General features: G+C 44.2%; 2 protein-coding genes across 2 annotated transcripts; one reads left to right on the top strand and one right to left on the bottom strand.

Moving 5' to 3' along the window:
• Positions 1 to 114888: 114888 nt before the first annotated feature.
• LOC126355335 (homeobox protein Hox-A4-like) lies at positions 114889 to 115224 on the bottom strand. Its single transcript, XM_050005629.1, has one exon. The coding sequence runs from the start codon at positions 115222 to 115224 to the stop codon at positions 114889 to 114891; it is 336 nt and encodes a 111-aa protein (XP_049861586.1).
• A 186-nt stretch (positions 115225 to 115410) lies between these two features.
• On the top strand, positions 115411 to 255400 carry LOC126355334 (homeobox protein slou-like). Its single transcript, XM_050005628.1, has 2 exons — positions 115411 to 116235; positions 253728 to 255400. The coding sequence occupies exons 1-2, from the start codon at positions 115476 to 115478 to the stop codon at positions 254375 to 254377; spliced, it is 1410 nt and encodes a 469-aa protein (XP_049861585.1). The 5' UTR covers positions 115411 to 115475; the 3' UTR covers positions 254378 to 255400.
• The last annotated feature ends 32958 nt before the right edge of the window (positions 255401 to 288358 follow it).

The following is a 288358-nucleotide window of genomic DNA, read 5'->3' as shown; positions in this document are numbered from 1 at the left end:
CAGGAGACGGATTCGTACGAGAGAGCCAAAATTCGCGCACCCAAACGGAGCAGCGCTGTTCCTTGCATATTAACAGACTAACAGTACCTAACTGTTTCTTACTTAATTTCGTTCCGTACACATTTTCGGTAGGTAACTGACGCCAAAGGGAGGTGTCGTATCGGCCGCCGCACGGCAGCCGTCAACTCGGCGCGGCGTGCTAGAACAGGCGCGGGACACAGCGAGTACCGCTGGCGCCACACACGATGTCTACAACTGGCGCATGTGAACACGTCATCGCGGGGTTAGCGGCAGCGTTCTCATCACTATCGATACGGATTACCCTGGCGGCACTGCGCTTGCCACCAGAGTGAGCAACCATATAAGGGAGCGCCATCTACCAACACTCTGATTGGCCGGACCTGCGGATTTAAGCGAGCTCCCTGAGCCCGTTTAACCATTACTCACGAAACAACGAGCACTCACGGAGCGCCTGCAGCCAGATGTCAATTATGACGAGTTTCCACCACCACTGCAGGAACTTAAGACAAGGCGCAATGGATTTCTGAAACGATGGGTCCGTTACCGCCATCCGGATGATAGACGGGAGACTCACAGACTTACCCGAGAACTCCGGCGGAAGGTCCAGGACTGGAAGCAACACACATGGCAACTCCAAATGGACAACTTTCTATTACGCACCAAAGATGAATGGCGAATAGTTAAAAGTCTCAGAAAGCAACAGTCCCCCAAACGGGCAATTCGAGGATCCCATGGCCTCTTGTATGACTCACTGGAGCAGGCGGAGCTGTATGCGGATACATACCAACAACAGATGACTACGCTCCCCACGGAGGATGGAGACGATGCACTCCACCGTGCAGAGGAGGGCACAGCGGCGGAATGGGAAGCTATTCGGAACGCCCCGACTAACACTATGCCCCAGCTGACAACGCCGGAGGAAATTTGGAGGATTGCCAAGTATAGCAAACACACCTCACCTGGAACAGATAGAATCAGCAATACGGAATTGAAACACCTACAGAGAAAGCCTCTTGTGCTTCTCACTCGGATACTGAACAGCTGCCTCAGGACTGGATACTTCCCAGAGGCATGGAAGATTGCCAGAATAGTCCCAATACCAAAACCGGGCAAGGATCTCTCACACCCTGACAGCTACAGACCCATAAGTTTACTGCCGACGCTGGGAAAGGTACTGGAACGTGTCCTACTGAAACGCATGCTGGACATCCTCGTGGCACACATCATCCGACCGAAGCAGTTTGGCTTTCAGGCGAAGCTATCGGCTGAGTTACAACTACTGCGCATCACGGAATCTATCCAAGACAATTTCAACAATAAAAAACATACCATTGGAGTCTTTCTCGATACAGAGAAGGCTTACGATAAAGGATGGCGACGCAACTTGATCGTCAAGCTCCGACGTACCACTCCCCTACCAGACTGCTATTTAAAACTTCTCGACAATTTTCTTCAGGATCGCAGATTATATGTTCGCATTGATGACAAGTATTCACCAACACGGCCTGTCCTTGAAGGACTTCCACAAGGATCGGTCATATCTCCACTGCTGTTTAATTTATACATTAACGACCTCCCGACGGTGCCACATGTTACTGCCAGTTTCTATGCCGACGACACAGCGCTCCTGACTGCAGGCACCAGAATGACCACCTCGTCAGACGGATGCAGCGCCAACTAGATTTAGTGGACCACTGGACCCACAGGAACAAAATAACTGTAAATGCAGAGAAAACCAAAGTTATTGTCTTCACACGTCGGAGACCCATCGTCAATGAACGCCTACGGATATCAGACCAGCCACTCCCCAGGGCAACAGCTGTAAAATACCTTGGAGTACATCTGGACGCCAAACTGCTGTATTGTCATCACATTATGGAGAAGAAGACGTCTCACCTCAAAATGCTGGGAGCTCTCCTTCCATTTCTGAAGAGCTCGTACCTCAGCCAACGCACGAAACTCCAGCTGTACCACGCCATAATCGAACCATCTATTTTGTATGGATCGACCTCTTGGGGTGCTACGTGCGCCAGTAACTACAAGAACTTACAGGTTGTACAAAGCAGATGCCTACGATGGATCACTGGATCCCAATGGTGGATCCGGAATCATGATATTCATCGAGCCTTAAGCGAATCTTACCTCTCAGACAAGGTCAAGGAAAGGCACGAGTCTTATTTCGGAAGTTGGACATGATACGTGACAGCCGGCCGCGGTGGTCCCGCGGTTCTAGGCGCTCAGTCCGGAACCGCGCGACTGCTACGGTCGCAGGTTCGAATCCTGCCTCGGGCATGGATGTGTGTGATGTCCTTAGGTTAGTTAGGTTTAATTAGTTCTAAGCTCTAGGCGACTGATGACCACAGATGTTAAGTCGCATAGTGCTCAGAGCCATTTGAACCATTTTTTTTTTTTTTTGATACGTGACAGTACACCACAACTCACCACAGTAGGGACGATAGAACCCTTACGCAACCACAAATATAAAGTACCGAAGGCGATAGTATTTGAGCCTCCGTAAATGATATCCCTACGTAATTCTCCATAATTTAAGGACATAAAGTCCTTTAGCACTTCTACACACGCGTTTTCAAACACACGCAAAAAGCAGCGAGTTAAAGGACCCTTCTGAGTGCCCAAACTAAAGCTGAAAGAAGAATAAATAAATAAATAGAAAATTTTTACCCTTTCCATTCCCTACAGAAGAAAAAATCAACAAAGTTGATCAGACTTCAGCACCACACACACACACACACACACACACACACACACACACATACATACATACATACAAACAAACAAGAAAAAGTTTAACCAGTTCAATCTTCGCCGAAGACTGTGTTACTACCCGTCTGCTGGATTCACGACGACCGAACCGTACTGTGGCCTCCCTGGCTGGAAACTTGCGACGCGTCGGTATCGAGTGGTTGGCAGTGGTATGGACTTGTATTCTCTTCTAGTGACTCTGATTTCTCCTTGGCGCTACAGCCAGCGAAGTGTTGTGTAGTCGAACTTAAGTTTTGTTTTTGAGTGACAGAAGGTCAGATAAGTTTGGTTGTCACAGAATATTTGTTGTGTTATAGTGCGGACATAACACAACATGAGGCAATTTGGCAATACTGTAATCACTTGTGCAGCAAGTACTTTCAGTCAATACTACACTGCTCAGAAGAATTAGAGGAACATTGTTCTGGCGTAAGCTGACACCAGCACACCATGCGCCATATAGATTACGAGAAGATCGACAGAGACCAAAAACAAACAGGCACGAAACACGCTGCAAACGCCCTCTCGGCCACCCGCGTATAGACAGCCGATGCGCACCGGAGAGCCAGTTAGCTCGAGCCTGTTAGGCCGAGTTAGTTCGAGTTTGTCACACCTAGAGAGTTCCAGCGTGCCAGCGAATCGGAGCCGCAGTCTTAGCCTCTAGCACAAAGATAGGCAACACATAGCAACCAGGGTAGTGTTCATAGCGGATTTTGTACTTCAACAGCAGTGACGCTAAAGCGGACTGGAACAGAGAGCTTGTACCACAGCACATGGAAGTTGAGTCGTACTTTTTTATGTGAGTAAAGGTTCAAATGGCTCTCAGCACTATGCGACTTAACTTCTGAGGTCATAAGTCGCCTAGAACTTAGAACTAATTAAACCTAACTAACCTAAGGACATCACACACATCCATGCCCGAGGCAGGATTCGCACCTGCGACCGTAGCGGTCGCCAGGCTCCAGACTGGAGCGCCTAGAACCGCACGGCCACTCCGGCCGGCATGTGAACAAGGAACCATGTTAATAATTGCCTGCAGTTTGTGTTATAAAAAGAGAAAACCGGCCACCCAACATACACTACTGACCATTAAAATTGCTATATCAAGGAGATATGCAGATGATAAACGGGTATTCATTGGACAAATATATCATACTAAAACTGAGATATGATTACATTTCCACGCAATGTGGGTGCATAGATCCTGAGAAATCAGTGCTACCGCCGTATGCAGCAGCCACCACATGGTCCAAGAGGGTGTGTTCGATGTACTGTCTAGCGATAAGGCGACCGTGTACAACGACAAGATCCGTTTGGCTGTCAACACGGAAACCTTCCCACAACATCAGACAATCTTGGAAATCCGTTGATTTTCTGGACAACTTTTCGCAGGTTACACTCAACACGGGACTCTGCACGCGAATACGGCCATCACCTTGCCTCAGAGGATGTCTGGACTCGTCTGTGAATAAAACGTTTCAACTAGTGACAAAGTTGCCAGTTGACATGGGCACGGCGGAACTGAAAGCGAGTTTCAAGATATCGTGCCAAGCGAAGTACTCGAACTGGATGCCTGTATCGTATGGGTCTTTATTTGTAACCTGTTCATTACAGTCTGATCGGACACAGCAGCTACGGTGGCTCTTCTGAGACGGACTTGCAGCGCTCTGGCGGTATTCATACGACGCCGCAAGGCAGAGAAGGCCAAATATCTATCTTCAAATGGGGTTGTAAAGTGTCGGCAACTTGTCCAACTCTCCTTGTGTTCTGACCTGTCTCCCTGCAGCGTGTCCACAGCCTATGGATGACGCATGGAGAGGCATTAGCATCTGCAGCAACACGACCGAAAGTCCGTCCTTTTCGGATCAAAGTGACCGCCCTTACAACTTGAACTGCATTCAGAGGTCCCTCTAAGATGATGCATTGCGTATGCCTGGGTGAATACAATGTCCACAAATGACAACTACCGTCTGTATATCTCACTAAAAACATTGAGAAACCGGTACTCACTTCCATCTGAAGGGTTATCTGATATTGTAATACATAACACAGTCAGTATTTGGCGAATCGTTTTAATTGTTGCCTACACTGAAAGCGAAGATCTCAAGCCATGCAATAAGAACACAATTACTGCCTGTCTCAGAATACATACACTACTGGCCATTAAAATTGCTACACCAAGAAGAAATACATATGATTAACGGGTATTCATTGGACAAATATATTATACTAGAACTGACTTGTGATTACATTTTCACGCCATTCGGGTGCATAGATCCTGAGAAATCAGTACCCAGAACAACCACCTCTGGCCGTAATAACGGCCTTGATACGAGTGGGCATTGAGTCAGAGCTTGGATGGCGTGTACAGGTACAGCTGCCCATCCAGATTTAACACGATACCGTAGTTCATCAAGAGTAGTGACTGGCGTATTGTGACGAGCCAGTTGCTCGGCCACCATTGACCAGACGTTTCCAATTGGTGAGAGATCTGGAGAATGTGCTGGCCAGGGCAGCAGTCGAACATTTTCTGTATTCAGGAAGGCCTGTACAGGACCTGCAACATGCGGTCGTGCATTATCATGCTGAAATGTAGCGTTTCGCAGGGATCGAATGAAAGGTAGAGCCACGGATCGTAACACATCTGAAATGTAACGTCCATTGTTCAAATTGCCGTCAATGCGAACAAGAGGTGACCTAGACGTGTAACCAATTTGCACCCCATACCATCACGCCAGGTGATACTCCAGTATGGCGACGACGAATAAACGCTTCCAATGTGCGTTCACCGCGATGTCACCAAACACGGATGCGACCATCATGATGCTGTAAACAGAACCTGGATTCGTCCGAAAAATGACGTTTTGCCATTCGTGCACCCACGTTCGTCGTTGAGTAGACCATCTCAGGCGCTCCTGTCTGTGATGCAGCGTCAAGGGTAACCACAGCCATGGTCTCCGAGCTGGTAGTCCATGCTGCTGCAAACGTCGTCGAACTGTTCGTGCAGATGGTTGTTGTCTTGCAAAGGTCCCCATCTGTGGACTCAGGGATCGAGACGTGGGTGCACGATCCGTAACAGCCATGCGGATAAGACGCCTGTCATCTCGACTGCTAGTGATACGAGGCCGTTGGGATCCAGCACGGCGTTTCGTATTACCCTCCTGAACCCACCGATTCCATATTCTGCTAACAGTCATTGGATTTCGACCAACCCGAGCAGCAATTTCGCGATACGATAAACCGCAATCGCGATAGGCTAAAATCCGACCTTTATCAAAGGCGGAAACGTGATGGTACGCATTTCTCCTCCTTACACGAGGCATCACAACAACGTTTGACCAGGCAACGCCGGTCAACTGCTGTTTGTGTATGAGAAATCGGTTGGATACTTTCCTCACGTCATCACGTTCTAGATGTCGCTTCCGGCGCCAACGTTGTATGAATGTTCTGAAAAGGTAATCATTTGTATATCACAGCATCTCCCTCCTGTCGGTTAAATTTCGTTTCTGTAGCACGTCATCTTAATGGTGTAGCAATTTTAATTGCCAGTAGTGTCTAAAATACCGAACTTTTATACACTGTGTTCCCGTAATTCTCTTGAATAGTGTATAAGGGGAAATCAAAAAGTTCTCCTTTGAAGGCCGCACAGTTGGGAACTGGTATGCCAATCATGCGAAATCACCGTCAGCACTGCGGCAACCATTGCTCCGACGAACCAATTTGAAAACACCCGTTTGGTAAAACACCGTGTCCTGTTGCGTGAATAACTCTGTACCTGTCTGCAGCACATCATCGACTGACGGGAACCATCGACCCTTCAAGACCTTTATTAAGGGACTAAGAAGTGACAATTGCATGGGGAAAAATCTAGACTACAGGGCGGGTACTCGTGTGTCTTCGGCTTGACTTGGTGTAACTTCTATCTTACGGCATTTGCGATTTTGGGCCGTACGTTATCATGAAGCAGCAGCACTCCTTGCCACATGTTTCCCGAACATTTTGTCTTAACTGCACGCCGTAATTTACCCACCGCAGTGCAGTACCGCTCCCCAGTGATGGAGACAACTGGTTCCTTTAAATCAACAAGCAATGGGCCCCGGTTATTAAAGAACAGGCTCAGCATCTCCTTTCCAGCAGATGGCTGGCTCTTAACTTATCGGGACCAGAGTCAATTGATGACACCGCTGCATCGTCGACGCTTTCGACTCCGGTTCCCAATGCCGGTGCCAGCTTTCGTGTCCTGCAGTAATGCGCTCAAGGAACGTGTTGCCTTCAGCAATGAAAATCATGAGGAGCTTCAGGCAAACAGCCATCTGGTTTGCCTTTTGTTCAGCATTCAGTGCCCACCGTATCAACTCACTGCACAACTACGGCAGAGAAGAAAAGAATAAGAGCACTTTGGTCCTGTTTCGAAGCATTTGGTAGTAACGTCTACATAGTTCACTTTTCCGAATTTACCGCGCGAGTGTCGGAGAGACGCGAATGCCACAATATTCCCATGCCTGCATGTCGTTGCTTATGTACCCGCATCGCAGTTGCGCTTCGTTGCATAAACTCTGCAGCAACGCCCTGAAACGGAAACTTTTTGATCGCCCCCATGTATATAGGTCTGCTGTCTATATACACTGAAGAGCCAAAGAGACTGGTACACCTGCCTAATATCGTGTAGGGCCCCCGCGAGCACGCAAAAGTGCCGCAACACGACGCGGCATGGACTCCCCGAATGTCTGAGGTACTGCTGGAGGTAACACACCACGAGTCCTATAGCGCTATCCATAAATCCGTAAGAGTACGAGAGGGTGGAGATCTTTTCTGAACGGCATGTTGCAAGGCATCCCAGATATGCTCAGTAATGTTACCGTCTGGGGAGTTTGGTGGCCAGCGGAAGTGTTTAAACTCACAAGAGTGTTCCTGTACACTTTGTAGCAATTCTGGACCTGTGGGGTGTCGCATTTTCCTGCTGGAATTGCTCAAGTCCATCGGAATGGATGCAGGTAATCAGACAGGATGCTTACGTTCGTGTCACCTGTCAGAGTCGTATCTAGACTTACCAGGAGTACCGGATCACTCCAACTGCACACGCCCCACACCATTACAGAGCCTCTTCCAGTTTGAACAGTCTCTGCTGACATGCAGGGTCCATGGATTCTCCATAACCGTACACGTCCATTCGTACGATACAATCTGAATCGATACTCGTCCGATCAGGCAACATGTTTACAGTCATCAACAGTCCAATGTCGGTGTTGACGGGCCTGGCGAGGCGTAAAGCTTTGTGTCGTGTATTCACCAAAAGTGTGTGAGTGGGCTTTCGGCTCCAAAAGCCCATATCGATCATGTTTCGTTGAATGGTTCGTACGCTGACAGTTGATGATCTCACTGCATTGAAATCTGCAGCAATTTGCGGAAGGGTTGCAGTTCTGTCACGTTGAACGATTCTCTTCAGTCGTCGTTGATCCCGTTATTGCTGGATTTTTTTCCGGCCGCAGCGATGTCGAAGATTTGACGTTTTACCTGATTCTTGATATTCAGGGTACAATCGTTAAATGGTCGTACGGGAAAATCCCGACTTCATCGCTACCTGGGAGATGCTGCATACCATGTCTCGTGCGCCGACCATAACACCACGTTCAAACTCACCTGAATGTTGAAAATCTGTCTTTGTAGCAGCAATAACCGATGTAACAACTGCGCCACACACTTGTTGTTATATATATATTACTCCTGGAAATGGAAAAAAGAACACATTGACACCGGTGTGTCAGACCCACCATACTTGCTCTGGACACTGCTAGAGGTCTGTACAAGCAATAATCACACGCACGGCACAGCGGACACACCAGGAACCGCGGTGTTGGCCGTCGAATGGCGCTAGCTGCGCAGCATTTGTGCACCGCCGCCGTCGGTGTCAGCCAGTTTGCCGTGGCATACGGAGCTCCATCGCAGTCTTTAACACTGGTAGCATGCCGCGACAGCGTGGACGTGAACCGTATGAGCAGTTGACGGACTTTGAGCGAGGGCGTATAGTGGGCATGCGGGAGGCCGGGTGGACGTACCGCCGAATTGCTCAACACGTGGGGCGTGAGGTCTCCACAGTACATCGACGTTGTCGCCAGTGGTCGGCGGAAGGTGCACGTGCCCGTCGACCTGGGACCGGACCGCAGCGACGCACGGATGCACGCCAAGACCGTAGGATCCTACGCAGTGCCGTAGGGGACCGCACCGCCACTTCCCAGCAAATTAGGGACACTGTTTCTCCTGGGGTATCGGCGAGGACCATTCGCAACCGTCTCCATGAAGCTGGGCTACGGTTCCGCACACCGTTAGGCCGTCTTCCGCTCACGCCCCAACATCGTGCAGCCCGCCTCCAGTGGTGTCGCAACAGACGTGAATGGAGGGACGAATGGAGACGTGTCGTCTTCAGCGATCAGAGTCGCTTCTGCCTTGGTGCCAATGATGGTCGTATGCGTGTTTGGCGCCGTGCAGGTGAGCGCCACAATCAGGACTGCATACGACCGAGGCACACAGGGCCAACACCCGGCATCATGGTGTGGGGAGCGATCTCCTACACTGGCCGTACACCTCTGGTGATCGTCGAGGGGACACTGAATAGTGCACGGTATATCCAAACCGTCATCGAACCCATCGTTCTACCATTCCTAGACCGGCAAGGGAACTTGCTGTTCCAACAGGACAATTCACGTCCGCATGTATCCCGTGCCAGCCAACGTGCTCTAGAAGGTGTAAGTCAACTACCCTGGCCAGCAAGATCTCCGGATCTGTCCCCCATTGAGCATGTTTGGGACTGGATGAAGCGTCGTCTCACGCGGTCTGCACGTCCAGCACGAACGCTGGTCCAAGTGAGGCGCCAGGTGGAAATGGCATGGCAAGCCATTCCACAGGACTACACCCAGCATCCCTACGATCGTCTCCATGGGAGAATAGCAGCCTGCATTGCTGCGAAAGGTGGATATACACTGTACTAGTGCCGACATTGTGCATGCTCTGTTGCCTGTGTCTATGTGCCTGTGGTTCTGTCAGTGTGATCATGTGATGTATCTGACCCCAGGAATGTGTCAATAAAGTTTCCCCTTCCTGGGACAATGAATTCACGGTGTTCTTATTTCAATTTTCAGGAGTGTATATATATATGCAGCGGACAGAGTTTTGCGCTAGAATACTCGATATTGCAAATACGGTTCAGGATGTAGGTGCAACTTTTTAATTTCCTGTTTTCAGACTGCTAGGTGTGGTATCTTGGTTGCTAATCGTTAGACTGCAGTTACAGCGAGTCTTATAGGAAACGTGTGCAACAGAAATGAGAGTACCATCGTTTTATTATTCTGCTTTTACGTGAAGAGTTGATAGAACATGATTCAGCGAGTCGCTAAATGTTTAGAGATGCAGGGAACTCCATTTAAGGATTTGTCTTAAAGTCTATGTTTCTTTTGTGCAAGACCTGCTCCCACTGATATTAAATTTAAAATATCACTATTACCCGCTCTTACTGAATGTAGTAAGCGTCTCTAATATCTCTGCACTGATGAGCTATTTCTATGTTGTGAAAAGCAATTAATTTTTAACTAATCATTACCCCTTATGAATATTAACGATATGTTGATCAATAATTGTTATGTTCAACATAAAAAGAAGTATTTGTAGGAAGCGTGTCATGCAATAAACAGTGCATACTACAGAATTATTGGGCATATCGAAACCAGAAAAAAATGGACGCACACCAGAAGTGAAACTAACAAATTGAATTTGAAATATTGTAGTGCAAAATTCTACTTACTGCCGTAACTGGGAAATATCGCTTTATTTATTTAATGCAGATTCTTGTCAAACATAAGACTACAGTGTTACAAAAACTGATTTTCTTTGACGTCCATTGTATACAGAAAATATACACGGGACGATATTTTGCAACGAACAAGTCTCGCTTTGGTGGTCGAATGCATGAATTTTGATTCACATGTATATGGGGTCTGAGTACCGTTAGGACTGCTTATGTGGAATTCCAAACCGCATGATATCTCGACGGTGAGTTGTGGCTTTACGATCCTTAAAGTTCCAAACACAGCTGTGTAGGAAGTCAAGCCGACCGAAGTGGCCGTTGCGGTTCTAAGCGCTTCCGTCTGGAACCGCGCGACAGCTACGGTCGCAGGTTCGAATCCTGCCTCGGGCATGGATGTGTGTGATTTCCTTAGGTTTGTTAGTTTTAAGTAGTTCTAAGTTCTAGGGGACTGATGACTTCAGATGTTAAGTCCCATAGTGCTCAGAAACATTTGAACCATTTTTTTTTTAGGAAGTCAAAGCACCAGCATTGCTGCAGCACGCGTCCTGGGCACGAATGTAAAATTCCGTGTCAGATACTCGTCAGAAAACTGCAATGGTGCAGCGAGGCAACACACGTCTTTTGAGTCCTCCAGCATTTGTGAACGAGAGGCATGTTCCTGGTTGCTTCCCTGTGACGACACCCCAGTCCACAAAGCGAACATCGTGCACATGTTTTTAGCCACCAAATGAATCAGAGTCCTGTTGTTGTTGTTGTTGTCTTCAGTCCTGAGACTGGTTTGATGCAGCTCTCCATGCTACTCTATCCTGTGCAAGCTTCTTCATCTCCCAGTACCTATATCCTTCTGAACCTGGTTAGTGTATTCATCTCTTGGTCTCCCTCTACGATTTTTACCCTCCACGCTGCCCTCCAATACTAAATTGGTGATCCCTTGATGCCTCAGAACATGTCCTACCAACCGATCCCTTCTTCTGGTCAAGTTGTGCCACAAATTTCTCTTCTCCCCAATCCTATTCAATACTTCCTCATTAGTTACGTGATCTACCCATCTAATCTTCAGGATTCTTCTGTAGCACCACATTTCGAAAGCTTCTATTCTCTTCTTGTCCAAACTTTTTATCGTCCATGTTTCACTTCCATACATGGCTACACTCCATACAAATACTTTCAGAAATGACTTCCTGACACTTAAATATATACTCGATGTTAACAAATTTCTCTTCTTCAGAAACACTTTCCTTGCCATTGCCAGTCTACATTTTATATCCTCTCTACTTCGACCATCATCAGTTATTTTGCTCCCCACATAGCAAAACTCCTTTACTACTTTAAGTGTCTCATTTCCTAATCTTATTCCCTCAGCATCACCCGACTTAATTCGACTACATTCCATTATCCTCGTTTTGCTTTTGTTGATGTTCATATTATATCCTCCTTTCAAGACACTGTCCATTCCGTTCAACTGCTCTTCCAAGTCCTTTGCTGTCTCTGACAGAATTACAACGTCATCGGCGAACCTCAAAGGTTCCTAAATCACCCAATGGGTTGGTTGGATTTGGACACAGCCGACTTTTGGTTGTTTCCACAATTGAAGACGGCCATGTGAAAACAAGAAGGAAAGGAGCTGTCAGCTGGATATGGAAGTGCTTGCTTTCTCTGTATAGGACAGTAAGCAGGCTCCATGAACGAATGAAAAAACATTCAAAACAGGCGTGTAGTCCGAAGAAAGACTTGATGTGGAGCTTCCCGCTAATATATTCTGTGCAAACCTCTTCACCTTTGCGAAACTACTGCAACTTACGTTCTGCACCTGCTTCCTGTAGTGAAGCCCTGTATCAGATACTGGTTTTCCAGTGAACACATAGTGTTTTGTGGGGCGATCAGTCTGTTGTAGAAATAATTCAGAAGCCAAGCTCGCTTAAATACTGTTTACTGGATAACCGGTTTCAACACACCAAAGGTGCCATCATCGGATCTGAATGTAGCTTAACATTTATAAACCATTTGGATATAGTGATACATGAGGTAGACCCGCAGATATAAAATCATTGCCACAGAAATAAAAAATAAAAAACAGCTGCTCTCATGGTCATTTTATTCCATCAGATATATAAAACCGAAGTCACAAGGTAAACCTATTTGGTACATGATCGCTGCTCGACTAACCTAGGTCATGTATCAAATAGTTTTATCTTGTAACTTCGGTTTTATATATCTGATGGAATAGAATGACTATGAGAGCTATTTTTTATTTCTGTGACAATGATTTTAAATCAGCTGGTCTGCCTCATGTATCGTTATATCCAAATGGTTTATAAATGTTAAGCTACATTCAGTTCCGATAATTGCACCTTTAGTGTGTTGAAACCGGTTATCCAGTAAACAGTATTTAAGCGATCTTGGCTTTTGAATTATTTCTAGATACTGGTTTGTTTTGATACTAAACTGACTAAAGTGGCGACGACGTCTCACATGTATTACTTTTGTCACACGTGCCTTTATAATATTGTTCGCTCGACACGAGTTAAATGGCTCTGAACACTATGGGACTTACCATCTGAGGTCATCAGTTCCATAGAACTTAGAACTGCTTAAACCTAACTATCCTAAGGACATCACACACATCCATGCTCGAGGCAGGATTCGAAAGTGCGACCGTAGTCACCCGGTTCCGGACTGAAGCGCCTAGAACCGCTCGTCCACCGCGGCCTGCTTCGACATGAGTTAATAGGTGTTATCTGTTACACTCACAGGGGCGAAAAATCTGCGAAGTCAGACAAATTATGGTTTATTACTCTCTGTAGTTGCCATAATTATTAATCTCAAAATAGTCGAATAATAATTGATGATTGTAACTCTAATTTATCATCGTTCTTTTGCTTCTAGATTCTTTAGAGAATCGAACTCCCACGTATAAAACAGATGCAAATGGCTGGTTACTTTACAAATGAATCAGTGTGTTAAGTGTTTGACGGTAAGTCTGTAAAAAGTTTATGACCGAAAACGCAAAACCCTTATATTGTTAATTTTATTAGTTTCGGATTATTAGTACCAAGGGTAATGAAAATCCCAAAACCAAACCTGGTAATTCATGTTCACAGTTTGTTGTTGGTCTCTCAGTGCACTCTTAATCAGGCAAGAGATGAGTATATTGTGTATAAATCGCACTCCATTTTAACAAAAGCTAGCTTTTCATGCATCTCAATGACCGTGACACTCTGTTCTTGAGTTATGAGTCGGATAGTGATATAATTTTTCAGACACATTCAGTGGTGCACGTGGATACTGTCTTATTTGCTGCGAATAGAGGTAGAAGTAAAGCAGTAGCAAATTCAGTAGTCATACCTGATGGTGAAGTTGTATTGCATGGACACTGAAAATGTAGTATGCAATAAATATTTTTCCTTTCATTATCTCTGATCATTTCCTCCTTCCTTCCTCTCTGTCCATATCCTCCTCTCCCCTCTAAGCACTATGGTACTTAACATCTGAGGTCTTCAGTCCCCTAGAACTTAGAACTACTTAAACCTAACTAACCTAAGGACATCACACACATCCATGCCCGAGGCAGGATTCGAACCTGCGACCGTGGCAGCAGCGCGGTTCCGGACTGAAGCGCCCAGAACCGCTCGGCCACAGCGGGCAGCTGTGTGGCGTCTCCTTGGAACACCACAGTCACGTCTGCAGACAGTGAAGGTACCTTCTCTCGAAGTCGTTGCCTATTTGTGGCGAAAAGGGTATCCGATGGAGTCGGACGTTGTAGACAATGATCTTGATAAAGGCGAAGAGCAGCTCTTCCATTAACACGAGCTTCCCCTTTGAGAAGGATCGTGTCAGTGTATTCTGCAAATGCGTACTCAACTATGTTGCTGTAACACATGCAGACACGTCATTGAGGCTCGAACCAGGTCAGAGGCGTAGGATAGATATCAAACGACATTGGCCAATCCGACGTAGCCACCCCCAACCATGACTCCCCTGCTCCCTGCTGCATACCTAACTAGCAAACATGTTTACGAATATATATATTGTTACCATAAGAAGTCGTTACATAGGTAGCCTCCAGGGGTGCTGAGGGATCGTTTTAACTGTTCAGTAATATACACCACTGTGCAAACCTTCGGAAGAAAGTAAATTCTGTATCATGTGCCGTTGCCAAGTAACATAGCTCTATGAAACTTGGACCGTACACGGAAAGAACTGCTACAGTATAGAAGAGAAGATAAATGAGAGATTGGTTGATTTGGGGGAGGAGACCAAACAGTGAGGTCATCGGTCCCATCGGATTAGGGAAGGATGGGAAGGGAAGTGTCCTTTCAAAGAAACCATCACGGCATTTGCCTGAAACGATTTAGAGAAATCACAGAAAACCTAAATCAGGACGGCTGGACGGTTTGAACCATCGTCCTTCCGAATATGGGTCTAGTGTGCTAACCACTGCGCCGCCTCACTCGGTAAACGGAAAGAAATAGTTTATTTTATTTATTTAACCTGCTCCGATGAAGGATATCAGGCCCTGCCTTACATCAGACCTGGGTTTCACACATACAGCACCTCGTTTTCATCATTGTTGCCTAAGATGTAATATTTTTAATATGGCAACTAGTATTAAAATGATTACAGTGTCCAAAGTGTTATTTAATAATACTGACTATGAACTAATGAAGTTCAAAATGGCAGTACTTGCACTGCTAGGTCTGCTCCCACTGATAATAATGACAATAATAACAATAATGGTAGTGGGAGATCCAATAATGATAGTGGGAGATATATAAAGAATTTATAGATGTACAAAATAGATGTTTTCTGATGTAGCAAGTTCTGGGGAAACGAAATTTTAGGGGACTACATCAGATAAGAATATTGGGAAATGAGGAAGATATGCTAGGGAACAAGGATGTACGCATTTCTCCTCCTTACACGAGGCATCACATCAACGTTTCACCAGGCAACGCCGGTCAACTGCTGTTTGTGTATGAGAAATCGGTTGGAAACTTTCCTCATGTCAACACGTTGTAGCTGTCGCCACCGGCACCAACCACGCGTGAATGCTCTGAAAAGCTAATCATTTGCATATCAGAACGTCTTCTTCCTGTCGGTTAAATTTCCCGTCTGTAGCACGTCATCTTCGTGGTGTAGCAGGTTTAATGGCCAGTAGTGTATTTGAAATGGCATTTCTCCTCCTTACACGAGGCATCACAACAACGTTTCACCAGGCAACGCCGGTCAACTGCTGTTTGTGTATGAGAAATCGGTTGGAAACTTTCCTCATGTCAACACGTTGTAGGTGTCGCCACCGGCGCAAACCTGTCGGTTAATTTTCCCGTCTGTAGCACGTCATCTTCGTGGTGTTGTTGTTGTGGTCTTCAGTCCTGAGACTGGTTTGATGCAGCTCTCCATGCTATCCTATCCTGTGCAAGCTTCTTCATCTCCCAGTACCTACTGCAACCTACATCCTTCTGAATCTGCTTAGTGTACTCATCTCTCGGTCTCCCTCTACGATTTTTACCCTCCACGCTGCCCTCCAATGCTAAATTTGTGATCCCTTGATGCCTCAAAACATGTCCTACCAACCGATCCCTTCTTCTAGTCAAGTTGTGCCACAAACTTCTCTTCTCCCCAATCATATTCAATACCTCCTCATTAGTTACGTGATCTATCCACTTTATCTTCAGTATTCTTCTGTAGCACCACATTTCGAAAGCTTCTATTCTCTTCTTGTCCAAACTAGTTATCGTCCATGTTTCACTTCCATACATGGCTACACTCCAAACAAATACTTTCAGAAACGACTTCCTGATACATAAATCTATATTCGATGTTAACAAATTTCTCTTCTTCAGAAACGCTTTCCTTGCCATTGCCAGTCTACATTTTATATCCTCTCTACTTCGACCATCATCAGTTATTTTACTTCCTAAATAGCAAAACTCCTTTACTACTTTAAGTGTCTCATTTCCTAATCTAATTCCCTCAGCATCACCCGATTTAATTTGACTACATTCCATTATCCTCGTTTTGCTTTTGTTAATGTTCATCTTATATCCTCCTTTCAAGACACTGTCCATTCCGTTCAACTGCTCTTCCAAGTCCTTTGCCGTCTCTGACAGAATTACAATGTCATCGGCGAACCTCAAAGTTTTTACTTCGTCTCCATGAATTTTAATACCTACTCCAAATTTTTCTTTTGTTTCCTTTACTGCTTGCTCAATATACAGATTGAATAACATCGGGGAGAGGCTACAACCCTGTCTCACTCCTTTCCCAACCACTGCTTCCCTTTCATGCCCCTCAACTCTTATTACTGCCATCTGGTTTCTGTACAAATTATAAATAGCCTTTCGCTCCCTGTATTTTACCCCTGCCACCTTTAGAATTTGAAAAAGAGTATTCCAGTCAACATTGTCAAAAGCTTTCTCTAAGTCTACAAATGCTAGAAACGTAGGTTTGCCTTTTCTTAATCTTTCTTCTAAGATAAGTCGTAAGGTCAGTATTGCCTCACGTGTTCCAACATTTCGACGGAATCCAAACTGATCCTCCCCGAGGTCTGCATCTACCAGTTTTTCCATTCGTCTGTAAAGAATTCGCGTCAGTATTTTGCAGCCGTGGCTTATTAAACTGATAGTTCGGTAATTTTCACATCTGTCAGCACCTGCTTTCTTTGGGATTGGAATTATTAGGTGTAGCAGGATTAATGGCCAGTAGTGTATTTGAATTGGCATTTCTCCTCCTTACACGAGGCATCACAACAACGTTTCACCAGGCAACGCCGGTCAACTGCTGTTTGTGTATGAGAAATCGGTTGGAAACTTTCCTCATGTCAACACGTTGTAGGTGTCGCCACCGGCGCAAACCATGTTTGAATGCTCTGAAAAGCTAATCATTTGCATATCACAACGTCTTCTTCCTGTCGGTTAAATTTCCCGTCTGTAGCACGTCATCTTGGTGGTGTAGCAGGTTTAATGGCCAGTAGTGTATTTGAATTGGCATGCCTATACCAGTTTCTTTGGGCTTCAGTGGAACGATTCGCAACAAGTTGCATGTTCATACACAAGACGTTTCAGGAGAAATAATACATTTTTCGGGGTTTTCGGTACTGAACATAGACTTAGTCACATTAAATATTCCTTATACACTTGTGCAATTTTTATTTCTTGCAAAGATACAGTGGCTAGAATGTAAGCCAAAAAATACTCACATCAGGAGTCAAACACAGGTACAAGCAGGGTACAGCGCGCGCCATGGAAAGTCTGCTAGGTGACCAGAACGGGCACACAGACGAGCAGCGTCCCCGGAAATCGGTAGGTCCCAAAGCTGGAAATCTGGACGGCTGTTGGTCGCATGGCGTTTCACCAGGAGATGCACAAAAATGGCGGAGTGTCAGACAAGCTGAAATGTGGGTTCCTACAGCTCTCGGAGAATATAGACTGCAGCGCCAAAGACGCTTGTATAGGTACGCGTATTCCAATTTAGAGATATGTAAACAAACAAAAGACGCTGCTGCAGTCGGCAACGCCTATGTAGGGCAAGTGTCTGGCGCAGTTGTTAGATCGGTTACTGCTGCTGCAATGGCAGGTTATCGAGATTTAAGTGAGCTTGAAAGTGGTGTTAAAATCGGCGCACGAGCGAAGGGACACAGCACCTCTCGGATAGTGATGAAGTGGGGATTTTCCCGTACGACCATTTCAAGAGTGTACTGTGAATATCAGGAATCCGGTAAATCAATCCGTCAGATCTCCGAAATCGTTGCGGCCGGCAAAAGATCCTGCAAGAACGAAAGACGTGAATCGTTCAACGTGACAGAAGTGCAACCCTTCCGCAAATCCCTTCACATTTCTGGGTCACCAACAAATGTCATCGTACGAACCATTAAACGAAACATCATCTATATGGGCTTTCGGAGACGAAGGCGCACTCGTATTCCCTTGATGACTGCACGACACAAAGCTTTACGCCCCGCCTGTGCCCTTGAACACCGACGATCGACCGTTGACAACTGCAAACATGTTGCCTGGTCGGACGAGTCTCGTTTCCAATTGCATCGAGCGGATGGACGTGTACGGCTACGGAGACAACCTCTTTAATCCAGAAACCCTGCATGTCATCAGTTGGTGGAGACTCTGTAATTGTGTGTGGCGTGAGCAGCTGGAGTGATATGCGACCCTGATACGTCTAGATTGACAGGTGACACGTACGCTAGCATCCTGTCTCATCACATGCATCCATCCATGTCCGTCGTGCATTCCGACGGACTTGAAAAATTCCAGCTGGACACGTCCAGAATTGCTACAGACTGGCTCCAGGAACACTCTTCTGAGTTCCAACAATCCCGCTGGCCACCAAAAACCCAGACGTGAACATTATTGAGCATATCCGGGATTCCTTGCTCCGTGCTGTTCAAAAGAGATCTCCACCCCCTCGTACTCTTACGGATTTATGGACAGCCCTGCAGGATTTACGGTGTCAGTTCCTTTCAGCACTAATTCAGACATTAGTCGAGTCCATGCCACGTCGTGTTGCGGCACTTCTGCGTGCTCGCGGGCTCCCTACGCGATTTTAGGCAGGTGTTCCAGTTTCATTGTCTGTTCAGTGTATAATAATGTACAGTGAAGTATTAAAGCAAGTCTGAAAATATTTGCGATCTCAGAAAGATGAGATACATCCAATGACACAATACTCTTTTCAATATCATAAAAACTACACAACTTAATATTTCACACTGACGAAACATTTTCATGATGAACACCTGGGTTGACAATTTTTAAACGTTTCATTCGATATGAACAAACGATATCTCAGATGACAGCATTGCACGATAACTATCATCCCTGAAAGCCTCTCATATGTATCCGTTTTATTTATTGACTTATGACGCCTCTCATCTCCTTTTTTATGCAAATGTTATTCAGTACATCGTATTGAGCACAGTTACACGGCAAATGAATACAGCATGAATACCTCGCGTATTGCCATACTTGTGAAACCATTTAATGAACAGTTTACTATTTTGCCAGTAACTTTATTTAAATGTTGATTCAATCGCTATTAAAAACCTGTACTAATTTAAAAGTAATCAGTCGTATGTTAGCTGACACCACATTGAGAAGAGAACCAAAACGCACTTCTAGCAAAAAGGCATAAATCATTGTTTAAACGATATTTAAAACAATTGGTTGTCATTTAACGTGAGCGCACTTGCGCAGGTATACTAGCTTATTTATTTATGAACAAACCTCTGTTTGTAGCTATTGTGAATATCTGAGTGTGAGTTAATTAGTTGGTTAGTAAAGTGCTCCATGGATCATTTTCCACGATTGATTATATTAATGTGGAACGCGTCATTATACATTCACATCGCAAATTAATTCGTACATGCCAATATACTCTGAACATTTCCAATTCTTTTTTTTAACAAGAAGGAAAAAAAAGATATGTAGATGTGAGTAATTCCTACCCACCACCTTTTACACATTACAACAATAGAAATTCTTCTACGGAATAGAAGGAGTCGTCAAGCACAAACTTTCTCAGTTTGTTATCAAATTTTGCTTTGCCATATGTCAGTCGTTGTTGTAATTATGTAGCTCATTTTTCTTTTTGAACTCTAGTGGACTCTTTACAACAAACTGTGAAGCATTAGTCAGAATGCCCAACTCCTTAAACAGATGTCTACAAGATGATCGTGGGTGAGCTCCTCATATTATTCTCACAGTACGTTTTCACGCAATGAAAACTTTCTTTCTTAAAGATGAGCTACCCCAGAACATTATTTGACATGACATTATTGAATGAAAATGTGCAAAACATGTCAAGTTGCTGTTTTGTCTCTCCCTAAGGTTTGCAATAATTCGAAGTGCAAATGTGGCTGAACCAAGTTGTTCTAGGAGTTCCAAAATGTGCTGTCTCCAATCTAAATGCTCATCAATATGGATCCCAAAGAATTTTGAAATGTTCACCCTATTTTTTATTTCCTCACCACGTGCTACGCTTGTTACTGGTGTAGTACCTCTAGACATGCAGAACTAAATATGCTGGGTCTTTTTAAAACTGAGGATGAGACCATTTGTAGAAAACCAGTCAATGATACTTTTAAGAACTTTGTTTACAGTTTCTTCTCTTTATGTTTGTATGCTTGGATTGATTGCAGTACTAGTAGCATCTACAAAAAGAAGTAGTTCTCCTTGTTGTATACTAAATGTAAGATCGTTTACAAATAGGAAGAACAATAAGGGACCTAAGATTGAACCTTGGGGAACCCCTTACGCTATTTTTCCAGTCAGAAAAATGTCCCTAGACTATATTGCTTGAATTATTAGGTACAACTTTCTGCATTCTGTTGGTTAGATATGACATTATTCATTGGATGGCTGTACCATTAATCCCATAAAATGTTAATTTATCTAAGAGCACACTGTGATTCTTCCAGCCAAATGCCTTAGAGAGGTCACAGAAAATACCAACCGATGCTATTTTATTATTTAGTGCTTATAAAATCTGGTCACTGAACATGTAAATGGCATTCTCAATAGAGCAACCCTCGGAAACCCAAACTGTGATTCGCTAAGAGTACTACTGTTGCTAAAGTGAGATACTATTCTAGAAAACCCTACCTCCTCACAAATTTTGAATAATGATGTCAGCATTGAAACAGGTCGGTAATTATTGACATCTCCCTTATTACCTTTCTTAAAGAGGGATTTAACAATGGCATATTTCAGTCTCTCTGGAAAAATGCCTTGAGTTCGTAATGCATTACGTATTTCAGGTAAGACTGGGCTTATTACAGGGGAAAAAATGTAATTACTCTATTGGAAACACCATAAAAACCAGATCAGCTTTTATTTTCGAGAGAATGTATAATTCTCTTAATTTCAGAAGGAGAAGTTGGTGATACATTCATATGAATGAATTTTATCAAAATGACGTTTTCAAACTAGCACTGTGACTTTTCTGTTGAATTTTTTGTCCCTATGCTTTCTACTATATTTAATTAATTACTACTAATCGCGATCACGTAACTAATGAGGAGGTATTGAATAGGATTGGGGAGAAGAGAAGTTTGTGGCACAACTTGACTAGAAGAAGGGATCGGTTGGTAGGACATGTTTTGAGGCATCAAGAGATCACAAATTTAGCGTTGGAGGGCAGCGTGGAGGGTAAAAATCGTAGAGGGAGACCAAGAGATGAGTACACTAAGCAGATTCAGAAGGATGTAGGTTGCAGTAGGTACTGGGAAATGAAGCAGCTTGCACAGGATAGAGTAGCATGGAGAGCTGCATCAAACCAGTCTCAGGACTGAAGACAACAACAACAACTACTAATCGCAATAACTACCATTGACTCATCATTTACAGCTCTGCCATACGGTACAATAGAGATGGTATGTAGTTCTTTTGCTTGTTGTCCTGTCTCTCATTTCGCTACATTCCACTTTGCCTTAAATCCGTTATGGGAGGTACTTATTTCTGACATTATGTGCATGTTCTTTGATTTTTTAATAATCTTTCTTAGTAATTTTGAATGTTTTTTGCAGTGTGCAGGATCCCAACTTCTTCTTGCCAAAAGATACATTTTCCTTTGTCTTTCACAAGATACTATAATCCCTCTAGTGATCCATAGTTTTTTACCTGGCTGTTTAGTGTCCTGTCTGAGTAGCTTATGTGGGCATCTGTTTTCAAATAATGATATGAATTTATCATGGAATAGATAAATTTTATATTAACATTTGATTTATTATAAAATACATTGCACGTCATCCCCTATAAGCTAATCTTAAAAACATTTATGTTGGAGTCATCAATTATTCTGATTTCCACTGAGAGGTATCCATATTGTAAGAAGCTATGTTATTTATCCTAACTATCTAACTGACTGTGATCAAATATTTATAACATTTATTTGCTTAAATATTGTTGTAATATATTAGTTCAGTCTGGGAAGTGGTTGAGCCTAATCATGTCTGTAGAATTTAAGAACAATGTATGGAAAAACATATGAGTACAATAGTGGAGCACTATGGGAGTCAAGTGGGAAATGGGACTTTTCGAATGAAGAGTTCAAGGGTGCGATTCTGAACACTTGGATATTTGTTCTGGAAGAAGTCAGACTTGTCTGTGATAAAGTGTGGTATTCTGTAGTGTCGGTGATAGACTCTGAGCTGTGAATGGCCGCTAGAGTAACTTTTGAAAGGACATTCTATTTCGAGAGGTCTGAGCACCTTCCAGAGTAGAACTCTAAATTGTTCCGCTTTTTATGGATGTCCGTCTTATTGGATGGACAAGGGACTTCTACCGATGAAATATATGAGAAAAAGTACCGTCACAGCTACAATTTGAGAACGTCTTTATTTTTTATTTTTTATTTTTTATTTATCAGACAACTAGTTTCAGTGGCACATTGCCGCCATCCTTAGGCATTGTTTACCTACGGGCAATAATACAATGCCAATACTGGAAAACTAAATAACTGTGGAGCAACGACACATAAAATTATGGTACTCTAATGTATTGTTTAAAGTAAGCTTAAGCTAATATTCTACAAAGCACCAATGGAGCATATATATAAATACCTCCATTCATTTTTTGATCAATTCCAGAAATATATAAGTGCATAAAACATAAACACAGAATAAACCTGAAACACCGGATATCTAAAAACTGTTAGGTTCTTACACCACGTATACATCTTTGGCATACGTTGTAAGGCGTCGTGGTGTCCTGACCTTCACTGCTTACATATTCTGCCCTCACAATCATATTCCGCACATCAATACGCTTCATTCGAACCCAAACTCGATAAGATAAAGTCAATGTTGTACGAATTCATGTAAACTATCTGCAAATAACTAATAAATCACAAGTGCGCACCGTGGTTGAAATATTCGAGGCTGGCGTACACACATGCATTCCAGACACGACGGTCACAGGAGCTTTTAGTTCGAGAGAGGCAACCGCACGCCAGGACGCCAGTCGCAGCTCATCTACGTCGGCCGGTGGACGCTCGTGGAGCAGACAGCGCTCGCCCGTGTTCGGCTTAAAAGCAAATTCTGCTACATTGTGTGGGAGCGGCCAGCCTACGCATTCTTTACAAATATAGCATGCAGCTTCACAGATATTCACAGGAATACAGCAAACGCCAAACGCCGATGCTACAGATTTCCAGATTGGTCACCTTAAACGAAACGCCTTTCTCCCATTTTAGAAGGGCAATGGTGTTTGGCAGAGTATATTTCTGACGCCTTGAGCTGAAGGAGTAATGGAAGAGACTGAAAGATATACACCTTCACGTCTGGCGTGGAGAGGGGCCGTTCCGTTGTCGCTCTTGGAGCGAAAACATGTAACGAGAGCGCGTGCTCTCGTACGTGTACCCAAAGAGCGAGGAATAAGTCTCTGCTCAGTACTTCACTGGGGGAGCACCTCTGTCGAAAGCGAATCGAAGTGTGACTCTATAACGAGTCCTTGCGATTAAGCGTTGTTCACTGTGTTGGCCGCCACACTTACTTTGCAGTGTGAACGGACAGAGTTGTAGTTAAACGCCTGCGAGCGAATTTTTGAGTGGCATCGTGGTTGACTGATTATCTGACCAGTGTACCACGCCAATAGTTAGACTAGGGGCGAATAGGAGTCCCTGGCTTCATCAAGGCGTAGGGAGAGTTTGATTGGCGAAGGGTCAATTCAGATAGAACGAGAGTTATCTTATTTGTCAGCAGCGAGCGGCGCAGACAGCAGTCATCGCAGGTTACGGTATTGTGCGCTACAGCTCTTACAAGCCCCATGTTTCCTCCACACACGACAGCCTCGACCGTAACTAGTAATATTCTAATGGATAATTATTCAAGTTGAGTAGGTGTGGCTTTCAGCCATTCTGCCAAGTCAATAACAATCTTAAACTTTGTATAAAAATTTCATTAGCGAATCCTATCCTTGAGAGGTAACTTCACATTCCGAAAAGAACCAGGAAATAACGTGTTCAGTTCATAACAAAGAAGGCCATTGTGATTTCTCAGAATTTTTGCAAAATAAATAATAATTTTCGTTAGTTTCATGTTTTTCTTACACTAACTAGCACTACTCCAGTATCCAATTATCCCACTACTTATGTAAGAAATGTTGTGAATTTTTGTGTCATTTCCTTACAGTGGACAACTCCAGAAAATATTTATTGCTGAAAGTTTTTCAGGCATTACTCTTTAGAACGTTATGAGTGTCTGTCTGACTTCTGTAGTAGTGTGAGGATGGAAACTGCATCTTGCAGGAGCCACAGGGTAAAGGGTACACCTCAGATTAATCCATTGCACAGAATAACAGAATAGCAGCCCTTCGCTCACAACGTCTTTAAACATCAATGGAAATTTTTAGTTGGATCCTGTCTGATATTTGGGACCATTTGTTAAATTTATACCTTGGCACGCTGTAGTATTTTAATGATTTGGTCTGGAAGGAGCGGAAGTTGTCTTTTTAGATGTCCATGGTTTTGCATATGACGACAGCCATGTGTTTTGTGACTGTAATAATAATAATGAGCGTATGGCATTGGTGGCAGGGAGATCCCTCGGGCTGCGGTTCGGTCGCCGCTCCACGAGTTCTTTAATGCCACTACGGCGACTTGCGAGTGAATGAGGATGAAATGATAATGAAAGACACACTACACTCAGTCATCTCGAGGCAGAGAAAATCCCTGACCCCGCCGGGAATCGAACCCGGGACCCCGGGCGCGCGAAGTGAGAACGCTACCGCGAGACCACGAGCAGCGGACGTTTGCGACCGTGATCACGTTTATTCTGCATTAATATTTTATACGCTTATAAATTTCTGGATTAGAGAGAAAGAAAGAAATGTAGGTATTGACATAGGTACTCTATTAGTACTATGTAGAATATTACCTTAAGGTTCCTTTAAATAATACATTAGAGTACCGTAATTTTGTGTGTTCATTACTTTAAATTTGTTTAGGTTTCTAATATTGGGATTTTGTTATTCTTCTTTGGTAAACAGGGCCTGAAGATGGCGGTAATGTGCCTCCGAAACTAGTCGTGTGGTAAAATAAAGACTTTCTCAAGATACAGCTGTGACGGTATTTTTTCTGGTATCTTTTCCGCTTTTATTACGGAATTGAAGATAGACGGATTATTGGTTACTATTCTTTGTATCGCATATGTTAATTTGAAAACCATCATGTCACACTCTGAACTGTTTTGAGTTGCTGAATATTTCATGTATCGTGACAACGAAATTTACTTAGTTTTCGCGTATCTTTGGTGACTATTTAGATTGGGGATTTTGCTATCATTCTCGTAATGCTCTCAACGTAACTTTACTGTATTTGATAAGGATATTTTCTTTCTCTGTTTTAACTGAATATTGCAGGACCAATGATAGTTTATTTGAGATGTTCTTTCTTGAATAAACATTATTCAGTATAATTCTCTGTCGTCTACATCAGTTACAAACGTTAGGATAGAACCATGTCATTAAATTATTCGTTTAACTTTTATTTTGTATTGCTGTGTATTTTATTAACTCGCAATTCTAGCCCACGCATAGACCATTTGACTGCAGGATCACAACTGCATGTCATTATTTGCAGTGAATTAGCTGCGGGGTATGAAATCAGACGCGCACAGTTCGACCCTAAGACTACAACTAGCTACTCTTGTTAAACAGAGCGGTGCATAGCACGAGTACCTAAAGTACGAAAGTACGAGTAACCACACGTAAAGACGCAACTGGTTTACTCGTACGGGGTACTGTTTAGAAGAGCAACTCAGCAGCAGAAGACCGCTAGGTACCGTCGCAAGAGAGCTTTAGATGATGTATCATCTGACAACCAGAATGTCCAAGTATACCGTTACACTCAAAGAACACAGTCGTCACTGTAGCTGAAGCAGCCTCTCACCACAGTGCTGGAAGCTCGTTTTCCCCCCCCCCAAAAAAAAAAAAAAAAAAAAGTAACAGAACAGGAACAATCAACTGGCTGTTTGTCATGGCACATCACAGATTTACAGTGTCTCAAGAATCTCATGTGGGTTTTCGGCGGACTACCGATGAGGCTTACGAGAGTTATTGCTACTGTCACAAATCAAAGTGACCAGTAAATAATATTAATGGGATTAGCCAGTTATTTGCAATTAGCCGATGACACAATTCCAATTGATTATCTTCACCCCTTCTAGTGTACAAGGAAGAAGCCACCCAAAAGATCGTGCTTGAAAAATGGAACCTCGAACGTTTGGGTATGCCCTGGGCGATATTAGGAGGAATTCTCCTCGCAGATCCTTCCACGCTCAGGATCAAGTCGAAGATCAAGATTAATCTCTGTCACAACAACTTTTCTCAGAGCCATCTCACATAGTACTATCAGTTACGACTGAAGGCTTATCACCTGATAAAAAATTGCATTGCCCTGCATCTGCAGTCATACAGCTTGCGACATTTCAGTGATACAGGAGACCCAAGAGGACCGAGAGACCGATGGCCAAAAAGAAATTTGATGTATCTTATCACTGAAACACCACGTACTAAGTACGATGGTGCTCTCTTTGACAAATCTGGCGGAAACACCCTGCCAACAGCTTTAACATCAGAAAACGGTGTAGAGGTCCTAGCTGTTGAGATCCAATCACGCACACCGATGTATAAACCACCAAATGCTAAATTCAAACTCGTAGAAATTCATTATTTCCAGTTCTAGTGAAAATCTGGTCGCGGCTGACTTTAACTATCGTAGGACATCTTGGGGATACCAGGCAAATGATAAAAATTCAGAAGATCTGAAGAATGGGCTTCACAGATGGTACTCATACTAATACATGATAACAGAGCTGTCACCCTCCTTCAGAAGTGGGAGATGATGTGGTCGGTATAACGCAGCTGACACCTTTGTCAGTGAACACACTGCCCAGCATGCAAAGAAGGAAGTTCTGAAGCCTCTCCCACACACTCAGCGCCGACCAATCGTGTGCACTGATGCAGCTGTGGTGAAGTCAGAAACTGTCCAGTTTAAAAGACGATTTAATTTCAAGCGAGCACAGTGGGACGTTCTGCTAACAAATCGATGAAGAAGTCATATAGTCTGAGCCAAACCCAAGAATTTATACTAGGTTTATCGAATTAGCCAGACTGATCTATCATAGATATATCCCTAAGTGCTTCAGAACATAATACATCCTTGGACTCGATAATGATTCAAGATCTTTCTTTCTGAAATACGAACACCTATATGAAGCCGACTTATTCTCCGGAGAAACAATTAAAACAGGCGAGGACTTAGTGAATGCTGTATCATCAACTAGAAGGGAGAAGTGGTGTGTTATATTGTCACAACCAGACATGAAACAAAGAGCTATAAGGTATGGAAGTTGCTGCAGAAACAGCGATCCAACAAGTGCTCTTCCAAGCCTTTGTAATACGTCTCCAGATTAAGTTTCACATACTGCTGAATGGGAAAACTAAAAGAAGAACTGTGAACAGGAAGTTTCAAAGAAATACTGATGAGGAAGATTACCTTCGTTCTCCCTTCACCACGAAAGTACAGGAAGTAACTTTTCAATCAATGAATAATAATAAAACTGCAGTCTTTACATGATCTAAGACCAGAGCAAATTAAAATGTCTTGGCCAAAAACAAAGCAATGGGACTAAAACTTAATAAACACCTGAATTTGAAAGTTACAGTTTTCAAGCCGAACTTGTAGCACTTCCGAAGCCTGGCAAGAACCAACGGACCCTAACACTTACGAACAGTTAGTCTTCTTTGTAAACTGCATAAAGTCTTTGAAAAGCTGATCCTCAATTGCATCTCAGATCTTGATAAAAATCTCCCATGAAAGTATTACCGTTGTCAAATCCTTACTGTCACTGCGTACGCAGAAGGTGGATATGAAATTGGAGCAGTTGCAGGAGTAGCGTTCATAGATCTTTCAGCAGCTTAAAACACCATGAACCACAAGAAATAGATCAGAAAAGGACACCTAATCACAAAAGACTGCCGTTTAACACAGTTTGTTCAGTGTGTACTGCAACGCATGAGGTTTTTTCCGCTGTGTATGAGAAGAAAAACTGTCGGAGTACCATGAAGAATGGCTTCTCTCAGGGTAGTGTACAACACTGCTGTATTGCATCTACACAGACGACCAACCAATCAACACTGGAATAATAACATTTATTTGTTCAGATGACTCCGAAACTGCAGCTCATGGCAAAACCTTTGAGAAAGTGATGAAGCTGACAGCAGTCCTTTAAGATTACGGCAAGTACACTCTAATGCAAAAAAAAGACTCACCACGAGGGATTTATATGAGTGGAGCGGAAATTTGTAGATGTGCTGCATATGTAAGGAGGAACAAATGGTTAAAATTTGAGAAAAACAGATTTTCTTATTCAAGGGAAAGAGGTTAACAAATTGAGCAACTCAGTAACGCACTGGTCTACCTCTGGCCCTCATGCAAGCAGTTATTCGACTAGGCATTGATTTATATAGCTATTAGCAATATATTCGCAAATTCTGAGCCGTCCGGGGTGGCCGAGCGGTTCTAGGCGCTACAGTCTGGAACCGCGCGACCGCTACGGTCGCAGGTTCGAATCCTGCCTCGGGCATGGATGTTTGTGATGTCCTTATGTTAGTTAGGTTTAAGTAGTTCTACGTTCTAGGGGACTGATGACCTCAGATGTTAAGTCCCATAGTGCTCAGAGCAATTTGAACCATTTGATAATAAAGATGAATCAGAGGTTTTCTGTGATGACTGCTCGGTCCTTACGTTCTGTCGTCTCTCTAGGTTCACCACATCCTTCTTGACACTGTGTTCGGCCATGGTTCACCCATTGCTGTCAACAACGTCGAATAGTATTATCGCTACTGTTTAAACGTCGAGTGATTCAACGAAATTTTTTCTCGCTCATGATCCCCACAAAATGATGAAAGAGAAAGAGTTTATCGCTTATTGCAGTTTCGCTGTTCATGCAGTAAGGCAGAGAGAAGGGGGAGAAGAAGATAGATGGAGAGACGGGCAGAGGAGATGGACAGAGGAAAAGGAAAGGAGGAGGTGGACTAATAGAACTGAAATAAATACAGACGAGCACAGCGCCGGGTACTCAGCAAGTTAACACGAGGGTGAGTCAATGAAAAAGTTAAATATTTTTTAAAATATTAATTATTGTGCAGCGGTAGTACAAAGCTGTATCACTTTTCAACATAATCTCCACCATGCTCAATGCAAGTCCTCCAGCGCTTACAGAGTGTATAAATTCCTTTAGAAAAAAATTCTTTTTGCAGTCCGCGCAACCACTCGTGCACTGCGTGACGTACCTCTTCATCAGAACGGAACTTCTTTCCACCCATTGCATCTTTGAGTGACGTTAAACATATGGAAGTCAATTGGGGCAAGGTCTGGTGAGTATGGTGGATGAGGAAGACACTCAAAATGCAGGTCTGTGATTGTTGCAACTGTTGTACGGGCAGTGTGGGGCCTTGCATTGTCATGTTGCAAAAGGACACCTGCCGACCCCAACCCACGTCGCTTTGATTTGATTGCAGGCCGCAGATGATTTTTTAGGAGATCTGTGTATGATGAACTGGTGACGGTGGTCCCTCTAGGCATGTAATGCTCCAAAATGACGCCTTTTTCGTCCCAGAAGAGAGTCAGCATAACCTTCCCTGCTGATGGTTTTGTTCGAAACTTCTCTTTGGTTTTGGTGATGAGGAATGGTGCAATTTCTTGCTCACTCTCTTCGTTTCCGGTTGGTGGAAGTGAACCCAGGTTTTGTCCCCAGTGACGACTCTTGAAAGGAAGCCATCACCCTCTCGTTCAAAGCGCCGAAGAAGTTCTTCACAAGCATCAACACGTCGTTCTCTCATTTCAGGAGTCAGCTGCCATGGCACCCATCTTGCAGACATTTTGTGAAACTGGAGCACATCGTGCACAGTGTGGTGTGCTGACCCATGACTGATCTGTAAACATGGTGCAATGTCATTCAGTGTCACTCGGCGGTTTCCCTTCACTATGGCTTCAACTGCTGCAATGTTCTGTGGAGTCACAACTAGTTGTGCCACACCTGGACGAGGAGCATCTTCCACTGAAGTCACACCATTTGCGAATTTCCTACTCCATTCGTAGACTTGCTGCTGTGACAAACATGCATCACCGTACTGAAACTTCATTCGTCGATGAATTTCAATAGGTTACACAGCTTCACTACGCAAAAACCGAATAACAGAACGCTGTTCTCCCCTGGTGCAAGTCGCAAGTGGGGTGGCCATCTTTTTACTGACACTGCTCCGGTATGTATGCATCTGCACTATGCATCCACCAACAGGCCATTCTGCGCGCTGTTTGTAGCACGCTCACCAACTTACAGGATAACGGAGCGAAATTTCGATTTGTTATTACAAATTAAAGGTAATAACTCTCCTTCTAGAAATGTTCAGTCAGCTGTAAATGATTAGAATAGAGACCATGCACTCCCAATGTCCGCTATATTTTTGTAAGTGGAAAACCTGTAAGTGTAGAAATTCTGCTTGTGGTTGTTGAAGCGCTATCTGAATAATGTCTTCTACTTCATCTACATTGTGTCCAATCACACGTTCACATGAGATATGACTACGGGGCATTACAACGGTCTCATACATTTAAGAGAAAACACGAATAAATAGTCTTGAATCTGGTACTCTGCTGTTATGAAATCGTGTACCACATTCCCTATGAATAAGAACAGTGTTGCCATTACAAGTACCGTATTGGCATACTCAGTGTTTGTAAATACAATTCAGTAGAACAGTCTTTTTGTGATTTTTTTCTCTGCAGAGCATTTTTCCCCCTCTGTCTTGTCTACTGTCTACTCGTTGTGGTTTGCCAGTTCCTGCTACAGGCTCACGAATGAACTCATTCTTGCTGTTGTCAGCAAGTTTGATCAGCCTCTGAATGGCTACGTTTTCCTAACTGCAATGTTTTCTATACACAGTCAGGTCGCAGAACAGTCCACTAGGGCAAAAACTCAAGAACATAGTTGAAAAGTATCCTCTATCCTCTGTTAATCGAAACCTGCAGGTTTGTAGATTTTTTGGCCGTTTTCCAGACTCTGAATTAACATATTACTGTAGTGTAAGAAAGTTAGATGAAAAATTTGGAAATTAATGTACACAAACTTATTAACGTTTTAGTAGTATGTTGTTTGGGGACGGGGAATCATGATGCCCCCTCCCCCTTCCATCTGCACTTGGCGATAGTCGCAGGTGGTGGGAGAGACATTACTGTCGAGCCTGGAGCTCCTGCTCGGATAAGCGACTTTTCGCAAGTTGAAAGGTGACTACACAGAGTCACAGCGCCAGAGATTGCGCCAAAGATTATTATTCCGCCGCCTCCACTGGTGCAGTAGTAGTTCAGAGGTTGCTGTGGGCAGTACTTGTTGAGAGGATGTCGAGAACAGTACTGGTTCAGAGGGTGTCGTGTGCAATTGTTGTTCTGTTGGGCGAGACAGTAGATGCTGTTCGGTTGGTGTAATGTTTAGATGGAAGATGTTGCAATGATCACAGTGTATTTTTCGTCAATATATATGGAGGTAAAAAAAAAATATTTTTGTTTCACATTTCCTTAATGACAATGCCTCTTGGTCACAGGTTCAGTCAACAAAGCATCTGGCTCGTGTTCATGTATCAGATTTGTAATTCTGGTTTCTATGTGCAATTATGGTAATTCTGGTTTTTCAATTACACTCCTGGAAATTGAAATAAGAACACTGTGAATTCATTGTCCCAGGAAGGGGAAACTTTATTGACACATTCCTGGGGTCAGATACATCACATGATCACACTGACAGAACCACAGGCACATAGACACAGGCAACAGAGCATGCACAATGTCGGCACTAGTACAGTGTACATCCACCTTTCGCAACAATGCAGGCTGCTATTCTCCCATGGAGACGATCGTAGAGATGCTGGATGTAGTCCTGTGGAACGGCTTGCCATGCCATTTCCACCTGGCGCCTCAGTTGGACCAGCGTTCGTGTTGGACGTGCAGACCGCGTGAGACGACACTTCATCCAGTCCCAAACATGCTCAATGGGGGACAGATCCGGAGATCTTGCTGGCCTGGGTAGTTGACTTACACCTCCTAGAGCACGTTGGGTGGCACGGGATACATGCGGACGTGCATTGTCCTGTTGGAACAGCAAGTTCCCTTGCCGGACTAGGAATGGTAGAACGATGGGTTCGATGACGGTTTGAATGTACCGTGCACTATTCAGTGTCCTCTCGACGATCACCAGAGGTGTACGGCCAGTGTAGGAGATCGCTCCCCACACCATGATGCCGGGTGTTGGGCCTGTGTGCCTCGGTCGTATGCAGTCCTGATTGTGGCGCTCACCTGCACGGCGCGAAACACGCATACGACCATCATTGGCACCAAGGCAGAAGCGACTCTCATCGCTGAAGACGACACGTCTCCATTCGTCCCTCCATTCACGCCTGTCGCGACACCACTGGAGGCGGGCTGCACGATGTTGGGGCGTGAGCGGAAGACGGCCTAACGGTGTGCGGGACTGTAGCCCAGCTTCATGGAAACGGTTGCGAATGGTCCTCGCCGATACCCCAGGAGCAACAGTGTCCCTCATTTGCTGGGAAGTGGCGGTGCGGTCCCCTACGGCACTGCGTAGGATCCTACGGTCTTGGCGTGCATCCGTGCGTCGCTGCGGTCCGGTCCCAGGTCGACGGGCACGTGCACCTTCCGCCGACCACTGGCGACAACATCGATGTACTGTGGAGACCTCACGCCCCACGTGTTGAGGAATTCGGCGGTACGTCCACCCGGCCTCCCGCATGCCCACTATACGCCCTCGCTCAAAGTCCGTCAACTGCACATACGGTTCACGTGCACGCTGTCGCGGCATGCTACCAGTGTTAAAGACTGCGATGGAGCTCCGTATGCCACGGCAAACTGGCTGACACTGACGGCGGCGGTGCACAAATGCTGCGCAGCTAGCGCCATTCGACGGCCAACACCGCGGTTCCTGGTGTGTCCGCTGTGCCGTGCGTGTGATCATTGCTTGTACAGCCCTCTCGCAGTGTCCGGAGCAAGTATGGTGGGTCTGACACACCGGTGTCAATGTGTTCTTTTTTCCATTTCCAGGAGTGTAGTTCATTGTAAATGGTGTTTAAAATATCTTGTCGTATTGAGGAAGAGCCGTACCAGGTACATGTACGTTGAATCACACTACCACACACAGAACAGTTACACTTCTGCTTTGTTGTTTCGTAGCTTTTATAGTTGCAGAGGACTTAATTAATCAATTGTGTTAACGGAAATTTCCTTTCATTCTTTATTGTTATTTTATGCACTCAGGGCTAACCGGTTACGAGACTTCGTAACTGGACACACAGCTACTAAAATTATTGCATAATAATTAAGCCCCCTTGCAAGGTAGTATACAGCATTGCCAGGAATTTGTTTCGTGACAGGTAGTGGAGCACAGCGTACTGTACTCTACGCCACGAGTTCAACGAATTAGATTTCATATAGCTTGAAAGTTTGAAAAACCTGTGAACAGTCACTGCTTTATAATAAAGTATTTTCCCATTACTAGTTCCAAGCTGGTTTCCCCTTCTTCAGGCGAGGTCTAGAATAGTTTGGCATTTGATAGTTTGGTTGTGAATTAGGAAAACCTGTGAATGTTAAAGTACAATACCTGGTTGTTGTAGGTGACTTATCTGTAACTTATTCCGAGGTCTGTGTTACATTGGAGTAAGGCAGCCTGCTTTTGAGGTGGCAAGAAACCTTTTTGTTGTTGTTAACAGAATGGTCTTTCAAGAAGGGTTCAAATGGCTCTGAACACTATGGGACGCAATATCTGAGGTCATCAGTCCCTTAGAACTAAGAACTACTTAAAACTAACTAACCTAAGGACGTCACATACATCCATGCTCGAGGCAGGATTCGGACCTGCGACCGTAGCGGACGCGCGATTCCAGACTGAAGCGCCTAGAACATGGTGTTTCTCTTACCCCACAATGTACGGTTGTCTGTAAGCTGACTTTTTGTTTGTGAGTTGGTGAAGCCGACGAATTTGGCAGCAAAAAATCTGGCCATAGCGACAAATTGTTCCGTCTCGTAGCCCGAGGTCTAGGTTAAGTTGGCAAAACGAAAAACAATGAGAGAAAAAAACTGGTTGTTGTGAACTGATATGTATCGTAGTCAAGGTCTAGCTTAGAGTGTAAGGTAACAGTCTGTATGTGATTTGGCACAGCCAACAAATGGATCTGCAAAGAACCATATTCTGGTGTTAGACAGATGTGTATCTCAGCCTTAGTCCTAGTTTAAGTTGGAATGTTACAGTCTGGCTGTAAGAAAGTCGAAAAAGCCAAAAAATGTGGTTGTAGTGACAGCTGATCTGTATCTTAGCTCAAGGTCTATGTTGGGTTGTAAGGTGACAATCTGTTTGCGATTTGGCGAAGCCAACAAACGTGAAAGTAAACAATGTGATTCTGTTGATAGACTAATCTGTATCTTAGCGTTAGGTGTAGGCTAGGTTGGACTGTGACTGGTTGTAGGTTGACTAAGCCAACAAACGTGAAAGCAAGAAACGTAGTTGTGATGAGAAACTGATTGGTATCTTTAGTCTTAGGTCTAGGTGAGGTTGTAATGTAACATACAAGAGAAATGTGAAAGACAAGAATCTGGTTGTGATGACAGACTGATCTGTATCTTAGCCTATGGTCTAGGTTAGGTAGTAAGGTGGCAGTCTGTTTGTGATTTAGCGAAGCAAACATTTGAGAAAGCGAACAACCTGGTTCTGGCGATAGACTGATCTGTATCTTAGCCTTAGGTCTAGGTTGGGTTGGAATGTGACAGTCTGATTGTAAGTTGACTAAGCCAACAAATGTGAAAGCAAAAAAGCTGGTTGTGCTGAGAAATTGATCGGTTTCTTTGTCCAAGCTCTAGATTAGGTTGGAATGTAACAGTGCAGTTGTAAGTTGGCAAAGCGAGCAAATGTGAACGAAAAGATCTGGTTGTGATGGTTAACTGACCTGAATCTTAGCTCTAGGTGTAGGATAGGTTGAAACGTGTGTGTTTGATTGTAAGTTGGTGAAGCCAAGAAATATGAAAGCACAAACCTGTTTGTGCTGACTGTAGCTTAGCTGAGATGTAGATTCAATTGGAATGTGGTAGTTTGCTTAAGTTGACGAAGCCAACAAGTGTGAAAGCAAAAACTACTTGAAGTGTTTTGGGTGCTGCAGAAAATGTCAACACATTTCATCTCCGCAAGAGTATCACTTCGCATTGCCATAAGCTCCGTCCGCGGTCTGGCACATAGTATTAACTAGTAGAAAACATTTCATGACTCTATATGCTGTGCTGAGACCAAAATGTGTTCCCATTTCCACAACAATAACACAAGCAAGTTTCCATCGCGTAATGTCGTAGTAAGAGTTCTTCCAATTGACACTTGAAGCAGATAAGATGAGGTTGTACTGGGTAGCAAAATAAACCACTGTGTTACAGCAAAACGGATTTTATTATTTAAATTCCCATTCGAGATTTTTTTTCTAGACGGTAGAGAACTGTGGCTGGTCCTTGCTACGTTAGGAACAATTTGGACTTTCGTCCGCATAGGTTTGACGTTAGGCTGTGGAGACGGGCGTGGCAGTGAGTTGTGATGAGAAACTAACCGCTGGGATCAGCCTGGCAAACCGTGGTTAAATTGCGAGGAGGGAGTTATTGTTCAGTAGACCTTGTGTTTAACGCGAGGGAGCACTTCGGAGGAAGCGTGACGGAGGGGTGGGGGTTTTGGAGGGGCCCGAGAAGAGACCAGCGTCGCGCCTAATTCCCGTGAAATGTGAGACTCGTGTGTGTGTGTGTGTGTGTGTGTGTGTGTGTGAGGGCCCGCTAATTCCGCGCCACATTGTCCGCGAGGACATTCACATGCAGATCCGCTGCCGAGGCGTACCCACCACTGTCGATAGCGCCACGACTCTGTTTGGGCACCCCTAGTCTAGTCCACTCCAACGGAGACCGACCACCGGCTCCCTCATTCTGCTGCGTCGGCCTCTTGCTTGCTGCGGATGAGGCGTTAGCGGAATAAATATTCTCTTTAATCTACCTATGGACCAGAAAGGCAGTTTGACATTCATACAATGAAGGCTTTCACGACCGTGTGGTACTGTTGATGATAATTCTTCCGGGTTATATGGCCGTGGTCCATGGAATTCTTCTATTACTAACGTTTCGTCCAGTACTACGTTGGACATCGTCAGAGGTATGGCTGGTCCTGCTGAGTCCTGCCGACTGACGAGTCGGGCGTCGGAGAGCGGCCTAAATAGCGAGGGAAGTGGGCGTGGTCTAGCTTGCACATAGTAAACATGAAGAAAATTTTAATAAATAAGAAGAGGTCTTGAAATTAGCAAGATATGGACAGTGGCATTACAGAATCGATAAGTGATTGTTATCTATGACGGACTATTATCGATAGTTACATTTTATCTTTGACTAGTTTTCTCTCTGCTACTATGTGCAAGCTAGACCACGCCCACTTTCCTCGGTATTTACGCCGCTCTCCGACGCCCGACTCGTCAGTCGGAAGGACTCAGCAGGACCAGCCATACCTGTGAAGATGTCTTACGTAGTATTGGACGAAACGTTAGGAATAGAAGAACTCCATGGACACGGCCATATAACCCGGAAGAATTATCAACAACAGTTTGACATTCGTTTATTCACAATTTAATATAAAGCCAGAAGAAAAAACGCAACACCCTCAAGGAAGAGACCATTTTATTGAGAAGTGATATGACAGTTCAACGCTGGAATGTATGATATCGAAAGCACGCCAAATGAAAGGCATATGTCACAATAATGGGTGTCAAAACAGTTGTATCAGTACACGGTGTAACTCCCCCCCTCCCTGGGGGCACCGAAGGCGTGTATTCTCGCAAGAAAACGATTGTAAAAGTGCCGCATTGCATCCTGCGGTAAACTGTCCAAAGCAACCTGCGCCTTTTGTTGCAATTCGGCTATGGTTCTTGCAGCTCTTAACGAAGGATTAGCTTCTGCTTCATCACGTTCCATACGTGTTGAATTGGCGAGAGATCTGGCGATCTTGCTGGCCAGGTCAGTTGTTTTACATCACGTAGAAAACGTTGCGTCGAAGCAGCCGCATGTGGACATGCTCTATTCTGCCGAAGAAAGCACTTCGCGTAACTTCTTTAAGAAACGGCAGTTGCACAGTAATAACAACCTGTAAAATGTTCATATTGGGCACTGCTGACTTTACAATATAGAAACACCAAACGTGACCGCGATGTGAGTGATGCTTATAGGCAGCCACCCAGATCTGTGCCATACATGTGTACATCCATCACTCGCGTACAGACAGAACCTATCCTCATCCCTGGCGACAACAAACCGCCAATCCACTCACCCATGGAGTCTTTCAGGACACCAGGATAACCACTGTTGGTGGTGTCGAGATATTACATCTACTTCTGCATCTACATACTTCGCAAGCCACCATATGGTACATAACGGAGGATGTCTTGTATCGCTACTGGTCATTCCGTTTCCTGTCCGCCCCCGGTAGCTAAATAGTCAGCGTGATGGACTGTCAGTCCTCTGGGCCCAGGTTCGATTCCCGGCTGGGTCGGGGAACTTTCTCCGCCCAGGGACTGAGTGTTGTGCTGTCCTCATCATCATCGTATCATCCTCGTCGACTGCAGGTCGCCGAAGTGGCGTCAAATTGCAAGACCGGCGCCCGACGAACGGTCTACCCGACGGGGGGGCCCTAGCCATTCGATTAAATCAATAAATTCCCTTTCCTGTTCCACTCGCAAACAGAGCTAGGGAAAAAGATTGTCTATATGACTGTGTACGAGCACCAGAGAAACTGGTATAGGCAGGCATATTCAGATACAGAGATAAGTATCAAGGCAGAATTGGGGCTGCGGTCGGCAACGCCTATAAAAGATGACACGTGTCTGGCGCAGTTCTTAGACCGCTTATTCCTGCTAGAATGGGACGTTATCAAGGTTTAAGTGAGTTGGAACGTGATGTTATAGTCGGCACACGAGCGATGCGACACAACGTCTCCGAGGTAGCGATGAAGTGGGGATTTTCCCGTGCCACCATTTCGCGTGTGTACCGTGAATATCAGGAATCCGGGCAAATCTTCGACATCACTGCGGCCGGCCGGCACGGGACCAACGACGACTGAAGAGAATCGAGTAATGTGACAGAAGTGCAACTCTTCCCAAATTGCTGCAGATTTCAATGCTGGGTCATCAAAAAGTATTAGCATCGAACCAGCACGCAGACAAGTTGGTTGCAGGCCCCCAACTGGCCTCCTACTAAGCAACACGCAGCCATCACTGGCACCGAGGCAGAACCAGCTTTCATCAGAAAACACAACGAACCTCTACTCTGCCCTCCAATAAGCTCTCGCTTGACACCAATGAATTCGCAGATGGCGGTGGCTTGAGAGTGAGCAGAAAGAACGCTACAGGGCGTCTGTCTCGGAACTGTCCTCGAAGTGAGCGATTTGTAACAGTTAGTTGTGTCACTGTGGCTCTAACAGCTCCCCCCATATTGATGCTGATGGCGCAGTACGATGCACCAGAGCCATGCACCAAATACGTTAGTCTTCTCTCCCGGTAGTGCCACGTGGCCGTCCAGAGTCTGGTCTCCTTGCGGCTGTGCATCCTCGTCAGCACCGCTGACATCAGTCATGTACAGTGGCTACATTCCTGCCAAGTCTCTCTGCAACACAGCAGCTCATTGGTCAGCGCGTCCACATGTAATGGTGAGGATACCCGCCGATGTCCGGTACTACCGGGGACTTATCGTTGGTGCAACGACTGGAACAGGGCGCACCCAGCCTCACGGTGCCAACCGAAGAGCTACTTCAATGAAAAGTTATGGTTCCAAGGCCAAGAAAGCCGACATGGCTTCAGAAAACATCGCTCTTGTGCAACGCAGCTAGCTCTTTATTCGCACGAAGTAATGGCCGCTATCGACAGGGGATCTCAAGTTGATTCCGTATTTCTAGATTTCCGGAAAGCTTTTGACACCGTTCCTCACAAGCGACTTCTAATCAAGCTGCGGAGCTATGGGGTATCGTCTCAGTTGTGCGACTGGATTCGTGATTTCATGTCAGGAAGGTCGCAGTTCGTAGTAATAGACGGCAAATCATCGAGTAAAACTGAAGTGATATCAGGTGTTCCCCAGGGAAGCGTCCTGGGACCTCTACTGTTCCTGATCTATATAAATGACCTGGGTGACAATCTGAGCTGTTCTCTTGGACTGTTCGCAGATGATGCTGTAATTTACCGTCTAGTAAGGTCATCTGAAGACCAGTATCAGCTGCAAAGCGATTTAGAAAAGATTGCTGTATGGTGTGTCAGGTGGCAGTTGACGCTAAATAACGAAAAGTGTGAGATGATCCACATGAGTTCCAAAAGAAATCCGTTGGAATTCGATTACTCGATAAATAGTACAATTCTCAAGGCTGTCAATTCAACTAAGTACCTGGGTGTTAAAATTACGAACAACTTCAGTTGGAAGGACCACATAGATAATATTGTCGGGAAGGCGAGCCAAAGGTTGCGTTTCATTGGCAGGACACTTAGAAGATGCAACAAGTCCACTAAAGAGACAGCTTACACTACACTCGTTCGTCCTCTGTTAGAATACTGCTGCGCGGTGTGGGATCCTTACCAGGTGGGATTGACGGAGGACATCGAAAGGGTGCAAAAGAGGGCAGCTCGTTTTGTATTATCGCGTTATAGGGGAGAGAGTGTGGCAGATATGATACACGAGTTGGGATGGAAGTCATTACAGCATAGACGTTTTTCGTCGCGGCGAGACCTTTTTACGAAATTTCAGTCACCAACTTTCTCTTCCGAATGCGAAAATATTTTGTTGAGCCCAACCTACATAGGTAGGAATGATCATCAAAATAAAATAAGAGAAATGAGAGCTCGAACAGAAAGGTTTAGGTGTTCGTTTTTCCCGCTCGCTGTTCGGGAGTGCAATGGTAGAGAGATAGTATGATTGTGGTTCGATGAACCCTGTGCCAAGCACTTAAATGTGAATTGCAGAGTAGTCATGTAGATGTAGACATCGCCTGGGAGAACAGTGGGCTCATCACACGTCCCGGCATACTGCTTCCAGTAATGCCTTTGGCAGAGGATGATCAGGCAGTCGGTCGGTCCTCACGCGCCCATCGGATTCTCAATGCAACCTTTGCTTTGCATATTACTGGACACGTACTCGGGACGATGGCAGTTCAAATGTCTATCCGGATCTCCAGATTTAAGACTCCCGTGAATTTTCTAAATCGTTTAAGACTTTGCCTGAGTGCTTTCATGAAATAGCCCGGTCGTTTTCCAGCTCCATACTTTCCCATTTCGAGCTCGTGCTCCGTCTCTAATGACCTCACCGTCGACGAGACGTTAAACCTCCATCCCCTTCCTTTTTCCCTTATCTGGTGCAATCAGATATTAGCCCTCTCCCTCCCCCCCTCCAACCTCGTCATCTTGTGCCATCTATTGACACCCCTCCCCCACCTTATCACCAACGTTAGCACCTAACTAAACTGTAGATGGAAGACTTTGCTTGGAATACTTTTATTTTTAAAATGATGAAAGATGAATGATACTTAGTTTATTTGTACGTGTGTGTGTGTGTGTGTGTGTGTGTGTGTGTGTGTGTGTGTGTGTGTGTGTGTCTGTGTGTGTGTGTGTGTGTGTGTGTGAGTGTGTGTACGTGTGCGTGTGCGTGTTGGAACGAATGACCAAGGAATTCATGGTGCACCGCAAGTGCTACCCAAAACTCCTTCTCAGAAATGAAAGATAACTATCCACAGTGAGGGTACACACTTGATAAAAACATGCTTCCCCTGTACCTGCGACCGTAGGAGCCGCGGACTGAAGCGCCTAGAACCGCTCGGCCACAGCGGGCCGGCACTTGTTTACCTGCATACTCAAACTCCATTGAAAATCAAACAATTTCAGAAGTGTGCACTATATTTACTGTTCGTAAATCACTTCACTGGTGCACTCCTTAAGTCTGAACTGGCAGAAATTGGACGACATCTGGCTGATAATGTTTTGTCCCTAACCACTCTAATAGTAATAAGAAAACTGTGTACAGAACTATAGGGGCCCGTATGTAGTTATTGCTGCGTCATACAGTCAATTAATTCATTTCTCTGTTTCGAAGCGAGTAAAGACGCAATTCTGGACTACTGCAGATACTGTCTACAACTCGGAGAAGACGTTTTCTTGAGATATATAGCATTTATTACGTGTGTGTCTCACTTTTATCATCAGCGATGTGCTAGACAAAGCACAACATATGCATGTACATGAAGGACTAGGTGAGGAACCTGGAATCTTCACCGCATTAATGCTGCTAACTAAAAAAGTACAGTAATTATTGATAACGTATATACAAAATTGTGATAACAGTAATGATATTTTGACAATAATTTAGTTTCGGGACAAACAGAATCGAATCGATAGTTTTTACACCTCACAATATTTCGTTTTACCCCTCAGGGGGTAATTACCCTCAGGTTTCGAACCATTGGTGTAGAAAACGAACCAAAGCCTGTTTTATCTTTCTGACTCTATCTGCACTAATCTTCCTCCTCACTCAGTACGTAATCCTAGCCACACTTGGCGATACCCGGAAAATCGAGTAACACCTGAAGTACTGCTATCAGTGGCACGTTTATGTGCTTACTGGGAAGATCTAGTATTGGTTATCATTTGTCCCTGTCGTCGTTGCTGCACATTTAGGGCACCACCTAGCAGCAGTGTATCGGTGCTTTCAGGAGTGCTCTGTGGAATATTTCCACACCCGTAGACCAGATTCTGGACGTCCGCATAGCAAACACGCACGTCAAGAGGGACGCATTGTGAGAGCAGCGGTAGTCGACCAAAAATCATCAAGGATGAAATTCAGACACGCGTTACACCTGCTGTGTCACCAGGAAACGCTGTAAACCTTGTGCTTGTAGCAGGACTAAGGTTACGGATTAAAGGGAGACATCGAAGCAATTCACAAACGGGGTGTTAGATTTGTTACCGGTAGGTTCAGTCAATACTACAGTATTAAGGAGATGCGTTCGAAACTGTAATGGATTGCTTTCGAAACTCTAATGGGAATCTTTGGACGTCCTTTTCGAGGAATGCTGTTCAGAAAATTTAGAGAACCGGCATTTGAAGCTCAACAAAGAACGATCCCTCTGCAGCCAACGTACATTTCGCGCAAGGAACACGAACATGACACACTGAAGAACCAAAGAAACTAGTACACCTGCCTAATATCGTGTAGCGCCCCCTCGAGAAATGCCGCAACACGACGTGGAGTGGATTCGACTAATGTCTGAAGTAGTGTTGGAGGGTACTGACACCATGAATCCTGCAGGGCTGTCCATAAATCCGTAAGAGTACAAGGAGGTGGAGATCTCTTCTGAGCAGCACGTTGCAAGGCATCCCAGATATGCTCAGCAGTGTTCATGTTTGGGGAGTTTAGTGTTTAAACTGAGAAGAGCGTTCCTGGAGCCAATTCTGGACGTGTGGGGTGTCGCATTGTCCTGCTGGAATTGCCCAAGTCCGTCGCAATGCACGATTGACAGGAATGAATGCAGGTGATCAGACGGGATGCTGACGTACGTGTCAGATTCGTCTATAGGCGTATCAGCAGTCCCATATCACTCCAACTACACATGCGCCACACCATTACAGAGCGCCGACCAGCTTGAACAGCCCCTTCTGACATGCAGGGTCCATGGATTGATGTGGTGCTCTCCATACCCGTACACGTCCATCCGCTCGGTACAATTTGAAACGACACTCGTCCGACCGGCAACATGTTTCCAGTCATCAATCTCGGTGCTGACAGGCGCAGGCGAGGCGTAAAGCTTTGTGTTGCGCTGTCATCAAGGATACACGAGTGGGCTTTCGGCTCCGAAGGACCATACCGATGATCTTTCGTTGAATGGTTCGACGCTAACACTTTTTGATGACCCAGCATTGAAATCTGCAGCAATTTGGGAAGAGTTGCACTTCTGTCACATTGCTCGATTCTCTTCAGTCGTCGTTGGTCCCGTGCCGGCCGGCCGCAGTGATGTCGAAGATTTGCCCGGATTCCTGATATTCACGGTACACTCGCGAAATGGTGGTACGGGAAAATCCCCACTTCATCGCTACCTCGGAGACGTTGTGTCGCATCGCTCGTGTGCCGACTATAATATCACGTTTCAACTCACTTAAACCTTGATAACGTCCCATTCTAGCAGGAATAAGCGGTCTAAGAACTGCGCCAGACACGTGTCATCTTTTATAGGCGTTGCCGACCGCAGCCCCAATTCTGCCTTGATACTTATCTCTGTATCTGAATATGCCTGCCTATACCAGTTTCTCTGGTGCTCGTAGACAGTCATATAGACAATCTTTTTCCCTAGCTCTGTTTGCGAGTGGAACAGGAAAGGGAATTTATTGATTTAATCGAATGGCTAGGGCCCCCCCGTCGGGTAGACCGTTCGTCGGGCGCCGGTCTTGCAATTTGACGCCACTTCGGCGACCTGCAGTCGATGAGGATGATAGGATGATGATGAGGACAGCACAACACTCAGTCCCTGGGCGGAGAAAGTTCCCCGACCCAGCCGGGAATCGAACCTGTGCCCAGAGGACTGGCAGTCCATCACGCTGACTATTTAGCTACCGGGGGCGGACAGGAAACGGAATGACCAGTAGCGATACAAGGCACGCTCCGTTATGTACCATATGGTGGCTTGCGAAGTATGTAGACGCAGAAGTAGATGTAATATCTCGACACCACCAACAGTGGTTATCCTGGTGTCCTGAAAGACTCCATGGGTGAGTGGATTGGCGGTTTGTTGTCGCCAGGGATGAGGATAGGTTCTGTCTGCGTGCTGGACTCACTGGACCCACACCTGGAGTTACGGTCTGGAGTGCGATTTCGTATCACTGCAGGACCATTCTCGTGGTTATCCCGCACACCCTGACTGCAAACTTTTACGTCTGTCCGCTAAGTCGATCTGTTGCGCTGCCATTTGTGAACAGCATTCCAGCGGCAGTTTTCCAACCGGATAACGCTCGCCCACATACCGCTGTTGTAACCCAACATGCTCTACAGAGTGAGACATATTGTCTTTGCCTGCTCGATCACCAGATCTGTTTACAATCGAGCACACATGGGACATCATCGGGCGAGAACTCCAGCGTCATCCACAAACTACATTTACCGTCCCTATATTGACCGACGAAATACAACGGCACGGAAAGTGACATGTGGCACATGTACAATACAATGCATTCACATCTGCATGTGTATTCAACATTCCTGCGGTTACACCGCTTATTAATGTACCAGCATTTCACATTTGCAATGGCTTATCTCGCGCTTATAGTAACGAATTATCTTGCAATTTTAATCACTTACCGGGTGACAATTATTGATCTGTATTAAACAAATTCGACATAACTGCTGCGTGAGGCCATTCAAACTGCACTATTGGCCGCGGGGCATGACGGGAATTAGTATGCCCCGTATGGTTTGGTTTAGAGACGAAGCCTACTTTCATTGGGATGGGTTCGTCAATAAGCAAAACTGGCGCCTTTGGGGGACTGAAAATCCGCATTTCGCGATCGAGAAGTCTGCTCACCCCCAACGAGTAACTGTGTGGTGTGCAGTGTCCAGTCGCTGAATATTCGGTGCCATGTTCCTTGATGGCACGGTGACTACCGAACGAACGTGAAGGTTCTGGAAGATTATTTCATCCCCGTTATCCAAAGTGACCCTGATTTCGACAAGATGTTGTTCGTGCAAGACGAAGATCGACCGCATCGAACCAGACGAGTGTTTGATGTCCTGGAGGAGCATTTTAGGGCCTTTGGCATGAGCCTCGATTGGCCACCATATAAATCACTTAGCCAAAGCAAGTCTTCTGGTCCAGACTGTATACCACTTAGGTTCCTTTCAGAGTGTGCTGATGCAATAGCTCCATACTTAACAATCATAGACACAGGTCAAAAAAAGTTTTGCATTAAAAAAATGGTTCAAATGGCTCTGAGCACTATGGGACTTAACATCTGTGGTCATCAGTCCCCTAGAACGTAGAACTACTTAAACCTAACTAATCTAAGGCCATCTCACACATCCATGCCCGAGGCAGGATTCCAACCTGCGACCGTAGTAGTCGCACGGTTCCGGACTGAGAGCCTAGAACCGCTAGACCACCGCGGCCGGCATTTTGCATCATCTCGGTTCCGAGAGTTCCGGAACCTGTACAGAAAATTGGAATAGAGATCAACATAAACATCATTTTCGCCCTTTTTATTGCTCATGAAAACCACACATTGCATGTTGTACCAGCATACAGCGAGACCTTCAGAGATGGTAGTCGAGACTGCTGTACACACCGGTACCTCTAATATCCAGTAGCACGTCTCTTGCATTGATGCATGCCTGTATTCATCGTAGCATACCATCTACAAGTTTATCAAGGCACTGTTGGTCCAGATTGTTCCACTTCTCAACGGTGATTCGGCGTAGATCCTTCAGAGTGGTTGGTGGGACAAGCCGTCCACAAATAGCCCTTTTCAGTTTTTCCCAGGCGTGTCCGATAGGATTTATTTCTGGAGAACATGCTGGTCACTCTAGTCGAGCGATGTCGTTTCCTGAAGGAAGTCATTTACAATAGGTGCACGATGAGGGCGCGAATTGTCGTTCATGAAGACGAATGCCTCGCCAATATGCTGCCGATATGGTTGCTCTATCGGTCAGAGGATGGCATTCACGTATCGTACAACACACCATGACCACCAGCGGCGTACGTGGCCCCACATAATGCCACCCCAAAACAGCAGAGGAACTCCACCTTGCTGCACTCGCTGGACAGTGTGCCTAAGGCGTTCAGCCTTACCGGGTTGCCTCCAAACACGTCTCCGACGATTGTCTGGTTCAAGGCATATGCGACACTTATCGTTGAAGAGAACGTGACGCGATCCTGAGCGGTCCATTCGCAATGTTGTTGGGCCCATCTGTGCCGCGATGCATGGTGTCGTGGTTGCAAAGATGGACCTCGCCACGGGCCTCGGGAGTGAAGTTGCGCATCATGCAGCCTACTGTGCAAGGTTTGAGTCGTAACACGATGTCCTGTGTCTGCACGAAAATCATTATTCAACCTTTCAGGGTTCCTCCGAGCCATAATCCCTAAGTAGCGGCTGTCAACTGCACTAGTAGCCCTTGGGCCGCCTGAACGAGTCATGTAATCGATAGTTCCTGTCTCTCTGTATCTCCTCCATGTCCGAACAACATCGCTTTGGTTCACTCCGAGACGCCTCGACAGTTCCCTTGTTGAGAGCCCTTCCTGGCACAAAGTAACAGTGCGGAAGCGATCGAACCGCGGTACTGACCGTCTAGGCATGGTTGAACTACAGACAACAAGTGCCGTGTACCTCCTTCCTGGTGGAATGACTAGAAATGATTGGCTCTCGGATCTCCTCCGTCTAATAGGCGCTGCTTATGCATGGTTGTTTACATCTTTGGGCGGGTTTAGTGACATCTCTGAACAGTCAAAGGGACTGTATCTGTGATATAATATCCACAGCCAACGTCTTGTCTTCAGGAGTTCTGGGAACCGGGTGATGTGATGCAAAACTTTTTTGGATGTGTGTACAACCTTTCGCTCTTCGTATGCCCCGTACCCAGAGACTGGAAAGTTGTACATGTCATAACAATATTCCGGAAAGGTAGTAGGAATATCCAGTAAATTACAGGACCATATCATTAACGTCGATAAACAGCAGGATTTTGAAACATGTATTCAAACATTTTGAATTACCTCGAAGAAAACGGCCTATTGGCACACAGTCAACATGGGTTTAGAAAATGTCCATGTGAAACACAATCAGCTCTTTACTCGCATGAAGTGTTGAGTGCTATTGATAAGGGATTTCATATTTATTCCGTATTTCTGGATTTCCGGAAGGCTTTTGACTTTGTACCACACAAGCGTCTTATAGTCAAACTGCGTGCTTATGTAATATCGTCTCAGTTGTGTGATTGGATTCGTGATTTCCTGTGAGATAGGTCACAGTTCGTAGTAACTGACGGAAAGTCGTCAAGTAAAACAGAAGTTATTTCTGGCGTTCCCGAATGTAGTTTTATTGGCCCTTTGCTGTTCCTTGTCTATATAAATGATTTGGGAGACAATCTGATCAGCCCTCTTAGGTTGTTTGCAAATGACGCTGTCGTTTATTGACTAATAAAGTCATCAGAAGATCAAAGCAAATTGGAGAACGATTTAGAAAAGATATCTCTATGGTGCAAAATATTGCAATTGACCCTAAATAACGAAAAGTGAGAGGTCGTCCACATGAGCGCTAAAAGTAATCCGTTAAACTTCGGTTACACGATAAATCAGTCAAATCTAAAGGCCGTAAATTCAGCTAGATACCTAGGAATTACAATTACAAACAACTTAAACCGTAAGGAACACATTGAAAATGTTGTTGGGAAGGCTAACATGTAGATTCTCCGGATCTGAACACATGCGACCCCTTTTGTGGAGCTGTGTTTGTTGTATCCACGGACCCAACCAACCAACCAACCACAAGCGCTCGCTGGCCACATTTCCTGTCGCGGCCGTCGGCGCCTCAGGGCGTTACCGCCGACGGAAGAGGTCGCGCCATGGCTGAGCTCGGGTCCGCAGCGCCCTCTGCCTTTTGCTTATAAGGAGGAGCGCTGGCCCCGAGACGGACAGTCTGTTGTCTGCTAGCCTTTCGTGGAGTTTATAGCGGAGCCATTGCAGTGTGATATTTGCTGTTGTATTCGACTAGGCACAGTACACGGTTCACTCTTGGATGTTACTTAGACATGTATTGCTGGTGCACATTTCGTCATAAATAAAGATAAGTTATCTCTTCATTCTAGCTCGCGCAATTCTTGTCATTAATTATTTTTCGGCCAACAGACATAGCTACATCCTGGTCACTACCCACGCTTTATACAATTTGTGGTGGCTGCCCAAAAGTACCGCCGAGGACCTTGGGTTTGGGAGCCGTCACAAAAGTGTTACAGACGAGATATACACCAATAGCCCCAAAACCACTGCTGAACTGAAAACAGCCATTCAGGAGGCCGTCGACAGTATCGATATTCCGACACTTCAGCCGGTCATGCAGAATTCCGCTATTCGTCTGCGCCACATAATCGGCAATGATACCTGGCATTTTGAACATGTCACAACCTAAATCCGAATATCTGTAGTGATGTTCACGTTTAACAAAGTGGGTGCACGCCGCAGTTGATTATTAATTTACGTTTTTTTTCATAAGTTCAATCATTGACATCCTGCAAATATGTTACCTAGACATGTGTACTCACGAAATTTCTTTAATCTACACTGATTATTATTGGTGTTGAGATTTTTTTCCGACAGTGTACATTAATCTGTATATTAATACTCCACGTATTAATACACATACCTAATCTTGACTAGACCAGTATCACCCTAAAATCGAAAAATGGTGATGACTGACCAATCACCTGAACCTGTGCCTCCAGGGCTTGAAATGCGTCGAGAATTAACATTTTTTGCGCACTTTCATCCACTGTTGTCTTACCGGATAATATTCTTGGGTTACTCCTCACGTAGGCAAAAACTACTCATAGCACAAAAGAAAGTAATTAGAATTGTGTGTGGGAATCAGTACAAATACATCTAGCAGGCTTTTCTTTAAGCAGCTGGGAATGCTGATCACAGCTTCATAGTACATTTATTCACTTATGAAAGTTGTTATCAACAGTCGGCCTTGATGATCCAGCGCTAAAACGCGACCTCGGAGACCGTAAGGTCGCTGTGTAGGATCAGATCCGGAAGTTTTCAGTCTGCCTGTACGCTACAATTCATCTCCCAGCCATGTGACGATGCACCAGGAAGGACACGTGGTTCAGATTTTGCGTTAAACTGTAGGTCCCCTACCCTCGGATTTAATACTGGGGTAGTTTAACTGCGCGCAAGTCGGCGAAGTGGCGTCCAATTGAAAGAAGTGGCAAGCTGGCCGCTGAACATCCCTCTTAGGGAATTACTAATTTACTACGTTGACCCTGGACAAATGGCTAATATTTATGGGGATGACAGGAACGATCATTCGAAGCAAAAAAGCCTGGTAAACATGGGCTCTAAGGTGCACACCGTAAGAGCTACTTGTTCAATAGAATAGGTGTGTTCCACACTAGCGAAGACAAACAAGTGCTGATAACTTAAGTTATGCACTTCGTTCTTGTCATATCCCTGAATATCGATCGTTCCACCTTTGACACCATATATGTAGGGTGTCTCTCCTACGAGTCGTCAGGCGTATATTTTTTTCTGGTGTTTCTACGAATATCTGCAATTGAGTTTTTACATTGTGTGGCTGGAGTCAGCCACAAAAATTTTGCTCATCACGTCGTTCCCACGATACACAATGTCGACAGAAAGCATCGGGTTGTTTTGTGTTACAAACAAAATGATTTTTAGAGTGGAATTTTACAAGTCCATTAGATAGAGTGGTCCCAAATTAGTCCTGTCCGATGTCCTTTTGATCGACATGTATTAAAGCCTTGTTTACACGACGACACTAGGTTTCAGGCAACTGTGCTTTCGGCCATTGCGCATGCGCGCCTTGCGTTTGCGCTACTCGTTGCTGAAAATAAACACTTTCGGCTTGTTCCAACTTTGGCGGCACTAGTTGCATGAGTTTTGAGGTTACGTGTGTTCGTAGAGTGTAGACAATCTGAAATATGAAGTGGGGAACGGAGAATAATGTTCGCTTTTTGGATATCTATGCTTTGCGTATGTGTTTGTAGGATTACAGTGACGCTGATTACAAAAATAAGCAACGCTGAAACCGTCATGTGCTATCCTAACATAGATGGCTTGACGATATCTGATCTGCAAGGCAAAATTTATTGAGTTAGGAGCACATATACAAGTAAATTAAGAAAAATACAAGCAAGTGCAATTCTAGCTTGGCAATGCTCTCGTCTGCAAGACTAAAATCCCATCGTTCGAGTTGGCCAACTCTTTGTTACAGAATATTGGTGACAGGAGGGAAGGCTATACAAATTGAAGAAGCTGCATTCTTTATTCAATATCCATCTATTTAAAACGTCGCTGCAGTGCTCTCTACTCACATATGTTAGAATTTTGAAATACTGCCACTGTACACATCTATCTACAAGAGAGTAGTTTGCAAACCATTCTCTTCTTAATGCGGCCTGCTTCGAATAATTATTGTTGCTGATCATAACATGGAAGTTTTCACGGTCGGCGTCTTCATTAATTAAAAGTTCCAGGCTGAATTTCCGTGGTCCATATACAAAACTTCTTCTCCTTCTGACGTTTCGTTGCCTACTGCGAGCAACATCTTCTAATGTGAGTCGGCGACTGGCTGCTAGCAGCATCACCTCGGAAGATGTTGCCCGCAGTAGGCAGCGAAACGTCAGGAAGGTGAAGGTATTGTTGCTAATGTTAATAATTATTACTGTTAATGTTAATAATTATTGGTGTTAATGAAATAGCGTCATCACCAACTAAAACCGTATCTTACAGCATGCCAACTGTTCTCGATTGTAATGCACGCAATGTGACACGTTATTTCAGTTCTGGAGACAGTGCTTGATGCATTACAGTAACTTTATTCCTTATGCATAATTAATTGCATTTAGAGCAAACGTGAACAGTTCTGGTGACATTCTCAGATAATTGAAAGAAGTTCTTGGATCTTCCGTTACAAATTATTTCAGCAAGAATGCTGAGCAACAGAGTTGACGTCTTCTAAACATCCATGGTGGTGTCTGATTGTTCTATATCGTGTCTCCCTACCACTTTCGCGCGACGACGCTCTGAGCGTGTTTTTTAGGGAATTGACTAGTTTGAACCTGGGACCTGTTGCTGGTAAGGAGACGCTAGACCACACATGACATGTAGAATTCAGAAGAGTTCAGTGAGACTAGCGATGATATAACCAAATATTTAATGATTTCAGCGTCAGCTCCACTGCACTCCCTGTAAAAGAATCTTAATACTAACTAAATTTAGTGGAAGGGGTTCAAGGCTTTCGTATTTTTAGTTAGCTGGTAAAATAACGTCGAAAAAGCAGTTAAGTTTACCATTGGAAATTTTGTTCTACTCACAAAACATTGTTTATAAATTGCACTATTCATAAAAGGAAGTGTTTTAATACAGGATGGTAAAAACCAACTACGTTCAACAAAAATGTGAACGAATATTCCCTGAATGGATTTCCAAGTTCTACAATGGATCGAAGGATGACCTATTCCATGTCACATCTATAATCTAGGTTTAAATTAAGTTTCACAAAAGAGAAAACTATCAAAATGGTCTACAGTGACCCTCAATTATCTTTAATAACTTACCTAACATGTCGTAAATTACAGTGGCTGATGTGGCTTCTCAATAACTATATAACAGTGAAATCATCGCGTTTCAGATTTTTACTTCAAGTGGCAAATGTGAACACCATGAGCTTTAATTTATGATCGACACTAGTATTACGCAAAAAAGGGGGTGTAACAAATGAGAATTCTGCAGTTCTGAGTGAAGCTTTATGCGCTCAAAAATGCGGCATCGCGTGCGTTCATTACCTTGTCGGTGTTTAGGCAGCGTCAGGGCGGCGGGCAGCACAGCTCCGCTCACATCGCCGTCTCGGAACTAACTCTCTCCTAACTTCTCCTTACTACAATTTACCGAAGCTGGTTAAAAAAATACTATCTGGCTGTGTTTTCATCTGACCAATCAGGGTCTCAATGTTAACCTGAAGCTCCGCCTACAAAAATTCTGTCTATCCAATGAGAAACGTTATACTTTTCGTGGTGGGGCAATGTTTTTTAAAGTTTGCAACGTAACAGAGACGCGAAAAAGTCTCACGCTAAAACCTGCAGCTGGTGTGGTCCTTTTAGCGTTATCGTGAGATCTATACTGTTCTTCTGGAGGGCTCTATCTTTTAAGATGGGCTGGGCGGTGGTCCAGATGTAACAGACACGCGAAAAAGTCTCACGCTAAAACGAGCGGGTGGTAGTCTTAGAGGTAGGCTGGCGACGTGGGTCCGTCCCTCATCGTAGGGCCTTCTAGCTTAACACGGTTCTGCTCTCGGCTTCTGTTCTCGTTTCTCCCCTCGGAACTGTGTCGGTCTCACGGTAGGAAGGTACGACATGCATTTAGGCATTCTTGTGTTACTCTGTGGTATTCCATTTGCTTACTCGTTACTTGTATTACTTTAGTTAATTTAATGTCACCATTTATTCAGAGCTATGTGACATACTACTGGATTTGCTGATCATGTCAGGGTTTTCATGGAAGGTGTTGGATTTGCCTGACACCTTACAGTCTTTTCTTCATCCAGTCATGAATCGAAACACGTTTCTCATTTTTTTTTTTTTTTTGTGCAACGATTCCACGCAACAAGCTTTAACTCCATCACAACTCGTGCGACGTGCAGCTGCCAAAACTTCCATTTCAGACACGACTCAGGGACCCACAAAACGACGAAACTGAAGTGTATACTAGTGTCACCGTGTCTAATACAGTCATATATGAAACCACTTGCGTGCAACTCATTCCACGCGACGAGTGGCGCAACCCAATGTTGTGGTGTAAACTAGTCGTAACAGGTGTACGAATGGATGCTTTCGCGGCGATATCCGTTAGTAAAACATTCTCGGGTTTCAAGCCGCGTCAAGTGGTTTGCTGCCCACGAGCTTTCGGCAGAGATCTCCTCTGCCATTGTCAAGTGGATGACTGTCGTGTGGTTTTCATTGCCGTGCTTAAATAGCCGCAACGTCGCTCGTGACGTCACTGGTTCTCGGTCCCGCACCATATATGGTAATGATTCGGCCGCGCGAAAACCGGGCCCGCTTCAACTCCCTCAACACCGAATCCCACTCTGTACTCAGCTGCAGTCCACCGCCTCTATTGAAGGCTTTGTCAGAAATTCTAATCTCTATGGCCTTGTTTATCACGCTATCTGAGAAGCCATTAGACGTCTCATCGATTGCAATTCGGTGTCCGTTTTCCAGAGCATGTTCTGCTACAGCTGACTTTTGGGAACAGCGCTGACGGTGACACCTTTCATGCTCTATGCGGCGCTGTTCGATAGTGCGAACAGTCTGGCCGACATAGAACTGCCCACGTCCACACGGTACCTTGTAAATTCCTGTCGCTCGTAGGCCTACATCGTCTTTCACAGATTTCATTAGTTGCCGGATCTTTGCCGGAGGCCTGACGATTGTGTCTATTTTATACCTCGTCAGGAGCCGACTAATCTTCCCTGTTGTCGAACCACAAAACGGTAAGGATGCAACCTGCTTGGTGTCTTCTTCAGAGGTCTTCTTCCTTTGAGACTTGGATGACACTGCTTGTGAGATCAGTTTGTTGTTGCACCGTTTTCCTTAAAAACTTTGGGTAAGTGGCTCAATTGTCTTGGCAAGTTTTCAGCGCCTGAGACGATTTCAGCTCGATGTACCAAGGTCCTCAGAATTGACTGTTTCTGTGCTGGGTGATGGAAGCTGGTGGCGTGCTGATACCGATACGTGTGGGTGGCTTCCGGTAAACGCTATGACCTAGAGACCCATTGGGTTTACGGCGGACACGCACGTCCAAGAACGGCAGGGGACCTTCCTTCTCTACTTCCACTGTGAAGTTGATGTGGTCGTGGATGCTGTTGAAGTGGTCCAGGAACTCTTCTAAGCTTTCTTCTCCATGTGGCCAAATGACGAAGGTATCGTCGACGTAGCGATAAAAAGAGCTGGCATTTGCAGGAGCCATGTCCAAGGCGATGTCTTCGAAATGCTCCATAAAGACGTTGGCTTCTACTGGAGCTAATGGACTTCCCATCACCACGCCGTCAGTTTGGTTGAAATATTCTCCCATGATGTAAGAAATATGATGACGTCAGAGTGTGCTTAAATAAATCCACGATGGTGTCGTGAAAGAGCTGGGACAGCAAGTCAATAGAGTCTGTGATGAGGACAGACGTGAATAAAGAAACGACATCGAAGCTGACCATAATATCCCCTTCAGCAAGTCCCAGACCTTTAATCCGATTGATGAAGTCCGCCGTATCCTTTATATGGTGTCCACAGTGTCCAACGTGCGTAGAGAGGAGGCTGGCCAGATGTTTAGCAAGTTTGTAGGTCGGCGATCTCATGGTACTCACTATCGGCCTCAACGGTGTGTCCTTCTTATAAGCACGGCAATGACAGCCACACGACAGTCATCCACTTGACAATGGCAGAGGAGATCTCTGCCGAAAGCTCGTGGGCAGTAAACTACTTGACGTGGCTTGAAACCCGAGACTGTTCCATTAATTAGCGTGGTGTCACCGCCAGACACCTACTTGCTAGGTGGTAGCCTTTAAATCGGCCGCGGTCCGTTAGTATACGTCGGACCCACGTGTCGCCACTATCAATGATTGCAGACCGAGCGCCGCCACACGGCAGGTCTAGAGAGACTTCCTAGCACTCGCCCCAGTTGTACAGCCGACTTTGCTAGCGATGGTTCACTGACTTCTAAGCTCTCATTTGCCGAGACGATATTTAGCATAGCCTTCAGCTACGTTATTTGCTACGAACTAGCAAGGCGCCACGATCAGTTTCTATTGATATTGTAAATCATGTAATGTAAAAAGCGACGTTCATCATTAGTGGCTTAAAGTTAAGTATTTCACCAGCTACGTCCGTTTTTCTCAATTCTAATTCCCTTGTCATGTTCCAGACCTCAAGCCAGCCTGCGTGAGCTAAACGCGTGCATTTCGGCCTCCTTTAATAAAACGGTGTTGGCTCTCCTGCCAACCACAACAATTAGTCTTAACAGGGAAAGTAAAACACGCATAGTAACCAGTACTGCAGCGGCGACAGCACAGCCCTGACTCGCGCTGACTGCTACCGCCAAGGACGCAGCGCTACTGAGTAGCTGATAGAGTACTGGTTACTCTTCCTGTTTTACTGCCCCTGTTAATACACGTCGATAAAACGGATAAGCCAGTTGAGTGATTTGGAACCACTAAGACAAATGGTATGTAAAAGTCCAATTTAAAAATAATGTTTGTAACGGAAAAAAACCGACGTTTTCTGCTGGCACTGGATGTCGCAGGAAAGATGTGAGGAGCAGTAATTCTTCGAGCTGACTCGAACTACGCAAAGAAAGTAAGAAATTTCAAATATCTGCCAAAATACAAAAAAAGGGTCTGACGACTCTTAGGAGAGACGTCCGGTAGTGGGTGTAAGGGAGGACACTTTCATGTTTGGTACCTTACTTAGTTATGTTCACACATCACACTGTGTTTTGATTGTTTTCTCTGTGCATCGAACAGTCTTCCTGCAAACACGTCACAAACTTTACGAAGTATTGCAGTCGTAGGTGCATCAGTAAGTGGATTACATCTGTCATTATAGACTAATCATTTTGCGTCGATGCGTCCACACTTCAATACATGTCCTGCTCACGATGAGAAAATAAGCATTATTTATCTTGCCACGTATATTCTGAGGTACTACGCAACCTAAAAACACACGGCTTGTAATGGCTAGAGCTATTAGTCTGAAAATTACGTAAATACTGATCTAATGTTATTCAAGACATCGGCCGGCCGGTGTGGCCGAGCGGTTCTAGGCGCTTCAGTCTGGAACCGCGCGACTGCTACGGTCGCAGGTTCGAATCCTGCCTCGGGCATGGACGTGTGTGATGTCCTTAGGTTAGTTAGGTTTAAGTAGTTCTATGTTCTCGGGGACTGATGACCTCAGATGTTAAGTGTCATAGTGCTCAGAGCCATTTGTTCACTACATCGTCCTCAGTTATCAACAGAAAGCAATAGAAATATCTGTATATCTGTACTTACGCCCGTTACACAGGTGTGTGTGTTTGTGTGTGTGTGAAATCTTATGGGACTTAACTGCTAAGGTCATCAGTCCCTAAGCTTTCACACTACTTAACCGAAATTATCCTAAGGACAAACACACACACCCATGCCCGAGGGAGGACTCGAACCTCCGCCGGGACCAGCCGCTGTGTGTGTTTGTTTTCCATGTTTGTTCTGATGACACGGTTCACACCATAAAGGATCCCGGGTTCGATTCCCGGCGGGATCAGGGATTTTCACCTGCCTCGAGATGACTGGGTGTTTGTGTTGTCTTCATCATTTCGTCATCATTCGTGGAAGTGGCGAGATTGGACTGAGCAAAGATTGGGAATTTGTACGGGCGCTGATAACCGCGCATTTGAGCTCCCCGCAAACCAAACATCTCCATTTATAGTGAAATGATCTGTGGAACAAATAAGTAAATAGCTAGTATAATTATACTCATTCCATAGTCTTTTTCTCTTCTACGATCGTTATATTGTAAATTACAATTATTCCTCTGATTCAACCAACACTGTTTCAATGTTTCTCTCAAATGGTTCAAATGGCTCTGAGCACTATGGGACTTAACTTCTGAGGTCATCAGACCCGTAGAACTAAGAACTACTTAAACCTAACTAAGGATATCGCACACATCCATGCCCGAGTCAGGATTCGAACCTGCGACCGTAGCGGAAGCTCGGTTCCAGACTGTAGCGCCTAGAACCGCACGGCCACTGCAGCCGGCTTTTAATGTTTGGATACTCATTGCATTTAACCTTTCTCGCCCTACGATGATACTTCGTGCTATTTTAAATACTTTATCTTTTAGTTTTGAAAAGTACATCATCCTTTGACAGAGCAGTGAAATACCGGCGGTTTCAGAATTAACCGCGTAAGTTAGAACTCGTTTCAGTGCGCAAATCTGCAAAAACGTGTTCAAATACGGTGCACTTACACCGAAACACAAACTTCCGGCTCGAAAAGGGTAATAAAATTGCGATTCTCGGACGTTACAATTAGAGCGGGACGGCGCAGGCTGGCGGGCAGAGCCGCGAATCTTCGACACTCGCTGTGAAAAATTAAGTGACGGCCGGGCGGGCGCGCAGGTCGCAGGGAAAACCTGCCCGCGTCACGCGGGCCGGACTGGACGAATGACCGCCGCGGCCGCGACTGAAATATTCAAAGAAGTTTAATTAGCAGCGTGAAGTATTAACCGGCTAGATTAGCGGGGAGGCGGCGAGGGGTGTCCGAGCGGCCGCGCCGGGCTGCGTGCGCATGCATATGAATGCACGCGCCACGCGGCGCGCTAATGCCGGCCCATCGCCGGCGCGTAATTGCATATTAAATCGGACGCGCAGCAAGTAATGACGCGTTTACCGCTCCCTGGGCGCCACTGCGCGCGCGCCGCCCGCCTAAATGACGTCATCACGAGTTAAATTAACATGATTACTGCGGCGCGGTGTTATTGTTGCGGGCGCTCTGCCAGGTAGTCCGTAATGGCGGCGCGCGAGCCGCGGTGGCGCCGAACCGAAGAAGCGGCCGCCCGTCGGCTCGCCGTGTCAAATGGTGGCAGCTGCCGGCCTGCCCTAGCACCGCCTGTTCGCAATTATGTAACGAGGGCGCCTGTTTATTAGCGCCCTGTTACCTATCGCTGAATACGGGACTGCCCACTAGACACAGCGTTAATGTGCTATACCCACGCTCCGAAAGCCACCTTCTGTTATGTGGGGGAGGATATTTTGTGTACCGTTGTGCCCCTCCTAAACACCCTCCACAGCAGTTCCAGTGGCGAATGATGCGCAGGAAGAACGACTGTTAGCAAGCCACCATCAGAGTTCAAATTAACCTGACTATTTATTTTCATGGGCAATTTTGCGAGATACATTACTGGCCATTAAAATTGCTACACCACGGAGATGACGTGCTACAGACGTGAAATTTAACCGACAGGAAGAAGATGCTGTGATATGCAAATGATTATCTCTTCAGAACATTCACACAACGTTGGCGCCGGTGGCGACACTTACAACGTACTGACATGAGGAAAGTGTCCAACCGATTTCTCATATACAGACAGCAGTTGACCGGCGCTGCCTGGTGAAACGTTGTCGTGATGCCTCGTGTAAGGAGGAGAAATGCGTACCATCACGTTTCCGACTTTGATAAAGGTCGGATTGAAACCGATCGCGATTGCGGTTTATCATATCGTGATATTGCCGCTTGCGTTGGACCAGATCCAATCATTCTTAGCAGAACATGGTATCGGTGGGTTCAGGAGGGTAATACGGAACGCCGTGCTGGATCCCAACGGCCTCGTATCACTAGCAGTCGAGATGACAGGCATCTTATCCAGATGGCAATAACGGATCGTGCAGCCACGTCTCGATCCCCGAGTCAACAGATGGGGACGTTTGCAAGACAACAACCATCTGCACGAACAGTTCGGCGACGTTTGCAGTAGCATGGACTGTCAGCTCGGAGACCATGGCTGCGGTTACCCTTGACGCTGCATCACAGACAGGAGCGCCTGTGATGGTGTACGCAACGACGAACCTGGGTGCACGAATTGCAAAACCTCATTTTTTTCCGATGAATCCAGATTCTGTTTACAGCATCATGATCGCCGCATCCATGCTTGGCGACATCGCGGTGAACGCACATTGAAAGCGTGTATTCGTCATCGCCATACTGTCGTATCACCCGGCGTGATGATTTGGAGTGCCATTGGTTACACGTCTCGATCACCTCTTGTTCACATTGACGGCACTTTGAACAGTGGACGTTACATTTCAGATGTGTTGCGACTCCCTGCGAAACCCTACATTTCAGCAGGATAATGCACGGCCACATGTTGCAGGTCCTGTACGGGCTTTTCTGGGTACAGAAAATGGTCGAAAGCTGCCCTGGCCAGTACATTCTCCAGATCTGTCACCAATTGAAAACGTCTGGTCAATGGTGGCCGAGCAACTGTCTCGTCACAATACGCCAGTCACTACTCTTGATGAACTGTGGTATCGTGTTGGAGCTGCATGGGCAGCTGTACCTGTACACGCCATGCAAGCTCTGTTTGACTCAATGCCCAGGCGTTTCAAGGCCGTTATTACTGCCGCAGGTGCTGATTTCTCCGGATCTATGCACCCAAATTGCGTGAAAATGTAACCATAAGTCAGTTCTAGTATAATACAGGGTGGTTCAAAAAGAATACCACAACTTTAGGAATTTAAAACTCTGCAACGACAAAAGGCAGAGCTAAGCACTATCTGTCGGCGAATTAAGGGAGCTATAAAGTTTCATTTAGTTGTACATTTGTTCGCTTGAGGCGCTGTTGACTAGGCGTCAGCGTCAGTTGATGCTAAGATGGAGACTGCTCAACAGAAAGCTTTTTGTGTTATTGAGTACGGCAGAAGTGAATCGACGACAGTTGTTCAGCGTGCATTTCGAACGAAGTATGGTGTTAAACATCCTGATAGGTGATGTATTAAACAGTTTACTCGCCTAAGGTGAACGTTTTCTGTGCCATTTCAGCCAATAAAGTTTTTGGCCCCTTTTTCTTCGAAGGTGCTACTGTAACTGGACTACAGTATCTGGAGATGTTAGAGAATTGGCTGTTCCCTCAGCTCGAACAAGAAGCACAACAATTCATATTTCATCAGGATGGAGCGCCACCACATTGGCACTTATCTGTCTGTAACTACCTGAACGTCAACTACCCGAGGTGATGGATCGGCCGCCAGGCAGCCCGTGACAGAGCACTTCATCACTGGCCTCCAAGAAACCCTGATGTTACCCCCTGCGATTTTTTCTTATGGGGGTATGTTAAGGATATGGTGTTTCGGCCACCTCTCCCAGCCACCATTGATGATTTGAAACGAGAAATAACAGCAGCTATCCAAACTGTTACGCCTGATATGCTACAGAGAGTGTGGAACGAGTTGGAGTATCGGGTTGATATTGCCCGAGTGTGTGGAGGGGGCCATATTGAACATCTCTGAACTTGTTTTTGAGTGAAAAAAAACCTTTTTAAATACTCTTTGTAATGATGTATAACAGAAGGTTATGTTATGTTTCTTTCATTAAATACACATTTTTAAAGTTGTGGTATTCTTTTTGAATCACCCTGTATATTTGTCCAATGAATACCCTTTTATCATTTGCCTTTCTTCTTGGTGTAGCAAATTTAATGGCCAGTAGCGTATATGTACGAGGAAGCATGTACGGAGAATAGTCATAAAGTTTTAGTTTCACCTCCAAAAACTAAATTTACAGAATTGAGTGGCTAAGAGCACAAATGATACTAGTAACATGTAACAAGAAAACGTTCCACGGGGAGACAGTTGTTGAATTATATGAATTAAAGGTAGATTAGTTACAAACTACGGCGTGCACCGACTTTAGGAAACACGTAAACGTCAGTACAGATATTCGGATTTAGGTTATGACATGTTCGATACGCCTGCCATCATTGGCGATGATATGGCGCAGACGAATGTCGAACTTGTGCCTGACCCGCTGAACATCGATGCTGTCGATGACCTCCTGAATGGCTGTTTTCATCACAGCAGTGGTTCTGCTGTTACTGTTATACGCCTTGTCTTTAATGTAGCCCCGCCAAAAGGAGTCGCATTTGTTCAGATCCGGAGAACATAGCAGCCAGTCGAGGCCAATGCCAGTGGCCTCTGGGTACACCAGAGCCAGAATGCGGTGCTACTCCAGGACATCAAACACTCTCCTGCTCCGATGGTGTCGAGCTCCGTCTTGCATGAACCACATCTTGTGGAAGTCAGGTCAGTTCGGATAATGTGGATGTAACTCTGCTGGCAGATTAAAACCGTGTGCCAGTCCGAGGCTCGAACTCGGGACCTTTGCCTTTCGCCGGCTAGTGCTCTACCATCTGAGCTACCCAAGCACGACTCACAGCTCGTCCTTTCAGCTTTACTTCCGCCAGCACCTCGTCTCCAAACTTCACCGAAGCTCTCCTGCGAACCTTGCAGAATTAGCACTCCTGGAAGAAAGTATATCGCGCAGACATGGCTTAGCCACAGCCTGGGATATGTTTCCACAAAGAGAATTTCACTCTGCAGCGGAGTTTGCGATGTTATGAAACTTTCCTGGCAGATTAAAACCGTGTGCCGGACCGAGATTTTAAGGAAGGAGGTGAGGTACTGGGGGAAGTAAAGCTGTGAAGACGGAGCGGGAGTCGTGCTTGGGTAGCTCAGATGGTAGATCACTTGCCCGCGAAAGGCAAAGGACCCGGTTCGAGTTTCGGTCAGGCACACAGAAAGTTTCATAGCCGCGCGGAATTAGCCGAACGGTCTAGGGCGCTGCAGTACTGGACTGTGCGCCTGGTCCCGGGGGAGGTTCGAGTCCTCCCTCGGGCATGGATGTGTGTGTTTGTGCTTAGGATAATTTGGGTTAACTAGTGTGTAAGCTAAGGGACTGATGACCTTAGTAGTTAAATCCCATAAGATTTCCCACATATTTGAACTTTAATTATTTTTTTTAAGAGTTTCATAACAGCGCACACTCCGCTGCAGAGTGAAATTCGCATTCTGGAATGTGGATGTAATCATCTTCCAAAACCTTCACGTATCGTTGGGTAGTCAGTCACCGTGCCATCAAGGAATATCGCACCAATTATTCCGTGACTGGACATTGCATACCACACAGTCATCCGTTGAGGGTGAAAAGACTTCACGATAGCGAAATACGGATTCTCAGTTCCGCAAGTGCGCCAATTTTGTTTAGTGACGAACGAATCCAAATGAAAGTAGCTAAACCAAACAAAGCGAGTGCGTAGGCGCATACCAATTCCCATCATACCCCGCTGCCAACCTTGCAGTTTGATCGTTCTAACACAATCCGTTCAGAAGTTATGAAGGTTTCGTTTCACATTGTCCAATAATTGTCACCCCGTAAATACACATTTGGTAAGCTAAATTGTGGATGTCTTCTGAGTAAAAGTAGTACAAGCGATTTCCTGCATTTAGCTGCATTCTGTGATGATAAAGTTTAAGTCCAAGCCAGTGCCTGGACTGTATTTAGAAAACAACCAGTACAAGTGAATTGGTGGACAGAAGAAAAATTGCTGCTATCTTTAGTGAAGTTAGAAATACGTACTTTCTTAAAGTTCGGCAATACCTTGATGTGCAGGCTTTTAAGGGTGCTTGTAGTAATACTAAATACATGATTAAAGAGGTTGATCCAAAGGTCCTTAACCACGCCGGCCGGCCACGGCGTACCAAATTTGACGGATGCAGTGTGTACACGCCATGTGCGGGCCGACGCCTGACTCGGCTTTGCTCAGTAGCTGGAACAGAGCAACTTCTCATTCAGCATTGCGTTGTGACATTTTTCTGTCGGCACAACTCTCAGTTCGGCAGAATCGTGGTGTCACAGCTCTATAGCGCAGACTAAACTTTTTATCTTGCCGTACGGTAGGTCTTGTCACGGGGAAGCCTCGTCAGAGAGGTCTACCACATGAGCGTCTTGGGAAGTGATTCCAGTGGTGGTTTCCCGTTGCCTTCCATTGATGATAATGAAATGATGATGAAGACAGCACAACACCCAGTCCCTGAGCGGAGAAAATCGCCGACACAGCCGGGAATCGAACTCGGGCCCCTTGGCGTGACAAGCATCAGCGCTGACCACTTTTTTCTCTTTAAAACTTTTTTTGCCTAATTTTTGTTAGCTTTAGTTTGTTGCATCTGCTCGGGGCGGACGTCGTAAGAAATCCGTTTTAAGTTCGCGGTTGATCGATTTACCCAGTTTTTTTTTTTATTTTTTTTTTTTTTATTAGAGAGGGCGAGTAGCCCTCCAACCGAACGCGCTGAGCTACCTTGCCGGCGACCACTCAACAATCGGGGCGGACGTAGGGTAGAGGGGGTACGGTTGAAACGAAGTCAATATCTCTGGAACGGTTCCGCAAGGAGTGTAATGGGGCAACGATGTGGGCGACATGTCTGAACACGAAACTCAGTGTTGCGCAGCTCGCTGCACACTTTCGTCACGTACAGGAGGCTCTATTGTGTTTTAATAGCCAAAAGTAAGTATGTTTCTTCAGGCATTCAGGCTAATATCGAGTATTTTATTTAACTCAAAATATTGAGTGTCTGTGACTCTTATACAGCTTGAAGAGTTCGGAGTAATGACTAGGTTTATGTGTTACTATTACCACCAGCAATATAAACTGTCTTTTACCAAAGGTGGGGCTGGGGGCGATGGAAATAATCTTTATGGGTACGGTTGAAGTAGTTAATATATTAATTTTGTTTTGTAGATGCCTAGAGTTCGGGAATTCGGGCGAGAAAAAAATCAAGAGGGCAGACTCGTTTGTCGAGGTACAAAGATGCGTATGAAGAGGTAAAAGCTGGAAACTCACTACGAAAAGCAGCGGACATGCATGGAATAATCCACAGTTCTGTACTGAGATATGTACGAAAGCGAAATGCCACTGGCGAGGACGATGTAGGTATGGAATATAGGGCACACAACAGTGTTTTAATGAAGAACAAGAGCAAGAATGATCAAAATTCGATGTGCAGTATATATTTTGGACTATCTAAGAAAGACATGAGGGAACTGTCGTAAGAACTTACCATTAAGTATAATTTCTTACGACCTCGAACCTATGACGACAACGAAATGGCTGGTGTGGAATCGTTTTGGATGTTTATGAGAGGAAACCCTGAATTGTCTGTATGCGCCGCGCATGCTACAAGACAGTCCAGGGCGACTAGTTTTAATAAAACTGACGCCGGCCGCTGTTGCCGAGCGGTTCTAGGCGCTTCAGTTCGGAACCGCGCTGCTGCTATGGTCACAGGTTCGAATCCTGCCTCGGGCACGAATGTGTGTGATGTCCTTAGGTTAGTTAGGTTTAAGTAGTTCTAAGTCTAGAGGACTGATGACCTCAGATGTTAAGTCCCACAGGACTCAGAGCTATTTGAAACATTTTTGAATGAAACTAACGTCGATGTTTTCTATAAAAATTTGGCCATTGTCATGGACCTTTTTAACTTTGAACGCAAACACATAAATAAAACCGATGAAGCAGGCACAACACCCGTCCAAAAACCAGATACAATTGTAGCTAGGTTCAGTAATTTCAGCTGTAAGGGGTACTTCTGCGACAGTAACTTTTCCAGCAAACGCCATTGACAGTGTTATTCCTCCATCCTTTATTTTTCCACGGGTGTATTTCCAAGACCATTTTGGCTGAGATGGGCCTTCGGTTGGATGCACTATGAATACTACGTGATTTTCCTGGAGCACTTCAGGAAGCACGGAAATGTATCTCCGTCTCAAAAAGTGTTACTCGTACTTGACAACTACTCCTCACACGTTCGTATTAACGCACTGGACTTTTGCAAGAACAATGGCATTGTCTTACTGTCCTTTCCTCCCCATTGCTCTCACGAACTCCAGCCTCTTAATCGGTCTGCATATGGCCCTTTGAAGAAGGTTGTAAACTCGATTTGTGATACGTGGATGCGAAGCCATCCAGGGAAAACAACGTCGATTTACGAAATTCCGGGGATTGCAGCGTCTGCTATGCCCCTCACTGACATCTTCCAACATTAAAGCCGGCTTTCTCAAAACCGGAATTTACACATATAACCGGCAGCTGTTCATTGAGCTCGATTTTTCTCCTGCATTTGTAACGAATCTATCTAATCCCGAAAATACAGCTGAGTCTGCAGTAGCTGAGACAACGGTTCAACAACTGGCTATGAATAACTCACTTGTGCCAACAAACCCGCAAGGAAACGATGCTCGACATCAAAAAATTTTGAATAGGGCTACACCACCTAGACTTTACAGCACCATTATCATTCCGGAAACTTCACTGGGACCGTCTACAAGCGTACAAGCAATTTCTAATGATGCTATTGTATTTACACCGGAAGCGGTACGTCCATTACCGAAAGCTCCCCCGAGGAAATGTAATGGACATAATAAATGAAAAGCACCAGTTTGCTTCTGTTAGGTAAGTCGAGGGGGCATTTCTGCAACGATTTTTCGATTTGAAACTCACTATTGTTGAAATTATGAAGGAAAAAGGAGTAGGAACGAAAATTAGAACAGCCGGAATGGATTGCAGACCTCGCATTTTGAGTGCACATGACCGCACACTGCAAGGGAACTTCTTTCTGATTTGAGGGGGATGCATTTTTAAAGAAAACTGCGTTGTGTGAGGGACACGTGCTAAGAAACACAGCCTGGTTCCTTAAGCTCAATGGCGTTAAGAAAAATGGAAGGTTTGAAGAGTTCATTGTGGCCTTGAAAGGACTCCAAGGACAGTTTTACAAAGATCTTGAGGACACTGTCAATCTTACAGCTGTTGTCATGCTGCTTTCAGGACGTTTGCAGTTTCAGTTGAAAGCGCCCCTGTGTGTATGCAGATGTAACTGATGAAACTGCAAGGTAATTCTAGTTTTACTTCAAAACTGTCCAGGAGATCTACGTTGCAGGCAGAGTTTCCAAGTCTCCATAATGAGATTGAAAAAGTGCTGGAATATCTCTTTCGACACATTCGTGTGAAAGACCTTTTTTCGATTATGAAACGTCACGATTACGTGGTAACTTCAGTGCGAAATTCCATGAAATTGTCTATATCTGTCTGTATGCCGACAGTTTGTCTTCAGCGCGCCAGAAAAAAATAATATTGAATATTTGTTTTGTTTGTTATCTATGTTGTTGATAAATGTGAAATGGAAAACCGAGTCGTATGGAATGCCACTGTACTGCCATTTAAATGCGACGCATCCGCAGTTTCCCTCTCTTTTCCCCTCCTCGTGTTCAGACAGTGCAGCGTGGTGGAGGGAGATGTGTGCAGCGTTAAAGATTTTGGTCTGTCTGGAAAGGCAAAGAAATACTTCAAATGTGTATTTGTTCCCCAATAAAGGATGTAAGAAGTGAAGGAGGTCAGCAGAACGCTTTCTGTGTTAGAAATGAAAAAAGGAAACTTCCATTCAACTGAATCCATAAATTCCATAGCAAAGTAAAAAGTTGCTAAGGGCACAGAAGGAAACGAAACACAGTGAAAGAATATCAGGTGGATCTGAATCAGCAAAGAAAATCGCAATTCAAGTATTCACTAAACCGTGATCTTGAGTTTATGGAAGTCTCAGTATCAATCATCCATCAATATCTCTTTTGCAGCCTTCGCATCAGGATGAGTTTGAAATAAAATCTTAGAAATAGAAAAATCTTCCGAAAATAAAGAACAACAACATGCATTCACGTTAGCGTGATGTCTGTAAAATATATCCCATTTCCAGACAGCAGTTATCATCAGTGTAAAAAGAGGGAGTAGAGAAAGGAGAGGATGTTATCAAAGAAAGGAACGAAGAAGGCTGGAAAAAGCACAATACAGTGATACGGTATGACGAGTGTTGCCCAAAGAGAACAATCTTGAAGATATACCACAGAAGGAAATGATTATGATTCTATAGGCATCGACTGTGAGAGGATTATCGAAAGTGTTAATAATCTCTCCTTGAAACCACGCCCATACACTGAAGCGCCAGGGAAACTGGTATAGGCATGCGTATTCAAATACTGGGATATGTACACAGGCAGAATACGGCGCTGCTGTCCGCAACGCAAATATAAGCGTACCGCATAAGTGCCTGGCGCAGTTGCTACATTCGTTAGTGCTCTTACAATCGCAAGTTATCAAGATATAAGCGAGATGGAACGTGGTGTTATAGCCGGAGCACGAGCGATGGGGCACAGCGTTTCCGAGGTAACGATGAACCATTCCACTAGGGTACCGTGAATATCAGGAATCCGCTACAACATCAAATCTCCGACATCGCTGCGGCCGGAAAAATATCCTGCAAGAACGGCACCAACCACGACTGAAGAGAATCATACAATGTGACAGAAGTAGAACTCTTCCGCAGATAGCTGCAGATTTCAATGCTGGGACTGTTCAAGATGGTGGAGGCTCTGTAATGGTGTGGGGCGTGTACATTTGGATTGATATGGGGCCCCTGATACGTCTAGATAGGACTCTGGCGGGTGATACGTACGTAAGCATCCTGTCTGATCAGATGCATCCATTCCTGTCCATTGTGCATTCGACTGACTTGGGCATTTCCAACAGGACAATCCGACACCTTACACGTCCAGAATTGCTTCAGAGGGACTCGACGAACACTCTTCTGAGTTTCAACACTTTCGCTGGCCACGAAACTTCCCAGCCATGAACATTACTGAGCATATCTGGGATGCCTTGCAACGCGCTTCGTACTCTTACGGATTTATGGAGAGCCCTGCAGGATTCATGGTGTCAGCTCCCTCCAGCACTCCTTCGGACTTAGTCGAGTCCATGGCCAAGTCGAATTGTGGCACTTCTGCCTGCTCTAGGGAGCCCTACACGATATTTGGCAGGTGTACCAGTGTCTTTGGCTATTCAGTCTACATTTTCATTGTTATATTTTAATTTTGCTACTATCCTATTGTTTTTAAGCTTGATGTATTAATTTTGCTTTAATTCCTCACATATCTTTATTTTACAATAAATATGTATAGTACTATTTATATCATGTGTGTGTACCAAAAAAATCTTCAAAATATACCAAAGTAAATAAAATGTTTTGCCCTTGTACCAATTTGACTATGAAAAATTTTAAGACGCAAGGAGAATATTTATTTTCAATATATTATAAAAATAACGCAGTGGTATAATCTCTAACCATGCCTGCCTACAATCGGTAGAAATTAACATCATTTATAAACTGTCGCTGAACTCTGGCAGTCATTTACTTGGTTTGCTTCAGCGAGCATTGATACCACCTGTACTGTCAGCCCCTCAGTTAGTTCGTTTGTTTACAGGTAAAGGCTGCCCCATAAACAACGCTAGTACTCAGATGCCCGCCATTTTTCCGTCGTAGTAAGTAAGCAGCACTAAGTGTTGCACGATTTTCATCTGTTATCCTTGTGGGTAGTAACTGTTGTCTACGTGACAAGAGGTACACAGCAACACCCTGGCAGACCGCCACCATACAGACACATCAATGGCGAAGTGCAATCTCAGCTCCGAGCAGCCGCTTCCAGATGGTGCTCACTAATCGAGACTACGTTCTGCTTACGTCATCAAGTCTGTCAGCACGTCGTATTCGTCTGCAGATAGTGTTGCCAACCGCCAGACAGAGTTCAGTCCACTGTTCGCTATTTTGCATCCACCCGGTACTGATGCGGATGGAAATCTGCCAACAGGCACAGAACACGACGCGCTGCAGAGACTCGGGCAGTTCCCGCAGTTCAGTTGTTCCTGCAGCGCCAGAATTTCCTGCAGTTACGCTACAGAGCACAGTTCCGTCTCTAGTACTTTAACTTAACAAACAATCGTTAGAGAATAAAACTGCGAACCCTTGTTGAGAGCAGAACGCAATATAAGGCATTAATACCACAGTATAATATCAGTAAAGGAAAGAAAGCCGATAATTTCACTTTAGACCTAAGATTTTGGCAAATTACACAACATAAAACTGAAAAGCCTTGATTAATTTCAGACGAAAAGCTCGAGCAAAAGAACAGCTGCACTGCAAATGTCAAGCAGCCACTTGACTGTCAATATGTAATACTGAGGTACATATCTGTTCAGTTAATATTTTTCTATTAAAATATTTTATTCAAGTAAACACTATAATCTCAGAAACTTATTTATTATTGTTGTTGTTGTTGTTGTTGTGGTCTTCAGTCCTGAGACTGGTTTGATGCAGCTCTCCATCCTACTCTATCATGTGCAAGCTTCTTCATCTCCCAGTACCTACTGCAAACTACATCCGTCTGAATCTGCTTGGTGTATTCATCTATTGGTCTCCCTCTACGATTTTTACCCTCCACGCTGCCCTTCAGTACTAAATGGGTGATTCCTTGATTTATTATTATGCAAAAATAATTTATATGTCTCAGTTATGTGACTGGATTTGTAATTTCCTGTGAGAGAGGTCACAGCTCGTAGTAATTGACGGAAAGTTATCGAGTATAACATATAAGCTCCCTTTGTCTTTGGAGTTATATGGATTAATTAATGATTATTATGTTACGAGTACAATCCTCTTGTTGTAGTTGACCCTGTATATCGAGACTTCGTTCATTGTTAAATGCAATGGTGTGGTACTAACTGATGGAGACGCATTAAGAACTGGTAAAATTTAATTTATTTCCTTTATCACACTGCACAAACATAAACACACTATTATTCAAACTGTGTGCCACTACTATTAAACATAGAGATAAATCCTCCGCTACGCCACCGCCTTTGGCTCACTCAGCCTACACCTTCCACAGCCTCTTAACTGCCTCTGCTTGCGACTCTGTGTCAACTGGGCATTGACACCCTCCGAAGAACAATCACTTACAGATACTACACACCAGTACCCTCATAAACAGAAGTGATTTCTGGCGTTCCCCAAGGTAGTGTTGTGGACCCTTTGCTGTTCCTTTTCTATATAAGCGATTTGGGAGACAATCTGAGCAGCCGTCTTCGGTTGTTTGCAGATGACAATGTTGTTTATCCACTAATAAAGTCATCAGAATATCAAAACAAACTGCAAAACGATTTAGAAAAGATATCTGAATGGTGCGAAAGTTGGCAGTTGACCCTAAATAACGAAAAGTGTGAGGTCATCCACGTGAGTGCTAAAAGGAATCCGTTAAACTTCGGTTATACGGTAAATCAGTCTATCTAAAAGCCGTAAATTCAATACCTAGGAATTACAATTACGAACAACCTAAACTGGAAGGAGCACACACGAAATGTTGTGGGGAAAGCTAACCAAAGGCTGCATTTTACAGGCAGGACACCTAGAAAATGTAACAGATCTACTAAGGAGACTCCCTACACTACGCTTGTCCGTCCTCTTTTAGAATACTGCTGCGCAGTGTGGCATCCTTACCAGATACGACTGACGGAGTACATCGAAGAAGATCAAAGAAGGGCAGCACGTTTTGTGTTAATGCGAAATATGGGATAGAATCGTCACAGAAATGATACAGGATTTGGGCTGGAAATCATTAAAACAAAGGCGTTTTTCGTTGCGACGGAATCTTCTCACGAAATTCCAATCACCAATTTTCTCCTCCGAATGCGAAAATATTTTGTTGACACCGACCTACATAGGGAGGAACGATCACCACGATAAAATAAGGGAAATCAGAGCCCGTACGGAAAGATATAGGTGTTCGTTCTTTCCGCGCACTATATGAGATTGGAATAATAGAGGTGAAGGTGGTTCGATGAACCCTCTGCCAGGCACTTGAATGTGATTTGCAGAGTATCCATGTAGATCTACATGTGACAGATGTTTTTGACAGAGAATAAATGAACTCACTAAAGATGCAGAAACTTCTCTAAAACATGTATCAAAAGAAGAATTTGTGTTTTCTCAAAATCCCTTTTTCATATTTAATATGCTATACTATGGTGGATGGGAAACTTTTCCCAATACATCGCAATTGAAAGTGACAAAGAACTGGAAGGTTTTGTTGATTTTTAGGGTTTCACACTCCAGTAGGTAAAAACGGAACCCTTATACAAATCAGTTTGTCGGCTGTTTGTCTGTCTGTCTGTCCGTATGTCTGACTCTCAAAAACCCTTTTTCTCAGGAACAGGTACACGTATCCAGTTGAAATTTGTATCAACTACTAAGGCCTACGGACCCTTGGCGATGTAAAAAATTTAAGCTTCAAGATATGGCGCTTATGTCACATATTTTGATGCTCGCAAACTCTCACATGAAAACCTTCCATTGACTTAGAATCATGAAATTTGGCAAGCAGCAAGGTTTCACAGCACAAGTACAAATAAAAACATCCGAAAACTGTTAATTTGTAATTATATCACACGAAAAAATCTATTTCTTTTGTCACTTCTCATCCGGCGTAAAATTTGAAATGAAAATAAGTAGCGCTGAATTCTGGTTCACTGGGTCACAATGCTAAAAGTCGAACTGGTACGTGGATTGTACCACACTTACCCACCGTATCTTAGATACCATAAAAGGGGAAGTGGGATGGAATCACGGTTGGTAGTCTCAATTTATAATTAAGTCAGTTTATTGACATTACGCCTTTTAAGGAATTTGGCAGTTACAAATCGTGGAGAAGTCACTAGATGAAGATTTGCAAATACAGTTAGAAACCCAACACACTCAGTAGTCAAATAAGCAGTCCCTTAAGAGAAAGTTATAAAAGTTTTAATGTGGCAGGCAGTTATAGAAACCGTAAGCATAACCTCATATGGTTCAAATGGTTCTGAGCACTATGGGAATTAACATCTGAGGTCATCAGTCCCGTAGAACTTAGAACTACTTAAACGTAACTAACCTAAGGACGTCACACACATCCATGCTCGAGGCAGAATTCGAACTTGCGACCGCAGCAGCAGCGCGGTTCCGGACTGAAGCGCCTAGAACCGCTCGGCCACAGCGGCCAGCCTTCACATAGCCACTTCATCAAACTCCTTAAAACCAATTATTGCATTAATATGGCCACACTTAACATTCTTCACTAAAATACCCTTATAAACTTACTATTTCAGTTCGTTAAAGAAGCACTTGTTAAAAGGTCAATTACAAACTTAACGTTGCTGGGCACGCTTTATTTTCCCTTGTTAAGAAAACTTGATTACTGACAAACTTCAGAAATTCCAACTGCCATATAGGATTTCCCTCAAAATGCATACAATGAAAACAGTTACCAATAAAGGATGACTTAATGACACTTCAACACTAGTGCCAAGCTAAATTCCAATTACATAACGTGATAGAACCACTTACATAAAAAAACTACAGTAGAAACACTGATATTTAAAAATGAATGTTCACGTGCTCAGACGTGTTAATAAAAGACTACTAGAGAGAGCTGCGCAAGGAACTCAGCAGATGCTATTCAATTTAAAGTTTATCCAGTTGCCAGTCGCTAATGTTTAAGGAAACAGATTCGTGTAAGAAGAGATTACATACAATATATATATTATATATCTACCACCTTAACCAGCCTTGGCAGAAGGAAAATAAATACTAAAATTAAGAATGCGGTATGTGAATAACTTCATTTAGTGGCCATGTTCTTAAACACTGCCAGGCCTAGACCTCGGATGACATTTCACTCCCCACCAAGGCGCTGGCACAATCAACGGTTTTTGCGGAATCACAAAGACATCCGAACAACTCTGAAACATAGAAACACTCGGCAGAACCTTTGAGTCGATATATGGGTAAGCGTGTAAAGGAAAACGTTACACTACTGACAAATTCGCAACTTTGACCTTAAGCATTTTACACATGGACAACAGTATTAATAGAGTGCAGGCTTTGAATCGCCAACGTAAAATCATTTGGTTACAAGAAACACAGAGCAATAGAAAAACTGAGAAAACTTTCATGTAACGGTCACCATTTAACTAGACCAATTGAACACTTCCACACCATCTCACAGTTCGACAGTGAAAGTCTCACCATAATAATAAAATTTAAATGCCTCTGAGTGCGTCGGTGAACAAAACACAATTACGTCTATCAGTATCACTACACAGTACGAAGGAGCGGGTTCCACAACTTCACCACTTCACTTCAAATTTTGTTCCCAGCGGAGTCTCCAAGCTGCACGTGTCACCAAAACGCCCGACCACAATATATAACGATCGTCACACTCGTTCGACAGCCGTTGGCGCTCGTCTCCCTGCGAATGTCACGTGATCCCGAGGGTTATCCGTCGAAGGCAAACAACCAGATCGCTTCGCCCGCCAACCCGGAAGATAAGACACGCGAAAAGCAAAGATAGCTTCGCTCAACCGCAATCGATCTCAACGATGCATGAACAAAATAACACTGGCGCCAGCTCGCCACGGCTCACGAACATAAGGCTAGGAATGATCTAAATGCTCATATGAAACGTTTCAGAATTTATGCATCATCGCATATACAGATTAGTCTGCGAAAGTTTGTTCCACATATAACGTGAAATTCCATACCTCTGTGCCGCAATCGCTCTTGCGAATCTGATGAAGGATAAATTCCAGAACGCGTCATATGAGCAATAAGGTATTTCCTTGCCTGATGTTTGGCTTTTGCCATTGCAACCCAGTCAGCCTGAATGCTAAGAACCACTGATTATTATAATAATATTCGGTTGCTTCGTGCATGACTTTATGTCACATTTATATTAATGAAATTAAAAAACTTTCGAAAATCTTAGAATCTCTGGGACTGATACCTTTCCAGTATCGATGTCGATAACAGGCAAAAATGATTGAGATTCTCGATTCCCGGAATGGATGAACTTTTTACATACATAACTAAGTTTTAACGCAAACCTCAGTTTGCGCGTCCTACTCGCACCTGCCCAATTTGTTTTGAAAAAAAAAAATGGCAGAGAACTATGAAATTTAAAAATTACAAAGGCAAATAACAAAGGAACATAGAAGATATTGTACAACAAAAAATTACTAAACAACAATTACATCGAGGTTGAAGATATCCTTCCTGTCCCTTACACACAGTTTATTTTTAAAATTATTTTTATTTATTTATTTTTAATCAAGAAGCAGCAGTTTTTCCTTCTTATGTACAAGATTTGTAACGTAAAGAGTTCAGGTAGCCTTACACATGTAGGTAAAATTTTAAATTGCAATACTACGTGAGGAACGGAAACTATCTTTCATAAGGAAGAATGAACTTGGGTACTGGACAGAAACAAGAAGAAGAAATTTAATTTTCGTGGCAGAAGAAGCTAAAGTCGAAAAAGGCCAAATTCGAGAGCCTGAGGAGGGGCATTACGGAAAGACAAAGGCTCCTGTAAAAATGTCCCATGATTTTTATGAATCACTTACCCTTTCATTCACCTCTGCCAATACTTGTCAACGTGAATAACGCCGTATTGCACAGTGGTTCAAAGTCCATCTTTAAACACGATGGGTAGGTTTGCTCAAAGATCGGAGCAATACAACAGCATATCACCCCAAACAGGACCATGCCAAGTAAAGCACTGTGGGTGTTCAAGCCAATCTTCGTGATAATGGCAGTTTATATTTACCTTACACTGATAACCCAGAACATTATGACCACCTACCTAATAGCCTGTATATCCACTTTAGGTGCGAATAGCAGTGATGACACGTCGTGGAATGGAAGCAACGAGACCTTGGTAGGTCGCTGGAGCGAGTTGACACCACATTTGCATACAGGCCATCTAATTCTCGTAAATTCCGGGGAGAGAGGTGATGAGCTCCGATCTCAGGTTCAATCGCATCCCAGATATGTTCGATCAAGTTCAGGTCTGGCGAGCGGGGGGCCAGCACATCAACTGGAACTCGACACTGTGTTCCTCCAACCTCTCCACCACACTCCTGGCCTTGTGACCTGGCGCATTATCGTGCTGAAAAATGTCACTGCCGCCTCGAAACATGATCGTCACGAAGGGGTGTATGTAGTCTGCAACCAGTGTACGATACTCCTTGACTGTCATGATGCCTTGTACGAGTTCCACTTGACCCATGGCTGCCCACGTGAATGTTCCCCAGATCATAATGGAGCCGCCGCCTGCTTGTCTCCGTCCCGCAGTACAGGTGTCAAGGGGCCGTTCCCTTGGAAGACGAGGGATTCGCGCCCTACTCATCGCCACGATGAAGAAAGTATAGGGATTCATCAGACCATGCAACGACTTGTACTGCGTCAGCGTCCAAGGCGAAACCATGGTAAAACTGCGTCCAGAAGTTGTGGGGTTGGGTGGCCACCCGTCATTAGAAATGTCAGACGTCGTAGGCTGGGCAGACTGGTGAAGCACGTCAGGCGACGAACTGTGGCAGAATTAACATCAGACTTCAATGCTGAGCAGAGTACATGTGTGCCTCAACACACAGTGCACAGTGCCTATGGTCAAGTGCCTATTTCAGTCGTAGCTGCCGATGTCGTGGTGTTAACATTGGCACATGCATGCGTCATCGACTCCGGAGGCACATTGTTAGGAGTATTCGGTGCACTGTATGTTGAGGCACACATGTACTCTGCTCAGCATTAAAGTCTGACGTTAGTTCTGGCACAGTTCGTCGCCTGACGTGCTTCACCAGTCTGCCCAGCCTACGACGTCTGACATTTCTAATGACGGGTGGCCACCCAACCCCACAACGTCTGGACGCGGTTTTACCATGGTTTCGCCATGTGGTGAAGACACTCATCACAGCACTCCTTCTACACCCGACAAGTCGTGCAGTTTCCGAAATGCTCACATCGACCCTCCGGGACATCACAGTTTGTCCTCGGTCAAACTCAGACAGATCGCTCGCCTTCCCCATTCTACAGATGGACAGCACGCTTAGTGATACTACATGCACTGTACGTGTGATTACCAGTCATCACTCAACAGGTGACAATGCTATCGCTTGGATGCGCTTATAGCTGTAGAAGGTCGGTAGTTGTAACGTTTTGGCTGATCAGTGCATAGTTCGATAATTCCTATCCCGCATTTGATGGGGAACAACGATACACTGCGACAACCCACCGCCTTACCGATGCGGCGCAGACATCCACATCTACATGGATACTCTGGAAATCACATTTAAGTGCCTGGCAGAGGGTTAATCGAACCATATTCACAATTCTCTATTATCCCAATCTCGTATAGGGCGCGGAAAGAACGAACACCTCGATCTTGCCGTACGAGCTTTGATTTCAATTATTTTATCGTGGTGATCGTTTCTCCCTACGTAGGTCAGTGTCAACAAAATATTTTCGCATTCGGAGTAGAAAGCTGGTGATTGGAATTTCGTGAGAAGATACCGTCGCAACGAAAAACGCCTTCCTTTTAATGATGTGCAGCCCAAATCCTGTATCATTTCTGTGACACTCTCTCCCATATTTCACGATAATACAAAACGTGCTGCCCTTCTTTGAACTTTTTCGACGTACTCCGTTAGTCCTATCTGGTAAGGTTCCCACACCGTGCAGCAGTATTCTAAAAGAGGACCGACAAGCATAGTGTAGGCTGTCTCCTTAGTAGGTCTGTTACATTTTCTAAGTGTCCTGCCAATTAAACGCAGTTTTTGGTTAGCCTTCCCCACAACATTTTCTATGTGTTCCTTCCAATTTAAGTTGTTCGTAACTGTAATACCTAGGTATTAGACTCATTTATCGTGTAACCGAAGTTTAACGAATTCGTTTTAGTACTCATGTGGATGATCTCACACTTTTCGTTATTTAGGGTCAACTGCCACTTTTCGCACCATTCAGATATCTTTTATAAATCGTTTTGCAAATTGTTTTGATGGCTCAAATGGCTCTGAGCACTATGGGACTAAACTGCTGTGGTCATCAGTCCCCTAGAACTTAGAACTAATTAAACCTAACTAACCTAAGGACATCACACACATCCATGCCCGAGGCAGGATTCGAACCTGCGACCGCAGCAGTCTCACGGTTCCTGACTGCGCGCCTAGAACCGCGAGACCACCACGGCCGGCTAAATTGTTTTGATCTTCTGATGACTTTATTAGTCGATAAATGCCACCGTCATCTGCAAACAACCGAAGACGGCTGCTCAGATTGTCTCCCAAATCTTTTATATAGATAAGGAGCAGCAAAGGGCCTGTAACACTACCTTTGGGAACGCCAGAAATCACTTCTGTTTTCCTCGATGACTTTTCGTCAACTACTACGAATTGTGATCTCTCTGACCTCTCACAAATACAATCACATAAATGAGACGATATTCCGTAAGGAAGCAATTTCACTACAAGGCGCTTGTGTGGTACAATGTCAAAAGCGTTCCGGAAATCCAGAAATACCGAATCGATCTGAAATCCCTTGTCAATAGCACTCACGATGTTTCCTAAACCCATGTTGACTGTGTGTCAATAGACAGTTTTCTTCGTGGTAATTCATAATGTTTGAACACAATATATGTTCCAAAATCCTGCTGTATATCGACGTTAACGATATGGGCCTGTAATTTAGTGGATTACTCCTACTACCTTTCTTGAATATTGGTGTGACCTGTACAGCTTCCCAATCTTTGGGTAGGCCTACGGATCTTTCGTCGAGCGAAGGGTTGCAAATGATTGTTAAGTATGGAGCTAATGCTGTCTCCTTAGTAGGTCTGTTACATTTTGTAAGTGTCCTGCCAATTAAACGCAGTTTTTGGTTAGCCTTCCCCACAACATTTTCTATGTGTTCCTTCCAATTTAAGTTGTTCGTAACTGTAATACCTAGGTATTAGACTGATTTATCGTGTAACCGAAGTTTAACGAATTCGTTTTAGTACTCATGTGGATGACCTCACACTTTTCGTTATTTAGGGTCAACTGCCGCTTTTCGCACCATTCAGATATCTTTTATAAATCGTTTTGCAAATTGTTTTGATCTTCTGATGACTTTATTAGTCGATAAACGCCACCGTCATCTGCAAACAACCGAAGACGGCTGCTCAGATTGTCTCCCAAATCATTTATATAGATAAGGAGCAGCAAAGGGCCTGTAACACTACCTTTGGGAACGCCAGAAATCACTTCTGTTTTCCTCGATGACTTTCCGTCAACTACTACGAATTGTGATCTCTCTGACCTCTCAGAAATACAATCACATAAAAGAGACGATATTCCGTAAGGAAGCAATTTCACTACAAGGCGCTTGTGTGGTACAATGTCAAAAGCCTTCCGGAAATCCAGAAATACCGAATCGATCTGAAATCCCTTGTCAATAGCACTCAACACTTCATGTGAATAAAGAGCTAGTTGTGTTTCACAGGAACGATGTTTCCTAAACCCATGTTGACTGTGTGTCAATAGACAGTTTTCTTCGTGGTAATTCATAATGTTTGAACACAATATATGTTCCAAAATCCTACTGCATATCGACGTTAACGATATGGGCCTGTAATTTAGTGGATTACTCCTACTACCTTTCTTGAATATTGGTGTGACCTGTACAGCTTCCCAATCTTTGGGCAGGTCTACGGATCTTTCGTCGAGCGAAGGGTTGCATATGATTGTTAAGTATGGAGCTAATGCATGAGCATACTCCGAAAGGTACCTAACTGGTATACAGTCTGGAGCAGAAGACTTGCTATTATTAAGTGATTTAATTTGCTTCACTACTCCGAATATATTTACTTCGACGTTACTCATGTTGGAAACTGTTCTCGATTCGAATTCTGGAATATTTGCTTTGTCTTCTTTTGTGAAGGGATTTCGGAAGGCTGTGTTTAGTAACTCTGCTATGGCCCCACTGTCTTCGGTAGCTCCTCTTCCAGTTTGTCAAAACATGTCTGATGGGCGATGATCGAATTAGACGAGTTTGCCTCTGTGAAGAAACGGGAATCACAAGACAAGTCGATTCCCAGGTACTGGAAGACTGGCGTTTCATATTCTAGACAACTGTGAGAAAACTAAAGTCACTGCATTTTTACGTTACTTTGAATATGACAGAGGTGTCCAACCGCTGGGTTCCGAAACTGATCATATTCCTTAAAAAGTCTTCTGAACCGAAATAGCAGCTCGAATGTTGCAGTTGTATCAGGCTAATACAGATGACCTCTTTATGCATCTAATCACTATGGACGAGTACTCTGTGTGTGTCTCTACGACCCCGAGTCAAAGTAACAGAGCAATCATTGGAAACATCTGGCCCGACCACCGCCAAAAAAGCCGAAGGCATGATCATGATAGGGCGATCTTGAGCAATTTTTGAACACTGTCATGGTGTGGTGCCAACATATTGCGGTCGTAATGGGTACACCACCACAGGAGCATACTGCCAAAATCTCTTGAAGAGGTTACAGGGGGCTGTGAAGATGAAGCATCGCAGGAAACTGTCCAAGGAGCTATTTTTGCTCCACAACAATACCCTTCTTTCATTGAGTACAGAAAACAGTCACACATGCTACTTCTCTGGGCTATCAAATATTCGCCAGCCCCTCTCCGCCAAGTGATCTAACGCTGTGAAAAGTGTGTCGCATTGAAGGATGAATGCTTAGAGAGGAAGAAACGCTCCCACCGAATTCCCTGGTTAGAGCCTGATTTTTTCGTGTGTTAATCTAGACTTTATGCCCACCCATCGCGTGGTTGACTCTTCTAGGAAGGTACGCGCTCGAAAATTTATTTAAAAAAATCGCACCGTCATGCACAACGCCTCTCTTTTAGCGTCTCCCACTAGAGACGGATGAGAATCTCCATGACGCTATCGTGCTTACTAAGCGAAACAGTGGCGAAACGCGCTGCCCTTCTTCGAATTTTCTCTAGCTCTTGTATCAGTCCTACCTGGTAAGGGGTCCAGACTCCTGAGCACTTGAATCTGGTCTGATAGTCGGTACCCTCGTATTTTGTTCATTAGGCGACAGTGCGAAGCTGATTAAAATAGCTTTCGGACGTAAAGGACCACAGAAAAAAATTGGCGTCCGTATGTCCGTATGCAGATTTATGCACTACAGCATGGCAACAACGGGACGCTGATCACTGGCCCTGTTCCAAATCTTTATGAGCGACACCAAAACACAGTCCCTTCTGTGTAATCAGCACTGAGCAGGCGAGACCGTCATGGTCGGCACGGCGGGTCTTTCTGAAGACGCCCACCCTGTGTAGATTGTCACCGAGAGATCGGCTGACACAGCCATGAAGTTGGCACAGGACTCCCAACTGCTGTTCGTTGTCTAACTGTCCCAGCACTTGGCAGCTCTACACACCTCTGCCTCTACAAGCTTTTGCCTTTGGGCTGTTGCCACCGCTCCATGGCCAGGGCATGAATGGAAGTTCTACCAGCACCGAATTGCCGGAGTCCAACAGCTGCCGGCTCTCGGTCCAGAGGTCGACTTCGGACAACGCCACTGCCTGCAGCTAGGGTACTGCGCCCCACCACAGTGACACAAGATGCTGCTTACTGTCCGTGCTGCTGACGACTCAGCCTCGGCATGTGTGTTTCTCTAGGTCAATACGCTCCCACCAAAGCAGTGCGTATTGTCCATACACCGTATCTTCTTTGCCTACTCCTGCAACGCCAGAATATTACGAGAAAACTCCAAATGAAGCCACTGGCGAAGGCTCATCTTAATGACTATCCAAGCTGAATAAATTAATAAAGAACTTTTATATATTCCACTGGTATGACTGCAGCTTTTCCACACGTCACATCTCTCTCCCAAACCATCTACGAACCCACAACGCCCAGGAGTGAGAGCCATCTCTGTTCTGAGCACTGCTTTGAAGAAAGCATAACAGAAAGATCTACATCAACATACACACTCAGCATGACTACTTGTCATTTCCTTTTCTATCCCACTCGCAAATAGGGAAAAACGACTGAAGAATTCTAATCTCTCTAATAATATCTTTGTGGTCCTTACGCGAAGTGTACATTGGCGGCAATAGAATCCTTCTGCAGTCAGTTTCAAATGCCGATTCTATAAATCTGCGCAGTAGTGCCTTGTGGTGATTGCCATTCGAGTTTCCGAAGCATCTCCATAATGCTTGGTTGTGATCGAGTCTACTGGTAAAAAATCTAACAGCCCGCCTCTGAACAGCCTCGATGTCTTCCTTTGATCCCAAACACTCGAACAGCACTCAACAATGGGTCGCACTAGTGTGCTATACACGTTGACAGGATATGCTACGTTAAGAAAATTGTTCGTAAATGCCTACGGCAGGCTGTCGGAAGATTCGATAAAAATTTGACGAGAGAAATGGTTGATAACAGTAAAAGGATAAAAGAAAAACGAATCAGAACATTTTGGTAGCTACACATCACATTTCCTCGGTTAAGACGTGAATTATTGGTATCTAACTCAACTAATGTGTGAAATCCTATGGGACTTAACTGCTAAGGTTATCAGTCCCTAAACTTACACACTGCTTAGCCTAAATTATCCTAAGGACAAACACACACAGCCATGCCCGAGGGAGGACTCGAAACTCCGCGGGGACTAGTCGCACAGTCCATGACTGCAGCGCCCTAAGACCGGTCGGCTATTCCCGCGCGGCTAACTCAACTAATGGTTCGTGGTATGCAGTGCAAAGTCGTACCTGCAAGTTCTCTATCCGACGGCTACCAGGTGCCACAAAAATTTTACTTTCAATATTTCATACAAGTATTGATTGAAGGTAAAAATTTCAAATATTGTCATAACATACTCATCAAGAGGTATACTCGCATGTTAAAGGTTTAGAACAGTGAGACAGGTATTAGACCTAGAAATTGTGTGTTTGACTAGAGGCTGTGAAATTCAAGGTACACAAAAACGCAGACTATATTCGTCCAGTATTTGAGAACGACTGCACTTAGAGACTGTCAACAAACTTCACACGTGGTTTGAAACTGTTACGAAACTTCCTCTCGCTCACGCGCCCCAAATGACGAAAGAAAAAAAATATATTTTGCTTACTGCATTTTCGCTGTTCATGCAGAGAACTGGCGTATCAGGAATGACGTTTTAATTTATTACTTATTTACTACTAACTCTATTTGCAAAACATAAAACATTGAATGTACTTATGAAATTATATCATCGTACTACACATAGTAAAGAGATATGGCACACGAACATTGAGATGCGTCAGAAACTAGCTACTGCTTAAAAGGGACCGCAAATTATCAAGACAGTATTCATCCAGTGCTTCATAATGAGAGCACTCACCGCTTCCCAGCAAAACTTTTAAAGAAATTTCAAATATTTTCCAAACTTTTTCTAGCTTACATGGTTAACACCAAGTATTTAGCACATTAACTCCTTTTTAAAGTAATTAGTCTTTTATACGTGTGAGTACAGTTCTTTAAGAATCGGGGCTTCACTACTAATTAGTAACAATAGAAAGAAATTATACAGGCATTGCAAGCTTTCTTTCAAGGCTTGTGTGATTCGAGACGTCATTCGTGAACACAAAGACTTATTCTGTAATTAATGGTAGATAAGGTTTAAAAAATCATAGCAGATGTGAAAAGAGGAGGTGGTATTTAAAATAGGTTAAGTTGGCGAAAAGTAATGCAGAACTTGCAAAATGATTTGCAGGTTGTCAGTGGAGGAGCACCATTCACCTAACGTCCAACAGTGCTGTAACTGTCCTACTTCAGGCAAGGAGGAATACAACAATAACCTACAGACGAGACAGCCTTCTCTCCATAATGTACCGGTACCACGTATTCAGTAATAATTACTTAAAAAAATAATTTTTTACAACATTGCGTTTTTAAATCGGATTAAGAATTATAAAATTATTTTTCTAATCTCATAGAGATTCCTAACTACATACAAGTAGTCCTGAACAAATGTGATTGTCAGTGTTTAATAGCTACTAAAGCACTTCTAAGATTTAGAATTGGCAATTGGCAATTGATCCTAAATAATGCAAAATGTGAGGTCATCCCCATGAATGCTAAAAGGAATCCGGTTAAGTTCGGTTACACGACAAATCAGTCAAATCTAAAGGCCGTACATTCAATTAAATACCTAGGGATTACAATTACGAACAACTTACATTGGAAAGTATGATTCAAATGGCTCGGGGCACTATGGGACTAAACATCTGAGGTCATAAGTCCCCTAGAACTTAGAACTACTTAAACCTAACTAACCTAAGGACATCACACACATCCATGCACGAGGCAGGATTCGAACCTGCGACCGTAGCAGCCGGCCGGCTCATTGGAAGCGGCCGGCTCATTGGAAAGAGCACACAGAAAATACTGTGGGGAACGCAAACCAAAGACTGCGTTTTATTGGCAGAACACTAAAGAGACTGCCTACACTACCTTTGTCTATCCCCTTTCGGAGGAGTGCTGCGCGGTCTGGGATCCTTACCAGATACGATTAACGCAGAACATTGTGAAAGTTCAAAGTAGAGCAGTGCGTTTTCTATTATCGCGAAATAGGGGAGAGAGTGTGACTGACACGATACAGGATTTGGCGTTGATATCATTAAAGCAAAGACTTTTTCGTTGCGTGAGAATCTTCTCACGAAATTTCAATCACCAACTTTCTCAACCTGATGCGAAAACATTTTGCTGACGCCGAGTACATAGGAAGAAACGATCATGATAATAAATCACAATAAATCAAAAGGGAAACCATAGCTTGCACAGAAAGATGTAGATGTTCGTTTTTTCTGCGCGCTGTTCGAGATTGTAATGATAGAGAACTATCGTCAGGTGGTTCGATGAACACTCTGACAAGCAATTAAGTGTGATTTGCAGGGAATCCATGAAGATGTAGATGTACGGTAAATAAAGCGCGTCCGGGAAATGCGGGACAGTACAGTCGTCGTCGTAATGCGTAAATGGAGCGATTTGTCTGACGTCCGAAAGGGTACGATCATTGGCTTTCGGGCTAAGGGTGAAAGAATTTCCGAAACGGCTGAGTTTATAAACTGTTCCCGCGCTGCCCTGGTTACAATATGCTGTAAAACGACGCTATCCAAAACCGGCATGAAGGAAACAGTGGTGCACCACAGGCCGTAAAAGGCAGGGTGAGCCGGCCGCTGTGGCCGAGTGGTTCTCGGCGCTTCAGTCCGGAACCGCGGTGCTGCTGCGGTCGTAGGTTCGAATCCTGCCTCGGGCATTTTGCAGGTTAGTTAGGTTTAAGTAGTTCTAAGTTCTAGGGGACTGATGACCTCAGGTGTTAAGTCTCATAGTGCTCAGAGCTATTTGAACCATTTTGGCAGGGTGAAGGGCACCTGTGCAGGTGTGTACGGGCGAATAGACGTGCAGCTGTTGAGCAACTGGCCGCCCAGATAAACCAAGGCAATACCGGCAGTGTCTCCTCAACGATCGTTCAGCGAACGTTGCTGGCTATGGGTCTTCGCAATAGGCTCCTGGTGCACGCACCCATACAGACTGCTGTCCGTCGGCGAGGAAGGCTGGAGCCGTACGCCAACACAGCAACTTAATGTCCACTGAGTGGCAGCCGGTGATCTTCCTGGGACGAATCGCATTTTGGGCTCCATCGGAGAGATGGTAATTGGAATGTACGGCGCGAAACGTGTGAAAGCGAACAATCTGCATGCTTTATGGTCTGAGGAATGTTTTCGTGGCATTCCCTGGGTGACCTCGTCATTCCGGAAGGCACACTGGACCAACACAACTATGCATATATCCTTGGGCACCACGTCCACCCCTACGTGCAGTTTATTTTTCCTCGGTTCAGTAGCACCTACTCGCAGGACGGTACAACGTGTACACAGGTCGCAGGTGACAAGCGTGGTTCGAAGAGCACCAGAATGAGTTTACCGTACTTTGATGGCCACCAAAATCCACCCAATTGGGAATCTGTGGGACCACCTAGATCGGGCAGTTCGCGCCGTGTATTCTCAGCCGAGAAGTTGAGCGCAGCTGGCCACTGCACTGGAGTCGCCACGGTTCTACATCCCCGCCAGTAATTTTCAGAATCTTACTCACTCCGGCACACCTCGCAGCTGTCCGCACTGGAACAGGTGGTTATTCTAGATTTTGACAGGTCGCCATATTGATGTCACTGTACAGTGTATTAAGGAGAAGTGTTGATACAACTGTTAGTAAGTAGTGCAAACAGTAGGTGAACTATTCTTATAGCATTTACGTACTGTATGCTCCCCACATTTTGCTTCTTATTAAATCTTATAAGTATTTTCGTAGCTACTGAAAATCCACACTCACAAATTTTGAGGAATATCTGTAAGTGGATAGGCATCTATGAGGCCAGGAGAAATAATTTGTATATATGAAGATAGTAACTGTTCTCGGAAGAACTCTTACTATCTCCATATATATATACTCCTGGAAATTGAAATAGGAACACCGTGAATTCATTGTCCCAGGAAGGGGAAACTTTATTGACACATTCCTGGGGTCAGATACATCACATGATCACACTGACAGAACCACAGGCACAGAGACACAGGCAACAGAGCATGCACAATGTCGGCACTAGTACGGTGTATATCCACCTTTCACAGCAATGCAGGCTGCTATTCTCCCATGGAGACGATCGTAGAGATGCTAGATGTAGTCCTGTGGAACGGCTTGCCATGCCATTTCCACCTGGCCCCTCAGTTGGACCAGCATTCGTGATGGACGTGCAGACCGCGTGAGACGACGCTTTATCCAGTCCCAAACATGCTCAATGGGGGACAGATCCGGAGATCTTGCTGGCCAGGGTAGTTGACTTACACCTTCTAGAGCACGTTGGGTGGCACGGGATACATGCGGACGTGCATTGTCCTGTTGGAACAGCAAGTTCCCTTGCCGGTCTAGGAATGGTAGAACGATGGGTTCGATGACGGTTTGGATGTACCGTGCACTATTCAGTGTCCCCTCGACGAACACCAGAGGTGTACGGCCAGTGTAGGAGATCGCTCCCCACACCATGATGCCGGGTGTTGGCCCTGTGTGCCTCGGTCGTATGCAGTCCTGATTGTGGCGCTCACCTGCACGGCGCCAAACACGCTACGACCATTATTGGCACCAAGGCAGAAGCGACTCTCATCGCTGAAGACGACACGTCTCCATTCGTCCCTCCATTCACGCCTGTCGCGACACCACTGGAGGCGGGCTGCACGATGTTGTGGCGTGAGCGGAAGACGGCCTAACGGTGTGCGGGACCGTAGCCCAGCTTCATGGAGACGGTTGCGAATGGTCCTCGCCGATACCCCAGGAGCAACAGTGTCCCTAATTTGCTGGGAAGTGGCGGTGCGGTCCCCTACGGCACTGTGTAGGATCCTACGGTCTTGGCGTGCATCTGTGCGTCGCTGCGGTCCGGTCCCAGGTCGACGGGCACGTGAACCTTCCGCCGACCACTGGCGACAACATCGATGTACTGTGAAGACCTCACGCCCCACGTGTTGAGCAATTCAGCGGTACGTCCACCCGGCCTCCCGCATGCCCACTATACGCCCTCGCTCAAAGTCCGTCAACTGCACATACGGTTCACGTCCACACTGTCGCGGCATGCTACCAGTGTTAAAGACTGCGATGGAGCTCCGTATGCCACGGCAAACTGGCTGACACTGACGGCGGCGGTGCACAAATGCTGCGCAGCTAGCGCCATTCGACGGCCAACACCGCGGTTCCTGGTGTGTCCGCTGTGCCGTGCGTGTGATCATTGCTTGTACAGCCCTCTCGCAGTGTCCGGAGCAAGTATGGTGGGTCTGACACACCGGTGTCAATGTGTTCTTTTTTCCATTTCCAGGAGTGTAGTTAAAGGCTATCGAGCAACTGACCTTCGGTATAGGAATGCGCACAGGTTGACCAAACTCTTACGGGAATCATCACCTTAGTGTGGGCGAGTAATGAGTGGATCAGCAAATATGTACTAGGTACAGTACGAATGTAGATTGTGGACAGTTGTGAATGTGGGTCTCACGGGAGGCGTGAGCGGACGTCGTGAACAAATGCGTACAAAATGAGATTTTAAAAAAAATGGATAGAGCGTCTGCCATGTAAGCAGAAGATCCCGGGTTCGACTCCCGGTCGGGGCACACATTTTCGGCTGTCCTCATCGAGGTATATCAGCAACACCTGTCGGCAGCTGAGGGTTTCAATTAATTATCAATTATTTTGTAGTTTTTAGCGCAATTTAGAAACACGACATACTAAACATTCATTTTTTTAAAAATAATTATTTTCTGCTGTTCAGTCTTGTGTCTGAAATTTTTAATCTGTTTCAAACATTTTGATGAGATTACAGCACAGACACGAGGCAAATTGCGATTTTATTTCAGTTTATCTTCGACTGACTCAAGCAGTACACTGCTTTCTTCTACTTATATCTCGCCTAAGAACCGTGAAGGCTTAGTAGCTATCATTTTTCTCGAGAAACCATTCGTGACTGAAACAGGAAAAGGGGGATATCACAGTCGCAAACAAAGTACCCTCCGCCACACACCAGAGGCGAAAGCGAGTTAGTAGTACATTATCATATAATTCTGAGCTATGTTTAAAATTACGAGGCTTTAGCTCATCAAGAAATTCGTTTAAAATCAACTGCATAATTTGCACCGAACACATGCATACACAAGAAAGTGATATCCATCTCCTCTTCACCCTCTCACTGCTAAACCCTACCCGTCTCCTATCTTACTGCCTGGAATGCATTCCAATACTACCCATACGTCACACTGGCCCTGCAGGCAGCTGGGATGCCTGGGTTTACCGATACTTTTCAGTCTCATCCATATGGATCTGCCGGCCGCTGTGACCGAGCGGTTCTAGGCGCTTCAGTCCGGAACCGCACTGCTGCTGCGGTCGCACGTTCGAATCCTGCCTCGGGTATGAATGTGAGTGCTGTCCTAAGGTTAGTTAGGTTTAAGTAGTTCTAAGTTCTTGGGGACTGATGACCACAGATGTTAAGTCCCATAGGGCTCAGAGCCATTTGAACCATTTGCACCTATGGATCAGACTGGCAAGTAAGTGAGTTATGATTGCATTATCATCCAGTTTTGCGCTGTATTTAAGACTTCAAGTCTGTACTTTGAAGTCAGTTGCAAAATTAGTGCTAAACAGACAGACAAGAAAGCGATCCAATAAAAACGTGGTAAAATTATGGTCAACTGTGTATGAAAAAGTTAGGTTTTAGCTAAGTAATAATTTCACCTTAACAACAGAATGTCCAATGCGAAGTTGGATATCACCTTTAATGGTCAGGTCCTTCACCACCAGGACTCTCCAAAATATCTAGGAGTGACTCTTGATACAACCCTCTCTTACAGGAAGCACACAGAAAACACCGCAGCAAAGCTGAGATCACGCAATAACATAATACAGAAGCTGAGTGGTACCTCATGGAGCGCAAGAGCTACGACACTGCGATGCGCTGCCTCAGGGCTGGTCTATTCTGTTGCTGAATACTGTGCCCCAGTGTGGCTCAATAGCACACATGTGAGGAAAATTGACGTGGAGCTAAATGCAGCAATGAGGACAATAACAGACTGCATCAAATCTACTCTTGTATACTGGTTACCACCTCTAAGCAACATTACGCCACCAGACCTCCGAAGACAGAACGCCCTCCTCAAGAAATACCAAAAATTACTTAAAATGCTTCCAATGCACTCTGAAGTTCCTGCACTCCGAATGAACCGATTACAATCTAGGCAGCCATCTGTCCTATTGGCAGAATCGCTACAGGCAGCTACTTTCAGTATCAACAAAAAGTGGACAGAAATGTAGAACACTGTTGCCCATGAGGAACGCTAGGCCCTCCAAAGACCTGACACAAGACCAGCCGGTATGGAACTAACGCGACGTGCATGGAAAACAATTAATCAGATCCGCACGGGCCACGGCATCTGTGCTGAAAACCTCTGCCGATGGGGAAGGGCTTCATCTTCTCAGTGTGACTGTGGAAATGAACACCGCGCGATCCTTCACATTGTAACAAGTTGTAGCAAAAGAGCCTACCATGGGAACTTGGAATATTTGTTTGAAGTGACATTTTTTAAGTTAAAAATTATTAAATTAATATATTTTTGTAAAATTTTGTAAAACTATAGATGTAAGAGACTTTTACGAAGCAGAATAATTCAAGTAGCTGGTGATTACAACGGTAAAAATAGTACAGACTACATTTGCAAGACGAATGTGTGTCAGAGATATTTTAAGTAACAACCAATGTAAAAATCAAACTAACTCCTGAGAGAAATTTTCTTCTCGAATTCGTATGTCTGACCATTGGAATATGCAGTGAGTCATACGGAAAATTTTAAACGATCTTACTTCAATGAGAAAGCAACTCATAACATCCAGTGTGCTAACCAGAAAAATGGATATCATATGATAAAGCCTTTGCATGCACAGCTTAACTAAATCGACCTACGAAAATTTCGCACAGAAGACACGTATAAGCTGTTGATTTTTGACGATTGTGCCCTTATACTGAGGATTTGATACTGGAGATATAAGACCGAGTGATCGCTACAAGAAACGATCTGAAGTACGTCGTAAAAGTCCCTACCCCTTCTCACCCGATCTGATCCCTGCTGCAAGAGCGACTACCGATATAGCCGCAATGTCTTCCTGGCAATGCAACACTTATCGGTGGAAGTGTTACAGGAAGAGAATATAACATCAGAGTGCATTATGTCCTTGCACTGCAATATCTCTTGAGTTCCGGCGATATGCAACCATGTTATAAATATGAATCCGAACGGATACGAAAACCAACAGATGGCTAATGTATGGGACCGAGCAATACTATAAGATTGTACGCCGTTAATTAATCGTCTTGTCTAGGTGTTCCTAGATAGACCTATCTGAAACTCTTGATTCATTGACATCACAACTTGTACCTAGCACATATGAAGAAAATGAATAATAATACTGAACTAAATAAACAATTTCAGAGAGTGGTATGCTGTGTCTGTTAATACATATCAACGATCACTTGAAATGCGCGATGCAAGCGTCACACACTGCATGATGTTCAAAGGGAGCTGGGATTGTCGGCGTATCTCCAGAAGTTGTCTAACAAAGCTGTAGTCAGGGAGGTAATAAGAAGCACAAACTAAAATTGGAAAAAGATTGTCTTAGTTTTCAATATAACTTACACTATATCTGAAACGTTTGCGATTGTACCTATTTAAAGATGTGATAAAGAATGTAGCAACAACAAGTAGATGGAAGAAATATGAAGTGTACGGAGTAATTGAAGGCGAAGAGCAATAAGTGTATAGTCTGTTTCATCGTTGGCAAAAGTGCGTAAGGCTTAGTGGTGACTGAGGAAAAATGACAGCTGTAGCTGAAATATTGCTCTGTTTAGCTGTACTGTTGTGATTTCCATGAATGAAAATATGAGGCATTACTTTCGGAACGGCCTTCGTATGTAACGGCCGCACAAGCTGTCTGCCGTTGCGGTAATAACTTCTATACGCAAACCTTAGTTGTGATTCAGTCTATTTGCTAGCGAAAGCCGTATCAAAAGCTCTGCAGTAGTTCATGAGATTAACCTTCTCATACAGACAGAAAAACCCTAAATAATACAACTGTATGGATATATTGCTCTTATACGTTGGATACATTCACGTTCGGGCTGACTAGCACATCAAGCAAAGTCAATTCAGAAAAGGACTTGTTTGCTTCACGAAAGCCTGGAACAGAAATTCTGATAAATCTCAAATGACACTCGAATGAGGCACTTAATATATTGCAAAAATACTCAAAAAATTCTAGGGGAGAAAATACGAGTATCCTTCAGCCTCCCACGAGTCCGTCATTCAGAGATATTGAAGGTAAAACTAGAATAGTTTGCACAGAGGAGTGTAAGCCAACATTCTCCTTACATTCTATCTGTGAGTTGTACGGAAGGAGCTTTATCACCTAGGACAGTGAAAAGTTACCTCTGACTGCCAATTTCTAGTAAATCGCTAAATTCGTATGGAACAGCTGGTTGGGAGTCCCACGAGACTCACATTCAGCGCCTGTTTGCAACTTCTTTCAATTGGACAGCACTTTGGCGACTTGAGCACTGTTAACCTACAGTAGTCTTAGGGCAGAAATGGGACCTACAGTTTAACGTGCAATCCGAACCACGCGTCATTATTGACACGTCTCACATCATCGAGAGGTGAAGGCTAGAGTATAGGCACAGTTAAAAACTGCGATTTCTGTCTGCGAATCGGTCCCGCGACCTTACTGTCCAAAGACTCACACTTTACCACTAGACGACCACGACGGACTGCACTTGCTAGTAATTCTTGGCTTGTAGAGATAAACATAATGCTGTGTACGTTATTATACAGTACGGGCTGATGGTAGTCTACTGGTGTGATTTTCACTTTTTTATAGCAGCAGATATCATATACTCGTACACTCATGCACATAAATTAAGGATAATTGCAGAATGTGGTGCCACACAACGTGGCACTACACAAAACTGGCGCTAATAGCATAGGCACATAGGGAACACACGTGGCACAGATCTGTAAGTCGCCGGTATTAGTGGTAAGTTGAGAAAAACATCCCGCAACACATGTGCTACAAAACGCCACTGTTTCCTGGGCATGTACCCCGAAATCAGTATGGAATATGATCATCATGCACACGTACACAGGGCGCACAACGGGTTGGCATACTCTGGATCTGGTGGTCGAGCAGCTGCTGGGGTGCAGCCTCCCATTCTTGCACCAGTGCCTGTCGGAGCTCCTGAAGTGTCGTAGGAGTTTGAAGATACGTCGACCGAGAGCATCCCAGACGTGCTCGATGGCGTTTAGGTCTCGAGAACAGGCAGGCCACTCCATTTGCCTGATATCTTCTGTTTCAAGGGCAGCTCGGTGGGGCCGTGCGTTATCATCCATCAGAAGGAAGGTGGGACCCACTGCACCTCTGAAAAGGCGTACATACTGGTGGAAAATGACGCCCCGATACACCTGACCTGTTACATTTCTTCTGTCAAAGACATATAGGGGTGTGCGTGCACTAATCACAATCCCACCCCACACCATCAAACCACGACCTCCACATAGGTCCCTTTCAAGGACATTAAGGGGTTGGTATGTACACTCCTTGAAATGGAAAAAAGAACACATTGACACCGGTATGTCAAACCCACCACACTTGCTCCGGACACTGCGAGAGGGCTGTACAAGCAATGATCACACGCACGGCACAGCGGACACACCAGGAACCGCGGTGTTGGCCGTCGAATGGCGCTAGCTGCGCAGCATTTGTGCACCGCCGCCGTCAGTGTTAGCTAGTTTGCCGTGGCATACGGAGCTCCATCGCAGTCTTTAACACTGGTAGCATGCCGCGACAGCGTGGACGTGAACCGTATGTGCAGTTGACGGACTTTGAGCGAAGGCGTATAGTGGGGATGCGGGAGGCCGGGTGGAAGTACCGCCGAATTGCTCAACACGTGGGGCGTGAGGTCTCCACAGTACATCGATGTTGTCGCCAGTGGTCGGCGGAAGGTGCACGTGTCCGTCGACCTGGGACCGGACAGCAGCGACGCACGGATGCACGCCAAGACCGTAGGATCCTACGCAGTGCCGTAGGGGACCGCACCGCCACTTCCCAGCAAATTAGGGACACTGTTGCTCCTGGGGTATCGGCGAGGACCATTCGCAACCGTCTCCATGAAGCTGGGCTACGGTCCCTCACACCGTTAGGCCGTCTTCCGCTCACCCCCCAACATCGTGCAGCCCGCCTCCAGTGGTGTCGCGACAGGCATGAATGGAGGGACGAATGGAGACGTGTCGTCTTCAGCGATGAGAGTCGCTTCTGCCTTGGTGCCAATGATGGTCGTATGCGTGTTTGGCGCCGTGCAGGTGAGCGCCACAATCAGGACTGCATACGATCGAGGCACACAGGGCCAACACCCGGCATCATGGTGTGGGGAGCGATCTCCTACACTGGCCGTACACCTCTGGAGATCGTCGAGGGGACACTGAATAGTGCACGGTACATCCAAACCGTCATCGAACCCATCGTTCTACCATTCCTAGACCGGCAAGGGAACTTGCTGTTCCAACAGGACAATGCACGTCCGCATGTATCCCGTGCCACCCAACGTGCTCTAGAAGGTGCAAGTCAACTACCCTGGCCAGCAAGATCTCCGGATCTGTCCCCTATTGAGCATGTTTGGGACTGGATGAAGCTGGTCCAACTGAGGCGCCAGGTGGAAATGGCATGGCAAGCTGTTCCACAGGACTACATCCAGCATCTCTACGATCGTCTCCATGGGAGAATAGCAGCCTGCATTGCTGCGAAAGGTGGATATACACTGTACTAGTGCCGACATTGTGCATGCTCTGTTGCATGTGCCTATGTGCCTGTGGTTCTGTCAGTGTGATCATGTGATGTATCTGACCCCAGGAATGTGTCAATAAAGTTTCCCCTTCCTGGGACAATGAATTCACGGTGTTCTTATTTCAATTTCCAGGAGTGTAGTTCCTGGTTCACGCCACATGAAGGGTATGTGGTTCCTGGTTAACGCCAGATGAAAACCCGGCGAGACTAACTGTTGAGACTAACCTGAACTCATCCGTGAACGTAACCTGGGACCACTGTTCCAATGACCATGTACTGTGTTCTTGACACCAGGCTTTACGGCCTCTCCTGTGCCCAGGGGTCAGTGGAATGCACCTTGCAGGTCTCGGGGCGAATAAATCATGTCTGTTCAGTCGTCTGTAGACTGTGTGTCCGGAGACAACTGTTCCAGTGGCTGCGGTAAGGTCCTGAGCAAGGCTACCTGTAGTACTCCGTGGCCATCTGCGGGCACTGATGGTGAGATATCGGTCTTCTTGTGGTGTTGTACACTGTGGACGTCCCGTACTGTAGCGCCTGAACGCGTTTCCTGTCTGCTGGAATCATTGCCATGATTGTGAGATCACACTTTGTGGCACACGGAGGGCCCGCGCTACGACCTGCTGTGTCTGACCAGCCTCCAGCCGCCCTAGTATTGTATCCCTCATAACGCCATCAATATGTGTTCCTTGAGCCATTTTCAACACACAGTCATTATTGCCACGTCTGAAAACGACTACACACTTACTCGCTGCACCGTGCTCTGACATGCACCAACACGCCTCTGCGTATGTGGAATGCAGACAGCGCCACCGTGCGACTACCGCAGTTCAAATGCACCCTATGGTCATACCCCAAGGTGAGTTATACCCGCAAACCACCCACCAGAGCGTTATTTCACCAGGTATCAGCATTATCCTTAATTTACGAGCATGAGTGTATATATATATATGGGTATTGTAAATTCAAAAGTTTCCAGGACTATAGCCAAAGCAGTGTAAATCAGTGTAATAATAAAGTAACATATAGAAAATATGAGTCATCGTGGCATATTTTGTTTACAAAGAGTTTATTTGACGAGCGCCTGTAGATTAAAAAAAAAAAAGACATGGGAAGCTACGAGGGCTATTCGGAAAGTGAGGAACGTTCGGTCGCAAAATGGAAACCACTGTGAAAATCCAACGATGCTTTTCATAGACGTTTTGGGCAGTGTCTCTAGTATGCCCAATGATCGCATCAAGACGCTCTTTTCAGTTGTGAGCGCACTGTGAGCGAGTAAAGGTGCGTTGAACAACAATGTCTCCCACCAAGTAGGAGGACCCGCTGAGAGGCTTCGCCTTAATGAATGCAGCCCTCCTAACACAACTGCTACGCACTTCTTCATGGCAATTCTAAGCTGCACTCTGCAAGGGCAGTGAAAACGCTCCTGCAGCCTTTTCGATGGGAAGTGTTCGATCACCCAGAACACAGCCCTAATTGGCTCGTCCTGAGTATCATCTCTGTTCACACGAAACGCTGGATACGAAGACAACACTTGGGCGCAGGCTACGCGCTATAGACCAGCGTAGAGTATTATCGGAAAGCACAGGTGGCTGCCTTCTATGACGATAGTGTTGGAAATTTGGTATAACGCTCCCACAACTGTCTAAGTCGGAGCGGCGACTCTTTAGAGAAGTACCTGGAAGGTGTAGCTAAATGTGCAAAGAAAACAGTTTTGATTTTCACTGTGGTTTCCATTTCGCGACATATCGTTCCTTATTTTCCGAACAACCCTCGTATTTCATCTGTAATTGACACTGTGAGAGTTCCCTGGTTGCGTTAAAAAATATGTTACAGAAACGGCTACCAACCACTAATTTCAAGACTTTTTGTTCTACGCATTTATGTTTCCATGCCATTGCCGGTTTCGTACTTTTGTTCCTTGTCAGAAGGCTACATTGCAGCCGCGCCGGATTAGCCAAGGGGTCTTAGGCTCTGCAGTCATGGACTATGCGGCTGGTCCCGGCGGAGGTTCGAGTCCTCCCTCGGGCATGGGTGTGTGTGTTTGTCCTTAGGATAATTTAGGTTAAGTAGTGTGTAAGCATAGGGACTGATGACCTTAGCAGTTAAGTCCCATAGATTTCACACACATTTGAACATTTTTTTCCTACATTGCAGGATGAACTGCTAGTCAGGCGTTGTTGTTTTGCTTGTTGTGAGGCCCCATCGTGAAGGTACATTAACTGACAAATATTCGTAAAGGAAATGGAGGTAAATGAAACCTCGAAAATGCATAATGGCTGTTTAGCACCGGTTCTTACAGTGTACGCCTCTTGATTGCTTTTAGTTTTTGTTGTTTTCCGTGTTGTTGTTGTATCGTGATAAACCTGTCCCAGTGTTATAAACACATCCACAAAATCACAAAGTAAAGGTTGCGTTACAATGAGTATCTCTACAACGAACAGTCTGTCTTCACATACGCTCTACGTGTTTTATACACTGAAGCACCAGAGAAACTGGTATAGGCACGCGTAATCTAATACAGAGACATGTAAACAGGCAGAATTCGGCGCTGCCGTCGGCAACGTCTATATAAGCCAACAAGTGTCTGGCGCAGTTGTTAGATCGACTATTGCTACTACAGTCTCCCTGTTTTAGGTTTGTTCTTATATTCAGGTGGCTTAAATTCAGGAACATATTCCCATACTGTTGTTTTTTTTTTGTTTATCCAAAAAAATTTCAGAAGAATTCAGTATCACCGGACGAACAAAATAAAATGAATGCAAATGATTTTACTTAACTGGAAAGTTTTGCGTCGCAGCGCGATTTCAGATTAAAAGGAACTTAAAAGAAGATTCTAGAGGTCGGAAAATTCCAGCGTTGAGAATGAATAAGATTTGTTTCAAGATAAAAGTTTTCAGTTACTGGTTCAAAATGCCTTCGAAGGCTGGAAGTGGAGGCCTACGAAAGCAAAAGGAAAACCCTGATGAACGTATGAGGACGCTAAAAGATGTGGATCGAAAAATGGTTCAGGGGTAATGTCTTTGATTACTAACCCAAAAGCCCTGACTCCTTGTTTTGACCCCAGCCACCTTTTAGCTTTTGAATAAAAATCATCAGACTTTCGATGTCAGCAGCACTTAAATGTTCTGCTCACCTTGCCACCTCTCAGGTGGGGATCTGGACATAAAGGCAGAAGAATAAGGAATGATCAACAGCATGATAATGCAGAAGGCCATGGAACCCACCGCATTGACTTCCGGCATGCATAAAGGATTTACAAATCTATTTAAGTACGGGGGCGTTCCATATTCATTTACGATTTACTTATTCCCATCATTCATGGTGCGCCATCTGACGCATCATTACAGTTACAAATACGTAGAACAATCGGTACAACCCATTTCCGCAACTGCTGTTACTATGCGAGCGGACAATATGGAGTGTGAATATCAAGGACAGTGCAAGGAGTCTTGGTTTCTGTCGAAGGAGGGAGTAAACACTGCGGATACTCACAGGCGATTGGTTCCACTGTGTGGAAAGTGTGCACCGTCAAGAAAAACCCTGTAGTCCTGAGTGGATGGCTTGAAAAGTGACCGCTATCAACAGAGGTGGAACCATTTCTCGGAGGAAAGTGACTGCCATAATACCAGTCAACGTTTCAAGAGTAGAACATCTACATCTACATGATTACTCTGCAATTCACAATTAAGTGCATAGCAGAGGATTCATATAGCCACTTCATGCTATTTATCTACGAGTCCACTCTCTAACATCATGCGGGAAAAACTATCACTTACATTTTTCTCTGCGAGCTCTGATTACTCTTTTTTTTATTACGATGATCATTTCTCGCTATGTAGGTGGGAGCCAACAGAATATTTTCGCATTCGGAGGAGGAAGTTGGTGACTGAAATTTTACGGGAAGGTTCTGCAGCAACGAAAAACGCCTTTGTTTTAATGACTGCCACCCTAATTTACGCCCATGTCCTTTGTACTTTCTTTCCTATTTCGCGATAACACAGAACGAGAAGCCCTTCTTTGTACTTTTTCGATGTCATCCGTCAGTCCTAACTGATGCGGATCCCACACGGCACAGCAATACTCCAGACGAGGACGGACAAACGTGGTGTACGCAGTCTCTTTAGTCGGTACGTGGCATTTTCTAAGTGTTCTACCAATAAATTGCAGTCTTTGGTTTGCCTTACCCACAATATTACCTACGAGATCGTTCCAATAGAATTTATGTGTAATTGTAATTCCTAAGTATTTAGTACTCATGTGGATAACTTCACACTTTTCATTATTTAGAGTTAATTGCTAATTTTTGCACCATACGTATGAGCTGTGTATCGAGTCGTGCTACACCTTGTGTTTAGATTGCATTAGTTTTCCTTTTATTCCCCTGACATGTTTGTTTGATATGTCGTCTGTCATTAAGTGGCTGCTTGGTTGTCTTTTCCCTCTGCTATCGATATCTGCGTTTTTGCTTCCGGGAAACTGCTATGTAGGAAGTGTGACCTTTTGACCGGTTGTAACCTCATGTGGTGGCGCGGAAGTAGGGGGTTGCGCGCAGAGAGTGTGGTGGACACGGAAGGCCACTGTGGCTCTCCAGCGCGGACCAGGCGTGGTCCGTTGTACCGAGTCGCCACGTGATGTATGTCGGTTGTGTGCAACGAGCGGGGCCGGCCGCGGTAGCCGTGCGGTTCTGGCGCTGCAGTCCGGAACCGCGGGACTGCTACGATCGCAGGTTCGAATCCTGCCTCGGGCACGGATGTGTGTGGTGTCCTTAGGTTAGTTAGGATTAAGTAGTTCTAAGTTCTACGGGACTGATGACCTAAGATGTTAAGTCCCATAGTGCTCAGAGCCATTTTTTGTAACGAGCGGGTCGAGTTGGCGGAAGAGCTCCCCGCGTGTTGGTTGTATACAGAATCGCCCCACGAGTAGTTGCTGTTCATTTCGCCTTGGTGAGACGTTAGCAAGCTTCTTTAAATCCTCCGTTTCAACACTAGAGTTTAAAAGGAGACACCTAACATGAAGGAGCGGTCACTACCCGTCAACGTTGCAGAGAAGACGTGAACTCCGGTGACGGAGCGTGTTGTCGCGTGACCGTGGCGTGTTGGGTACGCTAGCGACGCGTGCGCGGTAGGATGTGTGGATCCTTGCCATCGGAAGTCGTGTACTGCCTTCGAGCATAATTGCAAGTTAAGTTCGTGGAAGGTTTAATCATTAAGTCATAATTTTGTGTAACCAGAGTCTCTTCTGCCTTGTGGCCTCCGGCGACCGGGTTTCCTGTCCCTGGCACCGGAGTAACTGAAGACAGTGATCTTTCCTCCTACTCTCGTTACTGTCCGATGGGAGGTGTAGATTTGACAATTTAATTGTTTCGCTATTCTGTCGTGTGTTATGAGTAAATTCATGTTTCTTGTTGGTTGATCATGTGGACGCTCGTTCAAGACTGTGTAGTGTAATGTTTCCTTGCACGAGGTTAGCTCAAATTCTGTCAGCAAGTTAAGCCATCTTATGACAAGTTTTTGCTGGCTAAAAGTCGTTGCAGTGAACAGCCTGAGAGTGGCAATTGTGTTTACGGGCGTATTTAAATTGCTCAGTATTTTCTCTAGACTGAGCATCCCTGAGTGGGTGATTTGTGGCCGCCTTACACGGGTCCGTCATATCTGTTATGTTCTAATGATATTACAGGACACTTTTGTTTAATTTTTTTTTAAATTCTCTTAGGCTGGTCACTGCACAGAGCGCTATGGGACTTAACATTTGAGGTCATCAGTCCCCTAGAACTTAGAACTACTTAAACCTAACTAACATAAGAAGATCACACACATCCCTCCCCGAGGCAGGATTCGAACCTGCGACCGTAGCGGTCGCACGATTCCAGACTGTAGCGCCTAGAACCGCTCGGCTACTCTGGCCGGCCGCTCGTTACACACAACCGACATACATCACGTGGCGACCCGGTACAACCGACCACGCCTGCTTCGCGCTGGAGAGCCACACTGCCCTCCCGTGTCTACCACACTCTCTCTGCCCCCCCCCCCCCCCCCCACCTTACTTCCTCGCAACCACACGAAGTTACAACCGGTCAAAGATCTCACTTCCTCCATAGCAGTTTCATCTACATCTACATCCACATCCATACTCCGCAAGCCACCTGACGGTGTGTGGCGGAGGGTACCCTGAGTACCTCTATCGGTTCTCCCTTCTATTCCAGTCTCGAAGCAAAAACGCAGATATCGATAGCAGAGGGAAAAGACAACCAAGCAGCCACTTAATGACAGACAACATATCAAACAAAAAATGTCAGGGGATGAAAAGGAAAACTAATGCAATCTAAACACAAGATGTAGCACGAGTCGATACACGGCTCAACACATCTTGTCTAAATCATCTTGCAGTTAATTTTGATCATCTGATGACCTTAAAAGACGCTGAATAACACTATCATCTGCAAACAATCTAAGAGGGCTGCTCAGCTTGCCTCCTAAGCTGTTTATGTAGATCAGGGACAGCAGAGGACCTATAACACTTCTTTGGGGAACACCAGATATTACGTCTGTTTTACTGGATGACTTTCCGTCAGTTACTACGAACTGTGAGATACCGACAGCAACTCACGAATCCAGTCGTACGACTGAGACGATACTCCATGGACACGCAATTTGATTAGAAGACGCTTGTGAGGTACGGTGTCGAATGCCTTCTGGAATCTAAAAATACGATATCAGTTTTCAACCCTTGTCGAAAGCACTAATTACTTCGTGAGAATAGAGATCTAGTTGTGTTTCACAACAACGATTTTTACATCCTTACTGGCTATTAGTCTGTAAATTAGTTTCTTCGAGATAACTCATTATGTTCGAACACAGAAGTTGTTCTAAAATCCTACGACAAATCGACGTCAGTGATATGGGTCTGTAATTCAGCGCATTACTCCTGTTTCCTTTCTTTGGTACTGGTGTGACTTGTGCGACTTTACAGTCTTTAGGTGCGGATCTAACGGTGAGTGAACGATTGTGTATCATTGTCAGATATGGAGCTGTTGTATCAGCATTCACTGAAAAGCGTATTTGTAGAACAGGTGCAGCACTTTCACAGGACTGGAGGCGGCCACAGGACTTACAAGAGGCGCGTAGAAACGTCTTAAGCTTGGAACGGTGACGGCCAGGTGGGCCTCCAAATCTCTGAATGCAGCACGCACACAACAGCGCAAGGCCGTGTGCAATGATCTCCTTCGACGCCACAGCCAGAGTCCGGATGGTTAAATGTTCAAACTCGTGAGTGGTGACGAGATTTGGCTTCACTACCAGAAGCCAGAGATCAGAGATGAAAGTTTAATCAAACTAATGGAAGCATACAGGCAGAGCAACCCCTCCCCCCTCCATCCAACCCAATAAGTCGCAGAGCTCCTTCAGTAGGGAAACATATGACCCCAGTCTCTGGGGACAGGGATGGAATCCTCCTCATTGAGTGGCTGGATCCAGGGACGATCGAAGCGTACGTGGAGACTCTACGGAGGTTGCACTGTGCCATTTAAATGAAACGACCAGGAAAATGGACGAAAAGAGTGCTTGTGCAGGAAGAGTCGGACAACCCAGGCTGCCACCGCTTACATGTGGTTTATTTATTTATTACCAAATTACAGACCTGTTACCTGATGTTTAAAACAGGTCGTACATCTTACAATTTTCGTTTTTCATTTTTTAACAGTTTCCTTTTCTTTTGTTTTATCTACAACATTTACAAAGAACGATACTTTTCAAAATAACAGTTATTTAAGGTTGAATTATAAATACAATTTTATTGTTTTTTAAGAAGAAATACAAAAAGATGATAGGATAGAGGAAAGATTTGTTAGTACCATCACCGAATGTGGCTGACGGTGAATACATCGGAATGGTTTCTTCGAGCCGTTGACCGTCAGTCGCACACACACAGAAACACACGCGCACACACACACACACACACACACACACACACACACACACACACACACACAAACACAAATGGTTATTACACACACACACACACACACACACACACAAGCACACACACACACAAATGGTTATTAGTGGAGAAATAATACTGATTATCCTATTTATTACTAATCCTATGTATTAACTACTTTAGATGCGCATCCATGTACAGCATTTTGTGTTTTCTTGGCTAGATCGCCAGCACCTTATGCTTGTTTACTGTCACATCTCAGCTTCCTCCTCCTGTTCCTCCACATTGTTACTATTTTCGCTGTCACTGTGGGTATCGCTCTCCACCCTCTGGAGATTGTTGTTACGCTTCACATAGCCATGTCTGTTATCTCGTGTCCGCATGTACTCTTCGTGTGTTGTTCTTGAAATACCGTTTGTCAGTGTGTTTAACTGTGTCCATTGTTCTTCGATTCTTATTCCTGTGTATATATTTATGTGTAGTCTAAGTGTAGTGTATATCGTTCGCGTAACTGCCCGCAGGAAAAGACAGTATGTTCTGGGGAACCTTCTTCCCCGCATGTGCAAGCAGCTGTCTACCTTACACGATAACCGGTGTGCCGATAGAGACGGTACGTCACCTTAAAAGTTGGCGTTTGGATACATGGCAAGGTGAGTGGGATGTGATAAGGGACAAAGATTGCACGACTTCTTCCCTGACATAAGGGGGCGATTGAGAATGAGACATATCGATCCCAGCCGCGGTATGGTACATTTCTTAACCTGACACGGACCTTATCCCACACACATAAACCGCGTGAGTCTGACATGGAGTTACAGTTGTCTGCCGTACCCACCGTTAACTTCCTGACTTGGTCCTTCTGATTACCACCTATTCGGCACTAAGAAGTAAATTCTGCACGGACAACATTTCTCAGGTGTCCTGTGGTGGATGCGACAGACTCCAAAAAGTTGTCCGAGGAGGGCCTACAGAAATTATCTTGTCGGTGGCGCAGGAGTAGGACAGCTTAATGGATGTTATACTGAGAAATGTATTCGTCGAGGCATAAAAGTGTACATAGAACTCCGTTGCCAACATTTGACGTGGTAACCACTAGTTTATATTAAAAACATTAAATTCGGTTACTCAATTAATGTCAACATTCATCATTCTTTTTAAATTTCTACATGTTCGTAATGAGTGTCCACAGGAAAGGTGGCCTGTAATTCGGGAAGTGTTATGATTATCAGTACATTGGCAATTGATTCCGAACTGGTCTTCACTAAGATCACGTGGAGGGGACTGCCATGGAGAAGATGAATCGGCGAAGAAAATGGAAAATAAACGAAATGTTAGCATCCTGCAAGTCGGAACATGAAATATCCGAAGTCTGAATGTGAAAGAGAGCTAGGATTTAGAAAGCGGAATGTCAAATCTGGATGTCGTCATTGAATTGAAATGAGAAGAAAGTAAGGTTTTTTTGTCAGACGAATACAGGCTAATAACTACAGCACGCAAAAATTCTGTAATATGAAAACAATTCATTATGGATACTGAAGCAGAATAAAAGTGAGTTACTACGAGCATTTAGTGAAGAGATAATTCTCATCACATGCTCCCTGATACATTACCCGTGTTAAAATGGACCGTTTACCATTTGCGGAAAAGGTCGATATCGTGTTGATGTATGGCTATTGTGATCAAAATGCCCGACGGGCGTGTGCTATGTAAGCTGCTCGGTATCCTGCTTCTTCGCCGGACAGTTACGTTATTTAAGGAAACAGGGAGTGTTCAGCCACATGTGAAACGTCAACCACGACCTGCAACAAATGATGATGCCCAAGTAGGTGTTTTAGCTGCGGTCGCGGCTAATCCGCACATCAGTAGCAGACAAATGGCGCGAGAATCGGGAATCTCAAACACGTCGGTGATGAGAATGCTACCTCAACATCGATTGCACCCGTACCATATTTCTATGCACCAGGAATTGCATGGCGACGACTTTGAATGTAGTATACAGTCCTGCCACTGGGCACAAGAGAAATTACGCGACGATGACAGATTTTTTGCACGCGTTCTATTTAGCGACGAAGCGTCATTCACCAACAGTGGTAACGTAAACCGGCATAATATGCATTATTGGGCAACGAAAAATCCGCGACGGGTGCGACAAGTGGAACATCAGCGACCTTGGCAGGTTTACACGCGCGGCATTATGGGAGGAAGGATAATTGGCCCCCATTTTATCGATGGCAATCTAAATGGTGCAGTATATGCTGATTTCCTGTGTAATGTTCTACTGATGTTACTACAAGATGTTTTACTGCATGACAGAATGGCGATGTACTTCCAACATGATGAATATCCAGCACATAGATCGCGTGTGGTTGAAGCGGTATTGAATAGCATATTTCATGACAGGTGGATTGGTCGTCGAAGCACCATACCATGGCCCGCACATTCACTGGATCTGACGTCTCCGGATTTCTTTCTGTGGGGAAAGTCGAAGGATATTTGCTATCGTGATCCACCGACAACGCCTGACAACATGCGTCAGCGCATTGTCAATTCATGTTCAAACATTAAGGAAGGCGAACTACTCGCTGTTGAGAGGAATATCGTTACACGTACTGCCAGATGCATTGAGGTCGACGGACATCATTTTGAGCATTTATTGCATTAATGTGGTATTTACAGGTAATCACGCTGTAACAGTATGTGTTCTCAGAAATGATAAATTCACAAAGGTACATGTATCACATTGGAACAACCGAAATAAAATGTTCAAACGTACCTATTTCCTGTATTTTAATTTACAAAACCTACCTGTTACCAACTGCTCGTCTAAAATTGTGAACCATATGTTTGTGACTATTACAGCGCCATCCATAACAAAGCGAAAAAAGTGGTTCAATTAAATATTCATATTTCTTTACGTATTGCAAGAATATGTAATAAAAATGGTGGTCACTATTTAAAAAAAACGTAGTCGGTATCCGTTTGACCTATGGCAGCGCCAACTAGCGGGCCAACCACAGCGCCATCTGGTTTCCCCCTTCAAGCTAGACAAGTTTCGTTCTTTGTAGTGTTTTCGTTTGACGCTTATTTCGTGAGATATTTGGCCCGGTAGTATGTAGATTATCAGTTCTTTTTGCTTTCTCATATGACGAAAGACATCAACATCTGATGTTTGCAATATCTTGGATATATTTCAGAGACGACGATAATGCGTTTCGAAGGCCTCGTTCGAATTTCAGTTCATGGGTCCAAGATCCAACTCCATACCCATAATGAAGAACAGAAAATATGTAGCACCGAATCATTCTGGTTCCCAGTTGCAGAGTAAGACCTGTCCTCATCAAGATTTTATTTATTTAACGTGTGGTTAAATCACTAAACTTGAATATATACAGTTACCTCAAATTGCAAACTTCACCATGCGTTCTGTTTATTCGCCAGGAAAAGCTCCCTTTGACTACGTGGTGCATAGTCTGCTTTTCAGCGCCACAGTCACAATTTAGAGAAATCACTTTCCTTCACTTGTGCAGACTATCGGCACACCTGCGAGAGTTGATTCTTATTCGGTTAAAAAACGACCGTATCTTATGTGGCAATTCAAAGCCAGTTGGCTTGGTCGGTATGCTGCGTGAGTGGGGGAGTTGAGGATTTTTCGGTAATTTTCTGTACTCTCGTTCACATGCGCTTCCCCGCCGCAGAGATGGGTGTGGTATGTGGCTAATTGTGGGTAGCCACAAAGTAGGTGTAAGTACGATTGTGCCACTTATAAGACGCATGACATGGTTGCGTTGTGTATCAATAAATTTTGTGTGAGTGCTGTTCGTCCAAGCAACAGTAATATAGATTACGGTGGGTAGATTCGTACGAGTACAAAGGCAGAGAGATTTTTTGAGAGTTCTTTTCTTTGATTTTCAAGTGTTATGAATTGGGCGAATTTAAATGTGGCGCTACGTCTAACGGAGGGAGGACGTCGCAAAATTGCAACTACAGCTGAAAATATTGAGCCGGCCGTTTGGTCGAGCGGTTCTAGGCGCTTCAGTCCGGAACCACGCGGCTGCTACGGTCACAGGTTCGAATCCTGCCTCGGATATGGATGTGTGTGATGTCCTCAGGTTGGTTAGGTTTAAATAGTTCTAAGTCTAGGGGAACTGATGACCTCAGATGTTAAGTCCCATAGTGCTTAGAGCCATTTGAAAATGACGAGAAAGGGCACAGAATGATATCAGAAGATTATCGATTAAAGATTTATGTAACTGCTGATACTACCGGCATATTAGCAGAAAAAGTACGGTACATTTTACATGCAAAATGAAAAGAGAGAGCTTTGTGCGAGAATGGTGATACGTGTAAAGAATTCACATCTAAACCAAAAAAAAAAAAAAAAAGGAATTCAATTTTTCAGCAGTTTTTGTAGCGTTTAAAAAATAAACTAGCCTTTTTAGGCGTTTTGTTATCTGGCGTGACGTGGATGTACCATTTGGTGCCGCAAAGTATATCTTAATCAAACGGTGGGTATAAAAAAGATTGGTGTCTGTCTTATCTGCCTGAAATACTACAGTCGTCGGTTCCTGGAATGGAAAAGCGGTTATTTTCGTTACTGTGACCAAAGGGTAAAATAATATCTGCTAAATGCCACGCAAGTGTATTATTCGAAATACTGAAAAATACGCGAGGAGTATCCTGATTTAGAAAAGGAAAAAAAATATCTTCTTTCATGAAGACAACGCAGCAATGAACACGTTAAGTAGTTCGATTTTATATGCCAAATAGATGCCAAAAAGTCATACATTCAAACCAACAGCGACGAGATCTGTGATGAAGACGTACATTCGTATCAAATGTTTTTATATTTCGCATATGCTGAAGCATGAAATTTTCGCTTTATTTCACTCGAAAATCGCTAAAGATCACAACTGCAACAGTGGACTCTGAAAAACAAATAATTTTTACGATAGATGGCGAGCGTGATGTCTTTTAAAAAGTTGCTGATAATGCCTGATCAGTGAAGTTTTCTAAAGCTTTTGCACGCATTATCGTTTTCACATTTTGATTCCTACAGAGTTAAATAGCTCTGTGTACGAATGTGCTATCTTTTAGTAGCTACTTACGCCGCTTGTCGCTCTTTTGAGCATATTTGGAGGACAACAGGTTTTTTTCTTCTCGTTGGTAGCAGAAGTTGCAGTCGAAGAAAGCTTAATTTCACTCTGCCTCTTAGCTTTTTTAGCGTTTTAGAAACCCACTTTTGCTTTAATTTCAGTTACAGTAGAAGGGGGCTTCTAAAACCAAAAAAACCTGAGAGCAAGAGTGAAATCAAGCTTTCACTGCGGTTAAAGGAAACGTGGAGGAACAAATGACATAAGTAACTGCTAAAAAGCACCTCATTCGAAAGAAAAACTGTTTACATTATATGACAGTCATAGAATCACCACTGACGGTGCCTACAAATGGAGCAAAACGTGTCTGATATAAAACGTTTTTGATTTGCAGTACCGTTTAAGCCGTCGTGTGTCATTTGCCCCGTTTAAATAACTTATATGTACCAAAAGTTCTAAATCTATGCAAAAAGGATGCAGAGGAATGGATGTATGTGGATTAAGCCTGCTTGTACGTACTGCAGTTTGGGAAGATCAAGACGTGACTGTCAACGAAAAAAATTATATAGAATATATGGCTTGAAATCTACAGGAAGGATGCAAACCATGGAGTTTAGGCAACAATAGACGGTTGTGGGTCCACCTTGATGCAAAACACTTTTGTTATTTATTTATTTATTCCCTCTACATAGTTTCAGCGATAAATATTGTGATCATCAGTGGAGTCTTCGATTCTTATTTACTATAAAACCACGGGCACGACCTACAACAACACAAATGCCTTTCACAAAACACTAAAATAGGCTACATCACTATGAAACTTTTATGAAGCAAACAGTTATGCGAGCAGCAGAAATCCTATCCCTAAGTGAAAATAAAGGCCTTCTAGAGGAACTAGAGAAAAAAAGAGCGCAAAATCGTTAGGGCAATTGTCGGAGCCAATTTCGAGAATCCAACAAAATAGATTTGGCAAGAAAGTCTGAGACAAAACTGGGAAATTTGCAGACAGAATCAGGAAAAGATGCGTGCGATGTTATTTCGCCTCAAATGGATAGATAGGAACGGTTTGACCAAGAAGATCACCCACTTTCTTGATTCAGATCCCAAAAGCACAGTGCTGTGGCTTAGAAATAACAAAGAAAACATCCAACTACTTTAAATCAAACCCGAAAACGCACGAAGCAAGTATCTCTTCCACAGGAAGATAATGACGAACGGCCTTCACTCACTTTCTTTTCACTTGCTGCTTTATATTTAAACTGCCCACCAAGTGATTTCTTACGGTATCTCTTAACCTTCGAGTGGGCGCGCCGATTTGTTTTGCACGAGTAAGCGCGAAGTTATAATTTCTTTAGGAACCAGTTAAATATGTATGTTTTTCAGTAATATTGTTATACATTTATTTCAAAAGTTTAATAGCGCCTGAATGTAGGAACTAAAGGTAAAAATAAGTAACAAAGGGAAGAAATAAATTATTTAATTTATATGTGACACACGGTAAACTAGTAAGTAACATAAAATGACTATACATATTAATTTTAATTATTTTACGGTAACTCTTTACAAATTATTGTATCCACAGTAGATCAGTTGCGCAAACATGATAGTCTCACGGCTTCGTCCAGTTCTTAAAGGTATGCAGGTACGTTCTCAAGCTTTATAAAATCATTGGACCTAGAAACAAACAGTAAACACTAGTTGTTGACTAACGGCTCTTACATCGCGAAATGTGTACAAAAAACGTTACTGACATGTGTTGCGATCCTTGTGATAAATACTGTCGTGAAAAGTTGCTTTTACAGTTCAGTCCTTTGCTTAGATAAATGAAAGTGACACACATGGTCAAAATTGTCAGAAAGAAACAAGTACGGATTGGCCTACAACTCTTTTCTTTGCGAAAAAAATGCAATATTGAGGGCTGTGTTTCAAGGAGGGTGAGTAGGGGGAAGGAGAAGTGGGGGGGGGGGGGGGGGAGCGTCAGGCAAACAAAAACCTAGAGCTGCCATGTTTGCAGGGTTCTGCGCTATGTTATAGCACTACGATATTCCGCAGTGGGGTACCGCAGCGTGCCCGCTCGAAAAGTGAATTAGTCCCTTAGTTACTACGATCTGTTTATAGCGTAGGTCTATGGGGGACACTGGTTTCGACTTCCTCCAGCATCCAGATCCAAGTACACCGTTGCTCGTGACCTGCCAAGCTGAGGCGGGCGTCTTGTAATATCTCTTTTTCTTGTTGTTGTCTCCAGCACTTTTAAAACTGAATAATTGCAAATGCAGGTGCCTCAGCAGCTGCCGTTTTATGCAACCCGCGATGCTTTAACTGGTCTTCATAAACCACATAGAAAATTTCATATTCTCTCGCTCACTAAGCACAAAATGTTTGAAAAAAAAAAACACCTTTTTAGCCGAAGGTCACGGCTTTCGAGTCATTCAAGAAAAACGTACAAAAGTGACCTGTAAAGGCCCCCCTCCTTCCATTTATCCCTCACCAGTCAGGATTTCTAGCATTTTGTTCGATGCATCCCTCCCACCACTGTACAAACATTTCAGACTACACGAAACATTCCCGATACTCGACTTTCTTTGCTTTCTATTTATTAGGCTGTTACGACACCAGCATAGTCGCTGTACTTGGTTAACATTATTAATTTATACGTGCCCTTGAGGATAACGAAAGAAAAACGACTTTTGTAAACGTTACGATAAAACTACGTTGACAATCCGATCCAGACCTAACCCTTACAATCTCAATAGTTTAGTAGTCAGAAGGCCTGACGAATATAACGATCTAATAGCACTATGGGACTTAACATCTGCGGTCATCAGTCCCGTAGACTTAAAGCTACTTAAACTTAACTTAGCTAAGGACATCACACACATCCATGCTCGAGGCGGGATCCGAACCTGCGACCGTAGCAGCAGCGCGGTTCCGGTCTGAAGCGCCTAGAACCGCCCGCCCACAACGGCCGACTTTGAAGGCCAGTTTTGTACATTTTCGTCAGTAACTCGAAAACTACAGTATGCCAATACAAAATTTAACTGTATTACATTTCCCACAAAAGATCCTTTCATTATTTTCTGTAATACCAACTGTTTGCACGTAGCGAGCGAGAGAATATGAAAATCTTGCGCGTGGTTCATGACGGGCAGATATAACATTGTGGGCTGCATAAAACGAGAGTGATAGGAACAGCTGAATCGAACTGTAAATGTGAAAAGGAAATGTAGGCCCTCTAAATGAAATGATATGGTTTTTAAGAATAATAATATAGAAGACGGGATAGATGATTGTGACTGGGATTGATATCTGGGAATAGTTTCTTCAATCCGTTTGTGGTTCTTAAAGATAGCGTAACTACTTTCTATGTGATTCTTTACATACGAGTGCTTGTAGTCCTTTTTTGCGACAAAACGCATGCGCTTTCATATATTTCTTTAACTAATTTTACAAATTTAGTGTACTGTATTCGATATTTCGCATGCACTTACATATGCATAGTTTACTTTTGTTTGTGGTTCAAAGCTCAAAGTTAGATTGTGAGTTATCCGTTGCTTTCTCCTTCTTCCTCTTTTTCATCATCTCCCCCTTGGTATGATCCACGGAGCTGCACTGTACGTGTCGGGGTGAGTCAATGAGCCTAAGTGAACATCCAGGATTGATGCTGAACATCCTGTAATGAGAAATTAAAACCAGAGTGACAAAAAAAAGATTAAAAATGAAATAAAATAAAAATAAAAAATGGATATTTAATCTCCTTCTCCTTTTCTATGGGATACTTTTACAAAATTCCGATATATCGATATTTTTATAAAAATATCTTTTCGGGCCTTGATATATCGAAAAATTACAGATAAATAGACGGATAAACACAGACGTACCAGTAAAAAAAAGAACCAAAAAACCAATGCTGCACATTTTAAATATACCTCCAGTTTTAGAGCTGTATCTGTATGTTTAAATATTCATTTATTATTAGATATTCTGCACATCAGCAAGCTAGCAGCCTACTTATCCCCCTCAAAGCATGAAGTGAAAGAAAAACGATGCACGATCATGCTTGGCGATAACCACTTTGCTAACAATGGTAACTGCAGGTAAGTGGCACAATAAAAGGTGCCCGAGGGGTCCGTCGGTTCGGTTTCGTCACATATCGGATTTGTCTGGCGCAGTTTCATGTTGTTGATTCTGATGGTAGCGCCGAGTGCCGATGACGTCAGCATTTCCCCTCAAACGTCTCCGCACGCTGCAAAGACAAATCTTGTCATTTACATTTTTGTTCATCAGTTTCAGCAACTGTTTGCTGAACGTAACATACCAGTTGCGTTAAAAACTTTTTTTTTAGCGCAACTGTTGTGCTATTTCTTCACATCGGATATCTTGTTATTCCATCCACACCTCCAATTCCCAGTGCAATCCGATTTCTCCTTTGTGCCATCTACATTTGCTTCACACAGTCAAAGACTGGAAGCGGTGAAAGCTCAAAAAGTTGTAAGAGTGCTTCACACAGCGAAAGTAAGATAATATTCAATGTTTTTTATTCCAGTCTTTGATCACAGTATCACTTATTTTGACGATGACCGGTTTCAGTGAGTAATGACCATCCTCAGATCGTTTCTACACCATGTCTAAAAGTGATAAGGCCGTAATGGCATCGTCAAAACATATAAATATACTCAGCACAGCATCGTCACATAGATCTAAAATAAGGTGTAGAGTAGGCCACATCGTCCACACAGTCATTTTCGCAACTGGCTACTACAACTATGTCGCAACTGCTGAAGATTATGTTCTACTACAATTTCTGAAGAACAACTTCAAATATTTATCGAAACTTGTAAACAAAATATAATATAAAATAGAAAATCGGTTTTCGAAATCGACATTCTATATCGATATATAGGTGAATAAGTTACCACAAGTATATATCGACAATTATTGAAATCATATTGATAGATCGATATCCCATCAACGGTCCCAGCCCGTACGGTAAGATGGCTGTTAGACCACAGTGTGATCGGCTGCCGTCCAACCCCCACACCCCACGTGAAATATCTCTGTTTTCCGATTGGCTGGCCTTGGACCTTCTGAAAGCGGTACTTTATCAGCAGCTCCGTGAATAGTCTCCCTAGCTCAGCCCCGAGCGTGGGATCCACCCTTGGTGTTGAAGACCTGTTGTGTGACCTAGATCACGCCGAGAGGCGCAGTGGTAACCGCAAGAAAAATATTGCATAATATCAGAAAGAAAAAAATGGTTCAAATGGCTCTGATTACTATGGGACTTAACATCTGAGGTCATCAGTCCCCTAGAACTTATAACTACTTAAACCTAACTAACCTAAGGACATCACACACATCCATGCCCGAGGCAGGATTCGAACCTGCGACCGTAGCGGCCGCGCGGTTCAAGACTGAAGCGCCGAGAACCGCTCTGCCAACAGGCCGGCTGGAAAAGAAAATAATGCCCTTTTTTATTCTTAACACTACTTTGGGTAGGACAGCACAAAGGCTCCGCGTATGTATGGTTGTGCTCGTTTATATTCTTCATAGGTGGCATTAAAGATTTTGTCTGTTATCATTTACACCGAGAAGAGCAACTAAAAGAAAGACGCTGTGCCCAATCACAAACAATTAAGGAAATACGGGTTTGAAAGAAAACGAAGTTCACTCCCAAATGTAATAAAAGTTAACGTGGCCCTAGACTGTCTCAGCGAGATAAATAAATAAAATAATTATATAAAGAGACAATTTCGGCTGCAGAGTTGTTTTTATTACAAACTAGCTAGGGTACCCGTCTTCGCTCAGGGAGTTAGTAATCGAATTTTTCCATTCATGCAAGAGAATTCTTGTAGTTGTCTACTGAAATTTTTCGCTTAGCAAAACTAGCAGATGTTATCCATTTCTCCGATTACGACGTATTTGTGTTTGTTATATTCTTTCGTCGGGTCGCAGTGGGAGGCTTCAGCTGTTAGACTGTACTGTTTGCTTGTCCTCGTAGGCTGGTAGTTCCATGGCTGGCTTGAGTTAGCAGTGTTTATAATAAGATTGTGTCGCAGTTTTTGATTCTTCGATCCGTTGATTACGTTGTTCTTCGGTTTCTCTGCTTCTCACGGTGCTCGTTCTCGTTCGTTGGGAACTTAGACGTGCTTCGCGCTCTTCGTCTGTCTCGTTTTCTCGCTGTTCTTTTCGTTTTCGCCGTTTTGCTTCAGAACTGGCCAGATGTCCTCCTCTTTTGAGTTTGAGTATTGTCTAAAATACAGTTCAAATCCACTTTTTATTAATAAATACTCTAAGTACACTTTACACGCTTTTCACACTTTATCTTCGATCTATAATCAGTCATTATATCACTTCGACTACTCACACATCACTGTTTGTTTTCATTCACTGACTGCACTACTTTTTCGGTTACTCCCTTCGTCACTGGTAAGACACTGACTTTCGAGCCCACGACGGTTTTTGCTTTATATACTCCTACTGATGAATAGCGCCACAAGTGGCGAATTCCAGAACACACTAGAAAGGCTTCGAATGGTAAACAGTGTTCCAGAACATTTCACAACATTCGAGAGTTGATCTGGGACGCTTCCGAATATTTTGCCATCTTCCCGAATGATGCAGACTACTCCGGAATATTCCAGAAGATCCCGGATCTTTGAGGAACATTCCGGAACATTCTGGAATGTTGTGGAATGCCTTGAATACTCAAGAATATTACAGATTGTTCTTGAATACTCTCGAATGCTCTAGAAATTTTCAGAAAGGGAATCTTCCCAGCCATCTTCGAAAGCACGCCATTCATGTAAAAACGGGAACCTTCTTCATGGGTAGGTGATAGAGGGTTACCACGCCATATAATTTCCTTGATCATACCGGAACTCGTTTCTTAGTTTTGACGGCACGCACATTGTACACTTCCGTTTATAATATGTACTGATAACACGTTCCGCCCGGTTAAGGTTTCTTCAGATTTTGAAGCGCTATCAAACATTACCTGTCCTCGGTTGGTAGAGCGATTAGTCAGGACAACGGAAACAAATCATCTAAAGGAAAAACCTTCGAAAAAGATACCCTTAAAATAGTCAGAGCCGTCAGGTGAAAGGCAGTGCAGAGCCATACAAACATCGTATGATCTGGATATCAGTTGGCTAAACGCTCTATTAGACGGCCACATTGAATGTACTGTGTCTGTTAGACAGTTTAGTCATCTGATATCCTTGTCATTCGATGTACGTGAAGCTGTATGCTGCGCTTCACCTGGCGGTTATATTTTAAGTGTATCTTATTCGACGTTTCTTCCTTTAGATCAGGGGTGTCCAAACTGCCGTCCGCGGGCTGCCTGCGGCCCAAAGCAAGTACCAAAGTGGCGCAAGATGTAGGCACCATCACCTACCACAAGATGGGCTTAAAAAAAAGGTCAAAAATTCTGTTTATTTAAAGTCATGAAAAACTGAATATTTCCGATATGAAACTCTCTCCACACGATGCTGTTCTATCATTGGGCCCTCGCCAGTTTTTTCTCTTTGAGCTGTTAGTGTTAAGGCGTTAAGGCCATAGAGTAATGTGCGGCCCAAAAATACTCACTTTGTTACTCCTGAATTTCTCCTGGCGTATACAACTTTCAAACAACTTCCGGGAATTCAGCCAGGTAACACTATCAGCGACCGCCGATACTTCGGCAGGAGAACACCCCGCCACTTTTAAGGCAAACTGTAACGGACAGGAGACGTACATGCAAATTTAAAACATCGGTTTTCGGACTGAAGCAGGAAAGATAACACACACACTGAATATTAGTGCCACCAAAGATGGCCAAAGTCAGAGGTATCGATAGTGAGGCTATGAATGAGGCAGGAAAAAAAAAAAAAAAAAAAAAAAAAAGTGACAGGGTCAATCCTACCTCATCTGCGAATTCGTAGTCTCCCTATCAATAGCTCTGACTTTGGTGTTCAGTGGGTGTGTTATGTTTCCTGCTTCAGTCCGAGAACCGAATTTTTAAATTTACATGTGCGTCGCCTGTCCGTTGCAGTTTGCCTTGAAAATGGCTGGGTGTTCTCCCGCCGAAATATCGACGGTTGCTGAAAGTGTTACCTGGCTGAATTCCCGGAAGTTATTTGAAACTGTTTGTTACCATTGTTCTGACTAACCGCCCTAATAACCAATGATACGTAATGCTTTGATAGCCTTTCAAAATCTGACGAAGCCTTTATCAGGCGAAACGCATTATTTGTAATAAAACATTGAAACTGAGAATGTCTCATCATATAATCGCGGAAACCGGTAGCTGTACTAATCAGTCCAACGTTCAGTGGATTAAGTTTTGCAAATAAAATAAACAGTATTATTAAAACAAGAAGAAAGAATAACAAATACTACTTGAGCGATAGGAATATCTTTTAATGTGTAATTTACAGTTCAAAGTTTTTAAATATGGATCGTGAAGGGCGTGAAAGAAAGAGGGAGGAGTGTTAAGGAGGAAAACAAGTACTTTCGTAGTGGGGGATATAGAGAGTACGTAGTAGAAGTGTAGTTTCAGAGGACGCTATGACTACGCGGGGCAGCGCAGCGATTCTCTGCCGGAGGCCGGCAGGCGATCGCGGCGCCGCTCGCTGCTTAATGACGCGCCGTCATCAGCGGCGCGATGACTAATCCGCCGGCCGCCAAGCGCCCTAAACAGACCGCAAACTCGTGTCCGCGCTCCGCGCGCGGCGGCGCACGGCCAGAGGGAGAGGCGGAGGGGTGGGGCGGTTCCCCCACCACCGGGGCGCCCAATCACGTGGCGAACCCCCACCGCGCGGGCACAAATTTGCCGGCGGCCAATGGGAGCGCGCCGGCGGGCCGCGGGGCCCCGCCCCCCGGGCGGTGGCGCCGGCCTGCACGCGCTCCATCATCAGTTTGGACGGGGAGATGAATCTGCCCGCCATGTTTTTGTATGGGGTGCTAAGAGCTGGCGGCGGCGGCGGCGGCGGCGGTGGCGGCTGCGGCGTCGTGGGGTGGGGCGCCATGTGACGGCGGCGGCGCTGTCAGTGCGGGCCGGCCTCTCTGCGAGCGAACACGCGCCACGGCCGCGGCCATGTCCCGGCGTGTTCCACACTAGTGCTGCTGTGCAAAGGGGACGTCGCAGGCTTCTCGTAGACGTGGCTCTCTCGTCCGTAATGGGATAAGTGGACGTTCGCGACAGTGCAGTGATTTCGGACAAGTCGCCGCAGTGGAGGTAGTGACTTTACCGCCGGGAGATGTCACGGCCGCTGTCAGCATGATGACGATGATGATGATGCAGCGACTGATGTGCCAACAGCAGCAGCAGACGCAGCAGCACCCGCAGCAGCCGCAGCAGCCGGCGGGCGCGTCGCCGGTGGAAGACCCCGCGCCGAGGCTCTTCTCGTTCGGCCAGCACCACCACCTGCACCACCACCACCACCACCAGCACCACTTCGTCTCGGCCAAGCAGCCGGCAGACTCGCCGCCGGCCGAGGAGGCCTCTCCGGCGCCGTCCTCCGCCGGCGTCGCGAGAGACGACGCGGGGGCGGAAGAGCGGCCGGCGTCGCTGCCGGGCGACGCCCCCGCGGACGAGGAGGAGGAGGATGCGGCCGACGACGACGACTGCAGCGAGGAGCTGAACGTGGAGGACGAGCCGGCGGCGGCGCCGGTGGACCTGACGGCGCGCCAGCTGCAGCTGCCGGGGGCGGCGCGGCTCGACTCGCCGTGCAGCAGCTCGCTGCCGTCGCCGTCCCCGCAGGGGCCGACGCCGGCCGACGACAAGCTGGCGCCGCACTGCCGCCGCCCGGACAGCGTCTCCAGCATCGGCTCGCTCACCAACGACGTGGCGGCGACGCCCGCGGGGGCGGTGGCGGCCGCGGCGCACCAGCGCAGGCTCGCCTTCTCCGTCGAGAACATCCTCGACCCCAACAAATTCACCGGCCGCACCGCGCCCGCCGCCGCCAACAACAACGCCCCCGCCGCCGGCTGCTGTTGGAGGCCGCACGTGCTCGTCGACTCCAGGTCTCCCGACCACGGTGAGCAACCAGCCTCTCTGTAACGTGCCCTTCCCTCGTAGCTAATATTTCCACTGCGGCAGTGCATATACGAAGGCTGTCCAGAAAGTAAGTTACGATCGGTCGCGAAATGGAAACGACTATGAAAATCCGATAAAGCTTTGCAAAGATGTGTTGAGCAGTGTCTCTAGTATGACTCTAGGTAGAATTATGTCGCTCTTTTCTTCCTGAGCTCTTAGTGAGCGCGTAAACATGTTATTGAAAATAGTGTCTCCCGCCAAGTACGAGGGCCTGGTGAGAATTTTCCCCTGAAGCTATGCAACCAACATTACATAACTGTCGTGCGGTTTCTTCTTCAAGACAATTCTCAGCCTCATTCTGCAGGGGCAATGAAGATGTTCCTGCATTGTTTCAATTGGAAATGTTTGGTTACCCACAATGCAGCCCGTAATTGTCTCCAACTGAGTTTCATCTCTGCTCAAACGAACCGCTGGCTATGAAGACAACATTTTGGCACAGACAACTAGCTTTAGGCCAGCGTAGAGAATTGGCGGAAAGCACTAGCGGCTGCCTTCTATGAAGAGCGTATTGGAAAGTTGGTACAATGCTACGACGAATGTCTGAGTCAGAACGGCGACTACGTAGGGAAGTAGCTGAAAGGTGTAGCTAACCGTTACAAATGAAACATTTCTGATTTTCACTGCGATTTTCATTTCACGATCAATCGTAACTTACTTTCGGGACAGCCCTTGTATGTGTCCTGGTCCGAGAAGACATCCTATCAGGGTCATGGAACACTTTCTCATAAACTTCTTCTTCTTCTCCCTTTACTTTTCGCATTTCTCCATTAGGGTTGGCATTTGTAACACGTGTTTTGACAATCTTAGTGACAGTTCATGGCTGGATACCCTTCCTCAATATAGAACTAGTGTACTCCATCTGTCTTCATCTGGAGTAAATCGCTGGTCAAGTGTGACAGCGTTTTTCTAAATGTTTGTATAGCTTGTAAGTGGGATGTGGGTACAAGCCCAGTATTTACTTAACTGGAGTTCGGAAAGTGCCTACAAACGACATTCAGGCTCTCTGCCTCACCAGCCCTTGTGATTAGGCCACAAGGGAGATTCAACCCATGGCCGGTTCACCTTCCCAATTCCCAGAATGTGCCTCACTACACAGGCATGTATTCATCACATTCCACTTAAAACACTTGAATTTTTCTCCGTTTCCAGTTATTCCATGACTGAAGAAAACATCCTGACAGGGTCGCCAATAATAAGACTTGAAAAAATGTTATATACCGTTTATTTTCCCATATTTTTACGATGTGACTACTTTCGATCTCAGTGGATCATCTTCAGATCTACGTAGCTGTGTCAGCAACCTGTCATGTCTGTATCATCATCTATGTATTCTAAACTGTGGTTGCAATACAGATACAATGGGTTGCTGACACGACTACATAGATCTGATGATGTACCAGGGAATTATTAGGTCTGCAACTTTGCTTCCGCCGTTTCGCAATAGACAGCGGTAGCGTCAAGTATTGGTGCAGATGCTAGGTCGTAAATGCTATACAATAAGTTGTCACATCTGTAAACATAACGCCATCAAAATATTAGTCGATTTGTGATCCCATCATTAAGTTAATCTCGATCTCAACATATGAGCCCAGTTTTTGTCATTTGTGGCAAGTTTTAATTTAATTTAACATGAAGAAATCTGTGGCTAAGGCTCATAAAATGTTGGGAAAAGATAATGGTGAAGCTCCTATTAGAACGAGAGGAGAATCGTTTCAACGCTCGAAGCACGGTTATTTTGACCTCGAAGACCGGCATGGCGGTGGAAGAGAGAAGGTTTTCGAAGCTACTGAGACCGATGGGAACAACCAAAAGAGATCGTTATAGAAGTGAATTCATGCGTTTGAGACGAGCATTGGAAGACAATCGGCCACAATACAGCAACAGACATGAAAAGAGGATTTAGCAGCATGAAAGGGCTCCATCCACGTCGCAAAACCCGTCAAAACATGTTTGCAGAGGTTAGAATGGAAAGTCCTAACACACCCGCCGTATTCTCCAGAGATTTTCTTCCTCCGACTGTCTCATTTTTCGATTCATGGCAAACATTGTGGTTGATCAGCACTTCCGGTCATATGAACAAGTGAAAAATTGCATCAATTCATGGATCTCATCAAAAGACGCCCTGTTCTTCCGCCACGGGATTCGTATGCTGCTCGAAAAATGGGAGAAAGTAGCGGCCAGCGATGATCACTACTTTGAATCGTAAATTTTTTGTAAGTTACTCACAATAAACCCTCGAATTTCGTGAAAAACATCGGAAGCAAAGTTTTAGACCTAATACAAATCTGCAACTGTGATTGGAAAATGAACGGAATTTTAAAAGAAATTAAACGTTAGTACAGTTGCTGAATTCTCTCACAATGAACATACCGGCTGTAGTAATAATCCTTAAATGGTGACATTGTCACTGGGACGTGCAGATTGCAATACGGTTACTAATAAAAAAATTCTATTTCGAGATGCAGTAACGTATGGCTATTTCCTAATACTTATCATTAGATATAAATTGTTTGGCTACAAATAGCATGTCATTGTGATCCCCAGTGATATGCAATCTGCTGGTTGTGATGTTAGAGTTCCATATGGAGGTACTATTTGCAGCCAAGTACCTGATGCTGGTGTATAAAGCACTGAAACTGGTCATGCATAAATGTAAATACTTTGCCATGAAAACAAAAATTTTTGTATTACTAGTTATAATTCTTGTGTAACGGGGGAGCTCCGTTTTGTAAACAACGAATACATTGCGCGTAGGTTATTTGAATTCTGCTCCTTTCCCAGTTATGTGTTCCGTTCTATGGCCGTAGAAGACATCCTGGTGTGGTCACTCCATCTAACAGTTCTCTTTTCGGGGAACAGTTTCTCATAACCAATCAGTACGGTGTACATAGGTTCCCTGACAATATTTAATGTTATAGGCGGGTGAGCATCACTTATAAGGTTATTGTAAATCAACGGCCATGTGAATTGCTTAATGACTACACCAATTTCGCTGTCACATGCACATAAATACTTTTAACCCGTCAGATGCATTAGAGCATGCTATTGGAATCATTGTTTTCATGACAGTCTCACAATAATATTTCAGTCTTCTTTCAAATGTAAAATTTATTTTAGTCAATGCTTTCGAAAGGCTTGCCGTTATTAATGGACGTAAATTCGTCCTCTAGCAGAAGTGTCTTTGAGATGTTGGCTCTTGTCATGGTTTGGCGCGGCCATCGGCCAAGACGTATTTACTGACTATTGATCATGACAAGCCATTCGAAACTGATACAGCCATTAAATAGCTCAGATGAGCGTTGACTGAAATAAACTTCGCAGTTGAAAGAGGATTGGAGTGTCGTAATGGGAGTGTCATGAAAATGTTGACTCCTATAGCTTGCCCTAACGCAACTAGTGGATTAGAAGCACTTTTGGGCTCTGGCGATGACTAGCCTGTCATAACCAGTATAGTCATTAAACAGGTCAGATGAACATCGACTGAAATAAACTTCTAGTTACGTTACCTGAATTCTTCCCTTTTTTCGATTATGTCTGTGAGAGTGGAATTCAGTTTGATGACGATACTTCAGTCGAGAAGTCTTTTAGGGTCAAATCTTTCATTAATCATTGTAGCAAATACTTTCTGAAAGGAAGATAGATCACTTCATCTACGACTACATGGATACTCTGCAAATCACACTTACGTGCCTGGCACAGGGTCTACCGAACCACCTTCACAATAATTTTCTATTATTGCACTCTCGAACAGTGCGCGGAAAAAACGAATACCTGCACCTTTCCGTGGGAACTCCGATTTCCATTATTTTATCATGATGATCGTTTCTCCATACGTAGATCGGCGTCATCAAAATATTTTCGTGTTAGGAGGAGAAAGCTGGTGATTGAAATTTCTGAAAACATCTCGCTGCACCACAAACACCCTTGTTTTCAGTGATGTCCACCGCATATCCTGTATCATGTTCGTGACACTCTCTCCCCTATTGTTCTATAACAGAAAACGTGCTGCCCATCTTTGAGCCTTATCGATGTACTCCGTTAACTCCCCCCCCCCCCCCCCCCCCCCCCCCCCTCGTAAGGATCCCACACTGCGCAGCAGTACTCCAAAAGAGGACGGACAAGCTTAATATAGGCAGTCTCTTTAGCAGATCTGTTGGATCTTCTGAGCGTTTCACCAATAAATCGCAGTCTCTGGTTGGCGTCCCGCACAACATGTTATATATATTCTTTTCCAATTTAACTTGTTCGTAATTGAAATTCCTAGGTATTTGGTAAATTTACGGCCTTTAGATTTGACTGATATATCATGTAACCGAATTATAAAAGATTCCTTTTAGCACTCATGTGAATGACCTCATACTGGCGTATTTAATCATTGTAATTCAATACCGACTTTGTTTCTTGAGTAACTGGCGTACCGGGGATTCGTTCTGTTCTTCTACAGCGTAACTGTTCTGTCACAAAATATTTATACGCTTAAAAAGAAAAGTAAGAATTGTATTTAACGCCCAGTAGATCACGAGGTCATAAGTGACTGGGGAAGGACTGAAAAGGAACTTGGCCCCGGTTTTCTTTGAAGAAACCATTCTGGCATTCACGTTAAGATATGTAGAGAAATCGCGGCTGTTTCCAGAATAAAAATATCTGTCTGCGGCGAAGAGTTGGATGTTTTGAAACTTCCTGGCAGATTTAAATAATGTGCCGCACTGAAAATCGAACCCGGAACTTCGCGTTGATCTTACTCTGGAACCAACGCCCACTCGAATACTACTGCGTCACTTAGCTTGGTCATAAAGTTTAGGGGCTGTGAACTTCTGCGACAATACGACATTAGTTCCACATTCCATATTCACAATACTCATACAGGTATCCCAAAACGCCCACACATCTGAAGGCCTTTTCACGCCAGACCTTTAAACGACCTGAGCGTCTTGTTGTCTGGTTGCTTTCTTGTACGATTTTCTTAAGGATCCAGTGTTCCATCCATTTTTTTCCTCATAGTCTTGGTCTTTTATGGCGGCTGTGGACGGGTATCTTGAGCGGATATTTGCTGACTGTTAGATGTATCATACCACTAATGAATCCTGGGATGTGATTAAACTGACTGGATCGGTATATTTATCCTCTCCTCATTCTTTCTATTTCTTTCTTTATGTATTGTTTCGACACCAAGACCCGCCTTGTTGAGTCTCTAGAACAGAGCGTTTAATGCACGCAGCGACTACATATATAAAATCTCTCATTGTCCATTATTACAACAATGAGTATGTATTTGACACAAAAAATAAGTATACTAAAATAAAATGAAATATAATCGATGTTGGCCGTTGCCCATCTAAATAAGGACTGTTGGACATTACTAGCCCAATTACGATCATGACATGTGGGCTGTCTCGCAAGGACTTTGTTTTCACATCTCCTTGTTGTGAATATTTTTACACTACTCTAGTACCACACTTTTACCATGATACACTAACTGTAATATCGTTCCGTAACGGCAGCATTTACATGCGCAAAACATTTAGACCTACTTACGTTTGAAACTATAAACAGACATTAAAGAGATGTCATTTGACTGGGGTTTGCAACTGACTATAGTTCCGTCCACTTTCGTTGTCTCCTCAAAATTCTCCGAAATATCCTTGGACTGTTTTACGAATGTAAGGGAGCTCTCTGTGCTCAACGTTGTGCATTTCACAGTCAGTATCTTTATTGGAACTGTAAAGGGCACTTTGCAGTGATACAATAGGGTAGGGTCATTAATAAGAGGGCGTCCAAGAAAGGTAAGAAGCGGTATTTTCGAAAACATGTGTCCAGTTGCGTTTACAGAGGGTCATAGTTTACAATGAATGGGTCTAGATATTTGTATTGTCACTAGCTGACAAACCCGACATTTTCCCGGGTATTCATTTTGCCATTTTTCTATGAAAAAAATCTTATATGTACTCCTGCAGTAGACTCGGTATGAACTTGTTCCGGATAGTATTTGTACGCTAGGTCCAGCTGCATCGCCTGTCTACAACGCGATGTTGTAAACCTCTCCATGACAACGCCTCTTCATAGCTCTATAGACTGCTATCGTTTTCGCTTACAGCGGTCTACAATCGCAATTGAAAACTGTCAAAAGCGCTGTTAGTTGTCAGGGATTTCCGTAAGTCAAGAATAAATGTATTGAAACTTTATGGCATTTTTTCATGTGTCTCAGTGTCGAACAGTGATATAATTTTGGAAGTGCATTTAGTAGCATACGTGGATACGGCCTGCGAATTTGTTGCGAATAGAGTTAAAAGCACAGAAGTAATAAATTTAAAAGTCGTGCATGAAGCGGCAGTTTTTCACACATTTCAGTGTTTATGACGTCATATCTCCTTATCTACGCGTCATACTATGACATTACTTTGTGGGTACATTCAGCGGCATATATAGATTCTGTCTGCAAAATGAGCTCGTAGCAAAGAAGTAATAAATTTAAACGTCACGCAGAATGCGGTAGTTTTTCATGCATCTCATTGTTTATGACGTCGTTTCATCTGAACTATGTCCGGTATCATCGTATAATTTTGGAGGGGTATTTAGCGGCATATATGGATACTGCCTGTGAAATTTATTACGAACAGAGTTAGTCGCGCAGAAGTAAGAAATTTAAACGTCATACGTGATACGGTAGTTCTTTACGCATCTCATTGTTTACGACTTCGTGTCCCCTGAACTATGATAGGTAGGTGATTCTTACATTTACGGCGGTTGTTGCCTGACTGTAAGGGATATGTGTACCAGAGCGCCGCGTCGTTGGGGAGTATTCATGAGGATGTCTCGAGGGGAGAATGAAACCCGCTCATCCTAAATGCGATTACATTGCCTCAGACACTCCCGTTGTCTCCTGTGCTGTATTGCTGTTAGTAAAAACGACCTGGTACGACTGTGGTAATATATTGTTATGGTGGCCCGGAAGCCGCATGCAATGGAAAGTACACAACTTTCAGTGCTGTGAGTTGAGAGGTATGTCATAACCTCAGGAACCCGCGGATGCAACTGAAATTAACTGACGACATTGGGTTTTAAATAATGTCTGTCTCAGCAAGGACTCAAATGCCACGAAAAGTTACGCACACTAAATACCCGTCTCTATCGTTGAGGTTTGCACGTGCCAGCATTCTAGAGATTGGGACAGAACTACGTGCCTTTTCCGTAACAGCCAACTTAGATTCCGAATACACTAACCACACGAAGCATAATTTCTGCGTTACTGCCACACTGTGTTAAAACTAATGAGTCATAATCAGTACACACTGTTCTTGTTCACTTCCATGTTTTAGTTTAGTACCACATCGTGGACAACTACAAAAAAACTCATTCTTATAGTACAAGATATCAACAAAAGATTTCGGATATATTTGCATGTGAAAGGCAGCACTACACAGAGAACAACACGCAAATACAGATGAAAGTACGGTTGTCCTCCCTTGAGGAGGAAAGCGCCTTTTGCTCCTCATTTTATAATAGTGTGTCAAGCAACATCATTTCCGACGACACTATTTCCACAAATGATGACCTATAACGACGAAACATTAACCGAACGAAACTGCCCCATGCTACGCTAGTCCATCACAATATTCCACCCTGACGCAATGACTAGCATTCAGCTCTAGATACAGAGAATTTTAAAAATAAGCGTCCCGCATATTCTAACAAAAGAAAAAAAATACCGTTGCTTTTGACTACACGATTAGTGATCATTTAGAGGTGAACCATGTCATACCAGTAGCCTACCTGATAGTAACATTTCATGGACACATGAAATGGACAAACCTCGGCGGTTATCATGGGTGCAGAAAGTGATGGACTTTTGTTCGTTGAAAGTATGCTAGGAAAAAAAAAATACTTTGTTTTTAATTAATGCATCTCACAGATTCCTACTTACGAATATAGTTAACTGCTTTTGTTTGACGAAAATAGGAATGTTCTGCAGGGTAGAAACCATAAACGTAAAATTGCACTAATAGTAGACCCACAGAAATATAAAACAAGTCACTATTACCACGCTCTGTGGATTGAACGGGAAGCGACCTTAACATACTGTTCACCAAAAACCACAGTCTACCTTGCAATGGAAGGGATATGAGGCGGGAATTACCAAACCTCAATTTATTCAGGGTTACTTTGATCACCTTATCTCCTATGATTTCAAATGCAACACATTTGGTAACGAGTAACGCTAGAAATAACTTTCTTCTATATAAAATGATTTTTATTATTATGTTTATGTTCTTGTCTTTGAATTTAACCAAGCATATAAAATACGCTCTTGTGGATTAATTTTTCGTCCGCAAACCGCTGCAATTAACAGCGGTAGTAAAGCAGGAATGTTGACAATAGTTGTTCCACATCTTCTTTCAAAACTATTTTTGTGCTGAAGAACGATAAAACCCAAAACCAGATAATAAAACTTCATTTCTACTGTGGGGCGGCATTCGCATTATTGAACAACCGGATGCGTTCAACAAATGCGACGATTGGGAAGAAAACGTTATCTCATAGTTTGTAAACGACGCATGTTGCAACTAGAGACGGTAGTATAATAATTTGGGTGGCGCCTGTTAATCATAAGGCTACATGTGTGTACCATAATAATGTATTATAGAACAACAAGACCGTTTTACCTAGGAGCGAATGGTGATCGACATTCAACAAAATGAACGTGAACGCAACAATAAACATGTAAACTATGTGAGTAGGGATACTGTTCGGTAGATGGGTTCGTAAGCAAATTCAATCGAAATTGTTGCTTAACATTCTTTCCAGATGCAATCTTTTGATTTAAGATGTTAGTTCCAAGAATTCAGTATTGTGAATACCACACTGTTATGTGTCAGTATTTTTCGTACTTTTAATTTGTGTATATTTCCGGTATTAATAGTATAAAACTCTCCTAGATCTTGTGATTGTAAAATAGCTACTATTGATTTCCGGTACTTGCTACAATTCTTAAACGTTACCTTCATGTCACACTGAGCAGCAGTAGGGATCGGATCGTCTTTAGTTTCAAATTTCCAACGTTTCGTTTCCGCAGTTAGATTTAATACCTACCTCCCTTTCACCGTACATTATGACGATAGTCAGCAGCTGTTTCTGGATGGTTTTACATGCCGAAAGCAGGCCTGTATATCAAATAAAACTTCTACAGAACACTCACTGTTTTTCACTTCCAACTTCCCAGTACGCAAATTTAATTCGAGTGCCTGACAGATTTTGTTGATTAACCATTTTAAGGGAAACATATTACAATCGTGTCACTATGAAGCAAATTGATGCTGCTTAGCCCCCACCTTAAATAAGTTAGCAAATTCCAGGCGGTACACACAAGTCGTGTCTTGTGCGCATAAGGAAATAAACCATACTTATTACATCAAAATTTGAATATGTAGGTAGATGTAACATGAGATTCGTAAGAAACTCGGACAAGATAAATACAGAGAAGTTAAATCTGAGAAACGCAATCTGACATGGTTTGACAGAAACTGAATTTTAGTATTGTATGAGAAGCACCTGAAACACCGAACCAAAACGACAGAGTAGCAGAAAACGTCATACAGTTTGTTTAATTTTGCTGCTAGAATAATAAACAAAAATAATTTTATAGATGCCTATAAAATCGTTATGTCCCTCCTGAAACGTTCTGTCTATTTCGATATGCTCTCCCCACCTGTCACGTGAATTGTGAATTTTTGTATCACTTCATTATCGTTACAGCACTGTGGCTTAACTTCTTCACTTTCTAGAAAAGTAAGACGAAAATCCGCATTTCTCATCAGCAAGGAACATCTGAAAAACCTAGTATCAACTATATAGTACTCACGGAACTTGTGTTTTGCTGTTCTGTATGAAAAGCGAAAAATAAACGATTTTATTTCCCGAGCGAGGAAAACGTGTAAGACAGACACAAAATTTCAAATGTACTGTTCGACCGCAGCAGCATAACTCCTATAACGAGGTAAGGGAGGCAGCAAGGCAATCCCAAGCTACAATAGCGTCTGAGATGCGAATTTGCGTACGAGAAACGCCACTTCGTCAAGAGGAAAACGCTTATTTCATAACTTGTAACGGTCAGAAACATCATCGTCACCCATGGATTGACTACCGGGTAGAGGCGTAATCTAGATTTTTCAGCTTATTACATCCTGCAGTTATCTATATTATAAAACGGTGTACCGCCCCAGCTTCCAGGGGCAACACAAATTTGATTTTTAGTATTTTATGTAACTATTGACCGAATTTAAAAGTTCAAAATGCTCTCATAATGTACTCATTAAGAGTTATAATCTTAAGCTCATGGTTTAAAACAAGTCAAGTATTACTTAAGTTAGAGACTGTGTGGGGGCTATGTTGAGCCCGGCGGAGGTTCGAGTCCTCCCTCGGGCATGGGTGTCTGTGTTTGTTCTTAGGATAATTTAGGTTAAGTAGTTTGTAAGCTTAGGGACTGATGACCTTAGCAGTTGGCTCCCATAAGATTTCACAACCATTAGAACTTTTTTTGGAGGCTATGTTTTGAGGCAGTGTAACTCATGGCGCGCAAATTACGCAGACTATATTCATCTACTATTCCATAATTAGAGCACGTAGAGACTTCAAACAAAATTTACGCTTTCGAAAATTTTTTCGCTGACAAACCTCACAAGATAAATAAAGAAAAAAAAGTTTATCACTTACTACAGTTCCGCTATTCATGCACAGGAACTTCAACATCGCACACGAAGTTTAATTTTTTTTTTACTACTGAATCTATTCTCAACACATTTTGCAGACAGTATCGATATATGCCACTGAATGCACCTCCAAAATCATATCATTGTGCGACAAACAGTTTGGGAGATATATCAAAACTACGAGAAGCATGAAAAACTAACTTTTTCTGAGAATGAAGGCAAATTACCCATATATAGGCTTACTCACGTATTGCTTGATAGTGGGAGCGCTTGGCGACTTCCAGCAAACTTCAAATATAATTTAAAACATTTCTAAGCTTTTTCTCCTTTATAGCTCCACAAAATTACGAAGGGAAAACACTTAACTCATTAGTAATCAGACGTTTGAAGCTGTTTTGTACATGAGAATTACTGATATACATCTAAGTTGCTCAAGCATGTTTTCTAATGTACGCAACCAACCTCTCATGTCTTCCTCGTGCGGTTATTTCTTACCTCTTGGAATACAGGAAAGAATTTCCGTTGTCCATCCGCTGTCTGTTCGCCACACCTTCATTTTCGTTGTAATCATAAATTCACGCCTTCCTCGTCCACGCCGTTCAACTCCTCGATGCACTTGTTTTCGTCTCTCTCCTTGAAATTCCAAACCCACACCTCTCCATTTCCCGGCGTGCTACCGTAAGTTTTTGAACGGGTTTCACGTTAAAAGTCCTCGTCTCTCTGCTTCAAGTCAAAGCTGGTAATGTCCTCTGATTGTATACTTTACACTTCAGATCCATCAGAAGAGTAGTTTTGCAACCCCTGTTTAGCTTAGCAAAACCGCCGCGTGCTATTTTTTTACTCTTTTGGTTATTCCTTTCCTTGTCTAACAGTCATTGTCTTCAGCCTTGTAGAATACGCACTCCTCCTCTGTTCTGTTACAGCATTGTTAGCTTGTACTATTTTTTTCGATAACCTTTTACGCGTTACTTTAGTCTAATTATAATTATTGTCTGATTCAATTATCAAATTAGGGTATTACGTTTGTCCACATTCTGTTGAAGTTTATTTGCGCTGAAGTCAATCAGAACATACGAAACAAACCTGATTAACATATGTTCCATTAATTCTTGCTTTTTTTCGTTTTCCCTGTTCAAAGATCTCAAGATGACTCCAAGCATATGCCGCATAAAAGACTGTACGTACGTAACACTGAACTAAAACAAGACTCGTTTGCAACGATTAAGCTTACCCGCGAAAGTCTCAGATTAAATTCAGAAATTATGTTCTCAGTACACGTTTCTACGGGTAATACAGATTTTATCCGTTTATATAGCGCATTACGCACCATCTCTGGGGAATCTAGACCGCACCTGCTTTCTGAATTGTGTTGCTTACCCATCTCAGTTCACCTCGATTGTGACAAATACGTCACTGAGCGAATATTTACTCAATACTGTTGTTTAGTACCGCCGCGCTTGGCGTCAATTTTAGCGGCTACTGTTTTACCGCTGTTTCAAATACGAAACGTTGTCGGCGTGTTTGGGAAATGACTCTAATTGGGCTTCGAGAATGAAAACAAGTGGAGGCTGTATAATCATTACTTGGAACCCGTAAAACGTTTAGCTGGCAGCTGCCAACGCAGCTGTACTGCAAACTCGCTCTTTTCTGCGGCGTGTACTGGGTTTTACGTCGGCTAACGGTTTCCGATGGTGAAAGTCAGAGCCACTGATGTCATACTGTTGGTACATGCGCTGCTACTGTTGCACTTAGCGCCAGAACACTGACGGGAGGGAAAATGTAGCATTGTTACTAAACCATCGTAAATTGTACTATTCCATATTTATTCAAAGGAAATCAAAAATTATGGGTTAGGCAATAGTTAATTACAGTTATTATTTCACCAATGGCATTTTACACACCAAATTAAGTACAAAATGTCCTGTTTTATACCCAGTGCAACTGTAAATTTTATGATGGTTTAGTACTCTAGGGTTAATGACACTCTCCATTATTGGCGACACATTGCGATTACACACGAAAAACGCTGCGGTATGTCTAATTATTAACGATAGCAACAGCTATAGGTACTAGACAGATCGACGAAGAACAACGATGAAATTTACCTGATTCTCAGTTTTAAAAAGACGGTACTGTGACATCACAATGATTCTTACGCGTTATACCAGTGTACAGTGTTTGTTAGGTCTCGACATTATTCGCGACGTAGTGGACTTTGGTAGCCCGCGTTGCACTTTCATAAATTGTATCAAATTGTAACATATACCTTTTCCCAAAGGTACTGGCCAAAATTTTTGAAAAAAATTAAAGTGGCATTTAAATTTATATTCCGTGAACCATTGTCGCAAATTGGCAGTAACTATTCAGTTCATCAATCTTAAGTTTTACGACGACATTCCCGACTTCATAGTGTGCTAACATAAATTAATTGAATGTTAGATGGTGGGTAAAGTGCATTTGGTTACAAAGGCCTGTGTGGAATGCTTTCTGAATGGACGGAGAAAATGTAAACCGAACATGTAAGAACGGGTAACTTTTGAACGGTAACACGTTATGTCGATTTCTTATTCACTAGTATAATACAGTTTCGGGGAGACGAATAGTGAAATCGGAGGCGTCCATGACATTTTCTCAATGAAAACAGTAGTCTCTGTAAGTCAAATCGTCATAAAACAGTGTCCAAACCGACAATCATTCAATATGGTTTGGGAAGAGCGCTCTAGATAATAACACAAAATTAATGTGAATATAAATGTACCAAACAAAAAGTCTGCTGTAACACATATATGTCTTTGTCTGTAGAGGTGACAGAATACTATGTGACTGTTATATTGTGTACGTTTTTGGAATGATTTGTAGTTCCCAGAGGTCTAAATCACTACGAGTTTAATTTGAAAATGAAATACTATGTTCACTGACACAGTAAAGACGTGGCGATACACTTGTTTACGTTGTTATCGCATTGATCACAAACAAACCAGTTGATGTTTTATTCACCGGCCGAAGTGGCCGAGAGTTTCTAGGAGCTTCGGTCTGGAACCGCGCGTCCGCTACGGTCACAGGTTCGAATCCTGCCTCGGGCATGGATGTGTGTGATATCCTTAGGTTAGTTAGGTTTAAGTAGTTCTTAGTTCTAAGGGACTGATGACCTCAGATGTTAAGTCCCATAGCGCTCAGACCATTTTTTTTTTTTTATGTTTTCTTCACAGCATAAAAGTTGGAACTTGCGGGAGATATTAAGACGTGAAACAATGTATCTTCGCTTGTGCCGCGGCGATTTTCGATTTATATGAACAACGACCAAATATAGTAATGAAACTATAATGAAGTACTATTTAATGGCATTTACCATTAATTCCGGATCGGATACCAAGTAACGTGACAAAAGCAGCAATCGTTAAAACGAGACGCTGTTTAAAAATGTGCATCAAATGTATGTTGTGATTTAGTTCCAAGCGGCATTTAAAATTAAACTAATCCACATCGCCCTATATGGATTTAAAGGTATCAGCATATGAAATAATTTCAAACTCAGGTTCGTTTTTGTAATTACTTCAGACGATGACGCTGTAGTTTCTAAATTGCATTACCGAATGAATGACATAATCTTGTGGAAAAGATTACAACAGATCTTACTTTATGGAGCGCAGTACGCACAACCCGATGTCTAAAAAGAAAACTCTAAGAAAGATCACAACTTTAGAAAAAAACTACTTATGTTAATCTATACTTCGTTGGTTTTCTAAGCTTCCTAGTCGCAAATGGGGCAATTAAAAATTTTTGAAAATGATAGAAATATAGATAGGCGTGTTTTCAGTTACGTTACCTGCAGTACGCATTTCGTTTCTAACGATTAGTATGATTCCTCGTACCACAAAGGAAGTTAGGTGTTATCACTGCAACATGTTTTTATTTTAATTCGAGGTACAGTGCTATGTTCCCCTCGCATCCTATCGATCTGCTGTTAATGAATGATTATCATGAATGTTAAAAAGCCACCTGCGATCAGAGATGAATTTTCAAATTTGCAGTGCGTTAATGAGTGATGTTTGTAACTGGCTGAACAAAAACAAACAAAAAAAGTTATTATGTAAGGTCGTACACTTTTTGAAACAGTAACTGCTGTAAATGAATGTTATTTCTGTTCTGTTAACGATTGTGCCTGAAGCTCTATAAGGCAATCGATTCTCACTCGTCAGTTTAATCGAGCGTGGCTATCATAATTTGTGATGCAGCTTCTACGTTAAAATTAATGATTTAATTAGATTTTTACACAGGTTCTGTTCCATTCAAAATGCAATGTTTCATTCCTGTCCTGAATATCCAGAACGGGATAACGGATTTTCAGTTCCTTCCAGTACGTCAGTGTGTTTCATAGAAGCCGAAATACCCCTCTTCAAACTTCTACTATCTACTTGATTTTTGGTCGCTTATTTTGTGTAAGATTTCTTTGCCAATGACGAACGACTCAAGGAAGAACGGTGCAGAAATCATCTCTGAATAAAAGCCACGAACGAAAAAATAAGTTCTGACGAAATGTTCCACGCCAGAAAGGCGTTACTCCGAGATTACAACTTTGCTACCAACAATAATGTCGGAAAAGTTGACAAGATGGTGGAATATCAAAGGAAATTCCTATAAGGCGAATGGTGGTTGTTATTTTGCCACATATCAAGTTTTCCTCTTGTTCCCTTCATTGGCAGGAGGGGGGAAAAAGTTGCTTCTTGCATGCCTTTCTGCGAGATGTAATTAATTAGCTCATTTATATTATTTTCGCAAGAATACGTAGTATTTCTTCCAGATATTCCCATATACGTTCCCCGAGCATTTCTGTTGCTCTTTCGCATGTGCTATATTTACCTGTTGCGATTCGAAAAGCATGTCTCTCTGTTCTTTCCTTATATATTGTCATGCCTGCATAGTGAAACAATATTCTAGACGTATGGAAGTAGAATGTTGTATTTTATTTACGTTACAAGTGCACTGAATTTTCCCATTATAAGTATTCCGTTCTCATTTCCTCTAACTGATTCTACGCGATCATTTCACAAACAATATTTCTTCTAAATATTACATACAGTGTGTACACACTTGGGCAGCCGAGCGTCTTAAGATGCCGCATCCGGGACACGTGGAGATGAGCCTGACCCGACCGATTAACGACGAGCGCTGGTGAGTCAATCACCGTGGATGTGGCTTTTTGGCGGTTTCTCCCATCCCACTGTGTGAACAGCAAGCTGGTTCACCATTTCTGTCTCCAGATACACGCTACATAGACACTTAGAAGACGTCCTCACACTTGCAAATAGGACATACTTTGGACGTAGACAAATGGGATACGTGGATTCCGTCCTGAGGCTCAACAAGATAATGATGACCTTAGGTGTATAGTCTCTTCAAACCCATAATCGGCAACTCACAGTTGACACGATCAAGCTTGTTCCATTTCACATGCGCATTCCATGTCAGGCTCGTCAGCCCTATAATTTAAAGGGCTACAACTTTTTTTTTACATTATATCTCGCGTGTGACTTCACATTGATAGCCACTTAGTAATTTCTACCCCAGGGAGAAATAGGTCGAGATCGGATTCGACTTTGAATTTTTCCTTCTTTTGTTAAGACAGCACTGCATTATGACAGAAAGCTACGTTATGTACGGTGTAACTATTGCAAAAGTATTATCCTTCTAGTTATTAGCATAAGATATGCACGATAGAGGTTGTAAAAAATGAGAAAATTATGCCATCGAAGATCCTTATGATAGCAAATAAATCGAAGAAAAGATATAAGCAACATTCTCATTAAACTGGTAATAAAAATTTCTGCCTTAACAAGTTTGTTGCAGACTGGAACAGTTGAGCATAACAGTTGCGCAATCGGATTTTGAGGAACCTTCCGATGGAAATGAAATTTTAATAAACGATTGCTTTCTTGTCTTGTGCATAGGTGTACTTGACAACTATCCACATGTCGAAACACATGTCGGATCAAACATACACATAACGTCACCTTCTGTGCTTTGCCAATGGAAACGAACCACTTAGAGGATCGAAAAAAAATGTTCAAATGTGTGTGAAATCTTATGGGACTTAACTGCTAAGATCATCAGTCCCTAAGCTTACACACTACTTAACCTAAATTATCCTAAGGACAAACACACACACACTCATGCCCGAGGGAGGACTCGAACCTCCGCCGGGACCAGCCGCACAGTCCATGACTGCAGCGCCTGAGACCACTCGGCTAATCTCGCGCAGCTTAGAGGATCGTCATGGAGCAATTTTTAATTGCTTGACGAATGTATTGACACGAACACTGCTGCCTAACTGCCTAAAATGTTAAACGCTACGGAATTAAAGCTGTTAAGCGCGTGATTTGCCATCCAGGGCGAGTGTTCTCTATTCTTGCGTTTGCATACAGGGAAGTGACTTCGCAGAATACTTGTAAGGGAGATCAGACTGATTGATTTGCAGTTCTTCTAGTGATTTAACATAGTATTAACCGTGAATAAATAGTATACCATCTGCATACATGGGGGCAATGTTGCCTTAAGTACGCAGTCGTCAAATAGCGACACAAAATGCAATGAGCACATAAAACTGATGGTAGGGGATACGAATGATTTCGACCCGCAAAATTACAGACCAATATCCTTAACATCGGTTTGTTGCAAAATTCTAGAGCACATTCTCAATTCTAATACAATAAATTTTCCTAGAAACCGAAAAGCTAATGTCCACGAATCAGCACGGATTTAGAAAGCACTGCTCGTGCGAAACCCAGCTTGCTCTTTTCTCACGTGATATACTGCGAACTGTGGATGAAGGGCAACAGGCTGACTCCATGTTTCTAGATATCAGAAAAGCATTCGACACGGCATCCCATTGCGGACTGTTAACAAAGGCACGTGCATACGAAATAGGCTCCCAGATACGCGACTGGCTCGGAGACTTCGTGCCAGAACCCAGTATATTGCCCTAGACGGCGATCATCGGGGACAGAGTAACATCGGTGGTGCCCCACGGAAGTGTGGTAGGACCGTTGCTGTTTTCTATATACCTAAATGATCTGACAGACAGGGTGGGCAGCAATCTGCGGTTGTTCGCTGACGATGCTTTGAAGTACAGGAAGGTGTCGAAGCTGAGTGACTATAGGAAGATAGAAGACGACTTAGATAAACTTTCTAGTTGGTATGATGACTGGCAAGTGTAGAAAAATATAAATTAATGAGAACGAGTAGGAAAAACAAACCCATAATATTCGGACACAGGGTTAGTAGTGTCCTGCCTGACACAGTCATGCCATTTAAATATTTGGGCGTAACGTTGCGAAGCAATATGAAATGGAACGAGCATGTGAGGATTGTGGTAGGGAAGACGAATGATGGACTGCGGTTTATTGGGAGAATTTAAGGTAAGTGTGGTTCATCCGTAAAGGAGTCCGCATATAGGACGCTAGTGCGATATATTCGTGAGCACTGCGTGAATGTTTGGGACCCGTACTAGATCGGACTGGAGGAAGACATCGAAGCAATTCAGAGGCGAGCTGCTACATTTGTTACTGGTCCGTTCGATCAGCATGAAAGTGTTGCGGATATGCTTCGGGAGCTCATGTGGAAATCCCTGGAGGGAAGAAGACATTCATTTCGAAGAACACTAGTGAGTAGGTTTAGAAAACCGGCATTTGAAGGTGAATGCAGAACGATCCTACGGTCGCCAACAGACCTCATACGGAGGCATGTAGACTGTCGTTTTTCCCTCACTCTATCTGCGACTGGAACAGGGAAGGAAACGACTACTTGTGGTACAGGGTACCCTCCGCCATGCACCGTACGGTGGCTTCCGGAGTATGTATGTAGATGTAGAGTAGAAATCTGGACAGAGAATATTTTAATTATCACAGAAGAGGCGTCGGATTTCAATCTTCTCTTGTATATAACATAACACGTACGATGTATTTGGCTTCGTTATATACGGTGTTCGGAGGGCAGGGATCGTATGAGGGGCAGTCAAATGAAAACCAAACAGCCGCCACAACGGAACCACGGAATCGTTGCATTCAGAAGTAATTCCCACACGCGGTAACACGCTTATCCCGCTGGGAGACGAGACATTCAACAATTCTTGTTTCGTAGAACGCGTGCAGCCAATGAGGGATCCACAACCATACCCACCCTTGCACCTCCTCGTCGCCTGCTGCTGTGACCGAGCGATTCTAGGCGCTTCAGTCCGGAACTGCCCTGCTGCTACGGTCGCAGGTTCGAATCCTGCCTCGGGCATGGATGTGTGTCCTTAGGTTAGTTAGGTTTAAGTAGTTCTAAGTCTAGGGGACTGATGACCTCAGATGTTCAGAGCCATTTGAACCATTTGAACCTTCTCGTCCGACAGAAACCGATGTCGACGCACGTCTTTCTTCAGGTCGCTCAAGATATGAGGATCACATTGAAAGATTCGCGCTGTACGGAGGATGTTGCAGTGCTTCCCAAACAAATCGCCGAAGAGCAGACTTCGTCCGATTGGCAGTGTGGGGGCAGGCTTTATCTGCTCGTCGAGTTCCTCGAACGTGGAGCCACAATCAATGCGCAGCGCTATGAAGACACTTTGCAGAAACTGCGACGTCCCATAAAGTCAAAACGCCAAGGAATGTTCTCAGACGGAATGGGGCGGGGTCCTCGTGACAGCAGCGGTTTACTCTGCGGCAGAGAAACACAGCGTAAAGAGCGGAGATGAGGAGGACATTGGACTGCTCTCCCCACATGGTGTTTGTCAGTTTGGGGACGAAATTGTTGCTGGTGCATACCTTCCACCTGTTGTCTATACCGTTAAGGCACGACACAGTTTTAAACGAAGGTATTGGGGCTTAATACATTGAATTAAACTGCGTCCTTTGCAAATAATATTCACCTATCCTCTTGCCGCCTTATTACATAGGTGGAATGCACACTCTTGAAAGGGGAAATGCTTCAGTTACGAGTAAGGCAAACTGTAAGTAATGGTGCGAAGTACCCTCTGTCGTGCACCGTACATCTTGCAGACATGTAGCCGTCAGTTGTTGTTGTTGTGGTCTTCAGTCCAGAGACTGGTTTGATGCAGCTCTCCATGCTACTCTATCCTGGGCAAGCTTCTTCGTCTCCCAGTACCTGCTGCAGCCTACATCCTTCTGAACCTGCTTAGTGTATTCATCTCTTGGTCTCCCTCTACGGTTTTTACCCTCCATGCTGCCCTCCAGTACTAAATTGGTGATCCTTGATGCCTCAGAAAATGTCCTACCAACCGATCCCTTCTTCTAGTCAAATTGTGCCACAAACTCCTCTTCTGCCCAATTCTATTCAATACCTCCTCATTAGTTATGTGATCTACCCATTTAAACTTCAGCATTCTTCTGTAGAAAGCTTCTATTCTCTTCTTGTCTAAACTATTTATCGTCCATGTATCACTTCCATACATGGCTACACTCCATACAAATACTTTAACTGCCATCTGGTTTCTGTACAAATTGTAAATAGCCTTTCGCTCTCTGTATTTCAGCCCTGCCACCTTCAGAATTTGAAAGAGAGTATTGCAGTCAACATTGTCAAAAGCTTTCTCTAAGTCTACAAATGCTAGAAACGTAGGTTTGCCTTTCCTTACACTTTCTTCTAAGATAAGTCGTAGGGTCAGTATTGCCTCACGTGTTCCGACATTTCTACGGAATCCAAACTGATTTTCCCCGAGGTCGGCTTCTACCAGTTTCTCCATTCGTCTGTAAAGAATTCGCGTTAGTATTTTGCAGCTGTGACTTATTAAACTGATTGTTCGGTAATTTTCACATCCGTCAACACCTGCTTTCTTTGGGATTGGAATTATTATATTCTTCTTGATGTCTGAGGGAATTTCGCCTGTCTCATACATCTTGCTCACCAGCTGATAGAGTTAGTTAAGAATACCACTGATTACACTTGTAGTGAGGCATTGTTACCCAAGCACTTCGTACTCAGCTCATGCTTCACGATGTTGTGTTGGTCTTATTCTGGTGTATGAACTTTGTCGTATTAAGTACCAGGAGGTGTAAACACGTTTTTAAGTTTCATTTTTTAGTTACTTTAACTTATTTGAGTTGTGAAAAGCATCCGGCTGGTCGGGCATCCTCTGTCCTGAACATCTTTCAGCCACTACACGTCATCGCGCATTTGGTTTTTTCGCCATCTCTTTTTCCCCTTTTCCTACAGTTCACTCACGTGCTGTTCATTGTGCACTACTACGCAGCCTAACTTACATGGCCATATCCAATGCATTCTTCTAGTCTTCATTGCTTCACAGTTCTGTGGTGATTATACGATATCTGTAACTCACTGCTTGTCTTTGTTCCGCATTATACGAGGACTATATTTTATCCAAGCTCCGATTCGTAGCGAAATTAAAACCTCATTGAAAAGCCGATGAAGCATCAATTGCGTCACGTCGCACTTTCAGTTCTGAGCGCACAGTAAGCACGCCAAAATGCTTAGAACAATAGTTTCTCTCAGCACGTGCGAATTGCCGTGAGGGGCTCCGCCTGATTTTATGCAGCCCACATAGCGCAACTGTCATGCATTTTGTTCTTCATGACAATGTTCGGCTCTCCACTGCACGTGCAACAACAATGCTACTGCAGCGTTTTTGAGGGGAAATGTTTGATCGCCCACCACACAGAGCGGACTTGGTTGGCTCCCTCTGATTTTCACTTCTTTGCCTACATGAACCTCTGGCTAGACTCTATTTTCACACGGACAGCGAGCTGCAGACCAGCATAGAGAACTGGCGGAGAGAACACGTGGCTGCCTTCTGTGACGAGGATACTAGAAAGTTGGCACCACGCTACGACAAATGCCTAAGTATGAGTAGTATCATGTAGAAGAGGTAGCTGGAAGAAGTACCTAAATTATACAAGTAAAACTTTTTTTATTTACTCTGTGGTTCCCATTTCGCGACCGATCGACCTTGTAACATAGTAAGTAAATAAATAAATTACACTGGCAGTGGAGTCCATAATGAGACGTACAATATAAACATACCCCAGTTTCTTTCTGCTTACTTTGTTTGCATAAGGAACACTACCTGTCCAAGAGGGAACTACTAAGCCAATTTTCAATTCTTTTGATTGATCGCATGAATCTAAAAACCTATGTTCAATCTTCAGAGATCGAAAAGTTATACAAGTAGTTGTTTTGTATTTTGTTTTTGTGAAGCAACGGAAGCGGACTGTGGGAAACATTGTTGTTGATTACAAGAGGGGAAAAGTTGAAAACAGTGGCATTACACTAAGGTGACAAAAGTCGTGGGTCACCTCCTAATAACGTGTCGGACATTCTTTTGCCTGGGGTAGTGCAACAACTCGTCGTGGTAGTGATTCAACAAGTCGTTGGAAGCTCCCTGCCGAAATGCTGAGCAGTGCTGTCTCTATAGGCGTCAATAACTGCGAAGGTGTTGAAGGAGCAGGACTTTGGGCCCGAACTGAGCTCTCGATTATATCCTATAAATGTTCGATGCGTTCATGTCAGGTGATCTTGGTGGCTAAACCATTCGCTCGAACTGTCCAGAATGTTCTTGAATACAATCGTGAACATTGTGGCACCGTGACACGGCGGATTGCCGCCCATAAAAGTTTCATCGCTGTTTGGAAACATGATGTCCGTGAATGGCTGCAATGGGCCTCCGAGTAGACGAACATCCAGAGGACCCAGTCCTTCTCTTGTAAGCACAGCCTACACCATTATGACCCTACCACCAGCTTGCACAGCGCCTTCTTGACAATTTGGGTCCATGGAATGTGGCCTCTGCGCCACACTCGAACCTTATCATCAGCTCTTTCCAACTGAAATCGGGAATCATCTGGCAAGGCCACAGTTATCCAACCAATATGGTCACGAGCCGAGGAGAGGCGCTGCAGGCGATGTCGTACTGTTAGCAAAGGCACTCGCGTCGGTCGTATGCTGCTATTGCCCATTATCGCCGTATTTCGCCGACTTGCTCAAACGGATACATTTGTGGTACGTCCCACATTGATTTCTGCGGTTATTTCACGCAGTAGTGTTTGTCCATTAGCACTGGCAACTCTACGCAAACGCCGCTGATACTGGTCGTTAAGTGAAGGACATCGGCCACTGCGTTGTCTGTGTTGAGAGATAATGTCTGAAATGTGGTATTTTCGGCACATTCTTGACACTGGGGATCTCGGAATACTGAATTCCCTAAAGGTTTCCGAAATTGAATGTCCCATGCGTCCAGCTCCAACTACCATTGCGCGTTGCCGACCGCTGTGGCCGAACGGTTCTAGGCGCTTCAGTGCGGTTCTAGGTGCTTCAGTCCGGAACCGCGCTGCTGCTACGATTGCAGTTTCGAATCCTGCCTCGGGCATGGATGTGTGTGATGTCCTTAGTTTAGTTAGGTTTAAGTAGTTCTACGTTTAGGGGACTGATTGACCTCAGATGTTGAGTCCCATAGTGCTTAGAGCCATTTGAATCATTACGCGTTCAAAGTCTGTTAACTCCCGTCGTGCGGCCACGATGTCTTTGGAAGCTTTTTCATGCGAATCACCTGAGTACAAATGACAGCTCCGTCAATTCACTGCCCTTTTATACTTTGTGTACGCGATGCCAGCACCATCTGCATATTTTCATATCGCTATCCGATGGTTTTTGTCACTTCAGCGTGCGGCTTATTTTTTTCGTTATTGTCAAAGGAACGTGAAACGTTTGTTTATAGTTTTCTTTCAAATACTAAAAGTACTTCTTGATAATTTAGACTGTATATTCATTCAGAAATATAAGCGCAGTGATGGACGGTCATTTTCAAATTTTGACTTGTGAGATAACTGCATTTAGTTAAGAATGTTAGAAAATCTTAATTTTCTTCGATAAGTTTAATGTCGCCCTCAATTTCTCTCTAGCTTATTATGAATATATCGTCTCGGCATGTCTACTACAATCAGAATAATTGAAGATACGTTACGCATTTTCTAAATTATGTTTATGCAATTCTCTCTCTTCCATCCCACTCTCCCCATAATAAAAATGGCTCTGAGCACTATGGGACTCAACTGCTGTGGTCATTAGTCCCCTAGAACTTAGAACTACTTAAACCTAACTAACCTAAGGACATCACACACATCCATGCCCGAGGCAGGATTCGAACCTGCGACCGTAGCAGTCGCACGGTTCCGGACTGCGCGCCTAGAACCGCGAGACCACCGCGGCCGGCTCTCCCCATAATACTCCTTCACTTGTCAGTGTAACTATTCTAGGGTATCATAGCAGATGCTCCAGTCACAAGTTCATTCTTATGGGACGGGTTTTCATGGGTTTGTTTCCTCATCTTTTTTTCTTGGCGCTTCAGTCCGGAACCGCGCTGCTGCTACGCTCGCAGGTTCGAATCCTGCCTCGGACATGGATGTGTGTGATGTCCTTAGGTTAGGTTTAAGTAGTTCTAAGTTCTAGATGACTGATGACCTTATATGTTAAGTCCCATAGCGCTCAAAGCCATTTTTTCTAGTCATCTTCTTCTTTTTCAGCGTTTTTAGCGCCTCCTAATGAACGACAGTGTCCTTTCCACGATTTCCATATTATTTTTATTTTTTCTTTGGTCCTGTACTAATTCAGTCTTTAGTTTCCCTCTTTTTTAATTATACTTTGTGTATTTTGTGTGTTCATTTTCTGTTGCGGAAAAATGGAAACAACCAGACGTTTGCCTAGACGAGTGTGAAAACCGCCCCCTTCTTCCCTTTCATCTCAACCTTTCGATTTCCAGCTTGCCTTCTTCGCTTATAATTTCTTCCGTATCAGCTATATTACTTTAAATTAATGATCTCTGTGGTCGATTCTGACTGATGGATCTTCTTCTGTCACGGAGTACACTTTGTGAAATGATCAAAGCAAAAACGTAATTCGTCGGCAAGATTGACTTCTTAACAGTTGTTATCAGAAAATGGAACCAATTGCGAAATTTAATTGCCACTCACTCTTCTTGAAGCCACTCTTCATATAAACTAATTTTTTAAATGAAACTACGCTGCCTTAACTATATGTCAATAGTACGAAGTCGTAAAAAGTTATGGAATCGATTGAATTAATCTGTTTTTCTTCGAGAGAGAAGGCAATCTCTTGTCTTTTGAGTTGTTTTGCGCTCAGTGAAGTGGTAAACCATCTGACTATTGTGTTTTGCCATTGGTTACATGTGCCAGCCAAGATACCACGTGTTAGCGATATGTTGTCACTGGCATCAGTCGCCTGCTACAAATCCATTATCAAACTCGACGGTGCTCTTTGCAGGCAAATATGTGGTTTAGGGAATCGATCGTTGGACATTTTTCGTATTTTAAAGTAATCGTTTTCGCGAGTGGAGCTTTGGGTGGCAACCCCAAACCAAACGGCTCTCACACGCTTTGGCAATACTGGATTGTTAATGTTGCTCCAGATGGTTGATAAACACCTGTTCTGATGCTTTTGTTTGCAGCTGGACGTCGTGTGAGTGCTTGGTAAATCTGCGCTGTGTGTCTTTTCCAGTTTTCACCTCTTATGGTCTGAACTCTAAAAATTAAACTCTGATGCAATCAAGATCTTAATTGATTACTGCTCGACTGATTCATGTGCTTTTATTCCGACGCTCAAGAGTTTTATTTATTTATTTGCCAAATGTGTTCAAATGTGTGTGAAATCTTACGGGACTTAACTGCTAAGGTCATCTGTCCCTAAGCTTCCACACTACTTAACCTAAATTATCCTAAGGACAAAGAAACACTCCCATGCCCGAGGGAGGACTCGAACCTCCGCCTGGACCAGCCGCACAGTCCATGACTGCAGCGCCGTAGACAGCTCGGCTAATCTCGCGCGCCGTTTATTTGTGCCTTTACCACTTAACTTTTTTAATATAAGACAGGTCAAATGGATTTCAAATATATCTACACATATTTACAACATAGGTGAAGTAGGACTGGATCCAGCAAGAGTATGGTAGGAACTTGGAAGTCGGTCATGGTGTTTCAATTGAGATCGTTCCGACATTCACCTTAGTGACTTGGGGATACCACGGAAAATCCATGCTAGGATGGTCATACCAAGGCTATCGACGAGTACTTTTGAGTGAGGATCCAGTGCCTTAACTCTGCACCACCTTTATCGATATTTACTGTACAAAAGAATAATAAATTCCATCACACTGTATGCATGGTCTACAATTAGTTCAGTCCAGACACAAGAACTATAAACAATAACATTATTGTACACTTCCGAAAAAAGACACACCAAGGCAAAACGAGACAACTTCGATTATGACACTGCACAACTCATTTTATATTTGATTCTTTTTTTTATCACTTCTGATTAATCTGATGCTGCCCGCCACAAATTACTCTCTTGTGCAAACATCAAAATCGCACAGAAGCACTTGCAAATCAATCATTTGTTGGACGTATTCCATATCCTGTCTTCCCTCTACAGTTTTGATTCTCTACAGCACTCCACCATGGCGGTTAATCTTTAAAGTGTTAACACGTGTCTTATCATCCTGTTTTATAATCAGTGCTTTTTTACACATTCCTTTCTCCGCTGATTTCGCGGAGAACCTCTTCATCCATTACCTTATGAATCCACTCAATATTCAACGTCTTACTGCAGCATCACATTTAAAACCCATCGATTCTCTTTTTTTCCTGTTTCCCCACAGTCCATGATTCACTACAATGCTGTCTTATTTTGCTTCCAAGGAAGCAGAATTCCTTAACTTAGTCTACTTCCTGGTCACCATTTTCAATGTTAAGTTTATCTCTGTTCTCATTTCCGATACTCCTCACTACATTCATCTTTCTTTGATGTACTGTCAATCCATATTCTGTACATTCCATTCACCAGATCTTGTACTTAGTCTTCACTTTCATTAAGGAGGGCAATGTCATCAACGAATCTTATCATTGATACCGTTTCACCCCAAATTTTACTCCCTCTCCTGAACCTTCTTATATTTACGTCATTGCTTTTCTGATGTGTGGACTGACCGATAGGGGCGAAAGACTGCGCTCTCGTCTTCCACCGTTTTTAATTTGAACACTTCGCTCTTGTCTTTCATTCTTACTGTTTCTTCTTGGCTCCTGCACATACTCTACATTACCCGTCATCCACATTATGTATATTATTCCAATTTTCTCAGATTTTGGAGCATCTTGCACCATTTTATACTGTTCAACGCTTCATCTAGGTCGGCAATTCCTACGAACGCCGCGCGGGATTAGCCGAGCGGCCTAAGGCGCTGCAGTCATGGATTGTGCGGCTGGTCCCGGCGGAGGTTGGAGTCCTCCCTCGTGTGTGTGTGTGTGTTTGTCCTTAGGATAATTTAGGTTAAGTAGTGTGTAAGCTTAGGGACTGATGACCTTAGCAGTTAAGTCCCATAAGATTTCACACACATTTGAACATTTTCCTACGAACGTGTCTTGATTTTTCTGAAGTATTTCTTTTATTACGAGTTTCCTTCGTTCTGCGATACCTTTCCAAAAGCCAAGCTGATGGTCATCTAAGATACTCAGCTTTCTTTCCATTTTTCTGTACGATGTTCTTGTTAGCAACTTAGATGTCTGAACTGTTTTACTGATTACGCTATAATTATTGAATTTATCTTCCCCTGCTGTCTTCGGGATTGTACGAACGATAATTTCCACAGAGACTGATGATGTGCCTCCGGACTGACAAACTCTACACACCAACTTCAAAAGTCCACTTCCCCCCAAAGATTTTACAAATTTCGAAGAAAACTTGTGCATCACTTCTGCCTTCAGAGAGTTCTTTCCACTCGTAGAGGCTTTAAGTGTACCCTTTCCCTCTAGCTGTTATTTTTGGCGATGGAATATTTATTGTTTTATTAATAGTGAAACACTTGTTTTCAGTTTCACCGAAGTGTGTATGCTGACTCGGTCCTTCCAATGGCCGTTTCTTTTTCGATTACTTCATATTTCTCTTGCAAACATGCTTTGACTTCCTTGGCTCTGAGCAGTACGGGACTTAACATCTGAGGTCATCAGTCCCCTAGACTTAGAACTACTTAAACGTAACTAACCTAAGGACATCTCACACATCCATTCCCGAGGCAGGATTCGAACCAGCGAGCGTAGCAGCAGCGCGGTTCCAGACTGAAGCGCCTAGAACTGCTCGACTGGATGGCGTCCTTGCACTTTCTATTTATTTCATTCAACAGTGACTTGTATTGCTGTGTTCTCGTCTTTCTCTCAACATTTTCGTACTTCCTTCTTTCGTCGAGCAATTGTAATGTATATGCCTTTCCCCTAGATTTCTTCACAGTTATCATCCTTGTACCTACCGTCTGTCCAACAACCGCAGTTGTCCATTTTAGAGAGGCCCGTTCCTCTATAGCTGAAATACCTTCTGTGATATTAATTATCGCAGACTTAGAGGACTGCAAACGCATTTCATTAGTTCTCGGTACTTCAGCATCCCACTTCACTTCACATTGACGTAGGTGGTGTATCTAAATCTAGGTCTCGGTAATTCGCTTGTGGGCGTGCTTCATCTATAAATCACGGCACAATATTTCATTGTTTTATGAACATAGTCCCACAACACTGCATTGCTAGAGTAATAAATAAAAGTTTGAACAAGGTCCACACCCAAGTATGCCAACATGTTGCCGCTACTATACCTCACGCGACGACCGTGAACGTACAGAGTGGTCAAAGTAAAAGGGGCTCATGTCTTATAAATAACATATAGACAATTCACTGGTTTATTGTAAATATCGAACATAGAGTAATAAATTATTATTATGAAAAACAACGTACTGAACATTCGTTAGGTCAATAGTTCATAGGAGGTGCTGAAAATGTTCGGCATGACCTTCGATGCACAACTCAGCAAGTGTCAGCACATTTTCACAGAAGCAGCCGAGCAGCGCAGTCGCTGTAGCGTAGTGGTTATGATACTAGGTTGTTACTTGGAGGGTCGTGAGTTCCAAACCCACCTGCTCTTGAAAAAAATTAGTTTCTGTATTCGGTTCGAGTACATTCTAGACGTATCCACAAATGGCATGTTCTGTAACTGTATATATGCTGCATGTGTTCTAGCCGGAGGTAGTTCGCTCCGCGCTCTTGTATGTGCAAGTGCTGAATAAACTTTCGTTAAGTGTAGTATTGGTCATTCATCTTCTTACAACTTCCTCTACGTCAAACTTCTGCCAATTCATTTGGTGTGATTTCCGCTTTCGTATTGCCAATGTTTGTTTTCAGTTCTTCAATTGAATGCGGGTTGTTACTGTAGACTTTACCCTTTAAATTACCGCATAAATTAAAATCTCAGGTGGAAGGATAGAGCGATCTGGGAGGCCATAAACTTGTGGAAACTGTACATTCTTTTCCGAAAGTTTAATGGACGTATGACATTGGGAACCGTGAAGTATGCGCAGCAGCGGCATGTTGGTGCAAAAACTCATAGTCCCGCTCTTTCTCCGTTAGCTGCGCTGTGAATGGTTGCAACAATTCCGTTACATACACTTGAGAGTTCACGGCGGTGTTAAAGAAAACAGGGCCTACAATCCGTTGGCCTGAAACTACACACCAAACGCCTACATTCAGATCTTGCAGAGGCACCTCAAAAACTTCCCTGTGATTGCCTGTTGCCAATAGCGTGTATTTGGATAGTCTACGTACCCGGTAAGATGAAACCATGCTTCGTCGGAGTTGAAGTAAAGATTTGGATCAGGTAACCATCAGCGACAAATGTGTTGCCATTCGCAACAGTTTGTAAATAACAGATTTCAGCTATCAGTCGCCCTTTTTAAATTTTATTGGCAGATCTAGATTTCAGCTAGAAACTAGCCATTTTCAATGCACTATCATTTTTGACCAACTGATATTCAATGAACTGTGGATGAAGCCCGACCAACAGGCATTACATGTACTGATCAAAAGTCATAGTGCATTGAGAATGTCTAGTTTCTATCTGAAATCTAGATCTGCCAATAAAATTTAAAAAAAGGACGACTGATAGCTGAAATCTATTATTTACAAGTCAATATAACAGTCACTGCGTACAACAGCATTCTGAATAGAGGGTAACCTGATTCGCAACGGTGTTGTCGTTGTGAGTACTCCGTAGGTTTAATGCTTGCATCCCCCTTGTAGGCTCGCATATGGAACAGCTTCAACGTGTTTTGCCTGACATTCGTTTGATGTTTGCGAGTTGGGAGGATAGATGTCTAGTTCGTGTCTGTGGGCCGGCCGCGGTGGCCGAGCGGTTCTAGGCGCCTCAGTCCGGAACCGCGCAACTGCTACGGTCGCAGGTTCGAATCCTGCCTCGGGCATGGATGTGTGTGATGTCCTTAGGTTAGTTAGGTTTAAGTAGTTATAAGTTCTAGGCGACTGATGACCTCAGAAGTTAAGTCCCATAGTGCTCACAGCCATTTGAACCATGTCTGTGGACATCTTACCATAGTCTCGTCAACGCGTTCAATATTTTACGGCAGTCAAAGTTTCTTTCCACGGTTTCTTTTGGTGTTAACGATTGAACCTGTTGCTCTAAATTTAGTGATCAACAACACATTTTGCAGGAGCAGCTGTTCCTGGATATTTTAGCGTGAGCGTTTTATTTAACGTTTTAAGTGATTTAATCCAAAAACATATTCAATAGTAAACAAAATGGTTCAAATGGCTCTGAGCACTATGACACTTAACATCTGAGGTCATCAGTCTCCTAGAACTTAAAACTACTTAAACCTAACTAACTTAAGGACATCACACACATCCACGTACGAGGCAGGATTCGAACCTGCGACCGTAGCGGTCGCGCGGTTCCAGCCTGAAGTGCCTAGAACCGCTCGGCCACACCAGCCGGCAATAATAAACACTCCTTGTTCGATTGAAAAAGGCGTTCTGCAGTGAGTGTATTGACAACAAGTTTCAGACTACTGTCAACGAAGCATTGGACGCTTAAGCACCGTGCGACGTTCATAAATCTGCTCGGTCACCGTCCTCACGTTAAAAAATAACAACACTCAGTTTGCTTCAAATATCACGTTTGGTATAACACGGGGCCTCTTTTATCTTGGCCACCCCATAGTAGGCCATCTGGCAATGTTTTCTGACTTTGTCTAGATATGAATGTTAATGTAAAACAATAGCGTGTTACGCCGTACAAGGAGATATAGCTGTTGTTTCCACAGTGCTTTCTCATTTCATTATTTAATTATCCGCCTAAACATGCTACAAATAATTTTAATTTCTTTCTCGTCCCAGTTACATTCATGCCACAGAGTACGCGGTTCGAAGACAAGTTTGTTGCGTCGTGCCCCTTTTGTTGCGGCCGTAAGAGTTAATCGATTACCTATAACAGCCTCGGCGTGAGTGGGTGAGAAGCTATCAGCCGCGGGTGCGGAGAACGGCCAACTGGCCCTAAAAGTATTTCTCCCTCCTTCACGTTTCCTATTATCGATTGCCTTGCAAGACGCCTAATGTTCCACTATAAGCTAGTGCCCGCGCACTCCCTAACACGACGTGTAACGATTTCGGCGTGCGACGAGTTTACTGCGACTCAATATTTCGAGCGTACTCGCTGAATAACCAGCGGTTAATTAAAACAAATACCATTTGCGCTTCTTTCTTTCTGTCCGGACAGAACGCGCTGACTCGGACAGAAAATGATGGCAGCGATGCAGACTTTAAAAAAATAATTTAAAACAGTGCAAATAGTTTTTATCGAGTTGTTTGGTTACGTAATTGCCACTGCTTGTTATCGCAAATTACGCAGCGCTAACAGATTAAATTGTTTAAAGGGGTCAATTTTCCGCTGTAAGCGACACGAATACTGATCGCTCCAGTGTCTCTGACATTTTGAAATGTTCCGAAACGGGAGCGCCGGCGCCGATGACTCAGTGTTTCAACGCTCGGCCGTATGTGTTCGTTATTTGCTTGGCGGAAACTGGTAGAGAGGGTGATGAGAAATACAGTATAAAGGGCAAACCAAGACGGTGTTGAGGACGGACGTCCAGCGAGATTAGATAGAATTCTCTAATTTTCCTTGTGGCTTATCTGCTGGAATGGTGTGTACTGGTGTTAGCTCTCGGAGCAGACACGACTAATTATTAGGGCGCCTCTACCTGAATCACCACTTCAGGACAGAAACGGGTCTAAGATTCGGTTATGGTTTGGGGGAGGAAAGGGGTGTTACGGTTTGTTAGTGAAAAATTGTAAATTTGTGGTAAGGTCTTATGGGACCAAACTGCAGACGTCATCGCTGCCTAATGCACACTACTTAACTTAAACTAACTTACGCTATGGACAACACACAAACACACTCACACACACACACACACACACACACACACACACTCACTCACTCACTCACTCACTCACTCACACACACACACACACACACACACACACACACGAGCCCTAGGGGAGGACTCGAACCTCAGACGGTTCAAATGGCTCTAAGCACTATGGAGCTTAACATCTGAGGTCGTCAGTCACCTAGACTTAGAACTACCGGGTGATCAATAAGTCAGTATAAATTTGAAAACTTAATAAACCACGGAATAATGTAGATAGAGAGGTAAAAATTGACACACATGCTTGGAATGACACGGGGTTTTGTTAGAACAAAAAAAAAAAGTTCACGAAATGTCCGACACATGGCGCTGGAAGCAAAACTGCTACCGTGACGGGTGAGAGGTACGCCGATATGTTACAGAATCGCATCATCCCCAGCCTGGGTGATAAACACCTGCTGGAACGCACAATGTTTATGCCGGATGGCGCTCCACCCCATATTGCTAGACGCGTGAAAGATTTCTTGCGCGCGTCGTTTAGTGATAATCGTGTGCTCAGCCGTCACTTTCGTCATGCTTGGCCTCCCAGGTCCCCAGAACTCACTGCGTGCGATTATTGGCTTTGGGGTTACCTGAAATCGCAAGCGTATCGTGATCGACCGACATCTCTAGGAATGCTGAAAGTCAACATCCGACGCAAATGCTTCACCATAAGTCCGTACATGATGTACAGTGCTGTTCACAACATTATCGCTCGACTACAGGTATTGTGGAGGAATGATGGTGGACATATTGAGCATTTCCTGCAAAGAACATCATCTTTGCTTTGTCTTACTTTGTTATGCTAATTATTGCTATTCTGAACGGATGAAGCGCCATCTGTCGGGCATTTTTTGAACTTTTATATATTTTTTTGGTTCTAATAAAACCGCATGTCATTCCAAGCATGTGTGTCAATTTGTACCTCTCTGTCTACATTATTTCGTGATTTATTCAGTTTTCAAATTTATAATGACTTTTTGATCACCCGGTACTTATACCTAACTAACCTAAGGACGTCACACACATCCATGCCGGTTTTTGCGCGGCAGATCTAAAACTTTTGGTAGCCCAAATCCTGCAAGTGTGGTTGTTGAAGAGCGCCGGAGTGTGGAATGGGTTTTGTCGGTCCACAACACGTTAGGTAAGCAGTCGTCATCTTCCTCCATTTTTGAAGTCTCTACATAGCAGATGCTCTCCGCGTCATAAAATCGGTTCCTATCAGTTCGTTATGACGCTAGGTTTAGTGCGGATAGCATTGGAGGGTACACCTTACTGTACAGAAGCACGTGGTATGCCATTGCGTCGCGCAACTTGACGAGCGCAGACTTCACCAGGCAGAGATGAGCCGGCTAAAGTCTCCATATCTTCCTAAAACGTCCAGGCAGCAGTAGCACTTGTGTCTGGTCACCCACTACAGTTCACAGCTCGTGGTCGTCTGGTAGCGTTTTCACTTCCCGCGCCCGGTTTCCCGGGTTCGATTCCCGGCGGTGTCAGAGATTTTCTCTGCCTCGTGATGACTGGGTGTTGTGTGGTGCTGTCCTTAGGCTAGTTAGGTTTAAGTAGTTCTAAGTTCTAGGGCACTGATGACCTCAGATGTTAAGTCCCATAGTGCTCAGAGCCATTTGAGCTATAGTGCACAGTAGTGCAGGATAAAATTAAAACATCGTGCACAAGATGGTAACAACAAAACCTGGAAAAAACGTATTGGCAACATAACGAGCTTAACCGCCGTTCTAGTACACTTGCATCTGTTAACCGTTCCTCTCATAAGAAGCGGTCCGCCGGGAGGTAGGATGACAAATCTTAGCTCAATGGTCGTCCCTTGGAAAATTTTCCGAAGTTGTTAAAGAAAGACGGACATCTGACTTAGTAACATTTCATGTTGCACGTAGTGATACAAATGAAAATGAAACTTTCATTTTCTTCACTTAAATAAGAACTGCAATGAGAGAACTGAATTAACCTTATACGTACATTTTGTGGTGTGCATACTGTAAGGCCTTCGGTACACACACCATCAGGTTATTTGACTTTACGCTACTAACGCAGTAGGTGAGTGTCAGCAATATGTCTTGTGGTCTTATCGTTGCGTGTTTATCTTCTGCCGTTAGGTCAGACGATAGAAATGCCACACGCACGCTTAGAGTAGCAGATTGACGGTGGCCAACTTTAAACAGTACTTGATTAATTTTCACACACATTTATTAAAATAATAACAAGCATAAAATTACTTAACTTGGTTCTGGATGCTATTTACAATTGACAATCTCAAGTTCCTTTGGTCTTGGTACATTAATCTTATTCTCACATATCTCTGATACTTGACAAAGTGTCTATTCATTTATTTTCGTGGCTATGTACAGGAATATGGTAATCTTATTAGGCGCACACTGAAACTTGACTGCGCGAGTGTGATCCGCGAGGAGAAAAGGTTCTACATTAGCAGCAACCTCATTGGCTGCGTTACATATTAATACGCGGATCGGCGGAAGCAGAATTTGGTCCATATCTACGGCAGCGCCATCTCGTAGTGTGGAGACGGACGAGCGCTGCACCTGCGGTGTTGCGCTTAACGGGGCGCGCTCTATTGGGAAAGTTGTGTACGCACTGACTATGCGGAACTATGTACACAACACATTTACATATTATGAAATGTAGGAACTGAGGCATATGAAAATGAAAAAGTGATGTCTTTTGTCAAGTTAGCAAAGTTTATTTTAGTCAATGATACCACAGTTCATCAAGAGTAGTAACTGGCGTATTGCGACGAGCCAGTTGCTCGGCCACCATTGACCAGACGTTTTCAATTGGTGAGAGGTCTGGAGAATGTGCTGGCCAGGGCAGCAGTCGAACAGTTCCTGTATCCAGAAAGGCTCGTACAGGACCTGCAACATGCGGTCGTGCATTTTCCTGCTGAAATGTAGGGTCTCGGAGGGATCGAATGAATGGGAGAGCTACGGGTCGTAACACATCTGAACTGTAACGTCCACTGTTGAAAGTGCCGTCAGTGCGAACAAGAGGTGACCGAGACGTGTAACCAATGGCGCCCCATACCATCATGCCGGGTGATACACCAGTATGGCGATGACGAATACACGCTTTCAATGTGTGTTGACGGCGATGTCGCCAAACACGGATGCGACCATCATGATGCTGTAAACAGAACCTGGATTCATCCGAAAAAACGATGTTTTGCCATTCGTGCACCCAGGTTCGTCGTTGGCCCTCCTGTCTGTGATGCAGCGTCAAGGGTAACGGCAGCCATGGTCTCCGAGCTGATAGTCCATGCTGCTGCAAACGTCGTCGAGCTGTTCGTGCAGATGGTTGTTGCCTTGTAAACGTCCCCATCTGTTGACTCAGGGATCGAGACGTGGCTGCACGATCCGTTACAGCCATGCGGATAAGATGCCTGTCATCTCGACTGCTAGTGATACGAGGCCATTGGGATCCAGCACGGCGTTCCGTATTACCCTCCTGAACCCACTGATTCAATGTGCTGCTAACAGTCATTGGATCTCGACCAACGCGAGCAGCAGTGTCGCGATACGATAAACCGCAATCGCGATAGGCTACAATCCGACCTTTATCAAAGTCGGAAACGTGGTGGTACGCATTTCTCCTCCTTACACGAGGCGTCACAACGACGTTTCACCAAGCAACGCCGGTCAGTTGCTGTTTGTGTACGAGAAATCAGTTGGAAACTTTCCTCATGTCAGCACGTTGATGGTGTCGCCAACGGCGCCAACCTTGTGTGAAAGCTCTGAAAAGCTAATCATCTCCACATCACAGCATCTTGTTCCTGTCGCTTATATTTCGCGTCTGTAGCACATCTTCGTGGTGTAGCAATTTTAATGGGCAGTAGTGTAATTCGATCATCTTTTGTCGTTGTACTTTTCAACGTTGTACACTAAATCTATATCTGCCTCTGTAGCACTTTGCCAGTCGCACCTTCGATAGATATCGCTTGGTAGCGTTCTTCCGAATTACCTAACATAGATATGGAAGTAGAATCTAGGATGTGCTTAATCTTTGTAGAGGTTCAGAGTGAAGGAGAGACCTTTCTTTCGGCAAGATCTGTAAACACGCTGAGCTCACTGATTTTACGAGAACGGTTCCGACCGAGGCGAACAGAACGCCCAGTAATGGCTCGCTTGTGTGCGGTGCACTTGCGCTGTTGGCCGTTAACTTGGCCTCAATGACAGTTACCAGATTGCGTGTTTGCGTTGCAAAGTGGTCGGGAAGCGGACTAATTGGTGAGAGCACACCTCACCGGAGGTTGATAAGGTCGAGACGTGCCGTCAGAATATTCAACAGCTTTTCCATTGAATGAAGCAACGGGATGCGTTCTGACCAAGCTTTGCTTGATTTCTCGGCTACCCTCGATGTGAATGGGTTTCTTACGCAAGGGCACGAGAGGTGTGTACATTTATGGTAAATGAGCTACTGACTTGCTCTCATATAGCGTACCGCGCTATGTGCTAGTTTCCAAGGCACGAAGGTGGGATTCACGCGGTGGATTAAAAAGGGATCACTTCGCCTGAAGGTGATGTGTACGAAACTCGTTTAAACGTTACGACATTTGATGCTCGCGAGAGGCGAGCACAATTTCATCGAGAAAACGACCTTCATTGATAAAATGGCTCTGAGCACTATGGGACTTAACATCTGTGGTCGTCAGTCACCTAGAACTTAGAAATACTTAAACCTAACTAACATAAGGACATCACACACATCCAAGCCCGAGGCAGGTTTCGAACCTGCGACCGTAGCAATCGCGCGATTCCGGACTGAGCGCCTAGAACCGCTAGACCACCGCGGCCGGCCTTCATTGATAAGATGCACTCTCTGTTGAATAGCTTCCCGAAAAAGCAAAATATCAGGCTTTTGAGGCACAGAAAACCCTTGAGTAATTATTGAAAAGCTATAACATTTTGCGTGGCACTTGGTCTGAGGGTGTAATTGGGCCATACTCCTTCGAAGACGATGCAGGAAACGCATTAGCAGTGAAGAGCGAACGCCAGAGTAATATTTTAAGATAGTTTTTGTGAATGCTGAAGAGGTTTGTTTTCAACAAGATGGCGCAACCAGTCACATATCGATTCCATAACGTTGTTTTAGGCGAGATTTCTCCGATCGGGATGACTTCTCGCCAGGAATTGGCGACCCAGATCTTGTGATCTGACTCCATGTGATTTCTTTCTGTGGGATTATATATTTAATAATTTTTAGAATTTACTAGTTACATTCACTGCCTTCTCCGCTACTGGGGATTTTTATGCGCCATGATTATATAGGTTACCCTACACGTTGTGCTACACTACCTGCATCCTTAGCCTTGCATTCTTAATGTGATGTACTGTGTATATTCACATATTTTCCGCTATTATGTTTAATTTGTGATGTGTCGGTTTGGCCCCTTTTATATTTCGTGCTATGGTTGTATTAATTTTATATTTTGTACAATGGTTTTATTAATTTTATTTCGACTGCTACGGTCGCACGTTCGAATCCTGCCTCGGGCATGGATGTGTGTGATGTCCTTAGGTCAGTTAGGTTTAAGTAGTTCTAAGTTCTAGGGGACTAATGACCACAGCAGTTGAGTCCCATAGTGCTCAGAGCCATTTGAACCATTTTTTAATTTTATTTCTTAACAATTTTATTATACTGTATCTTTGTATTACTTGTATTTCTCTGACAATTGCATTACACATTGCATTCCTTGCTTTTATTGTTTGCTCTGTACCAGGCCTACTTAGCTAGTGCCATGCTTAAGTAAAGTTGTTCTTTCGCCATTAGTAGCGAGTAGCGTTTGGGAGGAAACGTGAAGTTATGAGTTCATCAGTGGTCCCTCCAGCCCTCGGTATCAGCTCCGGTGACGGCCAGCCTCTGATGTAAATGTGTACACAGGAGTCTCATGGCCGTTCGCGCGGCGTTCTGTTGACTGGTCTTGCAGGGCTTTCTCACGGGCTGGGCACTTACATGATAAGCTACTTTCGAAGTTCACAAATTGCCAGTTTACGACTTTTACACCTTCATTTTAATTTCTTAAGCCCATGCCCAACGACAAGTCATTTGCAGCTTGTTCGTAGATTACATTAAGCAGGCAGTGTGTGTTTATTTGCTATTACATTCACGGTTTTTTCCTTACGCCACATTTACACGGTGTGGTACCGGTTAACTTGGAAAATCTTTTCATGCCTGACCTGCACGGGATCTTACATGCTACTTGACGAATTTGCTGGGTTTCTTACACGACTTTTATGTAAGCAATGAAGATATGACCTGATGTTCACATTTGTATGGGTCCTTTTAATGTTAATTTTATGAAGAGTCCCTCTTCGTTTTCGCTGCTTTTTTGTAGCGCCCGAAGATGGGTTTCACATCCTGAAACCTGGGTCGTGTGTCATTTTTCAAGTACGTATGGAGTGGAGTTGTTCGTTAAGGAAAAGTATATTTGTGCTATTATGCCCTGAAAAGCTGTGTTTTTTACGAAGCGTGCCAGAACTGTTGTTGACAGCAGCTACATCCATCTTGGGAATGTGCTTCTTTACTTGACGGAAATCTCGCCGTGAGATTGTAGGACCCTCTGTGGACAATGGGCAGACCTTCACACAAGGAACTGAAAGGTATACTGACTTAAGTGTGGCTTGTAATTTTCGAGAGTTAGTTTTCATCCTACACTTGTCTATGAAGATTAACTGAGATATTTCGAAGTTGATGCATGTAAAAATAGAAACACACCTGCTGGAATCCTCCCGCTAGGTTCCACGCCAGTTTATCCACTGAACGATTGCTGCGGCTTGCGTCTTCTGCTGTAGGTGTGCCCATTTGAGGGATTCTCAAGGAAGTAAATACGTCAAAGTCGGAGAGTTAAGTTAAAGACAGGGAAGGGGAGAATTCTGGCGGCGTAAGAGCGGCGAAGCGACTGGTGGTGGGGGGGGGGGGGGGGTGAGGCAGGACAAAGGTGAGGTGAGGTGAGGTGAGCTGCGCCGGGCGCCGGATGCGCCTTTAGTGGAGTGCAGGGGCGGACGGCGCGACAGGGGAACGTCGCAGATCGATGGTGGCGACGTGAGTACAGTAGTCCCGTCCCGGGCGCCCCTGCCGCTACGGAAACAATCGGTGTCGGCCGCGCTCCGCTCCCCAGAGCCGGCTGCTCCCCACGGCACTTCTGTCCGCACGCCCACAAAGGCCGCGCCGCAAATCTGCGCCCGCACGGCCGCCGTTCACTGGCCAGCTGGCAGCTTTCCTGGACTGCCACAGAGGCTGGTGCGGCGCTGCTGCACCAGTGCTATAGTGGCGCGCACGTAAGAAGGCGGCAGCATGGCGATATACTGCTGCTCACATAAGAGGGCGGCAACATCGCATTATAGTGGTGCACACATAGGAAGGCAGCAACATGGCGCTAAACTGCTGTGCACATAAGAAGGCTGCAGCATGGCTTTATGGTGGTGCACACGTAAGAAGCTGGCAATGTGGCTTTATAGCAGTGCACGTGTAAGAAGGTGGCAGCATGGCGCTGTAGTGTTGCACACATAAGATGGCAGCAGCGTGGCATTATAGTGGCGTGCACATAAGAAGGTGACAGCATGGCGCTATACCACTGAACACATTAGAAGGCGACAATGTGGTATTATAGTGGTACACACATAAGAAGCCGGCAACGTGGCATTATAGCAGTGCATACATAAGAAGGTGACAGCAAGGTGCTATAGTGGTGCGCACATGAAATGGAAGCAGCATGGCATATAGTGGCACACACGTAAGAAGGGAGCAACTTGGCACTATACCACTGCGCACATAAGGAGGTGGCAACATCGCATTATAGTGGTGCGCATGTAAGAAGGCGGCAGCTTGGCTCTATAGTGGTGTGCATGTAAGAAGGCAGCAGTGTGGCATTATAGTGGCATACACGTAAGATGGCGTCAGTATGGCGATATACTGCTGTGCACATAGCAGTATGGCGCTATAGTGCACATAAGAAGGCAGCAACATGGCATTATAGTGGTGCACACATAAGAAGGCAGCAGTGTGGTGATATAGTGGTGCATACATAAGAAGGCGGCAATGTGGCATTATAGCAGTGCACACATAAGAAGGTGACAGCATGGTGCTATAGTGATGCACACGTAAAATGGAAGCAGTGTGGTATATAGTGGCATACACGTAAGAAGGCGGCAGCTTGGCACTATACCGCTGCGCACATAAGGATGCGGCAACATCACATGATAGTGGTGCGCATGTAAAAAGGCGGCAGCATGGCGCTATAATGGTGTACACGTAAGATGGCAGCAGCGTGTCATATAGTGGCGCACACGTAAGATGGCGTCAGTATGGCGATATACTGCTGTGCACATAAGAAGGTGGCAATGTAGCATTATAGTAGTGCACACGTAATATGGCAGCAGTGTGGCACTATACTGCTGCACACACTAGTAGGGGGCAATGTGGCATTATAGTGGTGAACACGTAAGAAAGCGGCAGTGTGGCATTATAGTGGCAAGCACGTAAGAAGGTGGCAGAGTGGTGCTATACTGCTGCACACATAAGATGCCAGCAATGTGGCGCTAAACTGCTGTGCACATAAGAAGGCAGCAACATGGCATTATAGTCGTGCACACATAAGAAGGCGCAGTGTGGTGATATAGTGGCGCATACATACGAAGGCAGCAACGTGGCATTATAGCAGCGTGCACGTAAGAAGCTGGCAATGTGGCACTATAGTGGTGTGCACATAAGAAGGCAGCAGCATGGCATTATAGTGGCATGCACATAAGAAGGTGGCAACATGGCGCTGTACCACTGAACACATAAGAAGGCGGCAATGTGGCATTATAGTGGTGCACACGTAAGAAGCCGGCAATGTGGCATTATAGCAGTTCACACATAAGAAGGTGACAGCATGGAGTTATAGTGGCATGTAGGGTGGCATTATAAAAAGGGGGCAGTATGATACACCTGCACAGACAGAGATTGTGAATACTTTGCTGTGTCGCCTGTGTGCCTTTGTTTCTACCCACATCGCAAGCTTCAGCCATTACTTACCTCAGTACCTGCAACGATGTGTTAATCATTACACCAGCTCACTGCTTCAGGCTCTCCCTAATAGATGTTGTACACTGAGGGTAACAGAAGTCATGGAATGCACCAATACAGATTGCAGCAGTATGGAGAATACAAGGTACGAAAGGGCACTGTACTGGCATAGCTTTCCTTTGTACTCGGGTGCTTCATGTGACAAAGTTTTGAACGTGATTATGGCTGCACAACAGAAATTAATAGACTTTGAACGCAGAATAGTAGTTCGATCTAGACACATGTGGCATTCCTTTTTGGAAGTCGTTAGGGAATTCAGTATTCCAAGATCCACAGTGTTGAGAGTATGCTGAGACTGCCAAATTTTGGGCATAACCTCTCACCTCAGACAATGCAGTGGATGACACTGTTCACCTGATGACCAAGAGTAGCAGCACTTATGTAGAGTTGTAGAGTTCTCAGTGGCAAGAGATAAATAACACTGTGTGAAATAACAGCAGAAATCAATACGGGATGTACGACAAATGTATCTGTTGGGTATAGTGTGGCCGAATTTTGCGTTATTGGGCCATGGCAGCAGACAACCAACACGACTGACTTTGCTAACACCACGACATCACCTGCAGCATGTCCCATGGGCTCCTTACACATATCATTGCACTACAGATGACTGGAAAACTGTGGCCTGCTCAGATGGTTTTTAATTAGAATGTTTCTCCTGTACAGGAATACAGACACATCAAAAAAGTTTTGCATCACCTCAATTCCGAGTGTTTCGGAACCTGCACATAAAACCGGAACAGAGATAAACATAAACATCATTTCCATCTTTTTTATTGCTCATGAAAACCACACATTGCATATTGTACCACAACACAGCGAGACCTTCAGAGGAGGTGGTTCAGATCGCTTTACACACCGGTATGTCTAATACCCAGTAGCGCGTCCTCTTGCATTGATGCATGCCTGTGTTTGTCGTGGAATATTATCCACATGTTCATCAAGGAACCGTTGGTCCAGTTTGTCTCACTCGTCAATGGCGATTCGGCGTAGATCCCTCAGAATGGTTGGTGGGTCAAGTCATCCATAAACAGCCCTATTCAATCTATCGCAGGCGTCTTCGATAGGGTTCATGCCTGGAGAACATGCTGGCCACTCTAGTCGAGCGATTTGTTATCCTGAAGGAAGTCATTCATAAGATGTGCACGATGATGACGCGTATGTCGTCCATGAAGACGAATACCTCGCCAGTATGCTACCGATGTGGTTGCTCTATGGGTAGGGGGATGTCATTCACATATCGCACAGACACTATGGCGCCTCCCATGACCACCAGAGGCGTACATCGGTCCCACATAATGCCACCCCAAAGCAGCAGGGAAGCTCCACCTTGCTGCACTCGCTAGAATGCGTGTCTAAGGCGTTCAGCCTGACGGGGTTGCCTCCAAACACGTCTCCGTCGGTTGTCTGGTGGAAGGTATATGCGACACTCATCGGTGAAGCCAATCCTGAGCGCCCCATTCAGGCTGTTGTTGGGTCCATCTGTACTGCGCTGCATGGTGTCGTAGTTGCAAAGATGGACCTGGCCATGGACTTCGGGAGTCAAGCCTATTGCGCACAGTTTGAGTCGTAACACGACGTCCTGTGACTGCACGAAAAGCATTATTCAGCATGGTGGCGTTGCTGTCCGTGTTCCTCTGAGCCATAAACCGCAGGCAGCGGCCATCCACTGCAGTAGTAGCCCTGGGCAGCCTGAGCGAGGCATGTTATCGACAGTTCCTGTCTCTGTATCTCCTCCATCGCTTTGGTTCACTCCGAGACGCCTGGACACTTCCCTTGCTGAGAGCTCTTCCTGGCACAAAGTAACAATGCGGACGCGATCGAACCGCGGTATTGAACTACGGACAATACGACCCATGTATCTCCTTCCTTTTGTAATGACTGGAACTGATCGGCTGTCCGACTCCCTCTATCTAATAGGCGCTGCACATGTATGGTTGTTTACATATTTGAGCATCTTTAGTGACATGTCTGAATAGTCAAAGGGACTGAGTCTGTGATACAATATCCACAGTCAAAGTCTATTTTCAGGAGTTCTGGGAACCGGGGTGAAGCAAAACTTTTTTGATGTGTGTACATAACGACTGTACGACTGCAGGTCGCCCACTGCACCGTACTTATGAATAACACAGGCACTGTATTATTGTGTGGAACATTCTCCACGACAACTGGCGCTATCTATAACTAGTACAAAGTGTGCGGGACTTATTACTTACGAATTTTGCATCTTCACTATACGAGGTGCATTCAACTTCTAAGGCCTCCGATTTTTTCCCCCGGACTGGAAAGAGATAAAAACATGCGCATTGTTTTAAAATGAGGCGCGTTCATTGTCAATACGTCCCAGAGATGCCAGCACCGTACGACAGATGGAATTTTACCGCCAGCGGCGAGAATGGGAACTGTTTTAAATACTTAAAATGGCGACGATTTCCTTACTTGAATTGCGTGCAATCATTCGTTTTCTGAATTTGCGTGGTGTGAAATCAATTGAAATTCATCGACAGTTGAAGGAGACATGTGGTGATGGAGTTATGGATGTGTCGAAAGTGCGTTCGTGGGTGCGACAGTTTAATGAAGGCAGAACATCGTGTGACAACAAACCGAAACAACCTCGGGCTTGCACAAGCCGGTCTGACGACATGATCGAGAAAGTGGAGAGAATTGTTTTGGGGGATCGCCGAATTACTTGAACAGATCGCCTCCAGAGTTGGCATTTCTGTGGGTTCTGTGAACACAATCCTACATGACGACCTGAAAATGCGAAAAGTGTCATCCAGGTGGGTGCCACGAATGCTGACGGACGACCACATGGCTGCCCGTGTGGCATGTTGCCAAGCAATGTTGACGCGCAACGACAGCATGAATGGGACTTTCTTTTCGTCGGTTGTGAGAAAGGATAAGACGTGGATGCCATTTTTCAATCTAGAAACAAAGCGCCAGTCAGCTCAATGGAAGCACGTAGATTCACCGCCACCAAAAAAATTTCTGGTAACCGCCAATGCTGAAAAAATGATGGTGTCCATGTTCTAGGACAGCGAGGGTGTAATCCTTACCCATTGCGTTCCAAAGGGCACTACGGTAACAGGTGCATCCTACGAAAATGTTTTGAACAACAAATTCCTTCCTGCACTGCAACAAAAACGTCCGGGAAGGGCTCCGCGTGTGCTGTTTCACCAAGACAACGCACCCGCACATCGAGCTAACGTTACGCAACAGTTTCTTCGTGATAACAACTTTGAAGTGATTCCTCATGCTCCCTACTCACCTGACCTGTCTCCTAGTGACTTTTGGCTTTTTCCAACAATGAAAGACACTCTCCGTGGCCGCACATTCACCACCCGTGCTGCTATCGCCTCAGCGATTTTCCAGTGGTCAAAAGAGACACCTAAAGAAGCCTTCCCCGCTGCCATGGTATCATGGCGTCAGCGTTGTGAAAAATGTGTACGTCTGCAGGGCGATTACGTCGAGAAGTGACGCCAGTTTCATCGATTTCGGGTGAGTAGTTAATTAGAAAAAAAAATCGGAGGCGTTGGAACTTGAATGCACCTCGTATAGGCCACCACAGAGCTTCCAGTCCTGTCATCCACCATATTCACAGATTGTGGTGTGCGTACTGTAAGACTTTCGGTACACACACCATCTGATTATTTGACTTGTCGCTCTAACGAAATAAGCGAGTGTCAGCAATATGTCTCGTGGTCTTATCGTGGCGTGTTTATCTTCTGCCGTTAGGTCAGACGATAGAAATGCCACTTGCATGCTTAGAGTAGCAGATTGACGGTGACCAACTTTAAACAGAACGTGATTAATTTTCACACACATTTATTACAATAATAAGAAGCATTGACATTATGTGACTTGATTCTGGACGCTGTTTACAATTGACAATCTGAAGTTCCTCTGGTCTTGGTATGTTAATCTTATTCTCACATATCTCTGATACTTGCCAAAGTGTCTATTCATTTATCTTCAAACTAATGCACGCTGGTACAGACTGGTGCAGACCAATGCAGACTGGTACAGACTTCTGCAGTCAAATACAGACCGACTGATCGGAGGTCTGTACACTCGTTATAATATCTCGCGCTTTCAGGTATCACTGCACAAGTGTGATCCGCAAGGAGAAAAGGTTCTACATTAGCAGCAATCTCATTGGCTGCGTTACGTATTAATACGCGTATCGGCGGAAGCAGAATTTGGTCCATCTCTAAGGCAGCGCCATCTCGTAGTGCGGAGACAGACAAGCGCTGCGCCTGCGCTGTTGTGATTAGCGGGACGCGCTCTAGTGGGAAAGTTGTGTACGCACTGACTATGCAGAACTATGTACACAACACAGATGAGGCTACCTTTATGATGAACGGTATCGTCGACCTTCACATCACCCACCTGTGGCCTGTGGAGAATTCCCATTGCATGGTACCAGTGGACCGTCGCTGGTTTAGTCTCAATGTACTGGAGGGGATTCCTGGCGACCACCTCTTGGGACCAGTCATCCTTCCACAATGCTTCACATTCAACAAATATCTGCACTTACTGCAGATGAGCCTGACTCCCTTGTTTGCGTTTGGTGTTACGAATGGTAATATGGCTACTATGACTACATGATGTCCTGCAGCTCACCGCCCTCTTGAACTGAAACATTCGCCCCTGCCTGTTGCGCTCTCCTGCCTACTTACTACCACTGAAAGCTTCACTGTCATAGACCTCTTATCTTCACTTTCACGTGAATGTCTTTCCCTTGGAGCGCATTTCCTACCACTCACTGATCAGCCAGAGCATTTTGACCACCGACCAACTATCTCTCTAAACCTGTCCAGGTGATAACGGCATCACCTGGCGACGAATGTCTGCTATCAGACACACACATGATGCACGTAGTACCAGCGAGCGTGCTGTCAGTATGTAGAATGGGGAAGGCAGGCGATCATCTGAGTTTGACCGAGGGCAAATTGTGACGCGCTGGAAGCTCGGCACGAGCATTTCGGAAACTACAGGACTTGTTGGGTGTTCGAGGAGTGCTGTGGTGCCGGCCGCTGTGGCCGAACGGTTCTAGGCGGTTCAGTCCGGAAACGCGCTGGTGCTACGGTCCCAGGTTCGAATCCTGCCTCGGGCATGGATCTGTATGGTGTTCTTAGGTTACTTAGGTTTAAGTAGTTCTAAGTCTACTGAGCAAGGTGGCTAGCACACTGGGCTTGCATTTGGCAGGACGACGGTTCAATCCCGCATCCGGCCATCCTGATGTGAGTTTTCCGTGATTTCCCTAAATCACTCCAGGCAAATGCAGGGATGGTTCCTTTGAAAGAGTATGGCCGACTTCCTTCCCTGTCCTTCCCTAATCCGATGAGACTGATGACCTTGCTGTCTGGTCTCCTTCCCCAAATAACCCAACCCCAACCCAAGTTCTAAGTCTAGGGGACTGATGACCTCAGATGTTAAGTCCCATAGTGCTTAGAGCCATTTGATTTGAAGTGCTGTGGTGATTGTCTGCAACACGTGGAGAAACTAAGGTAAAACAACGTCCAGAGGTCGTGGTGTTGGGATGCCACCCCTCATTGCAGATGTCGGACGTCGTAGGCTGGGCAGACTGGTAAAACACATCCAGTGAACATTGGCGGAACTAATTTCAAGGCTAACTTCGAGGCTGGGCAGAGTACAAGTGTGTCTGAACACACAGTGCCCCAAACGTTCCTAACGATGGTCCCCCACAGCCGACGACCCATGCATATACCAATATTAACACCACGACATCCTCAACTACGACTGAGATGAGCACGTGGCTATCGGTGCTGGACGTTGATGCAGTGGCAGAGCGTCGCATAGTTTGATGAATTCCGATACCTTCTTCATCATGCCGATGGGAGGCTGCGAATTCGCCGGCCTTCAGGGGAACAGCCCCTTCATACACACTTCATACCTGGTGGGATCCCACGGCGTGAATCTAGGTATAACACAGCTGTACTCCTCCCCAAGCCATTGGTAGAATAGGACCGCTTCCCATGGCGCCGTCATACTCGCTGACGATGCCCGTCCAGGGTAGTGCAGGGCCGCGATTCATCGCTGAACATAATGCGACGCCATTCATCGGCATTCCGTCCTTCCTGGTCACGACACCAATCCAAACGTAGCTGTTTGTGTTATGGTGTTAACAGGAACCTAAGCATTGCACGGTAAATCCCTAGTCCGGTGCGCGACTGCTACAGTCGCAGGTTCGAATCCTGCCTCGGGCATGGATGTGTGTGATGTCCATAGGTTAGTTAGGTTTAAGTAGTTCTAAGTTCTAGGGGACTGATGACCACAGATGTTAAGTCCCATAGTGCTCAGAGCCATTTGTCTAGTCCGGCTTTGATAGTATCCAACCAATGGCGCAATAAGACACAGAATGTTGCAGGGAGTCCGTCACATGTGCTCGGATTCCAGACGCAGACGAAAATTGGTTAAGATGTTCCCTGTAGTGGTCCGACATTATGGGTCGGAATCACCCCACAAATCTGTGTATAACGAGATTCGTCCAACTGATCAAATGGAGACCCACTATGAGGCCACTTTCAAACTCTTGTCAGGTGCTGATAATCCTCTCACACTAGCATGCGGCATCCCCATGTCCTTGACGGTGGTTCATTTGTTTAATCGTACGGCTAGGGTCCCCCGTCGGGCAGGCCGTTCGCAGGGTACCGGTCTTTCAATTTTACGCCACTTCGGCGACTTGAGCGCCGATGAGGATGATAGGATGCTGATGAGGACGGCACAACACCCAGTCCCTGGGCGGAGAAAATTCCCGGACCCATCCGGGAATCGAACCCGGGCCCAGAAGATTGACAATCTGTCACGCTGACCATTCAGTTACTTTGGCGGAGGGTAGGGGGGTGGGGGGGGGGGGTGGGGGGAGGAGGACCTTGACGGTGGTGAAACTGTTCGACAATGTTCCTGGATACATTATGTGCAAGCCTCCTTTTCAAAATTCTGTTTAGGTTTATTATTATTATTACTTCTGTCTCTGATTCCGACCATGTATGGACCAACGACTTCTATCTGACTTTGTCTTTTTATTTTTGGTCTTTCCTGTATTTCTTCGTTCTTGCACTTTGCTCTTTTCTTCTTTCATCCGTTGGTAGAATGATGCGGTTTCTGACGTTTTGCTTAAAATTCCCGAACTTCCTACACTCGTTTCGAAAAGCATGCCTGTCTGGCATTTCTTCTTTCACCACGTTAATTTCTGCTAAGTCCTTTCTCACTTCCCTGAACCAACAGACGTGCTCTATGGCATTTTTACCAAAATGGTCAATTTTTTCTCCATCTTTGTGGTTTCATTCGTACCACGTGACCATAATAGGTAATTCTAGCTTTCCTCAGATTTTCGATTTGGGTTTAGATTTTTCCAGTAATTTTTCTTCTCCACGTACTCCCAACTTTTCTTGGACCAACTATTTTCCTTTTTCTCTAACTCTTCAGTTTCTCCCTTTTTGTTCTGCATTAAACATTCCGTTACATAAAGACACTCCACTTTTATGACAGCGATGTACTGCTGGATTTTTGTTTTTGCCAAGAGGGATTTTTTATTGTAAAGGTACAGCGTTAAGAGACAATCAGTTTCCATTCTTCTGGACTATGTTTTTGTTTGATTCTGTAACTAGACCATTTGGCTGTATTATTTCTGGCAATTACTTAAATTTACTCACTGTGTTGATCCTACCGTATCTTGTGCTTAGGAAATTGGGAGCATCTGTGATGTTCGCTATGAATTCTGTCTTCTCGAGAGAGATTTGTAATCGTACCTTTTGCGCCCTCTATTTCAATAAGCTGATTTGGTCAGTTGCTGTATCAGTGTTTTCGGAAAATATAGGTTAATCATCTGTAAAGGCTAGACGACTGAGTCTGACGTGCGATCCCTTATATCCCAATCATATCTCTATAAACCCTTTCTCCTGAAGCCAAAGATTCCACTCTCGAATTACTTCGTCCAAAACGCAGTTTAAGAACATTGGGGGAAGATTGTCACATTGCCTTACACCAGTTTTGATTTAAAATTATTACTATTTATTATTATTCTTATTATTATAACTACTGCCTTGAAAATCGGTGTCAGACAAGAATGTCCTCAGTAATGAGAAAGTAAATACACTCCTGGAAATTGAAATAAGAACACCGTGAATTCATTGTCCCAGGAAGGGGAAACTTTATTGACACATTCCTGGGGTCAGATACATCACATGATCACACTGACAGAACCACAGGCACATAGACACAGGCAACAGAGCATGCACAATGTCTGCACTAGTACAGTGTATATCCACCTTTCACAGCAATGCAGGCTGCTATTCTCCCATGGAGACGATCGTAGAGATGCCGGATGTAGTCCTGTGGAACGGCTTGCCATGCCATTTCCACCTGGCACCTCAGTTGGACCAGCGTTCGTGCTGGACGTGCAGACCGCGTGAGACGACGCTTCATCCAGTCCCAAACATGCTCAATGGGGGACAGATCCGGAGATCTTGCTGGCCAGAGTAGTTGACTTACACCTTCTAGAGCACGTTGGGTGGCACGGGATACATGCGGACGTGCATTGTCCTGCTGGAACAGCAAGTTCCCTTGCCGGTCTAGGAATGGTAGAACGATGGGTTCGATGACGGTTTGGATGTACCGTGCACTATTCAGTGTCCCCTCGACGATCACCAGAGGTGTACGGCCAGTGTAGGAGATCGCTCCCCACACCATGATGCCGGGAGTTGGCCCTGTGTGCCTCGGTGGTATGCAGTCCTGATTGTGGCGCTCACCTGCACGGCGCCAAACACGCATACGACCATCATTGGCACCAAGGCAGAAGCGACTCTCATCGCTGAAGACGACACGTCTCCATTCGTCCCTCCATTCATGCCTGTCGCGACACCACTGGAGGCGGGCTGCACAATGTTGGGGCGTGAGCGGAAGACGGCCTAACGGTGTGCGGGACCGTAGCCCAGCTTCATGGAGACGGTTGCGAATGGTCCTCGCCGATACCCCAGGAGCAACAGTGTCCCTAATTTGCTGGGAAGTGGCGGTGCGGTCCCCTACAGCGCTGCGTAGGATCCTACGGTCTTGGCGTGCATCCGTGCGTCGCTGCGGTCCGGTCCCAGGTCGACGGGCACGTGCACCTTCCGCCGACCACTGGCGACAACATCGATGTACTGTGGAGACCTCACGCCCCACGTGTTGAGCAATTCGGCGGTACGTCCACCCGGCCTCCCGCATGCCCACTATACGCCCTCGCTCAAAGTCCGTCAACTGCACATACGGTTCACGTCCATGCTACCAGTGTTAAAGACTGCGATGGAGCTCCGTATGCCACGGCAAACTGGCTGACATTGACGGCGGCGGTGCACAAATGCTGCGCAGCTAGCGCCATTCAACGGCCAACACCGCGGTTCCTGGTGTGTCCGCTGTGCCGTGCGTGTGATCATTGCTTGTACAGCCCTCTCGCAGTGTCCGGAGCAAGTATGGTGGGTCTGACACACCGGTGTCAATGTGTTCTTTTTTCCATTTCCAGGAGTGTATTTCAACTACGTAACCATAGTTGCATAAATGGTTAGGAGGCGAAGAAAAAAATATTGTGGGTGGAGTTGTCGGAATTATTAAATGTTCCTTACCCTCTATTATTGTTTTTATTTTAAGAAGGTTACTCTGAATTTATGAACTAGAGTTTTCTATATTAGTGGGTAATGGAGAAACACGTCAAAAATGAGAAATGGAAATTACGAAATAGTAACCAAGGAGTATTTTTTAAAGTCTGGATGTGTCTGTCTATTTTGTAATGAATATAGTTTGAATCCTCAAAACTATAAACTTTTCTGTTTATTGAATGTTCTCATAAGAACACTGAATGGCGATCTGTTTTAATAGTTAAAAACTACTCAAAAGCCAAGCTCGCTCAAAATACTTTTTTTTATTCCAGACATCCGGTTTCAACAGTCTTAGCTGTTATCTTCAGTTCTTAAACATTTTTTATAGTAAAATGAAGCCATGAATAAAAAAATATTTTGTGCAATCTTGGCTTTTGAATGGTTTTTAACAGTTTCTATTTATGAACTTCCAGCATACTGACGGTGAGATAGGACCGCAACTTTCTCTTTATTGAAATAAATGGTTTGAATTCCGTCGTAAGTTGCACCTGTAAGTGAAGGATACTTCTCAATGCAGCGTACGACGGAATTACAATCATTTATTTCTATAAACGTGTCGCACAATTTCCTAGCAATATCTAGACAAAGATCAAATGTTTATGCACCATCAACTCGACGATGTCCACAATGAGTGTCTGGGCTTTTCCCGGACGATTCCCCGGTCCAGACGTACGCTCAGAACTGCTGAAGGAGTATCTTTCACCAGGATCACAGACAGGCAGTCGGGGTGTCCCTCTGCACATCTCCCTTTCTTTACTTCGTTTCTGTCAGAAACAAGAGAATCAAAATTTCATGTCGCAACATGCACACTCAACAGTTAAAAAAAAAAAAAACAAAGATAAATGAGAAGACAAAAATAAGTAACGAGGAAGTCATTTTAGTATAATTAGAAATAATGTTTTGAGAAAGCATCCTTCAGCTTCATGCGTAGCCCTGCGCCTTCAGTAGCAGGTATTCCGTAAGAACAGGTATTCAGTTGACGACTTTAGCACACTATTAGTATATGTGTGGTGTCTGTTCTGTCAGACAGCTCCTAAGAACTGACGCCACACATATAAGGACACAGATGCGCCTTGACGGTAATGATAATGGTAGTGCTGGTGCACAGGGTGTCCGAACTCTTACGAGACGAGGCTGAGAAGCACGTAGATAGGACAATGGGCGGTGGACGGTAGTGTGTAAAGTGCGACAAGTTGAGGATTAGAGTTGGAAGTGAGCCGTGTCCGGATAACGGAAGCAGTTCAGGCGACCGCTAGCGTAAAGCGGAAAACGCAGGTTCCAATCACGGTCCGACATTGAATTGAATTCAAAGACCATCTGTATTTCTCTTAAATTATGTTACCGCGCGATGTCACAAAAGAGAACATCGATCTTTTGCTGCATTCATAAGTTATCTACTTCCTGCAACGAAATTTTTGTATTCCTGCCTTGTCCCACTTTCTATAGAACTGTATCTTTCTGCTATGCTCTCCGCCACCATTTCATTTCTACTAACGAATAATATTTTAAAATCTCTACTGGAACTAATGATCTCTATGAGACGTACGTGAAAATTTCTTTCGTAAAAGTTTGCTTGTTGTTCCGCGTGAAATGGAAGAGGTCGAAAATGTGTCAGGCGTTTATTTAGAAATGGATATACGAATAAAGCAAATGGGGAAGTAGTGCACGTAAAAATGTTTGTGAATTGTTAATTTCCCCCACTTTCGATAGCGAAACAGCGCGCATAGCAACTATAAATAACAGCAGACGGGTGTCGTGAAATCACTTTTTGTAACTTAACTTAGTGAACTCAGCTCCAGCTGCAGCGATGTGTTTTGTACTTTTCGCTATTGTTCAACAGCTGCAATCGTCAGACACGAAATATTCACTAACATAATAGCAATTTTTGGTATTTGAAAAATTTTGTTTTCCTGTGACATACCGCGTGAGATAGCATTACTCAAGCATTAGCCAGAGAGTCGTGAATATGTGTGTTATTCGGAGTTCTGAATGCCAATTTTTGTTTCAGAAACAATTTGTTGATGGTTAACTGGAAATGAATGGTACTCTAGTGGAGTGTTTGACTGTACGCTGCTACTCTGATTCCATCCCTCTTTTGTCATGTGCTTTAGCGTCTGAAATACAGTAGAAAATTTTCGTGCTTTTCATGCAGTCAGTTTTCCGTATTTTAAGGTGATACATTTTTTTCATTTGATGTACCATAAAGGAGAGCCTGTTAACAAATAGGCATATAGGATCACACCACTGACTCTTACCAACATTTGGTGACGAAAAAGACTCAGAAAAAGAAGACACAAATGGGCAATCACCTAACACCGTTCTTCGCAAATATTTGAGAAGGAGAGTTACTAACCAGAGGGAAATCCTGATTGACTTCTTTAAAGCTAGCTACTAATAATGCAGGAGTTATTAATTATAAAAAAAGAAGAAATTAGCTTCTAACACATTTGACTTGATTTTGACAGGGAAGCTGAAACAGCTTTGGTCCAACTCGCCACTGCCCGCACCGAAACCGAGCTTATCGTGCGGTATCGCTCCCTGTATATATAGTAAAGCCAACCAATGCCCTTAAATGGTGCAAGGAGTCCCTTTACCAGTTTTTTGTTAGACACAATTTCTTCAGGTCTAGTTGTCCCGAAAATGCTGTATGTCTTGCTCTCCAGTGCATTCGAAGATTAGCTGTGATGCAGTTTCTTCATCCTCATCGCAGATCCTATATTTAGAGTCTTCTTCCGTTATACCCATTGTATGTAGGTGTCTTTAAAAACATGGATTAGGCATCATTACCTTATCATGTTTTCGCTTGTAGACCTTGGTCCAGAATTCTACGTGCTGTTTCTTACCCAATTCCGTAGTTATTGATTGACCACAGCGTTGGTGATTGTCATGACAGGTTCCGGTCCAACGAATGCAGTCGTTGCCCCCATCCTGGCCAATCTGTCGGCTTGTTCATTGCCACAGATCCCTGAGTGGCCAGGGACCCACACTAGGTTTACCTTATTGCTTGCCCTAGCTCCACCAGAGCCCTGTGGCATCCTGCAACAATCTTAGATCTTCTTGCAGGAGCTGCCAATGATTTCAGGGCTGCCTGGCTGTCTGAATAGATGTAGATGCTATGGTCCTTGTAACATCTACGCATATAGTCCTCCACACATGCCTTGACTGCAGTAATTTCAGCTTGGAATACCGAATCCAGTTTTCCTAGAGAGACGATGCCCTCAACTCTTGGCTGAACCTCATACTCTCCTGCCCCAGCGCCTTGCTCTGATTTAGACCCACTGGTGAACCCAAACAATGTCCTCCATATGGTGTCGAACTGTTTTTCCCTCTGCTCCCTGTTTCCAATTATTATATTGTAAGACTTGTTGAAGAGTTGGGAGTTATATAGTCGGCCAACATCTCCCCAGCCATTCCTATAATTACCTCACTCACTATCTTAGTGTGTGATTCTGGATACCCCAATGAGATCCATTTTGTACCAGTTTTAAGTCTGTATGCACCAGATGCTGCCTCCATCTTGACCCAAAGGTGTAGTGGAGGCACCTCCAGCAAGGCTTCCATCCCAGCAGTTGGTGTGCTGCTAATTCCGCCTGTTATGGCTAATCAGGGCAGTCTGTCCACCTTATCAAGCTCCTTAGCTGCAACCTGCTGTTCTATATTCTTCCACCACACTACAGCCCTGTAGGAAATCATAGGTCTAACCACTGTGGTGTATATCCAGTGCATACCTCTGGGGCTTCGGGACTAGTTTTTACCACAAGCCCTTCTGGTACTCACTAGAGTACCTTTCGCCTTGGATCAGGTACTCTGAATGTGAGGGGTCCATGTTAGTTTTCCATCTAAGATTACCGCTAGATATTTCGTTATCCCCTTCACAGGTAGAGTTTTATCGAAGAGCTTTGGATTCCAACTTGAGTGTTGGATATGCCTCTTCATGAATGGCGCCACAACAGTCTTCTTAGGATTAACCCTTAGATCCTGTTTAATGCACCAGTTTTGCACAATGTCCAATGCCTTGTGCCATATTTCTAGCTATGTCAGTAAATATGCCAAGTATTACTATCTGTATATCCATGGCAAAAGCATTGTCTGGAAATTAGTTTCTCAACGAGTTCGATCACCACTAGATTCCTCAAAAAAGAGGACAGAACTCCTCCTTGTGGACAACCTCTAGTGGTGTTTTCATTCATCATGGTAGATTCTATCTTCCTTCCACTAAGCGTGGCCCTAGTACACTTACATATAGTGGTCCCTAGTCATGCGTCTCTGCAGCCCTTTCCATGGAATCGAAGGTCGTGTTATTGAAGGCCCCCTCGATGTCCAGGAAGATGGAGAGGGCTATTTCTTGAAAATGAAGTGCTTTCTCCACCCTCCCAATGAGTTAATGGAGAGCTGGCTCACATTATTTACCTGACTGATATGAGTGTTGATTTGAATGTAGAGGGGCCCCAAATTAGCCTCCCCAACATATACATTACATATACATTAAACAGTTTTTCCAATGTTTTAAGAATGTAGGACAGCCTGATTGGTCTCATATCCTTGGGATTGGTATGATCAGTTCTCCCTGGCTTTGGAATGAAGACAACCTTCACTGCCCTCCAAACATTGGGAATGATTCCCACTGCTAGGGTAACCCTGAATAACTTGCATAGGACTCTTATGAGATTCTCTCCTGCCTGTTGCAGCAGGGCTGGAAAGATTCCATCTCGGCCAGGTGACTTGAACAGTTGGAATGTTCCCACCGCTCACAGGATTTTATGGAAGTCCACACACTCCTTGGCCAATTCCCAGTCCTCTCTTCAAGTGCCTGAGAATCATTGTCTCTCTGGGATCGCATTCTGGTCTGTGTTATCCGCCAGAGCATATTGAGGAAAGTGCATTTCGAGGAGCACTTCCAGCGTCTCATTTGCTGGATTTATATATTCCACATCCTCCTTCCTTAACGTACCTCCTGGATCGGTTGGTACTCTAGAGAGGATTCTGTGAAGTTTGGCTTGAGCAGCCATGCTCTCCACTTTCTCTCAGAATGCCTTCCAGGATGCGTCCTCTGCTTGTCTAACTGCAAGGTTGTTAAGGTTGTTGTTGACGAGTGCCTCACGATATTTTGCCCATTGTCCTTTACGTCTTGCAAGGTTAAACAGTCTTTGTACATGTTTTCTTTGTGTTTCCAAGTCATTGTTGCACCAAGGTACACTCCTGTTTGTGCACTTCTTGGTGATCGTACAGTTGTCCTGGTATGAGGTAACAGCCTCTGCTACTTCCAAAAACTCTACTGGATTCCTTATTGAGATTTTAATTTCCGATAAGCTTAAGTTAAGGTTCCTCTTATATGTCTTCCAGTCTGTTTCCCTGGGATTCCTATAGGCCATGGTCTGTCTGATTCCAATTTCAACTTTGAATTTAATGTACATGTGGTCCTATGAGGATGGCTCTAACTCCACATGCCATTATTTGACAGAGCTGCTGAACCAAAGCTTATATCAATTACTTCTTCCCTTCTGCTATTCCTGAGAGTAGGTTCGTTGCCCCTATTCACGACCTCCAAGTTGTTAGACAAAAGAAATACCAGAAGGTACTCCACCCTCTGCTGTTGGTGTCATTGCTGCCTCATAATAGGTTGCGGGTTCTGGCGTCACATCCAACAAACAGTTGGTCACCTTGCCGATGGCAAGTTTCTATCAGTCTCCTCACCTCCAAAGGAGGGGGACAGCTGTCTTCGTAAGGAAGGCATGCTGAGGCCGAAACAATTTCTCTCGTGATACCTTCCTCACGTTGCTGCATCCAGATGGTCACTGGGTCCCTGGAGCAGAAATCCATCATTGATATGAAAGAAATTCCATTTCTTACATAGACGCATGTTCGACAGTTTCTTAGATTTCTAACATAAATCAGCTTACTTCCAGTGCCTCTGAGGTCCAATACACCCACTTAATGTATGTGGAGTTCTTGTATGAGGGCCACATCCGCTTCCTGTCCCCCCCAGGCAGCGGATCAGGGCACCTCTTGCTGCCATCATTGCCTTTGAGGTCTTTGATTACCCTGACTGTGACCTGAGAGAACCCTAAAAAACAATTTCATGTCTTGCTCTTGCATCATCTTCAGGGACTTCTCTCCGACCTCCACCACCAGGGTTCGTCCTTCCGGTACAGTCTTCTGGTTGATTACTCTCCAGTCCTTTGTGGAGACTTTTGGGTTCTGGACCCCCGTTTTCTCGAACAGACTCTTTGGAGGAACGTCTTAAGGATCTTTGCTACCCATATTCATATATTTGCAGTCTTAAGAAGCTCCACTGCCAACTTGACCAGCAGCTTTGCATCCTTCCATAGAGGGATATCATGGGCACCTTGTCATTAAGCCATTCCACCGTGTGCACCCTCTCACAGACAAATATGAAGGCACTACGATGTAGATAGACCCTCCTTAAGTGCCGGCTGGTGTGGCCGTGCGGTTCTAGGCGCTTCAGTCTGGAACCGCGTGACGGCTACGGTTCGAATCCTGCCTCGGGTATGGATGTGTGTGATGTCCTTAGGTTAGTAAGGTTTAAGTAGTTCTAAGTTCTAGGGGACTGATGACCACAGATGTTAAGTCTCATCGTGCTCAGAGCCATTTGAACCAACCAACCCTCCTTAAGTTGAGTCCTAGACCAGCATCCCCCCCCCCCCCCCCAATCTTTCCAAACCGGGCCATCTGTACAAGTTCTTCCTGCTGCGAGGTGATGGCTATCAGTGGATAGCCTTCCTGGGTAACTGCCATCTTAAAAACCGAGATTGCAGTACTATAGGTCTGTGATTCTGTCAGTGTGTAGTGAATAGATTGAATGAAATGATTCTATACTAGAGCGGATGGGGATGGTTATTACGGGTTTTGTGGGCAGATGCTTAGCATGACTTCTGTAGGATTGTGTTGTGTGAGGTAGCTAGCAGAAGTGACGTTAAACGCAAATCTGTCTTTTCTTTTCGAAATATGCTAAAACTTGTTACGAGATTTTATGTTTTAGTCTGTCCTCGCATGTGCTTATGCACTTGAATCGGTCACTGTTTGGCTACCAAAAGTAAGCATCCGATTTGCTGAAATATTCGCCTGTTAGTGCGCGGTGCTGGGGAGTCGTTAGTCCGCAGAAACGACCCTGGACGCTTTTCTCCCGGCACTGCAGCTGTCTCCAGATCCCATTTAATGCGCTACTTCAAAGAAGTCGCCTGCTCGTCCAAGCGAGGCTAACTGCCCTGCAATCTTACGTAAAGCCGTGCGCTCTCCCGCTCATTGCTGCACTACGCTTTGAGACGCAAGCGCTCTTGCGTGGAATGCTGCAAATTTTCTCTTCCGGCAGTACCTCCACGACAGAGCTCGACATACGACTGGCCCATCTGCTAAACATCTGAGCTGTTTATCTCTCTACGAAGAATCGTGACTGTCTTTCAGCTGCAAAGTCGAAAGCAACAGCGATAAATGTCCCTCATGCAGCATACTTATGGTAAGTGTGCGATAATACCCTTTTGAAAACTCGAACAATATAAATACATCTCTTTTGTGTGAAACGCACAAACGTGTGGCAAAGATTGAGGACCTGAAATTGATGTCGATGGAAGGAGAGCAAAGTTGTGATTGTGAAAACACTTTCGCTGGTTTTAGGAATCCGGTATTCAAGGCAGTGTATTATGCCAGATTCTGTTCATCAGGCAAATTACCAGCGCTGAAACATATCTTAATACAGCAGGTTTCATACAAAAAAAAAATATAACGCTTCAGGATAAACATTCTACTACTACAATACATTCACCACTTCAACTGCCCGCATAGCCGTGCTAGTTGAAGCGTCGATTCCGGGACGGGGAGATACACCGGACCCGGATCGAATCCGATCGGCAGATTAACAACGAAGTTCGATATGCTAGCTAGTCTGGGTGCGGTTCTTAGGTGGTTTTCCACAGACCTTTAGGTAAATATCAGCCTGCTACCAAAGTCCCGCCTCATTTACACGGTTTGCAAACATTTAGATAACTTTTGCTCACTTTCACAAGAATTACGTTATAGGTAGACAGTTAGGGCACACATATTCCGCCACACGGTGCCTGAGGGCATCCTCCCACCATTTACATTAACCAGGCCACATCCGTTGATAATACTGTTGACTCTGCGTAGATGCGGTGCAAGGTACAAGAAAATGGAGAAAAGAAGGGGAATACATTCGCCAGTTTATTGACAAAATATCTTCATTTCTTTATCTCTCTTATGTAGAGAGTTGAATGGATCGCCCAGCTAAGACTTAACCACCTACTAAGGGATTACAGGCAAAGTTATAGCAACTCGCTGACGTTAAATGAACAGGGAATAAAACGGACGTAGAATAAATAAGAGAGCAAGCTCTGCAAAAATACGACTAACTCTTCTTCATCGACAAGAGATTACTCTGGCCTGTTCACACATATCCTTGTTGTGGGTATTATTGAGGATCGCAACACAATAGTTCATTGGAAGGACAAATGTCATTATAATTTACGAATGGCTTCATGTTGATCTTATGGTATAAAAAAAATGGTTCAAATGGCTCTGAGCACTATGGACTTAACTTCTGAGGTCATCAGTCACCTAGAACATAGAACTAATTAAACCTAACTAACCTAAGAACATCACACACATCCATGCCCGAGGCAGGATTCGAACCTGCGACCGTAGCGGTCGCTCGGTTCCAGACTGTAGCGCCTAGAACCGCAAGGCCACTCCGGCCGGCTCTTGTGGTATACCTTTTTTTAAAAGAAGACTGAACTTTAATATGTATCCAAAAGTTTTAGCCCAAATTTTCAACACCGTCAGTTCGCCACAAGTAATATTTCTCGTGATAGCTACCAAGGAGTGTTAAACATTCGTTGATTGAGGGGTGTAGAGAACGGTAAATGATTTCCCACTTTTAACGTGAGAATACGAATGTCGCTGTACTTTTCAAATAAAATGATTGGTTAACAACAACTTCCCCATTTTCATAACAGAATAAGCCTGCTGTTTCTGCAACTTGAATTTGCTTAAATACGTGCCCAGCAGATACTCACTTATGAATCTCACACATAGTAATTTTGAATGGACTTATTTTGTGACCTCGCGACAATCTCTTCCCAGTTGCTTCCTTCTGTCACGTTCTGGGAGTCATATGATGCCACTCACGGTCCTTCTGTAATCTAGTCTGTTATATATTGCATCGTATGCTCTGTATACTTCTGCTGTATCCTTCACCAAAGTTGCAATGCATGAACTAAATATCTGATGATAAAATCCTCTGCCTACAAAAACATAAAATCTCAGCGTCGGCACGCCCATCTTAAGGCTGATATCTCAACAACGAGCCAGGATAATTAACAGAATCCCAGCAAAAGCGAGTAGGTAACCGTGTCGCATTGTCTCTTTTTGTCTGAGGGAGCGGAACTAAAAGCACACATCGAAAGCGTTCAGCTGTTAGTCTGCAGTTTTTAAGCAACCTGCAGGTCATGACCCGTGCAGAACGAGCAGCACGTAAGGAAAGGGGCTTCGATTCACGAGGGAAGTACTTGTGTAACGACCGTCAGTCTCTGGCAAAAAGCAACTAGTCGAACTTTCACTGCTTCATTTCGCAATTGAAGCAACCTCGCTATATTCGCTTACCACTTTCTATAAGTGGAAGTTTACTATCTTTGGCACGAAAAAAGCATGTTCTTTGAGAATTTTATCTCGGGAAGTGTTATAGATATCAAGTCAAATTTGGTCTAAATGTTTATTGATATTTCCTCTACAAACGGGAAATTTTTCGACCGGAAATGTCGAAGAGCAAAGGCGGAAGTGCCGTCAGAACAAAACAAAAGTTCGATGTAGAGCTCCACGCGCGGTATGTCACAGGGCAGCCGGCTCGTCTGAAATCAAAACTGAGTTGACGTTAACGATGTATATAAGATTCTTTAGGAGTTGTACCTTGCTTAAGTTATTTGGACCATAGGAAAGAAAATGGCGGCCGTTTGAAAAAATAGTTAGTTTTCGACTTCGTCGGCGAAGTAAAAATACACTCCTGGAAATGGAAAAAAGAACACATTGACACCGGTGTGTCAGACCCACCATACTTGCTCCGGACACTGCGAGAGGGCTGTACAAGCAATGATCACACGCACGGCACAGCGGACACACCAGGAACCGAGGTGTTGGCCGTCGAATGGCGCTAGCTACGCAGCATTTGTGCACCGCCGCCGTCAGTGTCAGCCAGTTTGCCGTGGCATACGGAGCTCCATCGGAGTCTTTAACACTGGTAGCATGCCGCGACAGCGTGGACGTGAACCGTTTGTGCAGTTGACGGACTTTGAGCGAGGGCGTTTAGTGGGCATGCGGGAGGCCGGGTGGACGTACCGCCGAATTGCTCAACACGTGGGGCGTGAGGTCTCCACAGTACATCGATGTTGTCGCCAGTGGTCGGCGGAAGGTGCACGTGCCCATCGACCTGGGACCGGACCGCAGCGACGCACGGATGCACGCCAAGACCGTAGGATCCTACGCAGTGCCGTAGGGGACCGCACCGCCACTTCCCAGCAAATTAGGGACACTGTTGCTCCTGGAGTAACGGCGAGGACCATTCGCAACCGTCTCCATGAAGCTGGGCTACGGTCCCGCACACCGTTAGGCCGTGTTCCGCTCACGCCCCAACATCGTGCAGCCCGCCTCCAGTGGTGTCGCGACAGGCGTGAATGGAGGGACGAATGGAGACGTGTCGTCTTCAGCGATGAGAGTCGCTTCTGCCTTGGTGCCAATGATGGTCGTATGCGTGTTTGGCGCCGTGCAGGTGAGCGCCACAATCAGGACTGCATACGACCAAGGCACACAGGGCCAACACCCGGCATCATGGTGTGGGGAGCGATCTCCTACACTGGCCGTACACCTCTGGTGATCGTCGAGGGGACACTGAATAGTGCACGGTACATCCAAACCGTCATCGAACCCATCGTTCTACCATTACTAGACCGGCAAGGGAACTTGCTGTTCCAACAGGACAATGCACGTCCGCATGTATCCCGTGCCACCCAACGTGCTCTAGAAGGTGTAAGTCAACTACCCTGGCCAGCAAGATCTCCGGATCTGTCCCCCATTGAGCATGTTTGGGACTGGATGAAGCGTCGTCTCTCGCCGTCTGCACGTCCAGCACGAACGCTGGTCCAACTGAGGTGCCAGGTGGAAATGGCATGGCAAGCCGTTCCACAGGACTACATCCATGGGAGAATTGTAGCCTGCATTGCTGCGAAAGGTGGATATACACTGTACTTGTGCCGACATTGTGCATGCTCTGTTGCCTGTGTCTATGTGCCTGTGGTTCTGTCAGTGTGATCATGTGATGTATCTGACCCCAGGAATGTGTCAATAAAGTTTCCCCTTCCTGGGACAATGAATTCACGGTGTTCTTATTTCAATTTCCAGGAGTGTATTTATAGTTGATGGATCGGAATAAAAGTGGTACATCTCCTACACTATTTGGTTAGCTTTGTCGGAAACAAAGAACCATGCCAATCGGTTCAGTAGATTTGAAGTTACTATACTGTGCGAAAAAAAAAAAATAAATAAATAAAACCGTTATTTCGAGAAAAACTCGTTTGAAGTTTTGACTACAAACAAATACAATGTTATGCATAGTACGTTCAATCTGCTACACCGGGTCCATAAACAGTCCTTCCTCTTCCTCACAGAGGGCGCTCTGCTACATCTGGCCCATTCTGCGCTGCTCCAGAGCCGCTCACACGGCCGATGACAAGCGGTTTTCGGCCGCGTGAATCCGGTGGTCGTCCAAATGCTTGGCGAACTGCGTCGAATAGAGTCCCAGGGTGACGTCCATCGTTGTCATGGTCTTCAGAATTGTTGAATACCCTTCGTTGAAGCTGCTCACTGCCAGGAAAGTCGCACTCTCCACAGTCTTCGCACCAGAATCCAAATGCTTGGGGGCTAACTTCCAAACACACGCTTTCAAACTTTCATTCGAATTTTGTGTATTTCCTCCCAAGCACCGGTACAATAACTCGTGTTGTGGTTGGCAGGAGAGCCAACACCGTGTCACTAAAGGAGGCCGAAATGCACGCGTTTTAGCTCACGCAGGCTGGCGTGAGGTCTTTAACATGACAAGGGAATTAGAATTGAGAAAAACGGACGTAGCTGGTGGAATACTTAACTCTAATCCATTAATGATGAACGTCGCTCGTGACAGTACATGATTCACAATATCAATGGTAACTGAATATGGCGCCTTGCTAGGTCGTAGCAAATAACGTAGCTGAAGGCTATGCTAACTATCGTCTCGGCGAATGAGAGCGTATTTTGTCAGAGAACCATCGCTAGCAAAGTCGGCTGTACAACTGGCGCGAGAGCTAGAAAGTCTCTCTAGACCTGCCGTGTGGCGGCGCTGGGTCTGCAATCACTGATAGTGGCGACACGCGGGTCCGACGTATATTACCAGACCGCGGCCAATTTAAAGGCTACCACCTAGCAAGTGTGGTGTCTATCGGTGACACCACAACTCGTCCTCCGAAAGAAAGAAAGAAAAAAAAAAAAAAACTGGTGCGTGAAAAAGGCCGATTTCAGGCAGCTGCATTTTTTTGTTCAACCGGGAATAACAAACATTTCCGTTCCGTATTCGGAAAAACCGTTTCAGGGGTGGATTCTAAACACTTTTATGGATCCAAAAATGCAATTAAAATATATTTTTTTTTTAGCGAAAACATAGTTAACCTTCCCTTAAAGGGACATTATCTTGCCAATTCTGGAGATCATCAATTTCTGATTTAACACGCATGGTAAGATGGTTTAGTAAGTTAATTTACGATAGAAATCAGAAACCTCCTGCTCAGTATTTCGTTAAGCATTCTGTACGAGATGTGGTGTCTCGTTCCACTTGAATACACTCACTCGCTTATCCGTACCGTACAACTGTTGTGTTCTGTACTTCTTCCGAGGAATCCCTGACGACAAAAGAAGGTTTCCTCTAGCCTCGTACGGGCTGGCATTGTTGAGATACTGGCTGTAAACGTGGCATACATACTGGAAGAGAGCGTATAACCGCTTACAGTTTTTTCAGTTGGCTCCGGAATCAATTACCGTTTCTTACGACCGAGCTTGGAGAAACGCCAAGGCTAGATCTCTCACAGTCCGCCTCCCTGGCGTAAGGACGAAAATCAGAAGAAGCCCTGCATAGATCACAGATTTTCAGATTGATTATACGTCTATCTCAAAGGCTGTTACACAGGCAGTAGGTCCCTCGCTGACCTTACAGACCCAGTCGCCGTATGAACTACTTGCTAACGTATTATACGCGAGCGGGCGGTTGGTTGTCAACATCAAAGGCTTTTGCCGCTGCTCGTCCTCCCCCCCCCCCTCCCACCCCTGCCCACCCCTCCGCTACTTCCACTACGGTGTGTGGTTTTGTTTCACAATTAGCTTTTCGCGCAGCGCAAATGGCTTACCTCGTAAATCACACGATCAGAGTAATACCGTCTGCATTGATACAGGTCGTGGTTCGAGCCGTTTCAGCCTCTGATGTCTAGCACAGCACGATGTTACCATCTATACTGGATTACTGGGGCAACGGCGACTCACTTTACCCCCTGTGAAAGGAATGGGATTGGCGAATGCATGGAGAACGTTACCTGCCATTGTGTTTAATGCCAACAGTGACGCTTAGAGGAGGTGGTGCTAGGGTAAGGTGGTGTTTTTCGTGGTTTATACTAGGGTAATCCCGAAAGTAAGGTCTCCTATTCTTTATAACTACATACACCTGTTTCTTTCTACAATGGTTTACGTCAGTTCACAGCTTGAATATTAGGTATTTTTCGACATAATCGCCATTTCTGTCGATGCATTTTTGTAGACGCTGTGGCAGTTTTTGTATGCCCATGTCATACCAGCTCGCCGCCAAGCTGTTCAGAAAGTTACGAACCTCTTCTTTCACCTCGTCGTCGGAGCTGAATCGCTGGGACCACAATTAACGCTGACAGGTACTGTGAGACACTGAAATAACTCAAACGGGCAATTCAGAACCGGAGAACAGGAATGTTGAGCAAGGGCGTACACATTCTCCACGAGAACGCCCGCCCGCACATCGCTCGACAAACCGTTGCTCTCCTGCAACAATTTCACTGGAACGTAATCACCCACCCACCCTATTGTGCTGACTTGGCCCCCAGTGACTATCACCTGTTCCCTAGGTTAAAACAACATTTGGCCGGAAAGCGATTCAGCTCCGACGACGAGGTGAAAGAAGAGGTTCATAACTTATTGAACAGCATGGCGGCTAGCTGGTCTGACATGGGCATACAAAAACTGCCACAGCGTCTACAAAAATGCATCGACAGAAATGGTGATTGTGTCGCAAAATAGCTAAATGTTCAAGTTGCACACTGATGTAAACCATTCTAGAAATAAACAGGTCTATGTACTTATAAAAAAAATAGGAGACGTTACTTTCGGTATTAGCCTCGTATGTGGCCCCCTTACTAAGCTTAAGAAAACGCTAGCTGCAGAAGGATATAAAAATATTTTACAGCACTGTGTACTGCGTACAGCAGAGAAAATGTTCAGAGGCGATGGTCGTTTCCATGAGTATGACAGTGCAGATTGTCATAAAGCAGCATGTGTGAGGTAATGGTTTGTGAAAAGTAACTTTCTTGAAACGGGCTAGCCCGCCCAGAATACAGACCCGAACCCAAGGAAATAACTATAGGATAAGCTACAACATCGTCTTCGGTCCAGACCCCCACGTCCGACATCATACCTTCTCTGGTTTTCTAGAGAAGAATGCGATGTCATTTCTCTACGTTCATTCAGTCACCCATTGAAAGTGTCACTAGAAGAGTCCAAGCCGCCATAAAGGCGAAGGGTGGATACACCCTGTATTAAATTCCACTAGTCACTGCGAGTAAAGTTTCAATGTTGGTGCCACTGTAACATCTTCTCTCATTGGGGACTACTGCATACATTCTCAGAAAAAAATAAACGAAGCACCACAGAGGAATTATCCGAATACGACTTAGGTCTGTAGATGTTATCTACAAGTGCAGACAAACAAATGTATACAGTTTCAGAAAAATTGGATGATTCCTTCAAGAGAAAGAGCGTCACAAATTCATCAAGTCAGTAGTGCATTGGTCCGAAAAAAAAGTTCAGATGTGTGTTAAATCTTATGGGACTTAACTGCTAAGGTCATCAGTCCCTAAGCTTACACACTACTGAACTTAAATTATCCTAAAGACAAACACACACACCCATGCCCGAGGGAGGACTCGAACCTCCGCCTCAGACCACTCGGTGAAATGGGCCACCTCTGGCCCTTATGTAAGCCGTAATGAGGGCTGCCGTTGATTGATACAGTTGTGGTGTGTCCAACTGAGGAATATCTGCCAAACTCTGTCCAACTGGCGCGCTAGATCGTCAAAATCCCTAGCTAGTTGGAGGGCCATCCCCATAATCCTCCACCGGCCAGTGTGACCGAGCAGTTCTAGGAGCTTCAGACTGGAACCGCGCGTCCGCTACGGTCGCAGGTTCGAATCCTGCCTCGGGCATGAATGTGTGTGATGTCCTTAGGTTAGTTAGGTTTAAATAGTTCTACGTTATAGGGTACTGATGACCTCAGATGTTAAGTCCCATAGTGCTCAGAGCCATTTGAACTTTTTTTTTTTTTTTTTTTTGCGACTACACAACGTACTAACATGTGAGTTGCATTGCGTAAACTGGCGTGTGCTTTGGGAAAAGAAGAACAATGTAGATTTTTACTCAGAATTCGCCACTCAAGTCGCTTCTCTGTTAAGTTACAGGTGGTTAACAAGTCAGATGAAAGTAAATCGCTGCTCTTGTTGCATTTTCAGCTGAATTCTTTTTAGATAGTAACCAAATCAGAGGTGACAGTGGATTTGTTTGATTGGTCACCATAGAAGTATGGACGTGCACCGGCTCCACTTAATATTTACAAAAGAAAGAGCGTAAACTTCAGTTTGGAACTGAAGTTCCCCTACAGCGCCTGCTTGCAACCACCACGACGGCCTTACCGACTGCGCAGCTACCGGTCACGTTACATAGGCTGCTACTACAAACAAGTTTTGAAACAAAAACTACATAGCTAACATACGATTAAGATGAACGTTGATCGTCGATAACACATTAGTGCATAATAAAGGTTGATTTACTGTAGCATAGTAATAAGATATGTAACACATAAGTAGCACCTACTTCCAAGAGCCTAAGGACGCCAGTGTACGCTTACTACAGCTGCTGATCAATCATCGCGTTTGTGTTTGTTTACATCAGGTTTCTTTTATTATGGTGAACAACGTGTAGTCCACAGTAACCTACGGTAGTTCTACAGCTGACCATTCATCGCGTTTGTGTTGTTTTACATCAGGTTTTTTCTTATGGCGAACAAAGTGTAGTCCACAGTAGACTACAGTAGCTTTACAGCTACTGACCAATCATCGCGTTTGTATTTGTTTACATCAGGCTTTTCTTCCTTATGGCGAACGAAGTGTAGTCCGCGGTAGCCTACGGTAGTTCCACAGCTGCTGACCAATCATCGCATTTGTGTTTGTCTGTATCAAGTTTTTTCTTATGGCGAACAAAGTATAGTCCATGGTAGCCTACGGTAGTGTTTCATCTGCTGACAATCATCGCGTTTGTGTTTGTATACATCGGGTTTTTTTTTATGGCGAACAAAATGTAGTCCACGGTAGCCTACGGTAGTTTTATAGCCCCAGTTAGCAGTGTAGGCATGGTCTCCGCGGCTGGATGGGCGTGCTATTGCACGCAGCGCAGCGGGTCGCCGCCGGCACCGGCCGCCGGTGCTTTTAGAGCGCAGCCGCCGCGGCGTCGGCGGGCTGCGTACGCCACAGCGTGTGTGCTGTCGCCGCGCTGTGTACGCACTGCACGCTGTATTGTTGTGATCGGCTGGCGACACACGGCCGGCTCCATTGATCGGCCAGGCCCCTCTCACTCCAGTCAGCCCCTACCGCGGGCGTTAAAGCCAGCCGAGAGCTCCCCGCGTAAGCTGCCCCGCTCACGGCAGGCATTCGCTTGCGGCGAGGAATGGCACCTGTACGTGTCAAAGGACGTATAAGTATAGGGTGTCCCACTCGAAAGAGATCACAAAAACAAACATTTGCTTCAATTACACTTAAATGTTTTGCATAAAATTCAGGAAATGATCGAGATGAACACTCATACCTCGTCTGTGGGGAAATAAGCAGAATAACAAAAGGTGCTGGAAGTGAACTGTAAACATTGTTGGACACGACGCCGCTGATTCTCGAATGTTGCTGCCAGAACTTCTGGTGTCACTGTCTGGATTCCACAGGCGATGTCCTGTCGCAAATGTTGCAAGCTGTGTGATTTGGGCCTGGAGGCCTTGCTTTTTAGGCCATCGCAGAGGAAAAAGGTGGTGTTAAATCAGGTGACCTTGGGGCCACAGTTCTTTCGAAATCACTCTGTTGTTGTTGTGGTCTTCAGTCCTGAGACTGGTTTGATGCAACTCCCCGGGCTACTCTATCCTGTGCAAACCTCTTCATCTCCCAGTACCTATTGCATCCTACGTTCTTGTGAATCTCCTTAGTGTATTCATCTCTTGGCCTCCCTCTACGATTTTTATCCGCTGCCCTCAAATACTAAATTGGTGATCCCTTGTGCCTCAGGGCATGTCCTACCAACCGATCCCTTCTTCTTGTCAAGTTGTGCCACAAACTCCTCTTCTCCCCAATTCTATTCAATACCTCCTCATTAGTTACGTGATCTACCCATCTAATCTTCAGCATTCTTCTGTAGTACCACACTTCGAAAGCTTCTATTCTCTTCTAGTCTAAACTATTTATCGTCCATGTTTCACATCCATACATGACTACACTCCATACAAATACTTTCGGAAACGACATTTAAATCTATACTCAATGTTAAGAAATTTCTCTTCTTCAGAAACGGCAGTCTACATTTTATATCCTCTCTACTTCGACCATCATGAGTTATTTTGCTCCCCAAATAGCAAAACTCCTTTACTACTTTAAGTGTCTCATTTCCTAATCTAATTCCCTCAGCATCATCCGACTTAATTCGACTACATTCCATTATCCTCGTTTTGATTTTGCCTATGTTCATTTTATATCCTACTGTCCATTCCGTTCAACTGCTCTTCCAGGTCCTTTGCTGTCTCTGACAGAATTACAATGTCATCGGCGAACCTCAAAGTTTTTATTTATTCTCGATGGATTTTAATACCTACTCCGAAATTTTCTTTTGTTTCCTTTACTGCTTGCTCAATACAGAGATTCAATAACATCGGGGAGACGCTACAACCCTGTCTCCCTCCGTTCTCAACCACTGCTTCCGAATCATGTCCCTCGACTCTTATAACTGCCATCTGGTTTCTGTAGAAATTGTAAATAACCTTTCGCTCCCTGTATATTACCCCTGCCACCTTCAGAATTTGAAAGAGAGAATTCCAGCCAACATTGTCAAAAACTTTCCCTAAGTCTACAAACGCTAGAAGCGTAGATTTGCCTTTCCTTAATCTATTTTCTAAGAAAACTCGCAGGGCCAGTATTGCCTCACGTGTTCCAGTATTGATACGGAATCCAAACTGATCTTTCCCGAGGTCGACTTCTACGAGTTTCTCCATTCGTCTGTAAAGAATTCGCGTTAGTATTTTGCAGCTCTGACTTGTTAAACTGATGGTTCGGTAATTTTCACATCTGTCAACACGTGCTTTCTTTGCGGTTGGAATTATTATATTCTTCTTGAAGTCTGAGGATATTTCGCCTGTCTCATACATCTTGCTCACGAGATGGTAGAGTTTTGTCAGGACTGGCTCTCCCAAGGCTGTCAGTAGTTCTAATGGAATGTTGTCTACTCTTGGGGCCTTGTTTCGACTCAGGTCTTTCTGTGCTCTATCAAACTCTTCACGCAGTATCATATCCTCCCATTTCATCTTCATCTACATCCTCTTCCATTTCCATAATATTGTCCTCAAGTACATCGCCCTTGTTTAGACCCTCTATATACTCCTTCCACCTTTCTGGTTTCCCTTCTTTGCTTAGAACTGGGTTTCCATCTGAGCTCTTGATATTCATACAAGTGCTTCTCTTTTTTCTGAAGGTCTCTTTAATTTTCCTGTAGGCAGTATCTATCTTTTCCCTGGTGACATAAGCCTCTACATCCTTACATTTGTCCTCTAGCCACCTCTGCTTAGCCATTTTCCACTTCGTGTCGATCTCATTTTTGTATTCCTTTTTGCCTGCTTCATTTACTGCATCAAATCACTCTGTCACGGAAAAATGATTCGGCCTCGGCCATGGTAACACGAGATGTGTGGCATGTGGCTCCCCTCCTTTTGGTACCAGCCGAGGGTAAGTTCTTCATCGTGCAACTGGTTCACAAATTCCTGAAATATCTCAGTGTAAACTGCACTTGTCACAGAAGACTCGAAAAATATTGATCCGATGATGCAACCCTGTGATATTGCACAGAACACTCCAATGTTTCGTGTATGCAGGGGTTGATCGACCAGTGCTTAAGGATTTACATTACAACTACAAACGTGTAATCTGAGAGTTTACATAGTCGGTGACGTGGAATCACGCCTCATCACTGAACCATGTGTACTGCATTATTCCTGGCCTCTGAGCAATAAATTGCTGAAACGAACGGCAAAATGTCATGCGTTTGTCTTTGTAATTGGCATGCAGTTCCTGAACAGCTGTAAATCAGTATGGACACATGCCGGCTTTCTTCGCAGGTCTGCGGCATGTGATCCGTGACATTCCACATTTCTGAGACAAACGTCGAATAGTCACTTTTTCTTCCGATAATAGTGTCGGTCCCCCGCCATGAAGATCGAACACCGTTCCGCAGCTCTCCACGTTGTTCTCTAACTTTCGTGCACAGCATTTAGACTGTATACGCTGGTCATCAAACTGCTCAACAAACATTCACTTACATGTCTTGATAGAACCAGTAATCCAACATTGTTTCACAAGAAACACTCGCTCTCCGACAGAATAGTAATAGATTGTCACTAAACACCAAACATCGAGCTCCAGCCACAGCGACACGCGGAAACACACTGTTGTGTCAAACGATGATGCAAAGTACAGTGCGATTTCAGTGGAATTACTATACGTGGCCCGCATCTCGTGGTCGTGCGGTAGCGCTCCCGCTTCCCGCGCCCGGGTTCCCGGGTTCGATTCCCGGCGGGGTCAGGGATTTTCTCTGCCTCGTGATGGCTGGGTGTTGTGTGTTGTCCTTAGGTTAGTTAGGTTTAAGTAGTTCTAAGTTCTAGGGGATTGCTGACCATAGATGTTAAGTCCCATAGTGCTCAGAGCCATTTACTATACGTGTTTTTGGGGTTTCTTTTGAGTGGGACACATTGTATTTGTTTTGTCAGAGAACAGCCCTCTTTTAATTGACATGAAGTGAATATACAGGGGATGGATAAAAATACGAAAACAGCAAAAGCACATCACCCTGCCATGCTTAATGCGACATAAGAAAACGTTTGGCATAAAAAAACAGCTCCCAGTTGCCTAGAAATGGATAAATAAAGATCGTGCATCAGTTTCAAGAGAATCGTACACTATGTGATCAAAAGTATCCGCACACCCGTAGAAACATACTTTTTCACATTAGGTGCATTGTGCTGCCACCTTCTCCCAGATACTCCATATCAGCGACCTCAGAACTCATTAGACATAGTGAGAGAGCAGAATGGAGAGCTTCGTGGAACTCAAGGACTGAACTTGGTCAGGTGATCGGGCGTCACTTGTGTCATACGTCTGTACGTGAGAATTCCACACTACTTAACATCCCTAGGTCCACTATTTCCGATGTGATAGTGAAATGGAAACGTGAAGGGACACTCATATCACAGAAGCGTACAGGCCGACCTCGTCTGTTAACTGACAGAGACCGCCGACAGTTGAAGAGGTTCGTAATGTGTAATAGGCAGACATCTATCCAGACCATCACACAGGAATTCCATACTGCATCAGGATCCACTGCAAGTACTGTGACAGTTAGGCGGGATGTGAGAGAACTTGGATTTCATGGTCCAGCGGCTACTCATAAGCCACACATCACGCCGATAAATGCCAAATGACGCCTCGCTTGGTGTAAGGAGCGTAAACATTGGACGATTGAACAGTGGGAAAACGTTGTGAGCCGGCCGTGGTAATCGAGTGGTTCTAGGCGCTACAGTCTGGAACCGCGCACCTCTACGGTCGCAGGTTCTAATCCTGCCTCGGGCATGGATGTGTGTGATGTCCTTAGGTTAGTTAGGTCTAAGTAGTTCTAAGTTCTAGGGGACTGATGACCTCAGAAGTTAAGTCCCATAGTGCTCAGAGACATTTGAAAACGTTGTGTGGAATGATGAATGACGGCACACAATGTGGTGATCCGATGGCAGGGTGTGGGTATGGCAAATGCCCGGTGAACGTCATCTGCCAGCGTTGGCGATAAGGAGTGGTCGTGTTTCTCATGAAGGGGGCTTGCACCCCTTGTTGTTTTGCATGGAGCTATCACAGCACACGGCTAAATTGATGCTTTAAGCACCCTCTTGCTTCCCACTGTTGAAGAGCCATCCGGGGATTGCAATCGCATCTTTCAACACGATCGAGCACCTGTTCCTAATGCACGGCCTGTGGTGGAATGGTTACACGAGAATAACATCCCTCTAATGGACTGGCCTGCACAGAGTCCTGATCTGAATCCTATATATGTTTTGGCATGCCGAGTTCGTGCCAGGCCTCATCGACCGACATCGATACCTCTCCTCAGAGCAGCACTCCGTGAAGAATGGGCTGCCATTCCCTAAGAAACCTTCCGGCACTAGATTGAACGTATGCCTGCGAGAGTGGAAGCTGTCATCAAGGCTAAGGGTGGGCCAACACCATACTGAATTCCAACATTACCGATGGAGGGCGCCACGAATCTGTAAGTCATTTTCAGCCAGGCGTTCGGATACTTTTGAGCACATGGTGCATCGTTCTAACTGAAATATAGTACCATGTTCAGGTAACAGTGATGGAGGTTGAAACCGATCACGCACTCTCCTCTCCAAAGTAGACCGCAAAGGTTCCGTGATACAGAAATCTGGTGACCATGGTGACCGGGGAAGATGGGGGAGTTCACTCCTGTGTTCGCGAAACCATGCTATGTGAACACGTGTTTCTTGGGACACAGTATAACTATTGTCGAACGAACATTGTACCATGGGATGGACCTGATCAGCCCAATTGGTCACAAAAATGGTCACGTAATCCTTGGCAGTTATGCGATCTTGCAGAGCAACCAAGAGGCCCACGGAATATCACGATGTAGCTGCCCAAAAAATCACCGTAACTCCGCCATATTTCACTCTTGGGACGTGAACTCGGCCAGAAGTTGGCAACAATATGAAACAAGTGTCACTCGATCAAATGACTTTCTGTCATTGCCCCATGGTCCATGTTTTATGACTCTGGCGCCACATATTCCCGTTAGCCATGGGCATTTGCATCAGTGTTGAGTGATTTTGGAATTCCAACTCGCCCTGCAATTATCTGCTGTTGGAGCTCTCTTCGCGTTGCTTTGGTGCTGGCAAGGTTCGCAAGTGGACATTCAGTTCTGCAGTGACTTTTGCATCTGCCGTCCTCTTATTTTTCGACACAACCCTCTCAAGTAACGGTCTGTCAAGATTTTTAACACCTTCTTTCGTTCTGGTTGTGATTTAGAGGAGACATTTTTCTGCCTTCCCCGTACTCGGTATAAATCTTTGATGCGATGCCTCTTCAAACACCTTACTCTTCGTCTGTGTTGGTTATGGAATCAACCACCATACAAGCACCAAAAATTTGCCCAAGTTCGAATTCACTTAGCTCCGACATAACGCATTCACATCTTCCACAAAACACTGTTCTGAACACAACTGACACATGGAACATACTGAGGAGATTTCACAGCTGCCGTTCGTGATCAAACACAACAGCGCAATCTTCAAGCTTGGCTATAATCTGCATTTACGTTGAAGCACGCATTTTTACAGTGGTTCCATATGTTTGTCCAAATCCTGTAACTTATCACTTGAAAACTCAATTGCAGTAGGATGATTAATCTGTGAAGTTTTCAAAGATCTGAACTCTATAAAAATTCTTGGTACTGTAGTGGCTTTCAGTCCGATGACTGCCTGAAAAAAAAAGTGAAGCACCCAGAAGACATGATTGGATGTCACTGTAACTTCATACACGTACACACCATGGCATATATGTAAATTATAGAGTTGCTATTTTCTGTGACAGAACGGCCGGCAGACTGCATTCGCGTTGTTCGTATTGAGTGGTGTCCGCAGGTCTGGAAGGGATATAAGGGACGTCAAACAGCTTCAGAAGTTGAGTGATCACTGAAGGGTACGTAGTTGCCACATAGTCGTGACAGACAGCATGATCAGTACGTAATAGTTTGAGAAGGGGCTCATTATGGGTCTCCTTCTGGCTGGCTGGTCTAATCGAGCCATATCCAGATTCTTCATGCATTCGCATGTGACATTAGGTCCATGTTGGACTTCATGAGAACGTTATGTCAGTCATACTCGGCGTCAAGGTTCCATTCGACCACGTTTGACTAGCGCAAGAGAGTATCTCCGTATTGCGCACCAAGCCCCTTGTAAACGCTTCATATCTGGGTGTGCCGTCCGAGAACGAGTGATGGACGCCCTCCAACATTCTACCATGCCGCGCCATTGATCAGGGACCAGCACTGCCAGAGCCATGGAATTAACGTCCCACACATAGGTAGTCCTTAACACCACAAACAAAGGACAGTGTTTGGAGTGGTGCGCGACAGCAAAAAATGGACTGCAGACCAATGGCGTCGTGTTGTGTTCAACGATGAATCGCAGCCCTGCACTGCCTCGGATGGCAATTGTCGGAGAGTATGGCTGCGACGTGGAGAGAGGTGCCATACTTCCAGTGTTTCGGAGAGGCACAGCGGTGTTATTCCTGGCGTCATGGTGTGGGCAGCCATAAGGTTTGTCTTGAATGTCACGGCTGGTAGTGACTGAGGGAACTACGATGGCACAATGGTAGACCACAGACGTCCAGCATCCTAATGTTTTATCTGCCACACAGTATCATGGCGTCACTTTTCAGCACGACGATGTTCGTCTCCACATGGCTCGTGTCTCGTGAGGTACTTCCGTGGCCAGAAAGATCCCAAGATCTGTGTCCGATAGATACTGTGTGGGACCACCTCTGACGTCAAGTCGACCTCAGGATCAGTACTCTGGATACAAAGGGCCAGTTTCAAGAATCATCGACGAAATTGCCTCAGGAGCTTTATGACACACTTCCCAACCGAATCATTGCATACATCGAAGCTGGAGGAGGTCCAACACCATACTGATAACTGGGCCCATACTGCCAAGCTCTTTGTAAATTTGACTGCATTTTGCAATCACTGAATAAACATCACGTACCCTCTCAATCCGTGAAGTTTCATTTGGTTTCCGCCTCCATTTCTGGCCGCTTCTTCATTTTGTCAGGCAGCGTACACCAAGGGAACCCTCCTTTAACATGATGTAGTGTCAATCTGTGACATGATGATTGTCGTTTGATCGGAACTCACTGTCCGTGAATATACAAACATTGCAGCAGCTTTTGTGGTACCATGATGCCGTTCTTTAAATACATTGAAGCTGTGCGGTACTGTTTACAGCAAATACAGTTGTCTCACTTATTTAGCCCAGTTTCTTCTAGGTATTAATGCACTTTGCCTGTAAGTTGAGTTTGTCTTTTAAATTTTCACAATACCACATAATTCTTTTTTTGTAAGATATGAAGATGGTATCTAGATGGTATCTGTTCTTTCGGACATGTTCGAAAGAACAGATACCATCTTCACGCACACACACACACACACATATATATATATATATATATATATATATATATATATATATATATATATATATATAGCTCACCGGCCATTTGACCATCTTCCTCCGTGTGCATGCACAAACAGTGCCCGAACTCTTACGGGAATCGCCAAAAAAAAGCCGCGAGTAATGAGTATAATCGGCAGGGGCATAATGAATATAGTGGGGGACAACAAGCTGGGAATTTGGGTCTCGCGGTAGGCGTGCAAGAGATAGGTCTCTACAGTTGCACTATCCTCTGTGCCCTCGGTGGCCCAAATGGATGCTAGTTGGCCTCTGTAATAAAAAGACTGAGAGGAAAGATCAACGAACGAACTTGACTGGATGTCATGTAACGTCCGCAACCACCAAACACAATATTCAACAACGAAAAAAAAATGCAACAACAAAAAATGGATAGAGCGTCTGCCATGTAATCAGGAGATCCCAGGTCCAAGACCCGGTCGAGGCACACACCTTCGACAGTCCCCGTTGACTTATATCAACGCCTGTATCCAGCTAGGGGCAATTATTTCATTGTAATTTCTTTTAATTTCTTTTTTTGTAAGTCTGCTAGGATTCATTTTTTGGTTGTGCCCATGGAATATTAAACTTCTCTCCCTAATTTAGTCTGTAATTTTTAGGGTTCCATATCTAAATGAGTAAAAACAGAATCCTTGTAAGATCACAACTCCGTCTGTTTGTCTGCCTGTCATTTTATCAGGAACGATAGCTGTAGCAAGTTGAAATCTATGTCACGTACTAAGATCTACAGTCTCTTGGTAGTGTAAAAAATTGAAGCTTCTATGTCAATGCGCTCAAGAGATACCCCATTTATGTCATATACTTTTATACTCGGAAATTCACTCATCAAAACCCGTTAGCCTAGAATACTGAAATTTGGCAAGAAACAGAGTTTACCAGTAGAAGTCAGGGAAAAAATCCGAAAATTGTAAATCTATAATCAAATGAAAAAAAATTTTGTAATTTACTATCCATCTGGCTGTCCATCCACCTGTTAAAACCCCTTTTTCTCAGGAATGAATAGACATATCAAGTTGAAATTTATGTCAAATAGCTAGGTGTGTGGTTTCTTGGTGGTGTAGAAAAGTTAAAGCTTCTAAGTTAACACCGTCAGAAGCTATGATCATATATGTCACATCATTTGATATTCGCAAATCACTCATTACAACCTATAGGGTACTTCCCGTTGACCTACAATCGTGAAATTTTGCAGGAAGCAACGTTTTACATTTCAAGTAAAGTGGGAAAATAAGAAATTTTTTTATTTGTAATTACATCACACGAAAAATTATTTCTTTTGTCATTTGTTATCTGAGTGTAACCATGTATGGAAGTGAAACATGAACGATAAATAGTTTAGACAAAAAGAGAATACAACCTTCCGAAATGTGGTGCTACACAAGAATGCTGAAGATTAGATGGGTAGATCACATAACTAAAGAGGAGGTATTGAATAAAATTGGGGAGAAGAGAACTTTGTGGCATAACTTTTCTAGAAGAAGGGATCGGTTGGTAGGACATATTCTGAGGCATCAAGGGATCACCAGTTTAGTATTGGAGGGCAGCGCGGAGGGTAAAAATCGTAGAGGGAGACCAAGAGATAAATGCACTAAACAGATTCAGAAGGATGTAGGCTGCAGTAGGTACTGGGAGATGAAGAAGCTTGCACAGGATAGAGTAGCATGCAGAGTTGCATCAAACCAGTCTCTCGACTGAAGAACACAACAACAACAACAATCTGAGTTCAGAACTAAAATTAAATTCTAATCGAAAGTCTTGGTATGCGTTTTAGTATGCCACCGTTAGCACACCCCGCAGACGTAATGCTCAGTAGAAGCTGTCACTGCAGGTTTTTCGTTTTCTTTTGTCGCTATTTTCTAAATCGCAGATAAATAGAATCAATGAGATGCGACCTCCTAGAATGAAAGATACGGATTGTCATCGTCGATTCTATTCAGCTGCGCCCTGAAAAGGATGATTTGAGAATGCAAAAAGCAAATAAAGAGTTTCAGATAAAGAGGCATTCAGCCTTGGTGGAGAGAAAAGTGCGTAAGAGTCGAATGTTGGACACACACGAATGACGCAGCAGTATTTACCAGCGACCTACAAACAGCAATCGATATAAGCCTTTTAAAACGTGTGATTTTTTGTGTCGGTGCCTAACAACGGTACCTGACATTCAAATACTTCACTGCATGCGATTTCTTTCTACATAGTTTAGAAGAGCTATGAACCTTACACAATGTGCAGCGATCATAGAAGTAAGACATACGATTTCTGGAGAATTCATGGCCTTTTCTTTGAGCCATTGAAATAAAAAGCATTCCAGATTGCATAAGAGTTTGTCGTGGTGTATGTAACTAAACAGGACATAACTTCGCCATACCATGTGACTGCGGTTTGTAACAGCACAGTAAATCGAAAGTTATGTACATGTACGCCTTCATTAAAACTTACTGCATTATTCAATGTTCTACACATTTATTATATGTCAGTTGCAATTTTGTTGTTTCCCTATCCTGTTCTATACTACCGGCGTCGTCGTTATTTTCTTGATGGTAACTTAGCTTTTTTTGCGAATAGTGGATTAACTGCCAGAGCAAATAATCAATAGTACCTACAAGAGACAAGAAACACAATAGATGATTACCGAAATGTTACCCTCGATACACGAACATTTTAGTATAGCATCGATACTGGAATGTAACGCCCTCAGTTTGGGAGGCAATCAGATTAATGTGAACACGGTATCATACCTGATATATCAGTTCACGCAACTGTAAGTCTTATGCAGAATGAGGCAACAAAGAGAGGCGAGACCAACCCAAATTATGTCTAAAAAGATCAAATATCTGGAACTGCGGTTTGCGCTGGTTCTAGACAATGTGGCGAATTTTCTGATATATGTACGATTAATTACTTTTTATCGTTTATAGCTACCGAATTACGACACTGATCTAGTGTTTTTCACGTAGTATTCCACACTTACTTCTTTGCAATTGAACAGTCTTCGAACAGCACTTCAGCGACAAGCATGGCAGCAAGTTTTAGAGCGGGCAGTGCCGTCAGAGTTGATCACACACTTTACAAAGAAACATGTCTCGCTCTTTGTAATGTCCAGTCGACCATCGTCAATCGAGGTGACTTCAGTGTCATTATTACCTTTGGTTAAAAGTATTGTTTCTGTTCGTCGCACTGTGTATACCTGTCAGTTAACTTCTGTAAACACTATAGCAGTTTTTTCTATGTGCATCAAAGTTTCATAGAGTTATGTTACTTGGCAGTGAGACACTACGAGAAAGTTTTTGTCGTCCTTACGTTTTATGCACCAGGTGAATATCACACAGTACATGGGGTGGGATGGGTATCACTAAATATCTATGGCCTGAAGACTTTTCTGATGTAACGGTAACTAATTACGTGCACAAACTTTCTTTGTGAATCAGTCTGTTTGTTAGTGAAATTCTTACCATCATACCTACAGCGATTCCTGAGATTAGCCTTCACATACAAACAGAAGAAGTCGGCGTGGGACTTTAATTCATTACTAAGTATAGATTACAGCAACGCAAAGCACTTCCCTGCCGTCAGAAGAAGAGCTGCCGCAAACATCTGGCCGACTGTACCAAATGTAAACAACTTATAATTAGCAGTAGCTCAAAAAATGCCACTTCGGTACACGAACACACTGTACAAACAGAAACCAAGGACTCCAACAGAGCTGCTAAGCAGAAACTTATTTTAAATTGACTCCAGAATACTTAGAAGTCTTCAATGTTCTATTAACTAAAGAAATGAGCGAAAATACAACTAGTAACAGAAATAGCGAACTTGGACGTCACGTGCACGCAAAAAAAATAACAGTATGGAGGAGAAAAAGTGAATGAAATTTCAGTGATGTGCTTCTCAATCTAAACTTCAGTCATAAAAACAGGGATTCAATGTTAATACCGGTTGTAGCTTTATATATATATATATATATATATATATATATATATATATATATATATATATATATATATATATATATATATATATTGCGAATGAGCCCATTAGGATACTCAAAGTACTTACTTTGCCTTTCTTTGTATCCATACTTCTTTCACTCTTTTGCTATGGGCTTCTTTTCTTCCTTGAGACCACGTTATTCCAGTCTTCTTCTTTGGTTTCTCCTCTTGGTCAACTTGCCACTTGTAAATTTTGGATCTGAAGAATTCCCTGTTTTGGATATCCTCTCGTGTAATTCCTGCTAGTTTCAGCTCTGCTTTGACTTCGTCAATCCATTTCATTGGGTCTGTTTTAGATTTACTCCTGCTTTCATAGAATTCAACTATTTGCCTTGTAAGTCCGTCTGGATTCATTCTTTTGACGTGTGCCGGCCGCGGTGGTCTCGCGGTTCTAGGCGCGCAGTCCGGAACCGTGCGACTGCTACGGTCGCGTGTTCGAGTCCTGCCTCGGGCATGGATGTGTGTGATGTCCTTAGGTTAGTTGGGTTTAAGTAGTTCTATGTTCTAGGGGACTGATGATCACAGCAGTTGAGTCCCATAGTGCTCAGAGCCATTTGAACCATTTTTGACTTGTAAATCGAATCTTAATCTTCGTTTTCTAATGCCACTGTGAATATCAGATTATTGTTTGATTTCCTGTTTGCCTCTTTGAGGATACTGTTCATCTACAGGTTTTGGGCTTAAAATTTTTCTTATGATCTTCCGTTCCTTTTTCTGAATGTTTTCTATGTCTGTTTTCCTGTTTAAAATTAGTGTCTCTGATCCATTTAGGCACCCTGGTTGTATGACGGTACTGTAATGTCGTAGTTTTGTGTACTTGGGGCCCCTTTTTTACTGTAGATATTTTGAGTCAGTCGATAAGGACTGTCCATCTTTTGTCGCCTAGCTTCGTCGGCTTTCATTTCTATTCCATTTTCCTGAATCGTTTGAAGGAGATATTTAAAGTGTGGGACTCGTTTAATTTTGCCATATTTTGTCTCCATGAATTTTGGTGCTTGTTTGTTGCAAGCCACATATTCTGCCTTTTCAAACGCTACTTGCAGGCCGGCTTTTTCCGCAGTTTATTTCAGGAGTTCAATTTGTTTTTCGGCTGTTGAAACATCGCGGGTTAAGATGGTTAGATCGTCTGCAAATGCTAAGCAATCTACTGTTAATTTTCCTCTGTCGAGAGAAATGGGTTGGTCAGTCTATTGGACTGATTTCAGTTTGCGCCATTCTTGTATATAGCTAGTTTGTTTCATTATTTTGTTTGTTTGTCGTTGTTGTGTATGTAAACTGTAAACAGATTTCCTGTTCTTAAACTTTCGTGTATGTCTGTGTAGTTATGCGAACGTGAACAATGCAAGCGGTGTGCTTATGTAAACGCTGCTTGGTGAAATGAGTTGCCGAATCCATCTGAAACTGTGTGACTACATTGCCATTAATTTTTGCGAAAAATAGTTAGTATACTAAGGAAGCTGTCCAGTGCAGCTCTGTATCGTGCAGCGCAATGAAAGTGACTCGCATTTCCAACACACAAAAACTAACACAATAAAAAATTTTACATAAAATTGCAAATGGAATTTTGAAAGAATAAGTGTCTGAAATGCTTTTATTAAAATGCCTTTAATTTTACGTAAGTGACATGACTTACTAAAATCCCAAAGACTACATAACACACAAGCACGTATGTAACACTACACCGTAAGAAGAAGACCGTCTGATAAAGTGAATGAGATCTGAACTAAATTTCACTTAACTAAAGCTGATTATAACTTTGAAATACAAAGTTGAGTGTGAACGGTTTTACTGTGTTCTGGCTAGTGTTAAACTGGCCCTAACAAATTTCTGTTAATTACCTTGCGGTAATGGAAAATCGGCACTGCTCCAAAGTGATGAACAATAACATGCATTCTAGCAAGGTGGCGCAGTGGTTAGCATACCGGATTCTCATTCGGGAGCACGACGGTTCAAACCCCCATCCGTCCATCCTGATTTAACCGGCTGTTGTGGACGAGCGATTCTAGACGCTTCAGTCTGGAACCGCGCTGCTGCTACGGTCGCACGTTCGAATCCTGCCTCTGGCATGGATGTGTGTGATGTCCTTAGGTTAGTTAGGTTTAAGTAGTTCTAAGTAAAGGGGCTGATGACCTCGGATGTCAAGTCCCATAGTGCTCAGAGCCATTTTAACCATTTGAGCCAAAACATTATGACCACCTGCTAAATAGCCTGTTTGTCCGTCTTTGGAACGAAATGCATCACTGATTCTGCGTATCAGGAAGCCGACAGTTTGTTGGTAGGTTTCTGGAGGTATGTGGCATTAGATAGTCTACACACAAATCAAGGAATTCGCGTAAATAACGAGCCCTCCTTTGCGTACGCAGCGATTGCGCCCGATAGCGACCCAAATGGACTCCTTAGGATTTACATCAGGCGGATTTGGTCGCCGAGACATCAACGTCAGTTCGCTATAATGCTCCTCAAACCACGGTAGCACAGTTCTGGCTCCGAGACACCGACGGTTATACTGCTGAAAGATGACTTCCCGTTGGGGCAGACATCAGTCATGAAGGGATGCAAGTGGTTCGCACTTGTCAGCGTGTCTTTGATTGCTGCCACATGTTCCATGGAGGAGCAGGACAATATCTCCCATAGCATAATACTGTTCCCACCCGCCTGCGTCCGTGGCGTGTTTCGAGCCGCCGTTCACCTCTATGGTTCAAATGGCTCTGAGCACTATGGGACTTAACAGCTATGGTCATCAGTCCCCTAGAACTTAGAACTACTTAAACTTAACTAACCTAAGGACATCACACAACACCCAGCCATCACGAGGCAGAGAAAATCCCTGACCCCGCCGGGAATCGAACCCGGGAACCCGGGCGTGGGAAGCGAGAACGCTACCGCACGACCACGAGATGCGGGCGTTCACCTCTATGACGGCGTTTGTGGAGACGACCGTCGACAAATGTGATTCACTGAAGAGCCGACACACATCCATTGATCGACGGTCGAATCCCGATGGTCCCATGTCCACTACAATCCTAACTGACGGCGTCGCTGTACCAACATGTGAACACGTTGGTGTGGTGGGCTATGGAGCTGCAAGTTCAACAACGTACAATGAACGGTGTGCTCCGAAACATTTGTGCGTGCAAAAGCATTGTGCTCTTTCGGCGGAGTTGTCACAGATCACCATCTACCCCACTCTACAGAACAGACAAGCCTACGAATCCCACGTTAAGTGAAGTGCCGTGGACGTCCAACCATTTAACGTCTGCTGGTAGTTCCACTGTCCTAGGTGCTCATGTCAGTAGCACGTGAACATTCGACCAGCTTGGCCGTTATCGAGATACTCGATCACAGGCTCTGCGTAATAATAATCTGCCCTTTGTCAAAGACACTTACCTCAATGTATTTCCCCATATGCAGCCCATATCTTCGCATGGTGATCCCTTTTCTGTGTGTCTGCCCCCTTACACACTTTTATTACCGTGTCACGTGCACGCAATGCCGGAAGATGGCATCCAGCGTGGCGGTAGGCAGTGGTCATAATCCAGAATGAGAAACATCCCCCAGGCTGTGGCTAAGCCATGTCTCCACAGTATCCTTTCTTTCAGGAGTGCTAGTTCTGCATGTTTCGCAGAAGAGCTTCTGTAAAGTTTGGAAGGTAGGAGACGGATACTGGCAGAAGTAAAGCTGTGAGTACCGGTTGTGAGTCGTGCTTCGGTAGCTCAGTTGGTAGAGCACTTGCCCGCGAAAGGCAAAGGTCCCGAGTTCGAGTCTCGGTCGGGCACAGAGTTTTAATCTGCCAGGAAGTTTCAGTGGTCATAATGTTTTGGCATTATCAATGTATATGCCACAATTGTCAGATTGTATTTATTTTATAAGAAACAAATTTTGTAAAAGTTGTTGCACTTGTTAAAGAATCAGACTTTCACAATACAGTTTTAGAATGCTAGTCTCTTCTACGCCAGTAAGTTCAGCTACTTCTACTGTTTTGTAATAGTGTGTCGCTGTATTGCACTTAGTGGAACACAGTCATTCAAAGTAAAGCAAGATATCCTTAATATAGTTACAATTCCTAGCATTGCACTTCGGCAAGGTTTACATTGCTTAGCTAGTTTGCTGTTGCGCTGCATGTATTTTTTTTTTTTTTTTTTTTTGAGGGTGGGGGGGGGAGGATACCAGACAGCGAGGTCATCGATCCCATCGGATTAGGGAAGGACGGGGAAGGCCGTGGCCTTTGAAAGAAACCATCCCAGCGTTTGCCTGCAGCGATTTAGGGAAATCACGGAAAATCTGAATCAGGATGTTTCAAAATGGTTCAAATGGCTCTGAGCACTATGGGACTTGACATCCGAGACCATCAGTCCGCCCGCATCTCGTGGTCGTGCGGTAGCGTTCTCGCTTCCCATGCCCGAGTTCCTGGGTTCGATTCCCGGCGGGGTCAGGGATTTTCTCTGCCTCGTGATGGCTGGGTGTTGTGTGATGTCCTTAGGTTAGTTAGGTTTAAGTAGTTCTAAGTGTCGCATTGAAGGATGAATGCTTAGAGAGGAAGAAACGCTCCCACCAAATTCCCTGGTTAGAGCCTGATTTTTTCGAGTTTTAATCTAAACTTTATGCCCACGCATCGCGTCGGGCATGGATGTGTGTGTTGTCCTTAGGTTAGTTAGGTTTAAGTAGTTCTAAGTTCTAGGGGACTGATGACCAGAGATGTTAAGTCCCATAGTGCTCAGAACCATTTGAACCATTTGTCATCAGTCCCCTAGACTTAAACCACTTAAACCTAACTAATCTAAGGACATCACACACATCCATGCCCGAGGCAGGATTCGAACCTGCGTCCGTAGCAGTCGCGCTGTTCCGGACTGGAGCGTCTAGAACCGCACGGCCACTGCGGCCGGCGCGTCAGTGAGTTTGTCGTCGGTTAATATTGCTGCCGTTGTGCAGTGAGCAACAGCTGTGCTGATCTACTTGACCTTGGTGTACCCGTGCGCGGGAAGCGAGAATCCTACCGCAAGACCACGAGCCGCGGACCCCATATCGATAAGTTTCGTTGAATGGTTCGCACGCTGGAACTTGTTGACGGCCCAGCATTGAAATCCGCAGCAATTTGTGAGAGGGTTGCTCTTCTGCAACGTTGAACGATTCTCTTCAGTCGTGGTCGGTCGCGTTCTTGCAGGATCTTTTTCCGGCCGCAGCGATGTCAGAGATTTGATGTTTTACTGGATTTCTGATATTCACGGTACACTCGTAAAACGGTTGTACGGGGAAATCCCCACTTCATCGCTGCTTGGAGATGCTGTGTTCTATCTCGCTCGCCGACTATAACACCACGTTCAAACTCACTTAAATCTTTATAAGCTATCATTGTAGCAGCAGTAACCGATCTAATAACTGCGCCAGACACTTGTTGTCTTGTTTGTGTGTTGCCAAACGCAGCGCCGTATTCAGCCTGTTTACATATCTCTGCATATGAATACGCATTCTTATAGCAGTTTTTTTTTTTTTTTTTTTTTTTTTTTTTTTTTTTTTTTTTTTTTTTTTTTTTTTTTTTTTTTGGCGCTTCAGTGTATAAGGCCCTGGAAGGCAAGTTACAGAAGCGAGTTAATGTTAGAAAGTTGCAAGTGGTGTGAAGGCTCTGTACGTTGGCCTACCTAGCATGCGGAGCGAACATAGCGCAGCAAGTAACGAATAAGCGTGCTGAGTAACTGGGCTAGAGTTATTAAGGATTGCTGTGACAGCGCCTGCGGGCCGTAACCACCTGGCAGTGGCACAGCTTGTTGGCTGCGGCGACAAATAAAAGGCGAAGCTCCGGCACTGACGGCGCCCGGCCCATGCGTCACGCCGCCCGCCGTATATTTACGTCAGCGTCTTTAATGAACGGACAAATTTACGAACCGCTGATATTTATAGCGCGCCCCGATACAACCACGCCTTCTTAATGGACCACTTCTGCTTACACTATTTATTTAGCTTAAAGCCACGCTCCTCGCGAAATAGGTCTCGCTGTTGACAGCAATACTGGAGGCTTTAGTCTTTGTTGATTTATGTGCATTCAAAGGCATCCTCCGAGAGCCAGTGAATGATAAACTGCCTGAAGCCAATAATTGTTCTTTATTTTCACAACGGCGGCGATAAGGTGACTGCTCTTCTGCCATACAGACTCTAAATATGACGAAATTAAAAATAAAATCATAACAAACAATGGAAAATCTGTTCATGTAAATGGTACCTTTTCTCACAAACTTCTGAGAATAAAAATTCTAAGAAAAACGGAATTGTAGGCTACACATTTCTAACCACTTTAAACGAAGGATTCCTAAAACTTCTGATTAATTTCAAGATAAATGTTTTTGTAACAAGTCGACATAAAAATAAAGAATTGTCCACATATTTCTATGAATGTAAAGCTCTAACTAGAATGAGATTTTCACTCTGCAGCGGAGTGTGCGCTGATACGAAACTTCTTGGCAGATTAAAACTGTGTGCTCGACCGAGACTCGGACTCGGGACCTTTGACTTTCGCAGGCAAGTGCTCCACCATCTGAGCTACCGAAGCACGACTCATGCCGGTACTCACAGCTTTACTTCTGCCAGTATCTCGTCTCCTACCTTCCAAACTTGCGAACCTTGCAGAACTAGCACTCCTGAAAGAAAGGATATTGCGGAGACAAGGCTTAGCCAAAGCCTGGGGATGTTTCCAGCTTCTGTAAAGTTTGGAAGGTAGGAGACGAGGTACTGGCAGAAGTAAAGCTGTGAAGAGGGGGCGTGAGTCGTGCTTGGGTAGCTCAGTTGGTAGAGTACTCGCCCGCGAAAGGCAAAGGTCCCGAGTTCGAGTCTCGGTCCTGCACACAGTTTTAATCTGCCAGGAAGTTTCAAAGCTCCAACTACTCTGAGATTTATAAAATAAGAAAACCATTGTATCAAATTATTCATAAAGCATTCCAATAACTATATTCTGTAATTCTGAACAAAGTTTGACTAGAAGAATCTGAGAAAAAGTACACTTTGTTCTTTAAAAATACCTCTTACGTGAAACTGCCGTTAAAGTTGCAAGAGATCCCCGCTTCTTATGATGGAAATGGAAATGCCGTGTGGCTAGGGCCTCCCGTCGGGTAGACGGTTCGCTTCGTGCAATCCTGTCGAGTTGACGCCACTTCGGCGACTTGCGTGCTCAAATGATTCAAATGACTCTGAGCACTATGGGACTCAACTTCTGAGGTCATCAGTCCCCTAGAACTTAGAACTACTTAAACCTACCTAACCCATGGACATCACACACGTCCATGCTCGAGGCAGGATTCGAACCTGTGACCGTAGCGGTCTTGCGGCTCCAGACTGTAGCGCCTAGAACCGCACGGCCACCTCGGCCGGCGACTTGCGTGTCGACGCGGACGAAATGATGATAAGGACAAGACAACACCCAGTCACTGAGCGGAGAAAATCTCCGACCCAGCTGGGAATCTAACCCGGATCGTTAGGCATGACATTCCGTCACGCTGACCATTTCTTTTTTTTCATTTTGTTCGTTGTTGATCATTGTGTTTAGTCTTTGCGGACGTCACATGATATCCGTTCAAGTTCGTTGTTGATCCTTTGACTCATTTTTTTTATTACACCGGCCAACCAGCTCCCTGACTGAACACGCTAAGCTACCGTGCCGGCACCACTAAGCTACCAGGGCCGGGCGCTTCTCATGACGATTTATCTGCATCCACTAGCATCTCATCTTACTGTATTCTTTCTCCTGCTCGCCTGTGTTGTCTATCCCTTGTTTCGACGTCTCTGACAGCTCTCTCTCTCTGACGACCTAAGACATTTTTATCTAAATTTACCATCTGTTTCACCACGAGCCGGCCGGTGTGGCCGTGCGGTTCTAGGCGCTTCAGTGTGACCGCTACGGTCGCAGGTTCGAATCCTGCCTCGGGCATGGATGTTTGTGATGTCCTTAGGTTAGTTAGGTTTAAGTAGTTCTAAGTTCTAGGAAACTGCTGACCACAGATGTTAAGTCCCATAGTGCTCAGAGGCACTTGAACATTTTTTTTTCCACCACGATACGACCAACAGTTTGTAGTATTCTCTTCACGACTTCACATCTTGTAATATTTCCTTCATTGGACGTTGCCACGGCATCAAAGACACCAGTATGCAGTGTACTAATTGACACAAATACTGTCTTAGGAATTCTGGCCAAGATTATGCTGTTGATGGACTCGTTAGGATTCTGGGTGCGGCGCTGAAGACGCTTCGTCAATAATATTATATCTAACAAATCTTTGAAAGTTTCTTTCAGGACATCCACTATGATAAAAGGTACTGCTCGTCTGTGAACAAATTTCTCACCATTTTGCTGTAGTCTGTTGTGTCATGAATCATTTCCTGAAGGGCAACGGCCAAGAATCAGTTTTGAGAACTTTTGAACCCCCATCTCCTAAATAGTTGCCCTCGGAGGCGGGTGTTTCCAAAAATCAAATTTCAGTGCGAAAACCGTCAAATATACATGGTCACGAGGCACGGCCGTTTGTTTAAATGTATGAATATAACATATAAGTGGAAAGGGGACAGCCAGCCGCCCTGACCGTGCGGTTCTAGGCGCTTCAGTCCGAAATCCCACTGCTGCTACAGTCGCATGTTCGATTCCTGCCTCGGGCATGGATGTGTGTGATGTCCTTAGGTTAGTTAGGTTTAAGTAGTTCCAAGTTCTAGGGGACTGATGATCACATATGTTAAGTCCCATAGTGCTCAGAGCCATTTGAACCATTTTTTGAAGACAGCGTGAAGTCATGCTACTCCAGTACAAAGCCCACTCGCATTCTGCTAGACTGACAGAAAGCACTATACTGGAGTTTGGTTGGGTAGTCAATCCACACCCAGCTTACTGACCTACACTTGCACCCTACAATTTTCGCTTTTCCTCTCTCCATCGAACAAACTTGAAGGAACTTCCTTCCCGGATGAAAATACGCTCCAAACATGGCTCGACGAGTTCTTCGCCTCAAAAGCACGCCATTTCGACAGTTGGGGAATCGAAAAGTTACTCCATCGCTGACAGACAGTGGTAAACAGTGAAGGAGAATATGTTATTGATGACTAAAGTCTACATTATGTGTATCGGTTGCCATTAATAAACTTTTGGAAGAACGCTGCGAAATTATTCACCGACCGAATCTATCAGCACAGTGATTTGGATTTTTATGGATTAGTCACGCACCAACAGGGATGAATGTGCGGGTGCGTTTGAGCCATGAATTGTCTCGCCATATTTCAGGCCGTTTCCTTCTCACATTTTCTCACAGGCGTCGCAGCGCGTCCCGATAACCCCATCGATTAACTGTTTGTCTCTGTGGCACGTATTCGTGGTGGACTACCCCTTCAAAATCACAGAAAATTACCCGCATGGCTTCGACATTTGACCTGACCTGACGAGCTTTTTTTGGTGTTGGACATCCGTTCCCGACCCACTATGAAGATTGAACCTTGGTCTCAACATCATAATCGTAGACCCACGTCTAATCACCAGTTATGATTCGAAGAAACATCTCGTTCTCATTTGGGCGATCCAAAAGCTCTTCACAGATTGCGAGGCGAAGGTCTGTCTGGTCTTGACTCATGAGGCGTGGAACGAACTTGGTAGCAACACGATGCATTCCAAGATGCTTTGTGAAGATTTCACCACATGATCCATCTGAAATGTTACATTATTCTGCAATCACTCGGACAGTCAGTCTTCGATTGGCATGCACAATTCCGTTGATGTTCCTGACAAGAGCATTGTCGGTAGACGTCGAAGGGCCCCTAAAGGAGGGTCAAAAAGGTTCAAATGGCTCTGAGCACTATGGGTCTTAACGTCTGAGGTCATCAGTCCCCTAGAGATTAGAACTACTTGAGCCTAACTAACCTAACGACATCACACACATCCATGCCCGAGGCAGGATTCGAACCTGCGACCGTAGCAGTCGAATGGTTCCAGCCTCAATCGCATAGAAGGGCTTGCCCACAGCGACCGGCTAAGGAGGGGTCATCTTTAATTTCCACCCGGCCATTTTAAACTGTATGAAATATTCGTAACACAGAGTGTATCTGTAAAGGGTTTCTTTAGTTTGACGCAAAATTTAATGCATGCGAGTTGCTCCTCAAACTGTGTCATCTCGAAATTCGCAGTCTGTGCGACACAACGTTCTACTCAGAACAGCACTGAACAATAAGTAGCATAAAATTCCTTTACTGTACGTGTGTAGTCACAAATTTTTTTGTCAACAGACTACCGGTTTCGGTTTATAATGACCCTCCTCAGATCTGTTCTATAAAAACAAGTCCTAATGTACTGCACCCATAGTGGCATCGTCAAATGTTAAACATAAAATTAGCACCACCATCGTCAAATATACATAAATAACAGCATATGCAAGAGTCATCTTGTCAGCAACAATAACTGGCAGACATACAACAATGAAGCTTCCGCAGTTATACATGAAACACAGGCGTGCGTGGGGATCCCAACCGCATTTCGTTCCAACCCACCATTGGCACAAAATCACAAAAGTTCCTTAATTTTTTGAACAGACCTCGCATGTGTGTGTGTACAGATCATGGCACGGGTTCAGATCAACAGGGAAACGTGTGTAGTGTAACAGATGAGGAATCTTTTCACGAAAATGGGAGAGCACAGATTGTAAAGAGTTGCATGATTTTGAGGAGAATAATATTGTGGAGTTAATTAATGAGAATTTGTTTGCAGTGAGGGCAGAGGTGCATACAGAGAGTGACCATAGTGGGGGGATCAGTTAAGTAAAGGAGTGGAGAAGGTTCAGGAAGATAAGATGATGTGTCAAGGTGTTTTAATATGTCCTTAGTGGACAAATTGACTGCTACTAAGAGGATAAACAATGAAAATAATCCTACAAACGTCTGTGTAATCTCAAAGCACGGGGAAGGTTTTGAGACAAGTGAAGGAGTTGTTTTCTAAAAGAATCTGAAGTCAGGAATGAGATTGATAGTTTTCCCACTAAGAACTGCAGAAAAGGGATAAAATGGAAGGGAATAATGAGTATGGCACTGAGGAAATGGAAGTTGATCCGAAGAGTGGCTGCTTGTAAGAGTTATTTACAATAACAGTAGGAGTAAAATGAGGTGGCGAGTCAACTCTGGAGTTTGGTAAAATGAATGTGCACTGAAGTGATAGGAGGTTAATGATGGGCTATACTGAAGTAAAGTGGAGTCTGCTCCAGTGAAAGTCAGTGGTTATTGAGAACAGGCAGCACGGCCTGAAGTTGATGTTTTTGTAGGTAGTAATGTACAAAATGGGTGCTTACTCCAATGAAGACAAACTTACTTAGGATTAGTTTAACAGATGTCAATATCTTCTTCATAGAAGCATAATACATATTGTATGTGATTATTTTTATCATTGATTGACAATTTACAGTAACTGAATAACATCTTTGTATCTCTTGTGCTAGCAGCAAGAAACATATATAAAAGCATATATAAAAATATAACCGAGGTATAGAAATACGTTTTCAAACGTGCTACATATAAAATATTTATGTATCTTGTTTATCCGGCCGCTGTGGCCGAGAGGTTCTATGCGCTTCAGTCTGGAACCGCACTGCTGCAACGGTTGCAGGTTCGAATCCTGCCTCGGGCAAGGATGTTTGATGTCCTTAGGTAGTAGTTCTAAGTCTACGGGATTGATGACCTCAGATGTTAAGACCCATAGTGCTTAGAGCCATTTGAACCATTTTTTTACATCTTGTTTATGTTTTGCATCTCAGTTGCAGGGATTTCAGTCGTGGGTAGCGTTTAAACAAGCTACATAGGGGTTACTTGTTCACCAGATCTTGCTTGAAACCTTTACGAAAAGATGGATCTTTACAGACTGTCGGCCATCACGACCTCCATGTTCATCAGACGTTACCCCTCTTGAGCCACTTTTTGGGGTCAGCCGACGTTAAGGATAAAGTGTTCAGTTCACTAGTACCTGGTGTGCAGTCTCTTACGGCTCGAATACCAAATGTTGTATAAACAAACAGCGTACCTAAGAAATATCGCCTCAGTTACGCGACTGGATTCTTGGTTTACTCTCAGAAAGGTCACAGGTCGTAGTAATAGACGAAAAGTCATCGAATAAAACAGAAGTAATATCCGGCATTCCCCAAGGAAGTGTTACAGGCCCGCTATTGTTCCTGGTCTATATTAACGACATAGGAGACAATCTGAGTATCTTTCTTACATTGTTAGTAGATGATGCTGTCATTTACCGTCTTGTAAAGCCATCAGATGATCAAAACGACTTGCAAAATGATTTAGATAAGATATCTGTATGGTGCGATAAGTGGCGGTTGACCCTGAATAAGGAAAAGTGTGAAATTATTCATGTGAGTACTAAAAGAAATCAGCTAAATTTCGATTACGCGATAACTCACACAAATCTGAAGGCTGTAAATTCAACTAAATACTTGGGGATTACAATTACAAATAACCTAAATTGGAACGATCAGATAGCTAATATTGTGGGTAGAGCAAACCAAAGACTGCGATTCATTGGCAGAACACTTAGAAGGTGCAACAGGTCTACTAAAGAGACTGCTTACACCACGCTTGTGCGCTCTATTCTGGAGTATTGCTGTGCGGTGTGGGATCCGCATCAGGTGGGACTGACGGATGACATCGAAAAAGTACAAAGAAAGGAAGCTCATTTTGTATTATCGTGAAATAGGGGAGATAGTGTCACAGACATGATACGTGAATTGGAGTGGCAATCGTTAAAACAAAGGCGTTTTTCGTTGCGACGGGATCTTCTCATGAAATTTCAATCACCACTTTTCTCCTCAGATTGCGAGAACATTCTGTTGGCACCCACTTACATAGGAAGAAATGATCATCACGATAAAATAAGAGAAATCATTGCTCGTAAGGAAAAATTTAAGTGCTCGTTTTTCCCACGTGCCCTTCGAGAGCGGAACAGTATAGAGACAGCTTGAGGGTGGTTCATTGAACCCTCTTCCAGGCACTTTATTGTGAATAGCAGAGTAATCATGTAGATGTAGATGTTGTATAAGCAATAACGAAAGAGATGTTGACGAAGGCATAGAAATTGAGTATCGCCTACAGGTTCTGCTGACCACAAACGGAGAACACGTGGATCTGTACCTCTAAAAGACTTCATGACTTAAGCTGCTATTTACTTAAAACCGCTTACCTGTCTCCAGTATAGGCCCTTAGAAACAATTTTTTGTGATCAGGGCGAGACTTTGTGCTCATACTGTACTGTTTGTCCCGAAATTCGTCCTGAAACACCCACGCAAGGCGGCACAGTATTAGACGTTTCAGTTCTTTCTCGAAATTATCCGCCGCCTGCTGCTACCCGTGAACGTGAAACCTAGGTTTTGTAACCCGCCGTAGGCATTAATTAAGCCAACAGTAGTCCGTTATGAGGCAGTGCATTCGCCCGCGGCCCGTTAAACGGCCGCTTCGTTTCAGCGTCCAGCCAAAGGCCTCGCCACAGGGCTGCCTTCTTCGCCGTTAATGCGCCACGGCCTTCCCCTCCGCTCTAATTAAATATCCCGGTGCTCCTCTGCACTGCGGAACGCACTATGATATAAGCCGCGCCTGCAATTGAGCCCTCGCAACAAAGCACCACTGGTGCTTATTTGCGTCACGATCCGAAGGCTAGTCAAGTGCGCACACTCAACGAAAACGATTGCTATTTAGCGAATCGTACTCCCATTGTGTTATAGATGCCTTGTTGACAAAAAAAAAAAGAGTTGTTTCTCTTTTAGTTCCTAGCTAGTGTCCTATGGTTACCGGGTTCACTTACAATTGTATTCGCTAATTTAGTATTTAATCTTAACTTTCAGGTTGGATGCCCTTTACACCACAACAGTAGTGGGTTGATTTGATGAATATGGTGATGATCATATGTTCTGGCCATTAGGCAGGTCCATGGCCACAAGTTCGGCGTGATCTAATGCTCCCGATTTTCCATCGTTCTTTTCATAGCTGCGTTTGATGTATACTATCTAATCAAAAGTATCCGGACACCCGTATGTAATGCAGAATTGTCCTCTAGATGTCGCTAGAGACGAATCAGCCAGTGTAAAAGGAGGCGGGAAGTACTACACTACTGGCCATTAAAATTGCTACACCACGAAGATGACGTGCTACAGACGCGAAATTTAACCGACAGGAAGAAGAAGCTGTGATATGCAAATGATTAGCTTTTCAGAGTATTCACACAAGGCTGGCGCCGGCGGCGACATCTACTACGTGCTGACATGAGGAAAGTTTCCAGCCGATTTGTCATACACAAACAGCGGTTGACCGGCGTTGGCTGGTGGAATGTTGTTGTTCAAAATGGCTCTGAGCACTATATGGAACTCAACTGCTGTGGTCATCAGTCCCCTAGAACTTAGAACTACTTAAACCTAACTAACCTAAGGACATCACACACATCCATTCCCGAGCCAGTATTCGAACCTGCGACCGTAGCAGTGGCACGGTTCCGGACTGCGCGCCTAGAACCGCGAGACCACCGCGGCCGGCGAATGTTGTTGTGGTGCCTCGTGTAAGGAGGAGAAATGCGTACCATCACGTTTACCACTTTGATAAAGGTCGGACTGTAGCCTATCGCGATTGCGGTTTATCGTATCGCGACATTGCTGCTCGCGTTGGTCGACATCCAATGACAATTAGCAGAATATGGGATCTGTGGGTTAAGGAAGGTAATACGGAACGCCTTGCTGGATCCAAACTGCCTCGTATCACTAGCAGTCGAGATGACAGGCATCTTATCCGCATGGCTGTAACGGATCGTGCAGCCACGTCTCGATCCCTGAGTCAACAGATGGGGACGTTTGCAAGACAACAATCATCTGCACGAATAGTTCGACGACGTTTGCAGCAGCATAGACTACCAGCTCGGAGACCATGGCTGCGGTTACCCTTGACGCTACATCACAGACAGGAGCACATCCGATGGTGTACTCAACGACGAACCTGGGTGCACGAATGGCAAAACGTCATTTTTTCGGATGAATCCAGGAGCTGATTACAGTATCATCATGGTCGCATCCGTGTTTGGCGACATCGCAGTGAACGCACATTGGAAGCTTGTATTCGTCATCGCCATACTGGCGTTATCACCCGGCGTGATGGTATAGGGTGCCATTGGTTACACGTCTCGGCCACCTCTTGTTCGCACTGACGGCACTTTGAACAGTGGACGTTCCATTTCAGATGTGTTACGACCTGTGGCTCTATCCTTCATTCGATCCCTGCGAAACCCTACATTTCAGCAGGGTAATGCACGACCACATGTTGCAGGTCCAGTACGGGCCCTTCTGGATACAGAAAATGTTCGACTGCTGTCCTGGCTAGCGCATTCTCCAGATCTCTCACCAACTGAAAACATCTGGTCAATGGTGGCTTAGGAACTGGCTTGTCACAACACGCGAGTCACTATTCTTGATGAACTGTGGTATTGTGTTGAAGCTGCATGGGCTGCTTTACCAGTACACGCCATCGAAGCTGTGTTTAACTCAATGCCAAGGCGTATCAAGGCCGATATTAGGGCCAGAGGTGGTTGTTGTGGGTACTGATTTCTCAGGATCTATGCACCCAAATTGCGTCTAAATGTAATCACATGTCAGTTTTTGTATAATATATTTGTCCAATGAATACCTGTTTATCATCTGCATTTCTTCTTGGTGTAGCAATTTTAATGGCCAGTAGTGTATTATCCACCTTGAAAATGTCCCCTGCATATGTGGACCAAACATAAGGGTTAAATGTGCAATCCATTCGAGCACGCCAGGATACCCCGGAACATTATTAATTGTGGTATTTCCAGCCGTGAAGGCTCACATTTTACAATATTTGCAATATTTCTGTTCCATGTTTAATTGGGGTTTGGAGTAAAATCTCGCGGCGGTGATGGCAGCCTATAGATGGCCACCTAGGGAGGAGGCAGTATATGCAGGAGAAGCAGTAAATTATCAGACGACACAACTCCAGAGAGCAGTGAAGCTTGACCAGAATCTGTATGTGTTACAAAATTCGCCGTCTCGTTTTCCTGTCTGTATGTTGAGGGTAATCTGAGTAAATACTCTAGGGATTTTGCTGCGGTTTTCACTAATAAGCGTTCACGAGGAAGATTTGTTTATATTACTACATATTATAAGCAAGGCATCCCACCGTATGTACTTAGTGCTACTCGTGCGAAGCTGACGCTAGTCGCTAGTTCCCTCATACGCCTTTCAGTTGCAGCGTTCTTTTATGTGTAACATGGGACCAAATGAATACTCTCATTTCCATAGTAGGAGGACCTGGAAACAACGGAAAACAAATACATATCCGAGTAGAGAGAACTTTTGTGAGAACAGTTGTCCTCATTTATGGTTTCCGGCTCTGCTCACACGAGTCGGCCCACAAGGCGAAACTGGAGGCTTTATTCTCGCTTCTGAGATTCGAATACTCAACCTGAATTCTCTAGAGCTCGCTGGAATCTAAAACCGCCATCTAAAGCATAACAAGCCACTAAAAAACGACGCACGTTCATCACTTACAACATGTTATCATAACGCTCCATAAGAGCCATAATAAAGTAACCAATTACCAAGCCTGAAAACAGTAACAGTTAATAAGAACAGCAAGTTGACTGGAACTTAATGGCAAAATAGAAACTGAGTATATGAAATTTTTGAGCAGGTAGTAAAACGAACAACCATCGCCTGTATAAGGGAATGAGGACAACGAAAATTTTTGCTGGGTCCGTGTTCGAACCCGGATTTCGCGCTATACGCGAGCGGTTCCGTGTAGAACTGAATAATGGACTGACACAACCCTTGCCGTGATAGCTCATTCGGTAAGAGCACTAACCGCGAAAACCAAGGAGCTGGGTTCGAATCTCAGTCCAGTCCACAGTTTTAATCTGCTGTTGACTTTCAAAACATCGGACACTCCACTGCAGAATGAAAGATGTGGATAATTACGTTTATATTCATAAGCCTAAGGATGTAAGTCTGTATGAAAGATGTGTGGTTGAACATAGATAGGAGGAGGAGGAGGTTAGTGTTTAACGTCCCGTCGACAACGAGGTCATTAGAGACGGAGCGCAAGCTCGGGTGAGGGAAGGATGGGGAAGGAAATCGGCCGTGCCCTTTCAAAGGAACCATCCCGGCATTTGCCTGAAGCGATTTAGGGAAATCACGGAAAATCTAAATCAGGATGGCCGGAGACGGGATTGAACCGTCGTCCTCCCGAATGCGAGTCCAGTGTGCTAACCACTGCGCCACCTCGCTCGGTTTGAACATAGATAAAAAGCAGACGAGTGCGATCATTCATTACAATACACCTTATAATAACATATAAATATAGACAAAAAAGTAAAACAACGATTAAATTGAAGGGAGATTTGAGAGCAACACTAGCTACGCTTCTATTTAGTGGGTTATCCACTCCATTTCTTACCATCTGTGAGTCGGATAGTTCCAGAAGAGACCACATGAACGAAGACAAATGGAGGGAGATCGGGTGAAGCTACTGTCAATGTTTAAGTTACTGGAGGTGGAGCACAAGCATGGAGTGCACGAAGAAGTGCGTCTATTTGAAAGGAACCAGCCTGAAATTCACCTTAAGTGTATTACAGAAGTACACAAAACCTACATCTAGACAGCCAGATAGTGATTTGGAACACACTTCTCCGAAATATGTGTCTTATCTTAAACTAATGGAATACGTCGCCCGATCTTGTTGTGGTGGTGGTGGTTGTTAGTGTTTAACGTCCCGTCGACAACTAGGTCATTAGAGACGGAGCGCAAGCTCGGGTTAGGGAAGGATGGGGAAGGAAATCGGCCGTGCCCTTTCAAAGGAACCATCCCGGCATTTGCCTGAAACTATTTAGGGAAATCACGGAAAACCTAAATCAGGAAGGCCGGAGACGGGATTGAACAGTCGCCCGATATTGTAACAAGAAATCCGAACGATTATACAATAAGGGTTTTTGATACACACAAACCAATTACTAGAGACTAAAGAAGAATACGACAGAAAAAAATACAAAAGACGTATCGTAGATCGAATTCCTAACCTTTGAATATTAGGAGGAGCTTTCGTTAAGCAATGCAAAACTTTTTTTCTGAAAGCAGGTAAGTTTTACTGAGGGTTCTAATACACTCTTTTGGCTACAAAACCCTGTTTTCCAACGTAATGTCCGTTCAATGCGACGGCCTTACGCCCTGCCTTACTGGGAGGGCCTGTATGTGTAAATGGTACCATTCTGCTGGTCGACATCGGAGCCACGTACTGCTCCCCGCAGAGTGCATCCTTCATTGTACCAAACAGGTGAAAGTTGGACGGTGTGACATCCGGCCAGTAGGGTGGATGAGGAAAAACAGTCCAATGAAGTTTTTTGAGCTCCTGTGGGGGTGCACAGACACGGTTGGTTGGTTGTTTTGGGGAAGAGACCAAACAGCGAGGTTATCGGTCTCATAGAGATTAGGGAAGGATGGAGAAGGAAGTCGGCCGTGCCCTTTCAAAGGAACCATCCCGGCATTTCCCTGGAGCGATTTAGCAAAATCACGGAAAACCTAAATCAGGATAGCCGGACGCGGGATTGAACCGTCATCCTTCCGAATGCGAGTCCAGTGTGCTAACCACTGCGCCACCTCGCTCGAGCACAGACACGTCTTAGGCTTTGCGTTATGATGGAGAAGGAGAAGTTCGTTTGCGTTTTTGTGACGACGAACCCGCTGAATTAGATTGTCCACACATTCTAACATTGTTGAAGTCCAAGCTGAATCGGACAGATTTGAGCGACCTTGTTGGGATGACGCCGGACGCCTCACCTAACGACTCACCGTGCTTTTATTCACTGCTCTGCAGATATTCTGCAAGTGGCTACGAACATCTGTGATGCTCCTTTTTTCCGCCAAAAGGAACTCAATGACTGTTCTCTGCTTGAAACGCACCTCTGCCACAGACGACATTTTGAAGGCTACCATTTTGAAGCCTACGTATGAGAACTTCATAAAATTACAGGAGCTGAAGTTGTAATATTCCTCGATGTCTCACAACAAATTCCGCATTTTTTGAATCGAAACTAGCCGAGAAAAAAAAGTTGCATTTTTTATTGAACGCTCCTCGTATTATAACACTTTTCCACGGGACCGTCAAGCAGCTGGCTAATCTCTTATGTTGCTACGTAACAGATGGAACCTACGATGGAAAGTTTATCAGCTTCTAAACATTCATGGTGGTGTCTGATTGTACTATATCGTGTTTCCCTACCACTTTCGCGCAACGACGCTCTGAGCGGGTTTTTTAAGGAATTAACTAGTTTGAACCTGTAAAAGAATCTTAATACTAACTAAATTTAGTGGAAAGGGTTCAAGGCTTTCCTATTTTTAGTTAGCTGGTAAAATAACGTCGAAAAAGCAGTTAAGTTTACCATTGGAAATTTTATTCTACTCACAAAACATCGTTTATAAATTGCACTATTGATAAAAGGAAATGTTTTAATACAGGATGGTAAAAACCAACAGCGTTCAACAAAAATGTGAACGAATATTCCCTGAATGGGTTTCCAAGTTCTACAATCGATCGAAGGATGACCTATGCGATATCACATCTATAATCTCGGTTTAATTTAAGTTTCACAAAAGAGAAAACTATAAAATGGTCTACAACTATCAAAATGGTCTACAGTGACCCTCAATTATCTTTAATTACTTATTTAACTTGTCGTAAATTACAGTGGCTGATGTGGCTTCTCAATAACTATATAAAAGAAAAATCATCGCGTTTCAGATCTCTTCTTCAAGTGGCAAATGTGAACACCATGAGTTTTAATTAACGATCACCATTAGTTTTACGGAAAAAAGGGGTGTAACAGATGAGACTTCTGCAGTTCTGAGTGAAGCCTTATGCGCTCAAAAATGCGGCATCGCGTGCGTTCATTACCTTGTCGGTGTTTAAGCAGCGTCAGGGCGGCAGCGGCCGGCGCAGCAGCCATCCAGCTCGCCGTCTCGGAACCAACTCTCCGCTAACTTCTCCTTACTACAATTTACCGAAGTTAGTTTAAAAAAAACTATCTGGCTGTGTTTTCATCTGACCAATCAGGGTCTCAATGTTAACCTTAAGCTCCGCCTACAAAAACTCTGTCTATCCAATGAGAAACGTTATACTTTTCGTGGTGGGGCAATGTTTTTAAAGTTTGCAACGTAACAGATACGCTAAAAAGTCTCACGCTAAAACCTGCAGCTAGTGTGGTCCTTTTAGCGTTTTCGTGAGATCTATACTGCTCTTCTGGAGGGCTCTATCTTTTAACATGGGCTGGGGAGTGATCCTAATGTAACAGACACGCGAAAAAGTCTCACGCTAAAACTTGCGGGTGGTAGTGGCCCTTTTTGTGTTATCGTAAGATCTATACTGCTTTTCTGGAGGGCTCTAGCTTTTAACATGGGCTGGGGGTTGTCCTTGACATACCTGAGACGCGAAAAAGCTTCACGCTAAAATGTGCGGGTTGTATAGTTGTACCGGTAGGCTCGCGGCGTGGGTGCCCAGCCCCTCTCTTTTCTAGCTTAACACGGTTCTGCTCTCGGCTTCTGTCCTCGTTTCTCCCCTCGGAACTGCGTCTGCCTCACGGTGGGAAGGTACGACATGCATTTAGGCATTCTTGTGTTAGTCTGTGGTATTCCATTTGCTCACTCGTTACTCGTATTACTTTGGTTAATTTAATGTCACGATTTATTCGGAGCTATGTGACATACTAGTAGATTTGCTTATTATGTCAGGGTTTTCATGTAAGGTGTTGGATTTGCCTGACACCTTACAAGCTAAAACAAAATGAAGAGTAACATGGTATTATGAGGAATGTAGATAAGCCCAATATCAAGTCAGACGCCGAAATTTGGTTATATGAAAGTGGCCAGACGACACAAAATTTTTGTTTTCTGAATTGAAACGTCTTTGTGTTGCTGCAAGGTAACTTCGTTTGGGTTTATAAAACGAATTTTTGTGCACGCTAGCTGGTCAAAAGTACCTTATTAATATAGGGTGTGTTCACCTTTCGCCTTTACCACAGCATGAGTTCGCCTGGGAACACATTCAGTAGAGCGTCTGAATGTCTGTGGATGAATGGCAGTCCATTCTTCTTCAAAGAGCCGAAACCAGAGAAGGTAGTAATGTTGGACGCTGGGGTCTGAAGCGAAGCCGACATTCTAACTCGCTCCAAAGGTGTGCCATTAAGTTGAGGGTGGGACTCGGAGCAGGCACCCATTTCAGAAATGTTACTGTCCACAAACCATTTCCTCACAGATGCTGCTTTATGACACTGTACATTTTTATGCTGATACAAACCATCACCATCTCCGAATTGTTCCTATAGTGTGCACAGTGCACGGTGCTGTAAAATGTATTCATATCCTTCCGCGTTTAACGTTTTCGTAAGCGCAATACCGGGAGCACATCCCCGCCACGAAAAAGCTCCTTGTACAGTAACATCATCACTTCTATACTTCACTGTTGGCACTACACACGATGTAAGGTAACGTTCTGCAGACATTCGGCCAAACCCAAATCCTTCCATAAAACTGGCGCAGTGTATAGAGAGATTCATCACTCCAAATCTTTTTTCTCCAGTCGTCTGTTGTGCAGTGGCGTAGGGCTTTACGCCACTTCATGCGTCGCTTATCAATGACTACAGAAATGTATCGCTTGTAAGGAGGTGCTTCACTGGTGTGCCGGCCGGGGCGGCCCAGCGGTTCTAGGCGCTTCAGTCTGGAATCGCGCGACCGCTACGGTCGCAGGTTAGAATCCTGCCTCGGGCATGGACGTATGTGATGTCCTTAGGTTAGTTAGGTTTAAGTAGTTCTAAGTTCTAGGGGGCTGATGACCTCAGCAGTTAAGTCCCAAGTGCTCAGAGCCATATTTTTTTTTATTTTTTTTTTTTTTTAGCTCTCTCCGCACAGTCACTGTGATAGCTCCACTGTTATACAAGTTTTTGCAACCAACTTCCGCAATGGTCGACAGCACCTGTCTGTAATTATATAAGGTCTGCCTAGTCTTCGTTTAAAAATGTCAAATGTGTGTGAAATCTTATGGGACTTAACTGCTAAGATCATCAGTCCCTAAGCTTACACCCTACTTAATCTAAATTATCCTAAGGACAGACACACACACACCCATGTCCGAGGGAGGGCTCGAACCTCCGCCGGGACCAGCAGCACAATCCATGACTGCAGCGCCTTGGACCGCTCGGCTAATCCCGCGCGGCCCGGTTTTCGTTTAGCTGTTGTTGTTGCTTCGGGTTTCCACTTCACAATCACCAACAGTTAATCTGCCAGTTCAGAAGGGTTGAGATTTACCCGATTGAGTCAAGGGACATCCGATGGCCGGTCCACGCTAAAAGTCACTGAACTTTCCTGACCGACTCATTCTGCTATTACTGCTTCTCTACTGACAACACAGTGGTCCCAGCCTCATTTTACACCCTCGTGGCATCTAGTGGCCAATTCCGCATTACGAAGAGGTGCCCTGATACTTTTGACCACATAGTGTACTTGTTGCGAAATATGGAGAAGCATGAGAGAGCAGTTCCGGCCAGAGCGACCAAGCGGTTCTAGCCGCTACAGTCTGGAGCCGCGCTACCGCTACGGTCGCAGGTTCGAATCCTCCCTCGGGCATGGATGTGTGTGATGTCCTTAGATTAGTTAGGTCTAAGTAGTTCTAAGTTCTAGGGGACTGATGACCACAGCAGGTAAGTCCCAAAGTGCTCAGAGCCATTTGAACCATTTGAACAATGAGAGAGCAGTGCCTGCCAGAGAAGTGTGTGAGGTTAGTGAAGGAAATATATAGAGGAGCAATGAAAGGTGACAAGTAGTGTGGGGATGACAAAGGAGTTTCCAGTAAAAGTAGGAGTACATCAAGGGTCTGCGCTTAGTCCCTACCTCTTTGACCTGATTATGGATGTGAAGAAGGAAGCGTCGTGGAATATGATGTTTGTGGATGATGGTGTTCTTTGTGAGCAGAGCATCGACAGGCTTGAGGAAAAGCTGGAGGATTGGAGGAAGGCACTAGAAGAAAGAGGGATGAAAATTAGCAGGACAAAGTCAGAGTATTTAGCACTGAAGGATGTGCAGATGAGGTCTTGCAAGATCCAGGAGGATGGGCTGAAATCGGTCTGCAAATTTAAATGCCTGGGGTCGTACATATAGAGGAACAGAGGACTGGAAAGCGAGATACAACACGGAATAAATTGCGGTTGGAACAACTGTAGGAAAATGAGTGGAGTGTTGTGTGACAAGAAGGTGAGCATTGGGTTGAAACGGAAAGTGTACAAGTCGGTGGTAAGACCTGCTATGATATACTGGGCAGAGACACGGCCAATCACAGTAGCCCAGGAAAGGAAGATGGAAGTGGCGGAAATGAGGATGCTGAGATGGATGTGTGGGGCAACAAGGAAGGACAGGATTAGAAATGAATTTGTTAGAGGAGCTATGAAAGTGGGACCCATGGGGAAAAAGATACAAGAGAGCAGACGAAGGTGATACGGGCACTCACAGAGCAAAGGGGAAGAGTATAACGGAAACAGAGTTGAAGATATGAGGATTGAAGGAGCGAGAAGGAGAGGAAGACCGAAGATGAGGAAGGATAAAATATCCGGGGACCTAATGGAGAAAGGATGGAAGAAGGAGGAGGCAATGGACAGATTACTATGGAGGAGAAGGATCCAGAAGAGAAACGCCGACCCTACGTGACATGGGACAAGGCGACGATAAAGAAGAAGAAGAAGAAGAAGAAGAAGAAGAGTGTCATGTTGCGAAAAATGACCACATCAACAAACTTCTTACGAAAGTGAAAAAATCTTGTGGGTTATTAAGCCGCGTCATATTTCTTCTAAAATGATCGACGTTTCGACTCCTCTGCTGGGATTTTTCTCAGGATCTTCTGGCGTCCACTACTCCTAGAACACTCAGCATTTTAAGATCACTGACAACGGCCACGAAAGCCTGCAGACTTACAATCTTACGAATGTATTTACTTCCGATTGAGTCCAGTCTGTTGTAAACTGTTGTTCGCGATGCGTTACAAATATGAACAAATGTTGTATGTAGCGAAGGTTTCTACTTAAAAATAACTGTGGGACATATTGGGACATATTTGCGTTATGTGTATAAGATTCTAATGATACTTACGGAGTGAGGCGCTGACACCGTGACGCTACAGAGCACAGAATATCGAACTTCCTTGGTAGTGAAACTTTCCTGGTTACCAAGTCCTGAGACTGAAGTTAGGCTCGCTGACAGGATTAATAATGAACGTTAGGAGATTGGAGTGCTTAGTGCTGTTACGTGCTGCGAGAAAATGAGTCTAAACAACAGTATTGGTTTCGTTTAGAAAGTATTCTCTTGGAGTGCCCGAGTTTCTGAAAAGAAAAAGTATTGGTGTTGAACTCAGCTACAATCTGAATCGACCTGAGAATGAAGCACAGACGTACGGCGTCATGAGTTCAACGCAAACCAGTGGTGGCCTGAATACACTCATTTGTCGGATTATTAGCCCAGTCAAGGACGACAAAAAAATGTCGACTGGGTGTGAAAGTTCGTGCAGTGGCAAATTTTTGTACCGTGGTAGGAGAGAGTGTCATGAACAAGATACTAAAAATTCTTAACAAACCGAAAATGGCTCCACATAAAAACATGAGCTCATTGAAGTTATTTTTCTAGCTCACATAAGACAACTGGACAGGAAATGCTGGGAACATTAAGTCTGTCTGTAAACTGGAAAGGGAGCAGCACTTGTGGTGGGGGAAGTTCCTCGGACGAACGCAAGAGCTGCCGTACCCGGATGACTAAGCATCAATTTTCATCTAGCATTGAAGAACAGTGTGCACAGATTTACGTAGATTCTATCGATACGAGTTTCTTGCGTAAGTATTACCAGTAATTCATAGCTGCATTGCACTTTGTGGAATATGTCTGCACAATGCGTCGCCAGTAATTCATAAGGCGAGCTGCAGAAGGGGCGGTATAACTTTGTGAAACGTCATGTTGTTGCTTTTCGTTACGTAGTGCGCTAGAGAGAATGGGGAAACGGCTGCTCGATCTTCATTTTTAGAGCTATGAAGAAAGGAAATGCATGATCTCAACCCGGGGACCTACCTTCCCTCACGCTCCTAAGCTGCACCCCCGCCTTTACATCCACTTACACTCCTAGAACACAGTTCATACGTTAGTAAGGTTCTACTGCACTTAGATATGGTACAACCATTTACTATTTGTTCTTAAGCCGTATTATTTAACTATATGTATTAATTTTATTCCATTGAAACAAGATTTTTAATGATGTAATTCTTCATACTTTCCCGGCGATCTGTTGACATCTTGGATATTCGGGAATCCAGCCGGATGTTCGCGTCGTTCTCGCACGATATTTCAACAGCGTGCCTCGCTGTCTTGTTCAGGTGCTACCTGAGACTGGTCCTTGGGTCGATCGAGTCCAGTATTTATGCCTGGGAGGAGCTGGGCGTTCCCTAATCGGTCCGCGCCGAGTCGAGTGTTCCATCTGTGGTCCGCGCCCGCCAGACTCGGCTTCAACGAACCCCTCCAGTCGCGGATGTTCCGACTGCCGTCGGCGCCGGTTTTGGCCGTCCTCAACGGTTGTGGTTGTCATTTGAGGTGTGTCAGATATCGGGTCTGACACACCTCAAATGACAACCACAACCGTTGAGGACGGCCAAAACCGGCGCCGACGGCAGTCGGAACATTCGCGACTGGAGGGGTCCGTTGAAGCCGAGTCTGGCGGGCGCGGACCACAGATGGAACACTCGACTCGGCGCGGACCGATTAGGGAACGCCCAGCTCCTCCCAGGCATAAAACCTGACTCGATCGACCCAAGGACCAGTCTCAGGTAGCACCTGAACAAGACAGCGAGGCACGCTGTTGAAATATCGTGCGAGAACGACGCGAACATCCGGCTGGATTCCCGAATATCCAAGATGTCAAGATTTTTAATAATCGGTAATGATGCCATCCTCCGAAACGCGGAAGCTATTAGTTCTAGAGAAAAAAATGAGTAGGGCATTTTTTTTGTAGGAAATTTAACGTAGTTTAATTTTGTGTTGTGAAACATTTTCGCTAAAAGCTGCAATTTTCGAGATAGCCACGAAAAACATAAAAAAAATTTAAATTTAATAAATTCTCATCCCGCACCCGACCCCACGCTCACATCTTACTAGCCAGGATTTCTTTTATGTTGTTCAGTACAGTTCCCAATGTACAAAAATTTGTGACTACACGTACTTTTCCCTTAATTTTCCTTTGTTGGCTCGACTTTGTGGTGTTACTAACCGCTTCGCGAATCCGAAACAATATAGCTGAGGCACTGAAAATCACAAGGATGCAAAGCACACACACATAAAAAGTTTAGAAAAACAGATGTCTGTGAAAATCAAATTTGTGACCAAACCACCAGTTTCATAGTTCTAAGCTGCTTTTTAACCAAGAGTCAACATCCTAAATTTCCTATGAAAATATAATGTGTCCACTTTAAGTTAGGAAATGTCTGCAGATTATACATAAATACGAGGGTAATCCCAAAGGTAAGGTCCCCTATTTTTTTATAAGTACAGAACTCTGTTTGTGTGGCAGTTGGTCACACTGTTACGAAGAGTGCTTCACGCGCTGTGTGTCAACATGGCGCACGCCGCGCTGAGGCGCTCAGTCTTGGCTTGGCAGCCGTTGAAACTGGAGCTCCCGTTGGATGTTACCGCCAAGTGCGAATCGCGGGCACTTTTTCGGTTTTTTTAACGCAAAGGGCACTGCGCCGATTGAAATCCATCGCCAATTGACGGTAGTGTATGGTGAGTCGTGCATGGATGTCAAAAATGTTTGTAAGTGGTGCAGAGAGTTTGCAGCTGGTCGGACTGAAGTTCACGACGAGCAAAGGAGCGGGAGACCGTCAGTCTCTGAGGAGACAGTGTAGAGAGAGAGCAAAGCATCGGCGAATCACCCTGGATGATCTCTGCACGTTGGTTCCTGAGGTTTCCCGAAGCACCTCACACAGAATTTTAACGGAAACATTGAAGTACCGAAGATGGGCGCAAGTGCCTCACATGCTGACACAGGACCACATACGGCAACGAGTTGATGCTTCCCGCGCAATTCTTCACTGCCTTGCAGCCGAATAGCACTACTTTCTGGACTCAATTGACACGGGTGACGAAACCTGGGCATACCACTTTACACCTGATACCAAGCAACAATCACGCCAGTGGCGGCATGCAGTCTGCCGCTTAAGTCATGACAACCGTTTTTTGGGATCGGAAAGGGGTATTGTTGGTCAAATTTATACCCACTGGGACCACAATTAACGCTGACAGGTACTGCGAGAGACTGAATAAACTCAAGCGGACAATTCAGAACCGGAGAAGAGGAATGTTGAGCAAGGGTGTACACATTCTCCATGACAACGCTCGTCCACACATCGCTCGGCAAACCGTTGCTCTCCTGCAACAGTTTCACTGCAACATAATCACCCACCCACATTATAGTCCTGGCTTGGCGCCCAGTGACTGTCATCTGTTCCCTAAGTTGTAAGATCATTTGGCCGGAAAGCGATTCAGCTCCAACGACGAGGTGAAAGAAGTGGTTCATAACTTTCTGAACATCATGGCGGCGAGCTGGTATGACATGGGCATACAAAAATTGCCACAGCGTCTACAGAAATGCATCGACAGAAATCGTGATTATGTCGAAAAATAGCTATATGTTCAAGCTGTAAACTGATGTAAATCATTGTAGAAATAAACAAGTCTATGTACTTAAAAAATGGGAGACCTTACTTTTGGGATTACCCTCGTATTAAATAAAAAGACTTCAGCGTCACAGCATCTTACAGAACAGGATTGGAAACTCAATACGGCTCTGAATTAAGTAATTACGTAAAAGATCAACATATTCGTTGACGTGACGTAAACAAATATCTCTAGTGCTGGGTCGAGCTCAACAGGTTCATGCAGCTTGTCTCTGTGAGGCAGTAACCCTCGCAGTTTCAGTCCCAGCATCAAAAGTAACGTCAAAATAATTTATTCAACTGAGGGAAGAGAGACAGTGATACATAACTTAAGTCCTCTAGATGTTACGACGATCTACTGGGTTAAGCTCTAAATCCGGCCGAAGTGCTTCATGGAGTGAAGGCAGAAGACAACGCAGATGGAGACCCCCTCATGTGAAGGGGATGACAGCCTCCGCGGCAGGCTCGCTGCTTATTCAGAGGGGCGGGACCTGCACCGGCACGGGTTTCACCCTCCTCCCCCTTGTCCTGATTCATCGCGAGCATCACGAACGCGAGACAGCTACCTTACCGGAACAGTTTGAGTTAAAACACGTCACTCAGTTACAGCACGGGCCTTTGAAAGATGTCAAACAAATTAAATTTAATTTCTTGCTCGTACCGGAAATAATATGAAACTAAGATTAACGTCTTGTCGTTGACTAGGTCATTAGAGACGAAGGTCAATGTCGGAAGAGGGTTGAAAAGCGGCTGTGTACTTACTGAGGGTGTGGTGTGCGTACTGTAAGACCTTCAGTACACACACCATCAGATTATTTGACTTCTCGCTCTAACGAAGTAGGCGAGTGTCAGCAATATGTCTCGTGGTCTTATCGTGGTATGTTTTATCTTCTGCCGTTAGGTCAGGCGATAGAAATGCCACTTGCACGCTTAGAGTAGCAGATTGACGGTGACCAACTTTAAACAGAACTTGATTAATTGTCACACACATTTACTAAAATAATAACAAGCATAAAAATTACTTAACTTGGTTCTGGAAGCTATTTACAATAGACAATCTGAAGTTCCTTTGGTATTGGTACGTTAATCTTATTCTCACGTATATCTCTGATACTTGACAAAAGTGTCTATACACTTATCTTCATGGCTATGTACAGGAATATGGTAATCTGATAAGGCGCAGACTGAAACTTGACTATAGACTGGTACAGACAAATGGAGACCGGTATAGACTGGTACAGACAAATGGAGACCGGTACAGACTGGTGCAGACTAACTAATCGGAGGTCTGTACACTCGTTATAATACCTCGCGCGTTCAGGTATCACTGCGCGAGTGTGATCCGCGAGGAGAAAAGGTTCTACGTAAGCAGCAATCACATTGGCTGCGTGACATATTAATACGCGGATCGGAAGCAGAATTTGGTCCGTCTCTATGGCAGCGCCATCTCATAGTGCGGAGACGGACGAGCGCTGCGCCTGCGCTGTTGTGCTTAGCGGGGCGCGCTCTAGTGGGAAAGTTGTTTAAGCGCTGACTACGCGGAACTATGCACACAACAGAGGGAATCATCCGGAAGTTTCCTTAAGCGATTTAAGGAGACCACGGAAATACTAAATCTGGATGGTCCGACGGGAGTTTGAATCGCCGCTCTGCGGAATGCGAGTCCTGCGCCTCACCATTGCCACACATCGCTCGATCATACCGGAAAATTCGTTGTACTGCTCTGAATATTCAGTTTTATACGTTTTGTTTACTTGTACGTTTTCGCACGGGGTATCAAATAAATACTTTACATACAGAGGGGTCAAAAAATGTTTCAACTGTTTAAAATTCCTTAACTGGCAAACTAATTGACGGAGTTGTTTCATCTTTGGTAGTGTAATAGTTTGTGGTTCCGGCAATCGCCACACAAGCGCTCTATTCCGTTGTTTTGTTTTGTCAGATGACAGTCGCCAGATAATCAGTGTTTTGTTCTGAGTTGCTCCTAGTTACTCGAGTAAACAAGGCTGGCGCAAGGCTTACATTCGATGAAAGCAAGTCAGTTTTGAAGTGGTATTGTATGTACGAAAACATTAAAGAGGTTCAACGGCAATGGCGAAATGAGTATCAGACAGAGCCACCGACACGTTTAACGATTCGTCGCATTCGAAACAAATTTGAAGCCGAAGGCTGTGTCATCCAACTGAACACGTTGCAGTCAGTAGTTCGTGCTGCAGTTCGGCGGCATCGTTTGTGTGTGGATGTTAATGATGACCATTTCGAACACCTACAGTGATGTCTTTAAGTTGAATTTTAAGCTACACTTTCACCAAAAGTGACACAGCTCTGTCAATTAGTTTGGATGTTATGGCCTTTTAAACAGTGGATACATTTTTTTGGACCCCTCTGTATCAGCTGTAAATTTAAAGGGAGATTTAAGGTCAAATTAGATGTAATTCGACAATCGTGTTTTCCATTCCAAAATGTATTTTAGACTCTGCTGGACATTTTGGTATAACGCACATTAAAAACACACCATTTTAAGACCTTCAAATAATATTTTTAAAGTTGACATGTTACAGAGATGTTGCAGCACCTCGTGTACACGCCTGAGTAGAACAGTCATATATTGGGAACTATACAGTCTAGAAGGCTGTCAATTGTCTTCTTTAGATGCCACTGCTATGTCTCAAGAGCCGGCCGATGTAGCCGAGCGGTTCTAGGCGCTACAGTCCGGAACCACGCGACCGCTACGGTCGCAGATTCGAATCCTGCCTCGTGCATGGATGTGTGTTATGTCCTTAGGTTGGTTCAAATGGCTCTGAGCACTATGGGACGTCTGAGGTCATCAGTCCCCTAGAACTTAGAACTACTTAAACATAACTAACCTAAGGACATCACACACATCCAAGCCCGAGGCAAGATTCGAACCTACGACCGTAGCGGTCGCGCAGTTCCAGACTGTAGCGCCTATAACCACTCGGCCACCACGGCCGGATCAGATGTTGGACGAGTGCTTTATGAACTAACTCTTGTATTACATTTTCTATTTTGTTAAACTTGCTGTCGATTTGGATTTATTTCTTTCCTTGCTTTTCAACTAAAATGACTCACCGAGGTACTTATCACACAACTGGCTCTTTAAATTTTGTATATATTTATTTTCATGTTACACAGACTTCGTTGACTAAAAGATATGCAGCAAGACGAATACTTTTTGGACTCACTGTATTTTACTGAGAGTGCTAGACATGTGGCCTTTGGAAGGAAACTTTTGCGTTTTTCACACTGGCAAGGTGCACCCCTGGTGTGATCTCATGGTCCTGTTGTCGGCAGAAGACATTCAGTGAACCTTGTTTGGAGACACAGACCTCTCCAGGTAGACAGGTAGTTTTTTCAGAAGTGAAGCTGTGGTCTGCTTCATGCTTTTGTGGAAATTGAGCTTTTAAACTCATTTACATCGTCAGTGTGCAGCGAGCATAGGACAGTCAGCCTCATTTCACATGCAGCCAAAGTGATGTTAAGAATAATTAATAAAATACTTGAAAAAGTAATAGAGGAGAATCTTGGCAAGGAGCAGTTTGGCTTTAGACGGAATACGGGCACCAGAGATGCAATAGGGCTCCTACAAGTATTGGGAGAAAGATTTATTGAAAAAGGAAGAGACCTATATACACTCCTGGAAATGGAAAAAAGAACACATTGACACCGGTGTGTCAGACCCACCATACTTGCTCCGGACACTGCGAGAGGGCTGTACAAGCAATGATCACACGCACGGCACAGCGGACACAACAGGAACCGCGGTGTTGGCCGTGGAATGGCGCTAGCTGCGCAGCATTTGTGCACCGCCGCCGTCAGTGTCAGCCAGTTTGCCGTGGCATACGGAGCTCCATCGCAGTCTTTAACACTAGTAGCATGCCGCGACAGCGTGGACGTGAACCGTGTGTGCAGTTGACGGACTTTGAGCGAGGGCGTATAGTGGGCATGCGGGAGGCCGGGTGGACGTACCGCCGAATTGCTCAACACGTGGGGCGTGAGGTCTCCACAGTACATCGATGTTGTCGCCAGTGGTCGGCGGAAGGTGCACGTGCCCGTCGACCTGGGACCGGACCGCAGCGACGCACGGATGCACGCCAAGACCATAGGATCCTACGCAGTGTCGTAGGGGACCGCACCGCCACATCCCAGCAAATTAGGGACACTGTTGCTCCTGGGGTATCGGCGAGGACCATTCGCAACCGTCTCCATGAAGCTGGGCTACGGTCCCGCACACCGTTAGGCCGTCTTCCGCTCACGCCCCAACATCGTGTAGCCCGCCTCAAGTGGTGTCGCGACAGGAGTGAATGGAGGGACGAATGGAGACGTGTCGTCTTCAGCGATGAGAGTCGCTTCTGCCTTGGTTCCAATGATGGTCGTATGCGTGTTTGGCGCCATGCAGGTGAGCGCCACAATCAGGACTGCATACGACCGAGGCACACAGGGCCAACACCCGGCATCATGGTCTGGGGAGCGATCTCCTACCCTGGCCGTACACCTCTGGTGATTGTCGAGGGGACACTGAATAGTGCACGGTACATCCAAACCTTCATCGAACCCATCGTTCTACCATTCCTAGACCGTCAAGGGAACTTGCTGTTCCAACAGGACAATGCACGTCCGCATGTATCCCGTGCCACCCAACGTGCTCTAGAAGGTGTAAGTCAACTACCCTGGCCAGCAAGATCTCCGGATCTGTCCCCCATTGAGCATGTTTGGGACTGGATGAAGCGTCGTCTCACGCGGTCTGCACGTCCAGCACGAACGCTGGTCCAACTGAGGCGCCAGGTGGAAATGGCATGGCAAGCCGTTCCACAGGACTACATCCAGCATCTCTACGATCGTCTCCATGGGAGAATAGCAGCCTGCATTGCTGCGAAAGGTGGATATACACTGTACTAGTGCCGACATTGTGCATGCTCTGTTGCCTGTGTCTATGTGCCTGTGGTTCTGTCAGTGTGATCATGTGATGTATCTGACCCCAGGAATGTGTCAATAAAGTTTCCCCTTCCTGGGACAATGAATTCACGGTGTTGTTATTTCAATTTCCAGGAGTGTATGTGCTTCGTCGATCTTGAAAAGGCATTTGATAATGTGGTTTGGGACAAGCTGGCGACTATAATGAGGGAAAAGAGAGTGGACTGGAAAACCAGAAGACTTATAAACTCATTATATATTAATCAAAAAGTTTCAGTTAAAGAGAGAGGAAAAAGTACATACTGGATCAGACTAGGATAAGGAGTAAGACAAGGATGCCGTATATCTCCTACTCTTTTCAACCTCTACTTGGAAAAGATGATTGACCAATGCTCATTAGATGACAAAGGAGTAGAAATTGGAGGAAGAACAGTAGGGTGTTTGAGGTTTGCTGATGACATGGTCCTAGCCACAGGGGAAAAAGAATTACAGGATTTGGTGGACACCATTAAAACTAACGGAAAAAATATGGAATGAAAATTAACACAAATAAAACAAAAGTATTGGCACTAGGAGGAGATAAGGAAATAAAAATTATGCTGAATGGAGAAACACTAGAACAGGTGCAAAATTTTAAGTATCTTGGAAGCAGGATAGACACCGACTGGAAGTGCACCACGAAATCAAAACAAGGATAGCAATGGCAAAAGAGGCGTTTTATGAGAAAAGGAGAATTTTCTGCAGCGGTTTGGACAGAGAAATCAGTAAGAGACTCATAAAATGTCTTGTATGGAATGTTCTTCTACATGGCGCTGAAACGTGGACTATGAGGAAAGAAGACAGAGAAAGGCTGGAGGCTTTTGAGATCTGGACATGGCGGAATATGGAAAGAATATGTTGGATGGACAAGTAAAAAATGAAGAGGTACTGAGAAGAGTGGGAGAGAAAAGACAGTTACTACATGTAATAAAGAGAAGAAAAAGAAATTGGTTTGGGCATATATTAAGAAAGAATGACGGACTGATAAAAACAGTTTTGGAAGGTTATGTAGAAGGGAAAAGGAAGCGAGGAAGGAAGAGATCCCAGATACTGGATGACATGATGGACGGTTCAACATACAGCAGCCTTAAGAAGGAAGCAATGGATCGCAGAAAATGGAGAGGCAAAGAACTTGCTAATATAGCAGATAACTGATGATGATGACGATGACATCGTCATTTCTTATTTGACTGTTGGTTGGTGTGCTCGTTAGGAAGAGTGGCTGTTACTTTCGATTACCATGCGGCATGCACTCGCTATCAACAAGGCGCAGGGCCAATCACTTTGTGTGACAGCTACGGAACCTACCGGGCAAAGCCTTGTACTGCAGCCAGTGGACAAGAACGGAAAGTGAAGAAGAAATGTGTGGGAGACTTTCTCCCGCAATACAAAGATCCAAGTTTGAACTGCGGCTCAAAACACGGTTACAGACTGACTTCAGCGCAAACTCTACCGCCACACCCTCAGCAAAATGTCTAATTCCGAGCAGACCGCTCTGTTGTCCACGCAGAATAAATCGGGAGATTGCGCGCGCCCGTCCTGCGGAATACATTCGATAATGCTGTGTGCGGAGGAAATATGAAATAGGATCCGTCCAAACTGAACAGAGCAAACAGTCTCAGAGGTACTTGCGCCGGACCGGCGGGATTTACCCTTGTTTATTCCCTCACTCGTAATATTTGGACGGGCTTATTCGCAATAATTGCAAATTAAAGAACCGAGTGTACATACCGAGTCGCGGCGTTGTCTATTTAATTTAATTATCGAATGTGCGGCAGCAATTTCTTTGCACAGCGGGCAGTTAATTTACGCGAGGCGGGACGGAAGACGCAAGCAGCGCGGAGAGGGCCCTCGCCGGACAGGGCAGGGGGGGGGGGGGGGGGGGGGGGAGGGTGGAAGAGTTTTAATTATCAAGTTTTTATGTGCTGTTTATTTTCTTCCCCGTGGCGCGCCGGCGCTGTTTCCCCCATTGATTAATTGAATGAAACTGGTTTAGGCGCGGAGCGGAGCGGAGCTGGCCACTGTGTCAACACTCGCGCTTGATAGCCGGTTGCCATGGCGACCGCCGCCGACACCGCCCGCCCACAACCGACGCGCAAAGTGGCCGACGACGGCCGGAGAGGGGGGCGGGAGGGGGGGGGGGAGCGTTCCTGCTGCACTTCAGTGAAGACAGAGGGCTCTGTTGTGCCCCGTCCAAAACGATTTTCGCCATTCTGTGTCGAGCGACACGTGGATAAATTTGTGACTGGATTGAGGATTCCGTGGTAAAGCCGTTCTGCCAGGGGACGTGAAAGTAAACGGGGGCTGGTCGAGTTTTGTTACGTCACAACGTGAGGTGAATGGCAGAGTCCTCGTGGGAAGGAACGTGGCCCATGAGCAGCAAGAACGCTTACAGCACGTGTTACGATCCTACCCAGGGCTGTCATGTGCCGCTATGTGCGATGTGGTGGCTGCACAAGGCCGTAAACAAAGCCGGCCGTTGTGGCCGAGCGGTTCTAGGCGCTACGGTCGCAGGTTCGAATCCTGCCTCGGGCATGGATGCGTGTGATGTCCTTGCGTTAGTTAGGTTCAAGTAGTTCTAAGTTCTAGGGGATTGATGACCTCAGATGTTAAGTCCCATAGTGCTCAGAGCCATTTGAACCATTTTGCACCGTAAACAAATGAAGAGTCGAACAGGAATTAATAAGCACTCAGTCATATGACGGGTCCGGGACCGTTTAGTAATGAACAGCTCACCGGAGCATCCATAATTTCCCTAGCAAATTGAAAGTTTTAGCTGTTTGCTTGAACAGTGACCCTGGACCTGCGTTATGGTATGACGTTGCTATAAAATGTTCTTGCTTATTACATCCGAATACTGCAGGGACATTAGCGAAATAGTCATGAAACAACGCACAGCAAACTTATAATCCTAGAGGCAACAGACACAGCTCTCCACAGTCAATAAACAGTCTTTTAAGCGACAAGACGAGCGGGTGCAATGCTCGTTACCCTAAAGAATGATAAGAGAATGTTCGCTGAGCTTGCCTATTGCGCACAGCAATAACAGTGTCACTGTGAGAACAACAAAATTAGGGGTGCAACAGGTTACACTTATAATTAGTGTGTCGCCTAACCATGGAAAAGTTGTAGGAGAATTTAAAGTATCTCGTAATTTACATCAAATCTGAGCATAATAAATCGTTCATTTGATCTAATAATTAGACACAATACACATGAGGTTATCAGAGAGCATAGTTTTCTAAAAATCTGGACTGAATTCTGAATTCAAACAAAATAACGCTGACACTGTGGGAATGCACCACATATATGGAGGACTGCATGGAGACAACGTGACAAGTCATTCTTATCTGGTCAGCTCACGAATTCAACAGTTATGAGATATTATCAAAAATTATTATCAAATGGGGAACCCAAATTGCGTGCTAGAACAAGTAAATAGTGAGTCACTTACAGTATGGTCCACGTTACCGCAGGCTGCGAAAGTTAACTTTTCCCCAACAACAGCTAGCGTGCGCCGTTCGTCACCAGATTGAGCTGTGCTTTGTTGTCTATCTTCGATAAACAGAACTTCGTTGTTTCTGTTAAACTTCGATAGGAACTATATGATTTTCTATTAGCATTTTTAATTCATTTCTTCAAGCAAATGTTCCATACACTTTATATTTACCCCGTATGGAAAGATGATTGCGATAAATGTATCTCATTGCGTTTTTGGGGAATTCGTATTCTATTGTCTCAGTTCGGTTTTCACTGTTTTATGTAGATATGTGAGCACGACTCTAACTGCTCGACAGTTTACATCCCAGTTCGGGAAATCTCGGGTTCTGTTCGATCTTTTGATCGGCCCGCGATCTAGCGATTATTGTTGGTACTATATCTACGACCTGGCTTAGCGTTTGTACGGCAGTGTGCATTTTAATAATAAAAATAACTGTGAAACACCGACTAAAATATCTGCTACAGTATATGTCGTATGTAACAAAGGCAACTAATCGATAAATAAGAGTGTGCAATCATGTTTCTCTCAAATTCTCGAGCTTTCGCTTTCATTTTTCATAAATTCATTTTATTGTTTCATCCGAATGTAGAAATTTGAAGTAAATCGGTCAAGTACTTTTTGAAAGTTTTGCTAATAGCCTTTCCACTTTATATATTACATGTTGTTGTTGCGGTCTTCAGTCCTGAGACTGGTTTGATGCACCTCTACATACTACTCTATCCTGTGCAAGCTTCTTCATCTCCCAGTACCTACTGCAACCTACATCCTTCTGAATCTGCTTAGCGTATTCATCTCTTGGTCTCCCTCTACGATTTTTACCCTCCACGCTGCCCTCCAATAGTAAATTGGTGATCCCTTGATGCCTCAGAACATGTCCTGTCAACCGATCCCTTCTTCTGGTCAAGTTGTGCCACAAATTTCTCTTCTCCCCAGTCCTATTCAATACTTCCTCATTACTTATGTGATCTACCCATCTAATCTTCAACATTCTTCTGTAGCACCACATTTCGAAAGCTTCTATTCTCTTCTTGTCCAAACTATTTATCGTCCATGTTTCACTTCCATACATGGCTACACTCCATACAAATACTTTCAGAAATGACTTCCTGACACTTAAATCTATACTCGATGTTAAGAAATTTCTCTTCTTCAGAAACGCTTTCCTTGCCATTGCCAGTCTACATTTTATATCCTCTCTACTTCGACCATCATCAGTTATTTTGCTCCCCAAATAGCAAAACTCCTTTACTACGTTAAGTGTCTCATTTCCTAATCTAATACCCTCAACATCACCCGACTTAATTCGACTACATTCCATTATCCTCGTTTTGCTTTTGTTGATGTTCATTTTATATCCTCCTTTCAAGACACCATCCATTCCGTTCAACTGCTCTTCCAAGTCCTTTGTTGTCTCTGACAGAATTACGATGTCATCGGCGAACCTCAAAGTTTTTATTTCTTCTCCATGGATTTTAATACCTACTCCGAATTTTTCTTTTGTTTCCCTTACTGCTTGCTCAATATACAGATTGAATAACATCGGGGAGAGGCTACAACCCTGTCTTACTCCCTTCCCGACCACTGCTTCCCTTTCATGTCCCTCGACTCTCATAAACGCCATCTGGTTTCTGTACAAATTGTAAATAGCCTTTCGCACCCTATATTTTACCCCTGCCACCTTTAGAATTTGAAAGAGAGTATTCCAGTCAACGTTGTCAAACGCTTTCTCTAAGTCTACAAATGCTAGAAACGTAGGTTTGCCTTACCTTAATCTTTCTTCTAAGATACGTCATAGGGTCAGTATTGCCACACGTGTTCCAGTGTTTCTACGGAATCCAAACTGATCTTCCCCGAGGTCGGCTTCTACCAGTTTTTCCATTCGTCTCTAAAGAATTCGCGTTAGTATTTTGCAGCTGTGGCTTATTAAACTGATTGTTCGGTAATTTTCACATCTGTCGATACCTGCTTTCTTTGGGATTGGAATTATTATATTCTTCTTGAAGTCTGAGTGTATTTCGCCTGTTTCAAACATCTTGCTCACCAGATGGTAGAGTTTTGTCAGGACTGGCTCTACCAAGGCCGTCAGTAGTTCCAGTGGAATGTTGTCTACTCCGGGGGCCTTGTTTCGACTCTGGTCCTTCAGTGCTCTGTCAAACTCTTCACGCAGTATCGTATCTCCCATTTCATCTTCATCTACATCCTCTTCCATTTCCATAATATTGTCCTCAAGTGCATCGCCCTTGTATAGACCCTCTATATACTCCTTCCACCTTCCTGCTTTCCCTTCTTTGCTTGGAACTGGGTTTCCATCTGAGCTCTTGATGTTCATGCAAGTGGTTCTCGTATCTGCAAAGGTCTCTTTAATTTTCCTGTAGGCAGTATCTATCTTACCACTAGTGAGAGAAGCCTCTACATCCTTACATTTTTCATCTAGCCATCCCTGCTTAGCCATTTTGCACTTCCTGTCGATCTCATTTTTGAGACGTTTCTATTCCTTTTTGGCTGCTTCATTTACTGCATTTTTATATTTTCTCCTTTCATCTATTAAACTCAATATTTCTTCTGTTACCCAAGGATTTCTACTATCTCTCGTCTTTTTACCTACTTGATGCTCTGCTGCCTTCACTGCTTCATCCCTCAAAGCTACCCATTCTTCTTCTACTGTATTTCTTTCCCCCATTCCTGTCAATTGTTCCCTTATGCTCTCCCTGAAACTCTGTACAACCTCTGGTTCTTTCAGTTTATCCAGGTCCCATCTCCTTAATTTCCCACATTTTTGCAGTTTCTTCAGTTTTAATCTACAGGTCATAACCAATAGATTGTGGTCAGAATCCACATCTGCCCCTGGAAATGTCTTACAATTTAAAACCTGGTTCCTAAATCTCTGTCTTACCATTATATAATCTATCTGATACATTTTGGTATTTGCAGGGTTCTTCCATGTATACAACCTTCTTTCATGATTCTGAACCCAATTGTTAGCTATGATTAAGTTGTGCTCTGGGCAAAATTCTAGCAGGCGGCATCCTCTTTCATTTCTTAGCCCCAATCCATATTCACCTACTATGTTTTCTTCTCTCCCTTTTTCTACACTCGAATTCCAGTCACCAATGACTATTAAATTTTCGTCTCCCTTCACTATCTGAATAAATTCTATTTACCGTACATAAGTGTTTCAAGTCAGATTGCAAAATCTTATGCAGGCAGTGATCTTCCTCTTGCTTTCAAGCTGAAGTATGCAAAATGTGATCAAGAATAGAATATATCTAATTCCAGTCTTTTCGTCAGACTGCCAGTGTCTCTTTTTCTATTGTGTAACTTTCTTGAGCTAAGCAAGGAAGGTAGTCGAACAGACTCAACAGCTGCTAAAACCACTCTGACACTATTTACACAATCTGACCGTGTGACGCTTTTTGATGCACTTATCCCGAAAAATACATTATACATCACGAGTCCACCTTCCAGTATCTTCTGGAACTGCATATAATCCAAACTCGTATTAATATGACTGTTTTAACTAAAGTTGTTTTTCAGATTTTATTTATATATTGTTTTCTGAAAATGATTATTAGGATAAAGAATTATGGCCCCAGTGGTTAATAACAATGGTTGCAAATTTTGACCATATTAAACAAGTAGCCTCTTGTTATTTTATAAAATCGAATTCATTATCGATAGTGGAATTAGAAAAGTTATAAATGAAGACTTGTTTACATGAAAATTGAAACATAACAGTATTATATTTACTGTAAATAGGCTTTTAGAACATTTAAATCGATAATTGTAATTATTAATTTTTATGGTTCTAGATCGATACTACGAAATAGATTGATATGAATAATTAAAATACAAGGTATGTTCAAAAAATCCCGGAACTTTGCCAACAAAATTTTTCTATGCTAGTTATTGTGTATCATATCCTTGGAAATACTCTCCTCCATAATTGATTCCCGGGTCCCAACAACGTTTCCACTTCAGAAAGCAGTCTTGGTACGCTTACAGCTGGATCGCCCGAATCGCCGTCTGCGATTTCTCTTTTATCTCGTCTATCGTTGCAAATCCTCGTCTTTTCAACGGGGTTTTTCAACTTTGGAAATAAAAAAAAAAGCTCGCTGGGGGCCAGGTCTGAAGAATACAGAGGATGAGGCAGCAAAGTGATTTCGTTTCTTGTGCAATAGTCATGCGCGACTCATGAGGCGTGGAACGAACTCGGCGGAAACACGATGCATTCCAAGGTGCTGTGTCAGGATTTCATGACATTATCCAACTGAGGTGTTACAGTCTTCTGCAATCTCTCGGACAGTCAGTCTTCGTTTGTGACGCACAGTTTCGTTGACATTCCTGACAGGAGCCATTTTTTAACCCTATTAACCATTCGTAACCCCGAGTACGGCTTAATCACTCATCACCGTACGCTTCCCGCATCATTTGGTGTGTCTCTGTAAAGGTTTCCTTGAGTTTCACGCAAAATTTAATGCACACGCGTTGCTCCTGTAGCTCTGCCATCTCGAAATTCGCAAACTGTGCGACGCAACGTTCTACTCAATACAGCACTGAAAAATGACGAACAGACATACAACATTGACACTTCCGGAATTTACACATTAAAAACTGACGCGTGCAGATATGCCTACCACATTTCGCTCCAGCAGACCACTGGCGCTAAATTACGAATGTTCCGTATTTTTTGAACGGACCTCGTACATTACCAGAAAAATGGCTTACTGGCAACCAGATATGTTAAGAATTTACGTAAACAAATTAACCGAAATATGGCTACAATTTATACGGTATTGGACATTTCGGTTTAACATGCGAAAAGACAAGGTTTATTAAAATGGGTACGTAAATAACTTATTTTCCTTTAAAACTACTTGAATGAGAATACAAAAAAAGAATACAATTGTAACAAATTCAGCTAAAATAAAAAGAGAATCACTGTGCCAGAAGAAAAATATTTCCTTTATTGCACCAGGAGAAAAAATATGATTTTAAAGAAGCAAGGAAAGACATCCAGTTACATTATGCGAAATTTTGAGGAGATAAGGCCCTATAAAAAAACAGTCGGTAGATGATAACGCTTTTAACCTAATGGTTGAAAAGAAAGAAAAGTGGTAAAGTAAGTGCATGGAAACCGAGAGGTCGCGAGATCGAATCACGTTGGAACACCGGACATTTAAGAGTCCGCCTTTAACCTAGCCTCCACCTCTCAATGATGTGAAGATTCCTCAGCAACGACACGTGATTCAGATTTCATGTTGAACTGTAGGTCTTCCGGGGACTGAGGTCGCGTCCTACGTGAGCGACGGAAACGACAGACAGCGCGCGACTGCTTCAGACGACAAAACACAACCGCACGTATAGTTACAGAAGTGTCCGACGTGAGTGACATCTGTGTCGCTGCATGTCTCCCGCTGCAACTGGTGGCGTCAGTCTTGTCGCTGCAGCACGCGCGACACAGAGCGACAGCCACGTGTCTTTTTGGCAGAGCAGTGGAGCGGACGCGACGGCAGCTATGAATTACTTAACATCCGATTTTAAGAAAACCATTCGGTGAAAAAATTTGATTCTACCGCAACCTATAGCTTGATATCCTTAAATGATAAAGGTCCGAATTAATTTTCGTTATTCGTCATAGTTAATGTGCTGCACGAAATTTTTAAGAATTTGCAGAGATAAAATCACATTGCGTAGACTTTCCGTATAGTTCATTTGAGGCCATACATTATTGTAACCAATAGACCTAAATTGTATTTAAAACTGAGATCGGAATGATGTCTCTTTTCATTCTTGAGATATTTGTTGTTATATCCGCGGACGGGTCGCTCGGGGCGCTTCCGAACCTTTCCTGCGCTTCGGGAATCAAGTGATCGTAAAAATCGTCGTATCACATAAACGGTTTAAGATATCGAAACGACGATTTTTGGAAATGACAGCACGCAGAAAGGACTGTTTTAACACTCGATACGTTTTTGTAAACGAGTGAGCTGAGTGAAAACAAGACTCTCCATAAATTATACCATGTTGTTTTGTCTCAATTTTCATAGCCAAACAAAGGAAGAGAAACAGGTAAACGGGGTATCAAAGTGACCAGCGTGAGGCCTAATTTTGCATGAAAATATTTAGCTGCTTGAAAGCATCCAGAGTAATTAACGAAAACTTAATTAATGAGTTGAGGAAAAAATGAAATATTTCAGGAAAAGCTACTGCTAAGCTATGTAAATGGAGTATCAAAAATTTTATCTGTTCAAGGCCTAGCTGTTTTGCACATAAAAAGAGACATTGATGCAGTATTTAAATGTCAGAAAGGCTTCCTTCGAATGAAGTACGTTAGAAAGGCAAATGAGGAGTCAGTAAGATAATGCTTTCTGAATAAAACTTGAAAATAAATAATGAAAGAAATCAGTCAAATATTTTATCAAACTATTTGTGTAAAAGAAATACGTAGATCAGAGAAACGTTCTACGTGCCTTTGAATGATGCTCGAAATCATGAACAGAAAATGAGGTGCACCAAATGTTTCCCTAATACTTTTTATTTCATACTTTTAGACAAATCATTACACAAGAGTTTGACTTTCTTTTCTAAAATTTTGTATGCTTTACTTTTACAGACTGTTTAGACCGTAGCGTTCTCGCTTCCCGCGCCCGGGTTCGATTCCCGGCGGGGTCAGGGATTTTCTCTACCTCGTGATGACTGGGTGTTGTGTGATGTCCTTAGGTTAGTTAGGTTTAAGTAGTTCTAAGTTCTAGGGGACTAATGACCATAGACGTTAAGTCTCAGAGTGCTCAGAGCCATTTGAACCTTTTTTTTTTGTTTTTTGACTGTTTAGATTAATTGAAATGCTTGGCCTTAACACTGACTGGTGGTGAATTACGTTCGCAACATCAAATATCTGTAAAATTTCATCCAGTATATATGAAACTTAGTATACAGAATTGTAACAGAGTTAAAATTTAGAGAGAACCCAGGAGCTTTCTGAAGCACGTAATTACGTACTGTAACGCTGCTTCTACACCACAGCTACCTATAATTTCGTACTATCAATCTATGTATTTGGGTAGTTAGTCTTGTAGTCAGTCATTCTTCCGCATTTATTGGCTGATAAAAGTTCTTCGTATTTAATTTATTGATAAGACACTCGAATGCTCCTCTGCTCATTTAAGTGTATTCGAAGAATTTGTCCGGTGATCTTTGTAGCTGATTATATTTATGAAATTCTGCACTGAGATTCCTCGCTTTATAAATTTCATGCACAGCATTCATTTTCGCTTTATTTTCTTAAGTAAACCTAATTTTCTAGCCTTACTCTCCAGCTACAGTATTCTACAGTTTAGAGGCGCCGTTTTATAGAAACAGGTGGTTGGCTCTAAGCAGCCATCTTGTAGCGCGACATGGTCGCTCGCACGCAGGTCACCCGACGTTTTCGCCCGATGCTGCTGCTTGCCGCAGGAGTGTCACGTAACCAGAAGTCGCTCGCTGTTGGTCGCTTCTGTCGCTCACGTAGGACACGGCCTAATGGGATAGATTATGGAGGCGCGCTTCGCCGAAGTGGCGTCCACCTGAAAGACTTGTGCAAGGCCAATGAACCACACGAAATCATTGTTATCAATGATTCACTTCCGAATACTGACACGTTTCAGTAGCTGTGGCAGTACAGCATCCTCCAATTTTGAATCGACTACCGAGCGAGATGGCGCAGTGGTTAGCGCACTGGACTCGAATTCAGGAGGACGACGGTTCAATCTGGCGTCCGGCCATCGTGATTTAGGTTTTCCGTGATTTCCCTAAATCGCTTCAGGCAAATGCCAGGATGGATCTTTTGTTAGGGCACGGCCAACTTCCCTTCCCATCCTTTCCTAATACGATTGGACCGATCACCTCGCTGTTCGCTCCCCTCCCCTCAAATCAATCAATGAATCTATTTTAGTACAATTACCGACGCCATGTTGAACGTATTATTTTATCCAACAAAGAAGTATCAGCATCCCCATATAAAGTAGTTACAAGTATAATCAAATGGAAGAAGGTAATGATAGTATATTTCACTATTTTTAAAATCAGTCATCCTTACATTGCCACTTCAGACACTCAAATCATATTAATTCTATTTGTCATACTAAAAGAGTTATTTCCTCGGATGGGTGACACTCCAGGCACCGTCCGCTGTTGCCATTTTTCGCGGTGCACTCAGCCTCGTGATGCCAATTGAGGAGCTACTCGACCGAATAGTAGCGGCTTCGGTCAAGAGTACCATCTTACGACCGGGAGAGCGGTGTGCTGACCCCACGCCCCTCCTATCCGCATCCCTCCCGAGGATGACGCGGCGGTCGGATGGTTCCGGTAAGCCACTCGTGGCCTGAAGACGGGTGCTTTTTTTTCATTTTAGAGTTATTTCCTAAGATATAGAGTTAATGTGTTTCACAATGGCTGCAGTTGTCGCAGTACCTGTTCCTTTGGGCACGCATGCATGCGTCGTACGTCAGAAAAAGTCAGGCACTGCAGTATTGTATCGTTTTACCAAGAGCCCGAAGAAATGCGATCGGTGCAGGTGGGGGATGGGGTGTGCCAAAGTATATGTTACACAAGTGTGGAAAAATACTGTCGAACCGGCTCTGGCTGCAGAACATGTTTGACCTCAGAACATACAGGCCGATATAGAAGATTGCGCACGAACTGACGGAGCTGATACAGGAGATGAAATACAACAATTTTTGAGTAATAAATTTTGGTCTCAGAAGTAATCCTGATCAATTGAAAGCTTTTAGATGTGAGTAACAAATAGGACAACCGGTACAGACGCGCCGAAACTTCAGCAAAGATAATTTTGGGTTTGTTCAGCAATGTTGTACGTTACAGAGGGTCTTCCAACTTTCCAACTGCCGGCAATCACATTCAGTACTGGCATAATAGCTTCGCAGAAAATTCCGGCGCATTCTCACAAGTACGTCACGCGTCGCAGGAACCTCATCACATTCTATAAATATCGTGGCGAGAAGTATTTCTTCGTCGGGAACTGGTGTCATGTACAAGACGCTTTTGATATTCCCTTAAAAATATATATGGATGTATATTAGAAATGGTGAAGAGGGTGGCGGAGGCAAAGTGGTCATGTTACGGGACTTCCCGTACCGATCCATCGCCTGGGATGTAATAACGGACTGAGTACGGTACGTAGTTGCACAGAAAAGAGTATTGGTGCTCGATGTAGTCTGACGCTGCGTGACAAGAGGTACATCGTCTAACAGTTCTGGAAGAACGTTCGACGGAGACCATGTATTTCACTTTCGTCCACTAGCTCTCGCTGGCTCAGGATTACTTCCAAAACGTTTTTGTTTCTTTTTTCATTTGATGAGGTATGCTTTGATTTAGCAGTAAAAAGGAAAATAATCTAGCGAGCATTTTTTTAAGACTTCTCTCAATCATGAAGGAACTTTGAGTGAAAGCCATCAGATCCTGGAGCCTCACGAGCTTCACTTCCTTAACAGCCAGAGTCGACCGTAAAATATTCAGACTTTGACATTTCACCTGAACAATGAACGTTCTGTCATCAGCGTCTGTCATCTTAACCCACAATAAAACTAAGTATTTAGGAGTTACTTAAACAGACCATTAAATCACAAGGAGCACCTGATAAAAACAGCTGCCAAACTGTGTACAAGGAATAACCCCTTACAGAAGCTATGCGGCACCACGCTGGGCTCTTCGGCATCTACATTAAGATCGATAGCTTTAGTTTTCGTTTATTCGGTAGCAGAATACTGCTAGCCCATCTGGCTTAACAGCTCCAACGCTAAGAAAGTAGACATCGACCTAAATCACACACGGCGAATGATTTCTGGCACGATTAAGAGTACTCACTCCTTCTGGCAACTCACAACATTTCATAATTTCATATACCTCCACCACAACTGAGAAGATACAAGCACTTCATAGATAATTCTGATATTTCACCAATTTCCTTTCCATTAGTTCTCTGATTGTACACTCCTCTCTCTCTCTATCTCTCTCTCTCTCTCTCTCTCTCTCTCTCTCTCTCTCTCTCTCTCTCTCTATATATATATATATATATATATATATATATATATATATATATATATATATCGTGACTGGACCAAATATCTCACAATATAAACGCCAAACGAAAAAACGACAAAGAGCGAAACTTGTCTAGATTGAAGAGGGAAACCAGAAGGCGCTATGGTTGGCCCGCTAGATGGCGCTGCCATAGGTCAAACGGATATCACCTGCGTTTTTTTAAATAGAAACCCTCATTGTTATTACATATTTGTGTAGTACGTAAAGAATTACGAATGTTTTAGTTGGACCACTTTTTTCGCTTTGTTCGTTACAAGTCGTTAACAGAGGAAATTTGTTCTCTTGCACATAGGGCTTCATCATATCAGTCAAAAAGTTTTTGAATAATGCTCTTGTAATTTTCACAGATTTTGACGAAGTAATGATGACGTTCCTATATTTTGCTGCGTTCTCATCAGCCGTTTTTTGAATCCACCGTCCAAAAGAGCCTCGAATTAGAGTGTCCGCACGTTCCAACATTACAAGAGTCACAAATGTCTGCGACCAGGACGCACGCGGGAGATGGGCCAGGCTTGCGCAACCTTGTTGCGATGATGGATAGACGCCTCGCCCAACGACTCTCTGTGCTTTTGTTCACTGCCAGGTTTCCATAGACATTCTGCAACCATCTATGGATATCCGCGGTGCTCCGGTTACCCGCCAAAAGAAACTGAATGATAGCTCTCCTCTCGGAACGCCCATCAGCTACAGACACCATTTTGCAGACAACGTATAGCGCTGCCACCTGTCGGAACTTCATGAAACTATAAGGGCTCAGTCGGGAATATGTCACGATGTCCCACAACAAATTCCGCATATTTTCAACCAAAATTGATTGAGAAAAAAATTGTGCTGCGTTACTTATTGAACTGCCCTCGTATTTCGACTCATCAGCTCCTTCAATTTGTGCGCTACCTTTCGTATCAGCCTCTATACCAGAGCGCTGCCTATCGTCCAGTTCCTGGTCTGAACATTCTAATAATACCACCACTTGCAAAGTAGATTAGACATCAGATTAATAGTGTTTCCCACGCAGCATATGTTCGCTTTATCAGGCAACAACAAAACTATTGACTGTAGATGGTATCGTCAGAATCGAAATAATGAGGTCACTGTAAAGAAGTCATTAATTTGGCACTTATCCGAAATGGATTCCCACGTAGATTTCGTCGAAGTCGTTGTTGATTCTAGGGCGATTCCACTTTGGCTGCTAGAAGGTCCGGACCTGTATTTTAGCAATATTCGAAGACCTAACAAATGCGTTTTTCGCTAAATTCTTAATGATCAAACAATCCCAGTCAGAACAATGGCATGATAGAAATAATTTTTCACTTGGTGTTCACGATCTACATTTTTAATAAACTTCTTGTAAATTCAGATACACTTCTTCTTAATTGTCACATCATCAAGAAAACAGTTTTGTATCAATATTCTCAAATTTAATTTTCACTTGAACCAAACTGTTCTTTTACAAAGCAAAATAACAACTTAACTTCTGCAAAGTGAAACAAAGACTGCTCTGTGCGCATTCGCGCCAAAACTGTTACAAGTAAGTGAAAGATTATGACAGTCTCACAGAAATGAATACACACAAGACCCATATCACTGTAATACATCGATACATCGGAGTAAGTATACATTAATAAAACCAAATATGAATTTTGCAACAAAAATATGTCTGTTACTTCACAGAAAAGTAGTTCGATATTATTGGTATCGAGAACTGAGGGTTAGAGTGTCGTAATGGTCACGTAAATAAAGAACCATTACAACATGTGCCCAGAATCCCTCCAGCCGGGGCTGCGGTAAACGCTCTGGTCAACCGTAGGCGGCAGTGTGTGCGTAATGGGAAGTAAGTCAAAGATTATGACAGTCTCACAGAAATGAATACACACAAGACCCATATCACTGTAATACATCGATACATCGGAGTAACTATACATTAATAAAACCAAATGTGAATATTGTAACAAAAATATGTCTGTTGCTTCACAGAAAAGTAGTTCGATATTATTGGTATCGAGAACTGGGGGTTAGAGTGTCGTAATGGTCACGTAAATAAAGAACCATTACAACATGTGCCCGGAATCCCTCCAGCCGGGGCTGCGGTAAACGCCCTGGTCGGCCGTAGGCGGCAGTGTGTGCGTAATGGGAAGTAAGTCAAAGATTATGACAGTCTCACAGAAATGAATACACACAAGACCCATATCACTGTAATACATCGATACATCGGAGTAACTATACATTAATAAAACCAAATGTGAATATTGTAACAAAAATATGTCTGTTGCTTCACAGAAAAGTAGTTCGATATTATTGGTATCGAGAACTGGGGGTTAGAGTGTCGTAATGGGCACGTAAATAAAGAACCATTGCAACATGTGCCCGGAATCCCTCCAGCCGGGGCTGCGGTAAACGCCCTGGTCGGCCGTAGGCGGCAGTGTGTGCGTAATGCGAAGGCCTAATCACGCCGCCATAGCTACCGACGCTTCTGGCGCCCTCATTAAGAAACCGCCACCGCAGCAGCACCGTCGCAGCGCTCCGAGCCTTCGTCTCCCCCACCTTTCTCCCTCCCCTCCCTCCGTCTCTCTCTCTCTTCTCTTCTGTGTCTTCTCCTCGCTCTGCTTAGTCTTTCAAATTTGCGTTCATTAAGCCCTAATTAGTCCTCTTGAGGTTTTCCGACAAGTAATTAACTGCTACTGCTACTTTTTGTGTGGAATGTGGCGGGGCGGAGGAGACGGTGGATAAGGTTCTAGATTGTTCCCGCTCTCCACTTAAGAACAACAACTTGAAACCAATGTTTCGGCGGAACTCCGCAATTTACATCATCGCCGTCTCCCGCCTATACCTCAGCCCCTGTCTTCCGCCCTGCGCCCGCTCCTCAACCCTTTTTGCTCCGCCGTGGCCCGCGGCGCTTCTTGTAAACGCTGAATTTAACTAAACACTTAGTTGGTCTTTAAAACAATCCCTGCCTCCGCTCGCGCCGCCCCAGTCTTGCAACTCTAATTAGCAGCCCAGTTTAATTACTTGAGCTCATTTAGGAAGATTATGAACAAGGAGAGAGTCTTATATGGTTGAATGCAAGGAGGGAGGACGACGAAAGGACAGCCAGATCATTCGCTTCTTCGAGCGGACGCTTCCGAGGGATGCCGGACTATGAATTCGGCGTTAAGTTTTTTTTCGTGTCCTCCGTTTGACTCAAAAGTCGATGCCTAATTGCTTAACTAATCGGAACGAAGTCTAGTCAACAGTGCCTCAACCACTGCCTCCGGACACGCGGCTATTATCACAGCTTTGCTGGCATTCCACAAACATAAGCACCCAACCGCCAGAGAAAACTTTTGTGAATTTCAGCAAAAAGTTTAGCTTTCTTTAGCTGTGCTCCCCCGAATTCTTTTTTTAATTTCTTGATCGCAATGACATCTAATTCTCTAATATTTAGTATTTAGGATTTTTTCGTAGAAAACACCTGCGGTCCTTTAACTTGTTTGTTGCCCTTCTCGATTTATTTCTGACTTGCGCTTAACCTTTTATCTCTGAATATCTGCTAAGCGCAACAGCCTCCAAAATTTGGTTTATATGTTCTAAATATTGATCTGGCCTACATTTACTTTCACTCTTCAGCTTCCTCCAACGCGATTTTAATCAATGTCAGATCAAAAGTATCCGAAAATCTACACCGAAGAGCGAAATAACCTAGTAGACCTGCCTAATATTGTGTAGGACTCTGGCGAGCACGCAGAAGTGGCGCAACACGGCGTGGCATGGACTCTACTAATGTCTGAAGCAGTGCTGGAGGGAACTGACACCATGAATCCTGCATGACTGTCCATAAATTCGTAAGAATACGAGAGGGTGAGGATCTCTTCTGCACAGCACGTTGAAGGCATCGCAGCTGTGTTCAATAATGTTCATGTCTGGGGAGTTTGGTAGCCAGCGGAAGTGTTTATCAGAAGAGTGTTCCGGGAGCGTTTAAACTCAGACGACTATTCCTGGAAATAGTGGGAATAATGGAATGATAGCACGCTATTGAGAGATGCTTTAAACATGAAATGCAAGTAAATACGCTGTTTAGTTTGTCTAATATTAGTAACGGCAGATTGTCATTTTGGCGCGCAACTTCCAAATGCAGCTCCCACTCGCGGAAGAGGACCACAACTTAGGCGGTCTTTCTCACGATAGCCATGACGAACAAACCACCTGTCATCGGTACCTCACACGCCTTACGTCATCCTGCAACTGCTGCCTTCTCAACTGCTCTAAAAAGAGCTTCTTGTACCTGAATATGAGGGCTGCAAAGCCAGAAATACACTCCTGGAAATGGAAAAAAGAACACATTGACACCGGTGTGTCATACCCACCATACTTGTTCTGGACACTGTGAGAGGACTGTACAAGCAATGATCACACGCACGGCACAGCAGACACACCAGGAACCGCGGTGTTGGCCGTCGAATGGCGCTACCTGCGCAGCATTTGTGCACCGCCGCCGTCAGTGTCAGCCCTTTTGCCGTGGCATACGGTGCTCCATCGCAGTCTTTAACACTGGTAGCATGCCGCGACAGCGTGGACGTGAACCGTATGTGCAGTTGACGGACTTTGAGCGAGGGCTTATAGTGGGCATGCGGGAGGCCGGGTGGACGTACCGCCGAATTGCTCAACACCTCGGGCGTGAGGTCTCCACAGTACTCCGATGTTGTCGCCAGTGGTCGGCGGAAGGTGCACGTGCCCGTCGACCTGGGACCGGACCGCAGCGACGCACGGATGCACGCCAAGACCGTAGGATCCTACGCAGTGCCGTAGGGGACCGCACCGCCACTTCCCAGCAAATTAGGGACACTGTTGCTCCTGGGCTATCGGCGAGGACCATTCGCAAACGTCTCCATGAAGCTGGGCTACGGTCCCGCACACCGTTAGACCGTCTTCCACTCACGCCCCAACATCGTGCAGCCCGCCTCCAGTGGTGTCGCGACAGGCGTGAATGGAGGGACGAATGGAGACGTGTCGTCTTCAGCGATGAGAGTCGCTTCTGCCTTGGTGCCAATAATGGTCGTATGCGTGTTTGGCGCCGTGTGGGTGAGCTCCACAATCAGGACTGCATACGACCGAGGCACACAGGGCCAACACCCGGCATTATGGTGTGGGGAGCGATCTCCTACACTGGCCGTACACCTGTGGTGATCGTCCACTGAATAGTGCACGGTACATCCAAACCGTCATCGAACCCATCGTTCTACCATTCCTAGACGGCAAGGGAACTTGCTGTACCAACAGGAGAATGCAAGTCCGCATGTATCCCGTGCCACCCAACGTGCTCTAGAAGGTGTAAGTCAACTACCCTGGCCAGCAAGATCTCCGGATCTGTCCCCCATTGAGCATGTTTGGGACTGAATGTAGCGTCGTTTTACGCGGTCTGCACGTCCAGCACGAACGCTGGTCCAACTGAGGCGCCAGGTGGAAATGGCATGGCAAGCCGTTCCACAGGACTACATCCAGCATCACTACGATCGTCTCCATGGGAGAATAGCAGCCTGCACTGCTGCGAAAGGTGGATATACACTGTACTAGTGCCGACATTGTGCATGCTCTGTTGCCTGTGTCTATGTGCTTGTGGTTCTGTCAGTGTGATCATGTGATGTATCTGACCCCAGGAATGTGTCAATAAAGTTTCCCCTTCCTGGGACAATGAATTCACGGTGTTCTTATTTCAATTTCCAGGAGTGTATTACAACTTCATGTGATTCTTTACAACTCTCCCCAATGCTCTCCCTGTGCTTCTGCCCATGAGGTATGCCTAATCTTGGTTCAGCTGCAGTTCTCATTTTGCGTTTCCACTTCATAATCACATCAACGACAGTCGGCTTGGATTTGTTGCTCGGGTGTTTTTTTTTTTCCAACGACGATAAAATGTTCAAATGCGTGTTAATGCCCAAGGGACCAAACTGTAGAGGTCATCGGTCCCTAGACTTAAACTGACTGATGCTAAGAAAAACACACACATCCATGCCATACGGAGGACTCTAAAGTCCGGCGGGAGGGGCCGCGCAATCCGTGACATGGCCGACGACGATCCCGTATCATCACAAAAGTTCGCTATTTGCACTCCAGCGACTGTTGGCATATCGTTGACATGAATATTGAATGACAGGGATGAGGAATCCGATCCTTGGGGCAACCCCGCTGCTGCTCGACGGGCGTCGGATGATTGGCCTTGGAGTATCGCTTTACTATCTGTCAAGTAATTAGCAATGAGTTTGACACAACACCCCCAAATGGTCCAAATGGCTCTGAGCAATATGGGATTTAACTTCTGAGGTCATAAGTCCCTTAGAACTTAGAACTACTTAAACATAACTAACCTAAGGACGTCAAACACATCCATGCCCGAGGCAGGATTCGAACCTGAGACCTATCGGTCGCGCGGTTACAGACTGTAGCGCCTAGAACCGCTCGGCCACCCCGGCCGGCCAATACTCCCAATGCCCCTGTTCTTCTGTGCTAGCGGGTCCACCTCTAATGACATCTCGTGGTCAGTTCCGCATTATGTATGAATGACCTTTCGTCAGATAGTGTACGTATATCTTGTACCAACTAATCCATCTTGCAATAATTTCCCAGTCACTTTGTTTTCCAATTATTGTTTCTCTTACGTCTTCATTTCGTACTACACATGTCTATTTATAATTTAACGAGTGACGGTAGTAGCAAAATTTCCGTATGTAAGACTGTGTTCCCAGGAAAAAAGACATTGTACTGACTTTGTGCGTCCGAGCTACGTTATGTTGGTGTAGTAATCTTTTACTATTTCCATCAATGTTTCATTGTACTGCAGCGGACAGCAACAGCAGGGGAGCGTTCCAGACTGAACTTAAATGGAAATACCTCGAGGGAAGGCGATATTCTTTTCGAAAAACACTATTGAGAAAATTTAGGGAGCCACCATTTGAAGCTGATTGCCAAACGATTCTACTGCCTCCAACATACATTGCGCTGAGGGACCACGAAGATAGCATTCGAGAAATTAGGGCTCATATGGAGGCATATAGACAATGGTTTCTACCTCGCTCTGTTTCCGAGTGGAACAGGAAAGGAAACGACTAGTATTGGTACAGGGTATCTTCCGCCACGCACAGTACGGTCGCTTGCGGAGTATCTGTGTAAATGTAGGTAGCACAGAGCGAAATCTGATGCTGAAATGACTTTACTTGCGGTTTTAACACTGAAGTCGTGCGAAATCAACGATTCTTCTCATGTTGAGCTTACAATACCTAAATAAGAAGACATCAAGACACTGGCAATCTTTTTATTGTCTCCCGTGTGTTCAAATGGTTCAAATGGCTCTAAGCACTATGGGACTTAACATCTGAGGTCATCAGTCCTCCTAGAACTACTTAAACCTAACTAACCTGAGGACATCACCCACACCCATACCGGAGGCAGGATTCGAACCTTCGACCGTAGCAGCTGCGTGGTTCCGGACTGAAGCGCCTAGAACCGCTAGGCCACAGCTGCCGGCTCCAGTGTGTCTTTGACCTGTTATTTCCATACTTTGTTTACACGTCACCAAAGTTCCTCTCTTGGACCGTCAATGAATGAACATTAAAATGCCTCGTGAAAAGACCCGCAGTTTTGCGTGCGCATGGCTCATTTTACTGGTGAGCGATTTATAGTTTTAGGACATCTGCGTGGGGTTCTGACCATTCGACATCACACACTTTCTATGTTGGGGTGGACAGTTAGTACTGTATGACTGAAATTCGTACGTAATAGAGGAAAAAGTAAAATCAAAAACGGCACACGTACGAGTGTAGCTCAGTCGTCTCGTGCAAATCTCCTTATTGGACGCCACTTTGGCAACTTACCTGTCCCTAACCTACCACGAGTATCCAACAGGGTAAAGAGAACTTACAGTTTAACGTGGAATGTGAACCACAGGTAGTTTCTGGCGTCTCCTCACATCGTTGAGAGGTGAATGATGATGATGATGTTGATGATGTCTGGATTGTGGGGCGCTCAACTACGCCTTTATCAGCGCCCGTAGAAACTCCCAATATTTTCTCAGAACAATCATTCCACTAGAATGAATGATGATGAAATGATGAGGACAACACAAATACCCAAACATCTCGAGGCAGGTGAAAATCCGTGACCCCGCCGGGAATCGAAACCGGGACCCCGTGCTCGGGAAGCGAGAACGCGATTGAGAGGTGAAGGCTAGCTTGAAATGAAAATTGAATAACAGTTCATCTAAATGTTTTGATTAATGAGTTTGCGAGTATCATACTTGACATATTTGGGCGTATCTTTTGACTGCATTGACTAAAAAGCTTCAATTATTTACGCCGCCGAGGGACCGTATCTGATACAAATTTCAACTTGATGCTTCTAACAGTTCCACAGAAAAAGGGATGTTTGATTTCGTCGCCTTAGAAGCTTAACATCTCTACACTACCAAGGCACAGTAGACCTTAGTATTTGGCATAAATTTCAACTTGATGCCTCTATTAGTTCCTGAGAAAAAAGGTCTTAATAGACGGCCAGCCAGCCAGCCGCACAACAATTGAAATATCTTCTTTGCGATATAATTACAATTATCGTTTTTTCTGTCTTACTTGTACTGAGAAACCCTGCCTCTCACTTTTATTATTCTAGGTCTGTCCATTTTAACACGGGTAATGTATCACGAAGCAAATACCGTCCGCACTGGCGGAATGTTACGTGATACCACGTACATATGCTTTTGTAACTATTACAGCGCCATCTATCACAAAGCGAAAAAAGTGGTCCAACTAAAACATTCATATTTCTTTACGTACTACATGAATATTTAATAAAAATGGGGGTTCGTATTGAAAAGAACGCAGTTGATATCTGTTTGAGCTATGGCAGCGCCATTTAGAGGACCAACAATAGTGCCATCTGGTTTCCCCCTTCAAGCTAGACGAGTTTCGTTCCTTCTTGTTTCGTTTGACGCTTATTTCGTGAGATATTTGGCCCCTTCACGATCAATGGACTACCCTCTATGTGTGTGTGTGTGTGTGTGTGTGTGTGTGTGTGTGTGTGTGTGTGTGTGTGTGCGTGGTTCAAATGGCTCTGAGCACTATGGGACTCAACTGCTGTGGTCATTAGTCCCCTAGAACTTAGAACTACTTAAACCTAACTAACCTAAGGACATCACACACATCCATGCCCGAGGCAGGATTCGAACCTGCGACCGTAGCAGTCGCACCGTTCCGGACTGCGCGCCTAGAACCGCGAGGCCACCGCGGCCGGCGTGTGTGTGTGAATTCTAGCACATGTCTGAGGACGGCTAATGACGTCTTTAGTGGAGATGCACACCAGGTTCGCAACTCTTATGGGAATTGGCGAAATGCTTCGAGTAATGGGAATAATGGGCAAGGGGTACTACGTTGTATGTGGATAAGTTGAGAATTTGTGTCTGACGGGAGGCGTTCTAGGCTGACCACTGCGTCTAGATGGCGCAGTGGTTATCGTATCTACCTAGTAAGCAGGAGACCCGGATTCGAATCCCGCTCCGGCACAAATTTCAATTTTCACCTTTGATTTATGTCACTGCCCACTCGCAGACCATGTCTGTAATTCCTTTGCGTGTCAATACATATACTTCGGAGCATCTCATAATGACTATAGTTCAATTCTTTTATATTGACGGCTCGCGCATGCCCGCCCAGACGCGGGAGATTGCTGCGCTGCCAGTTGCAAACGACGCACGCGCTAAGAGAGGCAGCGCCATAGTATAGTATAGTTCGCCAAACTTAGTTTAGGGGGGAGCGCGCAGTTTATGAAGTAAAGCCACCACGGCCGCATTAACCCTTTCACTGCTACAGAGACGTGCTCCCCGCATTCCGCGCTGTGCGCGATTTTGTCATCTGCACTGCTCGCCTGTGCAGACACATGGTGTTTCGACTGCTTTGACACACTTATCATTCGATTTCACAAAAACTATTTGGCCCAAAAATTTGATTTTTACACATCTTCTTGACTGATACCTTCCCCCCCATAAATGACTTAATTTTGTTTCGATGTTCAACGCAGTTATTGTGCAGCATTAAATGTAGTAAACCATTGCAGGAAAGTTTGAACAGTTTGCAGAGGTAAAAGTCCATAGCGTATACTTTCCGTATGGTCGATTTTACTTGCCACAATGTTGAGATTGAAATGTGGACAAGATACCTAAATTTCATATAAAATTTACTGTATAACAATATCTCATATCATCTCATAGTGCTTGTCGTGAAACTGTTGTCAGCTGACAAATAGCTTGGACGTAGCAGAATTTTAAAATATTCAGTCTACGTGTGACAGTTGTAGAGGACGTGTATTCTCGCAATCTGGTAGACGACCGTTTTGAACTTTACGCGTCTGGTGAGTTACGCAATACCTGAAAAAGTGGTGCGATTTGCTTCGTTTTTTTTCTATATAAGTGCCTATTTGTCAGAAATAATTGTATTTTGTTTGTTATTTATGAACTGTTCCCTCTTTCATTCGTAAATACGTATGTGACGCATTGTCCTTGGTGCCTCCTGTTCAAGATGGCGGATTGCTGAATCAAAGCAATGGCATTTCGCTTGTTAAGAGAGGAGGTAGGATTTTAAAGAAGCTGTCGTAGCCGAAAAGGCTAAGAGTTGAGATTCTTCAAATGGTTATATGCAGTAGGTTATACCTTCATTGAAAGGGAGCAATACTTTTCACCCCGGAGCTACTTGTGTTCGGGCGGGTATTCTAAACGATGAGAGCTGTGTCACAAGCATCATTGTATCAAGAGCTCTGTATAGTTTTGTTTATAGACCAAGCGTGCGCAGTCAGCATTGCTAGGTAGGGTAAATTCATATGTATTGCGTAATGTAATACTGAGAAATATTCCGTCTTTCGCGACTGTAATAAAACTTCGAAGCAGTTGGTATATAGAATGCTTTTTGCAAACTTTCTATAAAAGAAAGTCTGCTATCAAGACATTGCTTTTGTTCAATTACTTTATTTATGACTGAATGTTTCTAAAACTGAAGACACTTTGTCGTTCTCTGTTCATTGGCTGACTGTGTTTTGTGACGTCAGATGCGCAGAACGAACCTAAACTCGGCCGCCATCGTAAATGACGCGCACTTTAATAAAACTTGAAGCAGTAGTTTCTTTCAAGAGTTCTCACATTGTTTTACGCTTTGATCTAACATACGAGGGTAGTCTGAAAATGTTTCTGACCTCAACATGGAGACAGCAGCACCTGTCAACAAAAATGGGGAATTTGTTTGCGCGTGCCTAGTAAGACACTCATAAAAAAGGGGGTAGGATGTGCGACTAGTGATCCAGAATTTGAGAATGTAGTAGTGTCTGTGAAAAGCTGTTACGATTTTAAGTTGGGGTTAATCTGCGCGTTTCAGGAAAGGAGCTGACGGGAGACGAGGACGACTCTTGCGGCGTGCGGGAGGACCTCTGCAGCGACGCGTCCGACGACAAGAGCGCCTCTGGCGGCAGCAGCAAGAAGAAGAAGGCGGGCAGCGGCGGCGACGGCAAGGGCGGCGCGGGCGGCGGCGCGGGGGGCGGCGGCGGCGGAGGCGGCGGCGGGGGCGGCGCGGGAGGCGGGGGCGGCAGCGGCAAGCCGCGGCGCGCGCGCACCGCCTTCACGTACGAGCAGCTGGTGGCGCTGGAGAACAAGTTCAAGACGACGCGCTACCTGTCGGTGTGCGAGCGCCTCAACCTGGCGCTCAGCCTGTCGCTGACGGAGACGCAGGTGAAGATCTGGTTCCAGAACCGGCGCACCAAGTGGAAGAAGCAGAACCCGGGCATGGACGTGAACTCGCCGACGGTGCCGCCGGCGGGGCCCGCGGTCGCAGGCCCGCCCTTCGGCGGCTCGCCCTATTCGCACCACCAGCACGGCGGCCTGCTGTACGCGCCCTACCCCTACTCGCTGCCGGGCGCCGGCGCCGCCGCCGCCGCCGCCGCCGCCGCCGCGCCGCCGCCGTCGCAGCCGTACGGCCACCCCTACTTCCACTCGCTGGCCGGCCACCACTCGCTGGGGCACTCCTCATGAGGCCCGCCGGCTCACGGCCCGCGCCGAGCCGCCTAGCCTCGCGCTCACCCTCCACCGCAAAGCCGATAAGCCCGGTGCCCGCTTCCCGTAGTTGCGAGATCCCCGGGACGAGACGCGCGAATGGACACTGTGCTACGTCTCGTCTCCGAACAGTGAAATCGTCGCAGGACCAAAGTAGTTCGACAGGGAGACTCCTCCCATTTGTTTGGACCCAAAATACTCCGACAAATTCCTGTCTTCACCACGAAACCTTAAATGTGATGAGGTTCGGACTGAAATGTAACTTTCTGACATATTACAGATGCCAGATTATATATGTTGGCCCTAGGCCATACTACGTTGATCCTAACCCTTATGGGGGCTCTGTCCAGTTTCGTCCAGCTGTCCAATGAGTGCTTCTGTACAGGGACTTGAGGTCCATAAACGCTAATGGACACTCTGATATAAATATTTGGCTCAGCTTGCAAAAGTGAAATCGCCACTGGACCAGTGCAACAGACAGGGGAAAGTCAGCTCCCAATTTCGAGCCTTTGTTAATATCCAGATAAAGTGCCTCTGACCAGAATGAAACGTCAGCTGCAATTTACGTTGTAATAAAACTTCCTGACAGATTAAAACTGTGAAATGAAGTGCTATATTGGCTCTGGCTCTGCACCTGGTGAGTGTTTCGTCCAGTTTGGTACAACTATCCACTGAGATAGCTTCTCCACTAGACCTCGAGGACGAGATCGACATTCTTATACAAGTTACCTCAAGTTTAAAGAGTTAAATTGGCCTAGGACCAGAGAAATTCAGCTCCCACATATCGACAGACTTAGTTAATTATTTATTTCAAGTTTCTGCTACCAGTCACTTTTTATTTTATTTTATGCTTAATCTAACATAATGCAACGCGTTTCGAACATGTTCCGTTCATTTTCAAGCGTTAATACATACCTACATACATGTATAGAGAAATGTTACTTAAACATAAACAGTCTTAAACTAGTCTAGGACACTTTGTCCATTGTTTTTTAATTTTTTAATGTAGCTGCTTGTGTGGCATTTGGGGGGGAGGGAGGAGGGTGACACTGATTTCGATTTCTAGATATACACTGCCCCCCTCCTCCCCCCCCCCCCAAATACCACACAAGCAGCTACATAAAAAAATTAGAAAACAATGGACAAAGTGTTCTAGACTACTTTAAGACTGTTTTTTTAATAACATTTCTCTATATATGTATGTAGGTATGTATGTATTAACGCTTGAAAATGAACAGAAAATGTTCGAAACGCGTTGCACTATGTTAGATTAAGCATAAAATAAAACAAAAAGTGACTGGTAGCAGAAACTTCAAATAAATAATTGTCCACAAAGATAAACATTATGGCTGAAAATAAAAAAACCTTAATTAATATTTAGAGTTATTCCTGCTCTCTAAATAAAATTGCGATTTGTGGTTTACTCCGTAACGAAACTTCCTAAAGATTAAAACTGTGCAATTGACTGTACTGACCCTGAAACTGATGGGTGTTTCGTCCAGTTCTATCCAACTGCTCCGTCAGACACCTTCAGTACAGAATCTCGAGGAAGAGAAACGCGGATGGGTGTAGTGTTACGAATACTTACGAATACAGGTCTCGACTACAAACAGTGAAATATGAGGAGCGAAATTCGTCTCCCATTTATTTCGAATTTAAAATATTCGAATTTATATCCTCACAATGAAATTTTAACTGTGAGGTGGCTTTTACACTGTAAGTAAATCCTTGAGAGATTTAAGAAATTTTTCAATTCAGTTAACCTTACCAGCAGCCGTGCACTTTAAAATATTTCCTTTTATTTTGAAACCAACCAGTTTCGACGATTCATTTTGCCATCTTCAGGCCTCACATGCTTTTTTCGAATCTACGAACTTATCGTATACCGCCATAAACTGGACTTGGTAAATCCCAATCGTTGTGCAGCTGTTTCATATGAAAGCGTGACAACGTGAAAGTGTGACAGCGTGAAAGCGTGACAGCATCAACTGCTGTCACGCTTTTGTATGAATCGGCTACGTAACGATTGGGATTCACGATATCCACTTTTATGACGCTATACGATAAGTTCGTTGGTTCGAAAAAAGCGTGTGGGGCCTGAAGATGGCAAACTGAATTGCCGAAACTGGTTACTTTCAAAATAAAATAAAATATCTTAAAGTGTACGGCTGTTGGTAAAGTTTATTGAGTTGGAAAGTATGGTAAAGTTTATTGAGTTGGAAAGTACGTACCAGCCGATGTCCCCTCACTGTAATGGACCAAGAGAGATTTAAGAAAGGGTCAGATACAGTATGTTGAGTCTAAGACTGATCGACGTTTCGTACAATTTTGTGCAACTGCCCACTAAGGAGGTTTCTGTATCTGGAGATAGGAGTAATACGAATATTTGTCTCGGCTTTAAATAGCAATCTTGTCACAGGGCGAAAATAGCTCAAAAGAGAAATTTACCTCAAATTTGTTTGGAACTTTAAATGCTTACTTTCATGCCCCTACAATAAAACATGAACTACGAAGTGAAGTTTGCGCTGCAGAGAACCGCCCTGACAGATTAAAACAGAGCCGCATTCAGTATGTTGACCACTGACTTCGATGTACTATCTATCTCATCTTCACCTTATGGTACTTAACAGCCAGTTATAACCTACCATGTGCCACATACTAATTCAAAAGTCAGGGATTCGAACCACAGTTTATCACAGAAATTAACGTGACTTTCGTGCCTAGCAGTGTTTACTTTTTCTGTAATGCCGACGTATATCATGGTTCCAGTTCTAAAACCAATTTTAGGCCCCCAAAAACTGGCTGCCAGTCGGTTGGCAGGTTGGAGGATTCGTTCCAAACGAATGTATATCACCTGCAATAGGTCTACGTTCAGTTAAGTTTTGTGATATTCAAACCACTGTGCTTCAGGGCAACTTTACGTAAATCACAAACACACGATGACGGAATTTACGCAACAGTATTTCCCTTGGAAAACGACCACTTTCATCACAGATTACCACTCAAGTTAAGCATCTTTATCTCATTACAATGCCAGTGCACTGATACACTTTGTTGCCTTGCAGTTGCACTCAACGGTCAAGGATACGCGTTCGAGTTCCTGTCTGGTGCACAGTTTCAGTCTTTCTGCAGGTAACAGTAGACCTACGTTCCGACGCAGGGTGAAAGACTTTGTTTCTGGATACACACCCTAGGCCGCAGCTAATCTATTATCCGCCATGTTACTTCTGCCAGGAGTGCTAGCCTACGTACCATATTATGTGGGAGTGTTTTTCTGGATTCTAGAATAGCTAGCTGAAGTTTCAGATCTGGGCCGACATATGTCCTTGGAAGTATCAGGCGCTGGAGGCCTACCAGCGAAAAATCAAAGCCCCGGGTTCGGATCCCGGACCAGCCCGCACTTTCAATCTGTCAGGAATTTTTAGTTAATCTTCCCCGTCATTCTGTATCTACAAGGCAGGTAAACCATACAGACAAAGCATTGTTTGTGGCTGGGCGAAAGCCAAAAAGAAAACCTTACTGTATTTAACTGTAAACCGATGTTACTCAAACACTACAGCTTGACCTTTTTCACCGATGCCCGCAGAGTATTTCCTTCCGAAAAACTTATTCATCAAAATTTCGCGTGCTGTTTCAGAAATTCTGCAGGTCACAAGATCGGGCGTGAATGTGTCAATACTTCCATAAGCTGAACTGTGGATTATTGCGACCTCAGTGGTTATTTTGCTGACAGTATTACTTACACGTCACAGCCTACGTTTCGTGTGATGTTCGCTTGGAAATGCAAGAGAGCCTGCAATGTGAAATGTTATTATAAATGCCACCTACCAGTGATCATTTCTGTCACTGTGTAGACGTTAAGTGAGACGTTACGTGTGCAGTGTAATATTGTGGACGGTAATGTAAACTGCCACCATTACAGCCATGTATTCACCCTAGGATTATTCGTGATGTGACTGCAAAATTTGTGTTATACTACTGCACGGAAACTAACACCTTTTGAAGCAAATATATGGAAAAGAACATTACTACCTCGTCATGTATAAATCACAGAATTTTTTTCCACTGATGTTAAAAAGAGCGCTAAATTCAGATTGCCATGTAAAATGTCTTTGTTTAACACTCAGCTCTTGCATTCCTCATAAACAAGGTGCTACTCTATGAAACTTAGATACAAGGTGAGAATCTTTTATTGACAGTGTATACCCAAACTCTTACAATTGCAGTCACAACTTTGTAAGTAAAGCGATTGGCGAAATGCGTTTTGTATTCCACTTATTGTTGAACAGACCAGTGGCATTCTGAAATGCTCCTTATACTACAGCTCCTTTTATTACGTAAGATTTCATAGCGCATATTGTGCAATAGTGATTGAGTATTTTTCAGACGCAGACATAAGACCCGAATCGGCATGCGCTTCGGATAGAGATAGCTAATATTTAGCTGAACTACGAAGCGCTACAGGTATCTTTTAAGTACTATTGTTCTGTGGTTTTTGTTTCCTTCCTGTCGTGTGTTTGTGTTACACTCAGTGATAAACACAAGACACGTACTTTAGCGTGAGGTCTTTGTTTTCGTTCATTAGGCAGCAAACGTAATTTAATTGTGTTGTTTATTGTTCTTCAGTTGAAGTACCAAAATCTTCCATAACAAACTGCAAGATTGTGTTACGTACATGTATGTGCGTGGTTTGTACGTAAATGGTACAACTGCGGTTCAAAATTACACTCGCTGCAGATGAAATGCGTATTTATAAACAGTGCAAAGTTGTGGTCCATTTCTCACCGTGATCTCCAAATGTCCTCTCCTGCCATTAATTTCTCACTATTCACCCAAAAGTTATTGGAAAATACGTTAATTTTGTTTTGAAATGTATTGTATATAACTTATTGATTTAAGATGATGATCTGAAAATATTTATTTGTAAATTCTTAGATATAGAAATGTTAATTTGTTGTTACACCTGAAGGAAAATATAACAGTTCGCTGATGAAACAGATTTTTCGCTCATTGTTCCCACTGATTTGTGGTTCCGTATATTTACCAATCATTAATAATATTCTTACACGAGAGACAGAGAGAGAGAGAGAGAGAGAGAGAGAGTGGAGCTGTACTATATAAGGAGAAGAAGCAGACCAGCAAAAGATGGTGAAATGAAGTTTCACGTTGAGCACTTGCATAAGCTGACGTGACTAATACTTGGAGAAAGCGTAATTTACTGCCTATACATATACATTATTCACTTAACATGGAGGGGGTACGAGAAACGTGGGGACAATTTTTCAGGACACTTCCTTAGACGTAGAAAAAGAAAATATGATAAAATGGACGTGGGTCAGCAAAAGTTTTAGTTCCATGACAGAACTCATTTTATATAACTCTTCATATACGTGCAAACGTATCAGAACATTTGAGCTGACGTGAATACTCACACAAGTGTTAATACACGGTACCAACAAAGATTATCTGTCAATATTTTTGCATTTTTGGCTCTGAGCACTATGGGACTTAACATCTCAGATCATCAGTCCACTAGAACTTAGAACTACTTAATCCTAACTAACCCAAGGACATCACACACATCCCTGCCCGAGGCAGGATTCGAACCTGCGACCGTAGCGGTCGCGCAATTCCAGACTAAAGCGCCTAGAACCGCTCGGCCACCGGCGGCCGGCTTTTGCATTTTGATGATGTTTCTTAGGGTCTCATGTTCTTTCGTCCTAAATGATATGGTGGAAGATGTGTGTTTATCAAGAATGAAATTCTCACTCTACAGCGGAGTTTGCGCTGATATGAAACTTACTGGCAGATTAAAACTGTGTGCCACACCGAGACTCGATCTCGGGACCTTTACCTTTTGCGGCCAAGTGCTACCCAAGAGCTACCCAAGCACGACTCACGCTCCATCCTCACAGCTTTACTTCTGCCAGTACCTCGTCTCCTACCTTCCAAACTTCACAGAAGCTCTCCTGCGAACCTTGCAGAACTAGCACTCCTGAAAGAAAGGATATTGCGGAGACATGGCTTAGCCACGGCCTGGGGGATGTTTCTAGTTCTGCAAGGTTCACAGGAGAGCTTCTGTGAAGTTTGGAAGGCAGGAGACGAGGTACTGGCACGGTAGCTGAGCGTGTTCGGACAGAGGGACAGCTGCCCTCTGTAATAATAAAAAAAAAACTGAGTTAATCGATCAACAACGAACTTAACCGGATGCCTTACGACGTCCGCCCCGAGCAGATGCAACGAAAAAAGTGAACAAAATGAGATTTAAAAAGAAATAAAAATAAAAAGTTGGTAGAGCACTTGCCCGCTAAAGGCAAAGGTCCCAAGTTCGAGTCTCGGCCCGGCATACAGTTGTAATCTGTCAGGAAGTTCCGTGTGTTTATCAGTTTTACGGAACATGCACTTCATGCGCACTGGAGCTGTTATACACGTCAGTATTACTCCCTTCGGCTTCTAAATCACAGATCCCGTGATATGGATAGGAATAGGAGGACCTGACGTCCACGTTCCCTGGATCTAAATCCGCCATAATTTTATTTATGGGCACTTTTGGATCCCCATGCGCTGCATACCTCAGTACAAGATGCGGACAGAATTCGTATCTCTGTTGTGGAAAGCTGTGAGAGCCATATGGAATACTCCAATGATGTACTAGCGCCTCCGGGATTCAGTGGGACTGCGGGTTGATATTGCTTGCAGGGGGTATTTTGGACAATTAAGATTAGCACAAGTGACACTCTTATGCAGGGTGGACTATTACTGCATCATCTATCACAAAGCGAGAAAAGTGGTCCAACTAAAACATTAATTTTTCTTTACGTACTACACGAATATGTAATAAAAATGGGGGTTCCTATTTCTCTTTTAAAAAAAATAAAAACGCAGTTCATATCCGTTTGATCTATGGCAGCGCCATCTAGCGGGCCAACCATAACGCCATCTGGTTTCCCCCTTCAAGCTAGACGACTTTCGTTCTTTGTAGTTTTTTCGTTTAATGCTTATTTCGTGAGATATTTGGCCCACTCACTATCAATGGACCTCCCTGTGCACAGTACACAGCATACAAAATATGAACGCCCTGTATTTGTGAATGGGTTTTCATAGCAGTACTGTAATCTGATAGGTACTGCGCTGTTATGTCGATCTGGCATCATGTCTGACATTTTTAGACTTCCAATGAGAGCAAACTCAGATGCTAGAAGTGTCGGGGGCTGCTACATACAGCGTCAGGGCACCATACATAGGTAATGGGGAAACGACGTGTGTTAAACACAGTTGTGGAAGAAAAATTAAAGTGACTACAACAGACAGGAGGACAGTGAAGTCAAATGTCATCTCTACTAGGAAGACCATTGTGACGGAACTGATAGATGACGTTAACGCTTTAAATGACGATGTTGTCTATAACCACCACTGCTTTCCAATAGCCGTTGTTGGAGCACTGAGTGCAGTTAAAAAATGTAACTAGCATTGCTGCTTCAATCGTACACTGGCTACGTGTAGTTGACAACAGCCACCTTTGGGACGCGGTCTTTTGTCTCCAGATGAGACGTTAACGGTAGGTTGCACGAGAACCGTGAGTAGTTTTTATTTTGTTACTGTTATCATTTTGTTCTGAACGAGTGAAAACTCAGTGTCAACTCTTTGTCAGTTCACTTCTATAAAGTATACACAGGTAAGTTCATATTCATATATTTAAAAAGAAATAAAAACCGCAGGACAGAGAAAGTGAAGGTGTCAGAAGTGATCGAGGAAACGAAATGATACTTCAGGGTTTGAGAGGGTCTACCGCATCTCCCTTCGTCGACGGCATCGTCGTTGTTGCCGTGAGGAACCGTTATACTAAGTGGAAAGGCGCGTCGATCTTAGAGCATGAGATATGGTAACCTTAAGTCATTGACAACACACAACGATCACGGTAGCACCTGATTCCAGAATAGCTGCAGTAGTTAGGATCTATGAACTACCCTCTCTTGACCAGGTCCCCAAAACTTAACTCGTAATGAGATCCCTTCGAAGCAAATTGTCATAACGATCGTCTATAAAGGCTTCGTACAACGATAAGAAATGTTACAGTTCATGGAATAATAACAGATACGACCAAACTGTCTTGTTTCTTCTGTTTTATTTAACGTAACTTTGTTCACAGTTTTATTTCGCATTCACCACTCATTCACAGTCTGATGTGGAGTATATGCGAGTGCCTGAACCGTAACTCCCAAGTTCCATCGAAACCCTTCGATGAACAGTTTTGGTTGCTCGACACCAACAGTCAATGACAATGATTCAGTATTTTGTAATTGACTTTTCTAGTTTAGCCACCGCCTCCATGAATGTTTGTTAGGCGTAACACAATTACACACTTTTCTCTCCGATCTGCAATTATTAAGAGTTCGCGTAAATGTTAACGTTTTTCTCCTTTTCATAAATGGGAGCCCGCTCTCCGCGATATAATAAAAAAATAAAAAAAACGCGATTTCGTGTAACTAAATGTACTTTTGTTACTCTGATTGTATAGCGTAGTTATTTAAAACTCGCCCCTATATTTTTTCACTACGCACAATTAGCACTTCTTTACTTGTTTATTTCTAAGAGTAAACGAAAAAAATGACGCCGTATCATCGGCTTCGTCGATATAGAGCGAAACACCTCAATATGCCCAATTTTACCTCTTCTTATAGGATCGGCTACCTTACTCATTAATTTACTACATATTATTTCCAATAAGACGAAAGAGGTATCGCCGTTATGTTATAATTGTATTCAAAAGCATGTTGTTATTATTATGACCGACCAAATCGTAACAAATCGCCTGGCGTGCGTTTTCAACGATAGCTTTACACTCGCCCAGGCTTTATTCATGCAATATTATATATACAGGGTGTTACAAAAAGGTACGGGCAAACTTTCAGGAAACGTTCCTCACACACAAATAAAGAAAAGATGTTATGTGGACATGTGTCCGGAAACGCTTAATTTCCATGCTAGAGCTCATTTTACTTTCGTCAGTATGTTCTTCCACCTACGCTCAATGGAGCACGTTATCATGATTTCATACGGGATACTCTATCTGTGCTGCTAGAACATGTGCCTTTACAAGTACGACACAACATGTGGTTCATGCACGATGGAGCTCCTGCACATTTCACTCGAAGTGCTCGTACGCTTCTCAACAACAGACTCGGTGACCGACGGATTGGTAGAGGCGGACTGATTCCATGGCCTCCACGCTCTCCTGACCTCAACCCTCTTGACTTTCATTTATGGGGGCATTTGAAAGCTCTTGTCTACGCAACCCCGGTACCAAATGTAGGGACTCTTCGTGCTCGTATTGTGGACGGCTGTGATACAATACGCCATTCTCCAGGGCTGCATCAGCGCATAAGGAATTCCATGCGACGGAGGGTGGATGCATGTATCCTCGCTAACGAAGGACATTTTGAACATTTCCTGTAACAAAGTGTTTGAAGTCACGCTGGTACGTTCTGATGCTGTTTGTTTCCATTCCATGATTAATGTGACTTGAAGAGAAGTAGTAAAATGAGCTCTAACATGGAAAGTAAGCGTTTCCGGACACATGTCCACATGACATATTTTCTTTCTTTGTGTGTGAGGAATGTTTCCTGAAAGTTTAGCCGTACCTTTTTGTAACACCCTGTATACAGACAGGACCGAAAGATCGATCTCTCTACCTAATCAATAGAGGCAAATGCGCTATTCAAGTTCCGTTACATCTACCTTGACTCGTATTGTTACAAGGGTATGTGATGTTATGTCAGTGATTAAAGTGGCGAGTCAAATACAGTATGTGCCCACTTATCAGTTTCACGTCGCACCCCTTCTGGCCTGTTGTCATGCACTGATTTGCTTGACGAGATTGTCATAAAGCCGTTGGTATCCTCTCCTGTGGCAACCTGGCCAATAGCAATTGTAACTGATCTCTGGCATTCTGCATACCGGTACTGAGACAGTGTTGACGTCCGTGCTGGTCCCACATATGTTCTGTCAGGGTACAGATCTGAGGATCTTGCTAAACAAGGGCGTACCTCAACATCACGCAGGCAGTTCATAGATCCACGAGCCATGCGAGGATGAGCATTGCTCTACTGAAACATCGCAACAAAATACTGCCACATGAGAGGCTACCAGCTATGAACTGAAGTTATATCTGATGGCTGCTCACACCATGAAGCTGTACTTCTCCAAAACAGTGAAAAAATGGAACCACTCCCCAGGTCGCCGCCCTATTCACTGACTATGGTCACCGAGGGCGGTGGATAACCACGATTCATCGGTGAATACACTACGAGGCCACTCATCAGCAGTCCATGTTTTCCATACAAGGCACCATTCCAAACTAAGCCATTTGTGTTGTGGTTACGCCTAGACGGTAACTTCCTAGATTAACATCCGATAAGTTGTGCGGCACTTTGCACGATGTTCTTAGCTCACCCTCCCTTGTGGTGATCCGATGTGCTCGCCTGGAACTTTGACAGCGAGTATGCCTGCCCTTCTGTTCCAATGCACTACGAAAGCGGGCCACCGCCACAGTAAAATGGCCGGCCGCGGTGGTCTCGCGGTTCTAGGCGCGCAGTCCGGAACCGTGTGACTGCTACGGTCGCAGGTTCGAATCCTGCCTCGGGCATGGATGTGTGTAATGTCCTTAGGTTAGTTAGGTTTAGGTAGTTCTAAGTTCTAGGGGACTGATGACCACAGCTGTTTAGTCCCATAGTGCTAAGAGCCATTTGAACCACAGTAGAATGTCCCACAAATCCGGATATTGCACGATTCGGCCAGACGGTCAAATAGAGACGCACAGTGAAGCCTCTTTCAAACTCTGTCAGGTGCTGATAACGTTGGTTCACACGAGTGCGCGGTATCTCTGTGTCATTCATAGTCATCACTCAGCATCTGACGCTGTTCACCTCGTTTATATACCCTAGCAGGACTGGTAACTAACACGATAGATACAAATGCACTCTTGTGGTCGTTCCACTTGTCACAGGTAATTACAACTCTATAATCATTTACATGGCCACTAATGGTGTGTACATGTATGAAGTTGTGCTGACATCCGACTATATCGCCTGGGTGCTCACATATTTGTAAGATATCGTATGTTAGGCACTGGAAACTGTTAACTGAATTTTTTACAATCAACACAGTACAGAAAAATTCAAAAGGAACACAGGGCTATGCTTATTAAATTCGTAGCTATTCATTGATGAGAACTAAAGAGAATGGAAAAATAAGTTCATATTTTTTAAATATATATTATAGGTACTTCATACAGGTCTACCATTAGCCAAACAGACAGCATCTGAGCCAGAATCCATTTCACGACATACATCCTGAAGCATATCTGAAGTCAATTACGCGAGTACGCTACAAAGGTGCATGGATTTCGACGAAAGAACCACGTACTCATGATCATCACGTAACCGCATGAAAATAAATCCGTGGTTATCAGGTCTGGAGATCAGAACACAACGTCATCATGTTCAGTGCCACCGATCCTATTGTTTGAAAGATGCAAAATCGTGAACTTTCTTTCATAGTCTCTGTAATTCTCATCAACGTGTAGCTAGGGTCTAAATACATACATCAAAAAAAGATCTGCATCATCCCAGTTCCCAGAACTCCTGAAGATAGACGTTGACGATATTGTATCAGTCCCTTTGATGCTCAGATATATCACTAAATCCGCCCAATCATGAAAGAGCAGCACCTATTAGACGGAGGTGATCGGACAGCCGATCAGTTCCAGTCATTCCACCAGGAAGGAGGTACACGGACCGTGTTGTCTGTAGTTCAGCCATGTCTAGACGATCAGTACCGCGGTTCGATCGCGTCCGCATTGTTGCTTTGTGCCAGGAAGGGCTCTCAACAAGGGAAGTGTCCAGGCGCCTCGGAGTAAACCAAAGCGATGTTGTTCGGACATGGAGGAGATACAGAGAGACAGGAATTGTCGAAGATATGCCTCGCTCAGGCCGCTCAAGGGCTTCTACTGCAGTGGATGACCGCTACCTGCGGATTATGGCACGGACGAACCCAGAGAGCAACGCCACCATGTTGAATAATGCTTTTCGTCCAGCCACATGACGCCATGTTACCATTCAAACTGTGCGCAATAGGTTGCATGATCTCCACAGCGAGATCCAACTTTACAACCATGCAGCACGGTACAGATGGGCCCAACAACATGTCGAATGGACCGCTCTCTTCACCAGTAAGTGTCGCATATGTCTTCAACCAGACAATCGTCGGAGGCGTGTTTGGAGGCAATTCGGTCAGGCTGAACGCCTTAAACACAGTGTACAGCGAGTGCAGCAAGGTGGAGGTTTCCTGCTGTTTTGAAGTGGCACTATGTGGGGCCGACATACGCCGCTGGTGGTCGTGGAATGCGCCGTAACGGTTGTACAATACGTGAATGCCATCCTCCCACCGATAGTGCAACCATATCGGCGGCATATTGGCTAGGCAATCGTCTTCACAGACGACAATTCGCGTTCCCCATCGTGCATCTCTTGTAAGTGCCTTTCTTCAGGATAACGACATCGCTCGACTAGAGTGGCCAGCATGTTCTCCAGACATGAACCCTATTGAACATGCCAGGGATAGAGTGAAAAGGGCTGTTTATGGACGATGTCACTCACCAACGACTCTGAGGGATCTACGTCTAATCGCTGTTGAGGAGTGGGACAATTTGGATCAAAAGTGGCTTGATGAACTTGTCGATAGTATGCTGCGACGAATACAGGCATGCATCAATGCAGGGGGACGTGTCACTGCGTATTGGAGGTAATGGTGTGGTGTGGGTTTCATTAGCAAAAAAAAAAAAAAAAAAAAAAAAAAAAAAAAAAAAAAAAAAAAAAAAAAGCGGAAGCGATGTTTATGTTGATACCTATTCCAATTTTCTGTTCGGGAACTCTCGGAACCAAGGTGATGCAAAACTTTTTTGATGTGTGTAGTTACAGCCTTTTGTAATCGCTATATTCTTTCTGAAATATCTTGCACAGATTTTTAAATAAATAAAAATAATTTTATTCAAATACTTAATTACTTTCAAAAAAACAATCCGATACAATATATTCGCGTTACAGCTGCCATCGTTAAACGTTTCGTGAATCAATGAAAGAGGTTTCAATTCTTCAAGGAGCACAAAACTTGGCCACTAAGCAATGAACACAAGTAAAACGGCCCCACCGGTCAACTTTCACACTATTACTAAGTTAATATTAGTGAGCACTCAGTCTTACTAAATAACGCTAAACCAATCTCGTAAGTTACATGTTGCTTTGTAAGCTACTGAAGAATACAGTAAGTTAATTTGCATTGTCATGACTAAGTACACCAACCAATTACAGTCGGCTACATTAAGTCATGTCACTCACATACTTCATAGGAAAAAAGATGACAATGAACAGAGTACAAAAAGAAATGAATGTCTGTTCGTGACAACAGTTTTCAACAATACATTCTCAATTAACAGTTCTAAACTAGCAATAAAGTCTTTCTCAAAAAGAATTAAAAGAACCTCGAGCACTCAGTCTTACTAAATAACATTAAACCAATCACGTAAGTTACAAAAAAATTGCTTTTTAAGCTACTGAACAATACACTCGGTTAGTTAATTTGTAATGTGCAGCGTAAGAAGAGGCGACATATATTTATTTACGGAATTTAGAATACGCTACACGCAGAAACTGTTAGACCACCCATGTACTGACGTGTTTTCCTCAACGACGTTGTAACGTATTATGCATCACTGCCTGAAAGTGCGTGAATGTGAACTGGAATATTTTATTGGTACCTCATGTTCAACGATGTATCCTCGATTCCGTAAATTCAGTGGTATAGTATAGAACGCATACCTCGTAATTACGGGCTATGCCTCTCGATACTAGTAGTAACATAAGTAAATGACATTGAAAGTGACTGCTGTTTTCACTCGTCATTCATTTTAATTTTATATACTCACTGAGTTTCTCATAACAGCCATTGTGGATGGAATTTCCCTTTTACAGCATCCGTAACCTCAAGATCAGGTACTTTTAGAGAACATCACAGGTAGTGTGAAGCAAATGTGTTCGTCTGCTTGGATACCATAGGGTTGGTACTCTAGTGTCAGCATACACCGTCGTGCACGAGTACATAGTCAAGGGCTTTCAATGGTTTCCGCCATCGGCTTCGTATCAACTGATGTTTAAGATAATTTGAAGTGAGATATTAGCTCTTAAGACTGGGTATGTTATACAAAACATGTGAAACTCGCTGATAGGTAAATCGCTTATATTTTACAATCAGTTTCGGTCTTTCAAGCCACATTAAGATACTATAACATCACAAGTATTTAGCTGAATCGATAACTTCTTAAATTCTCATTTGAACAAAAACATCACAGTAGATATCTTTAATGGACCACATGAAATGCTCAGACACATTTGACAGTACCATTGTAGTAGTCCCACGTAATATGAAGTGTCGAAAAGCTATGCACTCGAGTCTGTTGTTATGGACAAACTGTACGTTATTACTGTTCTCTATTTTTATTCCTCATGTCTACGTATTTATTTCTCAACGTCGTAGCCCTGGTGACGAAAGCATTTCTCCCAACGAGACACCAATTTGTTGATAGCGTCAGTGTAGAATGTTTGACTTTGTCTGCGGAACCACAACCTCACCTGTGCTTGCACCGCTTCATCACTCTCAAAGTAAATTCCTCGAAGGTGTTCATTAAGTTTTGGAAACAGATGAAAACGGATGGGGCCAAGTCGGATGGAGGATAATCGATGACAGTGAACCCAAGCCGTCGTATTGTTGCAGATGTCCCAGCGCTGGTGTGTGGAGTGGAATTGTCGTGCTGAAGGAGAGGGTGCGCCATGTGTGGGCGAACTCCTCGAATTCGAAATTCGATTACTGTTGCTCACGCACCAACGTGCAGTAGCCACCGTACACACCGCCATGTTAAATGCTGCAGTTCGAAGCCCTCTAACGGCAGAGTGCTGTAAGTATGTTACATGAAGAATAAAGATGTACAATGTTAATTACGTTTATTTTATTTAATTCTTAAAAATACTTCAGATAAAAAATCGGGGGTATTGCACCACGCCCTCGTGTCGATTCCCATGAACATTTTCCACTATACTCTGTAGAGACATACGTTAGGTTCTGACAATGAATAGCAGCCGCACATAAAATACATTTTATGAAAGGCATCTCAGAACAAATTTACGACAGTTTCTCAGACAATGTACCCTCAGTACCGTCACATTCTTGATAGCTTCACGACGCTGAGCGTCCAAATCCATTAACTGCCGATAATTTCTCGGAATACGGTCACGTACTCCGAATTTTTACGAATGGAAATGTTATGGTTACGCCTAACATTGACTAATTCTATGTAGAAGATTCTGTGTGTGCATGTGTGTGTGCAGAGAGGGGGTTCTGGGTGTTTATGGGTTGGTGTTGTCTGATAGTTCTTCGAGCGCAGGACTAGAATTTCGTTGCAGAGAGCTGTGTATTCGGTTAGTGTTTGTTGTCCTTCAACCATGGGATTTTTATTTGCTAGTTTTCCTCAGTTGTTAGCCTTCGCTGCATTCTCTGCCCTCAAAGAACTATTAGACAACACCAACCTACAAACACCCCAACCGCCGCCCCCCTCTCCACACACACACACACACACACACACACACACACACACACACACACACACACACACACACAGAATGACAGATATACTTCACATAGCTTCAGAATTCTCACCGAGAAAACATTCAAAAATGGCCACCGTCTTGTTTCTGTAGTTTGTAAACAGTGATAGTGAAAACTGCTTAGTGCAAGTCTTCATAATGAAGATTATGGGGAAACCAGAAAAAAGTAAGTAAAACAAACAAACAAACACACACACACACACACACACACACACACACACACACACACACAAACTTCGACATTGAATTAGTTGATGTTAGACGTAACCATAACATTCCCAATCGTAAAATTTCGAAGTAACTAACTTGTTTTATATTAAGTTCTATATGGTTGCAGTCGACAGATTGTGAAAGAAAGCAACTGGAAAAAAAACAACATATAAACCAGGAAAACCACAGCATGCGATTACGAGGTACGTATGAAAAACTTTGTTTGTTTTCCAAATTTGTAAATACTGTCTTAAAAACTCAGATTCATGCATGTACAAGTAGTAAAGAGTAGTTTTTCTACCTTATAAGAAGGCAATCAAGCCCACTGCTGATGACGAAACTACAGCGAAACAGGACTGGGCAATAAAAAGAAAAGATAAAAATTGTGTATTGCTCAAGGTGTGCCCTTTCCATAAGCAGATCTATTTGTAAGCAAACATGGGCAGAACAAGCTCAAGATAACTGTAACAAAATTAATATTGATTACTATCTCTCCCCCCCCCCCTCTCTCTCTCTCTCTCTCTCAATGAGGTTCGGTGTCTGTGGTTCAGATTCCGTCAATTTTTCACAATGACGTTGGCCATAGATTTCTCATACGAGTCGGTCGTTTCATTTGCAGATACCCACAAATTTGAGTCGCCGATATCGTCTCTTATATCTCGTATTACCTGAAAAGAACTACTTTATTGAAAATTAATGAAGATCCGACGTGTAATTTGGGGTCTGAGTAAACTAAATCAAACTGCTTGGCATTACAGGGCGTATCTGATTTTATGTTTCCATTATATATTTTTGTATAATGTTTTAAATAATTGAAAAGTTTTCATGAAGCTCAAAATAGGGGAGGGGGTGAAGGGGGAGGGGGTAACTGACACACAAACTAATATCATTAAATTGATTTTCAGATTTACCTCTTAATAAACTTTGCCAAGGTAGTTTTTCCTTATTTTTGATTCATCATGAACTTTTTGTTGGGAATATTTCTCCAGTAACTCTCTGGTAGAGCCCTGCAGCCAAGTGGCCTATCCGCGTGGCCAACACGCGCCTATGGTGTGCCTGAGACAGAGGGCGAATACAGTTCACGAACGTTGGCGGAAGTTGCCGAAGATGACCGACGCTATCTCGCCTGATACCGCAGCCGCGTGAGATCTTTTTGACACTCATGCATAAGTCCCACGCTTATCTATCACGACGTGGATGCCACGCGCTTGCGATCGCTTGCATATAGGCTCCGAATTTGCAGTATGCACTACGCTGGCCACTACACCTTACGCTTCCGATCTTTTCCTGGTCAGTGATGTTAACAATACCGACTGTAATGGGTTATATAAGATCATTTGCTCAATTTAGTCACTTGATGAGTGGACGGCACCAGGACGTCGGAGTAGGACAATCCAAAAAAGACTACGGAAGACTTAGTTCCATCTTTTAAGCGGCCATCCTTTGCCCTTCTTTCTGTTGGGTTTTTATTGTAAGGCCATCTTTAGAATGCTCCTTTCTTTCATTCGCTCCAGTTCTTCAATCCAGTTTTGTTTGTGTTGTTCTAGTTTATCATTTACTGCAAAAATATTCAGTTCTTATCTTATGTTTTCATAAGGAATCCTGTCCATGAGAAGAGCATGATAAGTGCTTTAAGCCGATTTTCCAGAAACTTCGCTGAGTGGAAGAAGGGTCAAAATAAGCGAATACGTGTCTCGGCTTACCTTCAGATGCTCGACTGCTTCCGAGAAAAAGTAGTTGAGGAACTTTATGTCCCTTTTACCAGACAGTACTTCAATGTAAGTGGTGGCACAATGACCTGTGTCACCATTTCACGCTTTTGAGCCTCATGTCCGAAACCTGATTGTTACTTTTATTTTAGTTTCTCACCTATTTACCAATGTCCACGAAAGATTACTACACGAATGTTTCCCAGTGTACTGAATACTGAAAAATTTTCATGCTTATCCATCTACTAATTGTATGTATGGTGAACAAATAAAGACGTAAGAAAATCAATAAACGAATGAGAAAAGTATTTCGAATTGTTTTCTGTAAAATTCCTGTAGTGCATCTTGATTCATAATCAACTGCAAGGTCTAATTTTCAATAAAGTGATACTCTATATGCGGCCTGCAGTGAACTTATTGCAAATGGGTAAAATCTTCGGTAATGTCCACGATGTCTTTCCCGAGGGAAATTCATACGAGGAAATGTCGGTGTGGCAAACCTGCATTCACGCGAGGTTCGTGGTATTCTGAATTTGTATGTTTAGTGTGTTTACACGATCGGTATCATCCAAGGGCACACACGAAATATTCTTTAAGAAGAAACATAACAATAAAATGTAAAAATTAATATAAGAATTGATACAAGAATTAAACGCCAGAATGAGAATTTAAAAGAACTGTAACCCCTGGAAATATCATACACACATACATTGTATAATAAATATGTGACACTTGTTGTGAAACCCTGCTGTAATTTTACAACTGATATAACGCCCTTGGATCCTCTAACTTGATCAGAAATTTTCTTATAGTAAAATTTCTATGGTCGGGGGTAGATGGAGGAATATAATAATTTAAAAAAATATAAGTAATAATCAGGTTTCGAAATTGGGGCACGAAAGTAAGGTCGCGAACGCACGTTAAAAGGCGCCTAAATTACGTCGTAGACATTCACCGCCGATTTCTCAGAAACGATCAAATTTCTGCAGATAAGCCGAGACACATGTTCGCTTATTTTGACTTCTCTTCCACTGTGTGTAGTTTGTTTGTGAGGAATCGGATTATGGCACTTGACGTGTTCTCCACACTATTGTAACCTTTGACTGCGCGTAAAAATTTCATTTCAGCTACCTGAATATGGCTTGAATCTTTCCTCTTTCTAAACCAGGTTTCACTGCCGAACAGTAAAACAGTGTGTCCATGAGCTTATACAATTTCATTTTTCTGATTCTACGTGTATTTTTCTTAATATTCTGCTTATATTGCCACGTCCACTCTGATATATCTGTAAAAATAAGATCTGTATTCTTATCTTCGTTTAAAGTGATACAGTCCTTTGGTAAATGAAATGCTGAAATATCATATTCGATTACTAATCTTTTTCTAGCTGGATACTTCCCATGGAGTGCCATTGCCTTAGTTTTGTGCAATAATATATTAAAATTATAATGCTCTCCAATGAAGTTTAAAGGATGGGTTCAGTTTTGTAGTCGATCTTCACAATTTGCTGTTAATACAATATAATTGGCTTATAATAGCAGTAGTTATATATTTATTCTTGTTTATATGGATCCCCTCTAGTACACTTTGGAACCGAGCGACTGCTACGGTCGCAGATTCGAATCCTGCCTCGGGCATGGCTGTGTGTGATGTCCTTAGGTTAGTTAGGTTTAAGTAGTTCTAAGTCTATGGGACTGATGACCTCGGTTGTCAAGTCCCACAGTGCTCAGAGCCATTTGAACCAATTTTCTAGTACACTTTCTTTCCATTTCCGGAAGGCGTCGTCTATACAAACATTAAAAGGAATCGGAAATAAAGTGCACTCTGGTCCCTCGCCATGGTTTATTAAAATCATTTCCCCTGTATAATCTGTAATACAATTATATTTTTGAAAACTGCTAGTTTACGGAGCCAGCTGTAGCTAAATAGTGCTTCACATTATTTGTTGAAATTTCTCGATGGATATGTTCAGCTGTCTGCACTTATTCAAGCCCACTTACCGATAATGTATTTTCAGTTTCATAGCCGTCTCTCTCAAACATAAAGTTGTGTAAAACGACACAGGCCTCAACATATTCTGCAGAAAATGCGTGAATTCACTGTATCTCCTTTGCAAACATTGTTAGCTTAAAACTCATGCAAGGATTTGTATACGTTTCATTTCACTGAGGGTGTCCATTGAGGAGGAATGAAATGATGGGAGCTACTGTGCCGCTCGCTACAGCAACAGCACAAAAAAAGCGAAACCGCCGCGGCGGCGTGCCGTGCACCCGACGCTTTTTAGACAGCTGCCGAACAGGTGTGCCACGTGGCTTGCACCCAGCGTCCGTCTGCCGTTTCTACAAAATAATAAAAGAGGAAAGAAATTTTTGTAACAGTAATAAGTTAAAAACTTAACAACAACTCATTCGTAGCATACAATAAAAAGCGGCAAGTAGCTGATCTACTGCCTGTATGGCTTTATCTGCTTGTACGCCTTGAAAAGGGACAAATCAAAACGAAAAATAGACTTCTTTAACTTAGATGAAATCCATTTTGCACTGATCACTCGTAATGCCCAAACAGTTGTATGATATCCATTACAACATGACTTCTTGAGCAGAGTTTCAAAAAAAATTAGAAACAGTGGGAGAATAGTCACTTTTTGAGAAAAGCCGCAAATGGTGGACAGACTAAGTAGTCTTTTCTCTGTCTATTTAATTTAATATTTTGACGCTATGTATCTTGAAACTGAATAAGACAAAATTTTTCAATATTTGTTCGATTTTTACGTCTATTAAAGGGAAGTAACACTCGCAGGAACAAAAAGCTGAAAATCTGTTATTTCAAAAAACCGTTGTTTTGAGCGGTTTTAACATTTAGGTTAAACTGGCGTTGAAAAAAAAGATGTAATCGGAATCCGGTTATTTCAGCGATAACCGCCATCCCTATCACACACCAGCGCGGCGTTGACTCACCGATTGCGGCCAGGGATGGCGCCATTTAATCCAACTGTTAAAACCGCTCTAAATAACTGGTTTCTGAAACACCCGATTTTCGGGTTTTTACCCCTATTATTAACTGTAATATACGTAGAAATCGAACGAAGGCTGAAAAGTTTTGACTAACTCCAATTCAAGATTGCCTGCATAAAGTCGATATATTAAGTAGACAAAGAAAAGAAAACTTAGTCTGTCCACAGTTCGTTAAGTTTTTGTAACTCTGCTTAAAAATCATGTTGTAATCGAGAATCATACCACTATTTGGGCATTAAGAACAACCAGTGCTACAGGGTGAAAACTGTGGTTGAAGAACTCCGCCGGCTGGTGTGGCCGTGCGGTTCTAGGCGCTTCAGTCTGGAACCGCGTGACCGCTACGGTCGCAGGTTCGAATCCCGCCTGGGGCATGGATGCGTGTAATGTCCTTAGGTTAGTTAGGTTTAAGTATTTCTAAGTTCTAGGGGACTGATGACCTCAGATGTTAAGTCCCACAGTGTTCAGAGCCATTTGAATCATTTTCTTGAAGAGCTCCATTTTTCAAGTTAATTAGTACATTTTCAAGGGTTACAAGCGGGTAAAGGCATATTCTGTAGACACATGCGGTTGGACAACTACTTTCTCTTTTTTGTATACTATGAATGAATTGTTGTTAAGTTCGTGATTTATTACTGTTAGTTACTGTTGCATTCACCCGCCAGGTTAACCGAGAGTGCTAAAGCGCTGCTTCCTGGACTCGAGTACGCACGCCGGCGGATTACCGACGACAGCCGGTGTGCCAGCCAGCCTATATTTGGTTTTTAGGCGGTTTTCCACATCTCACTAGGTGAACAACAGGCTTGTCCCCAGGTCCCGCCTTAGTTACACGACTCGCAGACATATGAACAGGTTTGCACTATTCCATGGCTTACACTAGACGTAGATAGCTGTGGTACACAAATTCCGTCCTGCAGGGCATGGGGTGGCGACAGGGAGGGCATCTGGCGACCTCTTAAATGAACCTTGCCAAATCCGACTCTAACCAAGCCGATCCTACGAAACCGCGCGACAAGGGCACAAGCAAAAGAAGAACAGTTACTGTTACATCCCTTTTTCATTATGTCGTACGAATGACAGATAAATCTTTGACCTTTTAAAGCAAATGAAGCATTCTACTTCTAATTATGTCAGTTTGTAAAAGTATTTCCAGACTAGACAGCGAGAAACTACCTTATGGACCAGGTGGGCAGGTCTTGCACTTTGGACATACACGCATATCCTTTCCACGACACACGGCAACAGTGATATAAATGTGACAATAGTACTGTACCAATTCTTATGCCATGCGTTTGCTCCTCCTTTCTGTCAGCATTGTTATTAAAATAGCAATGGTCGCTTTTCCCATTTTCTATGATGACGCAATACATTGAAGCGCCACAGAAACTGATGTAGGCATGTGTATTCAAATACAGATATATGTAAACACATAAAACACGGTGCTGCGTTCGCCTATATAAGACAACAGGTGTCTGGCGCAATTCTTATATCGGTTACTGCTGCTACAATGGCAGATTATCAAGATTTAAGTGAGTTTGAACGTGGTATGATAGTCGGCGCACGAGCGATGGGACACAGCATCTCCAGAGGTAGCGATGAAGTGGGGATTTTCCCGTACGACCATTTCACGAGTGTACCATGGATATCAGGAATCCGGTAAAACATCAAATCTTGCGGACGGAAAAAGATCCTGCAAGAACGGCACCAACGACGATTAAGAGAATTGTTCAATGTGACAGAAGTGCAATGATCTCGCAAATTGTTGCAGTTTTCAGTGTTGGGCCATCAACAAGCGTCAGCATGTGAACCATACAACGAAACATAATCTATATGGGCTTTCAGAGCTGAGGGCCCATCCGTAGCCGCACGGAGTGCCCGCTCGGTATGAGGCGCCTTGTCACGAATTGCGCTGCCCCTACCGCCGGAGGTTCGAGACCTCCCACGAGCGTGGGTCTGAGTGTTGTTCTCAGCATAAGTTAGTTTAAATAGTGTGCAAGTCTAGGGATCGATGACCTCACCAGTTTGGTCCCTCACAAATTTCATACCCATTTGAACATTTGAGCCCACTTGTGTACCCATGATGACTGCACGACAAGAAGCTTTACGCCTCGTCTGAGCCCATCAACACCGACATTGGACTGTTGATGGCTGGAAACATGTCGTCTGGTCGGACGAGTCCCGCTTTAAATTGTATCGAGCCGGTGGACGTGTACGGGCATGGGGACAACCTCATGAATCCATGGAACCCGCATGTCACCAGAGACTGTTCAAGTTGGTGGAGGCTCTGTAATGGTGTGGGGCGTGTGCAGTTGGAGTGGTACGGGGCCCCTGATACGTCTAGATACGACTCTGGCGGATTTATGGACAGCCCTGCAAGATTCGCGGTGTGAGTTCCCTCCAGCTGCTTCAGACATTAGTCGAGTTCCTGCCGTGTCGTGCTGCGACAGTTTTGCATGGTCACGAGTGCTCTACATGATATTAGGCAGGTGTACCAGTCTCTTTGGTTGTTCAGTGTATTTCAAACCAATGCAAATTTCTCCAATTTTTATATAAAAAGGAAAAACTTTAGCACTGCTATTTGACTAAAGGGTATATCGGTTTTTTACTTTGTTGTTTGTAAAAAAAAAAAGAAACTACATCTGTTATAACCGAGACCAAACAAATACCGAAAAATACTGCTTAGCCGGCCGCGGTGGCAGTGCGATTCTGGCGCTGCAGTCCGGAACCGCAGGACTGCTACGGTCGCACGTTCGAATCCTGCCTCGGGCATGGGTGTGTGTGATGTCCTTAGGTTAGTTAGGTTTAAGTAGTTCTACGTTCTAGGGGACTTATGACCTAAGTTGTTGAGTCCCATAGTGCTCAGAGCCATTTGAACCATTCCTTGAAAAATACCGGTTATTCAGAACTTAAATACCGACATCTGTTTTAACAGGTATTTCTTTCCTATCCCAAGTGCGTGAGGCGACTACTCGTCGCGTGCGCGTGCATAGCTCACGTGACCGGTGGCCGTCGGGGTTGAGGATGCGGGTTGAGGCTGCAGCGGTGTGGTTAGCGTGTGCGCCATCGACATCTAGTGTGGTCATTCTGGCCACGTCTTGCCACGTTGACGATGCTGTTCACGCTCTAGTATTGCCACTAACGCGGGACTGTGCACCGCACTTAAGTTGGTATTTTTCGCTTCCATTGACTAGATTCTCGGTAACCAATACTTCAGTGGATTCGTCTTCGGAAGACCAGTCGAAAAATGAACGTAACTTACCTGGAATATACAGCATCGCCTGTAAATGTGGCCAACACTACACTGGGTAAACGCAGTGCTGTATATCGAAAAGCCGCGAGGAGTACATCGGGCATGTACGAATGGGCTGGCTCTGAGCACTATGGGACTTAACAGTTATGGCCATCAGTCCCCTAGAACTTAGATCTACTTAAACCTAACTAACCTAAGGACATCACACAACACCCAGTCATCACGAGGCAGAGAAAATCCCTGACCCCGCCGGGAATCGAACCCGGGAACCCGGGCGCGAGAAGCGAGAACGCTACGGCACGACCACGAGATGCAGACATGTGCGAATGGACAGACACAGGAATCAGTAACAGCAGAGCGTAACATCAAGGAAGGTCACACCTTTGACTTTCAGGACATCAAGGTACTTTGCCCAGGAACCAACTACTGAGACAGAATGATACAGGAGTCCAATAAAGTACAGGTTCACGTGAATCTGGTACACAAAGGCAAATAATAACAATTAAGTGGGACACGGAATCCAGCGTTAGCGCAAATACGGCGAGTACGCGGCCCACCACTTTAGCCTCACTCCATTCCTCGCCCGCCGCACGGAGCGAGGTGGCGCAGTGGTTAGACACTGGACCCGCATTCGGGAGGACGACGGTTCAATCCCGCGTCCGGCCATCCTGATTTAGGTTTCCCGTGATTTCCCTAAATCGCTCCAGGCAAATGCCGGGTTGGTTCCTTTCAAAGGGCACGGCCGACTTCCTTCCCTGTCCTTCCCTAATCCGATGAGACCGATGACCTCGCTGTCTGGTCTCCTTCCCCAAACCAACCAACCAACCAACCATCGCCCGCCGCACAGAATCAACGTGTCTCGACGCTTCGCTAGAAGAAGAAGAATAAGATGATGATGATGATGACACTTGTTGAAATGCGACACTTTTTTAGTAGTTTCCGGAACGAAATTTGGCGGAAATCCAAAGAGATTCTGGTCTATGTAAAGTACACTAACGGAAAGACAATCAATACCTTCACTGCGCAATAACCATGGCGATGTCAAATGGTTCAAATGGCTCTGAGCACTATGGGACATGACATCTGAGGTCATCAGTCCCCTAGACTTAGAACTACTTAAACCTAACTAACCTAAGGATATCACACACATCCATGCCCGAGGCAGGATTCGAACCTGCGACCGTAGCAGCGGTGCAGATCCGGACTGAAGCGCCTAGAACCGCTCGGCCACAGCGGCCGGCCCTAAAGAATGAAACAGAAGTAATCCGATGAATTACAGATTAATATTTTGGAACATTTTCTGTGTTCGATCATTATGAGTTACTCGTACCTCGAAGAAAACGATTTATTGACAAACAGTCAACACAGATTCAGAAAATATCGTTCTTTGGAATACAGGCAACTCTTTGTTCTCACGAAGGAATAAATGCTATCGACAGGGGGTGTCAAATTGATTGCATATTTTTAGATTCGCGGAAGGTTTTTGACACCATTTCTCTCAAGCGACTTTTAACAAAATTGCGCCTATGGAGTTTCGTCTCAATTTGTGCGATTGGATTCGTGGTTTCCTATACGAAATGTCACGGAACGTAGTATTCGAAGGAAATCATCGTGTGTGATATCAAGAGTTCCCCAAGGAAGTGTTATAGGCCCTATGCTGTTCCTGATTCAAATAAACGATTTAGGGGGCAATCTGAGCATCCCTTGTAGACTATCTTCAGACGAAGCTCTCTTTTACCGTCTTGTAAAGTCTTGTAAAGTCACCAGATGATCAAAACAAATTGCAAAACGATTTAGACAAGATATCTGTTCGGTTCGAAAATTTATTCTAAATAGTCAAAAGTGTCATTACGAACATGAATCTCCTAAATTTTGGTTACAGGATAGAACACGCATATCTGAAGGCTGTAAAGTCAACTAAATACCTAGAAATTACGATTACGAGTAACTTAAATTTGAACGATCACATAGATGAAGTTGTACTTGCTCTTTGTAAAGTTGTACTTACTGTTTGTAAATCGCTTGATTGCTGTACTCCTTACTTCTGAACTGGCAGAACTTGGACGATTTCAGGATGCAAATGCTTTGTGTCTAACTACTTTAATAATATAATAGTAATGCTAAGAACAATAGTAAGAACACTGTGTACAGCAGTGTAATAGTAGCCCTTATATATTTACTGCTGTGTAGTGCTGTCAGTCAATCCATTTAATATGTTTCGAAGCGAGTACTGAAGCAATTTCTGGGCAACTGCAGTTACTATCTACAACTTGGAAACGACATATTTTTTTTTTTTTGTAGAAATTTTCCATTTGTTACGTATGTGCCTCACTTTTATCGTCAGCCAATTGAGAAAAAGTAACTACTGATAAATTATACACACACCAAAAACGTTTTGCATCACCCCAGTTCCCAGAACTTCAGAAGACAGACGTTGACCGAGGTTATTGCATCACAGACACAGTGCCTTTGACTCTCCAGAGATGTCACTAAAACCACCCACAGATGTAAAAAGCCATGCATGAGCTGCGCCTATTAAACGAAGGGGGTCCGACAGCCGATCAGTTCCAGTCATTTCAGCAAAAAAGGAGATACACAACTCGTGTTGTCTCTACTTCAACCATCTTCAACCATGCCTAGACGGTCAATACAGCGGTCTGATAGAGTCCGCATTGTTACTTTGCGCAAGGAAGGGCTCTCAACAAGGGAAGTGTCCAGGCGTCTCGGAGTGAACCAAAGCGATGTTGTTCGGACATATAGGAGATACAGAGAGACAGAAACTGTCGATGACTTGCCTCGCTCAGGCCGCTCAAGGTCTACTACTGTAGTGGATAGCAAGGCCACTATGTTGAACAATGCTTTTCGTGCAGCCAGAGGGCGTCGTGTTACTATTCAAACTGTGCGCAATAGGCTGCATGATGCGCAACTTCACTCCCGACGTCCATGGCGAGGTCCATCTTTACAACCACAACACCACACACCGCGGTACAGATGGGCCCAACAACATGCCAAATGGACTGCTCAGGGTTGGCATCACGTTGTCTTCACCGATGAGTGTCCCATATGTCTTCAACTAGACAACCGTCGGAGTCGTGTTTGGAGGCAACCCGGTCCAGCGAGTGCAGGAAGGTGGAGGTTCCCTGCTGTTTTGTGGTGGCATTATGTGGGGCCGACGGACGCCGCTGGTGGTCATGGAAGTCGCCGTAACGGCTGTACGATACGTGAATATCATCCTCCGACCGATAGTGCAAACACATCGGCAACATATTGCGATGTATTCGTATTCTTGTCAGTGGTTTCCTTCAGGATAACGACATCGCTCGACTAGAGTGGCCAGCATGTTCTCCAGACATGAACACTATCGAACATGCCTGGGATAATTGAAAAGGGCTGATTATGGATGACGTGACCCATGTAACGATATGTTTACGGAATGTGTATAGATAAACATACGTTATAAACGTCCCCGTTCGTAGTCGCTAATTATCACAATATGTTTCTTTTGTGCTGTAACATATAGCTATAATCAGCGGTGGAAATGTATTTGCGAACGCCGACCGTGTGCGGCTGCCTCTTGTTGGATCGTCTGATCAGTCGGAAGTTGCATTGCAGAGGAGAGTAAATGTCTATTCAAAATATCATTACTTTTGGATAGCTCAACATGAATTTCCTAAGGGACCGTAGTTTATCATGCATTTACCAGTAGAATGTGGCGCGGAGAAAATATTTCGCCGCATACAACTTCCGTCCGATTTCGACGAAAGAATTCGTGACTGTGAACTCTCTATTTGGCAGAAACATAAAGAGAATTAAATAACTTCATGAAGGAGTGAGACATACATTCTATATTAAATAAATAGTCCATACACCAATTCCACTTAAATCTGAATTTATGGCAATTAATAGAAGAACTTACACTGCAATGAAAAATTTAACATAGATGCCGTTTTGACTGGCACTTCTCTTCTGGTAATAACAATAATTCCTTTGACGTTTTCACATACACGTCGCACAATAAATTTACTGCTATGCAGTATTGCACTTTTAGTATTGCACTTTTACTTTACACTAAAATAATATTATTTTTAACGATAATAATACGGCGGCAAGACATGCGCGTCCGACACAAGTTACAAGAGACAAGAGAAGAATGAGTAACTGTTCATCGAGAATATCTCGTACATAAAAAAAAGAAATGTGTAAAAGTGTTCTTCCTCTGTCCGTTTTTCGCGCCGCGGTTTTCAAAGTCAATAGCTCACTGCATCTCTGACGGCGCTTCGACAATAAACAAGTTACGTCACAGGTCGTTCACCTTTTACATTTTCGCAACATTATTTGCTAACTGTAGCTGTTGCCGAGCGACTGCTCGATTAGTGAATGATTTAAAATGATAAGGCAATCACATGATGTTACACCCACCAACCACTCTGAGGGAAGTACGCCGAATCGCCGTTGAGGGGATTATCTGGAGCAACAGTGCCTTGATGAACTTGTTGATACTATGCCTCGACGAGTACAGGTATGCGACAATGCAGGAGAAGTTCAACTGGGTGTTAGAGGTATCGATGTGGTCGACCAACTCTGAATCTCTCACTGTATGGTGATACAACATGCAATGCAATGTGTGGTTTTCATGTGCAATAAAAGAAGTGGAAATGTTGTTTGTGTCGATCTCTACTCTAATTTTCTGTACAGGTTCCGGAACTCTCGGACCCGAGGTGATGCAAAACTTGTTTTGTTGTGTGTACAATCAATATTGTAGTCTTACAAAATTGGGATAATAGTAATGATATTTTGAAAACAATATAGTTTCGTGATTGAATCAGAATCGAATAGTTTAATTTTTACCCCTCATAAAATTTCATTTTACCTGTCAGCGTATAATTACCCGCAGGTGGGACCACTGTTCTGTAAACTGCTGGTCACGTTGCCTTACGTCCTCGAGCATATTATCCGGAATTAAATCCAACAGAGAATATTTGATGTACTGTGGAAGGTTGGACAGCTATTGGAACGTTCTCTGCAACGTAATCTCTGTGAAACCTTTGTGTGAGGAGACATTTAATTCAATGAATAAAGAAGATTTGAAACCACTGTGTAAACACGTTAGAAAAACTGAACGAGAATACATGTGACGAGAAACCTCTTGGAACGAAGGAACATATATAAAAAAAATTACGATTACGTGGCGTAGATCGTGATAGTGAAAGTGGTTACGGTGATTTTCGCTCTGAAGATGGAGAAACGGAAGAAGTAACTGTGCTGTTTGACAGTGATTGTCGTGGCATTTCTCACCGTGGCGTCAGATGCTTTCAGGCATCTGACGCGGAGTGTAGTATTGTGCGGTGTGGGTTCCGCGTCATACAGGATTGAAGGTCATCAAAAATGTTCAGAGAAGGGGACCTCGTTTTGCGTTAACTCGAAACAGTGTTGCCAACCCATGGCATTGTCCAATATTGTAGGACATTTTGACAAATATTTTCGGGAAGGACAAAGGGATTTTGTTTCTTTGTTTTTTTTTTCCTTTTTTGTTTTTGCAAAAAACTGAGATGAATATGGGACGATTAATTACTGTCTCTAAGAAAGTGCAGTAATGGTTATGGTACAGACGACGACAAAGATAAACATTTCACGGAAGTTAAGTACACGACACCTGGCAACTGTCAAGCAGCAGTCAGCATTCTCACCATGGGCACAGTAGGAATGTTTACATAACAGCAGCACACGTGGACTGTTATAGGTACGATTGTTACACACCACGAAAATAACGTAAAACAGCTCACGGAAGTAATTATACGGCACCCGCTGACACATTTGTTCAACCAGCTGTCAGCACTCCCATTATGGTAGCTATCGTTAATTCAAATTTCCTTTCGTATATACGACTAAAATGCACCATTAGTTATGAATGAGTGACACGTGTGAAGCATCTTCGAATTTGCAAGTTAGACAGGGGACAATTCTACGTCTACATCTACATCTATACTCTGCGAACCACCTATAGGTGATTGGCAGACGGCATGTCCCATTGTACCAGTCATTAGGGTTTCTCCCTGTTCCGTTCACGTATGGAGCGTAGGAAGAGTGAATGTTTGAATGCCTCTGTGAAAAGAAACTAAACTCCTCTCGAACCGGCCATGAAGGTCCAAAGGGACCGACTGGCCGCCCTGTCATCCTTAGGCCACAGGCATCACTGGATGTCGATATGGAGGGGCATGTGGTCAGCACACCGTATGTCAGTTTACGAGACTGGAGCCGCTGCTTCTCAAGCAAGTAGCTCCTCATTTCGGCTCACAAGGGCTGAGTGCATCCCGCTTGCCAACAGCGCTCCGCAGACCAGATGGTCACCCATCCAAGTGCTAGCCCAGCCCAACAGCGCTTAATTTCGGTGATCTGACGGGAACCGAAGTTACCACAGCGGCAAGGCCATTGGCACGAATGTCTCTGTGCGTGTAGTGAATTTTCTGATCTTATCCTCACGTTCCCTATGTGAGTGATGCGTAGAGGGTTGTAGCGTATCCTAAGAACATCATTTAAAGCCGGTTCTTGAAAACTTTGTTAGTAGACTTTCTCGGGATAGTCTTCAAGAGTCTGCCACTTCAGTTCCTTCAGTATCTCTGTGACACTCTCTCACGCATTAAAAAAACCTGTGACCATTCGTGCTGCCCTTCTCTGTAAACGTTCAATATCCCCACTTGGTTCTACAGGGTACGGATCCTATACACTTGAGCAATATCCTAGGATGGGTCGCACGTGTGATTTGTAGGCAATCTCTTTTGTAGACTAATTGAAGTTCTCCAGTAATTTACCAATAAACCGAAGTCTACCATCAGTTTTACCCACGACTCAAGCTATGTGATCATTTCATTACGCATCCCTGCAAAGTGTTACACCCAGGTATTTGTATGAGTTGGCCGATTTCAACAGTGACGCATTGATTGGCCGTTTCCAACAGTTGTTGTTGTTGTCATCAGTCCTGAGACTGGTTTGATGCAGCTCTCCATGCTACTCTATCCTGTGCAAGCTGCTTCATCTCCCAGTACCTACTGCAACCTACATCCTTCTGAATCTGCTTAGTGTACTCATCTCTCGGTCTCCCTCTACGATTTTTACCCTCCACGCTGCCCTCCAATGCTAAATTTGTGATCCCTTGATGCCTCAAAACATGTCCTACCAACCGATGCCTTCTTCTAGTCAAGTTGTGCCACAAACTTCTCTTCTCCCCAATCCTATTCAATACCTCCTCATTAGTTACGTGATCTATCCACCTTATCTTCAGTATTCTTCTGTAGCACCACATTTCGAAAGCTTCTATTCTCTTCTTGTCCAAACTAGTTATCGTCCATGTTTCACTTCCATACATGGCTACACTCCAAACAAATACTTTCAGAAACGACTTCCTGATACATAAATCTATATTCGATGTTAACAAATTTCTCTTCTTCAGAAACGCTTTCCTTGCCATTGCCAGTCTACATTTTATATCCTCTCTACTTCGACCACCATCAGTTATTTTACTTCCTAAATAGCAAAACTCCTTTACTACTTTAAGTGTGTCATTTCCTAATCTAATTCCCTCAGCATCACCCGATTTAATTTGACTACATTCCATTATCCTCGTTTTGCTTTTGTTAATGTTCATCTTATATCCTCCTTTCAAGACACTGTCCATTCCGTTCAACTGCTCTTCCAAGTCCTTTGCCGTCTCTGACAGAATTACAATGTCATCGGCGAACCTCAAAGTTTTTACTTCGTCTCCATGAATTTTAATACCTACTCCAAATTTTTCTTTTGTTTCCTTTACTGCTTGCTCAATATACAGATTGAATAACATCGGGGAGAGGCTACAACCCTGTCTCACTCCTTTCCCAACCACTGCTTCCCTTTCATGCCCCTCGACTTTTATGACTGCCATCTGGTTTCTGTACAAATTATAAATAGCCTTTCGCTCCCTGTACTTTACCCCTGCCACCTTCAGAATTTGAAAAAGAGTATTCCAGTCAACATTGTGAAAAGCTTTCTCTAAGTCTACAAATGCTAGAAACGTAGGTTTGCCTTTTCTTAATCTTTCTTCTAAGATAAGTCGTAAGGTCAGTATTGCCTCACGTGTTCCAACAGTGACGCACTGATATTATAGTCGTGCCGAGCGGCATGTTAAGTTGTAACAAAGAACATTGTTATACAGTATTGTTTGAAGTCGTTTAATTTGTTCAGTTCAGTGTCACTCGAAGTTGTTACTCGTTGGTTGTCGCTTGCAATCGGAGTCTTGTGTGTGAGTATTGATCTTATTAAATAATAATTGTCTCTCAGTGGTTTGTTTTGTACACACAAGAATGTCAAACTGCTGTCCTTCTAGAGCAAAGAAATCGAAATCCGGATGCAGTGAAGTAGGTTCGGTAAAACATACTTAAAATTTTCCAAGACTCTTGGCTTCAAATTGACAGATATAAAGGGTGATCAGAGGCCATCGTGACAACACCAAGGAGCGGTGTATAGCGCGTAACGTGAGTGTTACGTGCGTAAAAGCGAATTAAAAAAAACACGATTCTGCAGTTAAACACATAAAAATGTTAACACTGTGCAAAGTAACATAACTGTTGTGGATTGTTTTTCGAAAATGTGTGATGAAAGCAAACATTCGGAAAAAGTGAAGACAGCTGAAATAAGATTAGCAACTTTTTTCGAGGAGCATAATGTTGCGTTTTCAGCAGTGGACCATCTTGTTCCTGTGTTAAAAGACTTTTTCCCTGACTCCAAAATTGTTTCAGAGATAACTTTAGGTCGTACAAAGTGTACCAGTATAGTGTACCAAAATGTTACTACAAAGGTGGAAACTGATAAAACGGTTCACTTACTGAAGGACATTAAATTTTCTATTCTGGCGGACGAGTCAGCGTTAGAGTGAGATATATGTCGCCATTTGACGGGCGTGTGAAAACACAACTACTGGAATTGATCCCTCTGGATGCCAAAGACTGCTCGGCAGAAAACTTATTCATAGTTCTGGAAGCTTTGTTGAAAGAGAAGGAAATTCCAAATACAAATGTAATTGGCATGGTTTGTGACAATGCGTCTGTAATTGTGGGAAGCCTTAATTCTATCTTAACAAGACTTCGAAATATTGTAACAAATCTGATTGGTTTCAACTGTATATGCCATTCACCTACTTTAGTTGCAAGCAAGGGATGCGAGAAGCTCCCTAGATCCTATGAAGAGTTAATAAGGTCCGTGGCAAGCTACATATCTGACAGAGCAAAGCGCTGCGCTATGTTACAAGAATTTTTGGAGTCGAACGTAAACATGTGCTTAGATTATCGGGTACACGATGGCTTGTTTTAGATGCATATGTTGTTCGTCTGCTGGAAAACTAGAATGTATTTTTTCACTACTTCCAATTAGCAACAGTTGAAGATAAATTAAAGTCTGCACAAATAATTCTTCACGAATTAGAAAATTTTTGTACTAAAACTTACATGTTGTTTCTGAAGTATCTTTTGGTTCACTTCAACAGTTTTAACGTCGCGGAAAGTATTAATTTATAACCTTCTTTGCATCTGTTTCAAAAAATTGGTCAGAACTTTCCAAGCCCTGGTCTCTTCACTGAAATGCACAAGATTAACAAATTCAGCCATGCCATTACCTCCCATTAGAATCAGTGTACCTTGTTCCCGAATGTGAACAGTTATTACAAACTCTCCCTACAGAGTGTGAAAAGGGAATTCATCACCTAAGACTTAAATCCCTTGATTTCTGTATAGCAGCAATCGAAGAAGTGAAGAAACACCTACCTATATACACGATGAATTTTTTGGAAACTTAAAATTCATAGAGCCAAATATTGCATTAACAACAGACGGAAGGTCTCGTATAACGGATGTATCGTGTGTCGCATTATAGTTTGGGGAATTTAATCTAAATACCTTAGCAATTAGTTTTCCACCTCTGCCTAAGGAAAAGAAGAGGCAACTTAACAAAAATGGACATGGCTTGTATGTGGAGTGACATCTCAAAATTGAAAAACTTCCAGGATCAGCTGTGTTCTCGAAATATCGGAAAACTTGCTAAGT

This window comes from Schistocerca gregaria, chromosome 3, assembly GCF_023897955.1.
Source record: "Schistocerca gregaria isolate iqSchGreg1 chromosome 3, iqSchGreg1.2, whole genome shotgun sequence".
In the NCBI taxonomy this organism is placed as follows: domain Eukaryota; kingdom Metazoa; phylum Arthropoda; class Insecta; order Orthoptera; family Acrididae; genus Schistocerca; species Schistocerca gregaria.
Note: the sequence above shows the minus strand (reverse complement) of the source record. Positions and strands in the feature narration are given on the sequence as shown.

Bases quoted from the DNA above. Each gene is read 5' to 3' on its own strand.
- LOC126355335 (XM_050005629.1), bottom strand. From the start codon at position 115,224: ATGGCGCCCCACCCCACGACGCCGCAGCCGCCACCGCCGCCGCCGCCG.
- LOC126355334 (XM_050005628.1), top strand. From the start codon at position 115,476: ATGATGACGATGATGATGATGCAGCGACTGATGTGCCAACAGCAGCAG. The intron at 116,236-253,727 runs GTGAGCAACCAG...TGCGCGTTTCAG, and splicing joins CTCCAGGTCTCCCGACCACG to GAAAGGAGCTGACGGGAGAC.